Source organism: Cavia porcellus, unplaced genomic scaffold (assembly GCF_034190915.1).
Source record: "Cavia porcellus strain 051 isolate PalLab524CR breed Dunkin Hartley unplaced genomic scaffold, mCavPor4.1 scaffold_26, whole genome shotgun sequence".
Taxonomy (NCBI): domain Eukaryota; kingdom Metazoa; phylum Chordata; class Mammalia; order Rodentia; family Caviidae; genus Cavia; species Cavia porcellus.
The window spans coordinates 3,240,225-3,528,582 of NW_026947509.1; the positions used below are offsets into that span (position 1 = coordinate 3,240,225).

Sequence of the window (288,358 nt, forward strand, 5' to 3'; positions counted from 1 at the left end):
GGCCACCAAATCCCTAAGCATACCATGCCCTTGGACTTTTGGGTCCCATTCTTTCTCACTCCTCTTCCTCTTCTGACCTTTCCTCTTCTTCCTCCCCTGACCTTTCATCCTTAGAGTCCTAAGACACCAGGATTTGCTTTAGTTATTACCCATTCAACTTTTCCCTAGGTTACTCCTATGTGTTTTAGCTACTACACCGTGCAGTAGGACTCCTGGATTAGTACTGAAATCCAGACCTCTTCCCTGAACTTCCGATTCCGATATTCAAATGCCTACCAAGTCCTAAGCTACCCCTAGTATTGAATTGAATTTTGAGAGATGAAAACAATTCTTCAGCAAATTTAAATAATATCTTAGCAATAACTGTGATTTTTCTTTCTTTAAATTTATGTATTACTACTGGCAAATTATTAGCCATTTATATACTATATTTAACCTTAGGAATTCAATATCTATTGATTTCAGACATTTTGCAGTAATTGTGTTGGATTAAGTATTTTAAGAGCTAGTGAGGGGCTGGGGATTTAGCTCAGTGGCATAAGCCCCTGCCTGATAAGCACGAAGTCCTGAGTTTGATCCCCAGTACAAAAAAAGAAAAAGCTACTAAGGTCAGGAGCAGACATTAGGGCAAGTTCATAAATACCTATAAGTGAAGCAGAAAGCATGTTCCAGCAGGGAGACAGCAATGGAAGCTCTAAGATTGGCAATACCTGTATTTGATTTCTCTTCCCATTTATCTCATCTCTTATCCTTTACCAAAGGGCTGTTGAGTCAGGCAGGATGGGAAGGAATAGTTCTTTTTAAGATGGATGGGTGTGCCTCAGGGGTAGAGCACTTGCCTAGCATGCACAAGACTCTGGGTTCCATTTTAAGTGTTCCAAATAAAACTAGAAATTGAGAGGAATGACTGACTGGTCTTGAACTCTTCTGGTTGATCCTTTGTCTCTTTTGTTTCTGCTGCAAGCACTGTTGCTGTTCTTCAGTAAGAACAGGTATAGGTCCTTCGATGCAGTCGTCCATTAATGACAATAATAGTCCAAAGTAAAAGTCCTGCTATGCCAGGAATGTGTGTCCCAGTGTTTATTTTCTCAAGTTAAATGCCTTCCACTGGGAGTCAAAGGAGATCTTGTTCTTCTTATACTTCCCAGGTTTCATGGATTCCATACAAGGCAGTCAGAGTAAAACAAACCTGAAGAGAAGCCAGCTGAAGAGAAACTGGTTTGCCCAGAATTTGTGTCTTACGTTGGGGGAAGGAAACCTTAGCAAGCCCTGAAGTCTGTGCAGCCCTGGGGTAGCTTTGGATGTTGTCAGCAGAGGGCAGTGGTGCGCAGACAGTCACGGGAAGACCGATGTCCCTAGGCAGAGCAGCCATCCTCAAGGGATGGCCATGAACTGTGGGCATTCTTTCATGGGAATTACACTCTAATTAGTTTAATCCATTAATTATTTTTTGAACATCTACTGGAGGTCTGTCATATGCCCACACTCTGCCCCTGGCACCAGAAGCTCACACAACAAAGGAGGATATGGGGTTCTGGAGGTTCCCTAGTGCCAAAAATGAAAGTCAAGGATGGCAGGAGGGAGCACAGAGGACAGCCTGCCACAGCAGGGCAGGGTATGCCAGAGTCTGATCACTTCCTGCCTCAGGTGAAAGAGAGCTTAGAGGTATTTCATTCATAAAACAGCACGATATAAAGTCTATGAATCACTAGAAAAGTCTACTTTTGTAGGAGCAACCTACTCCTGACCCCCATTCAAAACTCCCCCTGAAATTTTTTTCGGTGCTGGAATTGAACCTAGGGTCTCTTGCATGCTGAGTAAGTGCTGCACCACAGATTGAGGCCTCTGGATTCTGACCAGCACTCTAACCTGCCTTGGGAATCTAGGGGTTGCCTTGAAGCCTGGATGGCAAAGGCAGAAGCAGAAAAAGAAGCTTCCTAAGGCTCAGACACCAACACCTTCTACCACCTCACTTCAGAGACGTGCACTGTGCCCAGAGTTCCTGTGGAGTAACTTCACAGTCCAGCAGCAAGAACATTGACATCTGGTCTCCTTAGTGAAGCAGATTTCTGGAGAACCAGCATACCCCAAAAGAACAATAGAGAAGAGAGCCTTGGCTTCTGAAGGACAGAGAGGGAGAATGGTTCCTAGTGAACTGGGGGTTGGGGCTAGGGACAGTCCTCAGCCACGTGACCTCTGTGACTGGCTGTACTAGACGCTGGTGGCCAAAGGTAGGGCAGACATTCCTGAGGCTCCTGGCTTGTTACCTTCATCTGAAACTGATGAAAACAAAATGCCAAAGCCCAGTAACTGGAAGGAAAGGTCAGGATTCTGCTCCTGCCATCCCATTCCTCAGCATAGGGCTCCCTGGCCCAGGTCCACCAGGTCAGATTTCCCCTTTCCCAGGAGCCCTGCACTGCTTAGAAACTCCACAGAATGGCCCCATTGTAGATCAGACAAACCAAAATAGTAGCATTTTCTGTTCTCTGCCTTAGGGGATTCACCTAAAACCCCAAAGTCTCAGAAGCAAGTGACAATGGAAGTTGTTGTCACAAATGAGAGGCAGGTAGTGGAGAGGACCAGTGTAGTGGATGGGAATGTGGAGAGGGAGAACAATTACACAGTCAGTCCATTAACCTAATTAGCAAACTCTGGCAGCAGGCCAAAGGGCAAGTGGAAAAAGAAGAGGGGGGGGGGTTTCTGGGATGAAAGGACTAGGAGGAAAACCTCAGCTATTTTTGTGCTGCGCAAGTTATTTTTATCCTTTTTTAAATGTTCTGGGTTTTTTAAAAAACCATGCCCTGGAGCATTTGGAGGAACCATGTTTGCATTAATTAATAAGTCAGATGACATTGCTACATGCAGCAGGCTCAGCAGTGGAAACGCTTTGGGTGGCCTGGAAACAGTGGCTGGAATCTTGATGGATGGCAGCTGTCACATTGTCGGTCCTTGTGTCCAACAAGTCAGTCACTACTTCCCCAGCTTCTGCCTGGTGCAGGCACTTGCCTGGGTTTTGTCAGGGAGGTAGGAGGACAGTATGAATAAGGGACCATCTGTATGCAGAACCTGCTGTGACAGTGGTGGTTAGGATGAAGCAGCAGAGTTCTGCTGAGCCTCTGCTCCAGTTGACAGCCAGTTAAGTGCGGTGGGAGCCAGGATTCTGGAGGTGAATGCTGGACTATGATGAACAATGGATGAGATGGCCAGGCTTTCACTTATGGGCAGGGTGCTGGCAAAGGCCAAGGAGATGCTGCCTTTCTCAGGCACCGGGTGCTCCTGAGGACAAGGTGACTTTTGTGGTAATAATGCCCAGAATGAGCACCTCTAGTGGGCAGCAAGGCACGGACATGTGAGGAGAGTCCTGCTCTTCCCTGTCAGAGTGAACAGTTTTGGAGACTACCAGGTTGGGGACTGCCCGGGCTAACGGCAGCACTGGGGCCCAGGAAACAGCACACTGATGGCTACAGTTTCTGTGGCAGGGAGCAGAGAAGTTTGAAACCTGGTCAGTTCTGCACCCTGCGAGACTGAAAGGGTGGAAAGCCCAGGAGGCAGGGGCAATAACATATCCGGATGCTGCTTGGGTTCTGCCCGACTCACCTTGCTGCCGTCTCCCCTCCCCACCCAACTGCTCTCTTTTACGCCTGTTTCTCACTGTACCTAGCTTCCAACCATGGTGAAAGAAAATCATAGCATAGGTAAAGTTTTGTCACCAGTACAGATACAAAGTGCTCTGCCCCTCACATTCAGTCACCAACAGAGGATCTATGGCCCACTTGCTGTGCCCACTACCCCTCACCATCAGTGTCCAGGGCGCTGGGCAGCAGAGAGCCCTGCCTCAGACAGCTCTGCTTAGCCAGCATTCCCGGTGTCAGGAGAACCACGGGAAACTGCTCTGACCCTGCCACAGCTTAAGGAAAGTCTTCTTCCCATCCTTACTGAGGGGATTTTTGTAGCCATAAATTGCTGGCCAAGGATATGTGGAATGAGGCTCAAACCTTCTTTCCTATGGATATGGTCACCAGTGCCCTCCTGGGCATAACCTTCCTCTCCTGAGTCTCAGGGGGGCTCTCCCTGGGCACAAGGCCTGGTTTAGTTTGTGCATGCATTGTGTGTTCACACAGCTCGCCTTTCTCAAGGACAGCATCATCAGACCTCTGGGGCTCCCTGACTCCTTCAGAGATAACTCAGACTCCTGTGATGCCTGGGAAGCCCTCAGAGATGAGATGCCTCTTGTCATAGGAAACAGAGACTTGGGGCCCCCAGTGGCATGCACAGAGCAGCTCTGGATGTGCAGTTCTGTGTCACCCTAATCCTCTGCCTGACCCCCAGCAGTGCTCCACAGTAAGGCTTCCTGACCTCATAGCTCCTGCCCAAGCCCCAACAGGCCTCAGAACACCTCCCGCCTGAGGGGTGAGGTAGATGTCATATACTGCACAGCTACCGTGGGCTGCGTGGCCTCCTTTGCTGAGCTGGAGCTTTGAAATCAGGTATTGGTGATGTAGACTTCTGGCAAGAGTTGTGGCAGCTGCTGCCAGGAAAGAGCTGCAGGAAGATAATTAGACCTGGTAATTGGTTGCTTTTTCTTTACGGTCAAAGTGAATGTGGCTGGGAGGAGACACCAGGAAGCTGTCTTACTGCACACCTATCTGGCTCTGGATGATTCTTGACCCCTAGGGTGTACGCCTGCATGATGTAGGGTGACTTTTCTGGGCATTGCTTAGAGAAGCCAGAGGAAACTTCAGGTGGAATTACTCTCTTGTCTGTTCAGGAAGGACTGTGGAGTTTGCTGCACAGAACTTCACTGGGGCCTTTGTTTGTGGTAGAGCTAACTCATCTTCTGATGTCAGTTTGCTTCTGGGTCGTTTCCACGCCTGTCCCTCAGTTGGCCACCTCACCAGGGCAGACAGGTCATGTTAGATCTCAGTTCTCCACCCTTTACAGGAAAAGACTCTGCATTGGTGCCAGTCAAGCCACTGATGCACACTGTTGATCTGGGCAGTCGTGGCCATTTGATTCTACCATAGCATAGAAGCTAGGGGTTGGAATTCCAGCGCCCGGATGTCTACTGACCAAAACCCCAACTGGAAGTGTGGGCTTGAAGCTTGAAATGGAGTTTAAGCCGAGACTCCAGGGCTTCTGTATTGAATCCTGGAGAACAGATGTGGCCTTTAGGAGAGCCTGTCACTCAGCATTCATTAAGTTGAAGCCAAGAATCTGTTGTGGATTTTCCATATGTTGGATAAAAGCATATGGGACTTGATGAACAGTTTGAGTTCTGGGATCTTCCCCAAACCCCATCCCAAAGTGGTGCAGCTAGAACTAGGGTCCTGGGTATGCCACATGAGAGCTCTGCTTCAGAGCTACACTCCAGCCCCGCTCTGGGGGTAGATTTAAGCAGAGGCTCTCCTCTGCCACCCTCCTGCCTAGGCATCCACACACTCAGTCTATCTCTGTAGAGCATATAATGTGATACACTCATGTGCTTAGGGCTCAGAAATAAGGATAATAAGAATAAAAAGACAGTTCTTGCCCTCAAGGGACTTCCTGATGATGTCTGGGATAGGCAGGCATTGACAGCACAAGATGTAGATGTGTGTAGACCTGGTTCACATTCTTCTTTTGCTCTGCAGAGGCACACACAGCTCTTGACTGGAACACACTCATTTCCATGTCTGCAGGATGGGAACCATAGTGCTGCCATCTCACCTTAACTCAGGTCAAATTTTTCTTGGATCTGAAGTGCTTAGAACTGTGCCAGGAGGAGCCAGGCTGACATACATGGCATTTAAAGAGCTGTGGTGCTTCTGCTCTAGCAGGACATGGGGCTAAGGGAAAGAAAGCATCAGACATGAGCCCAGCACTTGAGGATGCCAGATATCCTTAGCTGGGGAGGTTGGATGGGTTGGATGGGTGTCTGGGGGATTACAGCAGTGTTCATTGGATCTGAAATCATTGTGCCCTTGATATGTTGCCACTGTAAAGTTGAGCTAGTAGTATTTTTCCTTCCAAATTGGCAGGGAAGAAGCCAAAAAAAGCAGCATTTTTATCTACTGTGTGCCGGACACAGTTTTATTCTGATAAGTGAAAGATATATTTTAAATGTATTTAAAAATATAAAAATAGTGGCTAGGAGTTGGCTCTGTGATAGGGAGATTGTCTAGCAGATGCAAGTCCCTAAGTTTGATTCCCAACACTACAAAAATAAATAAAAATAAATTGCAAAAAGCATTAATTGCAAAGTGTAAGATACAACACATAGGGTGATCATGATTTTCTTTCTCCTCTCCCCCACTCTACTGAGAGATGGTAGAAAGGATAGGCACCATGCTCTGACTCACATAGTAGGTGACACTTTGCCTAGAGTGACTGTCCTACTTCCTGAGTCCCTTAGTTCTGGCTGCTGATGCCTGGCCCCAGAGCTTAGCAACTTCCTGTGGAAGGAGGATCTGAACCAATTTGAAGCTCAGAGAGCCACACTGGGCTCCTCAAGGTAAAGTTCATGGGTGCCACCATCCAATGAGATAAGTACAATTCCATGCAGGCTCACGTCCTTCTGGGCCTGGAGGGGCTAAGCCCAGCTGAATGTTGGAGCTTGGATAAGGCTAGAAAAAGGAGACTGGTGAGGAAGGCAGGGAGGAGGTTACAGTCTGATGTTTGCACTCAGTCGGGGCCACCTTCGTATGTCCAGAGATTTCTTAGCAAGGCTATAGAGCTCACTACTGAGACTGAGACTGGCTAGCCAGCAGTATAAATAAGGAGGACATCTGTGAAGTTCTAGCAGGTCACATCAGGGCCTGTTCAGGAAAGCAGCCATTTCTCGAAGCTCACCATCTGCCACCTGATCTCTGCCAGGAAGCTGTGCAGTGAAATCTTGAGGACCCTGCCCAGAGCCAGAATGTGGGATCTGTGGCTGAAGCAACAGTCCTGGGACAATGGGCTTGTGTCCTTTTGCTCCATGGGTCTTTGCAGTACAGAAGATCCTGTGTGTCCCCTGGTTCTCTTCCCAGCTCTTCCTGGCCTCCCAAGGTCCAAGGACTTAAGGGAAGAGCACTTTTTTTTTTTTTTTTTTTTGGTCTTTTTCTTTTTTATCGGTACCAGGGATCGAACTCACGATTGCCTACTTGCAAGGCAGGTGCTTATGCCACTGAGCTAAATCCCCAGCCCCAGGAAGAGCACTTTTGATAGCCCTCTCCACAGATGGGGAAAACAGCCCCAAGTTTGTTGTCTGCATGCTGCTTGGGGCCCTGTCCAGTGTAGCTGACCTGTCCTCAAAACTCTCCTTACTTTACAAGGGTCTTGTAAGGATCACTGACACAGTGTACAAGGAAACTCTTTGCTAACCAAAAAGTACCTGAGAGGGGAGAAATCACTCCCACAACAGAACTGAGCCCCCAGCCCACTCTCTGATGTCTTCCTGAAGGGAAGGGAAGGGAAGGGCCTCCAAGCCTTTTTCCTGGCCTTGTCTGAGGCAACATCCCAGGCTCTTGTTAGTATTCTGGTTTCCTAATGAAAAAGGAATTGTAAGGGTGCACAGAATAAACTGGATCTCTTCTTTGGCCACCTGTGACTCCACTGCCATGATCTCAGCACCCCCAACTCCCCAGTCCAGGGATCCAAAGGGTGCTATTTTCTGCAGGATTTTGACTATAATGTGGTGTCCTCTTTACCTCTTGTCTAGGGAGAGTGAGTAATCCATTTGGGATATTTAACAAAAACCAGACATTACCTCACTGATATCTTATCCACAGGGCTCCAGTCTTCCCCTTAATTCCAGAGAGTTGGGGTCTTTTTTTGCCTTAACATTTAAACAGCTCAGAGAAAAATCCAGGAACTTTTTCTCTAGGTAAAGGGAGTTACAGAACACAAAAATCTGGGAGGACCTTTTCCACTATTTGTCTTCAACCCAGTTCTTCCCTGCCAGGAAATGTCTGTTTCTTCTTGCTGAGAATAGGACAGGAGGATTGACCTCAGCCCACCCCCAAGCCATCCTGGCTCCTGTCAGGGTCCTCTGAAAGCTCAGAAGCTGCAGTGTGCCACTATAGGGACACTGGCTGCAGGAGACTGCCTTTCTGGCCAAAATCTGTTCTCGGTAGGGCACTTGCCTGGCGCGAGCAAGGCCTAGCAAAGAAAAAATATATATCACATCCATGTATATATCAAGTCAAAAGAATGGCATTTGAGTATCTTGGTGGTATATTTTATAATTTCCTCCCTCTTTCTCTCTCCCCTTTCTCTCTCCCTTCCCCCTTTTTTCCCTTTCTTCCCTCCCACTCTTCTGTCTTTCTTTCTCTCTTTCTTTCTGTTTTTCTTTCTTCCTTCTTTCCTTCTTCCATTCCAGTGTTAGGGATGAAATCCAGGGCCCTTGCAAGTGCTAGTCAAGTACCCTGCCACTGAGCTATATCCTCAGTTTTAAAAACTTTTCATTGTAGTCCTAAAGTTCTTCCTTTCTAGTTCTCATCTTTTCCCATGACTCCAAAACCTCCCTGACTCAGCTTTTACCCCTCTGAGAATGAGTCCTGGATCTGATTGTCCACCCTTTCTCTCCCAGCATCATCTCTGCATCTCCACCGATTTAATGCCTAGTCTGCAGTTAGGTTAGATTCATGTAAGTCAAGTTATCTACTCCAAAGTCTCAAATCAGCAGCTTCTTTGACTTCCTGTTTCTATCCCAGCACGTTCAGTGAATGCGCATTGTTATTTTCAGTCATCCTTTCAACTTTTACTTATCCCTATTGAGTTCATCACATACAGAATTGACAATATAGCTTCCAAACATTCTGGGCTTTGATTTTTTTCTGAAGTACTAGATTTTTCCCCTGAAATGTTGTTTTGCATCAATTATTTCCAAGTTCAAAAATGTTATGGTAGCTCATAGCTAGCATCAGCCAGTCTGAAGCCCTCAAATGCCATGTCATCCCTCAAGGCTGGCACCTCCCTCCAACAGGCTACAGTCTTCCTGTCCTGCACTCCTGCAGCTCTTGATGATTTTCCTGTCTACTTTTGGAGACTAAGTTAATGCTATTGCCCAAATATGCTGGGATCACGAGTCCAGCCTAGGTGCTTCTTAGGAGGTAAAGCTCATTCTGTAAAAAGTAGCTCTTACCTCTCTCCCCAGATCTCTCCACATTAATAGTAAACAGGAAACTAGGGGCATCTCTTCCAACTCCAGCATCAAACAAAAGGAAAAGGGGGAAAAAAAGAGAGCTTGGTTAGTTGGCAGACACCGGAAATGGAGGTGGGATGAACAGACATGGTAACACAAATGCATCTCACACATATGCACACTAGCTCTTCCCAGCCCTTTTCCTGATTCCTCTATTGTGATGCCCACTACATGAGAGGCTCATGTCAAATCCCCAGAGCTTGTTCTCTGACCCGTAGAAAGAGTCTGATGGAAATGAGATTCCTTTAAATGTAATAGTTTATCAGTTCTAGGATCCACATTTTTCACACTCAATATCTCTGAAATCAGGATGCATCTTACCACCAATGGAAATGTTTTTCTTTCTTGGTGATATACAAGAATAAAAAGTATATCTAGTGCTGACACTTTCTTAAATATGATGAAGTACAGTATATGAGAAGATACTTATTCAAATAAAATACGAGTAAGTAGTAGCTTTATTTGTTTGATGTGAATATTAAATATGAGATTGGAAATTAGATTTTTGGAACACTGCACTGAGAACGTGACTCTAGGACTTGGCTCCAGCCCAGGCCCTCCTGAAGTAGTGCTTCCCCCTTGCCCTGCATCCTAGTGTTTTGACACTATTTGTGAACTGTTAGAGGTGCAGAGATCTAGAGCAAACACATCTTGATGTTCTCTATATAAAGGGCAATAAAGTGCAAACATAACACCCACAAGCAGAAATACTGAATAAAAAACTGGTATGAGGAAGCCACTGGCCAGGGTGCATGCTGAGTAATAGTGGTTGGCCACGGTGCTGCCTCTGCCAGAGGCTCGGCCCTGGACCAGGCTGCAGCTCTGTTTGGCACCTGCCCAAATCTCATCAGGACCCTGAAACCAAAGGCTGGAATTTCACAGCAGTCATCCGAGGCCTGCGCTGTGACCACAGACACTGCGGACAGTGTGCTCTGGGGCTCATTGCTCATTTTGCATATCCTTCCATTCTTCCCACCTGTGTCCATATCAGCAACACCAGGAATGTAGGCAAACAAGCCTCTCCAATGTCTTCTGTGCCCTCTTCACTCAGTCATGGTAAAGCAGGGAGCTCCAACTTAGGTCACTGTGTACTTTGTGCCTTGTCTGCTGTGTTCCACACATTTAGTAAGTAAACTCCAGGGATGGTAACAATCCTGGGGGTGGAGGTCAGAGGAGAAGCTGACTGCACACAGCATAATTTCTTTAATACATAATTCACATCAGGACTGCAGAATAAAGGGGCACTGAGTAACTTAAAAGCAGAATGGGTGGGAAGAACACAGATGTGCACACAACAGGATGGGCATTCTTAGGAGCTTTGTGACTGGATTTCTGCTCTGTTTTTATCCATACTTGAGTGCTTCTGCAATTGTAAGGAGGGCCAATGCCAACTTAGTCCCTGGGTGATCAGGCAGGGAGCTGGTTGCTGAAAAGTTTTCCTGCTATGGAAGTAGCAAGTGAATTGTGGATTTTGTCCAAGGATACACTAAGGAGTGGGTGTGACTCCAGTGTGATAGGGACAAGTGAGAGTAGGCACGCCTGGTCAGGGGTCACTTTCTGTAAAACCTGTTCTGGAACCCCAAACACATTAGCTTTCCTTCTCCTTAGCATATGCTGGTGGGGGGCAAGGTGTCACAGAAAACTACTTTGAGATACTTAAAAGGGCCGGGAGGTCAGGAAACTGTAGAGTGTGCAAGCCTGCTTGTGGGAGGATGAATTTCTTTTTTTGTCCTGGGAATCAAACAACCTTGTACTTGCCAGGCAGGTGCTGTGCTGCTAAGCTATATCCCCAGCTCTTTATTTTTGAAATAGGGTCTCACTGTGTAGTTTAGGCCTGGGAAGGTGAATTTAAAATGTGTTCTTTGACCTTCATTTCAGTTCTTGCATCACTCCTGTGTGTTTCATCTTTGCTAGAACCATGGGGAGAAAATGGCTTAGACAAAGAGTGATGTGTTGGTTACATTTCTCTTGCTGAAACAAAATACTCAAAACCCAAAGTTAATATTTCTTTAGCTCACAGTTTATGGAGGTTTCAGTCCACACTTAGCTGGCTCCAAGGCTGGGTGGTGTGGCAGAGGGGCAGCAGTTCATGGTGGCAATAGATATCACAAGCAACAAGAGCAAAAATGGAAGCGCTCAAGAGAGAAGACTCTTGCTATCCCTTGTAGGCCACACCCACTTGGGTGCAGCACTCACACCCTTAATTTCAACATTAGATGATGAATCAATCACAATTTCTAGAAGCCCACCATGATTGTATCAGGTTTTGTGGAGACATTCAGACACAAACCATGATAGGTTACTTTAGAGCCAATTTCTATTCCTAGCCTGTGGGTGACCCTGGCAAGTGACCTTGATCAGGTCATTATCTCCTTCACAGGGTGATTATATTGGATTTCAACCTAGGTCAAGCAACTCCTGTAAAAACTGATGTTGGGGTTTTAAACGTTCTGACGGGGGGGGGGGCTTGAATCTTGGGCATGCTGTTGATAAATACTGCTAACATTTAGTCCATGTCTATGATGTGCTACATTACAAGATATAGTTGAGGAAATAAAGATCCACAAACCTTAAATACCTTCTTCCAAAGTTCCACAGTGAATAAACCAGAGCTCTCTGGCACTTTGAGTACTAGATGTGCTATTATCTACAATGTTGGAGTATACTTACGCAACTAGGTAGTCAGTCACTATTGAGGCCTGGTAGGGAGGTATGGAAGATACTGAATTGAATAAGGAAAGAAGAGAGATGATCTGGATACTAACTTGGTGATGACAAAATGTTTTTGAAAATCTGAGCAGAGATCAGTATTGCCTGGACTTTTGGGGAAGAAGACTTCATGAGGAGAACGAGGCTTGAGCACTCTTGGTGTTTTGCCTTCTAACCTGTTAGAACAGAGACTCTCTGGGACCCCAGTGTCCAGACAGATGCTGGTGTGTGTTGTAGGGAAGCTTGTGTGTGATGAAACCTGGACCTGCTGCACACAGTCTTATGCTGCTTCACAATGCCCTTGGCTCTGGAGGCTTTGTGATGTACTGCAGGTAAAAAATTAATATCAGAACTCTGCATGTTCCCAAATTCTTGGCCGTGGAGTAGATTTTGCATTAGACTGGACTGGTATTTTATAGATTTCCAAATTAGAACCACTGCTATAGAAGAAAGTGCCATACTGGAAATAGAAAGATGGCATACAACTTAAAAACCAGCTCTCCTGCATGACAGTGTAACTTTTACCTTCACGGAACGAATGGTTATTATAAATCACTTTTTGTTTTATGGTGTTGATGATGGAACTCAGGGCTTCCTGCATGCTAAGCATGCGCCCCACCATGGAGCTGCACCCTAACCCCCATATCACTTTTTTAACATTTGGTTATTCCTTTTCCTGTGGGCATCACCTACAGCTGCCCTAGCCAGACTATGAATAATATCTCAAATGCAAACAGTTGGCTGGCAGTATCTCTTTGCCCGTCCTATACCTCTTAGCCCACCACTACCTGAAAAAGGCCAATATATATTTGTTGGTTGAAAAACAGAGATAGGGGGAAAAAGGCACTTGAAATGACAGCAGTTATTGGCAGTTTGCAACTGATTGCTTAGTTTTTAATTGCTACTTATCAATCAGCACTCTTTGAAAGACTGGTATACCACTTAAAATGCACAATCATGTTAATCTGAGTCTAGGAATTGGCCAGAGGTGGATGTATAGTTAGAATTAGCTGGCACTGGAACATGACCTTAAAACTGAATCTTCTTTTAACAACTGGCAGGATACATGGCCAGCCCAGCTGCCAGAGTATGATGTGTAGACTAAGGGTCCAAAGAGATTGGCCACCTGTGATGCGATGGCCTGGGAGCACCTGATCTTAGTAGTGGGGAGCTGGGAAGCTGAAATAAAAGTGACACTGTGGATTAGTGGGTGTGCGTTTCCTCTCCAGACCTCTTAGGTGCCATTCATTCTGGAGAGGTTTGCAGATTGGGGTCCACCTAGCTCTCTAACCCAGCTTCAATTTTTGGATTTTGAGAGCTTTGTTTTTGTTTGGCTTTCACAGTGCCAGTGAACCACAGACTTGAGAAGGAATGGATGAGCTACTTGGAGCTGGCACTCAGCAGCCTCATTAGGCTGGGATGGATATGGTTCCAGCTCCTGGGAAGAGGAAGGACCAGTCTTTTGAAGGGGTCGAATCCCTGTGCGGGGTGTGGAGACCTTGGAGGCATTCTCAGCTTTGTCCTAGGAAAGCTCTGCCTCACCAGAGGAAAGAAGTTGTCATGTTTGTTCTTTCTTCCTTTCAGCTGAGTCCCAGCATTGTTCTTATAGTCATGTATCCTCAGTCCTCAGTGACCTGGAATCTCCTGTGGATTCCTCATGTCCCCACCCTCACAGGAACAGCAAGACCAGGTGTGGGCTCAGGGCACACCCTGAGCCTGCAGGTTTTGTCCTACTGCTCCTGTGGGAGGTTCCAGTTCATGCAGCTGCTGAGCAAAGACTGGAAGTCAGGGACAGTGAGACTCTAAGCCCTGAAATCAGATCTGTGGTTGTTTTTCTCAGTCCAAATGGATCCCCACCCATGACCGGCTGCTAGTGCCCTTGAAGCCAGGGCAGCTGCTGCTCTAGAGTCTGATACCCGGGTTCCATCCTCGATAGACCCACTGACAGGACATAGGAGGAAGTGGGACCAGGAGGTTCCTTTTAGTTCCAGTGTTGAGAGGCGATCCTCAGAAAACTCATCTCACCTTTAATTTCTCTAGCACTTGTCAAGGAGCTAGCGGAGCACTGCTTGGAACCTCTGTTCCTGGCTGTGTCACCACTTGTCACCTCTTTTGGGCCAAAGAACAAGTGCCTACAGTGGAGTGCATATGGCAGGGCTCCAGGCTTTGGAGTGTCCTGCCTATGTAGCCACAGGTCTTCCTAGACACAACTCTTGGCCTCCATTGGAAAGGGGAGAGATTTCATTTAACTCAGTTCGTCAGAGTTTCAGTCCATGGTCAGCTGCTCCAATGCAGGATTGTCATGGCAGAAGGGTTTGGTACAGCAGAACTGCTTAGTTCACAGTGGCCCAGGAAGCAGAGCAGAAAAAACACCACAGCCAGTGGTCAGGGACCAGATGTAGTCCCCAAAGTCACACATCCCATGACCTATTCAGACACATCCAGGTGTGTGCTTTACTAATCCTCCAGGGTGGCTCCCAAGCCAATCAGGGTAGTCGCTATGACTGTGTGCCTCTCCGGCCATCTTGTGTTTGTGGAAACTTTTTTTTTTCTAAACAATCAGTTCCAATGCTATCCCATTTTGGAATTTTAGCAGCCTTACCCTTGACACTTGTGTCCTGAATTAGGAAAGCCTGATATTCACTGTGAACTTCCTTGTCCCTGGTTTGCTACAGAGAGCTCCAGAGGCTTCCTGAAGGCAGAACACCTGCAGACTATGGAGCAACCTCATCTTACTGACTCTAGCATGTGAAGTAATCTGCTCAAGAAGCATCTTTTCCCTTCTCATTGGCTGTTGGAACAGCAACCAGCAAACACAGCCTGTCATCAACTGTCCCCGAGGCCTGGGCAACATGCTTTCCAGCTCACAACCTGCACTTGCACATCTTCTACACCCTGGAGTATTTCTGGGCAGGCAAAGCTCCAGGAAGAGGGTATCCTACTTTATCCCAAACAACTTCCTGCCCAGAAAGTAAGTGGAGCTGTCAAGGAGGCAATAGCTGACCCTCGGGCCAGGGCCCCCAGGAGTGCCCTCACCAGGCCCCAGTGCCAGTGCTCTGCCCCTTTCTGTCCTTCCCTTCGATGCTCTGCAACCTGAAAGATGCACTTGAGGTAATTACTGCCAGGCTGTGTATCCTCCACCAGAGAATCTTCCTAGTACCTGGCAAAGACAACCCAGCTATTCCTCGAGGGGAAGCAGGGCCCGGTGGGGAGACTCCAAGCATTAGGCTGGGGTGAGGGATGGCTTTAGGATGGAGTTCTTGGGAGGCACCTCTATGAGAAAGAAAGGCCCCAAGAACTCTTACCAGGCTGTCTGCCAGCCATCTGTGTATGGTCAGTGCTCCCTTCCATTTAGATGATTGGAGATTGTGTCCCTGAATGGAGCTTAATGTCCTTTGGAAATTATCTATTCTTTTTCTATTTTCTTTTAAAATGTCTCATGTTTTCTTGGTCTGATTTAAGTTGTCAGAGTGTTCCTCACTGTTGAAGATGGGCAGTAGCACATCCAGAGGAGGTGGCTGGCCCTCCCGGACAATGTTCCCTATGAGTTTAAGCTTGGTAAGTGGGAAACAGACTGAGTGCAGGAGGCCTGGGGGATATTCTGTCTCCATCAGGGCACGGATAGAGTGTGACCTGGGAGGAGGCCAGAAATGGCCACCGGACCCTGCTTTATGGGACATGATAATCAAGGTGCCTTCCTGAGCTTCCTGGCTGCTGGGTCCTCACCCCAGCCCCAAAGTACTCAGCTGCCAAGTTATGCACATGGCCAGAGGTGCTGTCTTCCTACAGGAGGAAGAACACTTTCTATGGAAGGCAAGGCTACATGAGAAATGGTAATTTTACTCCTCAATCCTACCTCTTTGGAGGACCTGAGACCTGTGATAAATTACATGGTTGTGCTCTACTCTAGTCCTCCGTGGCCCTTAAACAATAGAACATCAACCACCATGGCATGTAAGAATCAGCAAATGTCAACAGAACAGGTACTGCTTCCAGTGGAGGGCTGTGAACTGCACACATATTAGCTCACTGCAGCAATGTTTTCTGAGGAACATATCCTGAGGTGATTCCCTCGCTATGCAAACATCATGGAGTCCTCATCCAACCTGAGGCATCCCTGGCCCATAGAATCTTAGGGAGCAGCACTGTGTGTGTCATTTGTTGTTGGCCTGTGCTTTACTAGGCATACATGTCTTATATCACTTTATCTTCCCAATAATTCTGGACCATTGAATCAACAGAGACCAGGGGGCTAAGAGCTGGCCCAGTACCCAGGACCAACAGCACAGCAAACTGGAGGCCTCTCTGCACTGAGAATGTGGCCCCCAGGACATGTCCTGGAAGCTTCTGTGGAGTGAGTCACTATCATCATTGCTGACTGCTCTGTAAGCTGTAAGTCCAGACCCAGGCCCAGGCCTCTAAGCTGTTTTCTATTTTCATCTTCTCTCAGGACTCTCACCCCTTCCCAGGAAGGTATCAAGTGGGAGAGTTCATTGATCATTTGCTATTCCAGAATTTGATGTCTGCTGTGGTGCCAAGCATTGTCCTGGACACTGCATTGCAGGAGGGAACAACATGGTTGAAATACCTGCCTCAGGTAGTCACCTGGCCAGGGCACAGACATTTGTCTGGCAGAGCAGCCATAGCTGGCCCATGTGCCAGCAAGGGAGAATGGGAAGGGAAGAAAGGAGACTTCTAGGTCTCCTGGCTGCAGCCTCTGTGTGCAGCAACCATCCCTCTCTAGCAAAGACAGTTCTGACATCTAGCTGAAGGTATGGCTATGTCTCTGCTGTGGAGTCTTCCCTGGTTGAACTTCTATTCTGGGAAGGACAGGCCTCTGAGTGCCTTTAAGAGGGGACCTGGGATTAAAACCAACATATCCCACACAAGTGAAAAGCCAGGAGCTTAGGCATAACCTTTTCATTTTTTAAAAATTTTAATTGAATAGATTAGTTAATTAATTTGTTAATTACCTTTGGACTGGGAGCTTCTAACACCTCCCAGTCTCTGGTTTGGCATCTTTCTCAGGTGCGGCTGCACTCCTGCAGTTGGCACAGAAAGAAAGCTCCTCTGCATCCACCCTGACTTAAGGTGACTTCTGTCATTCTCAGCTCAAGTGTAGATAAAAACCTGGGATTTCAGTGAAGAACAGGAGCCACAGACCTAGAGCCGCTTTAGTGTCAGGCCTGAGGGTGACAAAGTCCAGCAGTCCCCTCGAGACCAAGCATCACCAAGACACTCTCATCCTCATGCTAGTGTGCTGCTGTATCCAGGCACAGCCATAGCATAACCATCCCACTTCTACTCGCTGCGTAAGGTCAGACTTTCTGACTCACATACGTTTCTTCCCTTGCTCTAGACCCTCATAGAGAATAAGGTTGTGGTGAAAGAAAAGAAGGAAAACAACAAATACCTCCTAAACTGTGGGTGCAGTCTGCTGGTGTTGATTCTGGTGGGAGTCAGCTGTGGGCAACATCCTGCTTGGCAAGAGAAATGGAAAGAGTTGGTCAAAAGAGCTTGTGGGTCCACTGCAGAAAACTCCTCCACCACTCACCTCTGCCCTGTACTAGACAGGTCAGGACATCCTCAGTCAGGTGCTTCCCAATGGCATGCAGCTCAGGCCACTGGTCCTGAGTGGAGGTTGTGTATGTAGCACTGCCTTGTGCCAGCAGATGTCTAGAATATACTCGTTTAACAGATGTAGCCAGGTATGTGTGTCATGCTGCCCGTGATATCCTCAGGCCCCATGGGACCTGAGCTTCCTCCCACTGCATGTAGACAATGTACATTCAGGAGGCAGGTGGAACAGACAGGGCCCAGGTGACCTTGGCAAGAGCAAGGATGGACTCAGGACCTTGTGCATACTGGGTAAACACTCACTGCTACACGACAGCCTCAGCCATTCCGGGGACCTTGGTGATCTGGGAATAGGCTCAGTCAGCTGGGATTCAGGTAGACTTTGCACTACAAAAAGTCAGGCTTGCTCTCTCCTTTAACCTAATTCAGCAGGAATCCAGCCCTGGGCTGGTGGTGACTGCATAAAGATAGCAGGAACCCATGCTGTCCTAACTTTTTCCTATCCTGTTCTCAATTCCAACCTCCATCCACAAGGCTGATGTGTGGACCAGGAGGGCTATGACACACTGGCCATCATGTCTGCATTTCTGGCAGCAAGAGGAAGGAGTCAAGCAAGTGGGTGACAAAGGGGCAACTTAGCATCTGTGATAGCTCCCTCTAAAAATAACTTCTTGAAGATTCTACTTATCACAGCCAAGAAAGGTTGGATATATCTATTTGGCTAGACACAGCACTCCAAATAAACTTGGAGTATGATAGTTAAGGAGACAAGGAAATGAAGTCTCACTGTGGAGTCTTCAGTTCTACTCAGGTTCTATGAAAAAGGGACCCCTACCCTGGATTCTGTCAATTTCAAATTAATAAATCTATAGGCAGCTCAATTTGCTTGATGCTGCAGCTCCCTTGGTGCAGAGGCTTTTACTATTCTCATGAAGTTCAATACCTTCAACTCCATGAGAACAACAGGACCAGGAAGAGCTTCTCTTTGCTTGCTTATCCTTTGCACTCAGAACAAGAAGGGACCACTAAGAGTCTGATGTAGGTCAGCTGTAGAAGTCAGTGCTGAGCATCTCTCCAAGGCCAGGCAATGTCACTGTCATGGGTCTTGACATGTAATGAGTTCACGCAGTGCACCGAGCCCTGCCATGGACCTGATAACAACTGATCTGCAGACCAGGAGGAAAAGAGATGCCTCTCCTTCACTTTCCTCCCCTGGGGAAGCCACTCACAACAAATTCCCACACAGACAGGGCAGAAGTCCATACCACCTTGGATCCCTAGAAAGTTCTTCCAAACTGCAGATTGATTTTCTGCTTATCTGCAAAATATCTGATGTTGAGCAACCATAACAAAGGAAATATGGGAGAGCAGTGAGGAGCTGTGGCATGGAACTGGAGCCCTGCCCCGGTTTCTAGTTAAGGCCCCTATAGTTTCCTTGGGTGAAGTAGGGGCTATGACAACAGATATGCACAAGAGGGGGAGGTGCATGCACTCTGCATGGTGCCTGGCACAATAAGTCCTCAACTGAGACAGTGATATTTACAACTGGAAATAGAATGGAGATGGTGGCATAGGCCGCCCTGGAGCCTGGACCCCTAAACAAAGGTCCTCTTAAATTAGAAAAATCTGCAATGCTGGCATTTTGGCCAAAGTCCCAGGAAGGGATGGGCCCTTACCACTGCAGAGCCAATCCAGCACAATGCCAGGCCCCAGGGATGGTCATTCTGCATCAGGGATGGGCTAACTTTTTGTCCTGGGAACACTGCACTTGGAAAAGCAGTATTGATTCTGTCATTTGGGTTGCAAAGGTAGGAAGCAAGACTGGATTTTGTTGCAGAAAGTGTTTATGCCTATTGCGCATTTGGCAATCATTGTCATCTGTGACTCTCCTTAAATCAGTCTCCAAAATTGCTTGTAAAGGAAGAATAGAGAAAAAATAACTGCCTAGAGACTGTGTGGACACTAGCAAAGTTAGAAGTAGTAACCCTCAAGTTTCTAGTATATCACTTAACTTTGAGCTACTGATGCCTGGTGGAGCTTACCTGGTTCAGCTCATACTTACCATTAAGCCAGCTGCTTGTGATCACCAGACCATAAGTCTAAGCTACCTGACTGTTCCTAGCAGCTCAGAAAGAGGTGAAATGGCACATCCCCAACCAGACCACAAGGCCTGGAGCTGAATTCGGGACCTATCCAAGAACCAGGGCATGTCATGGACCCCTACATAGGGCAGTGGCCCAGCCAGGTGCTTTCTTTGTTTCCAACCCTAGAAAGAAACTAGGTCAGTATGTGGGGGCTTTGGGGCTGAGGAAAGTTTGAGGCAGAGCCTGGAAGTGACTCTGTACTGCACTGGCTACCCAGGAATCTGCCTATATTGCTCTGTCACCCTGTCTGAGAGCCAGGCATCTTCCCCATCACAGGGGCTAGAGAACCTACTCAGAGTTTTGCACTCTTCTGTGCCCCTCAGGTTCCATCCAGATAGCACAGAGTATGCTGAGTCTTTTGGAACCTCCAGGCTTGTAGGAGACTTGGCCTGCAAATAAACTGGCTGCAGCCCTCATCCATTTCTGCCCAAAGGAGCACTGGGCACATGCCTTCCTGGATGTCAGTTTTCAGAGGACAGGATGTTCAGTGACTGCCCCAAAGGAGCTCTTCAAGGGAGCCTCAAGTCCCAACTGCAGAGGGCAATTCCAAGGCAGAGCTGGTCCACTCGTGAGCCCTAACGTCAGCCTGACATCACACCTTCCTTGCTCCAGGTTTGAGAGAACACGTACGGTCTTCCCTGTTCCTTTCCAAGAACCCAAAGGGCTCCTTGGGTGTATGGAGAGGTGCTGGGACAGAAGGATGCTCCAAGAGATGGCAGTGCCTCTGCTGCATGTTCCCCCACTACCAGAAAGCACGGGGCACGAGTCAGTCCCCCAGCCCATACCCAGCAGCTGGCAGGGGTACCAGGTGACAAAAAAATGCAGCTGGTGAACCTCGGGAGCTCTTCTGCCCTCCTGCTATTAGCAGACTCTGTCCCCTAAGCCTTTCCTTAACCTCCACTTTCTGGGACACAGACAGCAGCATGGAATGGAGGAGTGGCTGGGAGCCCCAAAGTAGAGCTGACCCCTTTGACGTCCCACCATCCTGCCTACCAGCTTCCATTCCTAGTTGTGGGGCCTGCTCCTCCCCTGAATTCCACTAACAATTGTATAGAATTTTAAAACTATTATTGAAGCAGCAGTTTACAAAAGCTCCCAATAGATTTACAAACAATGAATGGCATAATGGCCAGTTCTGGAATCTAGGTCCAGAGACCCTCATCCTGGCCTGGGTACTGAGCCTGGGCACAAAATTTACCTGAGGAGAGTTCCATTGCTTTCAGGGCATTTGGCACTGTTGCTTGGATTATCCTTCAGCCCTTCATGCAGAGATATGCAGAGCTCAAAAGAGGAAAAATATTGCTTTGGGCACTGGGGATGGAGTCTGGGGTGTCACTCATGCTGGTACCACAGGCAGCTGCTCTTGAGAGTGAAAGAATGCTTCCTTTATGAAGGTGTCTTCTTTGGCCTGTTCTGCTGTCCCCAAAGAAGAATTCTAGCCACATTCAAGCCTTTTCGGTGGAGCACAGGAAGAACAAAACTTAAAATACTAATCCACGGTGATAACACACATAGGGGTCCTACATATTCTAGAGCTAAAAATGAATGTGACATTAAGTCTCAAGGTACCTCTGATGTAGGAAGGCTCTCCCTGTCTCCCAGTTCTCTGAGTCATTCCAGGATGAGATAGTGCCCATTAGACCTGTTTCCCTTTCCCTGTTCTCCTGGGCACCGTTATGCCGGAGTGAGGCAAAATGTAACTTCTCAAGCTGTTTCAGAGTGTCTAGGTCCCACTCACAGTGTTTTGGGAGCTCCTCTGGAGGCCCTGTGCTTCAAACTGGGAACTGTCCTCAGTTGTCAGACCACTCTTTTTTTTTTTTTTTTTTTTTTTTTGGTGTTGGGGATTGAACTCATGACCTCATGCTTGCCAGGCAAACACTTAAATCTCTGAGCTAAATTCGTGGCCCAAAATTTAGTCTTTTTTTTTTTTTTTTTTTTTTTTTTTTTTTTTTTTTTGGTACTGAGAATCAAACTCATGACCATGCACTTGCAAAGCAGAAACTTATGCCACCAAGCTAAATCCCCAGCCTGTCAGGCCACTTTGGTACCAAAAGTCCCCTGTCACCAGGTTCTAGCCTGTGTGGGATGCTCACATCTGTCACCACACAACAGGGCAAAGCAATACAAAGTCATTCAGCCTCTCCCTTCATTCATCACCCTCCTACTCCCCCAGCAGCAATCTGGAGTTGTGACATCCTACTATCACTCATGTCACTTCCTCAAACATCGCCCTCTCAGAAGTGCTGTAGGGCATGTGTTTATGTTTAAGATTAAGGTGAATTAAAATTGGAAAATTGCTTGAGTGTTTTCTGTCACTCTAACAAAGAGATTTCCAGGAGAGGTTTGGAAATTAGAAGGAGGGATGTGACTCCACCCAGGGGAGTTTTTGAAAATCACAAAGGTTTAACAGCTGGGAACAGAGGCCACCCAGTCCCTGGCCCTCAGGATCATCTCTCTTGTCCTCAGTGTTCTCACCAGTGCTGGGCTCTGCCCTGAAACTGTCCCCTCAACCCTCCCACCAATGCTTCTGGGCTGGGTGGGTCTTTGGAAAGGCACAATTTTAGTAGGGCTAAGGACGATGGTAATATCTTGAAGACTTAATGCCTAAGGATATTCTTAATTTAAATAGAAATAAAAGCATACTCAGAAGAGTTAATTTCCCGTGAAACTTCAACAGTAATAAAATGACTGGCACAAGGGGTTGGTGTGACTCTATCTACAGCATGGATCCCTGGTTATGCAAGTCTTTGCTTGGAATGAAATAAAAGACATTGGATGAGAGGCGGGTAACCCAAATCTATTTCTGTCTTAATCCATTATTTAGTAAGCACCTTCTATATGCCTGGCATTTGGCCAGGCGGAAGGCATCCAGCGAAGACTGGGACAGACTCTGTGTTCTGTGTGAACATCCAATATATCAATCTACAGTACTTGATAAACACTTCCTTAGCAAGATAGGCAAAATGCTATGGGAAATGCTATGGGGAGGATGGCTAATTCTGCCTGAGGAAAAGGCAGAGGATTAATGGGACTTGAAGAATGCAGCAGGATGAAAAGAGAGGAGAAACAGAGGGAAGTTGAAGGGGATGAGGACACATGAAAATTGCACAGGTCATTTCTAGGGTAGCCCAAGAGTCTGAGTCAGGAGAAGGGATGCAGCAAGGCAGAGCTGAAAATCAAGGCCAGTCCAGAGTTTCCGAAGGATCCTACTGTGGCTAAGTCTTGAATGTTCCTGGTGCACAGCCTGGCAGGTGGCTGCACCTTTAAGAGGTAGGAACTGTCGGAGGTCTTTAGGTTGCTAGGCTCTGTCTTTGCAAGGCACTGTGGGACCCTGACTCCTTCCTCTCTCATCTTGTTCTTTCAGACATGAGTTGAGCAGTCTGGCTCACCACACTGCTGTTGTGAGCACTGTCCTGCTCCTGTGATCCAGCCATCCACCAAAGGCCCAGAGCCATAGGCTGGAACCTCCAAAATAACCTTTCTTCTTTGTAAGGACCTTTAAAACCAATGATCTAGAACTCTGTTGTGGACACAAAGCAGTTTAGGAAATGATTATAAATTAGGAATTCATCTTAGAAACCCTGAAAAAGTTCATATTGCTAGATACTTTTAGTATCCAGAGAAACAGTGGACAGTCATACAAATAAGTATGTATAAAGTTGTCAGTCTTGCTTGTTGTAATAAAAAAAAAACAATGAAATAACTTTTAAAAATCACAAAGGATTAACAGAACAAAGTAAAGTGATTCATATGATAGAATTCAATAAAAGTTAATTCATTAAAATGGTGGTATAGATCAATGTTTTCAGAAAACTAGAAATTTCAATATTTATTAATTGAAAAGAATGTACTATGTAAATTTATGGTATACAATTTTTAATGAAAAGATTTGAAGCTACAATGAGAAAAATGTAAATAATTATCAGAGAGGAGAGTAGAAGGAATTTCTATTGATTTATTTCTTGCTGTGGTTCGTTTTCCTAATCTTTCTACAGCAGAAAGTACTCATGGCCTAAAGGGTTGTCAGGGCCATTTCCTCTCAAAGTGGGATAGACTGAAGAATGAAGGAAGATGAGGAACCCTCCCCCTGGGTAGGTTGGAAATTACAGCCCGTGTGCCACATGCAGGACCCTCCCTATCCCAGGGCCCCTGGTGCCCTGGGGACAGAAGGACCACATGGAAACACATGGAAGGTCCTCGGCTGAGGCCTCATTCCACAGTATTCTACCTTGTCTTCCAAGCTCAGCACTTTCAGACTTTCTCAAACAGAAAAGCACCCAAGGTCTCATTCCTTATTCTAAATTACTGTTGTTTTGAAATTCTTTCTAGCTCTGTGCTGTTTGCCTTCCAAACCAGACATGCTGCAGCAAGACACAAGTGGCACTTGCAATGATAGGGCTTGAGTGAGTGTGGCACGGTCTGCGTGGCAGAGACAGGAAGGTTGCTGGAGCCTCACTCAATGGAGAGAAGGAGAGAAGGAGAGAGTGAGAGAGACCCCACCTGAGAGTCTCCCTCTGGTTCCTGAGCCTCATTATCTGCCTCCTTGTGATGTTCCTTACCCTACCCCATACCCATTTTCTTTCTTTTAGCACTTTTCTTGGTGCTAGGGATTTTGAAAGACAACAGTGAGGATTGTTTCACATTCTAAGTGACATTATGTCAGTTTTTGTAACAATACCTTGAAGGAGCACTCACTCCTAGAAAAAGGCAAATCCCAAAGTGGACCTGTGAGTCTCAGGCAGTGCTGTGTGGGATCCTCTGCTGGAGGGCCAGACACTTGGATTCTCAGGATACTGGCCCTAGCTGTGGCCCCACGGGAAGAAAGCCAAAAAATCATCCTTGCTATGACTATCTTCTACTAAATTTAACTGCAGCTTCCTCAAGGTGGCTGCTTGGTCTCCTGGGGATAATACTGAAGACAGTGCTCAGAGCCAGTCTCCTTTCTGGCAGCCTGGCTGTGCCCAACTGGGAGCCAGATTAGCCTTGGTCTATGGGACAGGGCTGCTGGGCTACATAGAGCCAGGACCACCCTCTCCATACACAGTGCTCACCACCCCTCACACGAGTCCCCAGCCCTGGAGCAGCCAATGACAGAGGTGGGCTGATCTCACCAGGAAGTTGTCCAGCACTTCTGTGACTGTGCAGTTCTTAAGCACTGATACGCTGAGCAATGATTTGTGTCATATGCCACTGCTGTGCGTCCATCTAAGAGCTTCTGGCTGACTTGAGAACTCAGAGAGGACTGCCCTGTGTTGTGTTTCCTCTTTTGTGAAGGCTAATGCACAAACCAGTAATATATCGTTAATTGTTGGTGACATCACAGCAGGCCCTAACCCTTTGAGTGCTTCTGGGATTTATCTCCCACTCTCTAAATTTGTGTGTTACAGAGGCCTATAGTGCACCAGTCTCTCCTCGCTCAGCCTTCCAGTTGGCATGGTGTCATAAAAATCCAGCCAGTCCAGATTTCCAGGGACTGTGTAACACCAAAAGTGGAAGCTTTCACATGGCCACAGAATCCAGCTAAAAATAAATGTGAATCTATTCTTCTGATGGAAGAGATTCACTGTTCTCTGTTAATCTCTCTTCCTGTGGAAAGAATAGTCTCCTTGGCTCAGTGGCCACAGATTATGTACCTGAGAACATTTCAGTCTGTTCTAGTGAAGATACCATATCTGGCACAGAAGCGTCTGATGAGACTACTTGGTTAACTATGGAAAGTACTGTCATTTTAAGGTCTAAGTTTTGCAAGGTTGAGATTTATGGTTCAGTGCCCATGTTGGCTTCACTCACCCTGCCTTCCTAGTCCTTTGCAGTTGCTCCTGTAATTGTTATTTGTGAATTTTTGGCTTGCTCCCTTTGCTCTGCTGTCTTGGCTCCTGTGTAGAAGAGAAGTGCTGGAGAGATAGCCTCAGGTTCTGCTGGCCTTTCCATTGTCACTGCTCTTATCCACAGGTGAAACCACCAGGCTCATACATCTGAATTATGAATCCAAGACCTGGGGCACAAGCCCTAGGGATTCCTTGGGCTGGGTGGGTGCAGTCTCCACTTACCAACTAACCCCCATGTCGCCTACGCTAACAGGGTGTCATGATACAAGTTCAGGACCTTATGCAAACCATCCTAAGAATGTTCTTTTTTCCTATGTATGGCAACTCACGCAAAGAACCCCAGTCCCTTTTAAGGAAGGACGCAGAAAGTACCTCTCAGGCACAGGAAGCACAGATACTTCCTATTGGTCTGTTCTATCCACCCATTCTTCCCAGTTCTCATCTGGAAACACAGGGCGGGGATTTTGGCTTTTACAGTAATGGATGTCCTTAGTTTCCTAATTAGCCATGTAGACTGTTTCTTTGTGTAGACTGAGTAGTCATTTTGGCTGTGTCCTTGTAGTAACATTTGCTCCCAGGTGTGGGTCCGCAGCAGCTATGTCTCAGCTTGCAGCTCATTATGATCTTGCATCCTCCTGGTTTTTGCAGGTTTAATGTTACATCTGTGCCTGACTGTGCTAGGGTCCTATCATACCATCATCATTAGTTAGCTTCATCCAACTCTAACCCTCAGTGTCACTCAGCCAGGGCTATAATATATAGGGGCTTCTCTATCTCTCATGTATCAGCACAGCTCTGTGGTCTCCTGTGTTTACTCTGTGAGCCTTCCTGCTGCATGTCCTTGGCTATTTTCTCCCTCTATCACCTTGGGAACCTTTTGAGGCCTGAAATCCTGAGAGGCTGCTCTCAAATTACAATCTCTCCATTTCCTTTACACTTGTCCCCTGCACCTCCAAGCAGCTCTTGGCCTACAGTGTGGTCCTGAAGCTCCTATTCAGTAGAAACCCTTCCCTTTTTCCAGGCCCACTTCGTCTCTGCCCATGTGCTGTAACTTTACCCTGAGGGTAGTTGGTGGCAGTAGTTCTGGGAAAGAGTCCTCAGAGTCACCGGGAAGTCAGGTGTGAGTGCTCATCCTTACTTAGAGTGGGCTGTGAAATCAAGATCTTCAGGTTTACCCACATAGATATCATACCGCATGCAGCAGAACCCCATTCTTCCCACTCTGCCTCATTTGTAGCTGTCACTTTATTCAGAATATAGCTACCTGAGAGCAAAGCCTATGCTGGTCCTCTGCTTCCTCATTCCTCCAGGTGCAGGAAATGCGAGCCTTCTTTTTTTTTTTTGTCTTTTTCCTTTTTACCGGTACCGGAATCGAACTCATGACTGCCTGCTTGCAAGGCAGGCGCTTATGCTGCTGAGCTAAATCCCCAGCCCCAAGAGTAATTGTTATTTTTTTTTTTGAATGAGAGCCTTCTTATATGTTCCCAAAGAGGTCTTTTGATTGATATGTTAAGTTTTTAAATTGCTGATTATTCTTCTCAATATTTCATTATTTCTTCAAAGTGAGAGTTATCCTTAGTAAAAGCTACCTGATTGCACACTCCTATGGAGTTTCACCATAATCCTTAAACACCTGATCTATTATATTCTCTGGTGCATTCCTTTCTGCTGGAGCACTAACTGGGCTCTCCAGAAATTAGAGATTCAACAGTGTCACTGCCACCTTGTGCAAGGGACTCTCTATCCTCTACTTGCTATCCATCGATGAAGTCTCTTGACTCCATCTAGTAGGTAATCTAATTCCAAAGTCCTCTCTTACTCTTGCATGCTTGGGCCACTACTATACCAACAGCTTTGGGTTGAATTTCTAAGAAGACAGACACTGCAACAGGTGTGATTGCAGGAGAAGCTTGTTAGGAAACTTCCAACGTCAACACCAAGGGAGGAAGACAAGGAGGAGGTTGGGTTGCACAGAAGCCATGGGCTGGGCCTAGTGCAGACCTATGGGACCTTAACAAACTTCCCAGGAAACTCCTGTTCAGAGTTGTCTCAAGTTGGGACAACTCTTCTTGGATGTGGGCTCCTCCAGGAGCTGGGGTGGTCTTGGACAAGGTAACTTTCTTTGTTTCACAGAGGACCAACAGCTGTCCATACTCTGCATCTGGGAACAGTCCTCAGTCCTAGAAGGCCGCCTACACAGGATCAGGCACCTGTTACCACTAAGCAGCTGGGTTGGCTGCCCTACATCCCACTTGGTGGGGAGGTGGCTCAGGTCCCTTCTACTTCAGCGTGTCATCTGTAGCACTTAACATCTTTGAACACAGAGTCACACAGTATAACTTAGTGTAATTAACCTGTTCATAATATTTATTATTCACTGTCAATTTCCCCTGATAGATTGTTAGTAAAAGGGAATAGTGATTTCTGTTAATTCCTTTACTAGTGACTCTTAAGCATCTACTTAAGGACATGATATGTAACAGGAGCTGAAAAGTACGTGTTGAATCAATGAACACATAAATAAATACCTCACTCACTGGGTCAGGGTGAAGATTAAAGCATACAGCTAAATGTGATGTATTTAAACTGAATAACTACCATGGAACTTATTGTTATTATAGAGTTTAGGGTCTTAGACCAGTATGTTAATAGTGATTGTCTTGTGCTGAGGGTATTATAGCTAGTTTTTATTTTGTTCTTTGGAATTTTTACATGTTATAATTTTTTATAATTAGTATATTTATTTTTTTGGTGAAAAAAAGATAGTAAATCATTAAGTTAAAAGAAAAGATGATTGAGAAGTACTAAGAGTAGAGAAGATGATAGTTCCCACTGGTGTCACTCTGTCAGAGTGCCCTGGATTTGACATCGAGTTTCCAGCGCTCCTTGTAGAGCTTTGATTGCTAAGCTGCTGAGTACTGGAATTATGCAGCAGAGTAAGCACTCAATGTCTGCAGTTAAAACCTGGAGAAGGTGGGCAGTACAAGACTGGGAGGTGTCTGTTCTCCTGGGAAAGCAGTACAATCAGACCAAGAGAGCTTGCAAATCCAGTTTGAGAGTCAGTTTTCTGGCAAGCCAACAGGTAATAGACAGCTGTCCTATTTTGGCCCAGTAGTGACTGTTACAGCCTGGCTCTTAAATGTCACCCCCAGGCTGTGCACTAAGGAGTTGGACCCTTAACCTGCTTGCAGCTTGTACTGCTACTGGGAGGCAGTAGCCAGAGCCCAGTGGGAGGAATAAGGTCTCCCACTGGAGACCTGTTCTTGAAGGGGACATTGGAATCCAGCCCTTCCTCTCCCTCTATTTCCTGACCTTCATACGGAGAGAAGCTTCGTTCCACCATGGGCTTTCCACCATGAGTCTGCCTCGCCATGAATCTGGAAATAATGTAGGGAACTGAAAATGAACAGAAACCTCTGAAACCCTGAGCCAAACAAACCTCTTTTAAGGTGTTTATGTCAGATATTTTGTCACAGCAATACAAAGCTGGCCAACACAGAGAACTAGTACCAAAAAGTGAGGCCATTGCTATGAGTGGACTTGACCTTGTCGTTCAGAAGCCTTGAAACTGGTTTGTCTCAAGAGTTAGGAAAAGTTTAGATCTGGGATCTCATGAAGCCCTAGGGCGCTGTAAAAGAGATCAGTGAGAAAAATCTAGTGGGGGCTCAGAAGGCCAGAATGCTGGTAGTAATGACCATCGTAAGATTTGGTTTTGGAAAATAGTTTGACATTTCCTCAAAAATTTAAAGAGTTACCTGTGACCCAGAAATTTCACTTTTGTGAATATGCCTGTGAGAATTGAAAACCTATGTTTATGAGAAAATACGCACAACTATTGGTAGTACCACTATTTCTACTAGCCAAAAGTTGGAAACAATTCAAATATACATCAACTGATGAGATTTAAAAAAAAAAAAATCCGTGCAGTGGCTAGGAGCAAGTTCAGCAGGAAAGATTCTGCTTAGCACAGGCAAAGCCCTGGGTTCAATCCTTAGCGCCATACAACACAATACTATTAAACCATCAAAAGGAATGAAGTTACTGATACATATTCCAACGTGCAGAAGCCTTGAAAACATGCTAAATGAGAGAAACCAGACACAAAGTTCCATATAGTACTATTTCATTTACAAGGAATGTCCTGATAGACAGATGTGTGAGTGGGATATAGATGGGCTGGCTGGAGGTGCAGCTCATGCTGGAGGTGGAGCAGGTGTTCAGAGGCCCTAGGCTCGATCTCCAGCACAGAAAACAAAAAAGAGAAAGAGGCCCACGGTTGTGGGCCAAGGAGGAGAATGGCCATGAAAATATCCTAAAAGGCAGAAATACTAAAAATTATTCTTTGAATATATTAAGAACCACTGAACTATACACATCAAAGTTTGGGTTCTGTGGTACAGGAAGTGTATCTAATCAAAGCTGTTATTTAAAAAAGAAAAGGTTGACAAGTTAAGGCAATGTCCTGGACAGAGCAGTAGAGTGATGGACACAGGGCCACAGGGCCTCTCCTCGCTCCCTCCTGGGGCTCTGCCCTCATAGGACTGCATCATGGCTTTTGGAGCCTAAGCCCCAATTCCCTGGCACCTAAGTCCATGCTCTTCACCACAAGTCTCACACTCACCTGGGCCTCATCTTCACCAGTTTCAGTCACATACAGCGTCCACCTCACTGAGTCTGCTGGACCCGAACTACCCCAAGGTGCTTTTGTAGAAGAACAGAGGCTCCAGTTTTACCTGCCAATGCTGAGGCTGAGGGAGTGTGGGGTGCTGCACTGGTTCATTTCCTAGGTAAGGCGGTTGGGACTCCTAATCTCAGCCACCCAGACACATGGCGCTCAGCTTTCTCACAGCAGCCCTGACCTATCTGACCTGAAGTGCCTGGCCTGAGATCCCAAGAGCTCCCTTCTCTGAGTAACTTTGTATTGCCACCTGCTCAAATACTTCCCTCCCTGCCCCTGGAGAAGACTGTGTCCTAAGGGACACTCTACCAGTCTCTGAACACACAGATGTAGAATGCTACTATAGTTCGGCTAGTATAATGCTCTTTTTAAAAATTTAGGATGCAAATATTGTACCTGCACAGCACTTGGTATAAAGAGTCTGCAATATTTATTTCAAATTTTAAAATTATTATTATCAGTGATGAGGTATCTGACATTAGGTTCAAGCAGTCCTCCTGCCTGGGCCTTCCAAGTAGCTGGACATACAGGCACAAGCCACTGCATCCAGCTTTTCTGGATATCTTTTTTCTTTAATTTATTTAAGGAGAAAAGAAAAAAAAAAGTGAAAGGGTACAAGTTATACAGATTTACAGAAGAAAAAAATGAACAGTAGGAAATCACTAGTTAATGGATTACATATTGCCATCTTAAAAATAATTGTTCAAGTCACAAAATTAAAGCTTGTAGAGTGGACATCCCAACAATGATACTGCAAACAGTTCTGTTCAATGATCCAATAAAACTCTGTGATATCATTTTCTATCTTATACACTTAAATATACATGCAGTTATATAGTTTAGAGCACTTTCTTTTCCTCTCTTTTGTACAATGACTATTACACATTTTGGGTTTCATTGCTCCCACGGTTCTTATTGCATTTTTGGAAGAGAGTAAAACCAAATGAGACATAACAGGACAGAATCGGTCAAGTCAAAAGGGTGGACATAATAGATAATATAAAAACATAATACAAGGTGATCATCAATGGTTACCATAATGCCTCCCGCTATCTCTAATAGAATTGCCTATATCATTAGTTATAATACAATTGAACAAAACAGTAAAGAACAAAACCGACAAAACCAACACATTGGAGACATTGTAGGTCTTCAAAAGTAGATAAAAGTCAACGAGAATGGGCGTTATAATGAATCTCATTATCTTCTCAGCTGATGCCTAAACTTTCGAACCTGATACTATCCATCAAAACAGAATAGGGGAACATCAGTCAAAAACAAGATGGTGAGAGTAATACAGGGCTTCAAATCGAGATAATAGAAAGTCAAAGTGGGTTATTATATTATATCCTGCTATTTTTTTCCCTTTAATTAAATGGATAAAAATAAAAAAGTAAATAATGGAGTGGAGATTGAGAAAAAAGAGGGCATAACAGCGAAACAGGGCAGATCAAAACATAACCATTTAAGCAGAATAGTGTTTCACCACCAGATAATTCCAACCTAAAAGTAGTTACCATATAGACTCTTTCCTTGAAGTCCTTGAGTACAACTTCGTATACTGTAGCATTAAGTATATCAAAACAATGTAAAACCATTTAAGAGAATGACAGCATTATAGAGTATTTAGAATCGACTAATAGAAAATGAACAATGGTTTCTGTATATTCTCCTTGTCTTAAAAGGTTTTTGCTTATACTATCATACATAATAAAATCCAATAAGATACAACCTGTTTAGACCATTGGAGACAGAAGAACAAAAGCTAGATGAGACTTCAAAACAAGATGATAGTAAATCAGTGTTACCTATTAAGATGTCATTTTCTCCAAAATAGCTGTTCCTATCATCCAATCTTCTCTGTCTCTTTTCTGTTGAGCTCTTTTTCTGTCAGTAGCTGTCAGTTTGTCTTCTTCATTTTGTTCTCTGCTCCATTCATTGTGGCCTCCCCGCCACTATTTCTGGGTTCTTTGTATTTTTCTTTTTTTAGAATATCCTGCAATACTTTCTGTAGGGTTGAATTGGTGGTTGCAAATTCCCCAGTTCCTCTTTATCCTGGAAGCACCTTGTTTTTCCATCAATTTCCAGGGACAGTTGTGCAGGATATCTCAATCTTGGCTGGAGATTATTATCTTTCAAAGCTTGAATTATTTCCCCCCACGCTCTTCGTGATTTGATGGTTTGTGCAGAGAAATCTGCTGTAATTCTGATGGGTGTTCCCTTGTAAGTGGTCTGTTTCTTGTCTCTTACAGCTTTTAATATTCTGTTCTTGTATTGAATTTCTGGAATTTTTATTATTATATGCCTGGGTGTTTCTCTGTTAGGGTTGTAGGTAGCTGGGGTCCTGTATGCCTCGTACATCTGAGTATCTTTACCTTTTGCTAAATTAGGAAAATTCTCCTGGATTATTTCTGTGATTAGCTTTTGTAGTTCACTTGTTTGTGTCCCTACTTCTTCTTTTATGTTCTTAATCCTTATGTTATGGCTCCTCTTATCATCTTCTTGTCTTTGTATTATTGCTGTTTGTTTCTTTGTTATTTTTAAGACTTTTTCATTTCATTCTCCCATATTACAAGTCTGCCCTCCAGCTCAGTCTGTCCTTAGTTTCTTTCAAGCTGTTATGCCAGTCTTGGATAGACTTCTTAATTTCTTGATAGTCCCTTTGAACCTGCTTCACGTACTCTATGCTTTCTCTGTTTTCTCCATCAAACAATTCTCCCCTCTTTTTCTGTTCTTCCATTCCACCATCTGTTTTTTCCTGGGTGGTGCTTAGCATTTCTCTAACTATTCTGCATACTTCTAGCTTCAGGTCGTTGATAACTTCATTCCTGAATTGGTCTATGAGGCTCTCTATATGACGCTTAATGTCTATTGGTGCGGTGTCCGCTATTGCCTGTTTCTCAGAATTGGGGGCCGAGGAGCCTTTCTTGTTGCTTCCCTTCCCCATTTTCTCCGTTCCTTATAAAATGCAAGCTTACATAGGAGGCCCGGCTTCCCTGCCTGTCAGCCACAGCCTGATCAAATTGCGCTGGCTAGTTGTTCCCGCCCACGGCTGTGCACCAGGGAGTTGCGGAGGAGGCAGCCTACGCGGGAGTCAGTCGCTCCTCCAGGCCACCGTCAGGCTCTGGGATCTGGGTTAGGCCAGCCTACCAAGTCCGCCCGCAGCATCACGCAGACCAGGCACTTTTCACCAATCCCGTCCGAGAGGGGAATGTGTGGCTGGAGTCGCCACCGCGCCCTGCTCTTACAGGACTGCCCGAGCCCAGAAAGTCCTCCGCTGGAGTCAAACTGTGGTGGAGTGTCAGTTTCTCTCACTCACCTCACCACCAGTCAGTTTTCGTGTACGCCTCCTTGTCTGTCCTGTTTTCGACTCCGTTCGCAGACTCCCGTTCCCAGAGCTTCTGCGCGTCTCTCCTTGCCGAGCCGCTGTGGAGGCAGTCAGCCGCCGGGCAGCGGGAAATCCAAACCGCGGTTTCCAATGGCGCGGGGTCCAGCCTCCACACCGAGACTTTTCTGTTCCTATTTTAGCGCCAGGACTGCATTCCAAGTTGGTTTCTCTCAGCCCAGTTCGTTCCTGAGTCAGCAGAGCATATCTCTACCGGTTCATGTCTCCTTAGTCCGCATCATTCCTGGCCTCTGAGCCGAGCCTTTCAGAGAGCCTCCGGTAGTTGCTGTTAACTATCCGCCATGTTCTCCCGGAAGTCCTTCTGGATATCTTGTACAGGGTATTACAGTTTGAAACATATCACCTTAGATGTAACAGGAAGAGAAGAGGCTCTGTCTAGCTGTTCTCATGGGAGCACAATCCAGGAAGATGAACTGCTTGTGGAACCAGGAATAAGTCTTGCTCTGGTCGCTGTTGTGCTTAAGAGTGAGCAGACAGGAAAGTACCAACTGCTTGTTCCTCAACCCTGGGCCCCTCAACCATCCAGCCAAGGGCAGGTTCTTATCTTCTGGGCCCTGAAGCTCCTTGTGAACAGTCTTGCAAATCCTCAAGAAAGCAGACAGATAGATGCACACAACCTGCACCTTTGCATCCTTCTGGTGGGTGGCAGGAATGTCCCCAGAGGCTGTCTCTATGTGGGGACAGCCAGTAACACCCTGAATGTATCCCAGAGTGATCACATGCCATGTACCTGGTCTCCACAGTCCCTCCAGGAGACTTCCCTTTTCTGGGTCCCAAAAGGCCTATGGTCACCCTGCTCTTACTTGACACAAAGAGAAAATGATAGAGGGAAGTTAGATGGAAACAGACTTTCTGCTAGTCAAAATACTTTTGTTTTGAAAATGTAAAAACACATAACCATGAAGGCACATAGTGCTCCCCCTGCAAAGAGCCATATGAAGACCCAAACTCCATATTAAGTGCCCTTGGCAGCCTCCCCCTGACATTCTGGGCTCACATTTTGGACAGCTGGGACCGTGGATGTTTGACCATCACTGCCAACTCTCAGTTAATATCTGTGGGATGGATGAGTGAAGGAAACATTTCAGACTAAAAGCTATTTGCCAGGGAGACTTGGTTCATCCAAAATGGAATTCAGTACAAGCCACAACATTGCAGCAAAGCCCATGAGGAATTACAGGACGATGACGCCATGGGCGTTGCCCCAGTTTTCCAGGGCTGTTTCAACATGCAGCGCCCCCCAGGCAAGTGAAATCCTCCTCCCTCCCAGAGCCAGTATGCCAGGTGAGAGGCAAGGACAGGTGAGATAGTCCCTAGTCCCACAGTGCATGCCTCCATGCTCTGCCCCCAGTAGCCTGAGACACCCACCTGCTCCTGTGCACCTGTCTAGTAGCACCACAGTGGCCCCTGCTTTGGTGTTCACACAGGGACAGAGCCTTTGGGTCACAGAGTCCCTGGACACTAACCATATTCCTATTCTACTCCACCCTTTCTTCTTCCATTTCTGCCTTTGAGAAAACAAGTTCCAGCATAGAGACAAGGAGCAGATGACCCCACTTAAGATGAAAGTACTTGTTTTATGGGGTGGTTGTCAGCATTAAACAAGAGATGAGGTAGGGTGTGACTGTGGTAGGGCACCTGTCTGGCATACGTGAGATCCTGGGTTCCATCTCCATGAAGCAGGTGGGGGGGGGGAGAGAAGAAGGAGGAGGAGGAGGAGGAAGAAGAAGAAAAAGAAGAAGGGAGGAAGAGAAGGAGGAACAATAAGAGGAAGAGGAGCAGGAGAAAGAAGAAAAGAGGAGAAGGGAGGGGGAGAGAAGGAAAGGGAGAGAAGGGGACTGGCGGGAACCAGAGAAGGGGAGAAACATGAAGGGGGAGGGGAGAGGGGGAATAGAAGGGAAGGGTGGGGAGCGGAGCCAGGGACAGTGAGGCAAGGAGGCCCTCCTGGAAGCTGGTGCCTAGAGTTAGATCTCCCTATCACCGGCCTGTGAGGAATAAATCTCTTTTCTTTCTAAATGACCCAGTCTTGGACATCTTGCTAAATCAACACCATGGACAAGGAAATCAGCTGTCCACTGGGGCCATGACCCCACCTCATAGGGCCACCACCCAGCTATTTCCCTGCCTTCCTTGCATATATAGCATGGGCCTCGCCTCTCTCTCTTCCTGCAGTTGGATCTGGAACCAGGCCCTGTGCTCTCTACAAAGCTACACTTTGCATTCATGACTATCTCTGAAGCCTCTGTCCTCACCATCCATCCTTACAGACAGCTCTTGTCGATGTCCGCTCCCGGCCGGCAGGAAGGACACACGACAAAGTCTGGCAGTGGACAACCTTTTCTTTTATTTTCTCTCCGTACAGCCTGCCCTGGGATCGCTCCCAGCCGAAGCCTCCTCTGGTCCGCTCCCCGCGGCTCCTTCTGGGCTTCTACTTCCGGGCTTCTCCTTCCCCCCCAGGGGTGGCACCAGTATATATACGGATACAGTGTCCAATCATGTTAAAGTAAGCAAGGCAAGCTGATTGGCTAACATCATCAGTTGCCAGGCAGACTATATTGTTGAGCGGGTTGCTTACGCGGTAAGCAGGAAACTAACGTGCTCGATGGGAGGGGTAATCTACCTCAGGCTTTACTCTTTACTACAGGCCTCACGTCCGCCAAGTGAGGCGACCGGGCTCGGGGCTGCGGCTCCCAACAAGCTCTTCTCTGTCCCTTTGTCTCCCAGTGTACGTCTCCTGCTCCTTCTTCATGCCCTGCTCTCCAAAGTCAATAATGGGCTTGCCCCTGTGGCTTATGCCTTGCCCTCTGTCTGAGGGGCATGGACACTCAGCTTTCTAGCCTGACCAGGGATCACGTAGACCTGTCCCATACCAGCCACACTGGAAGGAGGAGTGACTGACCCCACAAGAGTGACTCCTACCATATGCTTGCTGAGGAAGAGGGAGGAGCCAGGGTTTGAAGCTAGGGCTATCACTCTGAAGTTTCTGCTTCTCTTATTATATGTTTGCAGGGCTAAGAATCAAACCCCAGACTTCACACAGAACAGGCAAAAGCCCTTCTGATGAGCTGCATGCCAAGTCCAGGAAATCTCTTCTTAGCTGAAGCCAGATTTTGCTTGATGGGGAGGGTGTGTGCTTCGTGGTAGGACTTAGGATGAGAGCCATGCCAGGGTCAAGAAGGAAAAGGGCTCCACCATCCAGGCTCCTTCTAGATGATTTCTTCACACCAGAGTGTGAATGAGTGAGAAGGATTGAGACTATGACCTATTTCATCAGTTGTGTTTGCATTTTATGCCCACCTCACAGAGTCCAGTCCTAATGACAAGATTTTAAGCATTTGCCCCACGTTAAGAGAATATAGTTGGTGTTGCTGTTTTTAAAGGCTCATGCCTCCATATCTACTCTGTTTATGAGTCTCCCATAGCTCCCTCACTTGGTGAGGTCAGGCAGCCTCAGCTCACACAACCTCCTGCCATCCACTCTCAGGAGGCTGCTCCCACCTCTGTTCCCAAGCTTCTGTGCCTCAAATGCCATTTTAATCAAAACTATCTTTAGTTTGTTTTCTTTTTTCTTGTATTTATTTTTTACTGTTGGAGATTGAACTCTAAACATGCATGCTAACCCCTGGGTTATACCCTGACCACATGTTTCATTTTACTCAATTATTCAAAATGGCTTTTCCATGGCTTGCAAGCAGCACTCATAGTAGATACTTGGCCCTGTTTGCTGGAGCACCCTTCCTTGCAAAAAGGAACAAAATGTTTATATTTTATTAGGGTAATCACAGCCTACAGTATGTCACTTGTGCAGTGGTGTCAGACTGTGAGGAAGGATTAATTTTACATTTTTTTAGAGATTTCCAAACCATGGTGTACCAACACTTTAAAAACTGCTATTGAAGTTTCCAGATGTGGTCTCCCAATTTCCATCCTTACCTGGCTGCAGCTTAGTGGGGAGCAGTTTGGAGTCAGTGCCATTTGAGGACCACATTCTGAATGGAACCAATGCATGTTATCCACAAAACAACTCTGTCTTTACAACTCCATCCCATTTGCTCAGTCAGCAGTGCAGGTTGACAATATCCTACAGAGCAGATGCCTAGTTGGGCGCTGTCACACAGAAACGTGGCTTCCACAGATGCTTCCCTCTGTAAGGGAGCAGACTTGGAGGTGTTCTCTGCGAATTAGTTAACTTTAAGTAAATGCTAAAGAGATTGGAATACTTGGAGGGAACTCCAGGATGCCCACAATAGCTTGATAGGTTGGGTAACACTTCTCCAAGGAGCCTCCAACCTCAGAGCTGAGGAACAAGGCAGTAGGAGTACTTTCCAGAAAGGAGAGAGGAGCAGGAAAGGCAGTGCAAGGCCTTGGGGCACAGGCAGGCAGAGATGGGTGGTAGGGACAGGGTTCTGCAGGTGGGAGGACTGTGGCCGGCTCCACAGAGCATCTAAGAAGCTGCTACAACAGGCCCTAGAAATTCACACTGATATGTAATTGCAGTTTTAACAGTCTGAAGAAGTAGGGTCTTGAGAAGTTTATTGGCTGTGACCTGAACAGATCCTTTTCTTTTATCTGGGGATGCACCTTAGGAGTTTGTCCCTACATTTCCTTTCTCCCACCTCAGTCTAACAATCACCTTGCCAAATGTGGGCTCCATACTCTGGTCTTCTCAGATTCTAGAACTGGGAACCAGATACCTTTTTACTGTTGATAATGTATCCAGTCTGTGGGATTCTGTTATGACAGCAGAAAATGGGCCAGGCAGGTGCCATAAAGAACTCCTGAAAGGTTTTTTTTTTTTTTTTTTGAGACATGGTCTCACTACGCAGTTCAGGTTGGCTTTAGGATCACTTTGTAGCTTAGGCTGGTGTTGAACTTGCAAACGATGCCCTTGCTTCAGCCTCCCAGGTGCTGGGATTACAGGAGTGCGCCATCAGGTTTGGCTTTTAATTTTTAATTATTTTGTGGAACTGGGGATTGAAACCAGGAACACTCTCCCACTAAGTTACATCTCCAAGCCTTTTAATTTATCTTTTTAGAGACAGTCTCACTAAGTTGCCCAGGTTGGCCTAGAACTTTCAATCCTCCTGCCTCAGCCTCCTGAGTGCTGGGATTAGAGGTGCATGCCACCAAGTCCTGCTCCTGAATGATCTTAAACAAGGGAGTGGCACCGCCATTTTCTTTTAAAAGTGCTATTCTTACCTTTCCATTAATAACAACAATTTTTAAAATAAGTGTAATGAATTAGCAATCTGTTGCAGAAATTTTCAAATAGAAACAAAGATTTTGGCCTGCTCTTGTGCCTTGAGGGTTATGTGGGACCCCAAGTCTCCAAGACTCATGAAGACAGCCATTCACATCTCCCAGCAGCAGGATGTTTCTCCCTCCATTTATTCTAGAACTAGCCTCCAGAATCAGAAAACCAGGGAAATGGGGACAGATCTGCCACCTGGTGACCTAGTTTACTTTTTCTCGGAAAGCAAAGGGTTTTCCTGGAGCTGGATGCAGTGATCCATAGTTTCAGCCACTTGGGAGGCCACAGTAAGATTACTTGAGCCTTTTCTTCCCACCTTAAAATCATTCATACGTCCCAGAGATGCACTGTGGAGCTACCCACAAGGACAACTGACATGGCAAAGTGGGAGAGCCCAAAAGAGGTCTGAGTCCCTGGGGACCCAGCCTGGACTGCCGCCCTGATCTCCTTGTTACATGAGAAAAAGAAAGCCTTGGTGTAGGCCCCATGGGTCAAGTTTTCTGGTTCTTCAGCCAGAAAGCAATTGTGTTACCCAGTGAGAAATGATCAGTTCACAAAACCAGCCCAACCCAGTGGCACAGTGTTCTCCCCCCTCAGCTGTTCCTGGCTTTGGACATCTAGATATTTCACAGAAAAAGGCTTTTGTTCTATTCTGATACCCCTGCCCTTCTCACTGGGCCCTGTAACAGGATAAGGAGGCTCTGCCCATGTCCTTTGTTTCCCGAAAGGGGAAGGGCAAGCCACGCAGCTTCTGGTGGAAACTTCTGGTGGAAACTCTACACCACATCAGAATGTGCTGTGCTCATTTATTTTTTAATACAAACCCATTTTTGCATGTGGGCACTGGCAGAGAGTTTGTGGCTATGAAATATGGGGCAACAGTGGTAATATAGGCAGTGACACACAGTGGAAGAATCTTGTCTTCAGATTACACAGAATGCAGACTACTGTGGTTCATGAAACAGCATCACAGTTTTTCCATATTTATCCAACAGACTCCAGTGAAATGGATTACATGTCTCATTTGCTAAGTGAATGCATAAAAGCACCAGACAGCGTTGTGCAAAGTAAAGTTTAAAGACCACCAGCACGGTTTCAGGAATAGCTCAGTGGCAGAATGAGTGCTAAGCATGAATGAGGCCCACTCACGCTCATTTTATTTTGTTTCAGAAACAAAATTTTTAAAAAGTCATAGGAGGATATTCACAGCAGGCCTTTGCCTAGGCAACAGGGGGTCCATAGCACACTGTCCCTCAGAAGTGTCCTCAGAACCATGCAAGCTGCCATTGCTATATTCAGCACCAAAGCAATGAGCAGAGATGGTGAATTCAAAGGTAGAGGAAATAACCCCATCCCAGACACACACTGTACCGAGGCCCATGTGTCCAAATGTCAAGGGCTTCTTAAGACCATGAGCTAACTGTCTTTCAAGCAAAGCAGCTTCTACTAAAAATAATTCCATTTGATCAGACAAAGCAGAAAGAATAACACCAAAGATAGAATCAAAACATCATAATCTCTCCTGCCTGCAAACGGGCCCCATGAAGGAAACGGGCTCCATCAAAGGAAAAGTGCTTCAGAGGAACATGTGCACCGTTAGGCAGCCAAAGGGAGATATAAATGGATGAGAGGTTTGAGTAATGAGGCTCCTTGGTCTATACCAAGGTTGTGATCCCATAGGCTGGCTGAAAACTGAATTAGACAATGAAGCTGAGATCCCTGTGACCTTGAGAAGAACAACTGAAGGCTTCAATACACATACATTTTCAGCCACTAAATGTCTGTAATACCTGGAGCATGATTAATGGCCAAAGAGATTTAAGAACTTCTAATGACAGTAATAGCACAGGCTGCCACCAAAAGTGTTCCACTTTTAGAGAAACAAGTAGGCAGACACGCACAGCCTCACTGAGGTGGAGAACGGCATTCCAATAAACTTAGTATCTTTTGAGGTCAATTTTCCTAACTATAGCTTCAGAAGCCCATACTTGCTTCATTGGATGAAACAGGTTTGTTTGTTTGTTTGTTTGTTTTGAGACAGGGTCTCACTATGTGGTACAGGCTGGCCTCCAACTCACAGTGATTCCCTGTCTCAGCCTCCTGGGGGATTACAGGCGTGAGCTACCATGCCTGGCTAAAACAGACTTTCTGACACTTCAAGAAAATTTAAAAATTTTTGTAAAGTTCAAAAAGTCTCCAGATCTCAATCTGGGCCTAAAAGCAATATTATAAATATATGTGCAGAAAAATACATTAGGAAAAAATTTAAACATTAATAGCAGTTATATGTAGAGTTATAGAATTACTCCTTTATACATTTCACAGTTTCCAAATTTTCAATTATGAATTTTTTAATTCAGAAAACTATAGCAGTACTGATTTTTGTCTTTTTATAGTGCCGAGGATTGAATCCCAGACATCATTATGTTAGGCAAGTGTTCCATCCTGTGCTGTACCTCAACCTCGAGAATGCTTTCAAGAACCAAAGAAATGTTTCAAGAGACCCCGTGGAAAACCAAGCCACTTTCTGTAGATGAAAAGGTGAATAGGGTTCCATCTTTGCAATTTGTTAGCTGTGTATCTCAGTTCTAGAGATGAGCTGTCATGAGACTAAAGGAAATCATGGGCATAAACCACCTACAAGAGAGCAAGGCATATTGCAGATGCAAATACATGTCAGAATCAATATTCCAGCTCAAAAGATGCTCAGTGTTCAAAATGTATCATTCATATTGAGAAGAAATTCATCTGAAATTTTGTTCTGTTTTGTTTTGTTTTTTAAAACAGAATCTTGATATATAACTCAGACTGGCACAAAACATTATGCACACCTGCCTCAGTCTCCCAAGTAGCTAAAAGTACATGCTGGCAGCATCCTTCTTAGCTTATCAGAATTTTAAAATGAAGGAAACTGTTCTAAAACAGGATGAGAGAACTGATGCTCCCCCCAGGTCAAAGCATGGGAACACTCCCTCCTCTAACTTTAAAGCATGGGAACTCCAGCTCTAAAGTTTGGGAGCTCTCCCACTGCAGCTTCAGAGCGTGAGAACCCTCCTCCCAGCTCCAAATGAGGAGCCCTCCCCCTCGACCTGCATTGAGTCCTTGTGAGCTACATGGCTCACTTGTGAACAATGTACCTGGATTCCCTAGATGCCATTGTTAGGGATCTGGTTTCCCAACCTCTGCTGACTTCAAGACAGATCAAGACTGTGAACTCTTGTGATCCCTTATTAGGTTCCCCCTACCTGGGACCAGGTGCAGGAAGTGGGGATCACAGCTGCTGGCTGTCAGCTTTTGGGGCTCTTTTAAGGTTGCCAAGTGTTTCTTGTTTACTTGCAAAGCTCCAAGGAATGCTCTGAACTATGCAAGAAGAAATAGACCTTCCTGTCTCCCCCCAGGGTAGCTTTTTTTCCTGTCTGTTTCCTTAGTCCAGAGCTCTCAGGGAACAATCTTAAACATCATTTCTCTAAGCCAAAGCCCTTGGGGAGGTTTTCTGTCCAATTTTTCTAGCAATTCTAGCTGTGTTTAGCATTCTCTCTTTTTCTGCACTGGGAGTGAGCAGAGTATATTGAGTTGTGAGGAAGGCTAGCCCAGCCAGAGCTTTTGAAATATCCTGGGGTATTTACATATAAACACTGAAACAGACACCTTGTAAATGGGTCCAAAATACAAGCACCACCATACTTGTGTATTGCATGTTCACCTCATGTACATAGCTGGAATGTAATTTATACAATATGTTAAATAAGGTTGCACGTGAAACAGGTGCCAGGTGGACACTTACAAAGTTTGGGAGCTAGTTGTGGTGGTGCATGCCTACAATCCCAGCAACTGGGGGCTGAGGCAGTCAGATTACTTACTGCTAGCTCAAGGCCAGTCTGACTACATAGCAAGATCTTGTCTCAAAAACAAAACAAAACAAAACAAAGTGTGGGATTTTGGAACAGTTCAGGTTTCAAATTTTCAGATGAAGGGTGCTTGTTTTGGCAGCCCATGTACTGAAATCAGGTGTAGGATGGTCAGCTTATAACAGCTAACACTTCGGTGTAAGTAGCATAATAAGCCACTTCTGCATTGCTGTATCTTTGTCCCCCATCACATTCAGGCGGCAGACATAGCTACTGTCATTGTAATACCAAGTCCTGTCCCCAGTTCCTTTAATCCCACAGCTCCTGGTCATGCACACAGGCCTAGGAACACCCTTATCCACTCTCAAAATTCCACAATTCCTCTTTAAAAGGTTCCAGTGTGGGTCTCTGTGTACTCAGAGGAACAGGTCTCTTGTTGAGTTCTCTTTCTGTATTTCCACCCACTGAGCCCAGGCCCTGGTCTAGATGACCCTGCATCCAGGTTTCAAGTATGGTTTCTTACATCCTGTCCCTAGAGACTGACACTCTGCACTGTTGGCCTTAGTCTCTCATAAAAGTTATAATAATCTCTTCTTTTTTAATGCCCTGAGGAACAAATGTACTTCCAGAATGGCCAAAAGACAAGGTGAGACGAGCACTGGCCAGACCATATGCCCTGAATTTTTTAGTGTAAGAAGAGCTGCTAGCGTCCATTACTCATTTATCACGCAGGCATCCAGAGCAACAGCTGACAAGTGCAAACTGATGCCTGCGAGTCACCAGGCCATGAATTCTGGTGCAGATGCCTCCCTGCAGCCCCCTCCTCCATTCTCCCTATCCCCAGAGCAGGCTCTCTGCAAACACAGGGGACTCTTTCCTCACTCCTCCTGTCCTTGCAGCTCCAAGTCATGTTGATAACAGCGATTTACAGTGATTCAAAATGGTGTGTTTTGGGGTTTTTTTTTTTTTTTTTTTTGCATTATTCCAAGTTTGGGACCTATTAATAGTTTTATAATTACATAAATATTTATCCAGAGGTTTTAGTTACTATATAACCATAATAAACATGACACTGAATCCAAGTATAGTAAGTTGCATAAAAGTAGGGAGAATGAAAAAGAGATTTCAGAATCTATTATTTTTATCATGAAATAATTTTACTCTTCTTTTCATGTAGGCTTTTAAAAGGCTCAATTATGCAAATCTTTGACTCTAACTATGTAGACTAACTATGTCCTTGACCAACCTGCTGTATGTGCCCTGGGTCACAAAGCTGTGGGGAGAACAGAGGGCAGTGGGAACTCATGGGAAAAAGGGCGGCCCTCACTCATTGCCTGCCTGCAGAGGGCCCTGGGTTCAATCCTCTGCACCACAAGGGAACAATAGCTATTGTGAGTTTTGTCACCTTGGAAGTCAGTGATACTGCTTTGTGTCCGAATGTCATTTTCTTGTGTTTGCTAGTGGGCTTGAGGGACACCTGTAGGTGCTCTGTAAGAAGCATATGAATCACGAAGGACAGTCAGTAAAGTACCAGATATATTATTTTTTATTTAAAGAAAAAAAGAAAAACAAAACAGAAAAAAGGGGAGAAGTAACTACAGAATTTCAAAGAAAAATATTAAATATTATGAAATTACTAGTTGATAAGTTACATGCTGTCCTCTTAGAAATAGTTGTTCAAGTTATGAAGTCAAAGCATAAAAAGTGGACACTCAAATATTGACAGTGCAAACTATTCTGATCTAATGGAACCTCAGTAATACGGTCATCTATCTTAACACTTAAATGTCCATATAGTTATATCCTTTAGAGCACTTCAGGTATGTTAGAAATTAATGGAAAGTACAGAGAAAAATATTATTGTGCCTTTCTTTTCTTTTCTTTTCTTTCTTTCTTTCTTTCTTTTTTTTTTTTTTTTTTTTTTTTTTTTTTTTTTTGTGGTGCTGGAAATGAATCTAGGAGCATATGCATACTAGGTGAGCTCACCACTGAGCTGCACCCCTAACCCATGCACTTTTTTATGGATCTCTATTTTCAGGAAGCTCACACTCCACTTTCAAGAGATGAAGTTTGTGTGTATGTATGCATGAAGCTTGTGTTCTTCAGAGCTATTGAAACTGGCATTTTCTACTTTGAAAGAGATACATATAACCTTGATCTTGGGAGGAGATCCTAGTGGAGCTCCCCCCTCCTTTTCCAAGAGCAGATGATTCAGAAAGAAAGTGCCTTGGGTTAGACCAGGCTCCCCTGGCACATTCCTGTCTTCCTTTCGTACCTGTCACTACTTCTGATGGATGCAGTAACGTCAGGTCCCTTATTGCTTTGCAAGAGATTAGACTGGACCGGGAAGAGAACTGCTCTTCGGCTGATGGTTCATGGAAGAGAAAGAAACCCTGAAACTTCAGCCTGGGGTAAGTGGAGCAAGTGCTGGCATTGTGTGCTCTGTCATCACCTAAAGAGATGACAGAGGCCACAGGGGAGGATGGCTCTGGAGAGGCTCCCCACAGTGCTGCAGGCTGAGGCAAAAGCCCCTGCTTCAAAGAATCTCACTAGCAGCAGTTACTATTGCTGGAGTGTCATCCTCCCTATTCTGTGTACTGTAAATGTGGAACAGCAAATTGCTTGATGACTCGCTTCCAAGTTCATAGCATACTAGGTTATGGAGAGAAAATAGTTGGACTTTCTGATTTTGAGCCCATGCTTTAGCCAGGAGACTCAGCTCTCTCTAGACATGCTTTAAGTGCACAGGGGGAAAATTCAGAAATGATACTGGGGGATCCAGTGTTTTTTAGAACTTTTGGTGATGGATGCTAGCAAAATTCCCTATTAACATTTTAACTCTCTTGCCTCTATATGAAGCTTCTAAGAGGCAATTAGTCATGCTCCTTACCCCTCTGAGAACTTGAGATGCAGAAAGTTTGACAATATAGCTGAGGGCACATTGCTAGAGGCTGAAGCAAGGCCAGATATCCAGAGCTTCTTGAGTCTACACTACAGCCTTTTCAAGATGCTAGTGACTGACGAGGCAAGTTCTGAGCACTTGCATGTACTTGGTTTTGTGCTGTGGCATGAAAACCTGCTCTAGCTGGAGTAGCCCCCAGATTATGTTCTCTTCATACTGCTGGAGTAGTCAGCCCAAAAGGGACCTGCCCGGACTCGGAAGGTGGGAGTAGGCAAGCGCCACTGTGCTTTGGAGGCTGCCTGTGGCTCTAGCTCAGCCTTGTGCTTTCTTATGCCACATCCACAATTCTTCCAGTTGCTGGTAGTGGCCTGGCCCAGCCCTGGGCAACCCGGATGAAGACACTGGGCCACTGTGGTGTCTCCGTGAGTGCTGCAGGATGGCCCCATATACCCCTCTCCACCCTCTCCCACACTTGCTTGGTCTGTCCTTTCTTCATTAGGGTAATGGACACACAGCACCACAGGGGCTATAGGACAAATGGGTCCTCTCTCTCAGGTGCATTTACTACAGCCACCTAGGGTCTCAGGGTCACTGGCTACAAAGTGACAAATTCCCAGTGTGACCACTATGGTCTGAGCTGTCCAGTCTGCCTTAGAGGAAGGTGGAAGAACTGTAGTAGTGGACACAGAATTGGCCGTGACTAGAGCCCTCTGGGCCACAGTGCAGGCAAACTTTTCCTTCTCTGTTCCAGGCTTTAAGCTTCTTATCAGCACAGGATTGGAGAGAAAGTTACTTACATATTGGGTTGATGTGTTGAGTAGAGATAAAAACTCATGCTGACATTGAAGATTTCCCATCCAGGCATGCTTGGGTAACTTGAGTTTTGGAATCCTGGGCTGGGTTAACCTAAATCCACAAATTTACTAGAGTTACGAAGCTTAGGGAGAACTCTGTTTTTTTTAAATTACGCTTTCCCTATTTGTTCTGTTCTGAGATGATACCACAACATTTATTTCCCCTGTGCTTTTTAACCCTCTATATGTTGACCTGATCACTTTTTGACAGCTACCAGAAAACATGAAAGTGTGAGTTCATGGGCTCTTCACACACAAATGCTATTTCTAAAACTTGACTGGAAATGTCCCTGCTGACTCTATCTGGCTCCTCAGTTTGTTGGGTCTCAGTTTCCTTCTATTAAAAATAGTGTTACCACTATGGTTTCGATCAGTGTTCTCCTAAGCCTCCCCTGCAGAAGGCTTGCCCTCCAGATTGGCCCTGCTGTGGGGTAGTTGACCTTGAAGAAGCTGGATCTAGTTGGAGGAACTGAGGTCACTGGAGTATGATTTGAGTGTATTAGGACACCGCCTCTTCTTCTTTATCACTTCCCAACCACTGAAAGATGAGGGTTTCCCTGTGCATAGTTGTTGCCTTATCACAGGCCTAGAACCAATGAGTCAACCAATCATTAACTGAAACTTCTAAAACTGTGGGCCAAAACAAACCTTACCTTTTTAAAAGTTGATTTATCTAAGCATTTTGAGATACTGTCAAAATAGTAACACAATTACACAAACAAAAACAAAGGTAATGTGTTAAAGGACCAGATATGTAGCTCAGTGGCAGAGCACATGCAAGGCTGTGGATTTGATCCAAAAGACCACACACACTAATACATACACAGTTGCTAATACCTCTTTAGAGAGGTGTGAGCACCAGTGGTTGGTTCCATATCCAAGGACAACCCCAGAATGAAGCACAGCAACCATCTGATGCAGACCTTGGCATATCAATGCCAGCTTCCAAAAGCAGCCTGAGAACTCAGGTTTGATGTGCACCTGGTGTCCCCTGCCCCAGAGTATTGACTCTGGAGACCTAAGTGTATAGTCCGTGACCTCTCTGGTAACTCAGAGAAATGAGGGTTTATTTTTAGCTTTGATCCTTGTCTGCTAAGTGATCTGAATTTACAAAGGAAGAGGAAAGGGAGAAGGAAAGGAAATGTGGAAAGCAGTGAAGGTTGTGAGTTCCACCTTGATCTTAAAAGCATCAGAGAGAAACTCAAGTGCAGATTTCTTTTTTCAACTGGAAAGGTCCTGATAGGAGAAATGTGCGCATTGTGAAATTCAAGCCACTCAGGAGGACAACTGGTTTCTCCTCCTATACTTGCATTTGGAGAACGTGGCTCCAAGTGTCTACACTGAGCTTAAGCTTTCACAAGTCGTTTGCCCCTGGTTTCTCACCATCATGCTTCTGAAACAATGTCTCAGGGTTTCTGCAAGCCTGGACAGGAGTCTGGGAGGGATAAAGTCTTTTGAAGCAAGTGATATGACCGTGACACATGTAGTTTGTGATCCTCCTTCCCGAGTGAGAGCACAGACACACAGAGGCATACACAGGGTACAGTTTGAGCTCATTCTTGTGGAGCAAGGGGGCACAGACTTGGGAGACCCACAAGGATCTGGAGACCAGGCCAGCATGAGTAGGGTCTCAGGAAGGAAGAGAAGAGGTGCCATCATTAAAGCTGGCTCTGCCAGAAGGAAACTAAGCTGTCCTCTCCCCTAGCTCACCTCCCCTGCCACAGCCCCACTGTGAGCTGCTCAGGGCTGGCCATACCTTTAAAAAAGAAATTGCATTGGGCTGGGGATTTAGCTCAGCAGGAATAAGTGCCTGCCAGGCAAGTGTGAGGTCATGAGTTCGATACCCGGTACCAAAAAAAAGAAAAAAAAGAAAAAAAAAAAAAGAAAGAAAGAAAGGAATTACATTTATAAAAATGCATTTTCATATGGGATTGTATTTATAAAACAAGAACAAATGGGCTAAAGCAGGAGGTCCAGAGCTCCAGCCCTGTGTTTACTTCTTGCTCTCATCACAGGGAATCTGACGGGCAAGGACCTATGGTCAGCTTGAAAGTGTCCCCAAATAGTGGAGCTACAGGAATCCAGTGCACAAAGGAAGAGCAAAAGTTCTTATCCTGATGTTCTCAGACCATAGAATCCCTGCAAGCCTCCAAAAAGTGAATTTATATTCAGTGTGACACAGAAGGTAAACGAGGCCACACTCAGGGTATGGCTGTAATTCAGTCATTCAAGGCTTGCAGATTACTTGATCGTTGCTTTTCAGATATGGAGGGGATGATGAATTACATCTGATTTAATAGCACAAGCCTCCACTATAACAAGTCACCATGGAAAAGGACCACCACTCTGTGATGTGCTTCCTGGAAGACTGGGCCATGCTAGCCAGAGACAACTATGCAACATCTCTACAGGTCAAGGTAGGAGGTATGCCTGGCTCTTGAGGCAGAGCCTCTATCACCATCTGTACCAGGGACCAGTGACTTTCTCTCTTCTCTGTGAACACCAAGGAAAAAGGATACATGAGAAGAGACCCAGATGTGCAGCTCAGGATGGTTCTGGGTACACAGAAGCCTGTGTCCTTGTGCTTGGTGGGCAGGAAAGTGAGGCATTTGGTTGGGGTGGGGTGGGGTGGTGTTCCCAAACAGCCTCCAGGAAGAGTAGGTGAGCCTGTACCACTGACTCCCACAGCTGCTGCACTTTCAAGAAAGGAAAAAAAAAACCCCTCTGGGGTGCAGCTGTATGATAAAGCTTGTGCTTAGCAAGCAGAGGCCCTGGGTCCTGTCCCAGTACCGTGCAAAGCAATGGTGCTGCTGGGGATGGGGCTGGGGTCTGACATACTCCTCCCATAGCAAGGAAAGCAGAGGGCTTCAGTGTCAAATATGAAAAATCAAGACTGTAGTTTTTTTCCTCTTATACCCCCTCAGGTTCCAAATCCATTCTCAAAAAACAAAAAAATAAAGAACGAAAATCCTTCCTTATTTAAGCTCTAGCTTTAGCCTATAAAAATCCCAGAATTCTTCAACAGATGTCTTGGGGAAACAGACAACAGAAAAATGGGCAAAAGATGTATGTAGGCTGAACTGACCTCTTCTCAGGGCAGGCAGTATAGACCACTGAGTCTTGCTGTTCTGCACCCGCATGATTAGCGAAATTTAAGACTCTCACCTGCTGCTATGGAACAGGATGCAAAGCTGTGTTCTCTGAATTCCTAGTGGGAGTGCACTTTGGAAACAATAAGAAATTATAACAATAAGAAATTTGTTATAAGATCTAATGTGTGTATTGTGGGGACTTAGTAGTTTCACTCCTGAGTATTTTTTTTTTTTTCTTTTTCATTTTTATCGGTACTGGGAATCGAACTCACGACTGCCTGCTTGCATGACAGGTACTTATGCCGCTGAGCTAAATCCTCAGCCCCCACTCCTGAGTATTCTAATTCATGTTTTTTTCATGAAAAAACTACTACTACATGTTAGTAGGTTGTGAAATTAATTTAGTGGTACACGACCAATTTGTTTTTTAAATGGGGGCCTCACTATGTGCCCAGGTTGGCCTTGAACTCTTGGGTTCCAACAATTCCTCCTGCTTCAGCCTCCTGGGAACGACTAGGGCACATTACTATATGTGGCTCACAACAGAAACCTGTAACAAATAAAATAGGAATCAACAAGCTAGAAGAATTTAGAGGGCATTGCACTAGGCTAAAGCCCTAATCCTGTCCCTCCAATCCCTTGTTGTGCATAAAATGGTGGCAGATGTGATCACGTTAGGCATGATGAAGTTATGCTGAAGTAGGGAGGTCCTGAGTCTGTGTGACTGGTACCCATCTAAGATGGGGGAAGTCTGCACGTGGACAGAAAGCCACACAAGATGTACCATGCCCAGGGCATGGTGGTGAACACCCGTAATCCCAACACTCTGGTGGCTGAGGCAGGGGTATTGTCATGAGCTATATAGTGGGCTATATAGTGAGATAAGCCAGCCTGAACTACACAGCAAAATGCTGTCTCAACAAAACAAAACACAACAAAAACCTCAAAACAAAACAAAACCCACAAGGAAGACAGTGGAATGTGGAAGGCAAAGGTCATGGGGATTCAGAGAGGCCAAAAGCCATCAGCCATAGGAAGGCACCAACTTGGCTGATACCTTGATCTTAGATTTCTAGTCTGTGAGGTCACAAATGATTGCTCTATGTCCAACAAGTATGTGAAACTTTGTTACAGTGGGCCTTGAAAGCTAAAACCCTGTGATTCTTTAAGATTGAAGAAAATACTTAATCTCTTATTTAAATTTTAAATATTATAATTATATCCTTTGTAGGTTGAAATCAGGAGGCCTTCAGTAAAGTTTCTATTCTGCTTTTTATTTTTTATGTGTTAAGAGACAGAGTCTCGGGATATTATTTAGTTGGCCTTGAACTCCTAGTTCCCGTGGGTATTCCTGGCTCAGCCTCCCAGGAAGCTGATACTACAGGTGCGTCCTATGCCTGGCACAGCCTCAAAAGGAATTTTTTGTCTTAAATCTGCCTCTGTATTTAATAATATCAGTGTGTTTCTCTGATGCTGGGAATTGAACTCAGGACCTGATATACACTAAGCATGTGCTCACGCACTGAAGCACACCCAAGCTCTCCTTTGCCTTTTAATTAGCTGCTCAACTTCAAGTGAATTTTCTTCAGGGACCTTTTAAAAAAACTAACATAAAATAATAAATGTTAATGTTGAAAATTTAGAAAATACAGAAAAATAAAAGAGAAATGAGTCAAAAAATAACTGGTTAACACTTGGGGCATATCCCTCCATCCATGTAGGCATCTATACACACATGTACATATGCACACATGCACACACACACACACCCTCTCTGTGTATGTGTACACTCACATTTTTAAAGACTGACACTATCCCCTTCTTACAGTTTGTTAGCCATGCTGAGTTAAGAGCATTTTTTCATGACATTGTATTTCTAAGTGATCTTCATCCCTGTGTCATGGGAATTGGCTCTAGGACTCCTTGAGGCTCCCAGCATCTACAGACACAAGTCCCTCGTGTAACATGTATCATCCTTGCAGAAAACCTATGTGCATCTTCCCACTGACTTTAGATCGTCCCTAGACATCTACAGCAGCCGACATGATGCAAATGCCATGTAAAGAGTTGTTCTACTGTATTATATAGGGAGTAGAGATGAGAAAAACTCTATACATGTTCAGTACACAAGCAGTTTTTAAAGAACATTATCAATCCATGGTTGGTTGAATCCATAGGAGGGGAATTGTGACATGGTTAGCCAGAAGTGCTTTTTATCTTTTTTTGTTACTGAGGATCAAACTCACGACCCTGTGCTTGCAAAGCAGGTGCTTGTGCCACTGAGCTAAATCCCCAGCCCAAGATGTGCTTTTTAGTAGCTATACAGTAAGACTCCTTAAAAAAAATCACTATCATCTGAGGGGTTTTGTGAGCCTGAATTCCTCAGGGATATTGTAGAGTGTTTTTTTTTTTTTAATATTAAACCTGTTTTCACAGAAGGCTTATTGAGTAGATTCTTCGCCAAGACTCTTATTTTTTTTTAAACTTTGTCTTTTTGAGACAAGGTCTCACCAAGCAGTTCAGGCTGGCCTTGAGCTCACTTTGTAATCCAGGCTGGTCTCAAACTTGCAATGATCCTCCTGCCTCAGCCTTCCGAGTGCTGGGATTACAGGCATACATACACCATGCCTAGCTGTTTTTTGAGACAGGGTCTCACTATACAGTGCAAACTGGCTTATGAATTCACTTATGTAGCCCAGGCTGATCATGAATTCATGCTGATCTTCCTGCCTCAGCCTCCTGAGTGCTAGGAATACATGTGTGGGCCACCACGCCCAGCCTGTTTCCCAATTTTGTAGCAGGTGAGAGACACCTAGAGAATCACCAAATTCCTGGTCTAGTGTTTTCTCAAAGTGGCAAGAAAAACTCTTATGAGCCAGAGAAATGCAGAGGCAACCAATTCAGTCCAACACTTGAAATGCCTGAGGAAGAAAATCCATGAGTTAGACAAAAACTCCTGACATATGTGCAGGTGTCTTGGAATATTACTAATGTCCATATTAATGTTATTCCATGAGAAGCTTTTGCTTCAGAATTGACAATTAGTAGCAATTCTTGTGGTGTTTTGGCACATCAGACCAGTGGGCAATGATTCATGTGTTTTCTATAGAGCACTTATTAAGTACTGCTCGCAGGCATGTGATCCCTTGATGTGTGCAGAGGATACTTTTGCTGATTTGGGGTTTTACATATGAGGACACTTTGCATATTTTGGATTTTACATATGATTTACCACTTACTAAATATGAAATCCAAATTGTGGAATTGGCTCTCATTATTTCCAGATAACAAGTGCTATGATGTTTGAAAAAAGCATAAGAGCCTGCCTGGAAAGTGTGAGATCATTAGTTTGATTCCCAGTACACCCTCCCCCCCAAATTGAAAGACAAGGACTTCCAGGAGAACATGGCAGACAGATAACAGCAGCCACGGAGGCTCTCTGAGATTGCCAGCTTAGAATCCAGGAATGGTGTGGTGTGAGGAGTCTTAAGCAAGGGGAGATATACCCTGTCGACCCAAGAACAAACTAAGCCGAGAGAAACCAACTGGAAATGCAATCTCAGTGCTATAACAGGAACAGATAAAATTTCAGCACAGAAGCTGGAACCCATGCCACTGGAAGCCACAATTTGAATTTCCTGCTGCCGCTGTTGCATCTGAATCAACACAGCAGGGAGAGAGACGCACAAAAGCTCTGAGAGCGGAAATCGGCAAACGGAGTTGAGAACAGAAATTGGCGAACAGAGTTGAGAGTGGGACTGGCGGGGAGCCCTGCATTGACCTGCAGTGAGTGAGAGGAACGGGGACCCTTCCATAGACCAGGAAGCTCCAACAGAGGACATTCTGGGAACGGGCAGGCTAGCCGGAACAGGACGCTGTAGTGACTTTAGTCGCATATTCCCTTCTCAAGTGGGATTGGTGGGGAGCACTTGGCCTGGGTGATGCTGTGGACTAAGATCCAGGTCCCAGTGCCTGGCAGTGCACCCTACCAGTGAAGCCTTCAGTAGATTGACCTGGAGGGACAGGCCCAGCAGAGGCTGCCTAGGTCTGTATCTCCCTAGTACACTGCAGTGGGCGGGAACACCTAGCCAGTGCGAAACAAACAAACTGTAACTGACAAAGAAAAAAAAATGGGCCTCCTATATACGCTTGTATGGAAGGAACAAAAAGTATGGGAAGAGGGAGCAACAAAAAAGGGTCCTCGGCCCCCAATCCTGAGAACACTGATCCAGGAAAGGTAAATGCAAAGGAGAATGAAGACAGAAAACATGCAATATCAGACACGGCACCAATAGACATAAAGCAATATCTCCAGAGCCTCATAGATGAGTTCAAAAGTGAAGTAGTTGGTCTGGAGGAGGAGGGGTCCCGGGTTCCTGGGGCACCTCGGCCCGTACCCAGCCGTGCCTGGCCGTCGGTGTGCGGAGGAGGAGCTGCGCGGATCCGGAGAGCCTGCAGAGGCCCCTTTGTCTGGAGGAGGAGGGGTCCTGGGTTCCTGGGGCACCTCGGCCCGTACCCAGCCGCGCCTGGCCGTCGGTGTGCGGAGGAGGAGCTGCGCGGATCCGGAGCCGCCTGCAGAGGCCCCTTCCTTTGTCTGGAGGAGGAGGGGTCCCGGGTTCCTGAGGCACCTCGGCCTGTGCCCAGCTGCGCCTGGCCATCGGTGTGTGGAGGAGGAGCTGCGCGGATCCGGAGCCACCTGCAGAGGCCCCTTCCTTTGTCTGGAGGAGGAGGGGTCCCGGGTTCCTGAGGCACCTCGGCCTGAGCCCAGCCATGCATAGCCATCTGCGTGCAGAGGAGGAGCGGGGTAGATCCAGAGTGCCCGCAGGAGGCCCTTCCTTTGTCTGGAGGTTTGTGGATATCTCTGCAAGCAGGGAGGGATCACAGGCTCCTGAGGCACTGCGGTCTGTGGTGAGTACCCTAACCCGGCTGCGATCCAAGAGCTGTGGATCTACCAAGGGGCAGGTGGGCGCACAGTGTCCCTGAGGCCCAGCTTGTCTGGAACCGCGGAGTTCTGAACAAGCAGAGAAGGGCCATTGGTTCTGCAGGCCCAATGGCCTGGGGTAGAGTGGTGCCAGAGTCTCAGTAGCTGCAAACATAGAAGGGGATTTTCAACAGATCCTGAGGAGGCTTTCAAATAACACTTGAAACACAGAAATATAGGAAAATGACAAAACGAAAGACCAAATTACAACCTCAAACCTCCAGCCCATCTCAGGAAACCCTAGGAGAAGTGTATTTAGAAGAAAATATATCCCATCCTCCTCATATATTAGACACAATAGCTACTGAAGTTGACAAGCAACTCCAGGAAGCTTTAAAGAAATTCAAACTCGAAATAATATCCCAGATAAAAGAAGAAATGATAAAAGAAATGAAAGAGATTCTAAATATATCTAAAGAAAACACAGATAAAAAATTGGAGGAATTAAACAAAAAGATAGAATCCCTAGACGAGCAATATAAGAAACAAACAGAATACATAATGCAGATGCACAGAGATATACAGGAAATAAAAAACTCCACTGAAAGTTGTAAAAACCGCCTTAATGAAAGTGAAGATAGAATTTCAGACCTTGAAGACAGGATTGCAGCAAGTGAACAGGAAAGGAAAGATCTTTTAAAAATAACAAGGAATCAGGAAACAACAATTCAACAACTGCAAGATGATGCAAAGAAGAATAACATAAGAATGATAGGGATTAATGAAAAAGAAGGAGACAACATAAAGGATATCAAGAGGATATTTAGAGAAGCAATAGCTGAAAACTTCCCAAGCATGAGATCAGAAACTGACATCAGGATCAGTGAAGCATATAGAACTCCAAATAGTCATAACCAAAATAAAACTACACCCAGACATATAATAATCACCATCCCAGAAATCCAACACAAGAATAGATTATTAAAAGCTGTCAGAGAGAAAAGACAGATCACTTATAAAGGAAAACCTATCAGAATCACAGCAGACTTCTCATCACAAACAATAAAGTCAAGAAGAGCATGGAGTGAAGTATTCCAGATCCTAAAGCAAAATGATTTCCAACCTAGACTGATATATCCTGCAAAACTATCATTTAAAATAGATGGTGAAATACGATACTTCCATGACAAAGAACAGCTGAAGAACTTCATGAACACCAAACCAACCCTGCAAAAAATATTGAAAGACAGTTTAGATACACAAAGGAAAAAACCACTAAGCAAAGCAAATAATAAAACAGAACAGAAAGATAAAGATGCAACAGCAGAGAGATAAGAATCCTACAATTAAACAACATTTAACAGTAATAACCATTAATGTAAATGGTCTCAATGCACCAATCAAAAGAAACAGACTAGCAGAATGGATCAAGAAACAAAATCCAACCATATGCTGTTTACAGGAAACCCATCTAACCCAGAAGGATACTCACAGACTGAAAGTCAAAGGATGGAAAACAATTCTTCATGCAGCAGGAATCCAAAAAAAGGCAGGAGTAGCCATTCTGTTTGCAGACAACGTGAACTTTAAACCAACAATGACCATAAAGGACAAAGAAGGTCACTACATACTCGTAAGGGGAAAACTCCAAGAGGAAGAGATAACTATCTTAAATATATACGCACCAAACTCCAGAGCGCCCAGTTATATAAAACAATTATTAACAGAAATGAAAACTCAAATTATCAGTAACACAATTGTAACGGGAGACCTTAATACGCCATTGACACCAAGGGACAGATCGACCAGACAGAAAATGAGTAAAGAAATAACAGAACTGAATCATACCTGTGAACAAATGGGTTTGATAGACATATACAGAATGTTCCACCCAACAACATCAGAATACACATTCTTCTCAGCAGTCCATGGATCATTTTCTAAAATAGACCATATATTAGCTCATAGAACATATTTAAACAAGTGCAAAAGAGCTGAAATCATCCCTTGCATGTTATCGGATCACAGCGCTCTGAAATTAGAAATTAATGATAAAAGATACTGCAAAAATCCCACAAACACATGGAAACTGAATAACACACTCTTGAGTAATCAGTGGGTCACAGAAGAAATTAAAGAAGAAATCAAACAATACCTAAAAGAAAATGAAAATGCAGATACAACTTACCGGAATCTGTGGGATACAATGAAAGCCGTTCTGAGAGGAAAATTTATTGCACTGAGTTCCCACAGCAGGAAAACAGAACGAATACAAATAAATAACTTGATGCTACACCTCAAACAGCTAGAAAAGGAAGAGCAAGTCAAGCCCAAAGCCAAAAGAAGAGAGGAAATTATAAAAATCAGAGCAGAAATAAATGCAATAGAGACTAAGAAAACAATCCAAAGGATCAACAAATCAAAGAGTTGGTTCTTTGAAAGAATAAATAAAATCGATAAGCCCCTAGCCAACCTTATTAAAAAAAGGGAAGAAAAAGCTCAAATTCATGCAATAAGAAATGAAAAAGGAGAAGTCACTACAGACCCAATAGAAATACAGAAGATCATCAACACCTATTTTGAAAACCTCTACTCTCAAAAGTTTGATAACACAGAAGAAATAGACAGTTTCTTAGAAGCATATGAAGTGCCAAAGCTAGATCAAGAGGATGTAAAACTGTTGAATAACCCAATCTCGGTTACTGAAATTGAAAATGTAATTAAGTCCTTACCCACCAAGAAGAGCCCAGGCCCAGATGGATTCACTGCAGAATTCTACAAGAAATACAAAGAAGACCTAATGCCGACACTCCTCAAACTATTCAATGAAATTGAAAGGGAAGCAATCCTGCCTAAGTCATTCCTGGAAGCAAATATCACTCTAGTACCAAAACCTGAGAAAGACCCAACTAAAAAAGAGAACTATAGACCGATCTCCCTAATGAACACAGATGCAAAAATCCTCAATAAAATATTGGCAAATAGGATCCAGCAAATCATCAAGAAGATTATACACCATGACCAAGTGGGATTCATCCCAGGAATGCAAGGATGGTTCAATATACGCAAATCAATAAATGTAATTCACCATATCAATAAAGCCAAAAATAAGAATCACATGATCATTTCTATAGATGCAGAAAAAGCCTTCGATAAGGTCCAACATTTATTCATGATAAAAACTCTACAGAAAATTGGAATAGATGGTCTTTACCTCAATATAATAAAGGCCATTTATGACAAACCAACAGCCAGCATCATACTAAATGGCCAAAAATTGAAAGCCTTTACTTTAAAATCAGGCACAAGACAAGGATGTCCTTTATCACCACTCCTATTTAATATAGTACTGGAAGTACCAGCCAGAGCAATTAGGCAAGAAAGAGAAATAAAAGGGGTAAAGATAGGAAAAGAAGAAGTTAAGTTGTCATTGTTTGCAGATGACATGATACTCTACATAGAAGACCCCCTAAGCTCCATTGAAAGACTCTTAGATACAATAAATAAATTCAGGAATGTGGCTGGATACAAAATCAATACTCAGAAATCAATAGCATTCCTATACACAAACAACAAAACCACAGAGAGGGAAATAAGGGAAACTGGACTATTCACATTAGCAAGCAAAAAAATGAAATATTTAGGAATTACTCTTACGAAAGAAGTGAAAGACTTATACAGTGAAAACTATATTACACTGAAAAAGGAAATTGAAGATGATCTCAGAAAATGGAAAGACATCCCTTGCTCATGGATAGGAAGAACAAACATTGTGAAGATGGCCATTCTCCCAAAACTCTTATACAGATTCAATGCAATCCCAATAGAAATACCATCAACATACCTTATAGATCTAGAGAAATCACTCCTAAATTTCATCTGGAACCAGAAGAGACCTAGAATCGCAAAAGCAATTCTAAGCAGCAAAGACAAAGCAGGAGGCATCACAATCCCTGACTTGAAATTATACTACAAAGCAACAGTAGTAAAATCAACATGGTATTGGAATCAAAACAGAGCTGAAGATCAATGGAATAGATTAGAAGATACAACCACAACTACAAACACACTCAATCACCTTATCTTCGATAAAGGAGCCAAGCAGGTTCACTGGAAGAACGACAGTCTCTTTAATAAATGGTGCTGGAAAAACTGGCTCTCCATTTGCCAAAAACTAAAGCTAGACCCATGTCACCATGTACTAAATTAAAATCTAAATGGGTCAAAGATCTGAATATTAAAACAGAAACGCTAAATCTATTAGAAGACAAATTGGGTAGAAACCTTGGAGACATAGGAGTAGGTAGAGAATTCATGAATAGGACTCAAACTGCACGGGAAATACTTCCCAGAATCAATAACTGGGACCACTTCTTATTAAAAAGTTTTTGCATATCAAAAGAAATCTCCAGCATAGTGAAAAGAAAACCCACAAACTGGGAAAAGATTTTAGTGAACTCTCTCTCAGACAAGGGACTCTTGTCTAAAACATATAAAGAATTAAAAAAACTCAGACCCCCAAAATTCAAAGATCCAATCCAAAAATGGGCATCTGAGATGAATACGCAATTCTCAGATGAAGAAATGCAAATGGCAAATAAATACATGAAAAAATGCTCATCATCATTGGTCATTAGAGAAATGCAAATTAAAACCACACTGAGATACCATCTCACTCCTGAAAGAATGGCCAGGATTAAGAAAACCAACAACAACAAATGCTGGAGAGGCTGTGGGGAAAAAGGAACTCTCCTGCACTGTTGGTGGGAGTGTAGACTGGTACAGCCTTTGTGGAGATCTGTCTGGAGGTTTCTCAAAAAGTTGGGATTGGAAATCCCATTTATCCCAGCTATTCCACTTCTAGGCATATTCCCAGAAGAACTGAAAGCATCATACCACAGGGATATATGTGCACCTATGTTTATAGCAGCACAATTTGTAATCGCCAGATCTTGGAAACAACCCAAGTGTCCATCAACTGAGGAATGGATAAAAAAGTTGTGGTATTTCTATACAATGGAGTATTATTCAGCTATAAAGAAGGATCGCATTGAGATATTTATCAATAAATGGGCGCAGCTTGAGACCATACTCATAAGTGAAATAAATCAATCTCGCATGTATGAATACCGAATAGTTTCCCTAATGTAAGTAATGATTCAAATATATAAAAATATGTGATAATCATGATTCCCCATTATGTGGCCTTGAAGCCTTATAAAATTTTCACTTATTAATTAGAAAGGCTTTACTCTGGGCTTTTTGATATGGAAATATTTGAAGCTATAGTATATGAAGTTTTATCCAAATATTTTAAGGAAAAAGACAGACACTATGGTAACTACTATTCTTTAAAAAAAATTATTTAGCTATTTCTTATGTTTATTTTAATTAAGGGAAAAACTTAAAAAATTAGGATATATAGTAGTAACTCTTTTTGATCTCCTATTAACTTGTTTTGAAGTCCTGTAATACTCCCAAGATCTTGTTTTGACTGATTAGACTCTGTTCCATTCTGTGCGATAGTAGCAAGTTTGAAGGTATAGGCAACTAATTTGAAGGCAATAAGATTCACAAAGATGCCCATTCTGGTTTGACTATTGTCTCCTTTGGAAGTCCTGTAATGTTCACAATGCCTAAGTTTTATTGGTCTTGTTCTCCACTGTTTTGTCCGGCTTTATAATATCTAATGAGATGGACAATTCCTTTTAAGGAAACAAGAGACAATGTTGATAACCATTGTTGATGACCTTGTACTCTGTTCTACATCATGTGCTATGTCTATCCTTGGTTTGGACTTACAGCTTTGTTTTGCCATATTTGACTTTATTCTCTCCCCCCCAAGAGAGTAATGAGAACTGAGGAGTAATAAAATCCAAAATGTATAAATTTTGTTATAAAAAAGAGAGGGAGGGGAAACAAAAAAAAAGAGCTCTAACGGATATAACAACAAGTGTGTTTAGGGATGTTAAATAGCTGACTATATTAATGTTTTTGGATCATTGAACACAGCTGTTTGCAGTCTCTCCGTTTGAATGTCTACTTTGTATTCTTTGATACTGTGATTTGAGCAACTATTTCCAAGATGATATTATGTAATCTATTAACAGGTGATTTCTTACTGTTATGTTTTTTTTTTTGTAGTTATGTATTATGTGTAACCTTACACTGCTTTGTTTTGTTTTGTGTTTTTCTCTTTTTCCTCTTAAATAAAAAAAAAATAAAAAAAAAAAGTGAAGTAGTTAATGAAATAAAGCAGGGTATAAGTAGCATAGTTAGAGAAATGCTAAGCACCACCCAAGAAAAAACAGATGGTGGAATGGAAGAACAGAAAAAAAGGGGAGAATTGTTTGATAGAGAAAATAGAGAAAACATAGAATACGTGAAGCAGGTTCAAAGAGATTACCAGGAAACTAAAAACTCTACTAAAAGCTGGCATAACAGCTTGAAAGAAACTAAGGATAGATTATCTGAACTGGAGGATGGATTTGTAAAGTGAGAGCATGAAATGAAAAACTTTTTAAAAATAACAAGGAAACAAACAGCAATAATACAAAGGCTAGAAGATGATAAGAGGATCTATAACTTAAGAATTAAGAACATAAAAGAAGAAGTAGGGACACAAACAAATGAACTACAAAATCTATTCACAGAAATAATCTAAGAGAATTTCCCTAATTTAGCAAAAGGTAAAGATACTCAGATGTGTGAGGCATACAGGACCCCAGCCACCTACAACCCAAACAGAGCTACACCCAGGCATATAATAATCAAAATTCCAGAAATCCAATATAAGAACAGAATATTAAAAGCCATCAGAGACAAGAAACAGATCACTTACAAGGGAACACCCATCAGAATTACAGCAGACTTCTCAGTACAAACCATCAAATCATGAAGAGCGTGGGGGGAAATAATTCAAGCTTTGAAAGATAATAACCTCCAGCCAAGATTGATATATCCTGCACAACTGTCCCTGGAAATTGATGGAAAAACAAGGTGCTTCCAGGATAAAGAGGAACTAGGGGAATATGCAACCACCAATTCAACTCTACAGAGAATACTGCAGGACATTCTAAAAAAAGAAAAATACCAAGATTCCAGAAACAGTGGCAGAGAGGCCACAATGAATGGGCAGAAAGCGAAATGAAGAGGACAAACTGACAACTAATGACAGAAAAAGAGCTCAACAGAAATGTGGCAGAGAAGGTTGGATGGTAGGAACAGCTATTTTGGAGAAAACAAGACATCATAATATGTAGTGTTGATTTAATATCATCTTGTTTTGAAGTCCCATCAAGCTTTTGTTCTTCTGTCTCCATTGGTCTTAACATGTTGTATCTTATTGGATTTTATTATATGTGATAATATAAACAAAAACTTTTATAGACAAATTATACAGAAACCATTGTTCATTTTCTGTTAGTTGATTCTAAATACTCTGTATACTGTCATTCCCTTGAATGGTTTTACATTGTCTTGATATGTTTGATGCTACAGTATACGAAGTTATACTCAAAGATTTCAAGGAAACAGACACTGGTAACTACAGACAATGGTAACTACTTTTATGTCGGGATTATCTTGTGAGGAAACACTATTTTGCTTAAATGGTTATGTTTTGACCTGCGCTGTTTTGTTGTTATGCCCTCTTTTATCTCAATCTCCTTTTTTATTATTTACTTTTTTATTTCTATCCTTTTAATTAAGGGAAAAATAAATAAAAAATAGCAGGATGTATTATAGTAACCCACTTTGATTTCCTATTAACTTGATTTGAAACCCTGTATTGCTCTCACCATCTTGTTTTGACTGATTTTCCTCTATTCTGTTTTGCTTGATAGTACCAAGTTCGAAAGTATAGGCAACAACTGTGAAGACAATAAGATTCATTATGACACCCATTCTGGTTGACTATTATCTTCTTTTGAAGTCCTGTAATGTCTCCAATGTTTTGGTTTTATTGGTTTTGTTCTTTACTGTTTTGTTCAATTTTATTATAACTGATGATATAGGCAATTCTTTTTAAGATAGCAAGAGGCATTATGGTAACCATTGTTCATCACCTTGTATTTTGTTTTTACATTATGTATTATGTCCATCCTTTTGATTTGACTGACTCTGTTCTGTTATGTCACATTTGGTTTTACTCTCTTCAAAAAAAAGTAATAAGAACCATGGGAGTAATAAAACCCAAAATGTGTAATTGTCATTGTACAAAAGAGAGGAAAAGGAAGTGCTCTAAAGGATATAACTGCATGTATATTTAAGAGTATAAGATAGATAACCATATTACTGAGTTTTGTTGGATCATTAAACAGAACTGTTTGCAGTCTCACTGTTTGAATGTCCACTTTATATGCTTTAATTTTGCAACTTGAATAACTATTTCCAAGATGACAATATATAATCTATTAACTAGTGATTTCCTACTGTTTATTTTTTCTGAAATTCTGTATAACTTGTATCCTTTTTGTTTTTTTCTTTTTCTTCTTAAATAAAATTTTAAAAAAAGAACAAAAAAATTTGAAAGACAGTTATCACAGGCTGCTTCAGTTTCATATGGTAAAGAAATATTTGAATTTATAGGTTAAAATATGATAGTCAATTTACATTATTTAAAATGATGCTTTCATATCCTGTATAGAAGAAAGTTTTAATATAGTTTTTCTGACTCTGTAATTTTTTTTATTTTTGACTTGATACACTTTCAGTAAGTTTTTATTTTTATAAGAAGTAACTAAAGTAATAACTTTGAGTTATTTTAAGTGTGACTGATTATACAGCTAAATGGGACTCTATTGTCCTAAGTATCACCATTTTTCTTCTTTTTGTCTACTCCTAAAGCAATGATAAGACAACATATGATGTATAGAAATACAAAGGCTTAAACTTATAGGAGATTGTGAGAATGTGCCATTGTTACTGCATTACAGATTTTGGGTAAAGAGTGTAATTCTTTATTAGCACATCTAGCAAAGCTAACTGAATAAAGTCCGAGTATTTCCATCTTACCACTTTCTGCCCTTCAGTGTCAATGACAACCCAGCATCATCCAATCAGCAACTTGGGGTCATCATTCAGCTTTGGACTATGTTCAAATATGCTATTTTACTGTATTTAAAAGTATAAATGTAGAATTTTTTAAGTCATTAGAATTGGAAGGATATAGATCAACTATTCAACTCTCAGTCTACAGAGAAAGGAATATAGGACTGAGTGTAAACAGTTTGTTGAAGGCAGATTATTGTGCATTTATTCTTAGTCACCTGTCCCCATATTCAGTTGACCTATGTCACCAAACAGGAGTTAACAGACACGAGACCTTCAGAAAGTCAGAGAGTTAGTGAGATTGCACAGCTCTCCCTGAGGAGCTGCCCCTGTAGAGGTCCTCTCTGGCAAAGAGCGGCACTATCTTTATAGCCACTGCTGTGGCCTCAGAGGACCTTGCCAACCCTCTCCCTCAGCTGCCAAAGAGTCACAGAGGGGCCACTGATGAGGAAGGAGGGTGTCACAAAAGAAACTACAGGCTAGACCTAAAGAATAAGCATCTGTTATACAGAGAACAAACATCATGGGCTAAGCCACCAGCCATGAGCAGGTGTGACAGGATTGGAACTGTCATCAGTCTAAGGTATAAGTGTGTGGGATGGAGGAGTCAGAGAACAGGCAGGGAACATAAATGTCAGGAAATTGGTCTTCAAAAGTCTAGTGTGACTAAATGGGTACAAGCCTTGAATGTCATGCTGAGAAGTACAAACAAATGAAAATAAATAAAATAAAATATTAAAAACAAGTAAGTAAATAAATAAATAATAAAAGGAAGGAAAGCAAGCCCTTGTATTGAAGATATTAGGCATCTCTGCTCTTCTAGGATCTTACAACATAAGAAATAATACCCTTGATTTGAGGTGACTTTTTGTCCATAAAAGCCATTCTGCCTCTGTACTTCCTGCTTGAATACCTCATATAAGCTCTAGACCACCAGGGATCAGGGCCTGATGTTTTGGGAATGATCGCAAACAGTGCTCATTGATGTAACTGAACTTGCCTCCAAATCCTGGGTGTCGTTTTGGTGTTTCTGCTTGCTGTAGCATAAGGGATAGGAGAAGGGGTGGGGAGGGTTGCCCACAGCTCAAGGGCAGTGACCTGCTCTGCCCTGGACATCACCCTGTAGAGGAGAGCGGCTATTGGAGCTCACCACTGCACAGTCAGGGCCTATGTGTCTGTAGCTGTGTTTGGGCCCACAGAAAAACTTCTCTCAGAACGTTCTGCTTGCTCTTTGTATACTGGCTACTATTCCCTTCCCCACTCTTATCTCACAAGGATTTTGGTTATTTAGTTGAATCCATTTTCCCTAGCTAGAGGCTCTATGAGTCATTCAATTTTGTGGCAGAACAGTGCCCCAAGGGTCTGTGAGTTGGTCTTAGCCAACCTGAGAGCCTCTTCATCGTGGCCTCAGTCATGGTCCCTGGGCCTCATGCTGGGCCAATCAGATTGCTCATTAGTTGAATGGTGTACCCAGCTTGGCCATCACATAGCTGGTAGGAGGTGGTACTAGGATATGCACAGTAGAGGGGAAAGGATGAAAACACAAAGAAAGCAAAGTTAAGGAGAGCTGATGATCATGTTGCTTTAGCCACTGGCTCTGGTTGACCGGAGGAGCATACTTGAAATATATATATATATATACTAACCCCAAGCTACTTAAACTGGGATTCTGTCATTTGCAACCAGAATTCCAACTAAAAGGACTTCATGATAGAAATACAATGCAGAAAATCTCCTTTTCCTTGATATGGAAATAGGTTACAGTTGGCATCTGGGGCCTGTTTTGGATGGCTGTCCTGTCAGGGTAGCTCTGTCATTAGGAAATGGTCAACTGATTTATATTCATGAATTGGTACCAAATGAGTATGTCTTAACCTAAAGGTCAAGTGGCCCTGCCAATTACTTTTGTGCATTTAGAATGCCACACCACTCTCTGTCATCCTTTCTCCCTACTCTGTCTCCACATCTGGTCTTGAAGCACGGTTGCTCTGGAAGGGTCAATTGGGGTATCCCCGACAAAATATGAGCTCAGCCTCTTGCATCAACTTTCAAATTAAATAGACTTTCCAGTACTCAGGATACCAGAAGAGCATGAAAGATCACAGGCCAGACTTCTTGGGAATTGCTTCTTAACTTAATTTGGGCATCATGCAGTAGGAAGAGAATGCCAAGTCAGACATGATATTAAACAGAGGCCTGAAGATATAAATAACTCGAATAAAGTGAATCAAGAATTATCATCTCATTAGTAGTAAGAGAGAAAATAAAGTGAAAAACAAGAACAACAAGACCAGACTGTGAACTTTTGGAGGTAAACACTGTTTGAAAGCTAAAGACACGGAATAAAATCAAGTACTGTCTTAGCTATTTTTTTTTGTTGTTGTTGTTGTTGTTGCTGAAACAAGAAGAAAAGGTTAAAGAAGAAAAGGTTTATTTAGCACAGTCTGTAGGGGTTTCAGTCCACAATCAGGTGGCTCTAAGACAAGGTGTCATATTACAGAGGGGCAACAATTCATAGTCATGGATAGCAGCAAAAGAAACAAGGGAGGAGAAGAGATAAGCCTCTTACCATCCCTTGTATTGTATGCAGTCTACCAGGATTATAGCAGTAGCAATCCAATCAGTGGACTGATGCAGCAATCACCCACCCTTAATTCTATCACCTTTAATCCTAGCATTGAACCATGAATCAATCACAAACTCTAGATTCAGCTACCTCAGAAAAATTCCCATCTAAAAGAGCTTGAGGTTTTCAGGGTCAAGCAAAGATGGAGGATAGATAACAAAAGGCTACAGAGGCACCCTGAGATAGTCAATTTACAATTCAACATAATACAGCATGGGGAGTCCAGAACAGAGGGAGATGAATTCTCTCATCCCAAGAAGAAACTCAGGTGAGAAGAACCAATCAAATATACAGTCACAGTGCTACTACTGGAACAGCTAAAGGTTCAGTGCTTCTGCTGCAGAGCCTAACTCATGCGGCAGCAACTTACCAAACCATCTGACGTCCTGCCACTTTGAATCACTAGAAATGCAGTCACACTGAGATTGGGGGTCAGCGAGCCCAACAGAGAGCTGAGCTAGCAGGGAATCTGCATTGACCTGTGGTGAGTGACGGGAATAAAACCATTCCACAGAAGAAGGGGCTCCAATGGATGACATTCTGGGATCAGGCAGGACTGGCAAGAACAAGAGGTAGCAGTGACTTCAGTCATTTGTTCCCTTCCTGAACAGAATTGTTGGAGTGAGCTTGGCCTGGGTCACATGACCTGGCTGAGACCCAATAGGTTATCCGAAATCAATTCCCTACAGCAGTGGTGCACACTAACAGTGAAGACCTCAGCAGGTTGACTGACCCAGAGGGGAGGGGCCAGCATACACTGTCCCTGTTTGCAACTCACTAGCACACTGCAGTGGAAAGGGTCACCTAGCCAGTGTGCTTCAGAAGAATTATAACCAACAAAGAAAGAACCTGGGGCCTCCTAGAAGAAAAAAAAAAAAAGATGGGAAGAGGAAGCAACAACAAAAAGTCCCAATGTCCCAACCCTGAGAACATTGATGCAGGAAAACAAAGGTAAAAACAAAGCAGAATGAGAACAGCAAACATGCAATATCAGACACGGCACCAGTCAACATAAAGAGATACCTGTGGGACTTCATAGATGAGTTCAAAAGGGAAATATTTAGCCAGGTAAAGCAAGATATAAGAAGATTAATAAGAGAGATGCTAACCACCCCTCAAGCAGACACAGATGGAAGAAGGGAGGAACTCAAACAAAGGAGAGAACCATTTGATGAAGAATATAAAAAAATATATAATACATGAAGCAGATTCAAAGGATTACCAGGAAATTAAAAACTCTATGGAAAGATGGCAAAACTGCTTGAAAGAAACTAAGGATAGATTATCCAAACTGGAAGACAGGTTTGCAATGTGGGAGCATGAAAGGAAAAACTTTTAAAAATAACAAGGAAAGGGGCTGGGGATTTAGCTCAGCAGCATAAGCACCTGCCTTGCAAGCAGGCAGTTATGAGTTCGATCCCTGGTACCGATAAAAAGGAAAAAGACAAAAAAACAAAAAAAAAAACAAGGAAACAAGCAGTAACAATACAAAGGCTAGAAGATGACAAGAGGATCTATAACTTGAGAATAAAGAATGTGAAGCAGGGGTACAAACAAAGGAACTACACAGGCTATTCACAGAAATAATTAGGGAAAACTTCCCAAACATAGGAAAATGAAATGATATGCAGATGTATGAGGCATGCAGAACTCCAGCCACCTGCAACCAAAACAGAGCTACACCCAGGCATATAATAATCAAGATCCCAGAAATTCAATATAAGAACAGAATATTAAAAGCTGTTAGAGATAAGAAATAAATCATCTATAAAGGAAGACCCATCAGAATCATGGCAGACTTCTCGACACAAACAATCAAGTCAAAAAGAACCTGGAACAAAATATTCCAAGCCCTGAAAAAAAATAACCTCCAGCTTAGATTGATATACCCTAAAAATCTCTCTCTAGAAATTAATGGAGAAACAAGATACTTCCAAGACAAAGAAGAACTTGGGAAATTCACGACCATCAATTCAACTCTACAGAGACTACTGCAGGGCATTCTAGACAGAGAGAAAAGTACTAGGATTCCAGGAACAGAGGCAGAGAGGCCTCAATGAATGGAGCAGAAAACAGAATGAAGAAGACAAGCAGACAACTGATGGTAAAAAAAGAGCGTAACAGAAATGAGGCAGAGAAGGTTGGTTATAATCTCTAATATAGATGGCCTTGATACACTAAATTTTAAAAAAAAAGAACCACTCAGAGAGTAGATCAGGAGGTAGGGTCCACTGAGATGCTATTTATAGGGAATATAATTAACATGAAAAAGAGTATATGGACTGAAAATCAAATATGAGAAAACAATGCTCTATGTGACAGAGAACCAGAGAGTAAAAGGGGCAACTAGACCAGTATTTGTGGATAGGTTGCAATGTGGGAGCATGAAAGGAAAAACTTTTAAAAATAACAAGGAAAGGGGCTGGGGATTTAGCTTTAGGATTAAAGGACAGCCTTTAATAGGTAAAGGAATACAATTAGAGATCAAGTCCAGGAGGGAGAAGGTTCGAAACCATTTAGGTAAATAGCAGGTTGACCCCAACTCAATTTAAAACCAAGGGTCTTGGTGAGACCCCAAAATTCACAGTGTACCCTGGGGAAGTGAAAGGGAAGGGAGAGTCTTACAAAAGATGGCAGAAGATATTGTTAATAGTGTATCAGGATTTAAAACCCATATTAATCACATCACTCTGCTTAGATAGATTTATTCTGTCCCAGTTTGCCTACTTGCATTAGATTTGAGGGCACAGATAGCTATCCCAAAAAACATCAGGATATAGTACAGTAATCATCTTTAATTTCCTATTAACTTCATCTGGAGCCCTGTATGACTTATACTGTTTTATCAGAACTGATCTTAATTAAATCTGGTTTGTTTGATTGCTGTTTGGTATTGACAGGTTTTATTCAAAACTGATATGATTGATAGTATCAAGTCTAAGAATACAGGCAACTACACTGAAGATGACAAGACTCACTACGATACACATTCTGGTTTGATTACTGCCTGCTTTTCAAGTTTTATATTATATACAAAGTTGTGTTTTATTAATACTATTATGTACTGATATATTCAATTATACTATGCTGATGATATAGCCAATTCTATTGAAGATAACAGGAAAGAACACAAGAACTATAGTAGAATTCCTTGTACATGGCCTTATATGTCTTTTTTGTTTCATGTGTTTATGGAATATATTTTTTTGTCTTGCTTTGTTTTGTTTCTCCCTCTAATACAGAAAGAATAGAAATGCATGTTAAGACTCATGCATGTGTAGAATCTATAAACAGTTTATGAGAACTGATCTTATGACAATTGATGAAATGAACAGATACTTTGAAGAAAAGGAGACACTAAAATAGCCAGTGCTGATCCTGGAGTGTCATAATGTGAAACCCAGCAATAGTGTTATTCTTTGTTCAGAGTGATATTAATCTGCTTGGGTTTATTCAAAGTCAACATAATTGAAGATATGGGTAACTGCATATATGTTTAAGTGTATAGGACTTATAACTATATTTCTAAGTTTTTGCTGGATAGTTGAACAGAACTGGTTGCAGTCTCACTGTTTGAATCCCCACTTTATATGCTCCACTTTAGTATCTTGAATAACTATTTGTAAGAGTAACAATCTGTAATCATCAACTAGTGATTTCTTATTGTTTATTTTTTTCTTTGAAACTATGTACTATTTCTACCTATTTTCTATTTTGTTTAGTCTTTCTTTAAATAGAAATTTAATAAAAGAGCTTGAGGTTTTGTGGAGACATCTGGATAAAAACTATAACAAGTATGACCAAAATCAAGGCTTGGCACATGCTAGGCAAGTCTTTTTCTACTACACTATATATCCAGGCCTCAGTGGCCATCCTTTTCACTTGTCATTCAATGCATTTACCACCAAAATTAGTTTTCAGTCACTGGCTATTCTGATTAAAGGACTCCCCCTTCTCATATATAAAATGAGCGCTACAGCAGCATTGTACTTTATCATACAGTGGAACTAACAATAAATGAATTAAAGGTCATAGAATATCTGGAGGCCAAATATAAATACTGGGTCTAATGACAGAAAATGAAATTAATTTTAGTTATTTTCTGCTTTCTTCCAACTTTAGTGAGACATGACTGATAGCTGAATTTTGTTATTAAACTCAATCAAATGAAGATTGGAAAATAATTTTCAACTTGCACACCTGCCACCGTCAGGAGGTTTGCCTCCTGTGGGCAGCCAGCATAGGCAAGGAAAAACAGACCCACCCCTGGATATCCACCACTATCTGGATGCCTGTTTCCCTCACGTAAGCAGTGTGGGCAGGGAGAAACACCCAGACACATCTTGTGCACTTGCAGGCTGCCATTGGAGCTGTTTGCTTCCCACCGGCAGCCAGCATGGGGTGGGAGAATCAGACAAACATGCCTCTATGTACCTGCTGCTACTAGGGGAGTCCTGGTATAGACACACAGGCTGAGAGGAAATGCAACCACACCACCATGCACACATAGCCATTGAGAAAGCCTTGCTGTAGCCACATGAGGTCTGGAGAAGCCCACCCCATGCCTTATTGCCTCCCCAGGAACCTGGGTTCAGAGAAATGCAGATGTCTGGCCCATTCCCCTATACTACAGACTGGCAGCCAATGCAGGAAGTACCTGTGACTCCACAACCAGCTTGTCTGGAGGAACCCAGGAAAATGTCAAGATGAAGGAGCAAAAGGCAATTTGAGACCCCTAGTCCACACAGAACAAGTCTTGGAGATACAGATATTGAAGAAAATGTAAGTCACACACCTGAAATCTCTGAAAGAATAGCAACTGAAGTAAAGAAACAACTTCATGAGGCTGTAAAAATAATCAAATCAGAAATAATATTTCAGGTAAGGAAAAAATCACAAACAATGAAAGAATTGCTGAGCATATCTAAAGGACATAGATTTAAAAAGAACATAGGAAAATGAACAATCATTCCTTGAATGAACAATATAGGAAGGAATTACAATGCATGAAACAGATTTAAAGAGTTAGGAAATTAAAAACTCCATTGAAATCTGACCAAAGCCCTTGAAAGAGATTGAAGATAGACTTTCAGACCTTGAAGACAGGATGGCAGCTATCTTTAGGTGTTTGTGCAGGAAGCTCAGGGTCAAAACAAAAGTGTCATCTGGTTTTCCAGAAGCAGGCTTGAATGGAGGCTGAACTTCTCTTTTATATAATTTATTCCAGTCAATGTTTGCAAAAAAAAGATGTCTGAAATCTCTGAAAGAATAGCAACTGAAGTAAAGAAACAACTTCAAGAGGCTATAAAAATAATCAAATCATAAATAATATCTCAGGTAAAAGAAAAAAATCATAAACATAATGAAAGAATTGCTGAGCATAATGAACGAATTGCTGAGCATTAAAAAAGAGCATAGGAAAATGATGGAAACCTTGAATGAACAATATAGGAAGGAATTACAATGCATGAAACAGATTCAGAGAGACAGGAAATTAAAAACTCCATTGAAGCCTTTGAAAGAGATTGAAGATAGACTTTCAGACCTTGAAGACAGGATGGCAGCTAGCAATCATAAAAGGAAAGATGTCTTAAAAATAACAAGGAACTAAGAAATAACAATTTACGGCTGCAAGGCAATGCAAAGAAAAATAATTTGAGTAATAGGTATTGGTGAAAAAGTGGCGGCCAACACAAATGACAAAAAAGACTATTTATAGAAGTAATAGCAGAGGTGGGGGGTTTAGCTGAGTGGCATAAGTGCCTGCTTGGCAAATGTGAGGCTGTAAGTTTGATCCCTGGCAAAAAAAAGTAATAGCAGAAAACTTCCCAAGCATGGGAAAAGGACCTGACACCAATAAGCAAAGCATACAGAACTCCAATTAGCCATAACCAAAATAAATCTACACCCAGACATATAATAATCAAGATCTCAGAAATTCAGCACAAGATTAGAACATTAAAGGCTGTTCAAGAAATGAAAAAGATCTACAAAGGAAAAACCCATCAGAATCATGACAGATTTTTCAACACAAATCATCAAGTCAAAAAGTTTGAAGTGTTTCATATCCTGAGAGAAAACAACTTCCAACTCATATTAATGTACCTTGCAAAACTATCTTTCAAAATTGATGAAAAAATAAGGTAGTTCCATGATAAAGAATAACTGAAGGAATTTATGACCACCGAACCAATACTACAAAGAGTGCTGAAGGATATTCTAGAAAAAGATAAAAATGACCATGGCTCTAGGAAAAGCAGCAGAGGGGGATTGCTACACAGGGGAGGTAACTGCACTAAGGAGAAAGTGGGGGGCCAATGGCTGGAGGATAACATGGCAGAGATGAATCAGTGCATGCCAGTTGTAACCATTAATGTAGATGGTCTCAATTCACCAATAAAAAGAAACACAGGCAGAGTAGATCAAGAAACAAGATTCATCAATATGTTGTTAGGAAATTCATAGACTGAAAATCAAAGGAGAGAAAACAATTGTTCCCTGTGACAGGAAACCAGAAAAAATCAGGGTTAACTTGCCCATCAACTGAAGAATGGTTAAGAAAGATATGGTATTTTCATACAGTGGAAAGCTACTTGACTACAAAGAAGGGTAATCTCAAGGTTCTTGTAGGTAAATGGATGCAACTTGAGATCATGCTCGGGGTGAAATGGTTTGAAATCATAAGCATGAATATCATGTTATCTTCTAGCATAAAAACTGAAGGAATTAGTGGGATCCAAGACATACAATAGACATTATGAAAATGATAGGGAAGGAACCCTTTAAAAAGGGAAGGTGATAACCATTGTTAATTTCCTATAATCTTGTTTTGAATTCCTGCATTGTTTTCATAGTTTTGTTAGGTTTGGTTTTATTCTGTCTTATTCTGTTTTATTTTACTGTGTCTGATAGTATAGACATAGTAAATAGTTGTTTTGAAGATAGCAGGATGTATTATGGTAGCTATTGTTAGTTTTGAAGTCCTGTAACAATTTCACTCTTTTTTTTTTTTTTGGTACTGTGGATGGAACTCACAACCTTGTGCTTGCCACGCAGACACTTGTGCTGCTGAGTCAAACCTCGATCCACAATTTCACTCTTTTATTTTGATTGATTTTATCTTGTTCTGTTTTGTTTGACTTTATTATATCTGATGGCATGGACAGCTATTTTGAAGAAAACAAGATACATTATGGTAGCCACTGCTGATTTCCTATTATCTTGTTTTGAAGTCTTGTATCACTTTCATTGTTCTGTTCTGATTAGCTTTACTCTGTTTTGTTTGGTTTTATTCTCTTCAAAAGGAAAGATAATTGGGATTTTTAATGAGTTTTTAAACTTACCTGAAAGGTAAGATAAACACTAAAAAAGAAGTGTTGTTAAGCAGTGTGAGTCAATTTTAGGCAACTTGTTTAGGACATAACCTTGTGGTAATACCTGTCTTTTCTATTGTGATTAGCCAGAAAAGAATCTTTTCTTTGTTACCTTTCCTTCTGATCTCCTTTGAGGAAATATTCCAAGGACAGTTGTCCCCTGGTTAGGAAAATTAACTGGTGTTCTCTTAGGACAAGTCAGTTAAATCAAGGCCAGAAAGAGCAACTACTCATTCTTTTCAAGCTCCTTGACGATTTTACAGACTAAGAGGTAGAGTTCAGAAGTAGAGGATAATACTTTCAGTTTCAAAAGCACCTTGGCTTTTTATTATCTAGAAAAGGGTCATCTTGCTACATTCTTTTATGGTAGCCTTGGGTGAATTTTTTGGAAATAATTTATCACATTTTAGAGAATGCCACCTCCACCAATTAATACAACTCAAATATCACTGTGGCTATGGGACTCTCGTGCAAGTTTAAACACTGTCAAGTTAAGGAAAGGAAAGAAATTCAGGGAAGAAAAAGGAAATTAATTGAGTATATCCTAATTTGGAAGAGAGATCAATGACAAATAGAAGAAAAAGGCAAATAGCAGAGAGACAAACAGTTTCCCTCAAGCTTCCTTATTTTAGAGCTGAGATTATATATAGGCAGCTAAAGTGGAAAGAGGAATAATAAAATACCTTCAGTCCTTTTGGAATGTCATCGTCTACTTTTCTCCTCCTTTCTTAGGTAGACAAACAAAAATTACACTGTAAACTGCCACAAAAGAAAATACAGTTAGACTCAAGTACAAAGTGCACTTTGAACTATCTTTCCTTCTTTCTCCGTCCCAAGGAACTTGAGGGAAGGTCTTGTTTTTGGGGACTGCCTGTGTCCTTGGCATTGGCTTTCCAACTGCTGGCAGCATTAGGTACATAACTTCCCCATTCCCACATGTAAAGGACAAGTCTACACCGATGTTACCAGATGGGCTTCAACAGGTCTGTTCTAGTGGCACCCTTTCAAGCCAGACTACAGCGTTCCTGTGGCAAACCCATTTTCAACGCTGTAAGTGTTTTTCATTTTCTGAGGATGTACTGATAAATAGATGTACAGCTAACTGGTGATGGCTGGCTCTATACCCCAGGGCTGTGATATTGAGCTGTGGTGGAAAGTTCCTGTGAGAGAAATTGGAGGTCCATATACTTTGTGTTAAGAACAAACTTGGAGCTGTGGGTTTAGTATGGTCTTAGCATGAGCTAAGTCCATCCCAGCACCACAGAGGAAAAGCAAAGTATACTTTAGTACAGTTCTTCTGATGAATGGTTATAGCAGTCATTCAATGGCTCATTCACTTACTTTTTGAGCATCTGGACACCCACTATGGGTCAGGCTTTGGGCTCAGCAAGCCTCATGAGGAAAGTTCAAGTGATTTTTACTATTCAATAATCCAAACTTAATTTTTAAGCAAGATTAATGAGAAGCAAATCAGCCTTAATTTTTAGTCTTTTTTTTTTTATCGGTACCAGGGATTGAACTCACCACTGAGCACTTGCAAGGCAGGTGCTTATGCTGCAGAGCTAAATCCCAGCCCCTTAATTTTTAGTCTTAATGCACTCTTGTTATACTACAGGAAGGCAGCATGATGTGGCCAAAGGAGCAATGGGCCATGAGGTGGAAATCCTGGCTTAGGTTTAGCTCTGCCATAGAGAAACTGTATGCCTCTGGGCAAGTTACCTAACCTCTCTGGGCCTCACATTCCTCTTCCTTAAAATGAGCTGGTTGGGCTGAGGTTCCTTCCATTTCTAAAATTCTTTTATTCTATGTAGTAGAATATTTCACAAAAGTTTTCTTTGTGGCCAGAATTAGTCTGGGATGCCCTAGCTCAAGTTCCCCTTTTGCTCCCTTTTGATGTTAAACCAAATATGAACAGATAGCAGTAACATTTTGTCACAACTGCCTTTTGCAGAGTGACCTTTGGAGGTCAGGCCACTGTTGCAAGAGCTAAACCCAAAGGCAATCGTCTGACCGCCTGGGGCTGGCAAGCAGCCATTCAAAGGATGGAAACGGCTGTAGGCCGCCAAGATTCTTGGCTGGTACATTTTTAATAAACATAGAACATAAGAACAGCATTTTCCACTTGGCTTGCTTAATTTGGTGCCATACCATTGGAACATTTACTGTTAGGACAAAGATGATGTGATATATAACTTATTTAGCTCAGGATGGAGTAACTTTCACCAATGAGAAATAGGTTATAGTGTCATCCATAAGGCATGTTCACCCTTGTTTCTTGTCTGGCAGGAGACAGCTTGAGTCATGGCAGCAGTATCCTCCCTCTCTCGGACCTCTAAGTTTTCCCTGAAACAACATCTCTGCTGAGTTCACTGTTGCGCACAAACTGAGGCAAACTGGTGTTTGAAGATGTGTTAAAGACACATCTTTATGAAAGACTTTTCCGGAGAGTTCAATGTGTCTGCATACTTTTTCCAAGAAAGCCTCCACAGCAACTGTTCTCTAATGTGAACAATACTTTTAGTACAATCATTTTTTCACGACAGTGAGTAGTGACTCAAAACAAGGCCCCTAGAGAAGTGGCGACTTCCAGTAGGTTTGCCCATGGGAGGCTACAGTTAAGGGCCTTGCCCTGGCCAGGCTGCAGAGATCCTAGGAAGCTGCAATTAGTCGCGTGGGTGGAAATTAGCATTCTCCCCGCACAGAGGTTAGGACTGAGGGCTCCTGCTTTCCGCTACCTGAGGCCACCCTGGGCTTAGCTACAGCTTCAGCTTGGCATTTCAGAGGCTGCAAGTTCCAAGAAGAAAATAGATGAGACTCTGGAAGCTCTTTAGTTAACTAAGCTCCTCTACTCTTTTATGGGTATCTCAGGCCCTAATCGACCCAGGGAGATCACAACCTCTTCACTGTCACCTTCCCTTCACAGTCACTGCACCTCAAGGCACTTCTTGGATGAAAGGCTCGGTGACAGGAAAGGCGGTAGCCAATTTCCCTAGTCCTCTTTCTTCCCTAGACCCTCTCCAGTTCAAGGTCCTACCAGAGTACTGAATGTGAGTGCAGACACCCGAATCCCACGACTGTGGGTCTCTGCTCCCCCGCCCCTGTTGGCTCTGACGTATACCCCGCGGTGTTCTGCACCCGCCCTGGGTAGAGGCAGCTCCCGGCTGCTGAGGCAGGAGGATGCGGACAGACACATGGGCCTCCCTCGGGTTACGGTAAGAGGCTGCCGCTGAGGGATCGGTACTGGGGCGGGACGCAGCGTGCGCCTGTGTGCGCCCCGCAGTCACGCATCCAACCCCGCATTCCCCCCCGCCGGTCACGCCCCGCCGGTCACGCACCGCCGCCCCCGCCCACGCCTGCGGCAGGCACTGGGCGGAGGAGGCGCGTCGCCCACGGGAGCCCTGGCGGGGGCTGCGGGCGTGCCAAGGACCCCGCAGGCCCCGCCCCGGAGGCGAGCACGGTCCCTGCGCGCCCCGCCCCCGCTCCGGCCCCGCCCCCGCCGGCCCCGCCCCCACTGCACACGGCCTGGCTGCCCGCGGCGCCAGCTCTGAGGAGGACGCGGGCGAGCGGAGGACGCGGCGGAGGCCGGAGGACGTGAACGGGTGCGGAGTGGCGGCGGGTCCCGGGGTTCCCGGGGTCCCCAGGCGCCCGGGCCCCCGCCCCCGGCCCCACCCGGGCTCGCAGCCCCACGCGGACATGGTGTAGCCGTCGCCGCCGCCGCCGCGTCGGACGCCGCCCCCCCGAGTCGCGGCCGAGAAGCCGGGCCCGCCGCCGGCGCCATGAGGTGAGTGGGGCCGGGGCGCGGGGACCGCTTTGTCCGCGGGGCCCCCTTTGTCCGCGGGGCTCGCCACCCGGCACCCCGCCTCGCCCGGCCGGGCCCGACTCAGCTGTCTGGGCTGGGTCCGCGAGCTGCGGCGGGGTCGCGATCCCGCGGGACGTGAAGCGGCGGGCAGGCTGGCAGGGCCTGGGGGTCGTGGGGAAGGGGGGCTTCGGGGGACGAAGGGGCTTGGACCGGCGCGTCGCTCGGCCGCTTGCCCGCCTGCCGATCGAGGTGCAGCAGCCCCCGCTCACCCCGCGGTCCCTGGTTCCTGCGGCAGAGACGTCTCGGCCCAAGCCAAGTGCATGAAGCCGCGGGCCGGGCGGCAGTGGGCTCCTTTGTGTCGGCCGGCCCGGCGGGCGGCCGCGGTGCGTGGCGTGCGGGGCTCGGCCCGGCCCGCTGCGGCTGTGCAGGGCTCCTGAGCGGCACCGACCATTCTGCGCTATCATCCTCCGGCCTGCCCGCGAGGCGACCAACGCGGATAAAGTGCGGTGCCCCACCTCTTTCCCGGAAAGATAGTCTTACTGTGCTTTTGGATTTGAATCTCCTTTGTGTTAAAAGATTAATGGTTAACTGCTGCCGAGACGTTTATAATGTAATACAGTGAGATTTGAGGACTAGAATCCACGGATTGCTTGATTTGACAAGAAAATGTCATGTCATTAGACTTCTTTCTCAACTTAAGTCGTTTCCATTTAAAACTATTTTCATTTCTATCAGAATTAAATCTACTCTTTCTCCTTTTTTAGGTCTTTTTTATGATATAGTTGTGTTTTAATTTAATCTTACTAAGAATTTGAATGATTTTATCCCGAGTCCGAGTTGCTGGGTTTTTTTCGTGATGTCTATAAAATTTTTCGAAGTGCATAGTGACCGCTTTTCTATGGTAATTTCTCACAAGTTACTTTCAAATGTAGTGATCAGGTTAGAAAGTAATTGTGGCATACAAACCAGGAACCATAAATAATCTTTGTAAAATATGACTTGAAAAACTTCAGTTATATATTTGTGTCTATTTTTTAAAGATACCACTGTCCTGAAAACTAAGGAACGGTAAATATACATGTTGCTTCATGTAATGCATATCTTTGATTTCTGCTTCACAGGTTTAATGATGTAGGGTTTTTGCAGACAAGACTGTTACCAAACTTTGACTAAATTTATCTTAACATTGAGAAATGTACAACAGTTGAAAGGAGGTTATTCTAAAGCAGAAACAATCACGAAGCTGTCTAAGTTTGTGAGCCAATAAAAAGACATCCCAAGTTTTGGGCATTCAGTAAAGTCACTATCATATATGGATGTCAGCCTGTCTCAGGAAAATTGTGTCTTCACCTTAAACGTTTCTTTTCTGGTAAAATGTAGTATTAAAAAGTAGTATTTTTAAAGCTTTTTTTGGTGCTGTTTTCCTTATGAGGAATCACATTGTTTTTTAGCACCATAAACATAGAACATGATACCCAGGTCTGAAAAGTTTAAGCTGTCTACAGTAATTCTTTGTGCGCTAATTTTGAGTAATTTAAGAACCGCAAAGAGGATCATCTTTTTCAGTTTAAAAGACAGATTATTTGATAGTGGTTTGTACAATTCTGATGTGTACGTTTATGTAGATCCATTTAAAAGTATGAGGTGAGGTAAAATTTGGGCTGTTTTTTTAAGAAAGGACTTTTCATTAATATTCGTTTAGTCTTCACGATGCTTTCAAATGCTATAGGACATATGTCACTCCTGAAATTCTTTTTTAGTTGTATGAAGGATAATCCTGATATTTCAAAGGCTATCAAGAAATAGGAATGCCAAGGGAGAGATTCCCTATTAAGTTGGTCAGAATTCTGAAAAGGAGAACTATGATGAATATATTGCAGTGTATTTATGATAAGATCTCTCAGATGAGTTAAATTTTAGGAATAGCCTGCTCTTTGAGATTTAATGCAATTGTATACAGAATGTAACTGAATAATACTTTACATTCCTGATACAGTCATACAGCATATCCAGTGCTCCTAAAGAAGAGTATTTAAAAAGTAAAAAAGTATATTATTTATAAAGGATACTATAAGTATTGAGACCAAAAAGCATGGTACTTCTAGTATCCCATCAGAGTTCTTGGTTCTGTTCAGTTTTTCATTTAGGTAGTATTTCATAAGTATACAATGGCAATACAGTGTATGCCTTCTAAGCGCTCATATTTTAAGAAATTGGCTAATTAAGATTTAGTGTAGAATGATAAGCTTGTCTGTAGTCTAGCTAAGAAGAGCTAAGATTGAGGACTGTCATTCTTGTGTCTGTGATAAATAGTCCAGGCTTTCACTAGTTATTCTTGTGTAAAAAAGGCATGATGAAGTTGTGAGGATTTGTCCAAGCCAGATATGAGCTGTGTGACCTTGAGCAAAGCAAGTCATTGCATTGACATATTTTTTAAAAGTAGAGTAAAAATAGAGGCTGATGTGATAATGGAAGATGCTTTGTATGCTTCTAAGCATCATGTAATTATGGCACGCCTCTTGTTCGAGACTTCTTTAAAATTTTTTTAAACGTTTTTTTGGTTTTTTGAAACAAGGTCTTGCTAATGTAGTTCAGGCTAGCCTTAAAGTCAATATATAGTCCAAGATAAGCTTAAAAGCACAGAGATCCTCTTGCCTCAAGCCTCCTCAGTGCTGGGATATGACACCATGTTCTGCATGAGGCTTCTGTTTTAGAATAGTTGGGTAAAATGTTTGGGTAGTTTATTTACTTCTGGACCTTTACTTTATGGATTAAAAGTTACATTGTGCTTCCCTATTCCAAATATACTGGGTTCCTTTTTTTTTTATTGGTACCGGGGATCGAACTTATGACTGCATGCTTGCAAGGCAGGTGCTTATGTTGCTGAGCTAAATTCCCAGCCCAGGTTCCATGTTAATAAGAACTTGATGGCAAAGAGTAATCTTGCTTGGATTTTAAGAGTGTTTGATTGGGATTTGGGTCCCAGAGAGACACTGGGAAGCAGTTCTTGGAATGCTCTCACTTCTGTGATCTAGTCCGGCAGTATGTTGTAAGTGAGGAATTTGCTCTTTAAGTTTCCTTAAGTGTATATGTTCATAGTTTTGGAATTAGTTGTTATTTTGTTGCTTTTATTGATGGTAATAAATGCAATATACATTTTAGATTGTGAAACAGTCAAGGACAGAAGATCCAGGTTATATCCACTGACTTGTTAATTGAGCAAATTGGTAAAATGGCAATAATCCTATTATTTCAGGATTATTCTGTCAGGTGTCAAGTGAAATATCCATGAAAGGATGCAAATAGTATTCTCTCTGTTCCCATGGGTCTTCATTTATACTTGTAGCTGTTGGATGTGTGACTCTCCCACAGAGATTTATTTTAGGAACAGGAACCAAATCTTCAATTTTTTTGAATGTCAGTATTGTATTACAGTTATTTATTGAGTGAATAAATCTTGAAAAGAAGTGTGGATAAGTAGGGGAATTTTACTGATCTTTATATAGTATTCAAGGTTTTGGATATTTTGTTAGCTCAGTTGGAGCAGACAAAATAGGCAGGCATCATTTGGCTAGTCTTGAAGGAGTTACATATGACTTGACTTGTACTATACCTGTGCTTTTCACTGAGCCACATCTGTTTTTGTTTGTTTGTTTTTTGAGGGAGGGCGTTGGCATATAGTTTAGGCTGCCCTTGGACTCACTATGTAGCCCACCCAGGCTGACCTTGAATTTGCAGCTATCCTCTTGTCTCAGCCTCTGGAGCACTGGGATTACAGATCTGTGCAATCACACCCAGCTAGGGCTGCATTTTTATATTCATGGTACCAATAAAATCCTTAATAAACGGTGGTAGTGGTATCTTTATAAATATTTGATGTAGTGATATTTACTTGTAGAATTCCATTTACTAACAAAAACAGTCACTACATTTGGAGTACCTATAATGTTCGAGAACTGCACTAGGTTCTGTAGGATGTAATAGAGTATTTGGCAGATAATAAATGTAATAGAAATATTTAGTAAAACAATACCCAGTATTCTGACTACAGAAATAGATGTAGAGTATGTTTCTTATTCATTGACAAAGCTCAGAAGTGGCCAGAGACTCAGACTTCAGTTTGTCTGATACAAGTCTATTTCTTTGATTTCATCATTAAATTCTGAAGTGAGTGAATGACCATCATACTTTTTAAAAGTTTTTTTGGTCAGTAGCGCATATGTATGTGTGTGTGTGTGTGTGTGTGTGTGTTGTGTGTGTGTTAGATAAGAGTCTTTCTATGCAGTGCAGGCTGTGGCCTTGAACTTACTATGTAGCCCAGGCTAGCTTCTGAGTGCTGGAATTACAGGCATGCGTCATCACACCTGGCAAGAACTCAAATATATTTGAGTAACAGGCATATATATCTCCCTTAGTTTCATGTATTTCTACTCATTCATTGTTGGTCTTGCTTTGATTCTTTTTAGTGCTTGAAATACCAATAAATGTCTCTAGTTTGTGATATTCATAAAGGAAGATACCTATTGGCTCAGGCTGGTGCTGTGACGAAGTCCCATAGACCAAGTGGCTTAAACAATATTTCCTCCTGGCCGCAAAGTGGAAGTCTGAGATCTACTGGCTAGAATGGCTTGGATTGGTGAAGGCTCTGCCTGGTTGCAGAAGACTACCTTCTCTGTGTATTCACTTGGTGGCATGGGAGAAAGGGTCTGGGAAGATTTGCTGGAGGGTTTCTCTGCTTTTCTAAAGCCATCTGTCCTATTAGATTAGGGTCCAGCCTGTATAACTTCATTTAACTTAATTACCTCCTAAAAACCTTTGTCCAGATACGGTCACGTTGTGGCTTAGAACATCAGCATGTAAATGTTAAGAGGACACAATTCCGTATAACAGAAAATTACCTGCATTTCTTGGGTCAGTGTGTATTGATTGCTTTGATGGAAGGTAAACTGTATAATGCTTAAGCAAATCATAAGTTTTGATTTATGTAATTCTGTATGTAGAAATTACTAAAGAAGGTGGGGCAGAGATATGTGATTTATGTTTTCTAGAAGTATCTTTACATCTGAAGCTCCTGTTTTATACTGATTCTAACCAACTTGATATACAGTGTTCCCAGAAAGTGGTGGTGTGAAGCAGTGTGCCTGCTTCCAGGAGCAGCAGGGCAGCTGATATTGAGTCAGATACAGACTTTGAGGCCAATTCTGAGTCTAGGTTCTAGTTTTAATATTTACAAACTGACTGATATTTAAGTAGGTTACAAACTTTTGTGATTTGAGTATCTTCGTAAAATGGAGATAAATTCTCCCTTATAAAGTTGTTGGGAAAATTAAATACTGTAAAGCCATGCCATAACACTTAGCACAAAAAAGGGGCTTGATAAGAATAAATACCTACTTCTCTGAAAGTCTAACACTTCAGGTTTATGTTAACAATGTGAAAAACCACATAAGGTGGTGCAGCTGCTTTAGAAGAGTTTGGCAGTTCCTCAAAACTTTGAACACAGAGTAAGTTTCACTAACAAGAAAAGTGAAAACATGTCCATCCAAAACCTTGTTCGGATATTCATAGGAATGTTATTCATAGTAGGAATGTTATTCATAGTAGACAAAAGTGGAAGCACCCTAAATGTGCCTCAGTGGATAATGAAAATATGGTATATCCATACAATGAACTAATAAAATTTGGCCATAAAAAGGCATGAATTCTCCAGCATGCATGGAAACCATGAAGAGAAGGAATCCAGATCTAACAGGCCACATATGATGTGATTTTCTTTAGATGAGATGTTTAGACAGCACTCTACAGACAGAAGGCAGATGAATAGTGGCTAGGGTGAGGGAAGAATGGGATGTGACGACTGTTACAAGTAACTTGTTAGCCTGAGTGACAGAAGTGTTCTGGAATTAGACAGTGATGATGGTTGACCAACCTTATGTGTATATTAAAAGCTGCTATACTTTATACTTTAAAATGATGAATGTTTTTCTTTGTAAAACGATGAATTTTATGGTGTATGAATTATATCAAGTCTCCTTGCCCCATTCCCATCCATGTTCTTGGATTATTATTTTTCTCTGTTCACTAGACTAAATAATAGCAGAATAATTCTCATTTGGTATTATATTGTTTATGATATTGCTGTCTTTATGCTCTGGGTTAATATTGGCATCTTTATATGTTCTGAAAAACACAGATTGGAGACACACAACCATTGAACCTTTTCTTTGTAGGGAACCAGTAGGTGGGAATGCTTTAGTGGAAACCTAGACAGTGTTGCCTTTTTTGAGGCAGAAGCAAATTTTAGAGCTCTGTGTTTATGCTCAGTCAGTCAGCAGCCACATCTCTAGTAGTCTTGTTGTATATAAAGATGAATAAGGTTACCGATAAATGTGATGAAGCAGATTTATCAGACGATTCATGTGGGTGATGATTTTCTTGAGTCTGTTTACAGTAGTCTCAGATATACCATCTTAATTTTAAGTGAATTGAGTACTTTCCTAATGGTAAAGCCCTTCTAGAAGCTCTGGTCTTGGTAACATCTGATGATGTGAATTCAAAATGTGCTTTAATGTGCTTTGAAAGTACTCTGTCTTCTTTGCTATTGTATTGTATTTGTTGACTTGGTAGGGGAGAAACTTTATAAAGAACCCTAGAACATAAGTAAAATAAAATAAATAGCTCTAGGTCAAATCACAGAGGAATCCATATTGCCTGTTCTACAGGTCAATGAAGGGAGATTTCTGTGCAGATCTTATAATTATTTGACTGTTTAGTTTTATAATCCCGTGCTGTCTTTCTCTCTTTTCCCTCAAATTCTCATCTGATGTTTGACTGGTATTATAAGCAAAGGTATGACTATTCAGCTTTTAATAGTTTAAGATTTATGAATATTGGGGCTGGAGATTTAGCTCAGTGGCATAAACGCCTGCCTTGTAAGCAGGCAGTCATGGGTTCGATCCCCAGTACCAATAAAAAGGAAAAAGACAAAAAAAAAAAAAAGATTTATGAATATTGGTGTTCTTTTAAGACTTGTTTGTTTATAGTTTTGTTAGTCTTTGCATTTGCAGTGTTTTAAGTGTACCTATTTCTATTGTCAATTAAGTATCTGATCATTGGTTTTTTTAAATTATTTTTTCTTTCATTATAAAGTCTGATTTTTGAAGCAGTGTCTGAGTGACCCACACTGGCCTCAGACTTGATTCTCTTGCCCCAGCCTCCTTAGTAGCTACAGTTGAAGGTATAAGCAATCATTATGGCTGATTTATTGTTTTTGTCATTATAAAATCATTGCTGTGGAGCGTGGTGCACAACTGTAACTCCCAATCCTTGGAGGCGGAGGCAGGTGGATCACAAGTTTGAGGCCTGCTTGGGCAACTTAATGACTTAGTAAGGCCCTGGGGTCGGGGGTAGGGAGAAAGGTAGGAATGCGGGTACAGATGCCCTGGGTTAAATCCCTGGCTCCCCAGCAAAAGTGAAAAACTAAAAAATATTGCTTTAAACCTCTTTGCGTTTGCGTATCTGATTGTATTTTAGGATAAAGTTCTTGAAATAAAATCAAGAAGTAATAGTTCTTTCTTTTCTTTCTCTCACTTTTTTTTGTCTTTTTCATTTTTATCGGTACCGGGGATCGAACTCATGACCACCTGCTTGCAAGGCAGGTGCTTATGCCGCTGAGCTAATCCCCAGCCCGTTCTCTCGCTTTTCTGTATTTAGTTGGTATCCTTTCCAGTCATCTTGTCTGAGTACTTTTTAAGTCTAGACCACCTTTAACTTTTATCTGAAAGGGCAGTCTTTCCTCTTTTCCATTCTTATCCCCATTCTCCCATGATCAGGCAGAATAATCTCAAAATGAGACCCAGACTTTGTTATTCCCCTCCTAAAATGTTCAGCATCTTATTCTTGAAATAAAAGCCAAGTTACTTTTTGCCAGTCTGATGGGAAAAAGTGTTAACTGTTTAAATTTGTATTTTTGGTTTTGGATATTTCTATTTTTATGTGAATATTTATGTGCTAGTTCCCAATGGGATATTTCATTTTTAGTATATGTACTGCTGAAGTAAGCCCGGATGTTTCATTTTTTAATACAGTGATTTATAATACTTTATCTTAAGGATATCAGTCCCCCCCACCCCCCACTTTGTTTTGGGACAAGATTTCCCTATGCAGTTCAGGCTGGCCTCATACTCACTGTAGCCGGGACTGGCCTCGAACTCATAATGATCCTCCTCCCTCAGCCTCCTGAGTGCTGAGGTTACAGGTACATGCCACCTCACCTGGCCAGGATATTAGCCTTTTATAGTATATCTATATATTGTATCAGTTCTGTAGTACTACTTAATAAACCAACTCCAAACTGGTAAAATATGTACAGGTTGGCTGGACAGTGCTTCTGTTTCTACCTGAACTTGTGTGTTTTCATTTACTTGGCTGGTCCTGTGTCATCCTCACCCAGCTGCCTTGGGGAGAGCGCGTCCACCAGGATGCACGCTACCCCACCCCTCAAGCAAGTCATGAAGTCTTGCAAGGGTCGGTGTGAGAGCAGACAACACAAGACATATCAAGAGAAATGATCTACTATGGGGAGTGATTTAAAATTTACATATATCTTCTGAGTTTATGTATCTTTGAATATGTATATCACTCGAGTTCGAGGCCAGCCTGAGCTACATAGAGAAACCCTTTCTCAAAGCAAAGAAAATGGAAGAGGGGGGAGGTTAATATACTTAAGATGAAGCATTATAAAAACACTATATTAATAGCTTTTGCTTTTGTTTTGGTACAGAAATTTTAAAATTTCTTATCAAATTTGTAAGTCTACCACTGGCACTATGCCTTTCTTACCCTAAAGTTATATAGTTTCACCTATATTTTTTTTTAAAGAGAATAAAACCAAGCAAAACAAAACAGAATAAAGCCAATCAAAACAAACCAGTGCAAGTGACACAGGACTTGAAAACAATAGGAAATCAACAGTGGTTACCATAATGCCTCTTGTTGTATTCAAAATAGCTGTAGATACCTTCAGACATAGTAAAAAACCAAACAAAACAGAACAGAATAGAACCAGTAAAAAAACAATGAGTGCAATAAAAGACTTCAAAACAAGATAATAGTAAATGCAAAATGGCTACCATAATATAGCTTGTTATCTTTCAGATAGCTACCCACGCCAACAGACATACTAAAAGTCAAACAAAACAAAACAGAATAAAACCCAATCCAACAAAACAATGAAAATGATACAGGATTTAAAAACAAGATAACAGGGTATTAACAGTGACTAATACCTTCAGAAGGAGAGTCCCCCATAGATACTATGTTGCGTATTTATTATCTTCCAAATAGATAATCAGACTACTGGCTTTAGACCTGCAAAGTCAGTGAAATTCTGAATACTACAAGCATTAAATTGTATTTTACCTCAATAGCAATCATCACAGCCTGTGTTTCTCCAGATCAGCCGGTCACTTATGGTGGAGTAAGAGGTTGGCTCTTCTTGTTTTTAAGGCTGCATATCAGAAGAGGCTAGCATCTGGCAGTCCCTACAGTGGCCCACATGTGGCACTGATTTGCAGGGAGGGCTTGCTTCTTGGTGACTTCTCTCCCCAGCCCCCCAGTCTGCAAATGGCACTGACTCATGAGAAAAGGCTGGCATCTTACTCTCCCCAACAGCGGCCCACACATGGTGCTGGTTTGCAGGAGGGCCTTGCTTCTTGGTGACTTCTTCGCCTACATTTTTTACCATTACTTTATGGTTTCATGTATAATTTAAGTCATCTGAAATTAATCTTCCTGCAAAATGAAACGTTAATATCTAAATAAATATTAATCATTGCTAGCATAATTTATTGAACAATCCCTTCTTTGTCACTAATTTTGAAATACGTGTTATATAGTAAATTTTTACTTAGTTCCCTTTGGGACTTATTACTACTTAATTGTGTACCAGTGCATTTTAAAATTAAAAGCAATACGCGGGCCAGGAGGAGAACAGAGCTCCAGAGATCCGCCCATGGAGGGACTCAGGCAGCTTATTCACCCGCCCTCTTGGTAAGCACCTGCAGCTTGGGCCTGGAGAAGAACCATTACCTGTGAGCCTACTGCCAGGCGAGTTGAAAATCAAGCACCCTTCTCCCACCTGCCTCCTTCCCCCTTAGTTACTGGGGATAGATGTTTCAACATCTCTTGGGAGGATGACCATATGCAGTATAGCAAATATGGGGGATTTCCTTCTATCTTCTAATTGAAGGCATAGGTTGTTTTCACTGTTTTGTTATGTTTCTTTTGCTGTATTAAGTATTCTCAATTGGTTTTACAATGCTCTTATTTTTGGTTTGATTTTACAATACGTAATTGACTGGACAGCTATTGTTAAGTTAAAGAGATATACCATAGTACTAATTACTACTATCCCAGTATTCTACTGTGAAATCCTGTACCAATTTCACTGCATTGTCTCGGTTGGCTTTGTTCTGTTTTGAGCTGTTGCATTTTTACTTCTTTCAAAATTTAAAAAAAAATACATGTTAAGACGCATGCATGTAGAATCTATTAACAGTTTATGAGAACTGATCTTATGACAATTGATGAAATGAACAGATACTTTGAAGAAAAGGGGACACTAAAATAGCCAGTGCTGATCCTGGAGTGTCATAATGTGAAACCCAGCAATAATGTTATTCTTTGTTCAGAGTGATATTAACCTGCTTGGGTTTATTCAAAGTCAACATAATTGAAGATATGGGTAACTGCATATATGTTTAAGTGTATAGGATTGATAACCATATTTCTAAGGTTTTGTTGGATAGTTGAACACAATTGGTTGCAATCTCACTGTTTGAATCCCCATTTTATATGCTCCACTTTAGTATCTTGAATAACTATTTGTAAGAAGACAATCTGTAATCATCAACTAATGATTTCTTACCGTTTATTTTTTCTTTGAAATTATGTATTATTATTTCTACCCGTTTTCTGGTTTTTTTAGTCTTTCTTTAAATTCAGTTTTAAAAAGAAAACATTACAGTACCCAGTGCTGATCACGGAGTGTCATGATGTGAAATCCAGCAATACTATTATTCTTTGTTCAGAATAATTTTAACCTGCTTTAGTTTGTTTAATCTAAACATAAATGAAGATATGAATAACAGCATGTATGTTTAATTGTATAGGATTGACAACCATGTTACCAAGTTTTTGTTGGACAGTTGATTAGAACTTTTGCAGTCTCTCTGAATTCCCACTTTACATGTTCCATTTTTGTACCTTGAACAACTATTTGTAAAACGACAACATCAACTAGTGATTTCTTACTTTTTTTTCTCTGAACGTATGTACTATCTACCTATTTTCTGTTTTGTTTAATCTTTCTTTAAATAAAAATAAAGATTAAAAGCAATAAAAATGAAATAAAACTTATCCTCTAACCTGTTTGAAGTTAAATTAGAATTATGTTAAATTAGTGAATTAATATGATTAGGGAAGAGAATTGATCTTTTAATAGTACTGAGTTTTTCAGGTGAGGTTCCACTTCACCCCAGAAGGAATGGCTAGTATCATGGAATCAACCAATAATAAATGCTGGAGGGGCTGTGGGGAAAAAGGAACCCTTCTCTACTATTGGTGGGAATGCAGACTGTGGAACCACAACGTGGAAATTAGTGTGGAGATGCCTCAAAAATCTAGGATTGGAGGTCTCATTCAACCCAGCTATTCCCCTTCTGAGTATCTTCCCAAAAGAATTAAAAACATCATACCACAGTGATATATGTGTACTCATGTTTATAGCAGCACAGTTTATAATAGCCAGATTGAGGGAGAGAAAATGATGGCTTGATAAGGGGCTGAATTGAGAGCCTCTGCGGGGAAGGCAGCTCAGATGCTAGAATTTGACACCATGGAGAGGGCCAGAAAATTGGAGGATGATTTTTATTAAACCAGGAGGAAACCGAAGGGAAAAATGTAAGTAGGAATAGGAGGGAAAAGCGTGGGTGGAGGGCTGTACCCCGACGCACCCATTCCGCGCTGTGCTGGGCGTGCCTTGGAGTAAGACGATCCAAAGTCACAGCAAAGCTGCAGCTGCTGAGAACGGGAGTCTTATGAGGGAGAGCAGCAAAAACTCAACTCAGCACACTTCAGAAAGGCCCTAAGCAATACAGAGAGGGCCAGAGACCCCCAGGACACACACATCTGAAAGAAACCAGAGACATGGCAGATAGAAAAAAAAAAAAAAACCCCTCCAGCCACTGACCCTGGGAAAATAAGCCCAGGAGAGGTAAATACAGAAGAGAACCAGTGCAGTAATCATGCAGTATTAGACACAGCATCAGTGGAGATAAAGAAATAACTTCGTGACCTCATAGACGAATTTAAAGCTGTACTTCTGATCCAAGTGAGGCAAGATATAAAAAGATAATTGGGGCTGGGGATTTAGCTCAGCGGCATAAGCGCCTGCCTTGTAAGTAGGCAGTCGTGAGTTCGATCCCTGGTACCGATAAAAAGGAAAAAGGCAAAAAAAATTAAAGATATGATAAGCCCCTCCCAAGAGAACACAAATGGAAGAACTAAAGAACTCAGAAAAGGAAGAGAAACCTTTCATGAAGAGTGTAAACAAAATCTAGAATACATGAAACAGATCCAAAGAGATTACCAGGAAGCTGAAAACTCCATTGAAAGCTGGCAAAACGCCTTGACAGAAACTAAAGTTAGCCTTTCGAAACTTGGAGATGTATGATTTGTGATCGTGAAAGAAAAGATCTCTTAAAACAAGGAACCAGGAAGAAACAATTCAAAGGCTAGAAGATGACAAGAGGATTTATAACTTAAGAATAAAAAACATAAACGAAGAAGCACGAGTAACCACAAATGAACTACAAAGAATATTCACAGATATAATTAAGGAAAACTTACCAAACATAGGAAAAAGAAATGAAATCCAGATAAATGAGGCATAGAGAACTCCAGCCACCTACAACCAAAACAGATCTACATCCAGACATATAATAATCAAGACACCAGAAATCCACAAGAACAGAATATTAAAAGCGGCCAGAGAAAAGAAGTAGATCACCTACAAAGGACAAATCATCAAAATAATGACAGACTTATCAACACAAACTCTCAAATTGAGAAGAGCCTGGGGGGAAATAATCCAAGCCCTAAAAAAAAATAACTTCCAACCAAGGCTGATGTACCCAGAAAAACTCTTTCAGAATTAATGGAGAAACAAGCTATTTCCAAGACAAGGAGGAACTGTGGGAGTTCATGGCCACCAACCCAACCCTACAAAAAATACTAAAGGACATTCCAGAGAGAGAGGAAAAAATACCAAGATTCCAGCAACAGTGGCAGAGAGGCCTCAATGAATGGGGCAGACAGTGGAATGAAGGAGTAAAGTGGACAAATAATAGAAGAATAGAATAGAGATGAGGCAGAGATGGTAAGCTATAATTTTTAATATAGATAGCCTTGATACACTAACAAAAAAGAAACACAGGCAGAGCAGATTAGGAGACAGGATCCTTCGAGATGCTCTGAATAGGAAATACACTCAACCTGAAAGAGGGTTAGTAAACTGAAAGTCAAAGATGAGAAAACAATGCTATATGTGACAAGAAACCAGAGAGAAATAGGGACAACCTTGTCCAGCAGCCGCAGATAGGTTGGAAAGTTATGACACTTATGTGCAGTGTAGAACTACACAGCTCGAAGGAAGGAAAACCTTTGTAGCTTTAGTAAGTAAAAGAGTACAGCTCAAGATTAAGCTCAGGGATAAAAAGGTTCAGCAACACTCAGATAACAGGTTGACACTCTAGTCTAAAAACTATAGGAGCTAGTGGGACCCAAAATATACAAAGCATCCTGAGAAGGGGAAAGATGAGGGACTGCCTAAAAAAGGAAGGCAGAAGACATTGTTATAAGTGTATCAGAATTTAAAAGCCACAGTAGTCTTATCTCTCTGTTTAGTTTGATTATATTTTGTTCTGGTTTGTCTACTGATACGAGATTTGAGGGCACAGATAGCTAACCCAAAAATAACAGGTTATACCACGGTAACTATCCTTAATTTCTTACTAACTTAAAACTGAAACCCTGTATTACTTACGTTGTGTTACTATGACTGATCTTATTTGAAGCTGGTTTGTTAGACCACTGTTTTTCCTTGACTGATTTTATTCAAATTTGATATGCTTGATAGTATCAAGTCTAAGAGTAGAGATGACTACTCTGAAGATGACAAGATGTAAAAGATATCCATTCCAGTTTTGATTATTAACTGCTTTCAAGTCCTACAATGTCTCCAAAGATGTGTTTTTATAAAAATAGCTATATTAGGGGCTGGGGATTTAGCTCAGTGGCATAAGCACCTGCCTTGCAAGCAGGCGATTGTGAGTTCGATCCCCGGTACCGATAAAAAGGAAAAAGACAAAAAAAAAATAGCTATATTATAAAAATAGCCTGATGATTCGGACAGTTCTATTGAAAATAACAAAAGAAAGCATAGTAACTACTGTAGATCACCTAGTATTGTGGTCTTATATGTCTTTGTCATTTCATGTTTTTCTAGGAATTTGTTTTGTTGTCTTGTTTTGATCTGTTTTTCCCTAAAATACAGATTCACACACAGAATTCCTAAACTAATTATGGGAACAGATTATATAATGCACGATGTAATGAACAGATACTGTGAAGAAGAAGAGACACTACGAAATCCAATGCAAATTCTGTAGCATTATGATATAAAATCTAGCAATACTATTATTCACTGTTCAGAGTGATATTAGTCTAGTCTTTATGTTCAATTTCAGCATACATAAAAATAAAGACAGCTACTTCGAAGACAATGAGAGACATTATGGTAGTCATTATTGACTTCCCCAAAATCAGATCTTGAAGACCTAAAAAGCCTTCATCATCCTGTAATGACTTGATTAGTTCTATAATGTTCAGTATGTATTCAGTGTGTGTGAAGATGGGGACAACTATTTGGAAGAAAACTAGAGACAATAAGATAGACAGTGAAGCTCTCCAGTGGACTTGCTTAGAAATTTGTGCTTTTTAAAAATTGTTTCCTTATGACCTGTTTTGTTCTGTTTTAACATGTTTAATCTTACCCTCTTTAAGATAAAAAACAAGTGTGTAGGACTGATAACCATATTACTGAGTTTTTGTTGGATCATTGAGGAGAACTGTTTGCAGTGTCAGTATTTGAATATCACTTTGTGTGCTTTAATTTTGTAACTTGAACAACTATTTCTAAGATGACAATATGTAACTTATCAACTAGTGATTTCTTACTGTTTATTTTTCTGAAATTCTGTATTATTTCTACCCTTTTTTCTTTTTTTTTTTTCTCTTCAAATATAATAGATCTTGGAAACAACCTACATGTCCATCAACTGAGAGATGGATAAAAAAGACGTGGCATTTTTATACAATGGAGTACTACTTAGCCATAAAGAATGATAAATTGGAGACTTTTATAGGTAAATGGATGCACCTTGAGAACATACTCATTAGTGAAATAAATAAGACATGTGTAAACATTGTATTGTTTCATTAGTGTGACAGGCTGAAAGAAAAAGCTTGTATATGTGTTTGTATGTGTATAGAAAAATAGTTAAGATATTTGTACTATTGATTTCTCTTGAGTTCGCTGAAGAGGAACTGGTATTGTTTGGACAGTTGAAGACAGATGTCTTGTGCCCAGGGTGAATGATTTGGGGGTGACAGTGCACAATGTATGTACCATTGTTACCCCTAATTGATGTGCTTTGAAATTTTATTGTAGTTTTTCCTTTTTGTTCTCTTTATGTTTGAATAAAATGGTTTTTAAAAAATAGTACTGGGTTTTTTGTCTTTAGTAAAGTGCAACAGAAAATTAGTTTGTAGTTTAATAGGTTTGGCATTTTATTTTTAAAAATTGGTAAATGTTTAAAGTTAGATGTATAATTTTTTTGTCTTTTTCATTTTTATCTGTACCTGGGATAGATGTATAATTTTTATATGTAAAAGTTTATTTTATATTTTGTGTTCTAATTTTTTGTTTGTATTTTTATTTAAGTCATAAATCTTGTGTTGCAATTAACTTTGCTAATGGACTTAATTCCAGTATTGGTATTCACATTCTCGTTTTCTTAGAGTTTTAAAAAATATAATAGCTAACAGTTATTTTATACTCACTGCCTTAAAGTTTTACATGTGTGAACACATTTGATAAGCCTCCAACAGCTTATAGGTAGGAACTATTATTGCCTGAGTTTTATAGATGAAGAAATGGTAGCAGGGATTGTTAAGCCACTTGCTCAGGGTACCCAGCTGGTAAACAGTGGACCTGGTTTCCTTCTCAGATTCATTCTGGACCTGATGGTTTTAATCATAAGCTCTTGAGTCTGTAATAACTAAGCTACAAGTTGATGTTTGAGTGAATAATTCATTTTTTCCATGTGATTTTATAGATAAGGGATTTTTATTTTCTGAAGATAATTGATGTAAGAACATGAATTAATCTAGAATATGGTATTTAAAAGATGATGCAGACATTTCTTTTTTTTTTTTTAATCTTCTTGAGATAGGGTCTCGCTATGCAGTTGAGGATGGCCTTGTGCTCACTTTGTAGCCTAGGCTGGTCTTGAACTTCCAATGATTCTCTTGCCTTAGCCTCCCAAGTGCTAGAATTATAGGCGTGTGCCACCACTCCTGGCCAGACACTTTTTATTTAGTGACTGAGTTCCATTCTCTGACTAGATCATTCAATGTATTGGTCAATAAATAAGAACTTGTATTACAGCACGTACATTACAATATACAGAAAGAGGAATGATCAAAGGAAACTCTAATGTGGTGCCCTTGCTTCTGTTTGCATAACTTTCTTTTTTTAATTTTGAAGGTAGTAAAATACAACTGAATAAGACAGAACAAAGCCAAGTGAGACAGTGTAGTGAAATTGGTACAGGACCTCACAGCAGGTTACCGGGATAACAGTAATAGGTATCACAGTATATCTCGTTATCTTCACAATAGTTGTTCTTTCAATCATGTAGAGCAAAATAAAATGAAATACAGAGCATTATAGAACTTATCAAAACAGAATATTGAATAGAGCAGTACCATTAATCAGAATAAAGCAAAACAGTAGTAAAAATACTTGCCTTCAAAGAGATGGTAGAAGGAAATCCCCCTTATTTGCTATATTGCATGTGGTCAACCTCCCAAGAGATGCTCAGATCTTTGGTTCCCATCTGCTAACGGGGGACAGGGAAAGTGGGATGTTTGACTCTCAGCCCATGCACCGGTAGGCTCACTATTGCTTAGTAGGAAGGCAGGCTGGTTTCTTGGTTTCCCAGTGCCCTAAGTTCCAGCATGGTACAGATCTCAGGATACACTGGTGGTTCTCCTCCTGGAGGGGCCCCAGCCTGCCACACCACAGCTGCTTACCAGGAAGGCGAGCAGGTTGCTTGGTTTCCCAGCGTCCTAAGTTCTAACATGTGTTTGCATAACTCGTACATCACAAAGTACTGTAATGTATGAGTGCAATCAGCAACAATTACAGTATTGTATAAACAAGGTGTATTGTAAAAATAAGACATTGAGGCTCTATAAATGAGATGGACAGAACCATACCCTTCCCCCCAAAAGTAAACAGCTTGCCTTGATTATAAGTCCAAACAGTTGTTAAACAGGTAGGTCATTAAATAAATGAGGAATATTTATTACATATTAATATACATAGTAAGGGTGGGAGAAAATATTTTATTTGGATTTAATTTTGAAAAAGTTATGAAGACATTCATGTATGTTTTGAGTCAGGTATTTAAAAAGATACTTTGTGTAACTTTTCTAACAAAATTTCAAGATAGAATAAAATTATAAATTTTTCATGTTATGGTAGACTTTTTCAGTACAATAAAGTTATTTTTACCAAAATATTCAAAACTTCATTAGTTTTCTTCATTTTTTATTTTTATTATTTAGGCACACAGGGAAGCTGCACAGCTTCCTTGCTTCTTCTGAGCCATCAGGCCTCTGCTGGCATACACGGAGGCTGCACGGCTTTCTTGCTGCTTCTGCCCATCTGACAGGGCCTCCATTGGCACACAGGGAGGCTGTGTGGCTTCCTTGCTGCTTCTCCCAGGCTGGTATGGCTTCGGCTGGGTACACAGGGGAAGGGGGCTGCATTGCTTTCTTGCTGTTTCTCCCTGGCAGGATCTTCACTCCTCATTTTCTCATTTCTGCTCAATTCCTGAATATTCTCTCTGTGGGCTTCAAGTCTCAGTTCAGATCTTTACTGTGTCCATGGCACCCAACTCTTTTTCTCCCTCTTCCTCATGTTGCTATATTTCAGGGTCTGGACACCAAAACCTAAAGTTTTTTCTCTACTGCTCACCACTCCACCATTTTCCAGCAAGTCAGCTTGATTAGTTTTCTAGGGACTTATTTTGATTTTTCAGATTTTGATCTAGTAATTTCATCTATTATTTTCTGGTTATTAACCAGTTATATCAGTTAAAAATACTTTCAGCTGCACATAATAGACTCATATACTTTAAACCTTCTTTAGACAGTTATTATGTAATTGGAACTCTGGAAGTGGAGTAAGATTCACACACGACACTCAACAGCTTGCTGATGTCTTTGAGGGCCCAGGTCTATCTATCATCTTTGGTGTCTGCTTCATCTTTTTTTTGGAAGCATGTTGGCCATGGGATTTCCAGGCTACACACTCAAACTGAGTAATTTTTGGAGAGGTTGAGCTGTTTCTTAAGGTACAATTTACATAAAACCACATACCCGAATCATAAGTGAACATACAGAGTTGGTGAAAAAAAATACATATATGGCTGTCAATCAAGTTGGATACAGAACATACCACACCAATAGCTTCTTTTAGGCCTTTGCTCAGTCAGTAACCTTAAAGCTTCATTTTCTTCAGTGACTTTGCCATTGTTGGAAACAATTTTTTTTAAAAAATTTGAGTGACTTTATAAAGAACTACTTCTACCGAAGATATGTGTTTTCACTCTTTATTATCTGCATTGTGTTGTTTGTGGTTGAAATATACCTACCAATCACTGGGGGACTGAGCAAGAGAGGAGATGGACTCTACTTAGATTAGAGTTTGTGAATGCTGCCTTGGAAGGGATGTTTGATGGAGCTCGTTTTATAAATGGTTAGTGAAGAAGAGAACAAAAGTGAATGTTTTTAAATGTTATGGTTAGGGTTACTTTTGCCTTCTGGCAACTTCTGGGAATCTGATAGTGAACTTCCATGTAAAAATTCTAGAATCTATTTTGTACCGTATGGCATTTTTATAAGTGTATTGTTCTGTATTGGATTCTCTATTGTATTGGTTTGTTACTCCTTTTTTTAAAAATTTAGTACCAGGGATCAAACTCACAACTGCCTGCTTGCAAGACAGGCGCTTATGCTGCTGAGCTAAATCCCCAGCCCCTGGTTTGTTACTCCTATGCAGTCTTCTATCTGTGTAGTAAATTGTTCTAAAGTTCAGGTTTGATTAGCCCAACTCCACTGCTGTAACACTTTCACTTTCATGTCTTTAAGACCACACATTATTGTGGTATAAGTCTTCAGTAATTCTCCTTGCTTTTTGATTCCAAGGTTAGTAACATAACTTAATAAGACAAATCATCAAAAGTCACTTAGAAATAAGTGAAGATATGCTTGGACATAGCCCATTCCCTTATGTATAATTTAGTGGAGGAAAAGGCATCCACCAGTTTTCAAGAGCTGTGAAGAGCAGTGTAGTTACATGGTACCATTGACCACTGACTGGAAGCCTTTTAGATAACAAACAACTGACTGCAGAACATGGGCCATAGATTTGCACCAATTGGAAGTCACATTTTTCTCTAGTATTTATGCATCTTAGAGTAGATTGTCAGTGAGTTTTTAATTAAAACAATTAATGAAATTTTTTTTTGGTGCTAGGGATTGAACTTGGTATCTTGCATATGGCAAACATGTGTCCTTTCATTGAACTCTACCTCTGGTCCCTAATAGTTTTAATTGACAGATAATTATATTGTATTTTTGAAGTACAACATGTATAGTATATACTGTGGAATGATTAAATCAATCTAATTAACATCTGTCTAAGTTACTTTTCTTCTTGCTGAGACAAAATATCCAACACCCAAATTTAAAGGGAGTCAGGTTTATTTAGCTCACAGTTTGTGGAGGTTTCAGTCATAATCAGCTGGCTCCAAACCTGGGTGACTTGTCAGAGGGGAAACAGTTCGTGGCTATGGAAGACAACAGAAGCAACAAGAAAAGGGATGTAGTAAGCCTCTTTCCTCCCTTAAATTATATGCATGCTACCTGCCTCAGGATGGGTATGGCACTCACACCCCCAATTCCAGCGCTACACAGTAAACCAATCACAAACTCTAGATCCTCCACCTGCAAAAGCCTGCTTTCCTATGATTGTGTGAGGGAGGAACTTTGAGACACAAACCATAACACTCCGCCCCTTGCCCCCCAAACACTCGTGTACATACCTTATATAAAAGGCATTTAGTCCATCTCTTAAGAATTTCCAAAGTCCCAGAAGTTTCAGCATTGCTAAAAAGTCGAAAGTCTGTGAGATTTAAGGCAAACTCTTAGCTGTGAGTCCATGTACAAATGAAAAGAAAGTTAAATACTTCCAGTATTCAATGGCACAACATAAACATTTCCATTCTAAAAGTTATAAATGGTGATACAAAGGATTGGGATCAAAGCAAATCCAAAATGCAGCAGGAAAAACATTAAATCCAGTAGCGCTTCATGCAGCATCCAAGGAAATCTGTCAAATTATGAATTCCAAAGGGCTTGAGTGGCTCCGCCAATAAGGCATTTTGGGTGGTAGTAACTGCAGTGGCTTCTCTCCTAGGCCTGCTTTGCTCCCTCCTTGCAGCTTTCCTTAGATAATCCATATTCCTAGCTTTTCCAAACTTCTAGGGTCTCCACTGCACCTTAGGCTTCACACACAACTTTGCACCTTGCCCTCGCAGGGACATACTGCCTGGCTTCCCAGACCTTCTGACACCTGGGTGGAAGCCTTCTTAACCATAAACTCTTACATTCTGCATGTGCCTAAAATCAGCACCATGTGGATGATGCCAGGGTCTGCTGCCAGCTGAACTAATAGCCAGTCTTTACTCTTTCTTGGTTGTGTAGGGATCTAGTGCCTGGGTTGCTGGGCACTCTAAATCCAATTCTGAGAGACAAATTCTGGAGGCTGCTGCCATTATGGAACATGGTGCTTTGTGGCTTTCTTTCAAAGCAAAGTCTTTCACTTTTGTAATTTTGAGGCTGCAAAGGGTGAAGAAGTCCTTCTTGTGATGCCTTCAGGCCATCTTTTTTATTCTCCTGTTCATTCTCAGCATTCAGGTTTATCTCTGCTTTATCTTTGTTGTCCACAGCTTTACTGGAGCTTCCTTTCTGGCCAGATGCACAATGTTTTTAATCATTTTGCTGGGTTCTTTGTTCTTGATTCTTAGCATAAATCTGGATAAAAGCTCCCAACACCCAATGTTATGCCTCAACAATATTCGACTGCCTTGAAATTTTGTCTGCAAGATTGATTAGTCCATTGTCCATAATCTCAGTCTCAGACAGCCTCTGGACATGAGCAAGATGTAGACAAAACCTTCTCCCAAGCCGTAATACAAAATCATCTGTAGTCCAACAGCCAATGTTCTGTTTCCCAACAGAAACCTTCTGAGCCTAGTCGTTACTGGCAGAATTTCTGTTTCAGTCTTCTGGTCTTGTGAGCGCTGACAATCTCCTGTACAGAACAGCCTAAAACGTTCCAGCTCTTCTTTTTAAGCTGGCATCTTCGAATGTTTCCAATTTTCACAGGCCATTTCCAAAGGCTCTTGAACCACATGGTCAGGTATAGATACAGAAATGACTCCACTTCCCTGTTACCAAATTGTGTCTTAATTATTTTTCTCTTCTTCCTGGGACAAGATATCCAGTGCCCAAAATTAAGAAAGGAAAAGTTTATTTAGCTCATAGTCAGTGGAGGATTCAGTTCCTAATCAGTTGGCTCCAAGGCAGGATGGCATGGTTGAGGGGCAATCATTCATGGCAGCAGAAGGCAGCAAAAGCAACAAGAATTAAGGGGAAAGGCAAGCCTCTTTTCCTCCCCAGTCATGAACTGTAGATTCAGTTGCCTCCAAAAAGCCTGCCCTCTTAGCAACATACGAGTTTTGGGAGGAACATCAGACACAAACCATAACAACATCAATTGTTTCACTTAATGTTTCTTTGTGGTGATATATTTGAAATTAACTTAGTAGAAATATGTAATACATTATTATTGGCTTTTGTCTTTCAGCTGTTTCCATGCTAGTGTTATTATTGCTCCAGTATAGTGTTCTTCTTTAAGGGATATCATTTTGTCATCTTTTTATACTTTTCTGATTATAGCAAGTTTTCAAGGCTTTTATTTTGGGAGTAGGTAGTTAAGTTCAGTATGAGCAATGTTTGATCTTAAAAGTATTCTACTTTTTACTGGCTGTAAGGCCTTGGCTGTCCCAAATCTCAGTTTCTTTCTCTGCAAAATGGGGATAGTAATTGCCTTGTTCTGATATTTACCATAATTCTGTATGTTTAGAGGACTTACAACTTTGGAATTGGTTCAGCACAGTTGTGGGGGATGTAAATCTGAGGTCAACTTGAGTTGATGTTGAATCTTCAGTCTGAAGTTTTTAGTACAGACCAATAATCTGGCAATTCAGAAAGGATTCCTTTGTTACTTGCTTGCATTTTCTAGCTTCTGGTGTATGCTGACCAACTCGTGTCATTCCTCTTATGTATGGATGTAGCACTCCAGTGCTTCTGTGGTCACATGATTATATTTTTCATGTGCTTCGGTATTAACATGGTGTTTTCCTTGTAAGCACGCCAGCCATATTGGATTACAGACCCACCACCCTATTCCTACTTCAATAACCTTGTTTCTAAAGAAGATCACATTCCTAGAGTTAAGACTTAACAGCAATTCTTTTCTTGGTTTTCCCTTTTGAATTATCACAACTTTGATCTCATCTGTCTCTTATTTTAGATAATCCAGCAGCTGTCTCAGGTGACAGAGAAGGAAACTGGAATATATTTGTTAGCAACAAATCAATTTTAAAAATTCACAGTAAAAGTATTAGTTAATGAATTTAGCAAAGTTGTAGGATATGAGATCAGCATAAAAAATAGGTTTTGTTTGTATTAGCAGTGAAACACAGAACAAAAATTAAGGAAAACACTTCCATTTATAAAAGTATCTAAAGCAATACAATACTTAGAAATAAGTTTAATCATGTAAGTAAAAGGTTTGTATGCTGAAAACTGTAAAATTTTCTGTAAAAAATAAAGCAGACCTAAATAAACCCAAAGAGCTGTGCTCATAAATTACCTAAAGTGACATACAGATGCAGTCCCTCAAAATCCTAATGATTTTTTGCGAAAATTGAAAAACAATTTTAGGAAGACTCACACATCTCAGAACTTATTAGAAGACTGTAGTAATAAGAACAGTAAAAGAGCACTTGTATAAGGGTGGGTATCTGTAGACCAATGAATAGAACAGAGGGTGCAGATGTAAACCTGCACATGTAGGTCAGTTGATTTTCCATAGGAATGACAAGACTTTTCAGTAGAAGAAGGACTTAATCTTTTCAACAAGTAATACTAGGAAAACTGTTCTCAGTTCAGTGGTTTTTCTCCTACAATATCTGTTTCCCCTAACTCCCAATTTTTCAGTTCCAACATTTCACACATTACTGGCTAAACCATTTTGTATTACAGGGCAGTCCTGTAAATGTCTGATATTTAGCAGTATCTTTGGTCTCTACTCACTAGATGCCAGTAGTATACCTTCCAACCTTTTGTTGTTGTAGTGGCAGCCAGAATGTCTCCATAAATTGCCAAATGTCCACACATACCAAAATCATCCTAGTTGATGAGACCAGGTCTGAATCCTCTACTGCCAGGAATTAATGTGTAACTTAATAATTTTAAATGTCTGTCCTATTCAGAACATTTAATCATTTTATGTTTGAGTGGAAATAGGTGATTGCCATTTCCTCCTCTTGGTGCAAAAGACACCTAATCTATTTGGTTGCTTGGAGTTTAATGGGCTAGCCTGATAACTGAGTCACAATTGCTAGACAGTATCATAAGAAAGAAAAACAGTTTTTATCCTAAAAATCTGTTGATACTTATTTATAAATTAGGAGTTACTTTAGAGGAAGTAGAATTTTATTTAAGAGAACTTTGTGATATGTTATTAGTGCCCCTTTTGTATAGGCAATCTACTAAAATAATTCAGTCCAATCCTAGGGTAAAATTTAAACGGTTAGGAAATTATAGGGTTTTTTTTTTTGTTGTTGTTGTTAATTATGATTTTTAGAAAATAAACTAAAAGGGGCTGGAGATTTAGCTCAGTGGCATAAGCGCCTGCCTTGCAAGTAGGCAGTCGTGAGTACGATCCCCGGTACCGATAAAAAGGAAAAGGACAAAAAAAAAAAAAAAAAAAAAGAAAAGAAAAGAAACTAAAAGATCAGATTACGTATTTTCAATTATGAAACAAAAGATATGTGGGGTATGCTATACCCAGAATTAAAGGGGGAAAAACCTACCTTCAGATAATGGTTTCAAACTGAAGTCTGAGCCAAAAATGAGCTTTAGCTGTTATTTTGCTAGGACATAGAGAAACATCAATAATGAAGGGATAGCAATACTTTGAAGTTAAAAACTGGTTGGAATTTGAGCTTGTGATTGGTAGTTTTAAAATTTGTGTCATTAGGCTTCCTGTGTTGGGAGGAGCTTATGCAAATTAGCTTTTGCACAATTTCTCAACCTTGATGGGGGTAATTGTGGCTTGGCAAATCAAGAAAAGGAGGTCTGTGCTTTTTCTGACTGCAGAATCTTGTTGCTATGCAACAGAAACTGTCAGTCAGTATAGGGTATAGTAAATTGGTATTCTCTGTCCCTTTTTTCATACGCTTATTTTGTAATGAGAAGTGATTTAACGCTGTTTTGCACGGTTTTATTTTAAATTAGGCATTTAAAGATTTTGTTGCTATTTTATAATTGGTTATATTTAAGGTCTGTGAAATCTTTCTGTACTTACATAGAGAGTATGCTGAAGTACTTGTGCTTGAAAAAGGATCTTTTTCTAAGTTGATAGGTTAGAGCACTTTATTTTTGTTGTGGTAGGGAAGGTAAGACTGCCAACTTCCAAAGAATAGATTTTTGCTAAAGAATTAAAGTTATATAATATGAACATAATAACTGTACCATAGGGTACAATGTATTATTTTGAAATTTATTTCTGAGAACTATCAACCCAAAGTTTATTTTCTATTAAAATGTTTTTCCTATTTGCTATTAAAAATTAAAATGTTTTAATAGCAAATGGGTCGCGGATCAGAATGCCTTTTATTGTGAAAAGTATATAATATGATCTTCACCATTTTAATCATTTTTAAGTGAGCAGTTAAGTGGCATGAAGTAGGGGTATCTCATGGTTGTGCTGTTGGGCTGTCGATCTCCAGAACTGGCTAGTAGTAGTCTTTTATATCCCATGTAGTAGAACTTAGTCCCTGCTGTCTTCCAAACCTTCCAGATAACTCAGCTCATTTAGCCTTCATGATAGCCCTGTGTTCTAAGTTCTTTTCTTCCACATAAGAAGGCTGAGATGCTGAGAAGGGCACAAAGCCAGAACCAGTACAGCGGACTTCACCGCATACAGTCTGAGGGGTGTCCCCCCCCACCTCGTGCTGGGTTGCCCACCCACTTTGGAATTGTTTTATTTTCTGTTTAGTGGTAAGAACATTATTTTTTTAAAATTACCTTCTATAGCTTTTTCAAGTAAAGTTAGTGTACTTCTACAATGTTTTGAGTGGTTAATGAATTTATTTAGATTGGCTATAAATCACTATAACCTAAGTATTTTTTAAGGGATGCAGTTTATTTCACATTGTGGTTAATTGTATATAAAATTATACACATTATGGTTAATTACATAAAAAATTTAATTCCCTTTGTCAGTTTATTTCTGAAGCGTTTCCCTTGTTGTTCCTCCCAGTAGCTTATTTAGAGAATGCAGTTTATTTACTAGTAGCTTAATTTCAAATACAGGTAAGAAAAGTTGTTAGAGAATTCTAGAGTGATGCCATCCATGGTCTATAATTACTTGGCATTGGATTGTCTACAGTTTTTTTTTTTTTTTTTGTGCTGGGGATCAAACTCGTGACCTTGCACTTGTCAGGCAGGCACTTACACCACTGAGCTAAATCCCCAGCCCAGTCTACCGAATTTATAGAAAATACTGTGTAGTATTTTTTCCTTTTCCTTTTCTTTTTCTTCTCTCTGGTTTTTTGAGATGGAGTCTCACTGTGTGTTTCAGGCTGGCTCTTGAAGTCACTCATGGTGATCCTCCTGCAATAGCCTCCCAAGTGCTGGGATTACGGGTGTGTGCCATTTTGCTTGGCCTATATAATCTTTTCTGAATTTATGCTTGTTTAAAAAAATTCACAGGTAATCTGGAGTTAATTGTACTGTTGATGATCTAGAATCAAGAACAGTAGGCAGAGATAAGAAAGGAAAAAAGCATTACAAGGCCATTTGAACTCAAAGTTGATGCTGAGAATGGGATTTTGCTAAATGCTTTCTTCCGACTGGGAACCATCTCTGTTCCCACTCTAACTAGAGAGTTTACTTTTCCTTCTTTGGCTGCCCCTCTCCCCTTGACTATTCTCTCAGCTGTGTCTTGAAAGCCCAGGCCTTCTCTAGATTTAGCTGTTCTTGCCTTGCTTAGCCAGATTCACTTTGCTTTTCTTGTCTCTGCACAGTTGTACCATCGTACAAGTAAAAAATTCCTTCTTTTATTTTTGTGCATGTATATGCATATGCAAAGACAGTCAGTCTTTCTTTCTTTCTTTCTTTGTACCAGAAATCGAACTTAGGACCTTGTGCTTGCCAGAAAGGTGCTGTGCTGCTAAACTGTATCTCCAGCCCACTTGGTATAGTTTTGCCTTGTTCACTTGATATGTTTTCCTTTTTTTCTCCCTGCCTTTTTGAGACAGGTTTCACTTTGCAGTTCAGGCTGGCCTTGATTTCACTTTGTAGGCTAGGCTGGCCTCAAACTCACAGCATCAACTTCCTGAGTGCTGGGATTACAGGTGTGCACCACCACATGTGGCATTCTGCACTTTCCATGCTTTAAAGAAAAAGAATTTTACTAGCTGCATATTTCACTGTAATTTACCTGTTTCCTTCTAAATGGATATTTACATGGTTTAGTGATTTTATATAATGAATAATTTTTCCTGAATCCAGAGGATTTTTCCCTCTCCTAATTGCAAAATAATTCCTTAAGATAGACTTCCAGAAATGGTATTAGCTCTCTGAAGAAACAAAAAGTTTTAAAAGCTCTTGAATCATGTTGCCAAAATGCTTGCTAAATGTGTGATACCCAGTGTTCAAACCAGCCAGGAAGTCTATGGAGTATTCATTTCTCCCCAGCCAGTAACAGCGAGAATGAAATCTAAGAACAATTGATTTATGGCTCTGCTGAGTTTTTATCCTGAATTATGCTTAGAACTGTAGTTGTGGTTATGATCAGATTCCATAGGAGACCTTGGCTTATCAGTTTCTGCTCCTTAAAAAGGTTCAAATTCTGTTTCTATGTACTCACTGCCCAGTGAAGGTGCATCTTTTTGGATAAATGAAGTGACTGACTTTTTCTGTCTTTGAACCTCCTAAACTATTCTGACTAGTTAGATGGTAGGGCAAAGCAGTGTGGCTTTAACTGGCTTTCCCTGAAAGCAGGGAAGGTTTAATACTCCCCTCCATCTTCAGGCCTGAGTGTAGAGGATCTGGAGCTAGGTTTAGAACTGCCTGGCCATGGACTGCTGTTTAGCTGTAATCCAAATCACTGCTACTTCTCTGGCTGGAAAATCACAAACAACTTGAGGTAAAGTGGCTCTTGACAAAAGCTTGTTAAGAGTACTAGAAGAATTATGTATGGACATTCAGTATCTTTTTAACTGAATGTTGACAATGATGGTCAGATTGGATTCCACTGGCCACATACAATGTTCAACATAGTTGGCTATCCTGTCTCCAGTCATTTTGACTCCATAATTTTAAGCTTGATTCTCCCTTTACCTTCAGTCTCATTGGTCCTTTCCTGCTCACTCATCCCCATTCACACTTTGTCCCTTTGTGCTTCTAGCCTGTGTACTGTTGATTTTAAGGTTTATGTTTCTGGGAGCCACCTTAAATGTATATCAGAGTGTGTGATATTTTCATACATATTTATTCTTACTGATAAATAGGCATTTCATCAGAATTTTTACTTAGTATTTCAACTATAGTTAATAATAGGGCTAAATTATAAGTAATAATTTAAGATTTGTGATATTGAACCTAGTATGTTTGTCATGTTATATGTTTTAGATACTATAATTTTTCTTCTTATAAGCCAGGAGAAAGTTACCTATTTTTTTTTTTTTTTTTCTTAATGATTAAATGGAGCCAGGGAGTGGCATAAGTGCCTGCCTGGCAAGCGTGAGATCATGAGTTTGATTCCCGGTATAAAAAAAAAAACAAAAAACAAAACAACAACCAAAAGAATGAGTGGAAAAATTCTCGTTAAAGGAGCTAGGAGTGCAGTGTACTGGTACAGAACTTGCTTAGCATGCTTGAAACCTTGAGTTCAATTCCCCCAGCACCCCTCATCCCCGCCAAGATAAAATAAAGAATTTCACTTGAGGCCAGGGATATATTATAGCTCAGCGCCGCAGTGCCTGCCTGGCAAGTGCGGTGTTCTGAGTTTGATTCCTGGTACTAAAAAAAAAATTTGTTTTTACTTGTGTGAGCTTTCATATGCTGTGTATGCAGTTTGGCTAAAACGCACAGTGAATGTTTAAAAAATTTAGCACAGTAGAATATGTATTACCATTAATCTTCTTCAACATACTCCTTTCTGCTTATTCCATCATTCTTGCTACTTTCTAAAGCAGTTTTGAAAGTTTTCTTTCATGTCATTAGTTGCACTGCCTCCATGTCCTGAATAGTTCAAAACATTTACCTTTCATGGTTATTTTGACTTTGGGGGAGGGAAAGCAGGAGGTCAGTCACGTAGTGCCAGATCTGGTAAATAAGGTGGGTGGATATACACCATCATGTTTTGTTTGCTAGAAATTGCCATAAACAGTGATTCATGCAGGATGATCAGACAATAATGCGAATATTTAAATGTATTATTTTTTAATGTATTATACTAAAAGACACATTGCTGTTTATTCTCCTCAAAATACTCCCCTTTGCTTCCAACATACTCATCCCATCATTTTTGGCCATTTCTTTTACTGTAAGAAATTTTACAAATTTAAACAGTCACTATATGTTTTGATTACTGCTTATATACCTGTGCCATTAAATACCTTTACCTTTTCTCAGTTTTCCTCTGCCAAACAATAATTTAGACCCTGTAGGGTGGTACAACTTGCCTACTTAGCAGCTCAGTTTTGCCAATAGAGTTTTAGATGCATTTATATTTTTCCCTTTACAAAAAAAAAAAAAAAAAAGAGAGGAAAATAGGAAAAATGAAATTGAGATAGAGAAAGTCACCAGGCATTCTAAAAGTGGTAATTCAGTGTCTTAGCTTGCTCTTGCTGTTATAACAAAGCACCTTATATTAGGTAATTAACAACAGCAGTTTTTCAAGTACCAGAGGCTAGAAATCCAAGATCAAGGCACCAGTGGATTCAGCGTCCCGTGAAGCCTGCTCTCAGCTTCACAGGTGTCACTTCGTTGCTGTGTCCTTACGAGACAGAAGGCGGAAGGGTAGCTTGTTCCTGCCAGTCCTTTTTGGGATCATTCACAAGGGTGGGGCCTCATGATGTAGTCACTTCGATGATTGGGTTTCAGCACAGGAATACTGGAGGATACATTCAGTCCACTGCATTCCCTTTAGGCCTCAGTGGGGCTGGGTACTGAGCTGAGCATCTTCCCTATCTGACAAGATAGATTTTGATCGACACTGACCAACTCAAGTTAGCTTGAGTTGTATTATGAAGGATCATAATACAATACAGCTTGAAGAGTCCATGTACTGGGAAGCTCTAAGACCTCAGAGATAAGAACAGAGCTGATGTTTGTTTGAATGGGATTTGTTCTGCCCCTTATTTTTGCTTGGCTTTATTGTTTTTCCCTGAAGCCTTTCTTTGCATGGTTTCCCTAAATTTCCACTTTTCCAGGTTTTGTGTATTGAGAACGAAAGAATGTTTCCTGTAATCTTCAGGGAGAAAATTCCTGAAATAGACTGGTAAGAGGCCTGCTTGGATCTTTGGGGTTGAAGTACTGTTTGGGCCCCTGGAGTGGGGTGGAGCAATTGTTTCAAATGTGAGGAGACTGGGGGATGTCCGGCTCAGTGATAGAGCATTTGCCCAGCATGTGGGAGGCCCTAGGTGCCATTCCCATAACAAATAAATAAAATGGGAGAAGGAATGCTAACAACAGATACCCATTATGATATTCAAGTAAGGAGGAAAATAGCAAAATTATATATAAAATTACAGGAAACATGCCTAGCAGGTGAAGTTTTGTGGTGGAAGAAATTCAGATTATTGATTTAGTGATTTGTTAGATTGACAAGACCATAGTACTTGTTGATAAATATTGCTTGCCACTCTCCTTTCCTTTGAAAGAAGGAATAGATAGCTGGAGTTTAATGTTATCCTAAAAAAAAAAAACTGTAAAAAAACCCTCGGGAAACAGAACATCTTGTTTCTTGCAGTCTGTGATTAGTTTTTCAAAAAGTTTCTTTGTACTAGATACTGCTTTAGTTATGCCAAGAAAACTGGAATTTAAGAATTACTTAAGAAACTTAATTTTGTCACTATCTTGTATTTAGGTTAAATGATTGCTTGTAGCTTAGTTTTTAAAACTAAACATTCCCTTAGATAACTTAAAGATACCTTTTTAGTATTTCATCAAAGGACAAACAGAAGTTGGGAAAAGTAGTTCAAAAATTCTTGGAATGAAATTCCAGTTTTAAAATAGCCCTGTTGCTCAGCACTACATGTCTGCTTTCAAGCTTTTCAGGAATGGATTGTGTGTGAGGGTAGGGATGCTGGAATTCAAGGATTCCACATTCAGGGTGTGGGGCATAGCACTACCATCAGCTGTCAGTCAGACAGAGAGCAGCTGGTTCATTGCCTCACTGGTGCTTCCTAGCTCCCCATGCATTTGATGATGCAGTGTATGCAGAGACCCTGGGAGAATCAACCTGGCAACATCGCCAAAAGCATCAGGATTCTGGAATATTTCTTGGAACCTTAATCTTGGCTTCTTCTCTGGAATTCAGATGTTAGGGAAATGAGAGCCTCCTTTCATTCCCAGAACAAGTTGTTGGACCTCCACTAAATTCTAAATATTTTTAACATTTAGTTTCTATATTTTTCAAGAAAGTGATTAATGGAAATAAATGTCACTGTACTTTGCATTTACTAGTGAAATTATAAATCTTTGATGAATCAGAAAAGACTTCTTAGTTACTTCCTTTCTTCAATTTTCAGTCATCAGGTTAATTATTACAGATGAACTAACCAACATAAATGGATTAACTTATATGTAATCCAAGAATCTTTGTGGAAGTATTTCATCAAAGGGCAAACAGAAGTTGGGAAAAGTAGTTCAAAAAACAAATCAAAGAGAATAATTTACTTTGCTAATTATAGGCAAAGTACAAAAAAATATGTGTAAAGGTAAGCATAAGAGACATACAAACAAGAAAACATAACAAAATTTATTTTTTCTCTAAAGTTATTTTTCAGAGCTCTTAAATCTTTGTTAAGAACTCTATGGTATCTTGAAAAGTTTTGGACTGCTTCTGTTTTGGATTTTGGGATAATCCAGAATCTTTTCTGTAATAAAAATATGTTCTCCTAAAACCTTAACTTGCAAGGCTTTTTTTTTTCTCCTCTTCAAGTAGGGAAACTTCTGTAAACTGGGTGAGTGTATGGGGGAGAATTTCTCTTTAAGAAACACTCGCTACCATTTCTTTCTTTTTAAAAACTTTGCATCAGTGTCTCTAGAGCGAAATTACCCAGGCTAGGCTCAAACGTACTATTCTCCAGCTTCAGCCTGCCAACTCAGGTTACAGGTTGTAACACTGTGCTTGGCGTAATTTCTTCCTTTTGAAATTTATCCTTTGAGCTACTCCATGGAGCAAATTACTCTCTACAGTCCTCTGCTTTCCTACAGAGCTCTCTTAGTCTACTTTAAGTTTATGGTTAATGTCATTCTTGTCAGGTGCTGTAGACTCCGCTATGTGTCCTCCTAAATTTCATCTATTGAAACCTAACCCCAAGACATCGATATTAAGAGGTCAAACCTTTGGGAGTTGATTAGGGTCTGGGAATGGAGTGTACTTAAAAAGAGGGCCAAGGGGTCCTATTGGCCTCAGCTGCTGAGGAGGACTTGGAGAATGTGTCATCTGTGGTGAAGAAGCCTCAGTAGACACCATGTCCTCTGGCATTTTGATCGTGGACTTCCCTAACTGAGAGCAGTGCTTTCATGTTGTTTGTAAATTACCTAGCCTAAAGTATTTTGTTATAACAGCATCAACGGACGAAAGTACATGATTTATCAAAAATTTAATACAATTTGTGTATTTATCAGCTCTAGTGAGCTATAAAGATACAATAAATACCACATGTTTAAGTTACACTATTTGATAAGGACAGTATATATACTAGTGAACTAGTGACTGTATTGCCACAGTCAAGATAGTATATCATTGCCTCAGTTTAAAAGATAGCTTAAACCAAGTGTGGTAATGAACTCTTGTAATACCTGAACTCTGAGAGGCTGAGGCAGAAGGATAATAAGTTCAAACCCAGCCTGGGCAACCTGATAAGACCTTGTCTCTCAAAAAAAAGGGGGGTGGGGGTGGGGATTGGCTCAGTGTGAAGGGCCTGAAGTCAATTCCTATTGCTGCAAAAAAAAGGAAAGTATAAGCACATGAAGAAAACTTGGGAATACAGAAGAAAAAGAAGTTACTCAAACTCTAACATGTAATTTGTAGAATCTCTAGTACTCTTTTACATTTAACACAGCATTATGAGCAGTTTTCCATGTTATTATGTGATCTTAACAGCAGTAAGATTTCTTGAGAAGTTAAGTTCATATTGAAACATAGGATGTTCTTTACACATTTAGCATGGTAGTACATAGAACATTTTATGTTAGATTTTCACCTACCTCGATAAAAGAGATTGGAGAAAAGAAGAAAGGAGAGAGAGTACAGGGCAGAGTAGATCTGAATTTTCTGTCTCCCAATGTAAGTAAATATTTCTGTCTCCAGGGACTGCTAGAATAGAGCTTTGAGAGGGAAGGCAGGATGTTGTAGAGTATATGTATGTCTTAAGGGAAGCTGTTCTGAAGGTGGAGGCTGAGCTAGATGGTAAGCGACAGTGCCTAAGTAGGATATGTTGAGTCTTTAAAGCCCCATGTTGCATGTGGAGAAAGTTGGAGTGTGTGTGTATGTGTGTGTGCATGCACGTGTATGTATATACTTAAAAACCCAGTGAATGCTTTGAGAGACAGTGGCAGAATTCTTGCGGTATATAATAGAACAACAATCTTAATGGTTGAATTGGTGGCAGGTTTAAGAAGTAATTGTTATGGCCATACTGACTCAGAATGGCGATAAGTACAACGAATGGTAGGAGAGAGGAGAATTGGAGTTTGAACCCAGTCTATGCAAGTTAGTATCTCTCTGAAAATAATAAAAAATAAACATCTGGGGACATAGCTCAGTGTGAAGGCCCTGGCTTCAGCCACCAGTGTCACAGGAGGCCTGAGGTTGAAGGTTTCTGCTTTACTTTGATGTTGCTTCTCTTAATGTCCTTGTCCGCTGTGGAACAGGGGTTCTCTGTTCCCACAGGTTGCGATAGGTCTAGTCTCTGATAGTCACCCTTTGTTTCCCATGCGTAAAGTAAGTGAGGAACCAGGCAAGAGGAAATACTTCAAAGCAGTAGTTTTCAAATTGTGGGCCTTTAAACTTTATCAAGTTGAAAGACAAGTTGAAAGAAAATATCAAAATATGTTATAAATGGTGATAGGAAGCTGTATTTCATGAGACTCATTTCTCTGTAATTGTGTTTATTTTTGTGTGCACTGTGTTAAATATACTGTGTGTTAATCACTGGCCTCAGACATTTGAGAAATACCATGTGGAGAAATGAAATGGTGTGGTCAAGTATGTTGGGGACCAATAGTAAGCCATTTATGGTTCTGGGGCTTACTTTATCTGTTCTTCCCCTATGGGCCAGAACAGTAGGCCTTCGCTTTTTTACTAGTGTTATGAAGCTCCTCTTAACTGTGGCTCTTGTTCTTCTTTTCCTGCTGGGTAATGAACTGTAGTCTAGCATAATAGCAGAATCTTTTGGAGTTGAGTTGAGTTGGTTTGGTTTGATTTTGTGAGAGAGTCATGCTGTGAAGCTCTCAGGTTGTCCCCAAACTCACAGCACTCTGTCTTAGCTCTTGACTGCTGGAATTTAGGTATGTACCTGTTTGTGTTTTTGTTTGTGTTTGTGGGTTTTAGGTGGGGTGGCTTGAGACTGGGTCTCACCCGTTGTTTAGGTTGCCCTTGAATTTACTGTATACCCCAGGCTGACTTTGAACTTGCAGTGATCCTCCTGCCTCAACTTCCTTGTGTTGGAATTACAGGTATGCATTGTTACACTCCGACTGTTTTTGTTTTTATTTTAAAATAGATTATCAGTAATTGACTGGCATACAGGTAGATAAAAACTGAAAACTTAAGGCACAGAGGTGACTGTCTCCTTTTTCATTTCGGTGTTGTAAATAGAACAGAAATCTTCCAACTTGAAATTTTGTAGTGATTACTGAGGATTCATCCGTGTTTTAGAGGAAGAGAACATTGCCTGACATTTTGTGATACTCAATAAATCATTGTGGATGGAAAGAATCCTGTGCATTTGTCTAAATTCAGTGACAGCAAATGATGAAGCAGAAGTGATGGTAGAGAGCCATACCCTTGCACGCCTGCTGGCCACCATCTGGGACTCTTCCTGCTGATAACCAGCTCAGGCTGGGGGAAGCAGCTTGCCTGCCACCATCTGGGGGAGTCTTGTGTAGCTACAGGCCAGGAGAAAAAGCAGCCCTGGCCTCACCTGCTCTTGGCCTTCAGGGAAGCCTTGGTGTAGCTGTGAAGGTCTGAAGATTCCTACCCCATCCTCCACCAGCTCCCTGGGAACCTAGGTTTGGAGAAACCCAGATGCCTGGCCCATTCCCCTATCCCACAGACCAATGACCAACATGGGAAGTGCATGTGAAGTGTACAACTGGCTTATCCAGAGGAACCCAGGAAAATGTCAAGATGAAGGAGCAAAATGCAATCTCAGACCTCCAGCCCATACAGAACATGACCAGGAGACATAGTCATAGACATAGAAGAAATTGGAAGTCACACACCTGAAATTTCTGAAATGGTAGCAACTAAAGTCAAGAAACAACTTCATGAGGCTGTAAAAGAAATCAGATCAGAAATAATGTCTCAGGTAAAAGAAAAAAATGACACCCATAATGAAAGAATTACTGAGTGCATCTAAAGAAGACATAGATTTAAAAAAAAGAGGAGCACAGGAAAGAGATGGAAACCTTAAATGAACAATGTAGGAAGGAATTAGAATATATAAAACAGATTCAGACAGATATCCAGAAAATTAAAAACTCCACTGAAAGCTGACAAAACTGCTTGAACAAAACTGGAGATAAGACTTTCAGACCATGAAGACAGGATTACAAGCTAGTGATCACAAAAGGAAAGATCTCTTACAAATAACAAGGAACTAGGAAACAATAATTCAGTAGCTGCAAGATGATGCCAAAAAAATTATGTAAGATTGATAGTTGTCAGGAAAAAGCAGGAGTCAACACAAATGACATAAAAAGGACATTCATTAAAGTAATAGCAGAAAACTTCCCAGCCCTGAGAAAAGGCCCTGACATACAGATAAGTGAGGCATAGAGAACTCCAACTACCCATCATCAAAATAAATCTACACCCAGACGTATAATAATCAAGATTCCAGAAATTCACCACAAGAACAGAATATTAAAAACTGTTAGAGAAAAGAAACATTCCCTATAAAGGAAAACCCATCAGAATCATGGCAGATTTCTTAACACAAACCATCAAATCAAAAAGAGCTTGGAGTGAAGTGTTACATATAGTAAAAGAAAACAGCTTCCAACCCAGATTAATGTAGCCTGCAAAATTATCTTTCAAAATTAATGGAAAAATAAGATACTTCCTTGACAAAGAACAACTGAAGGAATTCATGACCACCAAATCAACACTACAAAGATACTCTAGAGAGAGATAAAGACAACCATAGTTCCAGGAATAGCAGCAGAGGGGGATTGCTGAGCAGTGCAGGCAGTTGAATGGAGGGGAAAAGTAGGGAGCCAGTAGTAGGAAAATAACATGGCAGAGACAAGCCAGTGCATGTTGGTCATAACCATTAATGTAGGTGGCCTCAATTCACCAATAAAAAGAAACTCAGGCAGAGTGAATCAGGAAACAAGATCCACCAATATACTGTGTACAAGAAACACATTTAACTCACAAGGAAATTCATAAATTAAAAGCCAAAGGAGAGAAGACAATGTTCTACACAACAGAGGCCCAGAAAAAAGCAAGGATAGCTTGCCCATCAACTGCAGAATGGATAAGAAAGATACAGTATTTTTATACAATGGAATGCTACTCAGTTATAAAGAAGGATGACCTCGCTCGTGGATGAAATGGTTTGTATTGTCTCCCTAGTGTGAAAGACTGAAGGAGTTAGTGGGATCCAAAATGTGCAGTAGATAAAGTGAAAATGAAAAGGGAAGGAATGGCAAAAAAGGGAAGGAACAACTGGAGTAGGAAAAAGAAAAGAAAGAAAAGAAAAGATCATGTGTGTGTGTGATTTTATTTTATTTTTGGTTCTGGGAATTCACCTCACAAGCTCACACTTGTCAGCCTGGTGCTTGTGCTACTGAGCTGTGTTCCTGGCTCACAAGATAGAGAATGATAATAATAATCTCTGTTAGCCAACAAAAAGAACTGTTTGTGCTTTCATTTTTTGATCATTTTTTTCAAACATATGTCTGGTAATCTGAATAATACTTTGAAAACAACACTATGCAGTGAATTAACTATTATCTCTTGCTCTGTTTTGAAATTCTTTATCTTTGCAATGTATTAACCATTATTAATCCCTTATTCTGTTTTGAAATTCCTTATCATTGTTTTTCTTTTTGTAAATAAAAAAAATGAAAAAGTGATGGTATAAATAGCTGATAACCTCGTTTCTGTTCCATACTCTTTGGGAAGGAGAAGTAAGGATAAAGAAATCTCAAACTGACAGGAATGGTAAATAAATCTCTATGTTCTCTTTTTCGTTTTTCTTTATTTGAGAGATTCTTGCTACGTAGTCCAGGCTGGCATTGAACTTACTGTGGACCTCAGTATGGCCTTGAACTGATGGCACTCCTCCTGCCTCAGCCTCTGGAGTTATGGGACTGCAGGCATGTACCACCACACTTGGTATATATCTGGATGGCCATTCTTAGGAGAGATGGGGAAGCTATACATATAGAGTTGCTGGTGGGACATTTTACTAGTTTTTTGGGACATTGGCCCATGGTTCACTTCTTTCTCCCCAGTTACTGGAGAAATTAATTGCTTGTAAGGCTGATTGTCTTTAGGGAGTTGTCATTTTCCTCCAGGATGATGTTTGAATGACAATGGAGACTACTTTGGGAAGGGCCATAGCTGTCTTAATGATCTGTTTGGGGATTAGATGCAAGTTGGTCTATAGAAATCTGCCTTCTGGTTTCTGAAATTATGTTCTTTTTGTCTCAGGAATAATGTTTTCCAGTTTGCTGCAGTTACATTGACTTAGTTCTTACTGCTAGTAAAGTTTCTGACTGATAATCTTTTCCTTTCTGGGAATGGCTTTCAGAGTATTTGAAAACTACTGTGCGCAAATTTAAAATGTTACTTTGCCTTTCCTTAGTTTTTGCTCCTGGTTTAATCATAAGTTGGTGGTAGCAGACTGTTTGAGGTCAGAATTAACTGAATATTTAACCAATTTGGTAATGGTAATTTCTGCATGTGTGAATAATCCAACCTTCTGATTGTTTAGCTGGGAGTATTGAATAAGATACATCTATATTGTGCTGGAATATAAATTCCAACAAACCTTGATTTAGTGCAGGGACTCAATTTTCCAATCACTAATAGACACTTGCCATAATTTGGAATGCTTGTATTTTATTGGAGTTTGGAATTATCCTCTCCAGAGATGTTCATGTTGATTTTGGAATTATGATTGATAGCACCACTTTGTGTTTTATTTTTATTTTTGGAAATCAAACCTAGGGATATGACTGCTGAGCTATACTCCAGCTCCCACCCCCTTTATTTTTGGAGACAGAGTCTCATTCATTTGTTCAGGCTGGGCTGTATTTGTGATCCTGTTGCTTAAGCCCCCCAGGCTGCTGGAGTTACAGCTGTATTGCCACCTCGCTGTCGTGGTATCACTTTTGAATCTTTTAGAAAGAGGATATTTTCCTGATCGATTTGTGTGTGCATGTGTATGTGCTTGTGTGTGTGTTTGTATGCATGTGTGTGTGATGGGGTTTGAACTCAGAGGTTTAGTAAACTACATTCCCAGTTCCTCAACACTTTTTTTTTTTTTTTTTTTTGAGACTATGTCTCCTTTTGTAGGTGCAGGCTGGCTTTGAACTCATAGCAATCCTCCTGTCTCAGCCTCCCAAGTGCTGGAGTTACAAGTGTGTGCTACTATATCCAGCTCTTTTCAACTTTTGGATGCAGTACTGAGTTATAAATACAGATTTTGAGTATCTCTTATCTAATGTTTGGGATCAGAATAGTTAGCTAGCAAGGATTTTTCTCCCATTCTGTAGGCTGTGTGTTTAGTCTGTTGGTTGTTTCCTTCACTGTGCAAAAGCTTTTAATACAATTCTAATTGTAGATTCTTCCTATTAAGTTTTGAGCTATTATAGACCTAATCAGGAAATCATTGCTCCTGCCTGTGTCTTGAAGTGTTTCCTCTATGTTTTATTTAAAAGTTTCAGTTTCAGGTCTTATTTTATATTTAAGTTTCAGGTCTTATGTTTAGGACTTGGATTTATTTTGAGGGCAAGAGGCAGGGATGTTGTTTCAATCTTCTGCATATAAATCCAGCACTCCTTGCTGAAGGTTCTGTCTTTTCTCTATATATTTTTGCCCCCTTTGTCGAGAATGACTTGGCTCTCTGCAACTGTGTTTCTTTCTTATATTCTATTCCATTTGTTAACATGTCCTTTTAAAATTTTTTTAAAAATATTTATTTTTTAAATTTTATTTAAGGAAAAAAGAAAAAAAAACAGAAAAAAGGTACAAGTAATACAGAATTTCAAAAAAAATAAACAGAAGGGAATCACTAGTTAATAGATTACATATTGTCATCTTAGAAATAGTTGTGGTCATTCAAACAGTGAGACTGCAAACGGTTCTGTTCAATGATCCAACAAAACTCAGTAATATGGTTATCTATCTTATACACTTAAATATACATGCAGTTATATCCTTTAGAGCACTTTCTTTTCCTCTCTTTTTTACAATAACAATTATACATTTTGAGTTTTATTACTCCAACAGTTTCTATTACTTTTTTTTGAAGAGAATAAAACGAAATGTGACATAACAAAACAGAGTCAGTCAAACCAAAAGGGTGGACATAGTACATGATGTAAACACAAAATACAAGGTGATCAACAGTGGTTACCATAATGCTTCTTGCTATGTTAAAAAGAATTGCCTATATCATCAGTTATAATAAAATTGAACAAAACAATACAGAACAAAACCAATAAAACCAAAACATTGGGGACATTACAGGACTTCAAAAGAAGATAATAGTCAAACCAGAATGGGCATCATAGTGAATCTTACTGTCTTCAAAGTAGTTGCGTATACCCTCAAACTTGACACTATCAAGCAAAACAAAATAGAGTAAAATCAGTCAAAACAAGATGGTGAGAGCAACACAGGGCTTCAAATCAAGTTAATAGGAAATCAAAGTGGGTTGCTCTAATATGTCCTATTTTTTTATTTTTTCCCTTAATTAAAAAAAATTTTAAAAATGATTTAAAAGGGGGATTGAGATAAAAGAGGACATAACAACACAACAGCACAGGTCAGAACATAACAATTTAAGCAACATAGTGTTTCACCACAAGATATCCTGACATAACAGTAGTTACCATAGTGTCTTTCCTTGAAATATTTGAGTATAACTTCCTATACTATAGCATCAAACATATCAAGACAATGTAAAACCATTCAAGAGAATGACAGTATTACAGGGTACTTAGAACCAACTAACAGAAAATGAACAATGGTTTCTATATTATCTCCTTGTCTATAAAAAAGTTTTTGTTTATACTATCACATATAATAAAATCCAATAAGATACAACATGTTAAGACTGATGGAGACAAAAGAACAAAAGCTTGATGGGACTTCAAAACAAGATGATATTGAATCAGCACTAGCTATTATGATGTCTTGTTTTCTCCAAAATAGCTGTTCATACCCTCACAGACAATAAAATCAAACAGCCCAGAATAAAACTATTACAATTAATGAATGAAAACATTATAAGACTTCAAAGCAATATAATAGGGAATCATGATTACCACATACTTTTGTGTATTGTTATCATTTCTTACACTAGGGAAACTATTTTATACATGTGGGTTTGATTTATTTCACTTATGAGTATGGTCTCAAGCTGTGCCCATTTATTTATAAATATCTCAGTGTGATCATTCTTTATACCTGAGTAGTATTCCATTATATAAAAGTCTCACAATTTTTTTTTTTTTAACGGTACCAGGGATCGAACTCATGACCACGCACTTGCAAGGCAGGAGCTTATGTCGCTAAGCTAAATCCCCATCCCCCACAATTTTTTTATCCATTCCTCAGTTAATGGACAGTTAGGTTGTTTCCAAGATCTGGCTTATTACAAATTGTGCTGCTATAAACATGGGTGTACATATATGACTGTGGTATGATGCTTTGAGTTTTTCTGGGAATATGCCTAGAATTGGAATAGCTGGAACAAATGGGACTTCCAATCCCAGCTTTTTGAGAAATCTTCAGACTGACCTCCACAATGGTTGCACCAGTCTACACTCCCACCAACAGTGCAGGAGAGTTCCTTTTTCCCCACAGCTTCTCCAGCATTTATTGTTGGTGGTTATCTTGATCCTGGCCATTCTTTCAGGAGTGAGATGAAATCTCAGTGTGGTTTTAATTTGCATTTCTCTAATACTGATGGTGAACATTTTTTCATGTATTTATTTGCCATTTGTATTTCTTCATCTGAGAATTTTGTTTTCATCTAAGATGCCCATTTTTGGATTGGATCTTTGAATTCTGGGGGTCTGATTGTTTTGAAAATATTTATTTTTGAGACAAGATCTTTCTGTGTAGTTGAGGCTGTCTTTGAACTCACTAAGTAGCCCAGGCTGAATTTAAACTCATAATGATCCTCCAGCTTCCAGAGGGCTGACAGTGCTGGGCTTATAGGGATGGGTTATCACACCTGATTAGGTTACCCATCCCTTGTTATGCCAGTACCTTGCTGTCCTTAAAGGTCTGTAGATTTCTAACTTGGGTGTTGTGATACCTTTCAGGTTGAATAGTGGATAATCCTTGGCTTTCTATTCATATTTAAATGAGGTTTTTTGGGGGTGGGTGCTCAGCTCACTCTGGAGGTATACCTCTAGCCCCTCATTTTTTCTTTTAAAATGAGTTCCAAGTTAGTTTACATAGGCAGGGCTTATGGAGTGGTGGTTTGCATTTAGTGGTAAACTTGTTAGTCCAGCTTTCTTTGGGATGCCCTCAGCTGTCAGTAACTGAAGACCTCTTATCTTTGGGGCTCTTTTATTTTTCATTAGAGGCGTTTTCTTGTCTAAGAAGATAAATTTGACCAGCATTCTGTGGCTAAGTTTGGGAAGAGGCGGGCAGTAAGTGGGTAGTACGGGGTCTTTAGGGTTCATTCTCCTTGTTCCCTGTCAGAAGACCTTTGTTTCACCATTCCTCTGTGCATACTGCAAAGGACCTGCTTCTGGTTAGGTCTCCTGGATCATGGTATGTATAGTTTTGATGAGTGGCTTTTTATATAATGATTCAGCAGATCTTTTTAGCCTGCTGTGAGTCTGCTCCTAATTCCTGAGCTTCTTGGCCTTTCTTCCTTGGTCCTCTCTGTCCATAACTGCCTACCATGTCAGTTACCACAAAATCACCTGATGTTTAGCTCACAGTTGTGCTGATATCTGTAGTCCAATGTGTGGTATTTTCTCTGTGTTTTTGTTTGTTCGGGGTCTCTACCACTCTGCTAAGGAGCAAGCGGCCAGCTATGGAGAGGAATGCTCAGGTCTGTGCTCAGCACACACAGTTGCATTACCCTGGCCTATGGTATGTGCTTGGTGAATTGGTTGGATTAGTGTGAGGAGGAGGTAATTAGATCTACTGTTTCTTACCAGGTTTTTAAAAATGGCCTAATAGCACATTAAAAGAACTTTTGAAAATATTCTGCTTTGGTGTTTTATGGATAATCTATCCAAAAGAGGCATTTTTTTTTTTTTTAAGAGGATGTGAGCGTTAGCTTTTTAGGATGTTCCAGTGTCTTTAGGGAAATGGGAAGAGTATGGGTAAGTTTGCCAGAACTGTTGTAACAAAATAAGAGACTGAGTGACTTAACACAGAATTTCACAATTCTGAAGGATAGAAGTTTTTTTTTTTTTTTTTTTTTTTAATTTTATTTAAGGAGAAAAGAAAAAAAAAGCAGGGAAAGGGTACAAGTTATACAGATTTACAGAAAAAAAATGAACAGTAGGAAATCACTAGTTAATGGATTACATATTGTCATCTTAGAAATAATTGTTCAAGTCACAAAATTAAAGCTTGTAAAGTGGACATTCCATTAATGATACTGCAAACAGTTCTGTTCATTGATCCAATAAAACTCTGTGATATCATTTTCTATCTTATACACTTAAATATACATGCAGTTATATAGTTTGGAGCACTTTCTTTTCCTCTCTTTTGTACCATGACTATTACACATTTTGGGTTTCATTGCTCCCACGGTTCTTATTACTTTTTTGGAAGAGAGTAAAACCAAATGTGACATAACAGAACAGAATCAGTCAAGTCAAAAGGGTGGACATAATAGATAATATAAAAACATAATACAAGGTGATCAACAATGGTTACCATAATGCCTCCCGCTATCTCTAATAGAATTGCCTATATCGTTAGTTATAATACAATTGAACAAAACAGTAAAGAATAAAACCGACAAAACCAAAACATTGGAGACATTGTAGGTCTTCAAAAATAGATAAAAGTCAACAAGAATGGGCGTCATAATGAATCTCATTATCTTCACAGCTGATGCCTAAACTTTCGAACCTGATACTATCCAGCAAAACAGAATAGGGGAACATCAGTTAAAAACCAGATGGTGAGAGTAATACAGGGCTTTAAATCAAGGTAATGAAAAGTCAAAGTGGGTTACTATAATATATCCTGCTATTTTTTTCCTTTAATTAAAAGGATAAAGATAAAAAAGTAAATAATGGAGTGGAGATTGAGATAAAAGAGGGCATAACAATGAAACAGCGCAGATCAAAACATAACCATTTAAGCAGAATAGTGTTTCACCACCAGATAATCCTAACCTAAAAGTAGTTACCATATTGTCTCTTTCTTTGAAATCCTTGAGTACAACTTCGTATACTGTAGCATTAAGTATATCAAAACAATGTAAAACCATTCAAGAGGATGACAGCATTACAGAGTATTTAGAATCGACTAACAGAAAATGAACAATGGTTTCTGTATAATCTCCTTGTCTTTAAAAGGTTTTTGCTTATACTATCGTACATAATAAAATCCAATAAGATACAGCCTATTTAGACCATTGGAGACAGAAGGACAAAAGCTAGATGAGACTTCAAAACAAGATGATACTAAATCAGTATTACCTATTAAGATGTCATTTTCTCCAAAATAGGTGTTCCTATCATCCAATCTTCTCTGCCTCATTTCTGTTGAGCTCTTTTTCTGTCAGTAGCTGTCAGTTTGTCTTCCTTATTTTGTTCTCTGCTCCATTCGTTGTGGCCTCTCTGCCATTATTTCTGGATTCTTTGTATTTTTCTTTTTTTAGAATATCCTGCAATACTCTCTGTAGAGTTGAATTGGTGGTTGCAAATTCCCCCAGTTCCTCTTTATCCTGGAAGCACCTTGTTTTTCCATCAATTTCCAGGGACAGTTGTGCAGGATATCTCAATCTTGGCTGGAGATTATTATCTTTCAAAGCTTGAATTATTTCCCCCCACGCTCTTCGTGATTTGATGGTTTGTGCAGAGAAATCTGCTGTAATTCTGATGGGTGTTCCCTTGTAAGTGGTCTGTTTCTTGTCTCTTACAGCTTTTAATATTCTGTTCTTGTATTGAATTTCTGGAATTTTTATTATTATATGCCTGAGTGTTTCTCTGTTTGGGTTGTAGGTAGCTGGGGTCCTGTATGCCTCATACATCTGAGTATCTTTACCTTTTGCTAAATTAGGAAAATTCTCCTGGATTATTTCTGTGATTAGCTTTTGTAGTTCACTTGTTTGTGTCCCTACTTCTTCTTTTATGTTCTTAATCCTTAAGTTATGGCTCCTCTTATCATCTTCTTGTCTTTGTATTATTGCTGTTTGTTTCTTTGTTATTTTTAAGAAGTTTTTCATTCCATTCTCCCATATTACAAGTCTGCCCTCCAGCTCAGATAGTCTGTCCTTAGTTTCTTTCAAGCTGTTATGCCAGTCTTGGATAGACTTCTTAATTTCTTGATAGTCCCTTTGAACCTGCTTCACGTACTCTATGCTTTCTCTGTTTTCTCCATCAAACAATTCTCCCCTCTTTTTCTGTTCTTCCATTCCACCATCTGTTTTTTCCTGGGTGGTGCTTAGCATTTCTGTAACTATTCTGCATACTTCTAGTTTCAGGTCCTTGATAACTTCATTCCTGAATTGGTCTATGAGGCTCTCTATATGACGCTTAATGTCTATTGGTGCGGTGTCCGCTATTGCCTGTTTCTCAGAATTGGGGGCCGAGGAGCCTTTCTTGTTGCTTCCCTTCCCCATTTTCTCCGTTCCTTATAAAATGCAAGCTTACAAAGGAGGCCCAGCTTCCCTGCCTGTCAGCCACAACCTTATCAAATTGCGCCAGTTAGGTGTTCCGGCTCACCGCTGCGCACCAGGGAGTTACGGACCAGGCAGCCTACGCGTCTCCCCTCCCGGCCACCGTCAGGCTCTGGGATCTGGGTTGGGACAGCCTACCAGGTCCGCCGGCAGCGTCATGCAGGCCAGGCACTTTTCACCAATCCCGCCCGAGAGGGGGATGTGTGGCTGGAGTCGCCACCGTGCCCTGCTCCCACAGGACTGCTCGGGCCCAGAAAGTCCTCCGCTGGAGTCAAACTGTGGTAGAGTGTCAGTTTCTCTCACTCACCTCACCACAAGTCAGTGCACGCCTCCCTGCCGTTTGTAGATTGCTGTTCTCAGAGCTTCTGCGCGTCTCTCTCCTTGCCGAGCCACTGTAGAGGCAGCCAGCCGCCATGCGGCGGGAAACCCAAATCGCGGCTTACAATGGCGCGGGGTCCAGCCTCCACACCGAGGCTTTTCTGTTCCTGTTTTAGCACCAGGACTGCATTCCAAGTTGGTTTCTCTCAGCCCAGTTCGTTCCTGAGTCAGCAGAGCATATCTCCACCTGCTTATGTCTCCTTAGTCTGCACCATTCCTGGCTTCTGAGCTGAGTCTTTCAGAGAGTCTCTGGTAGTTGCTGTTATCTGTCCGCCATGTTCTCCCAGAGTGAAGGATAGAAGTTTAAGATCCAGGTATTGCCAGTTTTGGTTCCTTCTGAGGCCTTCTGGCTTGCAAATGACTACCTTCTTTCTGTCCAAAAGGTGGGTCTTACTTCTGTGTGTCTACATCCTAATCTCATTTTCTAAGGATACCATGAGTGTTGGATTAGGACCCACCTACATGACTTCATTTTACCTGTTACCGCTTCAAGGATTCTGTCTCCAAATACAGTCACATTCCAAGGTAATAGGGATTAGGACTTTGATACAGGAATTTCAGAGAGGGAATACACAATGTAGCCCAATCAAATGTTTTGATTACTTCTTATACTTTAAAAAAGTATTATTTGTAGTATGTTTTAGTTGGTATGACTAGTAGAACTAGGTAGGTTCTGCTGTTTGAATCTTTGCCTTGCCTCTTAGTAGTTTCCTAAATTATTTAATCTTGCTTTCAGATCTGTATACTAGAAGTCAGAGTACATCATAGGGTGCTGATAAGAAATCAAAAATAGTGTATGTTAAAGTTCCTAGTCAGATTTGATTTTTTTCAAGGAGTCCATTGTTATTATTGGTCTCTTATTATTTTTCTCTAAAGTACTGTTTTGTTCCCCCCACCCTAGTTGAAGGTGTTAATTGAAAATTAATATGAAAGGTATAGATATGTGTATAATTTTTAAAAAATTACAGTATCTTTTTCTGTTCATGAGTGGTTGAATGTATGGCAGTCACTCAGTCTTCTGTTGGGATTTCTGTTATCAGCGATTCAGTTTCACCTCTTTCACGTTTTATAGAAGACACTTTAATTGAAACCCATACCATTATAATCTGTTGAGTCAGTAAGGTATTACATGTTTAGAGGCCCTTGATGCATGAGGACAAACTTCAAAAACCTTGTACAGATATACTTTAATCAACAAGCTACATTCCCATCCCATTACTTGTTTCTCCCGTTTGTTAGTCAGGAGGATATCTTATTTTAAATTAAATTCTAGCTTAATACTTTCCTTTTTCATCTGTCTTAGGAGTCTCCCATCAGTTGCCCGTTTTTATAGTCCGTTTGATCTGTCTCATTAAAAAGTTGAAAACTTGATGGTGGTTTTCCCATTTGTTAATTAAACCAGTGAGAATGGAACTATTTGTTTCATGGATGTTGAAGTTGAAACCAAAAAGACCAGATATTCATACAAGGATTCTTGGCTCCCACTGGCTAGCAGGAGTTTTTGCTTTAGTGATGGTAGAAGTTAAAACTGAGGCATTCAGCATGAATGCATAGGGGAAAATTTTAATTGGATTGGAAGAGATAACAAAGGGAGGCACAGGTCTAACAAAGATCAAGCTGGCTCCTAGTGAAGAAAAAAGAAAAAATAGGGAAAAGGTTTCAGTTTGAAACACTGTAAGTGACAGAGGTCTAAAGACAAGGATCAAGCACTGGCCCACTCACAAGACAACAGAGAGCAGTTTTAATGGGGGTACTGTGATGGATTAGGGAAGCTGGTTGATTATTACTCTGTGTCCTTTCTGGATTTGTGTCTCTGCACAAATCTTGTAGCTGAAGTGGTGGTAGGTTCCCATGAGATGATTATTCTTGCTTGGGGCAGTCTCAGTCATGTGAGACTCTTCTGAAATCTGAGGTGACCCTAGTATAGGGTTAGAGACTTGAGAAGTGTAGAGTGTAGCTGAATGTCCCTGTAATTCATTCTCTTACCTGTGGTGTCCTCTGTCTTGAAGGAAAAAGAGATAGGCTAGTCAGTGGTGGCAAATGTATGGCACATGTGCTGCAGTGGGCTGTTTGTTATCATTGAAAGCTCTGAAAGGCTCACCATCTGTGGACTAAGTAAATTTAGGGCCACTAAACCTTATTTTGCCAACTTTTAGACAGATGTTTCCTAAATGTCTTACCTGTCTGTATGCAGAGTGAAGATTAAGCTTTGTTCTACTTTTAGTTACCGTTGGGCGTCTGCAGGCTCAGGTGAAGAGTCATGATTTTTAGTAAAAACCTCTTTAAGTTCTTGACTGCCTCTGAAGAACTCACAAATCATGCTTCTAGTGAGTAATAGATTAAGGGTCCTGGAGTTCATTTGTCCTTTATCCCTATGGTGGACACTAGATCACGATTATTCAAATTTGAATCCTAGTTTTGTGCTTAGTAACTAACTTCCTTTCTTCCTTCCTTCCTTTTCTCCCTTCATCCTTCCTTTCTTCCTTCCTTAATGCAGGATATTGCTATACAATTTAGGCAGGCCTCAAACTCACAGCAATCCTCCTGCCTCAGCCTCCCAAATGTTGGAATTACAGGCCTTACTTTTCACTGGATACATGTTTCCTTCCGTTGGTTTAAGTTTTTTTTTTTTTTTATTCTTAACCATTTGTTCTTCATTTAAAACATTTATTTATTCTTTTTTTAAAAAAATTACCAGTATCTGTATCTTCTCTTTTAGTAAGACAGGTGCTTTATTGCATTCTCATTTTTCCCTCACACGCTCAAATTGATATTATCTAGGATTTTTAGCCCTTTTCTTTGTGATATACTTTTTGTCTTTCACTTTATTGTTATCTGTCTCACTCTCATTCCCTCCTTTGTTTCCTTTTTTTCTTGTTAACTTTTTGTGTTCTTTCAGAAGAGTTTAAAAATAAACATTTATAATTTTGCAAGTGGTTAATAACTAAACATAAAGGTTTGATACTGAGGTATGAAAGTGTAGGAATACACAGTTCGCTTCTTTTCACTACCTTGGACATGGTGGGCATTGGTGCACTGAACACTACGTGAAGCAGCTTTAGGTTCAGTTGGGTGTACTTGCGTAGATTTTTTCCAACTGATTGTTTCCTTATTTTATAAAAGGAATGAAGAACACTGACATTGTAGAGATTGCGCAAAGATTGTGGTAACAGAACCTTAGACGTAGATAAGAATATTAATAAAAAAGATTGGGGCTGGGGATTTAGCTCAGCGGCCATAAGCGCCTGCCTTGCAAGCAGGCAGTTGTGAGTTCGCTCCCTGGCACCGATAAAAAGGAAAAAGACAAAAAAAAAAAAAAAAGATTAAGCAGAGAAAAATTTAAATGCCATTGATTAAAAGATTTGAAATGAAAAGTAAAAATAAACTGATTTGAGATTAGATCTCAGTAGAATATAACTTGAGAGTGTGCCTTCCCTAGGTCTGTGCATTATCTGGTAATCTTTTGTTTACTTGTGTCCTTTCCTTTTTATGTGATACAGGGGATCGAATTCAAAGGCAGTTCACCCACTACCGCCTCAAACTCTTCCTCACACCCTTTTTTCTCTCTTTTTTCCTTCTTTCTCACTCGTCTCTTCTTCTTTCATTTGTTCTTTCTCCTTCCTTCCTTCTTCCTCCCCTTCTTTCTCCCCACCCCCACTCCCCTTTCCCCTGTCTTCTTTTTGGTACTGTGGATTGAACTTTGGTAGCACTGAGCCACAATTCATAGGCCTTACAGTTTCTTTGTTTTGTGACAGGGTCTCAGGCTGATCTGGAATTTGAGATTCTCCTGCTTCAGTCTCCTGAGTAGTTAGGATTACCAACATGTACCACTATACCCAACTTCAGTGTCTTTTAATATGGAACAGTTCCTTATCCCTTCTAACCTTGACAGTTTTTGTTCTTTTTTCTTTTTTTTGGTACCAGGGATCGAACTCATTACCTTGCACTTGCCAGGTAGGCGCTTATGCCGCTGAGCTAAATCCCCAGCAACCTTGACAGTTTTTATAAGTAATGTCTGAATTACTTTTTTTTGTTGCTGAGATAAAGTACCCAACACCCAAAAGGAGAAAAGGTTTATTTCAACTTAAAGTTTGTAGAGATTTCAGTTCATAGTCAGTTGGCCAAAGGCAGGGTGGCACAGGAGAGGGGCATTGCAGAGAAGAAACAGTTCATGACAGGCAGAAAACAGCAAAACCAGCAAGTAGCGATAGACAAGTCATGACAAGCATGAAGCAGCTACTCTCTTTCTGTCCCTTATATCTTACCCAGGCTACCTACCCTTAGGATGGGTAGCATATCCAGCATCACATGCTCTAGATGCAGCCACCTCTGAAAGAGCCCCAGCTGTGACCACGTGAGGTTTTTTGAGGAACATCTAGATACAAGCCATAACAATTTATTTTGTATAACATCTCTAGTTTGAGATCCTGTTGGTTTTATTATTAGCCTGGCTCCAGAGTACTACTCTTACAAGACACAGACTGTTCATGTGAAATGATCTAGCACCATGTGAGTATTTATATTCTTACACGTGGCCCACGTTAGTATGCTTTCTTATGGCTGAGTGGAAGCATAAAAAATTGGTCATTTAGGGTGTGTGCCTCATGTGTAGGATTTTGAGTACTGGACTAGATATCTTTTGTTTGCTTTGTGAAGAGTGTCATGGCTGCATCCAGATTCCTCCCGCCCCAAGCTTCATGGTCATAGATGGGGCTTTTTTAGAGGTGGCGGCATCAAGGGTGTGTGATGCTAATATTGATTCATGGTAGAATACTTAGGATCAAGGACATTAAAGTATTAGTGTTACCTGCCCTAAGTAGCCTGGATAAGATACAAGGGATAGAACAAACTGTAGTCACTCTTCGTTGCTTGCTTTGCTACTTTCTGCCCAATAAACTTTCTCTGTGAAGCCACCCTGCTTCTGTGCCAGCCAGTTGTGGACTAAAACTGCTACAAATTGTGAGCTAAATAAACGTTTTCTCCTGTAACTTTGGGTATTTTGTCTCAGCAATGAGAAAAGTAACTTAAGACAAAGAGTATGGGTGAAATAAGGGAGAGATAGGAAGGAAATTTAGAAATTTTCTGTCCTGGATCTGGTTAGAATGACCAAATAGATGTGTCCACTTACTGAGTTTATTTACTATTTTTATCTCACTGGTCAGATGTCACAATATTCACATAATTTATATCAAAAGGTTAAAGTCTAGAGATGGCAGCCATGTGGAATAGCTTACCAAGTTGCAGGATAAATACACCCATTGCAAATTTTAGCCTTTTCCTGCCCATGTTGTGTCTGTGTCAGCTAATATTTTTATTTTGTGGTTTTTGAAATGAGAATACTGTCTCCTAAGATCAGTTATTCATACTCTGTTCATAGAATTGTCAAGTAAAATTTCTCAGAAACTTTTACAATAGTTTTAAAGCAATGTGTGTAAACTAAACCACTCTTTTTAAGCTTAGTAATTGGAAACAAATACTCATATTCTCTTTTGTTGTCGAATAGTTATTTGGTATGCGTATAAGGAAGCTTTTTGAAAAATACTTTTTGAAGCCACTACCCTCCCCCCATCTGCAGTTTTGTATCTTCCCTCCAGCTCTATGTGGTCCTTCAAGTTTTGTAACAAGGCTATATCGTCCAAACTGGCCTTGAACTCACTGTGAAACCTAGGCTGGTCTTGAATTCACAGTAATCTACCTGCTTCTGCTTTCCAAATGCTGGAATTACAGGTGTGCCCACCATGCCTGACCCCCTTCAGTAACAGATGTTGTAGGAGGGCAAAAGTTATGTGTTTTCTAAGTTTTAGCCTAAAAGGTTATCTTCTTTCACAAGAGGGCAATAATAAGAATACTTAACACTGAGGATATAGCCCAGTGGTAGAACACATATTTAACATGTACCAGCACCACAAACAATGGAAAAGAAGCAAAAAAGATGATTGCATATCTTGAGGAAAATGGAATATTCTAGAATTAAAATGTAATCCATAATGTTTTGTTTTTATGAATTAGATTGCTCATCATTTTGAGTTTTGTCTTCTGCTAAATTACTCTTAACATGAATTAAATTGACTTTTTTGTTCAGGATCCTAAATGTTAGATGAAATTCATACAGTGTTTTGAACTTTATATTTTACTTTTTTATATATGTATGTATGTATGTATGTAAGTGTGTATGTATTTTTTGAGACAGGGTCTCATTGTGTAGTTCAGGCTGACCTTGAACTCAAGGTGATTCTCTTGCCTCAGCCTCCAGAGTGCCAGGATTACAGACATGTACCACCACGCCCATTTTGAATTTTACATTTTATCTGTACATTTTACATTTATCTGTACATACTATACAGATCACGCAGCTGTTCCTTAGAGATGCATGTGTATTAGTTTGAGCTAGTGGACCATAAATCAGCTGCTGCAAATGAAAAGAAGCTAACACATGAGAATAAAAGTTCTTGAAGGGTAGAATTGTCTGAGTAGTGCCTGCTTACTTGAAGCACCAAACTGTCAAGATCAAACACATTTTGTGATGGGGAAAAAAACTGTAGTATCTGTTGGTAAGCTGGGAGTATTTGCTTCTTCATTTCGTTAGGGATTTGAATATGTTACCAGCTAGTCATGTATTTAATGAAATACATCTCATTAAACTAACTCAGATTTTACAGTTCAATTAAATTTTATTGTATTAATAGAAATACTAAATTTGGCTGGGTATAATGGTACATGCCTGTAATCCCAGCACTTAGGAGACTGAGGCAGGAGGATTGCATGAGTTCAAGGACAGCTTGGCCTACATAATGAGTTCAACGCCAGCCTAAGCTATATAACAAGACCCTGTTTCAAAAACAAACCAAGGAATGTTAAATTTGATTTTTTTGGTGCCATTGCTAATTCAGAAGATTGTGTTGCTCTTAAGTGTCAGTTAAATATCTTGAGTTTTATGTGTTGAATTTCTATATACCTGTTTTTTCTCAGTCATATCAATTCTTTGTTTTTTGAAAATAAATGTAGTTTCTGAATTCCAATGATTATCCTTTGAACAAACCTACCTGTAAGGTGTTTTGTGTTTATAGCCAGACATCTCTATAAAATAAAATTTCCCATGACTTCAAATATAAATTGCTCTCTCTCTCTCATTCTCTCTCTCTCTTTTAGTGTATTTTTTGCTGCTATAACAATTCCTGGAATTGGGTTATTTATAAAGAACAGAAGTCTATTAGAGTTCTGGGTGCTGGGAAATCTAAGATTGAGGGACTCACTTCTGGGGAGGTCCTTGCTGTGTTATCCCCTGGCAGAAGGGCTCCAGAGTATTGATTGGGTTGAGGATGGGGCAAGGGTTCAGCCACAACCTAACCTAGTCTTGCAGTATGGCACAAATCCATTCATGGGTGCAGAGCCCATATGACCTAATCACGGCTTAAAGATCTTACTTGTTTACATGATTCCATTTGGAACTAAAGTTTCCAAACATGAACTTTGAAGGGAGACACATCAAAGCTGTAGCAATTTACATGGAAGGCTGTCTTTAATGCAGTTTAAAGAATTTAAAGTAGTTGTTGCCTATGGTTCATGCTGGGGATCATGATCCATTTGCCAATTTGACATTCAGCAAATCCCTGAATATCCTTTAAATGTTAACGGTGCAGATGGAGGTGATACAGTCCTCTACATAAGAATTGTACATTCTAGGTGCTGTTAAAGTACAGTAAGGGCTATGCTGTAACTATAGAGTATACCTGAAATCTGATGCTACTCAGAGCTGTGTGAGCCATGGAATGGGAAGAGATCTGGATACAAACTGGGGATAGGAAACAAGAAAGCAGTGATGGAAACAAAGCCTTATCTTATTTATAAAATGAAATAATCATTCAGGAATAGTGTGATATAAGGATTGAAGAGAAGGGCTGTTGCCCCAGGTGGATCAGGGTTTAGTAGATTGTTTTAATGATAGCAGTTTCATTGAAATCCCAAAAACTGAGTCTTTATGTAAGCTTGAAGATGTCCACATTCAAATTAGAAACAATAAATATTGCATATGCACAACACCTTATTAGTCACTTAAGAATAGTTTACCCTCCGTCTTGGAATCTACTAGTGTGCCAGAAGAGCAGTGTAATTGGTTCTCAGGATAATAAGATCATCTGAGTTTCTAACCGTACACATAGCATTTATTGCATGTGTGTATACTCATTTTAGCATCTTCGTAAAGTAGATTGAAAAAGAGTCTTAATGGTTGGTAGCATGTAAGCATAGCAGATTCCTCTTGAGGCACATTGTTTTGGTTACTTTTTTTTTTTTTGTCTTTTTTTCCTTTTTATCGGTACCGGGGATTGAACTCACGACTGCCTGCTTGCAAGGCAGGCGCTTATGCCGCTGAGCTAAATCCCCAGCCCATTTTGGTTACTTCTTAGTAATTTTCAGCAAGCAGTCTTTTCTACATGCAGACATTGACTGTTGACTCTACTTTGTTGATATCACCAGAAAGCATAGCATCAAGGCCTAATCAAGCCCTTTACAAAAATTACATCCCTCCCTGTTACACTGTTTAGAACCACTGGGCTAGAAGTTCCAAAGTCTCTTGAATGTCATGTTGTTTTTATTTAGCTGAAGAAGATTGATTAAGCCACTGTCTTTTAGACTACAGCCAGTAATTCTCTTTGACTATTATATTGTGCTGTAATTACTTTCAAATGCTTTGGCAAAGTGGGTGAACAAAATGTCACATACTAGTGATTCCTAAATTGCTCTTAGCATCCTGTTTATCTTCTTGTCAGTGACAATCAAGGGATTGTTGACTTTGAATTCTGTACTTACTGTCCCACCTCCCAAAGCCTGCCTAAAATTTTGGTATTCCCTTTGAGATTCATAGGCTTTTGGTACTTCTGTGTTCTTGTACTGGGGCATTTGTTTCCACTCAGGAGCAGATGGTAAGACAAATGTAGCAGGTCTACCTGGAATGTCAATTTTACTGAAAGATTTTGGGGGGATACATAGTGAAACATTGTATATTGAAGTGAATTATAAAATACTCATTAGATTTTATTATGAAACAAAAACGTTTCCAAGGATTTTTTTTTTTAATCAATTCTTCAGGACTCCTAGACTTCTTTTGTGTGTGTATGGGTAGAAGGTCTGTGATGTGCCATTTTGTGATCTTCAAATAGTCTTTTCTGAAATTCTCATTGTGTGGTAGTCATCACATCTGGTCTGGTTTCTGGAAGTGAATTATTGGACTTTATTTGATTTAGCAAGTTTATTCAAAGGGTAAGCAAGTATGTCATGTTTAAGCCCTAAATTCTGGTCTTTATTGAGGAACTACCGTGAATGTGGAGAAAAAACAGGAAGTCTCCTTTCCCAGGTGCAGTGGACAAGAGTGCTTTTCAGGACAGAATTTTACAACTTTTTTTTTTATCGGTACCAGGGATCAAACTCACGACTGCCTGCTTACAAGGCAGGTGCTTATGCCGTTGAGCTAAATCCCCAGCCCCTGAGTTTTACAACTTCTAAAGTAGTTTTGGGCAGGAGGTGGTGGCTGGTAAATGGTAAAGGTATTTGCCAACTTCATAAATATCTGGTCAAGAACTATGAATGTCCAAGAGATACTCTTGGAAAATTGAGGGATTTTGGGGGGAAATAGAAAAAGCAGAATTGAGCATGGGAAGCATCACTTTGTAATTGACTTAGTGTCACAGCATATATCCAGAATTCCTGAATATAGTATTCACTTATACCTTATTCTGTTTAAAAAATAATGAAAAGCAGTTTTTTAGGACTTGAGAATATCCTGAATATACTATAATCATTTACACAGCAGTTTAATAGAAACAGAATTAAAGAGTTGTGTTCCAGTGGCATAGACATGGGCCAAACCACAGACATTCATAGTATGCTTGTGTCAGCTCTGGGCTGTAGACTTGTGAGTTCCCAGATTGACAGATAATCACTGTAGCTTGACAGCCAGCATATACATTGGACACTTAAGGGTAGTAGAAATGGAGGAAACTCCACAGAGAGAATGCATGCAGCCGGTGGGGAGCTGGTGGGGAGTTGGTGGCCCACTTCCCACACACAGAGTGGCAGGTTCAGATCTGCTGCTGTAGGTCAAAGGGTGGGTCGAGGCAGGCCAGGGACTGTTCAGTTTGTTTGTCACCACATCAAATGTTAATGTGTGAACTGTAACTGTGTGTTGCTCACTTGTGGTGGTTGAACTCTATCTATCAAAGTGCTAGTGCTGCTGATAATAGTATTGGTTAACAGTCCTGCATGCCCAGCATGTGCAGGCACTTGAATTGCTTTCTCTTCAGGGCTTTATTCTCACCACAGCTTCATAAGGCAGTGCTCTAGATTCTGCTCTAGAAATCAGGAAAATAAAGTTTATAGAGATTGTAAAACAACTAGGAATTAATTGAGTTGTGACTAGAATTCATTTAGATTTGACTCCAGATTCCGTATGGATGGAGATGAGCTCTTGAATTGACTGTTACCAGTATGCTTGATCATATTGGAAACTTTGATTAAAACCTTTAATGAAGGCCAGGGATTTAAGTCAGTGGCATAAGTTCCTGCCTGGCAAGCATGAGGTTGTGAGTTTGATCCCTGGTATCAAAAAAAAAATCTTTAATGGAAAAAAAGAAACAGTATTTGCTTTTTAAATGGTTCTCTCCTAATAAAACCAATGTTAATTGTAGAAAATTTGGGGGATATAGATCCTATATCCCCTCCCCTAATAGAAAATTAAAGTTGTTCATTTTTAAGTTTCTAGAGATTACTACTAAAAACTATTTGAGTTTCTAGTATTTTTACATAATTATGCATTTCATATGTATATAAATGTGTACATACATGTACAAGTAGGTCATAATGCACATTATTTTATAACCTGTTTTCTCACTAATCAGTTTGCTATTGTTTTACATATATTTCTGAATTTTTGTCATTATGAACACTTCTTATTCTACACTAAGATTATAGCTAAATTTCTGAATCTATTAATAATTATTACAAAAACAATATTGTGACTATATTTACATATTCTGCACTAATGATTGCTTCCTTCAGATAAATTCTGAAGCAACTAATTTGTGAGTCAAATTCGTGAGTCAGACTACCATTTACTGAGTGCTTACGAAGAGCCAGAAATACTATTATCACAGGTAATCCTCAGAGCAAACTTATTGTCCCCATGTTGTAAGTGTGGAAGTAGAAGCCTGGACATGACATTTGATTTGTTCAAACACAGCCAACTCTGCCCATAGCCCTCAGTCTCAGGCCCACCCTAGGTTTTCTGTCTGACAGCCAAGCTCAGGGTAAACTGGAATTCCAGAGAAATGGTCTCCTCAATCAATGAAAGGTGGAAATTGATAAATACGTAAATGGGCCTTTTCGTCTCTCCACTGGGGTACTTGGTTTGTCTCTAAAGTTGCTCTAGGTGTTTGTATATAACCGTCCTCCATTTGCCCACAGTGGCACCTGTGGTTTTTGCTCTCAAATAAGCCACTTTTACTCAAATTCATGTCTTAATATGGGCTTCTAGGGATATCCAAACCAAGACATTTAGACTGTTCAAATGAATAAAAATATTTACCTGTTCCAGCCTGTATCTTTACAGAACCCCAGTGCCTTACAAGTTCTCATAAAACATCTAAAAATGTATATTTGAGCAAGAGCTATGGGACACATATAATTTGTAATCAAAGCTCTGTGTGTGTCTGTGTGTGTGTGTGTTTCAATCCTGGGGATTGAACCCAGGGCCTTCACATTGAGCTGTATCTGTAGCTCTTCTTAGTTTTTATTTTGACAAAGGGTGTTACTAAGTTGCCAGGCCGGGCTCCAATTTGCAGTCCTCTTGCCTCAGCCTCTTAGAATGTTAGGATTACAGGTGTGTACTACCCTCCTGGCTAGAACAGGACATATTTTATTGTGTGCCCCTTCAGGTGTCATAAACATTTCCCTCTATCTCCATTCCCCCACCATTTCCCTTTCCCCCTGACCTTCACACGTAGCCCCTTGCAGAGTCTGGGGCTGATGCACTACAGAGGATCGTAGGTGCATCTTCTAGCTTACTCCTTACTGCAGTTCCTGCTGGCTCCCATCTTCCCCACCCTCAGTAAATACTGTTTGATTTCCTAATTTATGCTTTATTTAAAAAGAAATTTATAATCTTTTATAAATTTGCCTTGTAGAATTTGGTACTAATGTTCACAATCTCTTGGCCTTGTAGAATTTAGAACTAATGTTCACAATCTCAAAAAGAAATTTGAAGGATTTTTTAAATTATAGGCTGCATGGGGAAACACTGTGTAGTCTCATCTGGTTTTAACTGCAACAGTGATGTGGTAATGTAAAGAAACTTTATTTTTAACAGTTTAGCTTTAAAGGAGATAAGTAGAACAAAAATGTAAGTCCATTTTTTTTAAAGGGTCTTGTATTGTTTTTTCTTACTTTTTAAAAATAGCATATGGAACCCAGGACACAGGGCAGTGTGGTGAACCTATGGCTTGTGTGCCGCACATATGCTGCACCCAGGTGTTATCATTGAAAGCGCTAAAAGGTTTGCCATCACTGGCAGAGGGCATGCCAGGCAAGTGCTCCACCACTGAGCTACCTCCCTGGTCTCTAATAAAAATATTCTTGACTATATTCTCTTATACTGAAATAGGAAGACATTGTATTTATGATGTAATTCAAGGTATTTGTTCTTCAGAAAGGGCTGACTTTGTGCTTCTCCAAGGAGAGGCTGGAGGTAAGGATGCTGTTTGTGGAGCTGCTGTAATCCAAGTAGGGGTGGAGGAGGCATTGAGAGAGGCTTTTGGGTGGTGGAGCTGAGTGCTGTTGACTGATGTAGAAAAGACTGCCAGGAGCAACTTGGGGGTGCTTCCCCAGGTTCTAGTTGCAGCCAGACCAGTATGTTTCTCCTGGAGAGGGAAGTAGGAAGGAGTAGGTAGGGCAAGGGAAAATAGATTGCATTTTAGGGTGTGGAATCTGTAGGTACAGATACATAGCAGACTGTTTCCCATGTGTCATCAGCATTCAGGAGAGAAGTATGGCCTGTAAATACTGCTATGGGACTTTTTACAGGTATTGTTGAAATAGGGATTCTTCGTTTGAAGCCTTGGTTCTATGTATGTTTGGGGACAAAAGGGGAAAGCGTTAGTCACCACACTACCTACCAAGTTTGATCATTTTCAGTAAACATTGTTTTTCCACCCAAGTTAAAGTTCTTATTTGAATGAATCTGAGAAATAAAACATACCTGTCATTTGTCTTTCCATTTTATTAATGAAGATACAAAAATATTCTATGGCATAACTTGTGTTACACCTATGAAGTCTGTGCGTAATTATACAGTAGTTCTTTTATAGAGAAAGCTATACTGGAGTGAACACATGTTAATTCTCAATCCTCTTTATGAGAAATTTCAAATATACCTTACACGGGAAAGCTTTGCTGTGTGAAAATATGTAGGTCCATATTTTCATTTATGTATGTTGCATATCTTCATTTTAAAATACCACGTTGTAGCTATCAGCACAGTTTCAGAAGTATATCAATTGTATATCATTACCTAGGTTTCAATAATGCCTATATTATTTCTTCTTGTGTTATATATGGATATACTCATAAATGTATATTTTATGTATATAGTGCAGGGCACAGACCATTGGATGATTTTGATGGATACACACATGTGATTCCTTTCAAGATAATAGAACATTTGGGAAGTGATTGCAAAATTCATTGAGACTTTCCAGTGTCATTCTTTGCTTTAATTTCCCTCATCCACAACTGCTGTGTGGAGTAATTTCTAAAGCAGATTAGTTTTTCCTGTTCCAGAATTTAATCCCTGAGGGCTAGAATATATACTCTTGTATAAGCCTTCTTTGACAGCATAATGTTTTCACTGTTGATGTTTCATGTATATCAGTGCTTACTAGTATGCCATTGCATGAATAGGCCACAATTTAGTGATCTGTTTTGTTGATGAGCACCTGGACCATTTTCAGCTTTGGCAATACTTAGTATTGGGATTGAAGGGTCAGAAGATTGGTATATGTGTAGTTCTGTGAGAAATGGCCAATCCCGCTAACAGTATATGAAAGTTACAATTGCACCACAGTTTAGTCATTTTCATGAGGATGCAGTGATATATCATTGTGACTTTAATTTATATTTCTTTGATAGTTATGATGTTTAGCACTTTGATATGAATTTACTGAACATTTATATATTGTATTTCCTAACAGTTCAAATTATCTGCCCATTGTTTTACTAATGTCTGTACTTAAATTATTTAATTACAAGACTTAAAAATATGTCCTGAATACATGTTAGATTTCTAGTTTGGAAATATTTTTTCCTCATTTGTGCTTTGTCTATGTAAGCATTCAGCACTCTCCACCCCCACCCCACCCCATGCTTTAAATATGTAAGTTAATTAGAAGTGGTTAGAATGGGCATCCTGGCCATGTACCTAACATTAAGGGGAAGGGATTAGATGTTTCACAGCAATGTACGATGTTAAAGATACTTTTATAGATGTTCTTTATCACATTAAGGAAATTTTCTTCTGTTAATTGTTTGCTGGGTGTTTTGTCATGACAGATGGTTGAATTTTACTAAATTCTTTTTTGTCTTTTTCTTTTCTTTCTTTCTTTTTTTTTTTTTTTTTTTTTTTTTTGTACCTAGGATCAAACTCACAACCTTGCGCTTGCACAGCAGGTGCTTTTGCCACTGAGCTAAATCCCCAGCCCTTTAAAATGCTTTTTCTACATCTCTTGTATTATCCAATTTTCCCTTTATTCTGTTGATATGGTGCATTAGTTTGATTTTCAAATACTAAAACTAAATTGGCATTTTATCCCATTCGATCACAGCATATTATCTTTTAATGTATTGCTATGCATCTATACCAAATGTTGTGCATCTATACCAAATGTTATAATTTTCTTTACTGGTAGTTTTTGGTATTCAGATCATGCCACTCTCATAAAACAAGCTAAGAGTATTTCTTCCACTGTTTCTGAGAATTTGTATAACATTGGTACTGGTTTTGTTGTTGTTTTGTTTTTCTTCTTTCAGCGGTTTAAGCAATTCACTAGTGAATTCATCCATCTAGAATTTATGTTTATGGTTGGGGAAGAGATGTAGCAATTTCCTTAAATACAGGATGTTACTCAGATTTTGTTTTATCTTGTATAAGTTTATTTTTCAAGGACTTATTTTTCCTTCCTCCCTTTGTCCCTTCATTCCTTCATCCCTTCTTCTGTTTATTTTGAGACAATGCCTTGTTGTGTTGCCTAGGCTATCCACAACTTGTGATCCTCCTGTTTCAGCCTTCCAGGTAGCTGAGATTACAGGCTCGTACTGCCATGGCAGCCACATTTGTCTCGATGTAATTTATTGAGAAGGTTGAGATTCTTTTGGAAGCAAACATTCACTGGTGTATTACTTTTGTTAACAAAGTTTTTATTGCTGTCTTCAAGACTTTCTTTTTGTTACATAGTAACATATTTTCAGTAGTAAAATATTTTCTAAAAGAAAATGAACAAATTCTTGTTGTAAGTAGAATCCCATTCTTACTTCTTCTTTTAGGATATTCTTGGTCGTTCTGTGTCTCAGATCCCTAAACAAAAATGGGGATATTATTAGTACCTACTAAATAAGATTGTTTGAGGAGGTTCATGAATTAATAAAGACAAAGCACATAGAATAAGATATCTCACTTGAGAAGTAGTGTGCATAAATTAGTGTTTATTATTGGTAGCATTGTTACCACAACCTAGTCAGTAGTTAATAACTTGGTCACTTGATTGTCGCAGGGCTAAGGTCCTTGGTAATGTGACCCTGAAGTGGCTCGTTTTGTCTGCGGACGATGGAATCCCGGGCTTGCACACTTCAGGCAGTCTTCTGCCACTGAGCTAGGGCCTACAATGAGAAATGGACTCTGAATGACTGTGAGTAACTGGGATATATTGATCTGTATTAGATACTGTAGACAGTGATCCATCATATTTTTTTCCCTCTCATTAGTTCCATTAGGATATTTTGTACCTGTTGTTAAATGATATTCTGAAATATAGATTACTGCTATAACCTAGGGAAATATCTATAGATAGTTATGGAGTATGTTCTCAAACAGTTGGCTTTATATTTTTCAAGTCACAATGCTTTTATTTTTGTTAATGAGTCTTGTATGTCACAGAAATGGTTTTGACCCCGTGATACATGTTCACAGAGTCATACACTGAAGGCAGGTGCCCGTCACTGGCCTTTCTGACTTCTTAATGGGTTCTTTTCACATTCTTGTTTCTTTTACTTCTTTCCAGTATGACTTCATTTTATGTCTTCTCCACAAACTTAAAAAATTTCATCTCAGTTTATCCTTCTTTCTTGTGGTTCTAAGATTATAGAAATTTTCTGTTCATTGTCGGTTAGTTTTTAATAATTTCTTTTCCAGATACGTTGTTGACAGTGGCAAGTTTTTATTGGCTGAGTCACATTCATTAAATTTTGCAGATTCTGTACTTCAAGTAACAGATACTTAAAGTCAAAATAGTACCCTAAGTACTATTACTTGGATGATTCCTAAATGTGCCTGAGCATAAGTACCTCCTTCAAGGTCATATTCCTACTTAGTTTTTAACCTTAGCAATTTCTAAGAGTTTTTTTCATCCTGGAGGAAAGCCTAGGAGATCTGTTGACATGTTTTCTAAAACATGCTCTTACTTTAGATATACTAATCACTTCTTGTGTTTTTTTGGCAACTGAATCAATTGTTAGACTAGGATGAACAAGGCTGCATTTGTACTTTGCAAATGAATATGGATATTGTAGGATAGAGAGTTTAGTACCAACATTGATACTTTACCTTTTAAAAATTGTCAGTAGTTCTCAGAAAGGTGAACAGTAAACAGCTGGGTGTTCCTTAAAATTTTGCCTTTCTAAATATTTGGAGCTGCTGCATCCAGGTGGTTTTCTTGCCTTGCAAAAAATAACTTCTTTGCTGCTAATTTGTATCTGCCATTTGTTAATGGTATTTACAGTATTTTTGCTGTTTTCCTCAATCATACGGAAAAACTAAATGTTATTAACAAGCAAATTTTTACCTGATTTTTGAAAAACAGAGTAGCAAAAAAGGACAATTATTTAATATTTCATAAGTGTAGGCCATAGTGAATTCCTTATTATAATAGGATCTACTGGTGACAATGGCTAATTGAAATAACTCATTTTCCTTAAATTGGTACGTACTTTAAAATTTTTCATTTCATTTTGCTATTGTCATTATTATTTGGCTTAAAAAGAAATTTCCTTTCTCATAGTTTTGGAGACAAATGGCCCAAGACCAAGGAAATAGCAGGGTTGTTTGTTGTTCTCTGAGACCCCTCATTGCTCTGCATATACTATTCTCTTGTTCCCTCCTAACAGAGTGGGAGCTTTCACCTTTTAAAACTATTTTGGCATACTTTAACCTGTAAAAAAGGCAGATGTTGGTAGGCAGAATATGGAATACTCAGATTTTTAGAAATTAAGTATTATGTCTCACATGACTATGATCTAGCTACTTAGGAGCCCGAGGCAGGAGAATTGTGAGTTTGAAGTCAGACTGGGCAATTTGGTGATTATCTCAGGGGGAAACTAGGGATCATATTTGCGTGTTAATCTTGAATCTCTTAGGTATCTCACAGATAAAAGGATCTGAATAGACTCAGATCCTAACTTGGGATTTTATTACTCTGTGGTTTGGAGCATTTTCATGGGTCTGAAGTGCCTGACCACCCCACCCCCACCACTAGTGATGTTGCGGCTTTGACTCTGATATCCCTTAATCAATTTAGCCAATGATTTCCCCCTACTTCAGCAAGCATGTAAAACTGCATATTTGAAAGGTCAGAATTCGTACATCCTGTGGTGATAAACCCTGACTGCAATTGCCTGCAGTTATCTGTAAAGTTTATAACTCTTGTCAGTGACTTCTCAGCACTGCTGCAAAGCCCAGAGGGTTCTGTGCTGTCGCAACATTGCCAACCATGCCATGGCTTGAAAGCCACAGGGAGCTCTATGTAGGAAAAGCAGAGTATACTGGGAATTCTGAGGGAACCAAGAGCCCTTGTTAAACAGCTGTGTTTCCTTGCATTTCTTGAGGGTCCTGGGACAGTCAATAGTAGTCCAGCGTCCCTTTATTGATCATTAGTACTGTCAAAAGACAGAGTCACAATAAAATTTTATTCTAATTAGCTTTTATTCTAACTAGCTTCTAATTTGTGCATCAAGGCAGCCTTTGTTCTATAACATGGAAGAATTCTCCTGAGTGATAGCAGGATGCTCGATTTTAAAGGCGAGAAAAAGGAGATGGATCAGAAAAACTGGATTAACACCAAGTTACTTTTTTATAAAAATAAAGCAGAAGAACTTCCTTATTGTGCTGACTGAAATGAACCATTTCCAGGAAAAACTGTTCTCCTTGCAGGAATCTATTTGCTTCTCTACAATTTCAGTTTGATTAGGTAGCATTTAGCATGAATGACTCCATTTTGGTTGCTCTGGTCTTTTGGGGCCTAATGCGGGAGCTCAGCCGAAAGCTACAGCGTTTCCTATTTTTATTAACAGGACTGTGGGTAAATGCAAGATGCAGCCATAGTATTTTTTTAATCTATAATTTTTCCCCCAGATCCTTTGCTGTACATTCAGAATATATCCCATGTTTCCCTGTCCTGTTTTCTAGTATGTCATTTATGCATGCATTCTTAACTTCCACATCACTTTCCAGAATCCCCTCTTGGCACGGTAGCTAACATCTTTTAAAACCGTGAGTCCTTTTCTTCAGGCCCTCCAGTGGCTTCCCAGTATGCTTAGAGTAAAATGCAGCTCATTCTTGAGGCTTAGACAGTATTTCCCTAGAGAATCTTGCTTGTTGAGAAATTAATGATTACTAGGAGAGCTTGGAAAAGGGAGCAATTAATTCTGGCTTTTAGGAGCCCAGGCAGACTTAATAGAAGAAATAGTATTTGATCCAAATCTTGAGGATTTTATTAGATGAAGTTATGTGCTGTACAACATATGGAGTACATGCCATGTGCTAGGTACTGTCACACACATGCTTTCTTTGTCCAGTAATGGTTAGGAAAGTTGTCATTGAAGGTTGTTATTTGTTACTTAGCTTTACTATACTATTAATAGTAACATGTATGGGCTGGGGATTTAGTTCAACGGCATAAGCACCTGCCTTGCAAGCAGGCGGTCGTGAGTTCGATCCCTGGTACCGATTAAAAAAAAAAATAGTAACATGTATAAGAATAGTGGAGCAATCCTTAGTCTGCTTAAAAATCAAGAAACATTTCATTCACTGGTACCTGTAAAAATAGAATTTGGCAAACATTTTCTGCTATTACATATACACCTCAAGAAATTTGACTATATTAGAAATGCATTCTCTGAAAAAACTATAAAATTACAATGTAATGTTATAGTTTCTAAATTTCTTTTTAAAAATCAGCCTGTCTCTAGTCTTCTTGTGTCTTTTATTTTATTGAAAAATACCACAGTTAACATAAAGAAGATAAAGTGCAATCAACTATTGCACTGGGTCATAAAAATGCAGTTTTTGTTTATAAGAGATTTAGTGTCTGATCTTTACAAAAGTGCAGCTTGGTGATTTAATCTTTTTCATAGTGCCTTACTGACTCAGAACCCTGAAGATTTTGACAAGTTTTTGCTATGAGCCTTACTGTGATGCAGATGTGATGGTGTATAAAGATATGGAACTCTGTTGTTGATAGTTCAGCAGCAATACTTTGAGTTACTAAGGACAGTCGTAAAGCAGGTCTTAGCTGAGTATGATGGCATATGCCTGTGATCTCAGTGCAAGAGGATTGCAAGTTCAAGGCCAGCCCGAACAATTTAGTGATACCCTGTCTCAAAATTCAAAAGGAGAGTGGAGTAGAGATATAGCTCAGTACAAAGGCCCTGTGTTGAATCCCTGGAATGGGCAGGGGGAGTAGCAAGAGTGGAAGAATCAGGTTTAGCTCAGTGGCCCAAGTGCCTGCCTGTCATGTGCAAGGTTGTGAGTTCGATCCCTGGTAACAAAACAAAAAAAGAGTGGAAGAGTCTATGATCGATGTAGAGAATTGTCTAGAAATCATATGATTTGCCTTTACTTTGAGGTTTTTAAAATTTCTATTTGTAAGTTCAAAAAAAAAAAAAAAACCCTCACTTTATTAAATTATTCCCCTAATCCACAATTGCCTACCTGGCCAGTAGGCTAAACTGTTGGCAGCCAACTTTGTGTTGACTCACCCAATCTGTTTTAGGTCTATAAACTCCAAAACTTGGATATGCTGGTTTATTTTATGGATCACTTCTATAGTTAACGTTAGTATGTGAGTGTTTCTGCCCCTTGACAACAGTCTACTCTCCCTAGCCAATAGGATGCTGAAAGTTCAGTTCTGACAGTATTGATCCAGAGTTAGCACAGATCCCATTGGCCTGGACTCAGTCCCCAAGGCCATCCTACCTTTAGACACCAGCTGCAAATGTGTACCCATGCTGTCGACGTGTCTGCCCAGTCACCTACAAATTTTGAATGTAACCCTCATCCTGTTTGAGAGCATGTGAGAATAATTCTCAGAACTCAGGAATGCATATTGCTATGACTGGTTTTTATAAAGGATTCAGGTCAGGAACAGCCAACTGGAAGAAATGCAGAGGTCATAGTATGAAGCAAAGGGAATTTCCATGCCTTCTACATACCACTCTTCCAACACTGCTGGGTGGTCTGGAGCCAGAGTCCACTCCTCCTTCTTGGCATGGACCCTCCCTTGCCGACCGTGTCCTCGTATGACCTCTGGGTTTTTTATGGAGGTTTCATTACACAGATACAACTAGTGAGACCACTAGTAATTGAATGTGTTCTTTCCTCACAGGAGAAATGTGTGTGTTATTGAAGGATAGGGCTGAGTTCCAATGCTGTAATCTTCCCTTGGTGTTCCTGGTTACCAAGCCTTGTTCTTTTATTTCTATTTTTCTTCTTTTGTTTAAAAAGAAAAAACAGAGTTTCAGGTCAGGCTAATAGGATAGTAACAATAATTAATACATTGCACATTGTCATCTTCATAGTAGTTACTAAAAGTACAAGATACTAGCATGACATAGTGGCCAGACTATATGAGCACAAACCTTTGTTTTTAATGAATGAAGAGAAACTAGTTGTATTACTATCTTAACTATCATGTGATATATATATTTCCCCCTCTTTTCTCTTCTTTCCTTTCCCCTTTCCTCCAACAGTTGCTCTTTTGTTTTGAACAGTTTCTTCCCAATTCAAAATATCTGTTGTACTTTTTGGATCTTACTTACTTGTTCAGCTTCTCTCAATAGTGAGATCATGGTGATGTTTATACATACAGGTCTGATTTATTTCACTTTAGGAGTATGGTCTCAAGTTGTATCCATTTGCCTGTAAAAACCTCAAGTTTGTCTTTTTTATACCTGAGTAATACTCCATTGTAAAAAAACCCATATTTTTTATTTGTTCTGCAATTGATAGACATTTGGGTTGTTTCCCAAATTTAGCAATTACAAATTTTGTTGCTGTAAACATAGGTGCACATATACCAATGTGGTATGTTTTTAATTCTTCTGGGAAGACACCTAGAAGGAGAATAGCTAGGTTGAGTGGGACCTCTAATCCTACTGTTTCTTACTGTTTTTTGTTGTTTTGGTACCAGGAATCAAACTCAGGACTTTGTGCTTACCAGGCAGGTGCTGTGTCACCTTGACTCTAGTTTTTTTTGTTAATGGAATCAAGTGATTTTCACAGTGATTGTACCAGTCTGCCCTCCCACCAACAGTGGAGAACAGTTCCTTTTCCCCCACAAGCCCACCAGATTTGCTACTGATTGATTTCTTAGTGGCAGTCATTCCTTCCAAAGTGAGATGGGATCTCAGCGTTAATTTCTATCTCTTGAATGACCAATGATTTTGAACATTTTTTCATATATTTATTTGCTGTTTATATTTCTTTACCTCAGAAGTGTGTATTCATCTCAGATGCCTATTTTTGGATTGGATCTTTGGGGGCCTGATTTTTTTTAAATTCTTTATATGTTTTAGGTATAAGTCCTTTGTTTGAGGGACAGTTGGCTATAATTTTTTCTCACTCTGTGGGTTGTCCTTTCACTCTGTTGATTTCTTTTGTTGTTCGAGAAGTCTCTGCCTATGTCTGCAAGATTACTACCTATTTTCTCTCCCAGAAGATTTAGTGTTTCTGTTTTATTATTTAGGTCTTTGATCCATTTTGATTTTAGTGAATGGTGATAGGCATGGGTCTACTTTTAGTCTTTGGCATGTCCTAGAAAACCAATTTTTCTTGTGCCATTTCTTAAAGAGACTTATCTTTCTTCCAGTGAATGTGTTTGGCTCCTTTGTCAATGATAAGGTGTCTGAGTGTGATCAAATCCCATCCTGAAGCTACCTAGAAGCCCCTTAGCCAAGGCTTATCTCAGCAGCACACCAGAGACCTCATCATTCTGGAGAGGCCAAGGGTTTTTAGGAACTTGATTTTTGGAACCCAGGACAAAGACCACGTTGCTGCCCATCCCCAATTTGGAGACAGGGTTTCCCATGTTGGCCAGGCTTGGCTTGAACATGTAACCATCCTGTCTTCGTCTCCCACACTACTGTACTGGGATTATGACATTGTCCAGCCCTCATCTTTGTGTTTTATTGTACCATAGCATGTCTTCCCTTGAAGAAATGTCCTCAGATGCTGTAAAGAGATGGGAGGGCCGAGTGCATTTGTCACTGAACCTCAGGAGTTGCGACCTCTTCCTGACTGGACCTCCTGTGGCTTCTCTTTCTGCCTGTCTTTTAGGGATGCAGACTGACTTAGTCTTAACCGTGTCCCTTCACAACTTGACACAGATTCGTATGGCTGTTACTACTTCTCTAGTAATACCTAAGCTCCTATCCATATCTGAGTTTATATTTGACTTCTCCTAATGTTTCTTGGCTTTATTTAGAATTAACGGATCTTGAAATTTTAGTTTCATCTTTTTTTGAAGGGGTAGGGTTACCAGAAGTTGAACTCAAGACCTCACACTTGCCAGGCAGTTTCATATTGGTCAGAAAAATATCTTTCTTTCTTTCTTTCTTTCTTTCTTTCTTTCTTTCTAACTTTGTTGGCTTCTTGAATGTGTTTATTTGGAGATGCTCTTGTTGCTATCGTTATTGCTTTCCCAGGGACATTGATACCACCATACACTTGGCTAGTGACTAAGTGATTTAGATATATAACTGTCTCTGGTACCCACAGAAAACTGGCTCAAGGACCCCATTAGAAACCAAAATCTACATGTGTTTACGTCATTTTTGTAAAATGGTATAGTGTTTGCATACAACCTACATATGTATTTCCATGTACATAAATCATAGGTGTCCAAACTGTTGGCTAGCCCTGGCTACATTAAATGAAGAGGAATTGTCTAGTGATTCATATAGCAGTCTTTTCACAGCATTCAGCTTGATTTGTCATCTTACTTTTTAAAGTAGACAACATTACTGAAGTCAGCATTCATGCTTGTGGTAAACTCTTGGATTTGGCAATGATTTAAGCCTTTGGCCTTAGGAAATTCACAGCTTTCTTGACAAGATTTGTTTTCTGTTGGTGCTGTTACTGGAGTTTAAACCCAAGGCCTTGGTACTGAGCTGTATCCTCAACCTTCTTTTTTATTTTGAGGCAGTGTATTAGTCTGCTTCTCTGTTATTTTACTATACACCATAACTGACACTTGCAACTTAAGAGAGGTTATTTTGCTCATAATTTTCAGTGAATTCAGTCCATGGTCATTGGCTCCCAGGCAGAAGGACTCAGCAGGGAAAAATTGCTCACCTCACAACAAAAAGGAGCAAAGGGAGGAGGACCTTCATGTCATGTTCCCAGTGACCCATACCTTCAGACCAAGTCCTAGTTCTTAGCAGTACATTCAGTACAGTGCCCCCACATTCTAGTTATTCTCTAAAAGCATCACCTCTGAATATACGAGACTGTGAGGAGACATTTGAGGTCTAAGCCATAACACATGGGAGTCTCAATGAGTCGTCCAGGCTGAGCTGAAATCTGCAGTCCTATCTCAGCCTCCAAGAGTGCTTCTAAGTGCATGCCACCATGCCCAGTCTGAATCCTTAACCAGCCATTACTGAGGCATCAGCATCAGTAGCCATAGTAGGCATGTTGATAAAGATTAAAGAAAATTGCTTTAATGTATTTTTTGTTGCTTAATACAAATCAAGAGGTTTAGTTGTGTCTGTTTTATTAAAAATATGGAACACTTCACGAATTTGTATGTCATCCTTGTGCAGAGGCCATGCTAATCTTCTCTGTATTGTTCCAATTTTAGCATATGTGCTGCCAAAGTGAGCACTTAGTTGTGTCTTTTAATGACACCAAAAGAAGCTGTTTCTTCAGTTAGCAGTTGTTGGTACTACTAATGAAAAAGACAAGTTGAGCCTTATTAGTAATGCCATCACTTTAATCAGTAGCCAAGCATAAAAATTGAAATCAACAATTTTACTTTCCAAATCTCTTTCAATAGATTTGGCTATAACCTAGAGAAAAATCTGATCTTTTATCAGAACAAATCAGATCTGCCATGCTTTCTATTCATTGTGTAATTAACTCACTCTCAGTAAATGGGTCTTACCAGGAGTTGATCAGGCTTCTGATTTCCTGAAATATGTGTATAGGCTTAAATAAAAGAGACAATGTCATGTGGTTTGGGGGTCCAGGAAGGCCAGACCTTTCTTGGAGCTAAGACCAAGACTTTTCTGGACTGCCCACATTTATTGAGTCCTTAACGTTAAATGAGGTGGAGGGAGAAGAGGACACATCAGAGACAAAAAGCCCTGAAAATAAAACAGACCTGGAGAAATTAGAACAAAGCCACTCCAAGCAGTAAATCTTGCTAATGAAAGAGAATTATCTTATCTCTAAAGTTGGTAGTTATTGCCCTGGAATAGGAGGGAGAGCCAGATGCTCGCAGCTGTAGTCTTCTCTTGCCTTCCAAATGCTGTGAATATGAGCTTTCCCAACAAGGGCAGAGAGTACTGTGGGCAGTGCCTTAACCCTTACAGCCCTAGTCCCCAACACTTCTAGTAATTTTAATTTTTTTTTTTTTGCAGTCAAACATGCTGCTATTTAGCTGCTTTTTCTAACAGTCTATTAGAATTATAACTTTTTTTGTTGAGATGATAGGCTTTTTTAGTTCTGCTGTTTTGTCTATGAAAATTTCATTGATGTATATCAAATTTGGCAACATACTTTGTCATATAATGTCTTTTTACATTGTAGTCTTGGAAAATACAGGATTTCCCTGCTAGTTAAGTAAGCATAGTATCTTATTCTCTCAACAAAAAATTACTCATTGGTCTATTTTTCATTGAGCACACTTTATACCTTTTCTTTTTTGGGTTTCTATTTTCTCTTGAGATGACATTAAAGCCAGGCTAGAAAAAAAATGCAATAATTGTATTTTTCTAGAATTAGCAGTTGTATGTATTATGAGCTAATTTTTTATTTTTTTGTACCTGAGATCAAACTCATGACCTAGCGCTTGTCAGGCAGGCACTTGCGCCGCTGAGCTAAATTCCCAGCCTGCAAAAGTGTTTTTGAAACAACTTTTTCTAGTCTAGCACAGCTCCAAACAAGTATTTTTACTAAATTATTTTATGAAATAACACAGTTATTATACAGTTTAATAAGTTATTATACAGTTATTATACAGTTTAATAAGAAAACCTTGCACATCTGCTTGGTAACAGTAAATTCCTGGTTTTACATATGTAGTGTGCTGAAATACTACTAGCAACTACTATTGTGATTTTTTTTTTTAAGTTCACAGACATGTGGAACCCCTCATGCACAGGGTTCCCATCCCCTGACTGTGGTGTAAACTGCACCTTGCCCTCCCCGCTCAAGTCTGTTTCTTGTACAGCCCATGCTCAACACTGCGCAACTAAAGTCAAACAATAATAAGCATCATCAGCTCTTCAGAGCCACATTCTGCCAACTTTTTAGACACTTCTGCTATAAATCATCTCTAGGTTACTTAGAGTACCTAATAAAGTGTAAATGCTGTGCAGTTGTGTATTATTTAGGTAATATTGACACGGAGAAAAAGAGTACACCTCCATACAAATATAATATTTTGAGCTTACTTTGATACAGAGTAGGTTGAATTTGTAGATTGGGAAGCTTTGGGTATGAATAGTGACAGTTTCTTGATGATTAACTGCAGTCAGAGGTGTTGAATTAACATTGTATTTCAGTATTTGGAGTTTCTCTAGCAACCCACTGAGCAGCAGTAGATAGGAAAAGGTGTGAGAAAAACTTTGGGGGCTCTTTAGTTTTATATTTCCTATACTTTTATTTTTTTAAATTTAATCATAGAGTGACTTACTTTACAAAAAGGACCATTGCTTGTATTGGGACATCTTGAAGAAACACTACTCCTTGAACCCTGGGAACAGAATGTAGGCCCAGAATACTAATTTTTAAAAACTGGAAAGTACTGTTCTAATTAATTTACAGATTTATTGAATTGTTACTAATAACTTGTAGTAGATTTGTTAAATTATAAACTATCAGAGGCATGTTGCCTTTCATGTAATCTTTGTATAGGTATATAAAAGTCAGTATTTCTGTTACAAATGATGAAAACATTTCAACTGCTATATTGACAAATACCCATTAATTAATGTTTTAAAAATAATTTGTGCTTTAGTTATTGGCTTTTTTTCTACTTCAAAAAATATTTACCAAGAAATTTTAGGACAGCATAAAAGTTTAGATAGTACTACTGAATTTGCTACACAAATACTGTCACAAATTAGTTTTTGTAAAATTTCCATAACAGAAAATTATAAACATTTGTAACCTCTGTTATGAAGCACATATGCTGTACAGAGCTGTAACACCTTTGGGTGACTGTTGGTGGGGTCCTCAGTGCCAGGACAAGGGAGAGTTGTAGCATTCAGTGACCACCCCCTACCCCACCCCCACCCCCCGCATAGCAGAAGCTTGAGGAAGGGTCAGTGTGAGGTGACTGGTTCCTGAGGCTGTTTGAGAAGAACCTACTTGATTGTTTGAATCTTTGAGGTTGAACTGGTAGAGTGAGCAGTGTTCTTTCTGAGGATGGAGTTGTGTGTGCTTCTTAGGAGTATCCGCCTTGATTACTGCTTAAGTCTCAGAAGCATCACAAGGGTTTTCTGTGTGGAGTTTGAGTTATTGTAATTGGAAAATCACTAGCATAAAGTTTATATTGCCTGTTTCTGATGTTCACTTTTGGTATTTGATTCTTTTAAAAAAATAAAATGTGGTTGGATATGGTAGTGCATGCCTGTAATCTAGGCATTTCTGGAGGCTAAGGGAGAAGGATTGAAAGTTGGAGCTTAGCTTGAACAACTTTGCACACTTAGCAAGACCTTCTCTCTAAATAAAAAGAATAAAAAAGGGTATGTGTAGCTTAGTGCAAAGACCCTGGATTCAGTATCTAGTACCACCAAAATAAATAAGTAAAATAAATAAGGTAAAATTTGAATCACTTTTTTCACTTCAGGAGTATTATAGTCTATTTGAAAAATGAGCTTACTCCAAAATATGAAATCGACTTCATCTTTACATTTTATTTATTTGTATATATTAGTCTGATTTAGAAACAGACAACTAAAATTAACAAAACAAAGACTTAAAAAACTTATAAACTTGATCTTTTCCTTTTTAATATTTGTGGAGTTATAATTTTCAATTTAGTAGGATCCTTAGAAATCATCTCAGTTTTGCTTTTACACTTTCAGGAGTGTTTTTGCATAGGTTATAAAGCTGCTTGGGAATCAGAAGTTTACTCACACTGCCATCCATTGATTGTGACAGTTCCTTGTCTCAGGCCAAGAGTCTTATTTGAATTTGTTAGGCTATGAAGTGAGCCCAAAGATAAAAGACATGATCATTATAGACAGATGTAATATGCATGTGCACAGTTAAACAACTGACAATTGACTTGTATTTGTAATTGTATTTGATTAATGAAGGAATTAGATGCTCGCATTTAGAAAAAAATAGCTCTTGTGTGGCTTGTTTGGGTACTCTTGTGTTCCTTGTTCCCCATTTGTTCCTTACCACTTTTTGTGTCTCGACTTTTCCCTGCAAGGTAAGCTTTCATCCTGCTCACTGTTTACAGCACCCAGTACAACACTATATATTGCGTGACTGTTGGTTTGACTAATGCTGGCTTGTATGCCTATGTGGGACTTTCAGCTTGTTTTAAATATCTTAAGTCTGAACATTTTTTTTTTTTTTCAGTGAACAGAGTATCTGTCAGGCGAGAGCTGCTGTGATGGTTTACGACGATGCCAACAAGAAGTGGGTGCCAGCTGGTGGCTCCACAGGGTTCAGTAGAGTCCACATTTATCATCACACGGGCAACAACACGTTCAGAGTGGTGGGCAGGAAGATCCAGGACCACCAGGTAAGGACTAGCTAAACTGCTACTGAAAGGTGATCCTCTTGGTATAGTCAGGGAAATAAAGCAGTGCTTCAAAATTGCTGATAAAAATAATCTCTCTGGGCAAAACTAACTATAGCTTTGCTTCTCTACCCTTTCAACTTTTTATGAATCTTAAATGTAAACAGAGATTTAGAACTAATTGTACAAAAACATAAATGTAGTTTTCTGTATGAGTCTTCGTTAGATCTTCTGATTTTTTTTTTTAAGTAATTTGTGTCTTAATAAGAGAAGAAAATGGTACAGAGGGGAAAGGAAGAGAGTGAGATTGAAATATAAGTTTAAATATCACATATATCTTGTGAAAAACTCAAAATATAATTAATAATTATAATTATGTAAAATTTAATTAATGTAAGTATAATTATAAAGTAAAAGATAGGTAATAGGAAGTAGGGAGATCTTTTTCAAATGGGAAAAGGATGAAAGAAGAAGTGATCTGTTGTATACATGTACCAACTCCATATAAGGAATATAATCATTTTGTACTATAAACCTGTACTGAATAAAAAAATAAAAACTGAAAAGAGAAAAATTGATCAATGTGTGATAATTTATTCCACAAGATGAATGTAATGATTATGTATCACAAACATAAGCTAATAATAAAAATAAAAAGATAAAAGTAAATTTCAAACAAATGCTAATTGTGTATTTGTCTGCTAGCTGATTTCTTATTCTCTAAAAGATCAGGAGTAGTAGACAAAGGAAAAGATAAGATAGTTTTGCAAACATTAACTACACACTGACAGCACCAAGAACTTTCATGAGTTATAGACTTAAAAATACTTTTGAGGTGTATTTTTCAGTGATATTGGAAATCAAATGATATTAAAATTGTCCTGTTCCTCACACAAGAAAAATACAACAAATTTTCTTTAATGCCCAGTTAAGCTTATTGTTAAATAGAAGTAGATCCCTAGTATTCCATTAGGATACATATTTGTAAAAGAATTAAACTGTCCTTAGTTTTTCCCATAAAATCTTTGGAAATTCAAAATTGATCTTATAAATAAATAATAAGATGAAATTACTATGAAAATGAGAAAATACTTACACTGGAGTGGTAAGATAACTACATATCTAAACTGACCTAAGATGGACAAGTCTTGACAATATATACTGTATTGTGTTGATGGGGAGCTTAACCCAAAGAAAGAAAACCATACCAAAAAGGAGTGAATTAGCTACATAAAAATAAATAGAACTAATTAGCTTAAAAGCTACATCATTGAAAAGAGAAACAAGACAGACAAGAAGAATCAAAAAAAGAAAGAAAAGCTATAGATAGATCATATTAAGAATGAAAAAAACACTCAAGTTGCAGGAAGGAAACAAGTTGTAACTGAAACTTTATACCAATAAATGGGCCATTCTGTAGAAAAATATAATTTTTAAAAACTAACAGAAAGTGGGGCTGGGGATTTAGCTCAGCAGCATAAGCGCCTGCCTTACTAGTGTGCAGTCATGAGTTTGATCCGTGGTACCAAAAAAAAAAAAAAAAAAAAAAGATATAAGGTGTCCTGAGCTTTTTTAAAACTCCCAAGATACTTCCTGTCAAATCATCACTGAGTATGCTATTTTATAAGGCCAATATAGTTCTTTTTTTTGTCTTTTTCGTTTTTATCGGTACCGGGAATCGAACTCACGACCGCCTGCTTGCAAGGCAGGTGCTTATGCCGTTGAGCTAAATCCCCAGCAAGGCCAATATAGTTCTGATATATAAAAAAGAACAGTTTGACACAGGAAGATTATAAGCCAGTCTTACTTAATGAACATGCACTTACAAACATCGAAGCATTCCTCAATACAATCCACAGACCAGTGTGGCTACATGATGAAAAAAGCAAAACATCACCTCTGGGTGAAGAGGGGGTTCTTATTCTTCATTGCAGTGGATTGAAAGGTAGTTTAATATTAGCTAACCTAGTGATATAATTTACTAGGACAAAAATCTATAAGAAGTGTGAGGTTCTAGGAAAAAAATTGATAAAATTCAAATCAGTATGTAATAATTCCCAGCATGTTGGGTATGAAAACAGGTTTTCTTCCAGTGAGAAAAGAGGAAATAAATTTATGTACACTTTACTGGATGGTATAGTGTTGAGAGCATTTCTGTTAAACCTGTGAATTGGTTTTAACCACTTCCATTCATTGTGGCAGAGAACATTGTAGCTAACGTGAGGTACAAAGAAGGAGCAGAAGCTTTAAAGATGGAAAAGGAGGCAACAGTTGACATCATTGACCAGTAATAGAAATGTTTACATCAAAAAAATCCCCAAAAGTATCTACAGACAGACTGTTACTAACAAGATTATTCAGCAGGGTTGTTAGGAACAAGGTTAGTATTTTAAAATCAGTAATTTTTAAAGATAACTAGCAAGAATAGTATATGAAGTTATACCCAAATACTTAAAGGAAAGGGACACTATGGTAACTACTATTAAGTCGGGTTATCTTGTGGTGAAATACTATGTTGCTTAAATTGTTCTGTTCTGACCTGTATTGTTATGTTCTGTTCTGACCTGTATCTCAATCTCCCCCCTTTTTAAAAATTTATTTATTTATTATTATTTTTTTAATTAAGGGAAAAAATTTTTTAAAATTAGTAGGATATATTATAGTAACTATTTTGATTTCCTGTTAACTTGATTTGAAGCCCTGTATTGCTCTCACCATCTTGTTTTGACTGATTTTACTCTATTCTGTTTTGCTTGATAGTATCAAGTTTGAGGGTATAGGCAACTACTTTGAAGGCAATAAGATTCACTATGATGTCCATTCTGGTTTGACTATTATCTTCTTTTGAAGTCCTGTAATGTCTCCAATATTTAGGTTTTATTGGTTTTGTTCTGCACTGTTTTGTTCAATTTTATTATACCTGATAATACAGGCAATTCTTTTTAAGATAGCAAGAGGCATTATGGTAACCATATCCTCACTATGCAGTTCATGCTGGCCTACAACCCACTTTGTAGCCCACGCTGGCTTGACACTCTCAGTGATCCTTCTGCCTCAGCCTCAGCTGGGATTAAAGTTTTGTACCACCATACCTGGCATGCTAATTGTTTATGATGTTCTTAACTATCCTTAAATTCATGAAGTTTGTGACCTTGGAGGGAAGATGCAATTAAGAATGTTGATGTAAAGCTTATAAGCAAGTAAGAACTGTTAATACAGTTGTGATAAGTATAAATTACATCACAACATGGCATAAAAGAATCATGTTTGTTGAGTAGATAGGGAAAATGGGAATGGGTGGCTTCATAGACATGATTGATACTGAGTCAAGTCACAAGAAAGAGAACACGTTTCCTGTGCTACATGATCTCTTGTGGCACCAATCTGGACTTAGGGCCATGGATCTGCAACTTGAGCTTTGGTGGCGATCAGGTCCAAGCCCAGCAGTATGTTTTATGGCTCTCCTGTAAATATAGCTCTGTTCCAAGAAAAAGTTTGCAAGTCGAATTTGTTCATAGGTCTGACAAAGTGAGTCTTAGCCATCTTTAACACAAATATACAGTGTAAAGCATAGAAAAACCAGACACACAAAAATACAGTAATTTCCCAATTGTACTGTACTACTGTAAAAGTTCACAGCACAAGTGTCTATAGGTTGTGGACTTACTGTAGTTATCATTAAGTGAAAATAGGCATTTTTCTCATAGTTTTAAGGATTATTTATAGTGTTGTCTCTTCTCAAAGGTTAAGTAAATGAAAGAATTGATTCAAGAAATTAAAGAATTGGCCACTAAAGCCAAATAAAATAGAATTAAGATAATAGTACAGGTTAAGAGCTGAAATAAGTTCATTGGAAATCAGATATACCAAGGAGAGGATCTGCTCTAACATACTTGAAGAGTCTAGTTGAGAGATAGAAAATCAAGTGACACCATAAGAAGGGGAAACCAGTGCAGACCCTGCAGGCAACAAAATGAGCCGGGGCATCTTGAGATGGTGTAGGGTAGCAGCTTTGAAACTTGGGTAAAATGTAAAAGTTCCTGGGAAAATAAAATTTTGTAAAACTCTTGAGAAGAAATAGAGTATCTGGGCAGTCTTATTATTTATAAAGAAATTAAGGCCATAGTTAAAATTTCAGAAGAAGAGAAGTTTGGGTTCAAGTGACTATGTTTTGTTTGTATGTATGTTTAACTAATTAATATGTTTAACTTTTAATGAAATAATACCAACATTATAAAACTTTTTACAGAAGTCACCAAGAAAAGGATCAGTTATTACTTTACTTTGAGCTCAGCATAACTTTAAAAAAAATTTTTTTTTATTATTTTGAAGGTAATAAAATACAACAGAACAAGACGGAACAAAGCCAATTTAGACAGTGTAGTGAAATTAGTACAGAACTTCACAGCAGGTTACTGGGATAACAGTAGTAGGTACCATAGTAAATCTCGTTATCTTCAAAATAGTTGCTCTTTCAATCAGGTATAGCCAAGTAAAACAAAATGCAGAAGATTGTAGAACTTGTTAAAACAGAATATTGAATAGAGCAATACCATGAATCAGAATAAAGCAAAACAGTAGAAAAAATATTTGCCTTCAAAGAGATGGTAGAAAGAAATCCCCCTTATTTGCTATATTGCATATGGTCAACCTCCCAAGAGATGCTCAGATCTCTGGCTCCCATTTGCTAACGGGGTGGGGAGGGGTGGGGTGGGATGTTTGATTCTCAGCCCATGCACTGGTAGGCTCACTACCACTTAGCTGGGAGGTGAGCTAGTTGCTTGGTTCCCAGTGCCCTAAGTTCTAGCATGGCGCGTATCTCAGGAGTTGCTGGTGGTTCTCCCTCTGGGACCATCACAGCCTGCCACACTACAGCCTGCTTACCAGGGAGTCGAGCTGGTTGCTTAGTTTCCCAGCATCCTAAGTTCCAGCATGGCGCGGATCTCAGGAGACGCTGGAGGTTCTCCCTCTCGGGCAGCCGCAGCTTGCCAAGCTACAGCTACTTACCAGGTGGGCGAGCTGGGTGCTTGGTTTTCCAGAGCCCTAAGTTCCAACATGGCATGGATCTCAGGAGATAGCTCAGCATAACTTTGATAATGAAACTTTCTTGAATACAACAGAATGAAATTGCAGGTTAATTTTACTTGAAAATACAAAGATCTTAGCATTAGGCATGCTTCCACATACTGATGGAAAGTATGAAACAGCTCATGGGAGACTCTGTCTAGGATCACTTTAAGAAAACTTTCTTTCATAGTGTCAGGGAAGAGAGAACTGTACTTGGTATTACCACATCTTTTCAGCATCGGATTGTGACTCCTAGGCAGTGTAATCGAGCTAAGAAAAAGAAACACTATTATGTACAAAGACTGGAAAGGAAAAAATAAAGCCATCACATGCTGATGTTATGAATATATGTGGGGGGGGGTGAACATATTAGGATTTATAGATTAGAATGGTTAGAATTAACTAACAGATTAATAGAATTAAAAAATTCAACAAGGCCTCTGAAGACATTGTCGTTATACAAAAATCAGGTTTCATAAGACAGAAGATGAAAACTTTAAATATTACAAATTTTTAATTTGCAGTAGTAACAAAAATTTATCAAATACCTAACAAATCTAATGAAAACATTAAAGACCCCTATGGAGAAAGATATCAAGTATTAAAAATCAATCTAAATAAAAAGCGGTATATGATACTCATGTTACCAGTTAATTTTATGATACCAGTTCTTCCAAAGTTGATCTGTTACAGTTAGTGAAACCTTAATCAAAATTCTGAAAATAATTCGGTGGAAATTATAACCAGAATATAAAATGGTAGCTTGACTGAGAATACCCAAAGCAACATTGAGAAACTAAGTCAGATGAATACCCAGAGGCTCTTGTGACTTAATTAAGCTATGATCATTAAAGACACTATGGTATTGGCAAAAGGTTAGACATATTGACAAGTGGGACAAAACAAGTCATTTAAAGTACGAAAAAAGGTGAGCTACAAAGGAAGAAGGCACTGGATCAGGTGGACAGCCTTTTGAAACATTGTCTCAGTTGTTCCTTGATTTTGTAAGATTTTAGCTTGACTTTATAAAGAATTATTGTCTTTTAGGTCGTGATAAATTGTGCCATTCCTAAAGGGTTGAAGTATAATCAAGCTACACAGACTTTCCACCAGTGGCGAGATGCTAGACAGGTGTATGGCCTCAACTTTGGCAGCAAGGAAGATGCCAATGTCTTCGCAAGTGCCATGATGCATGCCTTAGAAGTGCTGAATTCACAGGAAGCAGGTAAGCATCTTACCTCTTGGGTTGAGCTGAAGTGCTGTGGATATACTAAGGCCTGTCTTGAGCATTTACATCATATATTTATTTGAAATAAAATATTATCTTGAATTTTTTTTCAAAAGTGTGAAATTCAGTCTGTTGATGCTTGTGTAGTCTAAGAGGATAATTCTATGAGCTTAGTCTGATTATCTACCAGCCTTCTCATTTGAAGTTGCTCAGTGTGGTGGTTCTTGCTCTAGAAACTTAAGTATGTTGTAGGAGGAGGCCCAGAGGGGATGCAGTGTGCCAGAGTAATAACACATCTTTAACAGTGTTTTACTTGAGAGTCACATATTCTAAGCTACTATTGACCCCTTGAACTTCAAGTAGGACAAGGACTCTTTCCTCATAGGTAAAAAGTTGGTTCTAAAAACTATTTGAAAATTTAGGGAGAATGCCCTTAGGGATGTAAATCATGAATGATGTCTCCTCTTACATGTGTTGCTTAGAAAGATTTGTGGAAAGGATTTGCTTAACTACAGGATTTACAAACTGTGTGTGTATCAAGAATTAGGTCAGTTTTGTCTTGGTTTAAGAAATAGTAAAAGAAATATACCAAAGGTATGCTTATTTCTTTGAAGAGATAGTTTTGTAAATAAAAATTATTACATATTAAAATAAATATGATTTGTCTGTCATATTTAGTAATAATTGTAATTATATAAATTATATGAACAAAATTTATATGTTTTTATAGAAAAGAGTTATCAGAGGAAAATTTGATATTTTCTTGAATGTATAGAAGTTTGAAACTTTGCTGGAGATTTAGTTTAATGACATAAGCACCTGCCTAGCAATCGTGAGTTGAATCCCAGGTACCAAAAAACTCTATTATAAATATGTGTTTCTTTTTCTTTCTTTTTTTTTTTTTTTGGTACTGGGGATCAAACTCACGACTGTGCACTTGCCAGGCACTTACGCTGCTGAGCTAAATCCCCGGCTTAAATATGTGAATTTATGTTTATATCTTTCCTAAAAAGGATTGAGGGACTGGGAGTAGCTCAGTGCAGAGCACTTGCCTCATATGCACAAGGCTCTATATTCAATCCCCAGCATTGCAAACAAACAAATAAATGGGTTGAAGCATCTAGCCCATGTTTTAGTCTGTTTTAAATATGAGTTTTGGAGCTAGAAGACATTTTGAAATCTTGCAGAAAGTTAGCTTGTTCTACCTGTGCATGTTTCATATTAGATCTTCTGAGGAAATCAATATCTGTAGTAACTTGGACCTTATTTTCATATTTTATCTATTTTGAGGAAATAAATGATTTGAATTTATTTTGGTTTGTCTCTCAAGTCCAGAGAGCAGCATCAGACAAGACAGTCTCATTGTCTTATGTACAGGTCACCTCTGTGATAAGACTCTGTGCCTTTATTATGGACATTAGTACCTGACCAGCATTCTGTCCTGGATGTAGGATTGCTTTCATTAATTTCATTTCATGCAGAGAAGAAACAGTACTTGTCATGGCTTTACTATACTATTAATTAGATCAATGTTGTAGTTTGGAGAGTATGTACAGCAACATTTTATCTTCCCTATGTTTGGAACATCTGCTGTTTTTATTTCTGAACCTTCTGAAGAGTGTCCGATGGTATTAAGAAGTAAATATTATTTAATGTAGTCCAGATTATTGTTTCTTATTTTTTAATCAGATGAAATGATTGTTTTTAATTTGAGTATTCATGTAATTTGCTTTCAAGCTAGTGCTTTTTTTCCCTTTGTGATCCTTTGCAACTAAGTCTTAATATACAGAGAGACTCAACTCTATTCTCCTGTAAAGTAATAAGCGTTAAAAAATAATATTCCACATTATAGAAGGTTTGGTGAATAGGAAAATTGTGCATACTTAACAACACTAAACAACATTTTCCTGTGACAAAAAATTTATAGGATTCTTCTTAGGTAGCTTTATCCTTCTCTGTCAAAAGTGCAATAGTAATACCATGGGCTAAAGGAGGAAGAAAGGTAGGAGAGGCTAGTCAGTGGTAGTCATCTCTGCCTTGTGGACCAAGGCACTGGCAAATAAGCTTGGATCTATAGTTTCTTCATTGGAAAAAGCAAAACATTGAAATAATTAAATTTCTTTCTTTCTTTCTTTTTTTTTTTTTTGTCTTTTTCGTTTTTTATCGGTACCAGGGATCGAAATCACGACCGCCTGTTTGCAAGGCAGGTGCTTATGCTGCTGAGCTAAATTCCTAGCCCCGAAATAATTAAATTTCTAAATAGTCTAATTTATTTAGGAAGTAAAAATTTTCATATATTACTTTATTAAACTCCAGTTTCTGATTTTTAATAGTATTATTGACCTAGCTATAGAAGAATAGGAGGAGGTGGTAGTTGTTAAAAATTAGCAATATCCTTGGGAAAGGATATAATTTCTAGTAAAGATTCTCAAACTAAGACATATATGTCCCCCACCTCAGTATTATTAAGCATACCCAGTAATGTCAGATAATCATATGTTTGCCGGCAGAGCTCTTTTGCTTTGAGTTCACAGCCAATGCTCTGGTGAGTTAGCTATTGTCTTTTTGCCAAAGCCAAATTGAGGAAGCTTAACTGTGTGTTCCTTCCCTGAACAATCAATGGTCTGATAAAACTGGTTAGCATTGAAAGAACATCCTTAGTCATAAAGGAAAAGCAACTAAGGCTGTGAGTCTTAACCTATTTCTTAATGCTGTTACTGTTTAAAACTATTTTTCTATATTCAGTATTGTTTCTGTTTTTAGCTTATGAAGTGTTAATATCAATATTAGTCATTGTTATTATTGGTTAATCCTTTTTAGTGATTTTCAGATTTTTCAGTTATGGTCACCTCTGTTTGAACAGTCTCTGGTGAAGCTCAGCATATAAATGGACCAAAAATCATGCATTTATCTTTGATTAACATGGAGTTGAGGCCGCTGCCACTAAGGCACCTACATGGATCTCCAGAACTGGATGTAAAAATCACTAAGCCATCTTTTTTTTTTTTTTTTAAATGATAACCAGTGATCCCACATACCCTTCCAAATCCTCTAAATTCTCTTTCTTTTTTTTTAATTAAGAAGTCATTGTCACCTTTACAGCATATTGTGTGTGTATCATATTTCTATTTTTTTTTTATGGAAAAGGGTAGATGATAGGAATGTTTTCCTTATTTTGTTTTTAGTGTGGCATACAATTACCTAATATACTGGACAGGAGAGAAATATAGTAGGTTATTGAGATTTCAAAAAACAAACTTCACATGTTTTAATATTTTTGAGAAAGGGACAAATTAATGGTCTTCGTACAGTGCGCCTTTCCGTTTCTCCAAAAGAAGTTGGCTTAATTTTAAACAAGTACATTACCCAGACAGGTATTTTTGATTTTAGTGTTTACCAAGTACATTTTTAGGTTTTTGTAAATGATAAGTTATAACTGTAATGTCTACCCTATGGTAATTAGTGGAGATAAATTTTCACAATATGTAAAAGGTTTAAATTGTTTGAAAATAGGAAATAATTTTTAAACGCAGTATTTAAAAAAAGAAAATGATATGCATAACCAGTAAGAGCATTATTCTGTGGTATTCTATTCAGCCAAGATTAACTGTATCTTTCCAGAAGGAAAACCTCAAAGTATTATACTATGGACTAAAAAACAGCTTTTATTAGATTTTATTTTTTTGTCTAGGAGGAATGAGAATGTAGCAAAATATATTGTCCTTGTGATTGAAATTTTTATTAGATTTTTATAATGAATATTGGAATTTCATTTTTGTTTCTTGAGGATAATTTGGCCCACCATAACTTCCACCGTGAACTTTTATGTGAGTTTTATCATTAGTATTAATTTCTTTATGATAAATTGGAATTAATTAGATTTTAAAAGTTCCTAGAAATAATATATGTTGTTCATGGTGACAGTCATATTTTCTGATCTTCTAGATTGCCTTGCCTTACAGTGTGGCACATGCTTTATTGATCTTTGTAACAATTTGCTGATGATATTATCTTTGTTCTAGAAACACCTTGAGGACTTCCAGAACGTCATATCCTGGATCAAAGATTGCAGCCAGATAGTGGTGTTGGTAGCATTTGTACTCAGATCTGAGAATCTAGTCATTCCCCACTGTCTCTTGATATAGTGCCAGGAAGAAGGAAAAAATGTTTTAGAATGGAGACCAAGTGTGCTGGTTTGGAGCACTGGTAAAGTTTATTCTGTTAATGAAAGATACAGGAGAGGAGGTGAGAAGCAGCTTTAGAGGTAGTTTTTGTGGTGAAGAACAAATTTGGTTCTGGAAGTGCTTTATTTATTTATTTTGTAAAGGCCTGGGGATGTAGCTTACTGCAAAGGCCCTGGGTTCAACACTAGTATTACAAAAGCAAAGAAACAAAAAAAATCATATAAATTTGGACCTGAAAGGGTCTCATAGATAATCTTTGGTGTTGCTTTTGCTTTCACTCTTAGCTCTCCTAAACCAGCTAATCTTACTCAGAAGAAAGAGTTTGAGACACATTCAGTCTCACTGTTCCCCAGGGTTAGTGAAGAGCAGCTCTTTGTGGTGCTGCCCATCCTCAATATCTCACACCTGCTTCTTCCTGTCTCCTGTTTATGCAGTCAATTCTCCAGTGACATGAAAGGAGCATGTCCACCATCACTTCGAGTTGGAGGACCCTGACATTAAGGGAGCATGTCCACCGTCACTTGGACTTCAGGGGTGGAATTTTTCTGAGGTTGGACAAACCTAGGGAAAAGCGTAAAGCAGATCAGGCCTTAGAAAGACGATTTCTTTTTTACTACGTTTCTCTAGCTTTCTAATCAAGATCTCTAAGAAAGTGTTAAAAGGCTCTGGAGTGAGGTCAGTTTAGGATGAGAAAAAAAAAAAAGAGGAAAACTTCATTTGCTTTTCCCTGTGTATTTTTAGTAAAGTCCTAGTGGCTTGGTAGGGAGTACTGTGGATCTAGACCAGCTTTGCTGCCCTCTGGTGGCAGGCTGCCTTCTCTGAAGCCCTTCTTATGGCTCTAAAATGTGGATGGAGGTGGTACGTTTGTCAGGAGATTTAATGAGGCAAGGGCATTAACCTTAAACCAGGAAACATTAGATTTGAATACTATTGTTTTTAAAAAACCATAAAATTACATGTGTGTTATTTGGAGAAATAAAAACTGGTGGAAAACTTCAAATTTTCTTCAACCTATTTGTATTCTCTGGTAAAGATCTAAAAGTTTTTTCATGGAAAATTAATGAATTCATTCATTATTTGAGTATCTGTACAAGTCGGAATTAGACATAAGTCTTGTCCTTAAGGATCTTGTATTTTGTTGTTGTTTGAGACAGGGTCTCGCTATGTAGTTCAGGCTGGTTTTGAACTTGCTGTGGAGCACAAGTTGATCTTGAATTTGCAGTGACCCTCCTGTCTCAGCCTCCTGAGTAGTGGGATTACAGGCATGCATTACCACACCTAGCTCAGGGTTTTATATTCTTAAAGGGGAAATAAGACACAACCATAACATAAAACAAACAAAACATTTTATCTGACTACCCAGAATTTCCATTTCTGTGGGAGAAGGCATGAACATAGTCAGGGAATATGGTGGAATGACAAGGCTTTTTGGGCCAGAGCTTGAAAGATGATACATGGGTAAAAAGTAGGCATAGGAAGTGAGGAGGAAAGGATGCCAGCCTGGGAACTAGCACACAAGTGCAAAAGTGTTTGTGGATCAAGAATTGTTTGGCCTGGTGGGATAAGCACAGAAAGATATATCTGAACAAGAATAATATTTGAGATTTGTTGCAAGCTTTCAAGCAGATTGGCTGGTATGAGCCAACCTGAACTTCAAAAAGCTGGCTGTAGATTGAAAAGGCTGAAAGACTACAAAGATTGGTATTCTAACAGTGATACAATGAAGTAAGTTTAAACAAGAAACCAACGTTTGTACTGATTTTACTTTATCCCCTTTGTCATTGAAAAATAATTTTGTCTATCCATTCTTACATGCAAGTAATAGGGGTTTCTGGGAACACATTTGTTAGCGGGGGTATGACACCTAAAATTATTTTGGCTTTGTAATGGAAATCAGTAGTTTGAGAGAAGTAGGTGAAAAATGAAATGTAGTTCAGTAGAAGTTTGAATTTAAGAGTCCAGATTTTATTTAACGAAAAAAAGTTTACATACCTCACAATATGGTAAGGAAATTCCACTAATTTTCTTAGGCTGACACTAAAGTGAAATTAGGGAACCAGTATGTCTAATCTATATTTTAGTATAATCTTTCTACAGTGTTGACTTGCAGAGTGACGGCAACAGAGTGAATACGTTTCCTTTCGAGATATTTTAAGTCTGCTCTGATTATGGCAGTGATTATTTTGGTACCCACAATACCATTGAAGTAGATCTGAAATAATTTTCAGTGTTTTGGGAAGCTAAGTAAATCATGCACATCATGTATTTTAGTGATGCCCACTAGTTCAAAAACAAAATTGCTTCATAACAGTCACAGTACCTGAATTGAACATGACTTTTATATATCATAAAGATAAAAGCAGCTTCTTTAGACAGATTCATTCTAAACATCAGGCTCAGGGTGCTCAGTTAGAATAATGAAATAGCTTCTCACTTTAGGAAGATTGGGAGCCCCCAAATCAAACTTTATACTTCAGAGCTTTAGTTTTCAGGTCAGTATGGCTAGCTTATCTCAGAATTAAGCTTTAGGGAATATGATCTGGGTGACTGTCTCATTTCTCCCAAGAATACTTTTTTTTTTTTTTTAAACCCACTGTGGACACATTAAGACCATATTCTCTTGCAGGTTTGCTTCTCTTCTGTTTTCCCTGGGCTCCCTTTCGGTCTCTTATTTTATGATCCCCTATTCACCTACAAGAACTACCTTAAATTCTAGGCTAGAATTGCCACCAAAAAAAGTGGGCATGAGAGTTACTTATATATCTTTCTCAATTGTTCATTTTTAGCATTATTTTCTAATATTTGTAGTAGTTAATGCTTGAAGTTATTATAGGCTTAGTCACTAAAAGGAAAGTTTGACCATTTAATAGTAGCTAACCCTCTTAAAACCTGTAGATCTCTTCATTATGAGAAGGATTAATGTTAGGGTTACTCTGTACTTGGTGGTTCCCCATATTCTGATTTTTCTTTTTGGACTAAACCAGATGCAGAATCGAAATCTTGAATTCAGAGTCCTCACTTAGAGATTCAAAAAGTGTGGCTTAACAGTCCCTCTCTATACCTTTTTGAGAGGGTCTGAAAGATCTTCCCTTTCTTCATTAGGCTTTGTTTTAGTCACTTTCTTGTTGCTGAAATGCCCAACACTCACAATTTAAAAGGAGGAGAGGTTTGTTTTGGCTCAACATTTGTAGAGGTTTTAGTCCATAGTCTAGTGGCTAGAAGACAGAACAGCATGGCAAAGGGGCATACCATGTCATGGCATGTAGGAAGTAGAGAGCTCAAAGGAAGAGCCAAACTCTTGAGGCTATGTCCCTGCTGACTGTGTCTTCTTTTTTTCTTCTTCTTCTTCTTCTCCTCCTTTTCCTCCTCCTCCTCCTCCTTTTCCTTCTTCTTTTTTTGTACCGGGGATTGAACTCACGATCTTGCGCTCCATACAGGCACTTATACCACTGAGCTAAGTCTCCAGTCCCTGACTGTGTCTTCTGATTAGACCCCAACTCCTAACAGCAAGCCAGCTGTAAGTTTCTATAATGCAGTCATCATTCAAAAGCCACACTTGCACTGAGGCTCTTGGGGGACATCTAGACGTAAACCATAACATGCACTAGCTAAAATGATATACTGTTGGATGATATAAAATAGCCATATAAAATGATGCAAAAGCAGATAAAATAACCCAGCTGTCTTCTGTTAAAATCAGACACTAAAGTTCTTCATATTAGTCCCTTTTCTGTTACTGAAATGGAATACCTGAGGCAAGCCCCTCAAGAAAAGAGGTTTTAACTCACATTTGTGATTCAGGTCATGACCCAAACCTCTGCTTAGCTGACACCACAGTGGTATTCAGACACTTAGATGTGAGGAAATATATTGCCAGACAGGAAGCCAAAGAGCAAACAGGATGGGTACAGCTTCCCCCTCCTATGAAAGACAATTAAGGAATCCGTTTGGGAGCAATGACGAACCCTGTGACCAGCTGGATTCCACATTTTGTTTTGTGTTGTTTTGAGACAGGGTCTCGCTACATATACATAGTGCAGTCTGCCTCAGCCTTCCAAGTGCTGGGATTACTAGCCACCATGCTTGGCCAAGGTTCCAGAATCTAGCTTTAGTAGACTGGGGACCAAGCTTCTGCTACATGAGCCCTTTGGGAACAAATGCTCCCCAAGTAACTGGGATGGCAGCTTACCATGCCCAGCTTAACAGCTTTTAAATACTTTCTAAAATGAATTATTAGAAATTAAAACTGAAATAATTTAGCAAAGTTATTTAGCAAAGTAAGTATAATCCATGTAAACAAAAGCTTTTAGGAGTATAAGCGGATCCTGAGACCAAAACTTTAGAAAACTACTGCCATAACTTACGAGCTTCCTGATGACTGAGCAGAATTTTGTATGTAATCTTTTTGTCTTTTCCAGACAGCCTAGCCAAAAAAAAAAAAAAACATTGAAAATGGGAATTGAATGTTTCTTATTTTCTACCCCTTTGATGTAGGTGGACATGCGTTGCTTGGCCTACAGCCAAAAAACCTTTATTCCTTGTCCTTTTCTCGTTCTGTATTTCTTTCCTCCCCATGAAAAAACATGATAAAGGGGCTGGCATTTACAAGTGGGATTTTGCAGGTGGGCAGCACTAGTATAGATCTGGGGCCTCTTATGATGCTTACATGCACAAGTGCCCATTGGGTTTGTAGCTACCACTACTCACTGTGTTGCAGTTTTAGCACTTCATTTTAGGAGCCTGGCTCTCTACTTTAGTAATGATTTTCCTGTCTTGATTTTTTCTTTTTCTTTTGAGGTAGTACAGATTGAACGCAGGGCCTTGGCACTGAGTCTCAGCCCTTTTATTTTGAGACAGGGTCTTGCTAAGTCATGAAATCGCACAAACGGGGCTTGAGCTTGCCATCTGCCTGCCTCTCTCTCCCAGACTGCTCGAATTTAGATGTATACCACCACAACCAGCTTTTTCCCCCCACAATTATCTACTTATAATTACATATTCATATTATTATTATTTATACCATTATAATAAACATTTTAAAATAGTTTCTTCCATGACTTTGAAGTCCCCGACTACCAGCTGTTTGGCAGAGCTGCTTTAACTTGATCATTACGCAAGTCACAGTTTTAGTGACACAGTTTTGGTCTTTAATCATGAATTAAAGGGGTCTTATCCTGCTCTAAAGTGAAATGGCTAAGTGGTCGAAAGAAGCAGGTCCTATTTTTGTGATTAAACCTAATCCTAAGAAAGCTGTTTTAGACTGAAGGGACAATCTTGCAATCTTGTTTTTGTGCTTGCCTAGCGTGGGCTCCTTGTCAGTGCTATGTGGTGCGGGTCCACCTGGTGACCCTCATTGTTCAGACTGCTTTTACAGCAAGCTCTATACTCAAGCAACAGCTGTAGGGCCTGCTGATGTCTCCCCTTTACTTACATGCTTTCCTGCACAAGTATAATAATTTACATACAGTTGCTTTACCTGTATTGGTAAATTTTAGCAGTCACTGATCATGAATTAGATTGGAATTTTGCTGGATGTTAGTCAAAAAGTCTGATGTTTTTGTATGAGATACTTTTATCTTTGTATACAAAGATAAAGGGAGCATTTAACTGAATAGTATCTATCTTCTTGCTCACTGAATAGAAACAAATTGTAGGCACCACTTCTAATCATAACACACCATAGTAGCCAGACTGACTCCACAGTTTTTACAGCTTGATTTTGAATATTTTTATGTCAGTGTGTTGGTGTATGTCAATATATTGGTTTTTGTTAGTGTGTTAGTTTATATTGGGGTGTGTCAGGTGTGTTGATTTATGGCAGTGAGTGTCAGTGTGTTGGTATGCCACCAGGTTACCCACATCCTATGAAGAATGTGCCCTCATGTGCATTGCCTCTGAATTAATATTGAGCATGACTTTTTATAACCTAGACAAGATAAAAAATTTTAGCCAATTGTTGGAAGATAGTATTAAGTAATGAATCTTATGAAGTCAGTATTTTATGTAAAAATATTACATTATTTCTTAATTCATAAAATATTCCTAAAAAGTAAATGGCCTCATAATCTGAAAGAAGAGCTACAGTGAACTGAATTATTTATATTCCTACTGAGATAATGTTACATAATACAAGAGAAACATAAGTGAACAGTTTGAAACTTTTTCTGTCAGTCTTTGGAGCTGTTCCTGACCTAGAGAAGATGTGACATAGTCAGGAATGACCTAAAGACTGCGTAAGAGTCATAAATGGTAGGTAGTGGTCATGAGGAACTGCAATAAGGAAATAGAGCATACTACCCATGGAAAGATTCCAAAAATAAATCTCATAAGCTTTATCTGCTATTTCTGTGAGTATTCTTGTTTTTATTGAAACAGGGTCTCCCTGTGTGGTTCAGGCTGGCTTCAAACTCACTATGTAGCCCAGGCTGGCCTCCAGCTTACAGCGATCGTGTTGCCTCAGCCTCCCTAGTGCTGAGATTATAGGCGTGCACCTCCATGCCTGGCTTATTTTTTGAGATAAGATTTTGTTATGTGGTTCAGGCTGTCCTTGTATTTACTATGTAGTGCAGGGTGGCCTCAAACTTTCAGTGAACTCCTGCACTAGCCTCCCCAGTGCTGAGACTACAGGGGTGTATCACCATACCTGGCTCCATAAGTACTTTTAATTTCTGAGATAGTTCATACGGGAAAACAGATGGAAATTTCAGGGATATTTTGCTGTGATGGTGCCATTCATGTAGAAAGAAAGAAATTTATATTAGGGAGTCCTATTTGCAAATACCATCCTGATCTTTTCTGTGGCAATATATTAAACAGAGAGCACTTTTTTTAATAACTGGTCTCTCAACTCGAAACTTTCTCAAACCTTAGAGTCATAGCCCCCCATTTGAAGATATTGCCTGGAGGAGTGTCTCCAACACCAAGGAAGTGAAGTTCCCAGTCTCTTTTCTGCAGATTTTCCTGGAGCCAGCTGTACACTGCGAGAAAGAAGACAGAGTGGGTTTCTGGGCACTCAGGTGTACTGCCTCATGGCAACACTGCGTTGCCCCTTCACTTCTTTCTGCTTGCAGTACTGTGGGACTTAGGGAATATGTCATTAACTTTATGCTTTTTTTGAAACAGTTTCTGGGCTATACAAATAAACTTGACCAATCCAAAGTTAGTGGTAATGTTAATATAATGGCACTCATTTGTATGTAAAAATCAAATTATTTGACAAGTCTTGTGTATCAGGCTATAAAATACATTTTTTCAAATGAGCCTGTAGGCCTTTTAATGTAGACTAAGATGTGATACATAATAGCTTTGAAGTATATTTAATGCTGTGTTAGTCTTTTTGCATAAGTAGATGTGTGAAACTACAGTTTTGTTCTTAAGCTAGAATTATTTCCCTGCTTCAGAGAAGTATTCTTTTGGGACAGAATTCTATTTGAATTACAACTTTTCCCTCTGAAGTACGTGCTTTTGCCTCAGTTTGCATAGTACAGTTTTAGTTTCAAGTTTCACATCCCTGATAAGAGAAAGATTTTCAAGACTTTGGTATTTCTACATTGTTAATTACAATTAGCCCAGCAGTGATTTCTCTGACAGAATTTACCTTTTAATTCATTGAGTTTGAGTTCATATCAGTATTATTTAAAACACTCCCAGCATTTCTTGTGCATTTCATCTTCCCATGCAGCTGCCTCATTCAAACTGGACTTGCTTTGACAATTTCATTTGAAGGCTGCTTCCCAGGCTGTGTTTGAACCTTGTTAGGGTTGGATTGAGGCCTGGAGTGCAACCAGCTGCCCTGCCTTCTTAATTTGGAAAGTATCTTCCTTTTTATCAAACATTCAACACTTAAAGGTTCCTAACCTTCCATCCATTAAAAACTTCAAATTTAGAGTTTCTGTGTTATTTATGTTATCACTGTTAGGTTTTATAAGAACCTGCACATTTTTATCTACATAATGACTATTTTAAGAAAAGTTTATTTCCCACATTTTTGTTTAAGCATTTCTAATCATGCATATTTCTCTAGATCCTGTGTTTTAGTCACATACAAGGCCAGGCATGGTGGCACACACCTATAATGCCAGCACTTGGGAGGCTGAGGCATGAGTTGAGGTCAGCCTGGGCTACATAGTGAAACTCTCTCTCAAAGAGTCATCCATATTGACAGACATATTTAAATAAGTAATGTATAGATTGTGTCTTTCTCATATTTATCCTCTTGCCCCCACTATCTGTGTTACATAGGTGAACTGATAAGTAGGTGCCTGGAATGTAGCCGGCTCATAGCACATCTTCAGCAAGTTCTCATTTCAGTTGCACCAGTTGTGTAGCACAGCTTCAACAGATGTATTGATTACTTCTTATGTGTCAAATGCTCTGATGGTTGCTCATAGGAGGAGGCACATGTGTTAACCTCCCTCAGGTCTGGAGAGCAGACTTGATGATAATGATGAAATCATTCAGCAATCACTTGATACATGGGGAAGACCTTAGGCTCTGCCAGTTGCTATGGAGCTTTATGCAGCGTCTCCTTCTGAGGTCTTGCTGACACCTCACTACACCATGTTTCCATGTTTTATTTTGTTTTTAAATAAAACAAAGTTGCTGCTGCTTTTGTATCTTTTTCCATACCCTGTAGTCCTGATGCATGAATTAAGACCTTGCTCATGCTAAACAAGCACTGTACCACTGGGCTGCATTCCCCAGCCCTATATCTTAATTAAGGCAGATAATCAGAGGCTAAGACTTCCTACAGAAAATGTCTTACAAAAAAAGAAAAGCAATGAAAGCTTATATACTAAACTAAACTACTAAAAGTATTGCTTAAGTGTTGTATTGAGTAACATTTATTGATTCTTAACAGGAATCACCGCACTCCTACTTTAAATTTCTCTGAAGTTTCACACTTTGGCAACATAGATAGCAGCTTTTTTATATTCATTTCTTTGAAATACTCATGATTTATCTAAACAACATAATATTAGTTTTAAGGGAGCACGCCAATTTATAATGTACTATTACAAGAAAAATTTTAATAGTGAAATAGAAATGCATATTTTTATAGATTGTGTTACATTTCAGAGGTTGAGTTAACAGTGTTGAGTTTGGGGCTGGGAATGTGCCTCCCTAAGAATCCTTACCCTAAAATGTGCCAGGCCCTTAGTTCCATCCCTAGCACCAGAAAAAAAGTATAAAGAAAGGATGATCAGTTAGTAGTTTTAAAAACTGTGACTTGTTCTAATAGCTCACATCAAACTAACTTTATATTTAACTTCTAAAAAAATTTCATGCACACTAAGCCCAATTTATTTTTAAAGATGTATTTGACAAAGCTACTTTTTCAATAAAACTTAAACATATTTTTAAATCTCAAAAGTAAATGCGGGTCTCTTTGTCATTTATATATTAGCTACCCTGTGTTACTTTAGGAAGAGTGCTTCTTGGTAAGCGAGTTCTTGCAATGTTTTGAATTATCATGCAGAGAGAAGTCAGTCTTGATTTGCTCACACAGGCCTGCTTTTGACAAGCCCACCTGAATGGCTGCATATTCAGTCGTGATCTGAGATGCCTTTGGTTTCATTGCTACTGGGAAGCAGCGTGTTGCAGAGGACCTGCCCCGTATCTTGCCCACACCAGCTCCCGTTCTGGGAAAGTGTTCTCTGGTCTGGGACCGAATTGCTGGCAGGCAGGTGGGGTCACTTTGGTGTTATTGGTTAACTTTTTTTTTTTTTTTTTGTCTTTTTCATTTTTACCAGTACCGGGGATTGAACTCACGACCGCCTGCTTGCAAGGCAGGTGCTTATGCCGCTGAGCTAAATCCCCAGCCCCTTTATTGGTTAACTTGATTAACTTGTTTGCGAGTAACTTCACTGTGTCTTATGTGAAATTGTCTTGTCAGAGTTCTGACAACCCCTCTGGCATGACTTGTGTTATTCCAGTTACGTAAGTGTTTTTTTTTCTAATTACAATGTTGTATGCTTCTTACAAAAAATTTAAGCAGTACAGAAAGTCATAAAGAACATTAAAAACAGGGCTGGAATGTGTAGCTCTGGGGTGGAACACTTACTTAACATACGTGAAGGTTATCCGAATAAAACCAAAAACATAAAATACCTATAATTCTATTATTGAGAATAATCAAATTGATTTTAATGTTTTGTGTAATAGAAAAGAGATTGACGTTGAGGTGTATTTCAACTTTGTGTTCTGAGATGATGAACACATGTGCAGCTTTATCAAGCTTCCCTTCATTTAAGTGTACCCTATTTAAAGTATACTCTTCAATGGTTTTGGCACATTAACCAACTTGTATAACAATCACCAGAATTTTAGAATATTTTCACCACACCAAAAAGAACCCTTACACTGGGCAGTCATCACCCCATCTTTCCCTGCCTCCAACTCCTCTATCCCTCCTAGCATCAGGCAGTTTTTGTCTTCTTTCTGTCCCTAAAGATTCACCTCTTCTGGACATTTCATTAAAACTGGAATCATGCAGTATGTGTCCTTTGGTGAGTGGCTTCTTCCATTGCCATGCATGAATGTTTTCAAGATTTATACATCTTACAGCATTTATCACACATGACTTTTTTGACGGCGGGGGAGAGGGGGTACTGGGAATTGAACTCATGACCTAACGCTTGCCAGGCAGGCACTTGTGCTGCTGAGCTATATCCCCAACCACCCCTCCTTTTTTCCACATATTTTGAAAAGTAAATCTTATCAGAAGAGGTACTCATACATTTAGGCGTGATGGTAATTAGTTCTTGTTTTAAAGCTGAATGAATTTGTACACAGTGAAGGTAATCACTAAATCTTGTTTTTGTTTTTTAATAAAGTCAAAGCAAAAAAGACTTCCGAGAGTCTTTGTTTTAAAAACTCAACATTTAAAGACTTGACCAACTTTATAAGACAGGGCAACATAGCAATTTTCTATGCCAAAGTGAATGTGTGCTTGACCAAATCTGGACTTTCTGAGGTCTGTTCTCTTTAGTCCCCAAGCTCAGTTTTTGTGCCCCAAATTGCCCATGGCCTTAATTTCTCCCAACGTAGAAAAATGTTAGAGTGTTAGAAACTATATTTTCTTGATTCTCTTAATTCTTTTTTTCTCATACAAAATTAGTTATGGTCTTTGAGAGCCTTTGGTATATACTTTTAGAATGAAACCCTTTTCTTTGTTAAATAAGCTTTGACTTTTTACATGTGGGTGAAGGAGTGAAATGGTCTTTCCTTGTAGTGGTATGAGGCATATTCTGTTGCCTGCTACCACTGATGATAAAAGAAATCAAAATGAATTCTTTTCTTGCCCAAATATAAGATTAGGCCTTTTTGCTTAATTTTAATGTAATGCTAAAACTTTTCTCCTCTTTTTATACAAATTTATTAGAAAAGTTGATACTGTCTGATTTTATGTTTATGCTTAACTCCTTTCAAATCCTTTGAAATGGCTCCTAGGAAAAAAGTGCACACTAAAACTTGAAGTGGGAAGTAACTGTTAGTAGAGGAAGAAGATCAGTGGCTCAAGACTTGATAGTAACTCTCATTTGAGTATTGACTGCCAGAAAATTCTCATTGGTGCAAAAAGAAGCATACCATTGTCCAAGAGAAAAATAGCAGAAAGCCCAGGAGGTACTCAGACAGTCCTCTGGTGGGATTGTGCAGATGTCCGTGATGTGGGGGACAACAGGATGCTGCAACATAGAGTGACTCTGTGACCAGAACAGGACAGGCAGTGGTCATATCTTAGAGAAGGGGTGCATCGTGTGGTATTAATCAGTAGAAGCAATTGAGAAGCCCTTCTACAGGGGACAACATGATCTAGTTAAGTTACTAAAGCACCACTAGCTGTTTCGGGGAAGCAGACAGATAGGAAGATTAGAATGGGGAGTCACAAATAGAACTTACAAATAGAAGTGCTACTGTTTTCTTCTGCCCCAGTTTAACTTAACATTGAGCACGTCTAAACAGTAGAACATGGAACAAGAATGATGGCAGTGGAGATAGTTAGGAGACGGGAAATAGGAGGCTGCACTGACAGGATTTGGAAATTTCAATAGGGGAATGAAAGAGAAGGGACAGAAAAGGGGACCCTGTATTTATGGTCGGTGTAACTATGTAGATTTAGAGTGTGGTTAGTTAACAGATGCACAGTAGTAAACTAATGTTGCTTGTTAGAGCACTGTACCAGAATGAACATACACTGGCTAGTACCTTGAGTCACAAGGCAGGAGGCCCCAGCAACACGTTGTGATGAAAGCAGAGTCTGAGCAGTGCTTAGAGAAGAGCAAGCAGAGAAATGAATGTGAAGACAGGGGATCTTGTCTTAGAACTGTGAGACAGTGGCCAGGTTGAGGAATTATAGGCCCCTCACCTTCTGGTTGTCTTGAAGTTTCTTAGGCTAGAAGCAGAGTCATTGATTGTACAACTAAAAATAAATGATTGACAAAATACTCAGTGGACTGAGGAGTATGAAAACTGTTGCCAGCACAACCTAATGAAGGACCAGAAGTTTATCAGTTAGTAGCTGTCATCATCAGATTTGCTTACAGGAGAATAAAATGCATTTGAGGCTATAAGTTTGGGAAGGATTCCCAGAAACACAGGAGAGGGAAACCTGACATAAACAGTTTTGCCTAAGATTGTGGTGAAAAAATGAGAGAAATTCTAAATGATATTTTTCATGTATGAGTATAGTTGCATGCTCCATTTCCAAACCCTGAGCTATTATGTATATTCAGGAAATATATACATAATATTTTTCATGTATGAGTATAGTTGCATGCTCCATTTTCTGAGCTATATGTAAAGATTTCTTATATTAAAATTTGAAATAGTACTTGTGAAAAATAGTACTTTAAAATGCTCACTGCTTTGGTTGAAATTTACTACTCATAATTGTCATGTCTTTTGGCACAGTGGGTGCCATTTACTTTCTTTGTACCTTTTACCATGCAGGTCGATGTACCACTGTAGTACTTGTCTCTCTTAGGTAGCATACAACAAACACAGGCCCTTTCCATTTTCTCCCTGTCAGTCCTGGGGAAACAACATGGGCCTCATGGGTAGTTTACCAGCATGGATACTGATATTGGGCCCACTTATGCATGCAATAGACCAGCTTTCTAGGGAGTGCAAATCAGTTCCAAAGCAGTATTAAAGCAAGTGTTAACTCATTTAATCCTCAGTGAAGATGCTACAGTGGGGATATCTGCATTACAGGTTGCCTTAAAACTAACTGCTAAAAATAGAAACCTCTATTTTTAAAAGTGTAAATGCTACTGAGGATGGTGCTGCAAACCTGTAATCTTAGGACTCTGGGAGGCTGAAGTAGGATAGAAAGGTTGTTTTCAGGGTAGGCTGTTTAGGTAATGAGTCCCTATGTGAAATGTGCAAAATGTGAAAAGATCTAGTCAGGGCAAAGACCTTGGGTTCAATTCCAGTACTACCAAAACAAAAAGAATGAATGCTAATAGTCTACAGTAGTAATTTTATTTTATAGTAGTAATTTTATATAGTAATGCAAACCAAGTTTAATAGTGTGCCATTTTCTGCTGCTCATATCTTACCCAAGACTTCTGTTTTCTGCTCAGACAAAATATCTGATGGTCCAAATACTGAGGGCTGGGGCAAAACCAGAAGGCCATTTCACACACTGCTGTGGACAGGAAGGAATATGCTCGATTCTAAGGCCAGAGTAGTTGATGAGTAGCAGTCTTTTTTCTCTAAAAGTTTGATTTAGGTTTTTATATTTCCATTTTTGATACATTTTTAGCATCCCAGTTTATGTTTTTATTTGCAGCTCATCCCAATTTCTGTCCTAATCAGTGATATGGCTTTTTTTAAAAGTGGGATATCTTTTCGTAGGTAGAATGTAAAAGTAGTTGAAATATCAGTGCAAGCCTTACAATTATGCTGAAATCATATTGTTGGACTTAACCTGAATAGTGAATCCTCTTTCCTATCTTCTTCTTTCCGTCTCTCTTAACTGAATGAAGAAAAAGTTAATAGTGGCAGTATTAAGCAACAAATGGTATCAGCCTTATGCGTATGACAGAAGGTAAATTTAGTCTTCAGGAAATTTGGACTTGCAGTAAAATTTTAGCAGTCTTGTCAGAATATAGGTCAGTGTTTTACTTGATAGTATAAAGTAAAAGTGGAAAGACACCTAATCCAATATTGTTTCTTAATAGTTTAAATTGTGAGAAAAAGTGGGAGTTCTTGGTTGGAACTGTTTTGTCCTAGTGCAGTGATAATGAATGGTACATCTGCATTCTGACAATTACCAGATGACAGTTTGCTAAAACCATTGGTAATGTGATGTGGCAGTTTCTTTGCTGTCAGAAACAAGATACTTTATAGGTGTTTCCTGTGAGTTTTTTTTTTTTCTAATTGCTGTGATGTGTGTTTCCTTTAAAATATGGACTAAAGGAATTAGAGGGTAAAACCTGAAAATTAGGTATGTTTCTTTAATAAAGATTTTATTATGAAAGTAACTATAGACATCAGCAAGACAAAAAACAGCTTAAACTTAAAATGTAATCATTGAATTTTACTAACTTGTTTATCTTCTTTGAGATACTCTCATTAGCTTCTTAGACATTTAATATATGCCTGTGGTCTTTGTATATCTTAGGTTATTAGTATAAATATTGTGCATGCAACTTTAGTAATAATAGGTTGGGTATCTGGATATACTTAGCAAAGGTGTTATGTTGGCAAATATCTCCAGTATGTAATATTTTAAAAATAAGACTTAAATTAATTTGATTATTTTGTCTGTTTCAAAAATGAGTAAAAAATTCTTTTGATCATTTGACTTACTGCCGTTTTCATATGTGTATTCCCTAAATACCAATTGGTTTGGTTCTGTTTCTACTGAAACGTTTTTAGTTAGCTAACAGGAGTTCTATTATTTAAAGAATTTAGGTTTAGGGAAATGTAAAATGCTGTCTTGTTTGCCTTTATGTGATCTTTTTTGAACAATACATTTTTAAGCTATTAACTGCTCTCTTTGTTAATATCAATGGAGAAAGAAAGTCTTTGCGTGCAAAAAATAATTTCTTTAGGAGTTTATAGAAAATATATTGTTTAATGATGGAAAGTTTTAGATGTCACAATATAAGAACACATTTTATGTTTTTAAGTACCACCTTGATGTTGGAGAAGCCCTTTCTCTTTATAAATTATTATTTTCTCTCTGATTCTTTCTTTGTAAAAAGAATTTACTTCATTGACACTTCAGCTAAATTTTAATGTAAATAGCCAAAATGCAGTCACATATTTTTAGTATTTCTTCAGATATGTGTACATGTTGAGAAAAAAACCTGTAAAGTGTGGTTTGTTAAAATAATGATGAATAGTTATTTTCAAAGTGCAAAGCAAATGAAGATATTTTATATCAGTGCATGTACAACTGTTTCATTGCAGCAGATGGTTTATAATCCTCAACTGTCAGAAATGAGTTAATGTCATGTTGAGCCAGTCTTAAGTTATTTCCCCTAAGTTTTATTCAGATGCAATTCTCCTAAAGTGGGAGGGTAGGTCTAATGAAATTTACTCTAATAGCTATAGATCTTACTTCCTATACTTCATTTTTATTAACTTTAAAGAAATGTAATCCTAGAATCAGATTGCATTCTTTGTGCCACTCAGGAAAATAATTAGGCTTATAAACTCATCATTTGATCTATGGCTTATCCTAGATCCACAAATAAGATTACGTATAAATTATTTCTACAAGCTATGTTAAAGAGGATGCATTCTTATTAAATTACAGCTTCCAGGATGAGGATCTAGATAGGATGTATGTATAGACACATTTTGAGCCTTTCAAAGCACCTGTTAGTTAATGTGAAGTTCTTCAGATGGCCCACTGTCCTTGAAGCTTCTAACACCAAGGTGTCTTTGCAGCCCAGAGCCAGGTTACTGCTACCCAGGACAGCACTAATTTGCGATGTATTTTCTGTGGTAAGCAACATTATGTTTACATTACTTTTTCAAGCTGTGGTACATACTACTTGCACATTTCCATACCTTTTGTTTCCTTAGCCATAGTCTAGTCTGTGGTATCTGGGATGTAGAGCAAGCTGCTGTTTTTATGTTGTGATATTTGTTGTGGTTCATGTAGGTGATTTGATCAGCTTTTGAGTTGGCTTATTAATTGGATTTAGTTAGAATCTTATAAGTATTTTTGTTTATCTCTTCCAATAGAAATGAGAGATAATTTTGTTCGATTTTGCTTTTAACTATTTTGTTGGGGGCAAACTTTACATTTAGAATTTAAGGAAAAGATTTATGTCCATTGTTAAATATGATGTGAGGAATATACATAAGTCTTATTTGAAAGAAGCTTTTGCTTTACTTGAATTAGTTTTAGCTATGCAACTGTAAGAAGAAGATGTAAATTTACTACTTGCTTTAATAGGTTGATGTGTGATTGACAGATTTATTTAGTAGGTTTGGGGGTCTGTCTCTTAGAAGTAAGCTAAGACTTTTAGAGTGCTTTTCTTCACTTGCTTTCATATGCATATGTGCCCATGTATATACTGTCTGCAGGGTTACACTAAGCTTGTCACTTAGCCACTGAGATTAGAACTAATAGATACAGATTCTTATCTTTATATAAGGAAATACATATATCCTTTTATCCCCACTTGATTCTGAAACTTACTGGTTTAAAAACCCAAGTTTTAAAAAATCAATTATTTGAGCATTTTTTAAATTCATATGTACTTTTGACTTATAGATGCCTTGACTGGCCACTTCATCTTCAGAAAGAGATAAAAATATAAAATGATGTACTGCAAAAGTGATTCGGCTGTGTATGATGCCACATAACTCAGAATTTTTAATGTGGTTTAATACCAGTAATATAGTATTATTGTTATTGTTTCCTCAATTTTTAAATTTATTTACTGGTTTGGCAAAAAAAAAAAAAAAAAAAAAAAAAAAAAAAAAGGAGAAGAGATTCTATTTGATTTGCCCCAGGTAATACTGTTATAGCAGTGACCCAATTATGTGATTTTTTTTTTTATTAAATTCCCCTTCCTTCTGGATTCTGCAATTAAATATTCCAGATTAAGTGTTTAATCAATAGAATTATTTCTCAAGTTTCTACTTACTGGCCCATCTTTTGAAGTAGCCACAAATGATTATTGATACTTGTATTATTAGGATTATCTTTAGCTGGTTTTGAAAAGATGCTGTAACTTGCTCCTTACAAAATTGAGGTCCACATGCAGAATAGTAAGTTCAGGGAAAAGATTGATTTGACCCCAAAAAGCTGATACTTTTGAAGTTTATGAAATAAAAGGCTTAATATGCAGGTTTTTTTTCTTCCCCTATTGGTACCTTTAACTGTACACAAATAATATAATTACCACTTTGATAAATTAAAATTTGATTGTATTATGTATAATAACACCTATTTGTCTTCTAGTCCTGTTTTAAAATAGTCTCATTAAGTGGGAAACTAGATTTGTGAAAATTTAAATTAAATTTAAATGAGGATATTAAGTGAAATGTGCTTTTCCCAAAATTCAGTATTGAAGGCAAGACTGAAATGGCTACTCCTGATTTAGAGAGAGGTTTTAATCAGGTTTCCATTACTTATGCCATACTGTATCAATGACATTGCCACATTTTTTTTTATTAGAAGCAAAACTTCAAACACTTTCTATGTATCCTTCTCTAGCCAAAACAAACTAAAATCAGCCATTGTCTTTGGCTCTGGTAATAAAACATGGAGAGAGTGACTCTCACATATCAGCAGCTGTGTAATGGAACAAGGCAGCCTGTGAATCTAACCACCACACGATGCTCATAAAATATTGTCATTTGCCTGCTGAAATGGTTATGAAATTAGCCATTTGTATGTTACGAACACAGATACCCACATAGGAACACGAGCTATGTGGAGTAATAGTTATGGAGCAGAAAGTGTAGTGGCAGCTGATAACCTTGCCTAATCTTAGATGCTGCTTCACGTTACTGGGGGTAGCCTTTGGTATTTCTTACCAGTTGTATAACCTGTTAGAATGTTCAACAGGAGGAAAGAAGATAATTGTATACCAGTAGTTCATAATTCACTTGGGACTTCTATTTAATCTATCACATTCATGTTTATTTTTAAGTGCATATAAATTTTACTGTGCTAATTTTCTCAGCTTGACAAAATTGATGAACAAACAAAAAGTCAAATTATAGATGTGAGAAAATGCCAAGGGGAGAGATTACTTTCTTCTTCTCCAGTTATAGAATGAAAAGACAGATGGTCCGTTATCACAAAGAACCATGTAGCAAAGAATTTTAAGAGTTGTTCCTGGACTTGAATTCTCCCCATTTTAAAAGGATCTCCCTTAAAGTTTATTTTTTCTGTTTGTTTTATTTATATATTTTTGCCTTATATGCAGGAAATAAACTACAGTAAATGATTTTTATAATTAATGATATTAGCCACAAAATATTAACCACATTTTAAAAGCCTTTCTAAACAGGTCTGCTGAGTAAACCTGTTAAGCTTAAGAACATTCAGAACAAGCTCTGTAAATTACTAAAAGATCTTTTTCATTCATTATATCAGATTTGTGTTTAAAAAATCTGTTTTCATAAAGTAAGATTGAGTTGAAATTTTGACATTTTTCTTAGATTTATATATCTTAAGTTAAAACTTAGATTTTAGTTAATGAATTTAACACACTAAGAACACTATTGAGACAATGCATATTCTAGATGTGAGCAAAACAGTTAAAAGCACTAACAAAGTCTATAACCAGCTGACATTCAGCTATATTAAAATTTAGAAAGCATAAGGTTTTTACTTAAATTCTCAAGTAAACTTTGTTTTTATAAAATAGTTAAATCGTAATGATTTTGTAGATTAGCTGTGCCAGATGCTTGCATTGTAACAACTTTAAATGAACTTTGGTTATACTTTGTAAAGTACATTGTCCCAAAATTTTACACTTTCTTAAATTTACCTACCTCAATTGTATGTCCCTTACTTTCTGCCAGAAGGTGGTAACTTTTTCTATAAAATACTAAATACTAAGTTACGGCCCAGTATAAGTCTTTCTTTGTGTATATTATTTTGATAATTTTTCCCAGGAAAGTATTTTAGTATGTTTATTGAACAATAAAGTCACATGTTTTTATTTATACAAACATTAATTTGGCTGTTTGTTTATTTATTTTTGTGCTGGGGATTGAACTTATAACCTTGTGCTTGCCAGCCAGGCACTTATGCCACTGACCTAAATCCCTGGCCCTTGTTTATTTAATTTTGATTGAAAGAATTTTGGTTTTTGTTTTGTTAGTGATTACATAGGACTAAATATTTTTATATTTTATTTGGTTCCGTGAATCTTAGGAAATCTAATGAAATATGTCACTATAATTGTGTAATTTGTCATTTGAGGGCAAAGTAAATGGTTAACCTAAAAATACTATAAAGAGTGAGGAAAAAGTAGGTAAGTTTAGATAAACCTACTCCTGGGATACACTAGAAGTGTATTACATCTGATGAATGTTTGCTTCTTATAGTGAAGCCCACTTCCAGATTATTTATGCTTTTAGCCCACAGAGTACGATAATTTGCTTTAAACACAGAAGCTTGTGTTTACTTACTTTTTAATACTAGTTTTCTGCAAAAAATATTTCAGAATTTCTGCTTAACACATTTAGTGGCACACTAAGAGTTCAGAAAAATATACAGTATGTCATTTCTCATGTATTCCTCTCCAAGAATAAGAAGTAACTATTTCTTTACTCTCTCATTTACTGGATTAGATTTCAGGATTGTTCTAGTTTACTCTTAAGCATTATATTAGACTCAGCATTTTTATCTCATTAAATTTTTATATCCAGTGACATTAAAGTGTCCTGTCATTTAGTAGCATTTAAGATGCTAAAAGTGGGTCTGCATTGTGCACGGTGTGTAGGAATGGATGATCTTTAATTCTCACAACAGAACCATGTCAGTGTGAATGTTGGTGGTTTTTTTGATTTCTTTCCCTTTTACATCATATGAAAAGTTAAGATTGTCTTTGTTACATTTAAAAAAATCAGATAAGTAGCCAGGCGTGGTGGCGCACTCCTGTAATCCCAGCACTTGGGAGGCTGAGGCAGGAGAATCGTTTGCAAGTTCAAGACCAGCCTAGGCTCCAAATTGATCCCTACACCAGCCTGAACTGCATAGCAAAACCCTGTCTCAAAAAGATCCCCTCCAAAAAAATCAGATAAGGAGGTTAATTTATTATACAGAAATTTAGCAAATGTTTGTTTGTACTACTTAAAATTCCAGATCATTAAGCAAAAACGGCAGCTAATTTGGGCAAATTTGATAAATGCATTAGCATACTTCAGTCTGGTAATAAGGTTCTCATGCTCTCTCTCTCTCCTGTTTTTCATTTCCAGTGTTCTATTTAGGTGAGTTTTTGAATTTTGATTTTTCATTTAAGTTCTCCTTCTTCACTTCATGAACAGTTGCCCCAAAGAGAATGTTTCATTGTCTTAGAAAATGTCAAGCCTAGGTGCCTATTCAGATGCTCATTGAATACTTATTTTACTCAAGCTTTTCATATATCAATGTTTATTTTTTCCTTATTGTTGATGTTTTCCATTTGTTTCAAGTAAGCCTTCTTGGAGATGGTGACAGCATTATGTTGCAGTCTTTCATTTGCTCTGTGTTATATAAAGCTTTTATTTTATTTTGCTAGACAAAGAGAAGATACATTTGTAAATATGTGATGGTTTTTATGTTACTGTCATGATTTTTAGCTCCTCTATCAGGCTATATATAAAGATAATGTTCAACTGTAATGTTTTCCCTTTGTAGGGCCAACATTGCCTAGACAGAATTCACAGCTACCTGCTCAAGTTCAAAATGGCCCATCCCAAGAAGACTTGGAAATTCAGAGGAGGTAAGTTTTCAAGTTGCTCTTTGTACTCTTTCTTTGTATTGCAAGAGGCCAAACTCTGACCACGCTAATACTGAGAGTAGATTACTAGCCTTTGACAGTTGCAACTTTTGCATTAGTAAGCTTTGGAACCATCATTACAGAGTAGATACATGTCTGGACACAGACATTATAAAATTTCTTAGCTGCTTTTTTGTGAAAAGCATACTCACAGTACATTTAAAATATTTTAAATGCACCTAACGGCATACAGAATGTCCTTACCCTTTCAGTAAGTCTTGTTTGAATAACAGTTACAGTGTGTGAACAGTATAGATTTCACATGACCAACCAGAAAGTTGAAAACTTGTTGACTGGTTCTATAATATATTATCTTGACATACTGTGATAGATTTCAGTAGAATGCAAAATTATCCTGCTTATAACTAAATACTGGTGGAACAATGTCAGCAATATCATCATTTCAGTATAATCTGGAAATACACTTGAAATTATAATGCAACCTCACTTAGTGTCTTAGTTACTTTTTACTCGTCGCTGAGACAAAATACCTGAAGCCCAAAGTTGGGAAAGGAAAGGTTTATTTCTTACAGTTTTTTGGAGGTTTCAGTCCACACTCAGTTGGCTCCAAGACAGGCAGGCATGGCTGGGCTGCAGTTCATGGCGGCCGCCAACAGCAAACTCGAACCAGCAAAGAGAAAGACATACCTTCTTCCTGCCATTACATCACATCCTGGCTCCACCCCTATGTGGGTGGAGCACTGACACCATCAATCCAAGCACTATACAATGAACCATCACATATGAACAATGCAAACTCATGAGGCCTGGGGGACACAAACATAAACCATGACACTTAGCGATAGATCTTTCGAAGTTAACTAAGAGCCTCAATTGTACAGCTATGTGTAACAAGATTATATTATAAGATTCAGGTATATTCAGTGACTAAAATTGAGCTAGTCAAGCCACATGTCCCATTTTCAAACACTTTTAGTGATGTTGATATTGCTTTTTATTACTGTCAGCTCACTTCTGTTTGTTTGGAGGGTTGATCACTATTGCTTAATGGACCATTCTTATATGGGATTTTCCATGCAGAGCATTTGGTACAGTACACTGGCATTTCTTATTGTGGCCTTTGGTTGATAGTTCACATTTCAAAAGATTCCTCATTTTCTGTGTTGTTTTAATCTTTGTGTTCTGTTCCCATGGTTGGCTGAGAATCCTGGAGTATGTTATTAGCTCTTGAAGTTCCCCTGAGATCTCCCAGAATGAATTTTGCTTGTGCCAGAGAGCATACGTATGTTGGTATAGTCAATCATGTCATTGCAGAAATAGCTTCCAAATTTGGTGAAAATCAGATCTTGAGTGATGCTATAATAGATATAAGTAAAATTCTTTCTGTAGAAATAAGCTTAAAAGATATAGTAATTTCAGTTCTGAGAGTTTTAAAATCAGAATAATTAATTCCAAGGGTGAGGAATATGACAAAATAGAGAAATATTGAATAACAAATGACCGACCATACTATTTTTGAGAATAACATGTGTAGATAATAAGGAAGAACCAGAAGAGAGTGCAGACATAATAGAAGAATCTCTAGTTTTCATGTGGCCCAGCAAGTAGCACCTGAAATCTTGCCCACAGATCAAGCCCTTAAGGGTAGAGGCAGGAGCCACCCCAAGGTGTTGACTTGGTAAGGTCAGAGGGTGGGCCACTGCACAGGGATCAGACTCTAGTTAGAAATGAGTGTCAAGTGCAGTGCTTGTAGTCATTATAGAAACCACATGCCTCATACTGATTGCCTCTCCTGTCAAAGTGCTTACCTAGAAAGGCTCCTTTGGATTTGGTTTTTCAGTTTATATGGACATAGATAATTCTACAGTATTTGAAAATAGTTTGCTTAAAATCAAGGTTGTTGGTTGCATTACTCATTTATTTAGTTGAAGGCTATTCCATCATTATGAAGAATAAAATTCAAATTTCTGAAAGATTGGTTTGATTTTTCAATTACTTTCTGTCCATAGTTGTGCACTAGATTTTTTTTTTTTTTGTAGATAATTCTTCCATAGGATAACAATCAATTTCTTTCCTGTCCTTTTCTAGTCCTTTTCTTTGTTCTCTACCCATTCCTGTTTAGTCTGGTGAGACCTGCCTTGTCTTCACAAGTCTGCAAGCCATGCTACTTCTATCACTGACTGACTCCTGGTTTACATTTATCAACTTCCATTTGTTCTCCTGTGTCTTCTCTGGTACTTCAGTCTCTTCTCAGTGCTGATTATTCTTCCTATATGCCCTTTCTTGGACTGATTCGTTTTCACACATAAATCGTTAGGTATTTAGTTTTTCTTTATGCATGCTGAGCTCTGAATGAGTGCTTTTGTCTGAGATCTACCATCCATTCCCAGGGGATACATTTGGTGGGCCAAAGTAGGCCCATCTCTCAAAGGGCCACACTGTCTCCCAGCATTGCCACCTGGGAGCCTGTGCCTCCAAATTATAGGGTCACAGACTCTTTCTTCAACCATAGTAATTGAATGTTGTAGTTCTCTGTTAGCACTAATGTCTCTGCTAATGCCTTCCAAACCTATAGCCCAGCTTTGAGCCTTCACTTGCTATCCAGAATCACAGATCCAAATATCCTCAGTGGTCCATGTCATGGCTGTGCTGTGCAGTGATTGTTGTTGTCTGTAGGTCCATGGGTGTGGATGGGTGAGCTTTCCTGGGGGACCCCACAGATGCCCCTGAAGCTCCACACCTCCCTTTCTGTAGTCAGTTGTCTTCTGTGGGTATGATGTTCCATTCACTGGACCAGGCTTTGAGGAGAGCCTGATAACCAACTGTCCTGTAGACCTTGAGAAATTTGTGGCTCATCTCAATTCCTGCCCTGTCTCCCTGTTCTCCCCCACCCCCTCAGGTGGGGTCTTCCAGGCTCCTCCTCCCTTGTGCGCTTGCAACTGCATTCCATTTCACAGTGCCTCCACTGCTCAGTCCAATTACATCCAGGCACTGCCAAATGCTTAGTACACGTGAGACAGACAGTGAAGGTTGTCTGGCATCTTCACCATCACTGAACTTGGTGGTGTAGTACGTGACAAGTGCTATGGGGAAAAAAATAATGAGATTCTTTGCTATAGAAGGGCAAGGGGAAGTGCTGGATGTAGATCTTACTGAGGTGAAAGAAAAATAAGGAGCTAGTCAAGCAAGTACCTATAGAAGCATAGGAAATGGTCACTGCAGTGGCACGAGGTACCATGTGAGCAAGAAGTCCATTAAGGATGGAGCCAAGCAAGACTAGAAGGGAGGAAGTGCAGGAGATGAGGTCCAAGGTGGGGCCAGATCAGACAGGGCTGTGATGTTACTGAGAGACCATTCTGAGCTGAGCTGAGGAGTGATGCGACTTGCATATTAATGGAATCAGACCACAAATGACAGAGGTAGGGGTACACTGTGACAGCAGCTGGACAGGAAGGTAGCTAAGAGGATAGTAACAGGAAGGCAAAGTCAGGCCCCCCAACCTCCATGTCCTGCTAGATCCCTGGGAGGCAGGTATGCTAGAAAGGGCAGATTGAGGTTTCAGGCTGAACTGGGAAGGTATCAGAGATGAACTGGGGATGTGGGGTTGAGGCATTCACTGGGCATCTAAGCAGAGCTGTGGCGTAGAAGCACTCTGCCTAGAGGAGGCCAGGAAAGGAAGACTGGGCATGTACTTCCTTTTGGCCCTTTCTAACCTCCAGAAATGTGATACATTCACAGTACTAGTAACCACCGTCCCTCAACTCTGCTCTGTCACAGGTGCATTTGTACATATTTTATGGTTCTGGAATTGCAGCAGAATTTTGGAGTGGAAGATATTTTAGCTGCTCTTTCTGCCAATCTGAGGAAGAGCTTCACCGTTGCAGCTTTGCCTTCTGGTCCCTCCTCACACCCAGAGCAACTCTTTACCTGGCACTTAGGAGCATGTGCTGTTGTCATCTGGCATCCCTTGCCACTGCCTTCCTCTAGACCCTACCCTTGTTTCTCTGTGCTGGTGTGTGTGCCATTGGTCTCTGCTGTGCCTGCCTCATATTTCCTGCGTTGTCCTTTTCTGTACTCTTCTCCACCCACAATAATACCTCTTTTTTCTGAATTCTTGTAACTTAGACAGTTTTATATTTTCTTCTAAAAACAAAAAACCAACTACAAGTGGTGACGAATTTAATAGGTCAGCAAAAGCTTAAATCTAAGCAAAACTGAAGGCAAAAGGTATAAGCTGTAGTGTTGCCCACCATCAGTGAGCCACCTCATAATGCTTCATGGCTGGATAGGTCCCTGTAGCTCTTTACCCCACCACTCAAAGAAGTGACCAGACACTTATTTTCACGGGGGCTGGGCAGAGATCCTCTTAACCAATGCTGTTCAGTGGAAATGTGGTGCAAATACCCGCAGTTTTGAAATCTTAACCAGGTCACATTCTGGTAAAATTAATTCTAACTGTATATTTAACTATATAAAATATTTTAATAGATCATCAATTTAAAAATTGTAGAGATATTTTACATTGTGTGTGTTAGACATGGATTTTGATGCATAGAGCACATCTCAATTTGTCCTGGGTATGTTAGGAATGTTCACTTGCAGCTCTCAGGCTGTTGGTTGCTTATTTGAAAGCACAGCACAGAAGACCAGGGAATGGCATCCTACAGCTCACTGGCATGTTGATTCTACAGCCTTCTTTTGTATAGTCAAGAGGTAAGATGGGCTTTTACATTTTTTAGTGTTGTTTAAAAAAGAAGGAAGAGCTAGGGATATAGGTCAGAGGGAAAAAGAGAAGTGGATGAGCAGATACTCATCAGGCCCTTTTCATAAAAACTTGGCCAACCCCTACTGTAGCTCAAGGTACACCAGGCAGAGTTATGGGGTAGATGAAGTGCCAGCTGGAAGGAGGTTAAATGTAAGCTATCCAAATGGGAAGAGGGTCTTTCTTTTTCTCAGCAGATAGACTCCAGAGCCAGACCTGCAGTGCCCAGGCAGGAGATCAAGATTCCCCTTAGGAATCACTGTGGCCAGAGAAACGGCAGAGGTGTGTGCCTTGGGGTCCAGCCAAGGAATCATTTGCCTAGGTGTTCTGGCCAATCTCTGTTCTGTGAACAGCCTCCCATAGATCTCCATGCCCCATAAGACAGCTGTGTCACCCAAGGACAGACCCACCCCTCCAATACCAGAGACACTCAGGCATCCCAGAAAAGATCCATCATGTGAGGAACAGACCCCCCCAGAACTCATAGGACCAACAGCACAGGTCTACTACCTGAGGACAGACCTCAGACACCAGGGACCTAAGGACAGACTAGCCAACAGGAAGCATGGATTTTGAGAAAAACTGATATAAAACAGTGCAGATGAATGCCTGTAAATAAATGTACTGTCATGAAACAGCTGGGTGAATGTGTTTCATTTGTGAAACAAAATTGGTAGATAGCTTTGCACAGTGGCAGTATCATGGCCAGTGAGGTTTATCTGAGACACGATTATTGCTAATTGAAAAATTGGTAGCTAATTTTAAAGAACCTGTAAATTCTCTGAAAGAGTAAGAAAATATATTAAAACTTTAAAAAAGATATTAGGGACTGGGAGAGAAACGGGAAAGAGGAAGGGGAAGAAGAAAAGAGAAAGAGAAAGGAAGAAATGTTTGAGGAAATTTCCCTGATATAATCATCATAAAACTTGAATGTATGGTATATGAGAGAAAATAAAAATAAGAAAAAGTGGTACAACATCCATTAAGAGTTATTGGATAGAAAAAAACAAAACTGTAAGGTATATGACTCTACGAATATCTAACTTAGAAAATTTAATGAATTCAGTGATTTGTCCTTATCTAACTTTGCAGAACTTTTCTGTAAGGACCAGAGAGTACATCCTTCGAGGTTTGTAGACCTAAAGGTACCCGTGGCATTTGCTCACATCCCATTCACTCACATCCTCATGTAAGCGATGTGGCCAGTGGTTTGGGCAATAGTTTGACCTCTGGTCTACACTAAAAAGGCTCATTAATGCCTGACCCCACAAGTGGGAAAAACAAAAAAAGAAGGACTGCCACCAAGGATGACCATGAAGTTATAGCCACTAGCCAAATGCTGTGAGTTTGTTAGGTGTTTTGGTTTTGGTTTTTTGGTGGTGATGGAGTTGGAATCAGGCCTCAAGCATGCAAGACAGACCCTCTAACGTTGAGCTATAACCCTGGCCCTTAGCACACATTCTAGGAGGGAGAGATCTCAGAAGCTTGGGCAGGAAGATTAGAGAACTTCAGAATCCTGAGGGACGCCTTCCCCAGTCTCAGATCATCTGCATAACCTCCAGGAAGCCCCTGGAAGGTATGTTCTGTTAAAATGAAAGAGCAAACAAACCAAGGTGATGATTGTGAGGACCAAAAACTGAGAAAGTGACTCCATATCTAGTGGACGAAACTGGAGCCATCCCAGGCCTGGAGAGGAGGCTCAGAGTTCTGAGGTCACATTGGCAATGAGTGAAGATAGGGACATAGGAAAGATCAGAGTAAGAAATTGTTCTGGAAAATAAATGTGATAAGCAGTGAATAATAGGGTACCTGAGTATTGGTGGGTTCAAAGTGGCATTGCAGTATTACTGGAAGAATGGAGGAGAAAGGGGGAGAGTTAGAGTTGCAGAAATTAAAGCATCTGTGTAAGAGGAAGTCAGTAAATAGCATCTAAATCTGAAAAGTCAAGAGGTGGTAGTTCTAAACAAATTGCTGTGTTTGAAAACATGAGATAAATACCAGAGCTGAAAGTAGTAGCTTTTCAGTAAAGAAATCAGAAGTGGTGAAATAGGTAAGCAATGTGAACTGAACCCAAGGCCTTAGCACTGACCTACATCCCCGACCCTTGTTAATTTTCTACTTTTTGAGACACACTTGGCTTGAATTTTAGTCCCCCTGCTTCAGTCTCCCAGAGTGCTGTGATTATAGGTACACAGCACCATGCAGGATGCTGTTTTATTTTGAGTCTTGTAATACCCTTTTTTAAACTAGGTATTACATTTATAAGTTTAATGTTTTACTTTTCATCAGCAAAGGTGAGTTAATAAAGCATTTACTTTGTACGTTAAATTTATTGATCTAGTACCTTTACTATAATAACAGGATAGTACAGTTTGGTGTTCATATGTATGTCATTTATTGCATCAGTTTCAGTTCTTACTCATTAATGATTTAGCATCCTTGGTTGTGATGGAAAAGTATATTCTAAGAAACATGAGTCAGTCTTATGTTAGTCTCAACACAGGACATAATTTAGTTAATATCTATAAATAGTTTGCAAATCACTGTACTGTCTGAAAATTATAAGAGGGACTAATGACCCAAGCACAGAACTGTGGGCTACAGCAATGCGAGTCCACGGCCCCCCCGTTAACCGTCAGAGGCAGGATGGACCCAAAGTTGATCGACTTCTGTTGTAAGTACTGGCTTTTGTCTTGTTTATCATGTTAAAACTCTCTTTTTTTTTCCCTTCCCTTTTTGGTGGTACCAGGGATGAAACTCTTGACCTCACTCTTGCCAGGCAGGTGCTTAGGCAACTGAGCAACTGAGCTAAATTCTGGGCCCCCAAAACGCTACTGTCTGAAGCGTATACATTTTTTAATTCATTCACTCATAGAGAAGTAAAATACTGCATTATACAATTAAAACATATATTGTATGTATGATTTTTGTTTCTGACAAATGTTAATAATGTGTTACTGAAAGTTATCAACTCGGGATATTTTTCATAGTGTCTATTATACTTCATTGTCAATTGAATTCCTTTTGTATTTACCTGATAACTGTTTGTTTGTTCTAGCAAGGCTGGATGAAAAGCTTTCTGAAATTTTCTTATTTATGTTGTACATGTTTGAGTCAGTCATAAGCTAAGTACTTGTTTTATTCTGTGTATGCTATCAGTAGGTGTACTGTTAATCAGCATACTGTAGGCTGATATTTTTGTACTTGCTTACATTTAGGAGTAGCTCTGTTGGAGAGAAATATTTTAGTGATAGGAGGGAATTAAAGTTTTACTGGTCATTTGTACTGGAGGTGTTTCTGAAAAACATACTGTTTTTTCAGAAATTTACAAATTACTGTACAGTGTATCCTATCATAAAATAAATTAGCATGTCAGAATTAGTTTACAATTAGGAAATCAGTATTTTGACAAACTGTTAAGCTGTTTCTAGTTATGACTGAAGAAAGCAGCCAGTGTAGACAGATGTCTAGAATGGATTTGGGGCACCTGTCCTGCATTCCCAGTATATGAGCTGGTGTGATAATTGTGAGAAAAGCAAATTTATCCTCTGGCTTTAGAGGATACAGCATTGTCTGATTCATAACCAGTACTGTTTTGGTGGGAATTACTATAGCATGCTACCAAAGATACATACGTCAAATTTTCTGTTAGGCATACTTTCTTAGAAATTGTTAGTAGGTAGACTCTTTTTGTGCACAGACTTAAAAATTAGCCAAAGATGTTCAACTCTTTCTTCCTTCAAGTACAGATCTGCAGACTCATGAACTGCCTGTTTGAATCGTCTGTCAGTAAACTTGGGAGATGCATTCTGGCTGGTGCACTCCTCTTGTATCAGTAGATCTGTCTTCTGTGGCCTGTAAGTCTAGGGATAATGTTGTGGAACAATCCTATAAGTCAGATCCCCCAACACGTCTTGTCCCCTTGCCCTCTGCCTGCTGAGTCAGCATTGGCTTTGCCTGTGCTAAAAGCATTGCATTGCTTTGAAAACAGCATGAACTAAGGGGTAACAAAAATGAAGAATTTGACACAAAATGCAGTCATAATACCATGTGGCTCAGCTGTGAACAGAATTTAGTTCTTATGTGTTTATGGGACTCTCAGTATCCTGGGAGCAAGCTGCTATTAGAGTAGTGATAACACCAAAGTTTGGGAACTGCTGAACCAAGAGCAGGAAGCCAGTGAGAGCACTGGAGAACTGAACTGTTAAGTTTGGCCTGAGCTTTAAAAAAAAAACTGTTATTTTGATACAAATGAAAGTGGAGGTACAGAAATCTAAAAAATCCTAAAAAACTTATATGTGTATTACAAACCCAAGTTGAATTTGTTCATTAGATGTGGTTAATATTTAAGTGACTTTTCTCTATCTAGTTAATTTCAAACATTTTTCTAGTTTTGGGTCTAATTGTTTGCCGTCCTTACCACAGTGAAACAATTACCTGTCAAAAACTTGGGCAGCTAGAAATTTACCCAATAGCATAAGTCAGTACTATATCCTTAAAATCGATTTTATTATTTTATTCTTAGCCACTTATAATGAGCCACTCCCACAGGATGCTTTTGCCTTCTTGAGAGTTACTGTTAGACATGAGATGTGTTTAGAGAGAGAGGCTGTGTGTTTTTGTGCAAGGAACAGATGGATTTACTTGTCAGAAGGAAGATTTGGAAAGATCTTGGTTACTGAGGCTGCTGGGAGGAACAAAGGGCAGCCTGTCTTGATCTCTCGTGTAATATTGCCTCTTTGTAGAGCCCGCCTGGTTCTTTAGTCCAGAGAAAGTTCCAGTGTGATATTTTCAAATATTAATAACAGATCACATTTATCGAGTATTATACCCTAGTATTTTTAAAAGAGGTTTTATTACTTTTTTCTTTCTTACAATGCTATGAAATGCATTTGTAGAGCCTAACTTTTTTAGGGAAGATTGACACAACTTTTCTTAGAGGTAATTTGGAGCCATATACAAGGAATGACCTAAAAATACGTGATTATTTTAATTTTTAAAAATTTATTACAATATAAAGACACATTGCCATTAATCCTTCTCAAGTCCTTTCTCCCCCTTTCTTTGAGCACACTTTCCCATCTTTCTAACCACTTTCTGAAGCAGCTCTGGAAGTCCTCTAGGTATAATCAGAATACCACAGCTGAGTCCCGGCCTAGCAAAGATAGGCTTCTAAAAAGCATTGCAGAGTACCTTCTTCCACCTTACTTACTGGATCTGACACTGGAGCAACTTCTGGCTCTTCCCTAAAGTCAAAATGACCTTGAAAGGTAAACATTTTTCAGTCCATTTAGGACATCAGGACAAACAGGATAGTGCAACTTAAGATACTGAATGAAAAAGGACTTCCGGAGCTACTTCAGAGTGTGACAAGAATAATAAGATATGTGTATTCAAACGGGACTATGTTAATGGCTACGTGTCTTTCATTATAATGATTTTTAAACATTTAAACACAGTATTTTTTTTTATCATACCTCACATTTAAAATCTTAAATATATGCCTTTCTACCCAGCAGATATGTGTGTCAGTATTGATCCTATAGAAGCAGTTGGAAGAAGATTCGAAGGTGAAGATGAGTGCTTATTGCACTATCAGTAGTAGAACTGGGGTGACTTCCATCCTACAGTAGGAGACTGCTTGAACTCTGGAGAGCTAAACAAGGGGATGTGTGCACTTACAGAAAGTGCTGCATACTCTGCCTTTGGATAACCCCACAGTGTATTAGAGAACAGAGTAGTAGGGAAATGGAGTTCCAGTTTATTTGGTCTTTCAAATTCATGTGTACATTATTAGGTGAGGGAAAATTTAGAACATATTTGTATATATCACAGTGTTAGTGATAGTTGCCTCTGGATATGAGATTTCAATGCCTTAAAGTTTATTTCTTCCCTTTTATGTAATTATGTATATTTAATCCAGCATCTGTTTATGTAGCTGTTGCTGTGAGTGGTCACTGTATCTGCTGAAATGATAATTTATTTCTTACACAGCTAAAATTTGATGTTAACATTTTAGGAAGAAAATCACACACAGTGGTTAAGTGATGACTTGATTATTGGGGTGGTATGTCTGGTTATGTGGAAAAATACCCGCAAGACTTAGAAAATAAAGTGGGACTTAAATGTGCTGTGCTGAAGCATCTAGCCAATCCCATGCTAGTAAGAGACTATGCGCATTTGTATGAAACCTGTTATCACCAACTAGCCTTCCTTCATATAGAAGAGTAATGTTAACGTTATACCCTGTGTTCCTTTTGATTCAGAAATAAAGTAAACAATAGTTCATTTATAATGATGATTGGCCATAGATACATTTTAAAAATTTTTTATAATTTTAGGCAACTGCAAGAACAGCAACGACAAAAGGAGGTGGAGAGGGAAAGGTTGGAGAGAGAGAGGCTGGAAAGGGAAAGGTTGGAGAGAGAGAGGCTGGAAAGGGAGCGCTTGGAACAAGAGCAGCTGGAGAGAGAGAGACAGGAGCGGGAACGTCTGGAGCGCCTGGAGAGGGAGCGGCTGGAGCAGGAGCGGCTGGAGCAGGAGAGGCTGGAGCGGGAGCAGTTTGAATGGGAGCGAGAGCGCAGAGTCTCTGGTGCTGGTAAGGACCCCACACTACTGTGTGCCTATAGTGCCCTAGGATGAGGGTTTTGTTCAGGTGTTAGGTACCTGAGCTAAGCCCGATCCGTGACCTCTTGAATGTTTCCTTTTCATTTCTGTTTTACTTTTGTTGTTTAGAGTTAAAGAACTCTCAGCAGTTTTATTTGGCATTCTAATTCTAACCTCCCTATAAATTGGCTTATAGAGTATATTTTTATGGAAATTTTTTATATTAGATGAACTGGGAAGCTACTCTCCTCACAAAAAATGTCCAAATTGTCTCATATCCTGTATGAAGTAGTATAGTACCAGTCAGCAAGAAATTAGCTTGATTATAATCTAAGGTTTTTGAAGGAGAAATTAAAGCAATAGGTGAAAAGTATTTTAAAACTGACTAGATATTTAAATGTATTATGTATTATTATACAAAATCTGATGGAATTGATTAAAAGACATTAAGATATGTCTAAAAATCTGAAGCATTCTTTAAAATTAATATCCATTATAGAATCTAAGAATTTTTATTCCTTATGGCGTATATCAAAAGTCCCAGTATGGGCTGATTAGATAGTGATTGTTAAAGTTAATCCATTTGTTTTGACTGCCTAGTTGTTTTCTGGAGTTGTAACTAACAAAACAACTCTTCCTCAAGTAAGCATTGAAACAGGAAGTTCTTCACCCTTTACAATAAATACTTTGCTAGTTTTTCTATTTGTTTTTTAAAAACTAAATTTATTCTTCATATGATTTTAATTTTTAATGGATTAAATAATAAAAGTTAAGACAGCTACTATCCCTTTCTTATAGATAAATTAATCTTTTTAATTTATTAATGTGCTTACTAGTAAAAGAAAGTGTCATTTTGTGGACCTCAAACTGTATGTTTACAAAGTGAAAATTCTTGGGTGAAAATGGTTATGTGCACGTGTGCCCGACTCTGTACTAACTGTAGTCTGCATTTATACAGTTGTCTGATTGCTGGTTTTGTGGCTTCACTTGCTCCTTTTTCTCTCTCCTTTTGTATCCTGTCTCTGCTGCTGCTCCCACCTCTGTCCAGCTCCGTCTCCAGACAGCCCCCTGTATAGCGCTCCACCTCCTGACTACCCCAGTTGCCAGCCTTCTCCAGCACCTCCTCCACCACACGCCAAAGTCATCTCAGCTCCAGTGTCAGACGCTACTCCTGACCACGCTGTTGTGGCTGCTTTGCCACCTGCTTCCACACCCCCTACACCACCACTGCGACACTCAGCGACACGTTTTGCAACATCTCTAGGCTCAGCCTTCCACCCTGTTCTCCCCCATTATGCTACAGTTCCCCGTCCTCTGAACAAAAACTCTCAGCCTTCTTCCCCTGTGAACACACCCTCTTCTCAGTCTCCAGCAGCAAAGCCCTGTGCCTGGTCCCCTTCTAGTTTCTCTCCTCTCCCTCCATCTCCTCCTATCATGATCAGCAGCCCCCCTGGCAAAGCTGCCGGTCCGAGGCCCGTCCTTCCTATCTGTGTATCTTCTCCTGTGCCCCAGATGCCCCCCTCACCGACAGCACCTGCTGGGCTGCTGGACTCTGTGCCATGCCCAGTGTCTCCACCACCTACCTCAGGGCCGCCGCCCCAACCACCACTGTCCCATGGCAGAACTTCACCTGCCCCTCCTAGCACCCTCCTTGCCTCAACCCCCTCATCCAAGCCCAGTGTTCTCCCTTCTCCCTCTGCAGCTGCCCCTGCCTCTGCGGAGACTCCTCTAAACTCTGTGCTGGGAGACTCCTCTGCTTCTGAGCCAGGTTTGCAGGCAGCCTCTCAGCCGGCCGAGACTCCAACCCTGCAGGGTAAGGCTTTTGGCGGCACTTCTGGCAGCTCACCTCCAGAAGAATTGGTGGCCATAGCTGCCACCTGGAAGGAGGGGAAGAGGGCTTAATAGTGGGACATTAAGATGCCAGAGGGCCATGTGGGGTTTTTTTCCATTTGGAAAATTAAGGTGAAAATGAATACTTTTTATTCTGTTATATCATTTGCATTTTGGAGTGTCAGGAAGGGGAACTTCCATTTTGCACTAAATTTGATACCTTGTTACTACACTTTCATAAAAGGTGTTTTCTAGTAAATAGAGGTAGTATACAATGGTGAGGTAGTAATGCAATGGTGCCACAGTTCATGAACTTAATTTGTTCCACAATTCTGGAAAAGATAACCATGTTCTTGTTCACACAGGAAAGATGGCATGATCCTGTTTGTCATCTAAAGTAGTTTGCAAACAAAAACAAAATTTTGCCAAACACTTCTCTTTGCAAACCAAACTGTTCACAAACAAAAGTATTGGTGAATTAAGGTACCACTGTACATTTCTTATAAATTTTACTGGGAAATCTTCATTTGACTTGTTTGATTTTTACTTTAAGCAGTTTTACTTCTGGGAGACTCAAAAATAAACTTAGTGCTGGCTAGGGTCCTGATGTGCTCTACTGAGTCTCTCCTATTGTAGTTATGATCTGGGGACCCCATTACCAGACTTTCAGGGTAACCTGAGCCCTGAAGCACCCTGGCTATTGCAGGAGGGTACAGAGGGCAATAGGCTCACGGTGTGCCCCAAGGGTGACATGGCCCCCACACCTGTGGTATGAGATGATGATGCCTAAGTAGGGAGGACGTGGTTCTGAACATGAATGAGGTATCTATGACCTTGTTTGTGGTTTTTGTTTTGTTCTTGTTTAGAATTTAGTGAGGATTGCAAGAGAATGCTGAAAACAAATTGGTAGTTAACAGCAGTAATCTTAATTTAAACATACTTCTTTAAAAAATCTTATTTTCTAAAATAAATGTAATAAGACTTGTTATCACTATGAATATTTTTGTTTTCAACTTACAAAATTTTCTTTAAAATGGAGTCAAATTCTAGAGTATGCAATTTAGGGCACAGGATTTAGAGCTATAGTGGTCCCCTGTGCCCCTCAAAAGGGGGCAGATGCTCCTCTGCCTCTTCCTGAAGCTGGAAGAATTACAGTTGTACTCATGCGTGCTTTGTCCCAAAGACCCCTTTCAAGCCTTTAAGAAGGGAGTTGCCTACTAGCTTGATATTCTGATATTGAGTAAATTCCTATTCAATCCCTTGGTAATTTTATGAGATTCAAACATTTCTTATGCACCAACTTGAAGGCTAAACACATACTCAAATTCCTTGTTACTTTCTTAGAGTTGTATCAAGATTTTAGTTGCATTAGTAAATTCCCTTTCTTCAGTGATTCTTAACTTTGGCTGCATCTGGAATTTCAGTGTAGAATATTTTTAAGATACTGGCCTGGGACCCAATTTTCCTTCACATTCTGAGTCATCACTTTGTGTGTAAACAGGAAACACCTGTCTTCATATAGTAGAATATCAAGATACACTGTCTCAGTATTCACATAGATTATTTGGAGTATGGCTTGTCAAATAGCAGTAACTGCTACATTTACCTGTTTGTTGGTTTGTTTGTTTTTTAAGGAATGTCTACCTCACAAATTTTGTAAGCATCTATTTTGCTTATTTTTCAAATCCCCATGGAAAAAGTCAAGTTAGATAATCTGTTGCATAGTTCATACTAAATGTCTAAATATTAAATACTTACATATACACATTGACTTTATTTTAAATCTGATCTAGACTGTAAACATTGTAGTAAATTAAATTCTATGTCATATGCATGTCAGTCACCTTACCTGCATTCTGCGTACTTGTCTTCCTTCATAAAGTGTGGTTGCTTAGCTCTTGGGTTGATGATCTAACATTTCCTCCTCTCAGGCATTGTCTTGGGACCACCCGCACCTCCACCCCCTCCTCCTCTCCCACCAGGACCTGTCCAAACCCCAGCTCCTCCTCCTCCCCCAGGACCCCCACCCCCACCCCCACTACCATCATCTGGGCCTCCCCCACCCCCTCCTCCCCCTCCTCTGCCCAATCAGGTACCCCCTCCTCCACCACCACCTCCTGCCCCGCCCCTCCCTGCAACTGGATTTTTCTCTGGACCTGTATCAGAAGATAATCGCCCTTTAACTGGACTTGCAGCTGCAATTGCTGGAGCAAAACTTAGGAAAGTGTCACGGGTAAATGCATTCCCAACTACTGTCTTTTTAATATAGGTCTTATTCTTTCTAAATATTTAAAAGACTAGATTCATTTGTTCTAATTTTATGAACTATGCTATTAACCATATTGATTAAAGTTCAAAACAATTAAAATTTACAGAAAAGTTTCAAAAATCGTATAAAAAAACTTCTGTGAATCTATTATCTGTATTCACCAGTTAACATTTTATCAGTACTTGCCTCTTTATTTTCTTTGTGTGTTTCCTTCTATACATACACAGTTTTGTCGGAATGATTTGAGAGTAAGTTGGAAACATCATGCCAATCTCCCTAAATGATGTTGGTATGTACAGTTTTGTAAGAACAAGGTCATTCACATACATGACCACAGGATAGTTATCAAAATCAGGAAATATAACAATGTTTTCAAATTTATTTTGAAATGTATTTAAATCTGTTTTACAGTGTCTTTTATGGCATTTTTCTTTCAAAGTCTTCTGTTGCATTTAGTCGTAATATAGCTTTAGAGTAGACTGTGACAGTTCTTCAGTCTTTCAAGTTACTGACATTTTTGACGGCTGTGAGTTATTGTTTAGGTTTTCTTTCAGTTTGTCATATTTGAATTGTTCCCACAAGATTTGATTCAGCTTGGGCATTTTGGGAGCAGAAAGACTATCACAGTTGAAAGCTTCTTAATATATCATGCAAGGAGACACCCAGTACTATTTTACCCCATTATTGATGGTAGCTTTGATAAAACTTTGCTATACAAAGTCAATGCTGTTGATTCTTAAGGCTTAAAATATTTTCAGATTTTTAAAAATTTACATTGATACTAACTAATAAAGGAAATTATTATGTGTATCTTCTTGTTAAGATGGAGGATGCCTCTTTCCCTAGTGGAGGGAACACTGGTGTGAACTCAGCCTCCTCCAAAGCCGACTCTGGTCGTGGGAATGGGCCTCTTCCTCTAGGGGGCAGCGGCTTAATGGAAGAAATGAGTGCCCTGCTGGCCAGGAGGTGAGACATCTCACTGTAGCAGACATGTCCAGAATCTGGAAGAGTTTGTTGATTTTATTCTGCATATAACTTAACTACATGTACTTCTTCCCTCTTACAGAAGGCATTTTTATACTAAGAGTTACATGGTTTTTTAAAGAGTTCAATTTACCTTTCTAGGAGAAGAATTGCTGAAAAGGGAACAACAATAGAAGCAGAACAAAAAGAGGACAAAACTGTACGTGAGTAAAGCCTGCACCCACCTTAAAATGTGGGATACTAGCATAGCCCGTTCAGAAAACCAGTGATTAGTCAACTTGACCTAAATTAATTCAGAATCAATTGATTCTATTTTCAGATACTTAAAATGCCTTACTACGTTATTGTGTTTCCCCCCAAAATAATCCTGAACAGAAAAATAACCAGCCTTGAAAACTAGAGATAAAAAATGCCAGTTTCCATCACTTTGCCTTACTTGCCGTTACATAGTGACCACCAAATGAGAGAATACTGAGGTATAATCTTCTGCATGACCCTAGTGATCATTAGCACAGTAATGACCAGTGGTTATTTTCGAGTTAGGTCTTATTTTTATAAAATTATAATGGCTTTCTTAAAAAAAATATGATGTAGAGTCTTGGGAAAAGTACTGAGATTCAAGCCTGTGGATTTAATTCTGTTCTTATATATCCTTAAAATGAGTAGGTGTCCTCTCCTAGGAAGGTTTGTGTGTCCCTTAGTATGAAACCTTTATGCCATTCTTCCCAGTCCAGGCAGAGAAACTCTGTTTCATCTGTTCTGTGCGTAACTGTTTTCTCCACACCACTGGATCACTTCTGTTTCCTGTGGCTTCCCAGCAGTATGTAGCTCAGGTCCTCAGTGAGAAGGTGTCAGACTGGGCACTCTGGGGAGCAGAGAGGAATGTCAGGAAGAAGAGGAGGAAGAATTCCAAGCCAAGGGAAAAGCGGGAGACATGGGGCAGGAGTGTGTTGCTCATACTGAGCGAGCATGCAGCGATGTGCCTGTGATGAGGTACTAATGCATGTATTTTTATACATTTAGGAAGATTCTGAGCTTATAACTTCAAAGGCCTCTTCAACAAATGTACCTGGTAAGTTCAGGAGAAATACTTTAATCTTTGTCAGCTTTCCCTAAATACTAATACTCTCTAATTGAAACTTTCCCTTTTAACAAAGAATTCCCCTTTCCCATATTTGGACTGACTAACTGCTTTGTCCCTAAAATGTTAAAATTTCTTTTCACACATGAATACATTGGCCTTTTTTCTGTGTTTTTTGTGCTCTTAAAAGCTGCTATTGCTTTATTCCTGATACTGTGACATCTGTTAAAACTCAACATTTTTCTGTCAACTTTTTGAAAGCCCTAATTTTTATACTTATAAAATCTAGTATATTATTGTCAATGCGTTAATCATTCTTAAAGGTAAAAATTAAGTGAGTATATTAGCAAGCATTGTATTGTATTTGAAACCATTCTTGGATTGAGAAGGTTGTCATTTTAACCGTTCAGTTGAATAATGTTGATAATCTTGGAAATGAAGCTTCTGGTTTATAAGCTAAAAAGAATCTCTTAAAAGCTTTTGGAAAACATTCTTAAATTTAGTAAAATTTTAACACTAAGAACTCTTAGACACAAAATACCTAAATATTAACAAAACACACGTTCCTGCAAGCTGCCAGAGAGCAGTGTATTCATTGTGAGGCATAAGGCTACTTGGCCATGTATCTGACCAGATACTGCAACTGGACCCTTTACTTCCATGCCTATTTTGGAATGAAGTGACATAAAGAAATCAAATGAGTTAATAGAACGGTCCACAGAAAACTAATATAGAGAAATGTCTGTATTAATTTCTACATATTTTAATTTAGAGGATATCAATCACCTATAGAAATCCTTTCTTTTTTTTCTGATAACTTTATTTTCAAAAAACATACTTCTGTTTTTGTAATTGTAGAGTTCTATCTGACTCTGTCTCTCTCTGTCTCTCTCTCTCTGTCTGTCTCTCTCTCTCTCTGTCTCTCTCTCTGTCTCTCTCTCTCTCTCTCTCTCTCTCTCATACACACACACATACACAGTCCCTCAGTCTCACAGATAGGTTAAATAGCAAACATTCAGTAGTCTGATTGCTATAATTATATTGTGATTTTGTGAACTATTTTGTCAGCTTACTTTACTATATAAGTTCGTGTTATCTTTATGAGAAATTCACAAGTTTGTGACCCACTTTCAGTTATTGTTCTTATGAAGTTAATTATATATACTATCATTAAGACTGTAGACACATTAGAACTGAAGCAGACTACAGGGTCACCGAATCTCTAAATATGGCAAGAGTAGAGAATTCTCTCCCTGGAGAGGGAATTCACTGGGTACAGATCTGCTCAAGATTCTCTGGATGTTCGCCATGGACCCCAAATCTATATCCCTTTAAATCAAATATGAAAAACTAAAGCCTGTGTTTTGCATGGGTACATCATGTATAAAATCAAGAATTCATCTGGAAGGCCGTGTGGCAGTTTTATTCTGTTTTTTTGTTTGTTTTGTTTTGTTTAACTGACATCATATCAGGCATTTGATAGGCCAAAAAGAACTGAGGTCCTGAGTGCAGCACACTCATAGCACAGTTGTGCATGGTGAGGGAAAGGTAATCTTCTGTGACCAGACCTTGGGTGCTGATGACACAGCAAGGGAAGAGGTCGTGCAGTCCCATGGACCAGCTTTGTAGGAAACAGTAACGTGTCACTGCATATTGGAACTAGAGCATTGGATATGACTTCCGTAGGGGACAGAGAGATACTTGAGGAAGGCAGTATCACAAGCAGGAAGAGGTTGGGAAGCAGTAAATAGATACAATCTAAAGGGGAGAGTTCTTTTTGTTGAGCATTGGAAAAATAGGTTGAAAAAGAGAGTTAGAAAGAAAAACAGTTTAGGTTTTACACTGCAAATACCAAGTTAATGTCATCAGCCAGTATTGCTGGAGGCACATAAAGTGGCTCTTGTGAGCACAGTGAGGTAGAATCAAGGAGGTCTGACTTAGGGAAATCAGTGAGGAAGTTCCTAGTGCAGGGAACTAGAGTGTTGCAAGCACTCTGAGAAGAGACCAACTTCAGTTCTTCCTCCTGAGGCCCCTACCTTGGTCTAAGATGGCCTCATTTCTTAGCCCCACAGAGTGGGCAGCTCTGCCCTTTCTCCTGAAGCACAGCGGTGTCAGCTATCTGCCCTTTTAAGATTGAACAGTAGTCCCATTTCTCTAATTGACAAAGGACCTCAGCTGCCACTAGTTAGCACCACACGTGGTTCACTTTGGAATTGCTCCCTATCTTTCCACTTGCCTCTTCCTTGGTGGCAGCGTTCTAATGACTTATCTTTTCTGCCCAGTTATCCCTAGTTTTTTTCAGGACTTCCCTGTCCACCTGCCTGGATGATGTGTTGGATGAGTCTCTAACATCACCCATTTAGGACACTGTAATTATTGGTAGTCTCCAACAAACTCTGGAACCTGACACCCCTGTGGCATCAGTCAGAGAATGCATGGTTGTTAAGAGTACAGAAGAATAAATAAAAACATTTAATGAGGAAAAAGAAAGAGAATTCCTTGAGTGATGAGTAAAAACAAGATCAGTGGGAAATGTAAGGTTCATACCCAGATGTCAACTTGAAGCAAAAATACAAAGTGATCCTTCAAGGGAGGAGTCTGAATTTAGTTTTGTGTGGTTATATTTTGAGGAAACTATAAAGCTGCCTTAGAAAATGTAGAGGCCCATTGAGGGTTTCTGTCAATCTCAGAGCAGTTTCTTAGTTAAAACTATATGGTGACCCAGCACTGGGGAGGCTGAGGCGAGTTGGAGTCCACCCTGGGCTACATAGTGAATTCAAGGCCAGCCTGAACTACACAAGACCCTGTCTTTAAAAAAAAAAGAAAGAAAGAAAGAAAAGAAAAAACTACATGAAGAGATCACAAGTCATACTCAGTCTTCATGTGGCCCAAAAGATTTTCCTCCCAGACAAGATTCCACTTTTGATGTCTTCCAGTCATCTAATTAGGCCAGTGACACATCAACCAAGTCACCCAAAATACAAAAACAATTCAAATGATCACGTTTGATGGCTGACCAGTGAGTTATCACATGTCCGTCATAGGACGAGCTTGGAGGGAACTGACTTATATTTAACTGGAGTTGTCTGCAAGTTCCAAAAATTAAGGTTTTTTTTTTTTTTTAATAAAAGAAACATTAATGTGCTTATTTCTTATTTAAAGGTCTGAAAATGTGCAAATTAGAATCTTTAATAAGAATTTAAATCTCAATTTTGAATTTATCTGTGTTACTATAATATAAACCAGTACTTTATTGATGAGTCCTGTAGTACTTTGTTGTTTGTTTAATGGAACCCCTGAAATCATAGGCAGTATTTAATACATTTGTTCTTTGCATTTGAAGAACCAACCAGAAAGCCTTGGGAAAGAGCAAATGCAGTGAATGGCAGCAAGTCCCCTGTCATCTCCAGGTACCAGTGTTTTTCTTAAATTTCATATGACATGTATCTAAAAAGGAAAATATCCAGTTGTAGATTATGAATTGTATAAAGGAGCTCACAAAATACCTGTACTTCATCTTCAGTTGGACAGTCACTGCTGAGCCCATTATGTTTTACTAGTGCTATATGATAAATTCATCCTACATTTGTTAGTCAGATTGTCTGAAATTTTAAGACAGCTTTATACCTCCCAATGTTTTGAAATACTCCACACTAGAGAAAAGTTGAAAGAATAGTGCAGGAAATACTCATCCTCGGCTTAGCAGCCATTAACATTTGCCACATTTGTCTTGATCATCTGTATATCAAAGTATTTTTTCCTTCTTGTGTTGGTTATTTTTTTCTATTTGCTGAAACAAAATACCAGATGCCCAAAATGAAAGAAGAAAAGGTTTGTTTAGCTTACAGTTTTTGGTGGTTTCAGTCCATACTCACCTGGTTGCAAGGTAGGGTAGCATGGCACTTAGAGGCAGCTGTTCATGGTGGGCACATGCAACAAGAGTAAAAAGGGCAATTTCCTCCCTTATATTGTATGCCGGCTACCTGCCCCTTGGCAGGTGCAGCACTCATACCACTAATCCCAGCACTAGACAGTGAACCAATCACAAATGCTAGACTCAGCTACCTTCAAAAGGCCCACCCCTCATGACCACATGAGGCTTTGGGAGGATATCCAAACACAACCATAACATTTGTGAATAATTTGAAAGTAATTTTCAAACAAATGCTGCTTTACCCTAAATATTAACAGCATTTTTCCAAAGAATGAGGACATCTCCTGCATACCAGAATGGCATTGTAACTCCCAAAGAATTTAGCATTGAACAGTGATATTATTTAAACAGTATATGTTCACATTTCCCTGTTTGTCTAAATAACAGAAATTTTATATTTTAAACTAAAAATCAGCTGTAGAAAAAGGTTGTAATGTTTAAGAGAAAGCAAAATAAAACCTTGAATTTTAAGTTGGGAGTTTGTTCTGAGTTGAAAGTTCTGATCATAATCAAGGCTAGGACATGGACAGACAGGTTTTGTGTCCTCTACAAGGTGTATTTTATCATCATAACTGAGTTTATGCCACAGGTTTTAGAACTAAGTGGAACTTTGTCTTGGTTTATGAGACAGTTTAAAAGGCTTATATTTTCCGGGGGGGGGGGGGACTTGTATGCATTTAAAGGCTAAAAGGGATTTCTGCCTTTTCTTTCTGAAATATCTGCCTTACATTTGCCTCATAAAAAGAAAACTTGACTTTTTCTATAGAAATCTAATTTTTTAAGGAGTAAGAATAGACTTTATCACACACCTGTTCTGTGGTAAGCCTATGTTTTCATTTGAATTTGGCTTCTGTGTGGTTTTTTATGTAAAGAGTAAAGAGGATTTGATAACATAGTTAAGTTCCAAAGAAACCAGGCCTTTTTGTTTGTTTGTTTTTTGTTTTTGCTTTTGTTTTGAGACAGGGTCTCGCTATGTAACTCAGGGTGGCCTTAAACTCACTTTGTAGTCCAGGCGGGCCTCAAACTTGTGATCCTCCTGCCTCAGCCTCCCAAGCGTTGAGTTTACAGGTGTGTGCCACCATGCCTGGCTTTTTAAAATGTATTAAAGCTTTCAGTTTTTAAGTAATTATAAGATGACCATATATGACTTCAGAAAAAAATGAAGGGATTTGTTCTTGGACGGGATCTTTCAATAGAGCACAAAAATTGCTCCTTATTGTTCTCAGACTCATCAGTAAGGGGACCTCTAACACTTGTCTGCAGTTCCAGATTTTCTTCAGTAGCACATTAGGAGCCCTCATTTGTTGAGTACTGTGTACCATAACAGAACTGTGATGTGCCATTTTCCTCTGAGGATGTAAGTTCCAACAAGGAGGTTCTTTCTGCCCTGCATCCTAACTTCATCAGGAGGAACTCCACAGAGCCTTGCCTGAAGCTAGGGCTGCACTGATGGTTTAGGAAGAGATACGGAATAACAGAAAAAAAAAAAAAAAAAAAGAAACGGAGATATGGGAGAGTCCTCCAAATGGAGTTTATCATGTGATTTGTTGGTCTCATTTAGTAAAGGAATAGTGTTCTTTGAAAGATTTTTAGACTTCTGAAGCAAGTTGAGTGTTTTAATGGTTACCACTTTGAAAATATTTTCATATAGATTTGTTGAAAATTGAAACCATGTTTCAATTCTGTTAGATGGTTTCCCTCATCTCTCCCAAAATAGAACTTCTGAAACACCTATTTCTGACCACTCGTGTCATAAAGTTTTAATACATATATATTGGAGGGGAGCAGTTGTAAGCAATAAAAGATTTTAAAAATGTGTTTAAACAACTCTTCCTAAGTATCTCCCCTGTTTCTTGGGGGAAGCAGGTACATTGGTTGACATATGTACTTTTGAAGCACACGCCATCCCACCCTTTAGTTTTGGCACCATTTCTTCCATACTGTGTGTGCTAGAATTACATTGGTGTTGAGATGAGCTGATGCCCTTTGGTGTCCACAAGATTCTTCATTATGCTGTACTAAGGGAGGATGTCAGAAACGAAAAAATAAGAACGTAAAAATGCTCTGAATGGTGACTCTAAATAGTGACTAGAATGTAACGCTGGAAAGTTTATGAATTCTTCCTATAATTTTTATTAAAAGCTTACAGCTACTGTATTCATAGTAGGAGAAAAACATTGTTTCCATGCCCAAGGATAATTTTATATGCTTCAGGCTACCATGATTTTGAGTCTGTTGCCTTACAGTCATTGTCATAGAAAGGTATATTTGTTAGTGGGTTTTACTGTACCTATAGCCTACCAAAGGAAAGTCATTGTATAATGACTTTGTAACTTTCAAGTAAACAATATATTTACATAATTAAAATTAGCTTTAAAATATCTTCTCTTTATTGGAGAAATGCTTATTCTAAGGATAATGGAGTCCTTTAATTCTTGTTTTGTTCTCTATAACTAGAAACTTGTGAAACAATAAGTAGTATCTTGAGAATTATTTTTAAAGTTACGTATTGTATACCCCTTTAAATGGTCTTTCCCCTTCATAGACGGGATTCTTCAAGGAAAAATCAGATTGTTTTTGACAACAGGTCCTATGATTCATTACACAGGTATCACCCGGCTGTGGCTTTGTGATTTAAGACTCAAATAACATGTTCAGGACAGGGCTGAGCTTTTCTGTCTGGACTGGTAATCACCACAAGGGAGTTGGCTATATAGGTTCAATCTTTCACTTTTAGCTTTATCTTGAACATTTAAATAAAAACAGAAACCTACCATCACCTTGTAGTTGGATTAGGATCTATACAAGTAGTAAGTCTCAGAATACTAAGATGGAATCCAGGGCTTTGTGTGTTGTCTAAGGCTTTGGCATTTTCTTTTTTTTTTTTTTTCATTTTCATTTAAAAGTTGTTCTCTTCATGGTTCTAAGACAGCCTTAGCCTTTAAAAAGTGTGATAGAAGATCCTGTGCTGGTTGTTAATGGAACACAGGACAGTATAGCCAAGTTTGGATACTGTTTGAGGAAAATCTGTTTCCTAGATACATTGAAGTATTGAGTAGGTTTAACAACTTCAGGCTGTTTTATAGGATAAGTCTCATTGTACCATTGTTAATTAAGAAAACAGGATGCAAATCATCCAGAATTGGGGTGCAGCTCTGTGACAGTGTGTGTGCACAGCATGCTTAAGGCCCTAGATTCGGTCCAGCATACCACCCCACCCCCAAGAAGCATAAAGTGTCTATTCTTCTCTCAATTAAAAAAAGACTCCCCCACCCAAAAAAATCTTCAAGTACTGCTCTGCTATTTATAGAATTAATTTAGCCAACTAGGAAGTTGAGCAGTGTAGCACAGTTGTTTCATAGACAGGTACCTGGAGGCAACCTTCTCTTCATGAAGGAGTAAAAACTTCTGAGAAACACACATATTTTGTTATCAATTATGTTGAAAACCCACAGTTTAAAAATAACCGAAATATAGTGATGTTCTCATATATGCATCTGTTTTGTAAAATACACATCAAGACTACTAATCATTTGAATTAAACTGTGTGGAGGAGTATGTGTGCCACCAAGAAGAAGTTCTGTTGCCAGACTGGTCAAATTTGTTAGTTATTTTTATGCCATTGATTAGCCATTCTTTTGCTAGCCAGTTAAAAAGCAGTAGTGAAATAATTTTCTGCTTTCTTTGGGGTAGATTAATTGTTGTGAACAAAAGATTTATTAAGAAAACTTGCTAGTACATAGAAAAAAATAGTATTTAACACTGAGTTCTTCATAATTATCTTCCTGCTCTCACACTTAAGTGTCCCCAATGTTGAAAAGCTTCTTTTGAAAAGTGGTGATTACTTCTTTCCTTCAGTATGAAAAGTTCCCCCCTCGAATTGATTCTCGTGGTGGTGGTGGTGGTGGTGGTGGTGATGGATTGCATGTTAGCATGAATTAAATTTTTAAAATTTTGCATGTCTCTATGGTTAATTATATAAAACACCATTTTTAATTGCTTAGTGAATATGGATATACTCGGAGAATACTACACAGTTAAATCACAGATTATAGTTGATTGTAGCATGAATTTCAGAGGTATTCATTATATAGCGTAGAAAAAAATAACTACACCATTTAATTGTGAAAAGTAAATGAAAGCAGAGTAATTAAAATTTAATTTTAGAGAGCAAGAGTAGAGATGTGAGTGTGTGAGATGTACAGTGTGACCTATAGAACTGCTGTAGACCTCACACCACACGACACTGGGCCACAGCTGCTTTCGAGCACCCTCACTGAGGAAGAGGCTCCTGTAGAAACCACCCCAGCCTCCAGCACCCCACTCAGCACTACCGCTGATTTCTGAAAGTTTGTATCTTCAGTTTTTATACCAGCAAACAGATAGCAAAATGACACTGGTTGGCTTGCTTAATAATCTTAAATATGTCTCATTGTTAAAGCTGATCAGCTCAGTGTTTTATCTTAATGAATAATGTCTGTGGGTTTAAAGTATTACTTGTATTAGGAATTATGAGATTAAAACTTTGAAAAAGTTGTTTATATTGGGACTTGACTGGATTTCTGACATTGCTACTCTGCAAAATTGAAAGTATGCCATTTGAGTAATAGTTTAAAATTATGTTGATTTGTAGCTCTTAAAGATGGCCACTTAGTATATTAAACCAGAAAATAGCTAAATTAAAACTAGGTTTTTCACTAAGGATTTTCTTTTATTGCCAGAATTGAAGGGGAAGGTATTACTAGTCTGAAGCATTGGTTTAAAATGTGCCTAACCCAACCAGGAGTAGTAGCACATGCTTGTAATTCCAGCACATGGGAGACTGAGGCAGGAGGATTGCTTCGAGTTCAAGACCAACCTGGGCTACATAATGAGTTCAAGGCCAACCTGGACTACCTACGGAGACCATATGTCAAAATGAAAGAAACAAAAAATCATAAAATACACCTAATCCTGACTCAAGTATGGTAGTCCACACCTGTTACCCCAGCACTTGGGAGGCTGAAACAGGAGGATCTGGAGTTCAAAGCCAGTCTAGGCTATAGAGCAAGACCTGTCTCTAAACAAAATTTATTCCCCAAGATATTTTGTTGTGCGAAATTTTTAATAGAAGCCCAACTGTTGGAAGTGTAATAATAATTGACAGTTTACTTCTGTCTGCATGTCTTTTTTTTTTTTTTTTTTTTTTTTTCTCAGCAAAGCAAATTTCTGGAGCAGTTAGCCCAGAACAAACCATTCATATGATGTTTCCATGAAACTTTTATAGGGAAGTAGCTAGTTAGAAATAGTTCTACCTAATAATTATTTTTTCAGCATTCTTATTTATATTAATATTTGGCATAGAATAAATACATACAGAGAAATCTTGGTTACTAAAATGTTTTCTTCTAATACATAGAAATTTGTAAACTAAGAGAAAAATATCCAGGTCTTTATACCTTCCTTCCTCGGGTTCCTGGATACTTGGTAGGCAGTAAAATTTCAGAAGAGGGAGAAGACAAGGCTGTGTTGTTGGGGTGTCAGAAGTGTCTGCTGAGTTCAGTGAACTATGTTCCCTGGTCCCCTGCCTCAGGCCCAAAGAATACCATCTCAGACTCTTAACAAAGAAGTCTCAACATCTTGTCACACCTTTCTAATTTCTTTATAAATAATTTAAGATAACAAAATTAGTGGAAACTACTTTGTTTTTTGTTCTAGTGACTCTAACAACTGTGGAAGTTAGCTTTTTAACAAAATGTGCTTCATTTAAGAAATTATTTAAGTCTAGTGTTGGGTTGGAAAGTTTTTAATATGAACTCATTACATAAGTATTGTTTACGTGTCCTGCAAATTTAATTTGTACAGACCAAAATCCACACCCTCATCACAGCCCAGTGCCAATGGCGTCCAGACAGAAGGGCTCGACTACGACAGGCTGAAGCAGGTGAGCATACAGTGCATCTTGTCTGCATCTTACATGTTGCTCTTTTCAAAATGCATCATGCGTGTGTTGATCATGGATTTTGAATGTATTTTAAAAGGTCATAGAGTCAGCCATGTGTGCTATTACACACTTGTGATCTCAGTACTCTGGGAGACTGAGGCAGGAAGATTTGCAAGTTTGAGCCTTGCCTGCAAGACATAGCAACTTAGCAAGATCCTGTCCCAAAATAAGAGTGGGCAAGGGATGTATTCTGTGACGAGATCTTGAGTTAAATCCCAGAACTTTAAAAAAAAAAAACAAAAAACAAAACCTGTTAAAACATTTTTATACAAATTAAACAGTGGCATTACATCTTCATTTCTGCCCAGTGAGTTCACACCCAGGTCCAGCAGGGGGAAGGTGAATGTGCCATCTGTGCAAGTGCAAGATGTGCCCTTTCAGGAAAGCAGCAGCTTCCACTTTCCCCTTACTGTAGGGGCACAGTGGACCCAGCAAATCTGATTTTGGCCCAAATGAGAGGGAGTGGGCACCTCATACACTTTGGCATTCCAAAAAGCAGATCAAAGCCTTTGGTTCCAGAAATTTCACTTCAAGGAACTTACATGAATAAATTTATGCAAAATGTTATAAATGCATACACGTACACAGCAAGGAACAGAGGTTCTGCAGCCACTGAGAAATTCTAATACTGTGTTTTACCAGTGACCTGTGTATACTTGCCCATGTTAAGGGAAGCAGATAATGAAACAAGTATATGTAGTTGTCTCAGTTGCATAAAATAAAAAGATAAGTAATCATATTTTGGTTGCATGGGCATTGTATTCAATACATAAATACTCAGAAACAGTTGATAAGTTTGTGGGTTTCTAAAAAATCTTATTCCTTAAAACAAAACAAAGACTTATTCCTACAAACATTGACATATATTTTTTTAGATTAAACCTAATTTTTGTACTATAAAGCTATTTGAAAAATTTAAGTTATGTAATTTATATAGGGAACAGGTGATCATTGATAATTAACTCTGGTTTTGCATATACTGATAATGGCTTTTCTTGAGAATAGTTTTCTTTTTGATGTTTATTTTTTGACACAGGGTCTCGCTATACAGCTGAAGTTGGGCCTGAACTGGCTATGTAGCCAGCCCAGAGTGGCCTCAAACTCAAAGCTCTCCCACTTCAGCCTCCTAAGTACTGGGATTAAAAGCTGTGCACCACCACGCCCATCCTGAGAACACTCTAAGACAAAAACTCAAACATATTTAAACATATGGTTACCTGAAATCGGGGAGTGGAAGGAGCAATAGATTTAACTTTTGGAATGATTGAAAGATTAATGCACATAATAACTTAAGTGCTTCAGTTTCTTCATTGACAAAAGGAGGAATTTGGCAAGTTGGTAGATTATTCTTTTCATCTTCACACAGCAGTTTAATTAAGCTATGCAATGTTACAGAAAGGAACACAATTTAGACCTAATCTTTCCAAAAGTGGCTGTGGTTTTTTAACTCTTAAAATTGTGTGCCTTGGGCTGAGCACTTGCCTGGCAAGCACAAGACACCTGAGTTCATCCTTAGTACACAAAAAAGGAAACTGATCACTTTGTAAAGGCCCTGTCACCTCGGAACCCACCCTTCTTGAAGGAGGTTCAGAGCATCACTGTTAAGTAGAAATATGGGGCACAAATGTATTTTAAATTTTTGTGGTAGTCAACATTTTTTAAAAAAAACAAATAAGTGAAATTAATTTTGTTAAAAATCCCGTCAATATAAAGCCAATATTTTGGAATTATAATGGCTTATTTTGTGTTATTTTCCTCATGCTGTCTTGCAGTCTGTATGGCACACCCTGTTTTGGAGCAGCCACTGTCAGATTCTTCCACCCCTCCCCCGGGAACCCTGAGGCCCTGCTGGGAAACCTGTGCTCCTTAAGATGTGATTTGGCAGCAGCTGCTAAGAAACTCCACACCTCAAGCCAGGGGCACATTTGCCAGGCCAGCTGTCCAGCAGCATTTGCCTCCTGGAACTATCTCCCCCTGTCACCTCTTAGCTGCTACCAGAGGACAGGGTTCAGAGCAGAGCTGTTACCTTTCCTGGAAACTGAATCACAGCCCTCACTGGATGGCAAACTAGTTACTTGAGTTTTAGAAAGCATTCTGTTTCATATCTCGCTACGGTAGAATAAGCAAAGTTTGAGAAGAGAGGACTATTAAAACAAGTCAATTTTATGAGAAACACAATTAGGGTCCTGGAAACCAATAATGTTCATCATACTTTATAATCACCTTAAAACTTTTTTTATTTTTTAAGAAAGGATTTTGTTGTATAGTTTAGGCTGACCTTGAACTCACTGTGTAGCGCATGCAGGGCTTGAACTTGTTGCAGTCCTCCTGCCTTAGCCTCCTGAGCGCTAAGCATGTGCCACCTTTCCCAGCTTAAAATTTTATTTGAGTGAGAAACTGTTTGTTTCCTGATATTTTTCTCTGATATTTTAGGACATTTTAGATGAAATGAGAAAAGAATTGGCAAAACTAAAGGAAGAGCTCATTGATGGTAAGTGAGCAAATTTGCTGCTCTTTTAAAATACTGCTTTTGAATTGCCATTAAGAAAATACAAATAAGAAATACTCATTTTATTACTTGAGCGCAATTACTTTTCTGCTCTTGGTTTGGCTTAGGAAGTCAGAGAAGAGTTCTTCCTTGTTAGTGGAAATACTTTATAAAACTGTGGGTTGAAGGTTCCTAGGTCACCTGTTACTAGATGGAAAAATGGTGATATTTTCCTCTTAGTCACCTCTAGTCATCCCCCTCTTAGGAGGCCCCTTGTTCTCAAGCCCACAAGAATCAGTGTGCTTTTTCTGTGTGCAAAGGGAGAAAACACCCACTATAACTACATGTAGAGATTGGTATCCTTATAATATTAAAACCTTTCTATACAAGGAAAGTTGTAAAATCTGTGTCTCTTTATTACTGTGCATTTGAACATAGTTCTTAAGATTGCTTAAAAATGAATCATGTATCTATATCACTTTATTTACTTTCAGTATTTTTTTTCTTTCCAGCAATTAGGCAGGAACTGAGCAAGTCAAATACTGCATAGAAAAGCAAAAGGAGAGAGAGAACTTTAATCTGGTGAGGAAAAAATCCTACAAACAGTAACCTTCTATAACAACCCATACAGTTTTGTGCCTGTGAGAAGAAAATGGAGACAAGAAGTCAGAAGGAAGGAACTAACACCCTCTGAAAGCGTTCAGGCATTGTGAGTCAGTGGTCGCCGTCCCTCCCCACTGGCTGCTTTTCTCTGACCTGTCCCATAGAATGGAAGAGCAGTGGACGAGTTCCTCCAACAGTTGAACAGAAAATACGAAGCCCATCTATCAGACAAGAGCAACTTACATTGAAATGTTTTCATGTTGAGATAAAGCCACACATTTTACACAGCCTATTGCTAAAATAAAGAGAAAGGCTTATGGAGTTCTTTTTCAAAGAATGGTGATGAAGAATTTAGCAAGTTCTGCTGTTGTATTGTAAATGTTTCTCTCAGGTCTGTCTTCCTATCATATTTGATATTCCATGAATAATTGAGATCAGGCTGTGTGTAGGTTAAGATCATAAAATGTGGAACAAATGGGATTGTATATGCTTTCAAAGGGTGGCGTTTGTAAGAAAGTATCCTAAAGATGATTGGTCCAGCTTAAGGAATTTTAGAATGATAGGAAGTCTCTCGAGTTAGCCTTCATGCAATTTTGTAGTTTAAAACATAAATTCATCCAGAATTTAAAAATTTAGATGCCTTCCTAAATTGTTAAAATGCTTTACCAAATCTATGACTTCTACATAACACAAACCAGTGGTCAAATGTAAAACAGTATATTGTAGATTTACTGTAGGTTTACAACCTTTTTTAGATTTATGCATGTGGGCATTTTTATAACAGTCACCACAAAGTTAGCTTTTTTTATTGCAGACAGTAATGCATGTCACACTAATATGTAGTGGCTTTTTCAAGGCCTAGTCCCAGGGAAAACATTTTGTAGAGTATAGGGGAGTGGGAGGAAGGAAAGGAATTACTTTTTATTTAAAGTTAATTTCTGCACTTTTTTCTCAATTACCTGCATGAATAGTAACGAGAACTATTTTGTGACTTTAATTGGTAAATATGTTAACAAAACCAAGTGCATATCTTCTACATCATGTCTTTAGCTATATTGTATTTTAACCAGTAATTCCAAGGGTCTGACACATGAATCTGAGCTTCACCTGAATTGTATCTTACTGTGGCACTCAGTCAGGTGTCACCATCACCGGCAGTGACACAGGTATTCAGACGCACAGTCTGGTATGAAGGTGCTTTTGAATTTTGTGTTGAAATACAAGAAATGACAATGACGACAGCAATTAAGGTCACAGAAATCATTGGGTAAAGGGTAAACAAAGAAGAGTCTGCAGTTTCAATAAACAAAGCCAGGCATAGGTGGGAAGTAGGAGTCAAATACTGTTACCACCATGTCGTGTGGGTGAGTGAGCACTAGTGTGTGCGCTGTATGTGTGATACACTCCATTTTCTCCAAAACTGGTAAGATTAAAATAGGGAAGAAGTCCTTTATGTTGCAATAATAGCTTTTTTAGGAAATCAGAAATTCTTCCAAGTTCTCCATCCTGATTTATGCTTGAGTTGTTATGTGCCATATTTGCTTTAAAATCTTTGATTATTGGAACTTATACTAAAATTCTTGTGAAATAATACACTTTCATCTGCTTTCTAGGTTTTATAAATCCCCAGCTTAAGGCAAAGCTTGTTGATAGCATTATTTTCTAAATGATGCCCCTGGGCAGTCATTTCCACTACAGAGAAGTATGGATGACAGGATTTTCTTTCATGTTAAGATAATTGGTTTCTGTGGAAACTTCATGCTAGATGAATCTGTGATGGATGAGCTGTAGTAACTCAAGCATCCTGCTCTTCTTTCCATCAAGTATTCATTGTCAGGCAGTTGTAGTACAGGCTTTATGAATGCAACAAACTTAAAAATTTCTGTTCTCTAAAAGAAATGGGAGGCATTTTCATCTTTATTACTGTACTTGGGGTTATGTAAACTCTTTGACATACAAACATTTATGCCCTTTATAAATCTGGCAAGAAATCATTAGGTTTTCTTGGGTAAATTAAGTAGTGTGCAGCACGTAGAATACTGGGTACAAGTGGTCCAAAGTGAAATAAAAAAACTGAAGTAAAATTCTCAATCTTAAGCCAGTTTAGGCATTAAACGTTTGTGCCTTGGTCTGTTAACATGATATCTGTATAAAATGACAAAAGAGAACCAGTGTTGAGTCGTGCTACACACTGTCCGTCATTCTGCATTCTACCAGATGCTAACTGTGTTCCTTCCAGGAAGTTTGATTGAATTACTCTACCCAATCTCTGTGTTGCTAACATACATGACAGTCACATCATTGTTAAGAGATTTCAGTAATGAAAATGAGAAACAGATGCTTATTTTCCTATCAAACTGTTCCTCAGAACTACATCATTCTGATGGCTTTGTGCTATTGTACTTGGATGTCTTCAGCTGAGTATAGTTTCGGGGATCCCTTCTAGTACAGGAAGATACTGCTGTCCTCAACACTGTGATCTGACCTGTGACACGTCTGTACCATACACTCTGTAAACGGCTAACAAGTCAGCTACAAACTGAATGTACAAATCTTAGTGCTGGTGCTGAAATCTCTTCAGAATAGTCTTGATTTAAAAGTTTGTTTAAAAATCTGCAAGCATTGTCAATCAAAACTGAAGATGAAACACTAATGAATGTTGACTTCTCATGCTTTAGATATATTTTCCTTTGTAGATTTTTCAGTTCTCTGCTGTTTTTACTGTTACTGTTTCATTTAAATTTCCTATATGCTAACTTTGTTTGTGAGATTGAAATAAAATTACAATATATACATGTTGCTTGTTTGGGACACTGACATGACCTTCTGAAATAATTTGCTCTGAAATAAGTCATGTAGGCTGGGAATACAGTTCAGTAGCATAAATGCCTGCCTGGCAAGTGCAAGGTCCTGTGTTCAATTCCCGGTACCAAAAAATATGTATATGTACACATAAAGAAAAAAACCCACTTAAACCAAGACTTCTATACTTACACAGCATTCCTATTTAAAGATTTTGTGAAAGTTAGGAATAGTAACACACATAGGGAATAATATATTTGCTGCTTGTTTCTCTAACTGAAGTCCCTAACTGTAAGGTATCTTTAATTTCTGTCAACACAACAAAGTGTCTTTTAGGCTCAAGATAGATACGAATGTGTATTTTGCTCCATATTTGTTCTACAATGTTCCAGATACTTTGTTTACATAGTTCAGTTTTCTTCCTACAGTTTGCAAGGTAAAAAGCACATTACTGAGTAATTTTACATGTAAAATCTACAGTATTTGTACATTATGCTGAGTTCTTAAAACCAGTTCTACATGATGAACAGATGTACTTTTTTTTTTATAAAGCATTACTGTAGAGTTCCATGCTAAGATTCTATGTCCTCCTTAGAAATGCAGCCACTTCTTTGCTTGTTTTTACCACAACCAGGCTTTGCTCTCTTCCTCCCATGACCTTCTCCACTCTGGGGGCTGCTCCTATCCAGTTACTCATATTTGCAGATGTGGAAGTGTGATTTTAAAAATACCCACTTGTTGTCTCTCTCTTTTGCTAAGGTTTGTGCTTAATCAGGATGTTTGTTATAAATAAAAATGGTTTCCTATTCCAAAATGGATTATGCAGGACCAGAGTATAGCTCAGTGGCAAGATGCTTGCCAAACATACCTGAGACCCTTGGTTCAGACCTCAATACTAAAATGTAGAAAAAGCAACAGATGGTTAGATTTTCCAGTGGGCCACGCATGGTGGCACACACTTGTAATCGCAGCATTCAGGAGGCTGTGGCAGAAGGATTGCTGTGATTTTAAGGCCTGGTTGGGCTACAAAATGAGTTCAAGGCCAGCCCGAAATGCATAGGGAAACCCCATCTCAAAAAGATATTTGGGGCTGGGGATTTAGCTCAGCAGCATGAGTACCTGCCTTGCAAGCAGGCGGTTGTGAGTTCAATCACCGGTACCGATTTAAAAAAAATTTTTTTTGTAGCTACAAATTTTATGTCTCTTAAGTTGTATGGTAGACTCAGCGATGACTGACCGTTTAACAAAGGTGTGAGCTCTTTTCCTTTGTGTGGCCATCATACTTTGTAACCCCATAACTGCTTAAATTCTATTAATTGTAAGCATAAAAAATGACACTAGATAAAGCAAAGTATGAGAAATGCTGCAGGAGTTCTTATCCTTTTAGCTATAAAATCCTCTTGTAAATAGCATTCACTTCTACTTTAATCTTGTTCCTTGCAATAGTTTTTGTGTTCTCAGTAGAAATAAACCTAAGAAAATGAGAAAGGATCTTAAGGATAAGAAATTTCTGATAATTAATATCTTTGACTTTTTACTGAATGCCATTTATCAGATGCTTTTTAAGTCAAAATTTGAGACCTTGATAAGGAATCTCCATGACAGTGAAGTAAACTGTTGTGCGCACCTCTGACTGCATGAGGACATAGTAGAGAAAATGTAGGTGTAAGATTAAGTTTCCTTGAGTGTAAGCGTGTCTTGAGAAGTTGATGACCTCAAGCAAACTTAGCACCCGAGTCAGTATTGTTGAACTCTGACACAGGCCTGCATCCAAAGCGCTAGTCCTTGCAGGTTGCAGTCATTCTGTTAGTTCTTCACAGAAGGCAGTGGTGGGATGTGAAGGTCAAGTCAACAGAGAAGGAAAAAGTCTGGAAAGGAGGAACTATGAGGACTAAGTATAAATAACTCATAGGTTTTTAATAACGTACCTGTAGGCGTTCCATGACTTGGTCATGATGGTTTTAGAAGTTACAAGAAATTGCTAATTCACTGGTTTTTCTCTGGAAATCTGAAGGAATGTGTGAAGGTCACAGAAAGGAAAATGCTTTTCCTAGGGTATGAATGTTCTCCATTGAGCTCACAATACTCTTCACCGAGCCCTGCAGAGCTCCGAGTGCCAAGCATGCCTAGGTTCAGGGTCATAAACTTATAGATGTGCCTGGGAACCAGCCACTAAACACAGCCATTCCTACCAAACTTAAGGTCTGAGAGAAGCCGCTTTTCATTTTAACAAGTATTGGAAAAACCTACATATTTCACAAGCTATTTGTTGGCCCACATCTATCTCAAAATAAGTATATCTAAGTGGCGTCCTCATAGCTTATCCTGTTGTAAGTCTAATTTAACTGGTTCCCTTTCAATCTCAGATTTTATTAGCAGATTTTCTATATTCTAAAAGGTGCATATGTGTAAGAGACTTAAGGCAGTGAATAATGTTATAGGTGGGTTCTTCCAAGGAGGCTTAGAGTATCCTGGTGGAGATGCAGTTGGATTACATGGGACATAGCCACTGGAAGAAAATCTACATTGATAGGTGGTTGTTTTGAAGGGTGTTTAATTCTCCTTACAGTCCAAAAGTTTCCATTCAAGGAGATGGAAACAAAACACTTCCTTGCCTTGCACTTAAAGCATACTGTAGGGCTAGGAGTGTAGCACAAGGCCCTGGGTTTGAGCCCCACTCTCACAAATTTATAAAATTACACTAATGTAATCAGTGAAGTAAATACACCACAGAACCCTTTTAAAAACATATTCCCTTACTATGCCTGACATTCTGTATTTAGTTGCATTTGTGGAACCTGCAAGCCTTGCCACCTCTCCCCCATCCCACCACCACCTTTTTAATGTAAGGCACTTTTTAAAAACCAATTTTTGCCTTGTTTTAGATGAAAAATACCAACTTCAAGTTTCAATGCTGTCTGTCTGCCCTTGTGGCCCAGTGTATATCAGAATCTGACAGCAGACTCCACCCCCCACCTGCTTCTCAGCACTTGGTGTGAGTTTGAGCAGATGTAAGCCAGCTCCACACTTCAGCTACAGCCCAGGAGGGATGGTGGATGATGCTGAGCCAGAGTGTGTGCAGCCTTGGTGCAAGGATGTGACCTCTGAATCATGCATGTGCCTCCCAGGCATAGACCAGCGCTCTATGGTAGTAACTGGGGCACCAAGACCAGCCTCAGAACGAGGGGTCACATCAGACCTGCCACAGCTGGGATGTGTTAGGCAGGCTCAGAAGGTCTTTGGGTTCGCAGGTCGTGGAGTGGTCTCCAGATCAGCCCCACGGAGGCCCCTTTCCTGGGCCAGTGTGGCTTGGCAGAGTGGAGTCTCTGAACCTCTTGTGCTGTTTCCTTTCACTCATCCTCTAGGGAAGCAAAGGGACTGTGTTGCTGCTGCAGAAGCACTTCCTTTGTCCTTGGTGCCAGGCTAGCAATTTCTTGTTAGCCGAGTGCTCTGACAAGGCTGAGACTGGAATGGGAACCCTGGGGCTATCAGCTAGGTCCTGTCTGCTTCTCACCTTCGTTTGGTTCTTGGAAGTGTATGTGTTTGGGCTTTGTTAGCAGGAAAATGTTTTTTGAGATGTGTTTTTCTTTTGGGGTTAAATAAAATATTTCTAACAAGAAAGGTGGAAAGAAAATTCTTGAGACCCCTACAGCTGATACCATGTATTTCTGATATACTCAGTGTAGCACTAACTTTTTCATAGATCTCACCTGGCACTTGAGGGCACAGCCTGGAAGTTCCTGTACCAGGCTGAATGGCCACTGGGGAGAAGGCTTTCAGTGCCCTCTACTTGGCATAGACAGTGCCACTGTGTTTTCTTTTTGGTGAATCAGGATAAGCTTAGAAATGAATAGCAGGAAAGCTTCATTGGTGTTTTTTCTTTTATGAGGCTGAGGAAGTCAGTGATGACCCTTTCTGGCTGAAAAGAGCCACACATGTAGTTAGGAAGAGTTTGAATGTTACAGTTCTATTTTTAGACATACCAAATTAACAGACCAAAAATATGCACTAAAATAACAGTACATAAAATTTAAAAGGAAAATTTCTAATGGTCCAAATAATGGGCTTGTGACCTTTTGTCACATATGTTGGGTTAGAATTTCACATAATCTTGCTTTGTTGCATACTGTAGAGCTGGAAATCCACGTGCAAATCCTTTAAAGATTGAGCAAGGCTGTTTTCTCAGCTAAAGACAAACACTGCAGCCCTATATACTGGGGTGGCCCTCTGTCCAGAGGGTACACTGGAGTCACATTATGTAGCAGTTAAAGTAGAATGTGCATGAAACTGTTTATTGATAATTAGAAATAAGTACATGGAATCTCATATAGCTTATCTTGTGGAATTTGTGAATTATAGCCCTTGCTGAATTCTGGAGAAAGGAAATGGTCAAAAATCTTTGTTAAATTAGCTGGGCGTGGTGGCTCATGCCTGTAATCCCAGCCTGAACTGCACAGCAAGACCCTGTCTCAAAAAGACATTTAAAAAAAAATCTTTGTTAAGTCAACATACTGTAGATAAAGCAGGAGCTCACTGACAGGAAGCACCATTGAAGCTGACATCTGCTTATAAGGCAAGTGGAAGAGGGCTGAATGTGGAGCCAAGATAGTTAGCAGAGTAGGACCAGCTGGTCCTGAAGCTTCAAATCATATTTCAAGTACAGATGAATAGAAGGGCACCCTTGGGAACCAGCCAAGGAAGATTTGCCTAACCAGTTGCACCTGCTCCCAATGCAGCCCCTTCCATCAGCTCTGCATGAGCCACATGTGCCTGACTGGTCCAGGCCTCTGGTCAGATCTTATCAAGCTGAGTCCTGTCACTGATGGACTCAGTATGATCTAGGTATGCAGCCAACGAACCCTGCATTTGCATTAAACAACTTCCACTGAAATCCAATCCTTTTTTCTACTTTTCCACTTGGCAGCTTTCCTGGTTTTAACTGCTTCATTGTGCTTCTTGGTGTCCTTGCTTTTGAAATAAAAAGATGAAACACTTAATTCAAGGAGAGGTATATTCATTTTACTAATTGTTCTTCATTTACCAAATGAATATGGTATTGCCTCAGGTTCTTTTCCTCTATTTAGATGGAACTCATGAAGTAAAATGCAGCTCTACTGTGGTGTCACGCACCTGTAATCCCAGCACTCAGGAGGCTGAGGCAGGAGGATTACCATGAGTTCAAGGCCTGCCTGAGATACATAGTGAGTTCAAGGTCAGTCTGAATTACATAGCAAGACTCTGTCTCAAAAAAAAAAAAAATTCTGCTAGTAATCCTGTTGTCATCAGATAATAGCAGCTACACTGCTGCTGGCTGCCACCAGCCAGTGTTGGCTTGTGCTGCTGGTCTTTATAGGTTGCTGGTCCCTAGAGCTCTTCAGGGCTAACAGCCCCTTGTTTATTGCTTTCTTTTGAACAAGCACCCCTGGATGTGATCGGCTCTGCACATAGCTGCACCAGGGATCAAGTCCTCTGTGCATGAGTCTTGGGCATGCTTCAGATTTACACCATGACAGTCTCCTTGACTGATTTGGACCTTAGAATGGGCCTACTTCTAAAGCTTGCTGGGCCATCTTCTGCATTCCACTGTCACCCCAAGTGGGTCACACACTCTGTTTTGCTCCCCTGTGCCAGAACATATATGGGAGCACAGCACTGTCCTCACGAGAGACAGGGCCTGGTGATACAGGAAAGTCCCCCCCACTGCCAACTGTTCCTGACCCAGGCCTGCACCTGCAGAAGCACACCAGGCATGGGGCCAGGGCCAGGTTCCCAGCCTGTCAGAGAAGCCACCATGAGCTTGGGCTTTGAGGAGCTGGCTGGCACATGAGCATAAGATGTGGTCATTCTGAAGGCCTGACTCTTCAGGGCATCTTTGCTTTCCTGGGCTGAAGGCAGAAAGGCAGGAAAGAGGCTTGGCACTGCTTATAGGCTGACAGGAACTTGAGTCATTTCCTTTTTACCAAACATATTTCTAAACAACTAAATGTTAGCTTCCTGATACAGTGATGAAACACCCAAGGTAACCCATTTATAAGAAGAGAAGTTCACTCTGGTCATGGTTTCAGAGGTAGCCCATGGGAACTGGGCCTCCAGCCTTGAAGCTGTGACAGCATCATGGCAGAGCACTTGCTGGAGAAGCCCAGTTCCCTGCAAATGGAAGCAAAAGGAGAGGAAGGGTCCTAAATTCCCTTCCAGGACACCCCAGGGACATCCATTACTCCCACTGGGCTCCAGCAGGTTGGAAACCAGACCTTCAGACCTGATTTGGTGACAGTCAGACCATACCATATGGCACTGATGGGACCACAGCAAGAGCAGGATACACTGATCCACTGCATTTTGGGGTCTTGACGTTTTTCACTGCAGGCTGGATGCATTGGAGCTACAGCTACAAAAGGAACATGATAGAGATGCATGAGACCTCAGAGCAGCTGGAGATATGCAAAGGCAAGCCAGAGGGGTATGAGCTATGGAAGCCTCGCCTCACTAAGGTGACTGAGCGTAGAGTGCTGGTTACAGGGTTATAGGGCCAGGTTTCTGGAAGTATCATCTTCCTGATCCTTCTCACTCATCCTTGCCCTTGTCGAAGAGGGAGAAGCATTTATTACTTTGCCCTTCCCCAAGTTTCTGACATGTGGGCTGGGGAGAGGAGCAGGAAATTGATGGACCATGTTGGATGTTATGAGTTTACCAACAGAACTTCCATTGCAAGTTCAACACATGGCATGCAAGATACAGAAACTGGTGAAGAAACAGTGTCGGTGATCAGCGCAATGGAGACCTAGTCCCTCAGGATCCTGCAGGGTTGACTCTAGAAAGAGCAGGATCAGGGGGAACTTCTGCAGAGACAGCCACCCGTGGGCCTGGGGAACAATGGGCTGGGAAGCTGTGAGAATGGAGCAAGGAGTCTCAGAGCGGTGTGGAGAAGAGGATCCAAGAGAACCAGAAGGAATCGTGGCCTTTTGCTCTTCCCTCCGAAATCTAGTGCAAGCCAGTCTGGACTTGTGGTTTCCAGCATAATCAGAAGTCCTAAGGAGAGACCCAGATTGGTTCTGGTTTACACAGACTGCAGGACTCAAGGACAGAAGACAATTGAGGGACAGTCCTTGTCTGCCAGAAGCCTCAGTGGCATCTAGGTTCACATTCTTTCACTGTGCAGATCCCTTGTGGAAAACTAACCTGACCGTTTAAAATCTTACATCCAAAATGTGTTTCAGGGGAGAGGAGAGCCCACACATGGCCCTCAAGGAAGGAAAGTGGTCTCTGTCCCAAAGCAACATTCAGAGCAGTAATTTGGTGTAGTGAGCAGACCAGGCTGGGGCCTTTCTCACCGTAGATGCCAGGATCATCAACTCCTCAGTCTGCCTGCTGCTGTCCCAAATCCATGTGGAATGAGAGCCCTGGAAGACAGTCAAACCAAGGGTCACTGGCATCAGGGGACACTGGGCTAAACACTGGTCAGAAGTCCTGATGGGTTTCCTCATCCATCCTGGCAGTGAGGCAGGGACTCCACTCTGAGCTGGTGACCAGGGCCCAATCCTGGACAGAGCAATGGATGGTGGTTTGCTGGCCCCCTGTACTCACAGCACCAGGGGCAGCATGGACTATCTTTATGAACAGGACAAATCAGCAGCACATGGGAGGGTGAACCCTATTCCATGGAAAGGTACACTGGCTGGGTAAACCATTCCATGGGCTAAAGGTGGAGTGAAGCAAAACCTGTTCCTCTGTGTAAAGGTCCCTATCCATGGGGCTGAGTGAGCAGGGTCCCTGTAGTCCAACGTGAAGGCAATATAAGGTAACAGCCTTAGTTTTAGGTCTCACACTATGGGTTTATGAGTCCCCATAATAACAAACTGAGATGCAGGAGGGTCCAGGGATCCCATGACTATGAATATGATGCACAGGAGTCCAGAGTCACCTTATTGTGCAATTTTGGATCCCCCTTAAGGACCCGGCCATGGCTCCCTGAACCTTACTTCCTTTTTTCCCCAAGGAAAGATTTTTCCCTGGCCCCCAGGATGCCCCTCAGACCTCCCACCATGCATCAGCACACAGTGGATCCTCTCTTCAAGGTCCATCCTGCTGTCCTGCTGCTAAGTAAGGTCCCAAGGTCACAGCGGCAGAGAAGTGGTTCTCAGAGCCTCAGCAGCACATAAGACCGGTCAGGCCCAGCAGAGCTGCAAAGGTTACGTTTATTGGGACACAGGCTTGCATGCTGACAGTTGTCTCCTGGTGACAGTGGCACAGTGTGGGTGACACCAGGTCAGGATGCTCATGGGGTCAAAGCTATTATCAAACAGCCCCAGTGAAGCTCATCAGGGACCTGGGACAGCATGTGCACTATGGAAAGAGGTGGACACTGAGTACCATCTCTTTCAAAAGCTGACTGATGGTGGTGAGACAGCCCCAGCAGGACCAGGGTCATTCTGAGGTGCAGCATGTGGTGAGGCCCCATCACCATTCCCAGCACTGGAAAGAAAACAATAGAACAACTCCAGGTCAAGCGTGCTGTGTCCTGGCTGCAGGGAGAGCTGCAGCAGCCGTGTCCTCCTGGAGCACTGTGTCCTCTCACTGAGCAGGGCCTCTCGTGTGACCTCTATCCAGGTGCATCCACCCAGCCAAGTCGTTCAGACACCAAGTTTCCCACTCTCCCCATCTGTCTTGTGTCTGGGAGGCAGATGGAGACCCCGCTCTGCATGGGATGCCAGGGGACATGTCCCTGACTGGGAAACCCATCTACCCTAGCCTACTCTCAGGCCATCTCACAGAGATGGGTAGAATGACATGCACTCATATGTACAGACACTCTGAGCCAGTTCAGGGGACACTGTGCATTACCATGCTGTGGCCTTTCCTGGGGCCAGAGCCTGGTAAACTTGACCAGAGCACTAGACCCACAGACCCACAGGTGGAAGGGACCCTAAGCCACCTTTCCCACAGGAAGAGGTCTTTCCCCAAGGGGTAGGGGACCCCCTGAGGCTTGGTGGAGACACTGAGGCAGGCTGGCTGAGACAGATCATCTGATCATGAAGCCTGTGTTCATGGGTTAGGAACTACAGTCCTCAGGGAAGTGGCACAGAGCTCCCTTACAGGGACTTCATCTTCTGTTCCAGTGTCAGCAACATGCACCTGTGATCTAGGCAGGTGACCTAGGGCTCTGTGGAGCAGCTGCCAGGTGCCAGGTGTTCTGTGCCGTATCCCATAGGGGTGTCCTGGAGTAGTGTCTGGTGCCCAGATATCTGGAAAAGGGAGCTAGCCAGGGGTAAAAGAGACCACAGGTTTCCCCTTGCTGTCCTCTGTAACACTTGGGGCTGCCAGTAGCCTTGGATTTTCATGGGAGTAAAGGAAGCCACACTGGATCATGGCTGCAGATTTAGCAAACAGAATCTGAAGCAGTTGGGCACCTGTGATCCTTTGTGCTTGGAAGAGGAGACAGGACATGAGCCCAGGAGCTTGAGGCCAACCTGGACAATTTGGTCTCCTAAATACATAAATAAAACTATAAATTTCCATTTGGGTTGGCCAGTTCCAGGTCATGTGCTTGCCATACACAAGGCCCAGAGATCAATCCTCAGCACCAAAATCAAACAAAAGTCTCACAAACACAAAACCCAGGATGCTCAATTACATCTGAATTTTTAGAACAATAAATCATTTGCTTAGTATTAGGCATTTCTCAGATATTGCACAGGACGCAGGGACACTGACTCCTTTCTCAGGACAGACCTTTCTGTTGGCATATGTGAGGAGGTAGCTCTGAGCAGAGGTATCCAGGAAGGCCCTAGAAGATCATAGCTGGAGGCCTGCTGAGGCCATCATGTACTGGGCTGGCTCTGCTCTACCTTACTCTGTATTCTCTGAGTTTCAACTACAACCCTGGATCAGAGCCAGGAGCCTCAGGGCTGTAGATGCAATGCCCCTGCTGATGGGAAGCTGATGTTCAGGTCTCTCTGACCTAGGCTTTGGTTCAGGACTGAGTGGCCCTCTAGTTCCATGGCTGTGGTAGCTTCAGTTCCAGGTAGGCAGAGGTACAGGCCTTGAGAAGCCGCCACTGTCTGGGGATGCCCTTCTGTGTCCTGGTCTTTCAGCCTCCAGGTCCAAAAGCTCTAGCCCAAAGTCCTCTCCATCTTCCCTCTGGGTCCTGTGGCTCTGGTCACAAAGTGTACCATAGCACGTTTGTTTCTTCTAGTCACAAAGAGTGGGAAAGGGCAGCAGGATGGTGCTGTCTCTGAAGTAGAGGCCCAAGATCCCGCTTACTCCTCCAGGAGAGTTGGTCCCCCGCATCATCTGTGCCCTCTGATTCTGCCCATACCATGTGACAGTGCAGACCCAGTCCACACACCCAGGCAAGAAGGGCAGCACTGGGTCAGCCAAGGAGCACTGTGCATTGTACTTGGTGGGACAACCCTGGTGACAGCTGTGTCCCAGACACCCAGACATGCAGAGAGGAGTGACAGGAAGCAATCCAAGTGTTCCTCTTTGGCCTGTCATGCTAGGGCAGCCACCAGCACTATCTATGGTGGCCACAATAGGGAACCCCCCCAAGACCCTGAGCATCTCTATCTGTAACTGTGCCCTACGGTTTGTGCAGTTGGGACAGGAAATAGGGCAGCTCAGGTGTACCCAAGCCCTCCCCTCTTCCTGCCTGGACAGGCACAGATCAGTTGGGAATCATGGGTAGAGGATGCATGTGGGTGACATCTGGCAATGCCAGGCCCAGGTTCCTCTGCTTCTGTGTCTTCCTGTCATCTGCAGCCTCCTTGTTGTCATGGCCATCACCATGTCTTGACCCCAAGCTAACTTAAGTGTCCCAGGCTTCCTGGGGAGAGCTGACTTGGGCCTGTTACAGGGGGCCACTGGGGTTTCTTTGTCCCCTGGATCCTGAGGCTGCACACAGGACCTTGCCCCACCACCACAGCCAAGACTGGGTCCGGAGCTCATGGCTCTCCTGCCTGCCTGGCACCATGGGACTGTTGGCCCTTGTCCATTACCCCTGTCATCCTGGAGCTAGGCACAGAGGTCTGTGTGTCCCTCTGGGCTAGGGAAGGGTCCGGCCTCTCCAGTCAGTCAGTCTTGAAGACACCCAGCCCACTCACAGCTAAAGATTCTCTGAGAGGTGCCGTGCCTGATGGGGCCACAATCCCAGGTATAGTGTCCTCATCCTCATGGCCCTGGACTGTCCCCACATGCCCTGCCCCTTTTCTCCCATTTCACAAGATTTAGTCCCTGGTTGATGGCTCTAGTGTTTAGGGACCAAGATGCAACAGAACATCATGGTATAGATATCAATTCAGTCATCTTTCCCTGGGGGAACTTTGCCCTATATCTGACATATGTAGTCACTGCTAGCTGGAAGATCAATCCAGGGAATACCAGAAAAGTAAAATGAAGGGGGGAAAGTGGAAAATTAAAAAGAAAGGAAGATTTATGCTTACAGAAATTGCATTTTTGAGGTGATACAATAATGCTACTTATGCCAATTAACATTCAGTTGTTGACCAGCTACCAAGCTAACTCTGTACAAGTTTCAAATAAGTTGTCTTAGTTACTTTGTCACTGAGGTAGAATACTGAGACCCACAACTTAAAAGAGGAGAGGTTTATTTTGACTCAGGTTTTAGTCCATAGTTGGCTGGCTCCTAGGCAAGACAGCACGGCACAGGGATCTGGCAGAGAGCAACTTACAGCAATGGCAGAGGGAAGCAGAGAGCAGAAGGATGTGACGGATTAACTAACCGGCAACTTATAACACTCAGCTGAACTTAGCATGCAGCTAGGGTGGAAGGCCCCCTGAGGACTGCTGCCAGCAGCATAAAAGGAGATCTGGAGGGGAGGGCGGTGCTGCTGTGCTCCTGGAGGAGCTGGTCACGCTGGCTTTCCTGACGGAACTCAGCTGTTCTCACTGTGGGAGGAGCTCTGCTCCTCACAGTGGCTGAGGATGGTTGGGGTTCTCTCCTGGGGAACTCTGGTCCTTACCTTGAGTGTCACTTCCTGGCTCCACCTGCTGGCACAGATTCTTCATTCCGCTGCTGCAGACTTTCTAGGTTTCACTGACCTTGGGCCTTCCCAGTGCAGATCCTTGATACACACTTGCATGAGTCATTGTTGTGGGCTCTAGGTCTCCAGCTGGACTTATGGAAGACACTGTCATGAGATCCAGGCCCTCAACTTAATTCTTTAGGTCTCTAGTGTGTGGAAGGATCTCTTTTGCATTTGATTCTTTGGATGAATACTATAAAATAACCCTGCATGAAATCTTTTCCCGTGTGAATCCTGATTACAATAAGGAAAGAGCAAGGGAGAAAGAGCAAAACCTGCCCAGTCACTCCCACAGTGGCCCACTCAGCTCTAAACCCATATGGTCCAGTTACCCCTCAAAGCCCACCTACAAGTACATGAGGCTTTGGGGGGACACCTAGCTATAAACTACAACAACACAAATCTATGCTGCAACTCTTTTTATCTATTTTGAAAAGACAACATTCATATACATTTGTAGTCATTTATGGAGACAAACAAGATGAATCAGTTTCTTACAACCAGGAACAGTTTCTTCTGGACAGCCAGTCACAGTCGTCTGCCGTGTTAAGTTTCCTGCCTAGGCTGCGGCCACACACAATGGTGTATAGTGTGACCCAAGAAAATCTTTCACCTCAGGGCCAGGTGTGAAAAAGATGAGGAGGAGTCTAGGTCCCAGAGCTCCCTTTAAGGACATGTTCTCCAAGATCGGACATCTCACTGAGCCTCATCCAGCTCCCCACAGCACTTCCAGAGCCATGCTGTGAATAGCTCAACTTGGTGCCCCTGCGCTCCACATGGGTCTCATGCTGCCTCAGTCAAGAGGCTCTTGTGCAAGCAAAATGAGGAAACATAAATGAAGAGTAGTTATGCAAACCTGACTCTAAATATTTATCTCAAACATTTCCTGTCACCACCTTCCACGCATTTTAAACAGATTGGCTCTCACTGGGCACTCTACAACAGCTCAAAGATGGCAACAGCCCTTTCCCTTGCTTGCTGAAGCAAATGCTCTTAATTCCTGGAAAGGCAAGACATGCTGCATCCCACAGACCCAGGGTCAACACGGGGTCCAAGTCACAGGGATGGCAAAGCACCCAGGGCCCCATTCAGTTGATAGGAGGGGGCAACCAAGCCTCAGGGGAAACCTTACCACAGCCTGGCTTTTAAGAGCACACAAGACAGTTTTATGATCAAGGAATCATAATGGGGACAGAACACAAAGGCATAAAAATGTCCTTCCTGTCCTGCATGTTCTTGGTAAATGGTTGGGAAGCAGTGCTCTGTGAGCTTCCACTGGAGACGGGGCCTGTGGGAAGGATAGTCTTCCAAGCAAGGGAAAGAGACGGCTGGCTGTAGGTCAGGAATTGTACAGGGCTGGAGGGTAGAGCAAGTGGGAAGAATCAGAGAAAGGGTAGATGGAGCTGAGCCCCTAAGCATCACAAGACAGGAACTGCTCAAGACCGCCTGGTCCTGCCACTCAGATGGAACTTTCTCCTGTAGGCTCCCAAAAAACACTCATTTTAGGCCAATTTTAAAGCAGTAATTAATAAAAAGTTAAAAGTAAAATAACTACCTCTTGAGCAGTGAAAGGACCATGTTTTCAGCTTAATGCATGAGCGCTGGTAGGGCAGCTCAGTGGCCAACGCTAGGAGAGCAGCCCCAGGTCCCGGGTTCCAGCCGCAGCCCTGCAAAGCAAAGATGAACTTATGGACAAAAATCCAGAGGATATTTAAGTGTGCTACAGAAGGAGTCAAAGGAGTTAGATAAAAAAGCAAATGCATAAAACCTTTGTTAATATGTGCTACTGGTCTATTTATACTGATTCAAAAGGGTGACTTAATGAATTTGAGATAAATGAATTTTATACTGCATTCCAACATGAACAATTGCATTCATTCTTACAGTCACTTCTAGGACAGGCACACATTCCATCCTTCCTCCACAGATGAGAAGGGGATTATGCATGCCATTAAAAGGCTGTGATGCAGGATGTTACATCTCTGATCGCTGGGCATCTCTGCCAAGCTACAGAATCTTTTGCTAGAGCAGAACAGTCTTAATATTATTCTCATGGTATTTCTGATTATGGGTCATTACTCTGGCTAAAGGGTCTTCATGTGTTTCACTTTGTGTTGAGTCCTTGAACAATCTTAGAATCACTCTTCTCACTCTCTCTACCTAATCAGTCAACAAATCAATGAATTCAACAAAGTTACCTACAGCTGGGGATTTAGCTCAGCGGCATAAATGCCTGCCTGGCAAGTGCGAGGTTATGAGTTCGAACTCCGGTACCAAAAAAAAAAGTCACCTACTATATGTCAAGTACCACAAATAAGAGAGGCAGACCTGTGGTCATCAGGGTCAGAACCTGGTGATTCTGATGCTCATCCTGTCCTCCCTCAGCCTGGTGGGAAGACATGTAATCAGGCCCAAGATCCTGAGTGTTGACTCTGCCAAGGCGGAGTCCTCCTGAGGACCCCATGGTGTCAGAAAGACCTCCTCCCAAACATGGCTTTGTTCAGGCTGCACTCCCTGAGGGCGTGGCCTCATTCAGTATAAAGTTCCTTAACCTTTGTTTAAAATTCTTTATTATAATTTGGGAATAAAAAGCAATTGCATTTCTTTTGATGTTTTAAGAATATGTATGTTCTACAGCCAATAAAAGATAAACGAAGAAAACACACTGAGGGAGCCAGCGAGGTTGACCTGAGGTACAGCTGGGTGCCCATGGAGACACAGCAGCACCTGTCCTCCCTGAGGCCCCAGCCACTTCTCAACTGTCTCTTCAGCTCGGCCATATCTGGAGTCTTCACCTTTGGGAACTTTTGGGAACTCACGCACATTTGTTGTAGAATGCAAAGCCATGAAGAGATAACTAATGTTGCCACTGCCAGGGATTTTCAAACTCCAGTCTGGGTGGGTGGCTTAGTAAAACTCAGGCTGGGCTGGCTCAGAGTTTCAGGTTCTGCAGGTCTGGGGTGCACTGAGCAGGACCTCACCTGCCCAAGCCCTGCCCTTGGCAGTCCTATGCCAGGCAGTAGAGATGAGTGTGGGGCTCCTGGGCCTCCTGTTTCCTCACTGTGCAACAGGCACCTCTTGCTGCTGTCACCAGGCTAGATCAGTCAACACAGGAAGCGCTGTACGCTGCAGCTGGCAGAGGCAAGCAGTCAGTCAATGAAAGCCACCAACATCGCTATTATACCAGGTCCTGACTCCTTAATCTCTCTCTACCACCAAGACAATGAGGTGAATATACTTTATTTCCTTTGAATTCCTTTACCAAAGCTGCACACAGCAGTGTACCTGACTCCTCTCATAATTTATTAACATTTAAAATTGAAAGTTAAAACTTAAGAAAAAAGGGAGTGAACCTATATGGACAGAAACTGTTCTTGACAACATGCCTGCAAGTGTTTGTCAGATGGCTTTTAGGTACCTCTACATTGTAAATGAAGCTTTCTCCAGTTTCCAGCATACTGAAGGTGTTCTTTATAAAATAGCATTAAGGCATCCAACTACAGTTGCCGCAGGAAATTTTACCTCCGTGTTTCCTGAGATGTTTCAGTCTTGAGTTAGGATCCTCTGGAGAGCAGAGACAAGGCCTGCGAGGGGTGGCAACACATCCCTTGGGCCTTATTTCATCTAGAAGGGTTCTGGCCCCACTTAGTCCTAGGATAGCTTTGGGGCAGCATAGCCGGGCCTCATTCATCGTCTGACTGGGGGAGGAATTGTACTACCAGGTGCACAGCCACAAGACTCGCACTTTATCTCTGTGGCCGGCGCCTTTTACTTCTATTCAGAAAAGCCACAGCTTCTTGACTGCGGCCGACAAGCATCCTTGTGAAAACTAAACCTGAGTATATTCCACTTCCAAATCTCATGGTTTTTAGCAGTCTTTCAAAAACAGAAAACCACCGACAGATCCTTTAAGAAAGTGGCGTGTTTATCTGATTTTTTTCAGTTTCCTCTAGTCCTCTAACTAGAAACGGACATTTACTGTTGTTTCCCTGACGTCAAAATCAACTCTATTTTTAAAATGTCATTAAATTTAAAATTTGTTAATAAGTTAACTAAATTGACTTTAGTAACATCTTCCAACTTCATTTTATGATTTAAAAACCTAACGTTTAACATGAAATTAAAAAATAAATTTTTACTTCATAAATGGACATGATCCAGCAGACGTGCGCCTGGTTCTTGCAGAACACAAGCAGCCCAACCCGAGGAAGCCCCTGCTCCACAGGGGCAGAGCAGAGCGGCTTCGGGTTCTCTATCGTCTGCTGCAAATCTGCGCAAACGGTGGACGTCTCGCCGCCGAAAGACTCTGGCAACAGGCTCAGGGTTTGGGGACTCAACGTGATTTCCCCCAAGGCAAATGCGCCCGCGGGAAATTTACCGATGAGAGCGCGCGTGGACGCAGGCGGAGGGGCAGCTCGTGAGAGCCTCTGGGAAGCCCGCTGGCCGGCGCTCCCACGGAGGAGCTGGAAAGTGGGATCCGCTCGCGGGTGTTTAGGGTTAGGGTTAGCGAGGGAGAAGCTCATTAACCCGCAGTGCAAACACGGCGCTTGAACCGCCGCCCTGACCTTGCGACCTCCGGGGAAGGAAAGCACACCGCAGACGAGACCCGGGTCCCTCCTACGTCCCGCCCTCGCGCGCTCACCCTGGGCCGTCCCCCCGGCACAGCGCCGTCCCAGCCGTCAAGGCGCAGGCCAGGACCCAGACCCCAGGCCGTCGCGGCAGCGGGCGTCGCTGTGAGGTGCAGGCGTCTGCGCAGTTTAGATAAGGCGGGCGCGGCCGCCGCTGCGCAGGCCGATTCGCAGCCTCGCGGGGCGGAAGGGAGGGGCGCGCGCGCGCCACGGCACGCGGCCAACAGGCGACGCCGACCACGATTCAAATGGCCAAGGGGCCAATGGGAGCGCGGGAGCCTCCTGGGGGCGTGCCCGGGCCTGGTCTCGCAGATCGCAGGTCAGCTAGCTGGCAGCGCCGTGTCTTTCCCAGAGGCTCACTTTTCCTCGGAGCTGGCGTAGGTGAGCACCGCCGTCCCGTGCGGTCCTGTATGATCCTGTGCCTGTTTCTGCCCTGGTCCCCCTCCCCGCCGGGCTTTAAGCTGCACGGGTCCTGGGCATTGCGGGGGTGGGGCGGACGACTGCGGAAGCGGGCGGCACCGCGCACTTCCCGGCGGCGGGGCCGGGCCTTTGTCCCGCTAGCGCGCGGGGACGCGCGGATGCCGCGGCTGGGCTCGGTCTGGTGACTAGCGTGGCGGGGACGCGGCGCGCCGCTTGCTGGGCTCTGCGTCGGGCTTGCGGCTGCGCGGTGACAGCCGCGTCGCGCCCGGGTCGGCCTGGCCCGCGCGGGCCTCGGTCACCGAGCCGGGGTCGCGGGGCCACAGCCGGACGCAGGCCGCCGTCCTGCGTGTCATCCACCTTGCTGCGTCACTGTTAGTCCGAGAAGCGAGGACAGGTGCAGCGGTCTCTTGACACTGTGACCGGGGGCTGGGGGAACAAGCGTCCCGAGAGCGGTGTCGGGACCAGGGATCAGCACTGCGCCGGGAGGCCGCGGGCCCTGTGTCAAAGAGCCCCGTGACACGCGCAGGTATCCGGAGCCGACCGCCCCACAACCCCGTCCCAACCCGCGGCGAAGACGGGCGCGCTCCGCATCAGTGTGCGGTAGCGGTCGCTCGAGAGTGATGGTTTGTCTTTTCCAAGCACCTGTGAGAGATCACTGGTAAGTCTCAACCCAGGGCAAATGCAAGCTCTGCCGCTATGCCTCATTCCTGTCCCTAGTAAGTCTTTTTTAAAAACTTGAGTTTAGAGACGCAACAGATGTCTTCATTTGTTTATCTCAGAATTTAATTGGTATAGAGGAATGTTTTTGGTCTTGCTCAGACTGCACAGACAGTGATGTGATGTGTAGTAGATGTGTGAGAAAATGGTAATCAGTGAAGTTTTGAGAAAATCTTGTGAGGATCTGTCCAAGATTCTCGAAGTAGAGCCCCGAAGTCCCGCGGCTCGTATTTCAAAAGCTTACGAAGTGTTTGAAACTTCACTAGCACTAGCGTCTTTATGGAGAAAGAAATGTTTTCCTCCTCCAGCTCACCTGTGCAGAGTACTGGTGTGCATCTGGTCTGAGGGGTGCAGGGAGGAGGAGGGACACCGGAGGAGGAAAGAAGCACGTTTCATTTCCTTCCTCTTTGCACTAGGCGGGGAGTTAGTTATGTGTTGAAATGGGCACTGCTTGCAGCTGTCACCTTCCGGCCTTGTGTCCCCTCCTTGTCCAAAAGTATCCAGTGCCCCTCTCAGGCTCCTTAGATGACTGCAGCCAGGCCCCGCGTCATTCCTAGGGCTCATACCTGTTCATTAGCCTGTGATGCTATCTCAGGAGTGGGGGAGAAAGCATCTTTTTGTTGTGCACATACACTGACATCCTCTAATCACTAGATAAGTTCTTGTATTTTCTTCCATCTACCAGTTTAGGGACTCTGTAAACAGCAACCCTGTGTTATCTTAGGTGATTAACAGTAACGATGTGTAAGTAGGAAAGGCTTTTTTCTCCAGAGAGGTATGTAACCCATCTTTTTCCGAGTAAATCAGTCATCAGTCATCCTTAAATGACGTAGTGTTAAATGGGTATCAGTGTGCTTGTAAGATCCATTGAGAGTTGCTTAGTTGTACACACAGATGGCTTGGGAGAATACACATTTTTCATAGTGTTTGCTTCTTGCTACTTCATGTGGTGTTGGAGGGGTTGGCTTGAGTCACAGACTTTGGTGTGGAAGTGTGATTCCTTTGGTTAGTGGAGGAGAGGTTACTTCCTGGGATCCTGCAGCACCTGGCAGCTAGCTGATACTTCAGAAGGGTGGTAGACAGGTGTCTTGTGTGTGGCAGTTTTTGAAGGTTGTTTGTGGCTTAAGATGTATGCAAAGTATGATCAAAATATACAGTAAGTATTTACATTTTAAAAAATTATTCCAGTAAAAGACATTGTATTGAATTTCCCTCAAAGTACTTCCTACACACTGTCAATCTTGCTACTTTCGAAAGCAATTTTGGAAATCCTCTTTCCAGACTGTCTTTATGACTGATCAAAACTATAGTGAGTGCTGCTACTGAATGTCATGAAACAAAGGCAGGCTTGTGAAAACATGACAGTGTTCACTAGATCTTATTCACTAGATCTGGCACTGTACAACTTCTGGCGCTTCCTCAAAATCAAAATGACCATGAAAAGTAAATGTTCTGAATCAATTCAGGACATTGAGGCAACCAGGACAGCGCAACCAAAGACAGTAAAGAGGATTTCTGGAACTGCTTCAGGAAGAGGCAGGGACGATGAGATGCATGTGTTTGAAGCAAAGGGAGAGTATACTGAGAGAGATTAGTGGCAGAAGCTTTTACTGTTAATAGATCAAAAAAAATTCAGGCATTCACTGTATTTTATGATCATGCCATCTGCAGGATTGTGGACCATGGTTTGATACAGGGAGAAGAATGTGATGGAGCTGATGTCTGTGGTCGTTTTAAGGGGTTGACTTTTGATGAAGGCCAGATGTATGCTGGCCTGGCTGGATGGTTGGGAGTTCCTTTGATGTGCATTAGGGCTGAAACTAAGAGTTGTGAAACTTTGTGAAATAAACCCTAGAATTGCTGTTCACTGTAGCTATGAAATTATTTTCCTTCCTTTTGGTAGGTTACAGTAATGTTAGTTGAACATCCATGATTTTCCCAATCTGTTTCGTAGTTTCCATTTTCAGTACAGTGTTGTTATGGTTGCGTCTTGATGTCCTTCAAAGCCTCATGCAATTATAGGTGAGGCTTTTTCAGAGGTGGATAAATCTTGAGTGTGTGATGCTAGGATAAAAGGTATGTGATAACTGAATCAGTCTGCTGATTGATTTGGAAGCACCCTAATCCCAGTATCCTCAACAGAGTATAAAAGGTGCAGAAAAAAGCTCGTAAGGTTCCCTTCCCTTTTGCCCACCGTGAATATTTCCCCTTTGTGACAGCCTTCTGCCACACCACCCTGCGGTGGAACCAGCCAATTATGGACTGAAACTTCTACAAACTGTGAGCCAAATAAACCTTTTCTCCTCTAACTTTGGGTGTCAGGTATTTTGTCTCAACAACAAGGAAAGTAACTAAGATAGGTGACTTGTTATAATATGGTTAATAGCATTTGAAAGCCCTTCAAAGACAGAAAATGTACCTGTTGTAGTCAGGGGTTGTGCAGAGAACAATTAGAATCAGGACATGGAGTTTATAATACTATTTTTATGGTGGTTACCCAGAGTTAACACGAGAAAGTGCAGGCAATCTGTCCACAACACTAAAGACATAGAATATTAGGCAAGGGCCTGAATCCCACAGTAAAGTCCCACATGAGTCTAGAAGAAGAGCCAGAGCTCATGACAGTGCCTCCCACGAGTTCAGCTGGAGTTCTAGAGCCCACAAGAAGGACTCACGCCGGTCTCTTTTATGGATCCATGCTGGGAAGGCCCAAAGGTCAGCTGTGGGAGCTAAAAAGGCCATGCCAGCAGGGTGAAGGAGCTGTGCCGGGAGGTTGAGGGTTCTACACTGGAGCTGAGAAGTCACACTCAAAACAAAGACCAGGGCTGTCCTGAAAAGCACCACAGCCATCCTCAGCGACAGGGAGGCCCCAAGCTCCTCCGACAGTAAGCACAGTTGAGTACATGCCAGGAAGCCAGTGTGATGAGTTTATCCTGGAGATCAAGCAGCACACGCCCCCACTTCCCCCCCAGCCAGGAAGCACTGGTGGATGTGAGGACCAGAGTTTCTCCAGGAAATCTAACTAGGCTCAAACAGCAACACGTAGGAGAACCCTCAATGCCTCAACACCTTCCTTCTCCACATCTTTTTATGCTGGCAACTTCCCTCAGGTGGAACACCTATGCTCAGCACCCTGCTGATTTAATTCAGCTGGCATTAAATTGACCACCAGTTTTTAATCCATAATAGTAGCCTTCATGAGTTTTACCCTGAGTTTTGATCCCAGTAGGTGGCATTTTGCAGGTACAAACTACTTGATGTCTGTTATGTGTGGTCATATGTCATCCTTCTTGTCACTTCCATGCACTTTTGAAGCTCTGTCATTCCTTATAAAGTGATTCTAAATGAGATACCATTAAATTTGGGTAAATGTCCTGCTATTTCATACATTTGTGTTTTGTGCCATTGGGCAAAACAGTGAACTTAAAAGCTTCAGCTTTTTTATCTTGAAATGAGCAATTGTATACCCATCCTCTGGAAGCCTTCCTAGTCCTAATATCTTGGCCACCTAATAATTCTGCAAAGTTGTATTTAGTGATCAGTTTATGTAAAAGACAAACATAACTGTAAAGACTGACTGAATTTTTTTCTTTAATATTGTTCAGATTGATTTTGGAAAATGCCAAGTAGGAAATTTGCTGATGGTGAAGTGGTGAGAGGTCGATGGCCGGGAAGTACCCTGTATTATGAAGTGGAAATTTTGAGCTATGATGGCAAATCCCAGCAATACACTGTAAAATACAAAGACGGAACTGAACTGGAGCTGAAAGAGAATGATATCAAGGTAAGGCCCCTTTGGTGTCTCCACTGTGGCCTCATCTGCACACAGACCTGCGCACTGGCTGCCTCTAGGGTTTAGTCTGCTTTGTGGCTGGAGTTTACTCTGCTGATGTTGGGCACAGAGAGGAGGGAAGGACTCTAAGCTTCAGGGGGTGACAGGTGGTGACACGAGTGCTGAGGACAAAGGGGGAATGGTCAGGTGAGGGCAGCACACTGAAGACTTGGGATAAGGGACTGCGGCCTGGTGTCAGAAGGGGTGGGCTTGGGGCAGCAGAGTGCGATGCAGGAGCCAGGCTGGGGTTCGGTGCTCTGGTACTCCATGCTGGGGCCAAGCTTCCTCAGGATGCTGGAATCTATTACATCTGAGTCTGTCCTGCGACCCATCACCTGTGAGGGAGGCCTGGGTAGGATTGCTCATGTCAGATGCTGTAGCCTAATCCCAGCCACTCAGGAATGTGAGACAGTGGGCCTCGAAGTGAAGTGAAGCCCCAGATCAAAAATGAGTACGTAAATATGCCATAAAAATTAATTATGAAGAAAAAAGATACACAAAATAAAAGCTGCAAGTGTTCTTTAGGTTTTACAAACATGAAAGTCATCTATGAAAATGCTTGCAGGTGTCGGCACCAGTTGTCATTTCTGTGCCTGCTGTGGGTCAGTCACATTTGAGCCCGAGTCCTGGGGACTGCATTGCACGCACCCTTAAGGATATCACACCTGCCTGCCCTGCAAGTGCTGCAGCCTGCGAGCTGCTCCAGGCCTTGTGGAAGGAGATGGGTGGGACCTATTCTGATAAACCTTTCTTTGTGGATACTAGAATTGGAATTTTAGATGGTTCTCACTCTGGGATTTTTTTTCTGCATGCTTTTGTGAGAAGTAAAAACCATCCTTAGCTCCAGATGAGAGTGAGACCCAAAAACTTCATGTGCTGTATTTGACTGGAGGTGTCCCCCCACAGTCCTGGAAGCCTGGGGCAGGCAGGTGACAGTGCCACATCATCCACTGGGGTTCAGGCCTACTGTGAGGGTGACTCTTCTCAGTTACATGCTGATTTCTTTCACCTCCTGGTCTCAGTTTCCCACATGCCAGGGATGGCCATATTGGTGGGAACAGGAAGTATGAGGGGCCATAGCTGCCTCTGGCTGTCTCTGCAGAGCTCCTGGGCCCAGCCTCATCATGGGGCTCAGAGTTGGGGGGGTTGCCGCTGTCCCTTCAGTGTGAGTGGCTCTGAGCACCATGGTTTGTGATGAGCTCTTTGCCACATCCTCCCCTCTAGCCTTTAGCATCCTTCAAGCAGAGGAAGAGCAACTCAGCGTCCAGTTCTCCTTCCAGACGCCGAGGGAGCCGTGGGAGCCGCAGCAGCAGGTCTCGGTCTCGGTCACGGTCACGCTCCCAGTCCCCTGGTCGGGCTCTTAAAGGGTCCCGGAGATCTACTTCAGCTTCCCATCAGGCCGATGCAAAGGAAATGAGGAGGGAGATTCTGGAAGTTAAACTGACTCCACTCGTATTGGTAACTTGTCTTTATCCTTGTACCATGTGTGTTTTACCTGTCCATAACACTGTTGTGCCCTGCAGGTAAATGTTTATTCTAGTTGCTTGCAATTAATAATATTAAAATGTCCACGAAGCATCAATTCTGAGGTCAAAACTTTTTTGTGGAAAACATAATTCTTTTAAATTAAAAAAAAAACAAAAGACAAAAGAGGGTCAAGCCTAGACCTGGGCAACTTACCAACTAAGCAAGACCCTTGTCTGTAAAAAGGGCTGGGAATATAGCTCAGTGCCAAGACCCTGAGTTCAGTCCCTACTATTTTCCCATTACCCCACAGTGCTATTTAATATTGTCTTTAAAAATGATGTTTAAATTTGAAATAGATGTTGCTTGTAGGTCGAACTGAGTTTATACTGTCGAAAAGTTCCCTGTGAAATGAGCTGTGACTGTTGCTCTCGCAGCGTCACTCGCAATCTCTTCTCCTTAAGGAAGCTGTCAGTGGAAAGACTTCGAGTGCCTGCCCAAGAATCCTGGGCCTGAGGCATTGTAAACCTTACAAGAGCCCAACAAGAAAATACTTTAACAAAAATTAGAGTAGAAGTTATCTTGTGACCTTTTCATGTAGTTTTACTTCTTTTTTGGATGAAACAGACTTCTAATAACCTTTAAAAACTGGGCTATATGTATACTGTTTTATAGTTAAATTTTAATTTTTGTTCTTTTAGACAAGGTCTTGCAGTGTAGTTCAGGCTGGTTTTTAGTTCACTATGTAGCGCAAGCTGGCCTTGAATTCGTGGCAGTCTTTGTGCTTCAGCCTCCCAAGTGCTGAGATTATGGGCATGTGCCACCATGCTTGGCTGTAGTTAAATTTTTAAAAATTTAAAATATTGGGAATACCCGTTCATGGCATATTTTTTACACCATTTGGTATGTGACGTAGTATGGATATACCATTCTTCACACAGATGGAAGGTAATTTTAAAGTCAGCTCCTCCGTTGAAAGCCGTCTACTGTTTTCCTTTTTGAGTCTTTACCACTGTAAATGTGGAGACATTGGGTTATGTCCTTAGGATACTTTTTTTTTTTTTTGGTACTGAGGATGAACTCATGAACTCCCAGCTTGCCAGGCAGATGAGGCATTTATAATGTTGAGCTAAATCCTTGACCCCGTAGCATAAAGTCTCACAAGTGGAGCTGCTGGTGGTGTGCAGCGCCATCTTGTGGTTTAATGCACGTGCAACATCACTTCCAGAACGTGTGTCAGGGTTGATAGTATGTGAATGCCATTTCTCATCTGAGTATAGACTCTTTTTCCAGTGTGCCTGTCAGAGGTTTCAGCCTTTGGGTCTGATTTGTGATTTGCTTACTGCCAGTGAGTTGAATTTTTTGACTCTTGGACTTCAGGGCCAGCTGGGTGCACAGGGTAAGGGAAGTGCCGCATGCTGCCTCTGTGACTTTCACGGACTCACATTTCCAGTAGCATCTCTTTGGCTCCTTGGTGGCACAGAGCTGCAGCCTGACTTGGCCTCCCAAGTGTCTGCTGGCTCTCTTCGTTAGTCCGTAGGACCTTGATAGGGGTTGGGCCTACATCCTATGTGACACTGACCTTTGCCACCTGGTGACTTATAAAGGAGCAAAGTGACAGATGTTAGTTGTGGATTCTGAGAAGCCTTCTGTGAGGTAAATCTCTTTTCAATCAGATGAGAAAAGAAGCTGAGTTGGAAAAGAGATGTGGGAGAAGGGGAGACTGAGGGTGAAATAAATAGCAAGGGGCATGAAATTGGGAAGGTAAACTATCTCACCAGTAATATTCTATAACGAGCCACTATTTCTTAATTTTCCATTCTAGGTTGTTTTGGTGCAGTAAATATCTTTTACTCATTTTTAATAACCAAGTAATGAATTAATTTGCCAGTTTTTACTTTTATTTGCTTCTCATACTAAATATTAGAGTATCTGGTTGAAATTATGATATTCAACCTAATTATATTTGAAAGATGTGCAGATGTATACTATTAGAACCAATTTTGAAGACTGGGAAATTCTAGGCAATTTTGTCCCTTTTCCTTTTTTTTTTTTCATTTTGAGGGTGATGCTGCAGATTGAAGGATGCTAGGCTTCACACATGGTACGTAAGCACTCTGCACTAAGTCCCCTTTGCTTTCTGGGTTTTTTTTTTTTTGTTTTTGTCTTTTTGAGACAGAGTCTCATCTTACAGGTCAGGCTGGCCTTGGGCTCACTTTGTAGCCTATGCTGGTCTCAAACTTACGACAATCCTTCTGCCTTAGCCTCCTGAGTGCTGGGATTACAGGCGTGAGCCACCATGCCCAGCTCTTCCTTTTCATTTTTATAAGGACAAACATTCTTTAGAATTAAAACTATGGAAGTCTTTGGCTTATTTCGCTGTTGGATTTTTAGTATTAACTTGTTTTCACTATCTTATATTCTGCTTACAAGCCGTTTGGGAACAGCATCAGCACATACAATGGAGGGCCAGAGCCCGAGCCGAGGGCGGGGAAGGACACGCCGCAGAGGGCCGCGCAGGCACCAGGTGAAGGGAAGAGCGCACCTCACAGAGAACCTCAGGTACACGTGGGATGCCAGGGAGGGCGCACCTCGCAGAGATGCTTGGTGTGTAAGTTGCTGTCACCTGGGGCAACTTTGCTTTGTTAACATTATTTCCCCCTCCTGAAGCACTTTGGGAATCATAATACTTTGTCATCTGGTCTAAGACTGACTGTAAGTTGGCCACATTTATTCCTGTTAGTATCTGCTATGTTGAGATGCTAAATTCCCTAGTGGAGTTGCCTTTGTGGAACTGTTGATACTGATACTTTTAATACTCTCTATATTTTAATTAGGAAAGATTCACCATGTCCCAAGAAGGCAGTTATGTGTCAACTCAGTATAGCCTTCGTCCCAGAAGAGAAGAGATCAAGTACAACCAAGTCGATTCTAAGGAAGAAAAGCCTGTTGCCAAAGAGCCTGATTCTCTGAGAACGTTTCACATGGCCACCCCTCAGAAGAGGGAGCTGGAGTTTGGGGGTGTCCCTGGTAGGTGTCCTGCCCAGGCCTGGCAGGCAGAGTGTGCAGAGACTGAGCCAGCGCCCTCCAGGGCCAATTGTGGAGTGCACAGGATGTCAGTGTGGCTGTGTTGAGCATCTTTCCAGCAGGCTGTCATAGCTTTGAGTATAAAACAGAGAAGAGGTGAAGGGATCAGACTGGATAGACAGCAGTGTGTGGAGGGGGACACTCGATGGAGACTGGAGAGCTGTGAAGACCAGGCCTGGGGGGAGGGTGTGTCTAGGTGTCACAGCTCAGAATTTGTGAATAGCTGGGACTGATGAGTGGGGCAAAGAGAGTGCTTGGCCATATGGGTCCCAATCCTGCATGGCTTTGTTGCTGTGTGTTTCATAAGTGGTGATGCTTGACTGGCTAGCTGGTTGTTACAGGTGTGTCCAGTGTCACCCAAAGTCTGCACATCTGACAGGAGTATATTTTACTTTCTGGAAATTTGTGGATACAGAGTTAAGATGAAATGAATCATTTCCAGATGAGTGGCTGTGGATTTGCTGGCCTCTCCCACTCCTCTGGTTTTTGGGGGAAATGTCTGGAGCTGGGGTCTGAACTGGGGCATGGCTGCTGGAGGTGCTAGGTGTCTTGTGTTTCCCACTCTGATGCCACTATTGCTTCCTCTGAAGGCAGCGTGCAGACGTGCAGAGTTCTGATGGGCCCAGCGGGTTGGTTTCAGTCTGAACCTGAGCTCAGGCCTCAGAGACTCACGTGAGATCTAAACTAGCAAGCTGACTGAGCCAGCTGAGGCTGATCACACATCCGCCACCCCGCAGGTGCGCTGCTCATCACACTGGGCCTGCCTGTCATGGTCTTCCTGCTGCTGTCCCTGTGTCGGCAGGAGGACCCCAGCCTCCTGAGCTTCCCGCCGCCCTTGCCAGTGCTACGTGACCTCTGGGAGCCCCAGGCCGGTGGGCTCTACCTCCTCTGGTTTTTTGTTCAAGCTCTGCTCTCTGTGCTGCCAATTGGAAAGGTAAATTTTCGCTGGTAGGACATAGCATTGGGAGACTTTTTAGCTTCTCTTCCATGGTTACATAGATGAAATCACAGCAGTTTTAAGGTTAGAAGCTGCTGTTGGTCATGATTAGCAAAACTTAATTCCTATGCCTTATAACACTTGCCTACTAGTGGAAATGTAGAAATCTGATTTTTGTGTGTTACTTTCTAAACAGAAAAGAATAGGCTAGTTTGCAAGTTGGCCTGACTCAGAGAGGTGGGGGAGGGGCGCTTCTTTTTCATTGTATATCATGTCAGATGAAGCACTTTAAGTCATTAATTGACTTTGATGCTTAGTGGACTTTATCTTTTTGTTTTTTAAATACAAGTTTCTGATCTTTAGTACCTTTGAGAAATAAGTTGTCAATAATATTTTTACATACTTTTCAGAGTTACATGATATCTTTAAAGTTTGTTCACATTGCTAAGTGTAATTTTTTATTCTTTCAGTAGAGTACTTTACTTGGATATATTTAAAAGATTCCTAAGTAATAAATAATTAATGTAAAAATCATTCTTAGAGCTTTGCAAGTTTGCCTGCTGCAGACCAAGGACCAGTTAGTTCTTTTGTCATGTGAGTGCTAGTCATGGGTGGAACACAGGTTCCAGGGCCAGGTGTACCTGCTGCCAGCTCCACAGGGAGGGGCCTTTGGTCGTTGCCATGGTAGCCCTGCAGCTACATTGCAGTGATGTAGGGTAGGGCTAGTTTGATGTTTACTATGAAAAGCAGTTTGGGTGGTTACAAATGAGATGTATATTCAGACTAGAGGGACTAAAAACATATATATATAACCTGGTGTATGTTAATTATACATAGTCACAGTCTCAAACACAGTATGTACTAGAGACCTTTAAAAGATAAATATCGTTTGCAATCAGCACGTGAAGGTGACTAATCCTGTGACCTGACCAGAAAGGCTTTGCCTTTCCGTGGGTTCCCTTTTGTATCTGATGAAGAACTCTAGACATGTACCTGCTGCTGTTGGAAGTATGGCTGTGTTTCCAAGCACTGACTTGGGAGAGTGAAATGGGGCTGGCCTGGGTAGATGGACTCTGCCCTCGTCCACCTGGAGCCTGTGTCCCATAACTTCTCCTGCTTGGGCCTTGCTTTGGAGGTCAGCTCCTCCTAGAGCTGATGATGTCATGGGGTGATTGTGTGTCTTAGGCAGAGTAGGGAGATGCAGGGTACACAACACCCAGTGTACAGGGCACTGCGGCTGGGAGGGAGCAGAGCCAGTTGGAAAGGAGCTCACAGGCGAGGGAGGAGAGTGGGGTCGCGCTGTAGTTTGTGAGCAGATTGCTGAGTTAGAGCCCTACCAGCTGCAGAGTGATGTGCTGGGAGGGCCCAGGAGGAGGCTGGGACAGACGGCTCTCAGGGGTCTCAGCAGTTAGCTTAGTGATTGGACTGATGTTCAGGAAAATTCCTGAAGGGGGAGTTGCACCCTCAGAGGCAGGAGCTCTCTCTGTCAGCACTCTGTAAGGTAAAGTTCCAGTTCCTTACTCTGAGAGGTCTGCTTCGCCAGGCATGCTGAGACTTAAGAGACAGTAGAAAACTATACACACGTGTGACATATCTTTTTTTGTGGAAGGATGATGATAATGTGCTTTTTTAACTTCTAAATTTTTCTTCTCATAGGTAGTAGAAGGATTGCCTCTTGTTGATGGAAGAAGACTCAAGTATAGAATAAATGGTGATTTTTTTTTTTAAAGGCTCAAATTAATCATTTGATAAACTCTTGGGAAATTGTACTCTTTAATAGTGGTGGCAAACCTATGGCATGTGTGCTACAGCAGGCTGTTCCTGAAGGCTCTGAAAGGTTTGCCAAACCACTTTAATCCATCAAAGCGGATTCCACCAGAGCTGTGAACAGGAGTTCTTAATAGTTTGAGGGATATGCAGATAAACTTTACCTGCAGCCAGCGGTAAAACTCAGGCCTTGTGAAGATAGTAGCCCCCAGTCGCTTGACTGTGCGGCTTACTGCTCTTCAGCCACCTTACCGATGTTACCCTGTTTACCTTGCGTTCCCTGCCTTACCTATGTGACCTTACCTGCGTGACCTTACCTACGTGACCTTACCTGCGTGACCTTACCTACGTGACCTTAACCTATGTGACCTTACCTACGTGACCTTACCTACGTGACCTTAACCTACGTGACCTTACCTGCGTGACCTTACCTATGTGACCTTACCTACGTGACCTTACCTACGTGACCTTACCTACGTGACCTTACCTGCGTGACCTTACCTACGTGACCTTACCTACGTGACCTTACCTGCGTGACCTTACCTACGTGACCTTACCTTATCTGCCTGTGCAGTGCTGGGGTTGGAACCAGCCCTGGCTTCATTCTGAGAAGCCCCCATCCTACTCAAGGTGTTGTAATTGCCTGAGGTTCCCACCCTAGGAACCCTGCATGAATGAGATGTCCCGTCCACTCCTGTCCTACTTTCTCAGCCGCCCCCCCCCCCCCATTCTCAGGTCCCCAGCTGTCTCTTACGTCTGTGTCGCCGCTCTTCTCAGGGCCTTTGCTGGGGACACCCGCACAAGCCGGCTGCCTCTTGCTCTCGCATGCCTGCGTAGGCAGCCTTGGGGCCCCTCCTTGCTGCCTTCTGTACTCTTGACAGTATGTGTCTGTCTGCTGGATCTTTCTCCAGACTCCGTGGGCAGCCCTGGGCTCATCCTGTGGTGTCTGGTGCCTGGAGGGTTCCTGGGGGAGGTGGGATCTCAGTGTAGTCAGGACAGCTGGTATGTGCCATTCTTCTGAATATTCACAAATTTTGTGAGAGTTTAATGAATATTTTCAAAAGTTTGTGTTAAAAATTGTTTGGGCTAAGGACAGTGTGGGTGTAAGTAGTAGAGTGACCCTGTTTCTTCACAGCCACTCTGCATTTAGCGTTCTGACAGAAGTAATGCCACTTGGGTCCTGAGAGTGACAAGGACACAGGAGTCCATGGTGGGAATGGTGGGCTGAGTAGGAGTCCCCGCTCTGCTCTGGGGCTGGGGTGCCTAGTCAGTAGAATGGAATCTGAGTATGAATTTTCATAGCCTCACGGGAGGCCGGGGTGTAGACCCAGCCCCGTGCCTGTGACCCCTGACTTTGGGGCTGAGTGTTTGGGTGAAGTGCTTTTTGAGGTTCTTTCCCACTTTTATGTATAGTGCTTCCTTTCAACTTTTCCTTAGTTAAAAGCAGATAATGACTGTTCACGCTGGCAAAGAATAAACATATTAAAATAGTCTACAGATGCAAGAGTACGGAGACAGCATGAAGGCCACCCCTCAGGCTGGTGTTGAATTGCATGCTCCTGTGCAGAGTCTGAATAGACAGCAGGGAGAGCTACACACTGCAGCGCTGTATCTGACAGTGTTGTAATTTCAAGCCAGCCCTGGGCTAATGCTGGTTCTTTCTCTTTTCTGAAGGATTCTATGCTTTCATCCTGACTTCGGCAGCCCTCAGCATGGCTCACCTCTGGGGTCTAGAGCTTCATTACCTGCATGACCACTTCCTCCAGCTGGCCCTCGCAGCCACGGTGTTCACTGCTGTCCTGAGCGTCTACCTCTACGCACGCGCTTGGAAGGTGCACGGAGCTGAGCGGTCACCTGCCAGCTGTGGTGAGCGCTGTGTCTTCTGGCTGTAGCAATGGCTTTGATCCCTAGGTTTATTTTGCAGGGCAGGAAGAGAAGTGGGAGGGAATAAAAGATGAAATGTAGAGAAGTGAATTTAAAGGAAGAAGACATTTTTAAATTTTTCCTCATATTTTACTATTTTTCCCTTCCGTAGTTTTAGTTACTTGATAATTTTATTGAACTTTTAGGAATTGTAAATTATGATAGATACTATTTTGTCCAGAATAGTAGATACCTTTTTAAAAAAAACAGTTGCTGTTGCAAATTGGTTAATTCTGACCCAAGTATTTGACATTTTTTTGTAAAGAATTTTTCTTTTTTTGGTACAGAAACTTGAACTCAGGACCTTGCCCTTGCCAGGCAGGTGCTTGTGCCACTGAGCTGTATTGCTGATTCCTTGACATTTTTAAAAAGCTGCTCATTTTAAAACAATTGTACATTTAAAAAAACAAACTTTGTTTCTTCAAAATTGGGATCTAGCCACCTGGGCTGCTAAGGTGGGTGCCCTTGCCAGAGGTACATCCAATGCCTTCTGTCACTGGGGCCCCAGGTGCTCTGTAGGCCTCATAGCCAGTGGGGCTCGACCCCTGGGGCTGGGCCCCTGGGGATGGCAGTGGGCTGGCTGTAAAGACTGGCTGTGTTTGGAGCTCCATTTGGGAAAATCTGCATTCTCAGGAAACGCTATCTATGATTTCTTCATTGGCCGAGAGTTGAATCCGAGAATTGGTTCTTTTGATCTCAAATACTTCTGTGAACTGCGCCCTGGGTTGATTGGATGGGTAAGTCATCTTTAAGAATTCTGGTTCAGTAGTACACATTTATCTTGCATTTAGAAACAAATAAACATTTTGAGGGATAATGATAGCTTTCTATAGTTCTGTCTGCTTGACATGAAGATGCCACTTCTAAGTTATGTATTCAAATTTGTTTCTATATCAATTTATAGTTATGTAAAGAAGTGATAGTATAGGTAGATTAACATTAGAAAACATACCTCCCCTTTAAGAAGGGGACTCTGCATCCTGACCAAGTGCAGCCTCAGTGGAATAGCACACCCAGCAGGTCCTCATGCCTGTCACCCACATCTCCAGGGTCGGGGCTGACATTAGGTACAGCGGCTCACCACACCACGGTGTCTCTGAGTGTTTCTGCTGCATACACCCTTGGTCTCAGGACCCCTATGGGCCTTGAGCACCCCTGCTGTCTTTGGGGAGTCTACTGTAGTCTGTGTGGTCTTTGTCTATACTGGCCTCTCATAACCTTCACCCATTTTGATCCTGGTCAGGATTTTGTTTAAGAGTGTGCCAGCTTGGGTTGGCCCCATATTTTGTCATGATTGGGGTATCATTATGTGTTTTGGTCAAGAACACCATGGAAACCACCTTGCATCCTCTGGCTGTGCCTGGGGTTTATGATGAGGTTGTGTCCTCCTTAGCACTGGCGGGGCTGACAGAGTCTGCAGTCTCAGCGGGAAGTCACCATGGCCCTGTGTTGTGATCAAAACTTGAGCCTCTTTCTTCCCTTGAATCACAGGTGGTGATTAACCTGGCAATGCTTCTGGCTGAAATGAAGGTACAGAACCGGAATGCTCCATCCTTGGCAATGGTTTTGGTTAACAGCTTCCAGCTGCTGTATGTGGTGGATGCTTTGTGGAATGAGGTAAGGAATTGTAAGAATCCATGCCATGTGTCTTGGGGAGTAGGTGAATCGCCTGGCTCCCGGCAGCCTCGCTGCTTCCACACAGAGTGAGGGAGGCTGCTGTGCAGTGCTGTCCAGGGAGGGCAGGTGCTGGTGGCCATGCGTCCACAAAGACACGTGGCTCTGCTTAACAACGACATTCTAAATATTTAAGATTGGCACATCTGGCTTTTGTTTTAGTGAGTGGTGACCAATTCACACAAGTAAAATTTAACTTCTTAGTGTCACATGGAATGCATGGATAATCATTGAATTGGAATGATGCTTTTTTGATTAAGAGGCATCTAATTCTTGAGTAAAGGGGCAGATGTTCAATGTTGATGTTTGAAATTACAAATTGTAGCTCTAACCAGATGGACTTAAAGCAGAATCAAGATAGCAAGGAAGCAAGCTTTCTTCAGAGGCTGTCTTTCTGCTTGTGGCTCTTCTCCCTGTTGGTTGAGCTGCTGCTGCTAAGGATTGCTGCATGTTTTGCTAGTCCTTTGCAGTTCCACTAAACATTCTCCTTTAAAGCATCACTTCCTCAGTCTTTTGTTATGATTTTAAAGAATCATATATACTGTTAACATTCGTAATTACCTCATTTCAAGTCATGTTTTTTTTTTTCCCCCAATTTTAAAAACAAAGTTTGGCAGCAGTGCACTGTAATGTTCCAGAAGAGATTTCTGAGATGGTTTGCTGACACTTGGAGAGGAGATCCCTCTGCTTGGAGTCTGATGGTTTTAAGGATTATTTGGGTGTCCTTCATCCCTGGTCCCCACAGAACCTGGACTCCTGAGTAGGCTTCCTGTGTGAGACTATGACAGATACTCAGGGTGACTCTAAGCGTGTAGCCCTGGCAACACGGTGACCTACTGTTGGGCAGCAGGGTCACTGCTTCTCTGAGGAGCACAGACCTTAGTTGCAGACAGAGTCATTCTACTCCTGATCACAGGTTCTTTCTGCGCCTCCCTTAGCACAGACGCCAGTGCAGCTCTGGGCACCGTGTGGGGTGATTGCTTGTGGTGCTGGTCCTTTAGATGAAGTCCGGTTCCCCAAATTACAGTGCTTCTGGAGTTAAGCCAGCAACTCAGTAGGAAAGCATTGGGCATAGGCATGGGTCACCGCTGCACCTGCAGCTGAAGCCCTGAGGAGTGTGGAGCTCGAGTTCCGGATCAGAGCTCTCCCTCCCAACAGCCTCGTGACTTTTTAATGCATTAGGAATCTGTCTTTACTTAGAGACTTAGCCCAGGATTGCTTTCTGTAAATAGGAACATTTTGCATCTGAGACAGGCTCTGGGCCAGAGAGCAAATGGTTGTTGGTTTCTGTGCATCCTTGGGCCCAAGAGGCGGCAGCTTTTTGTGTGTGGCCTTGATGTGGGGTCCTCTGGTGCCTGGCTGCCTGTAGGTGGCTGGCAGAGCACACTGACATCTTGTAGGGTCAGGGATAGAATCGCTGTGTCAGGGAGCATGCCACACCAGATAGCCAAGAATGCCAGCTAGTCCTGAGATGTCCTGAGAGTGCCCAGGTGTGGCTGCCGGGCAGAGCCGAGGGTCCAGAGCTGCCTGCAGGAACCACCCTGTCTCTGCCACACTGGTCCCAAGAGATGAAGCTGTCGCTTGACCCAGTTTCTGGTCAGCGTGTTTCTGCTGTGAGCATGCATATAAGCTGGGCGTAGTGGCTTACTTCTGTAATCCCAGCTACCCAGAAGGCTGTTTCAGTAATCATAACAGCCTCACACATTTGACTGTGGGTGGGCCCTCTGTGTGAAGGCTCTGAACAGTGCAGTTCTTTCTTTCCTGTGGTCCCTGCAGGAGGCGCTGCTGACAACCATGGACATCACCCACGATGGGTTCGGGTTTATGCTGGCCTTTGGGGATCTGGTGTGGGTTCCCTTTACCTACAGCCTGCAGGCCTTTTACCTCGTCCACCATCCCCACGAGCTGTCCTGGCCACTGGCTGCGCTAATCATCGCTCTGAAGCGTGAGTGTCCACCTCAGGCTCTGGGCATGGGGCCGTGTGCTGTGTGTTCTGCTCCAATGTCTGCTTGTCTGTCACTTGCATTTTAAGTGGCCCAGGCTAGCTGTGATGGAGGAGAGAGAATGGTGCTTCCTACCCAGGTTCTTGAATGGTTGTTTGAATGGACGATTTTAAACAAAACATGTTTTTTAAATTTAACAAATTTAAGTAAGTTAAATGTAAGTTGTTTTAGTAAGAGTTTATCTCCTCTCCTGCCTATCTGCTTTTTCAGGTGGTTATCATGAGATCAACAGGATTGGTCCTGGCTTTGCAGGGCTCACATCCTAGCCGGAAGAGAGGCACTGAGGTCGTGGCTGAGAGGGGCTTAGGGGCAGGAGTGCATGCCCTTGTTAGAGGGCCCAGTCTTTGATCTGACTTGAGTCCATTAGAGGGTGCAGGCTGTCCTGTGTCCTGCAGATCACATGGGGCATTATACCCCCCATTCAGCCCAGGGACAGTGAGCACTGAACATTAAATACAGCTACTTAGCTAGACTGCCTTGTATCTGTGACGGAAGAAAACACCGAGCTGTTGGTTGATTTGGGCTGTTTCAGTGCTGGTTGGGTTTCTGAGCCAGCCTTGCTGATGTGGGGAGGGCGATGTTTCTCCTCCCTCACTGCAAATACGGGTGCAGCTAGGAGCTCGGGGCTTGTGATTTCAAGCAGGTGTTTGTGCCAAGGCAGCAGGGCTGTCCCTGAGTGAAGGGTGGCCTGTGGGCAAGGGGACAGAGGACTACATCATTGTGTCTCAGGTTTTACTTTCTTTGTGGATATGACTGTAGTTGCTAGTTTTACCTTCAGGGTGGATGATAATAGATTTCAGAAGAGTTATCTTTTGAACTTCTGAGGTGAAGGTTCTTGAATTGTTTTTAAAAAATCAAAGAGTATTCTTTGATTTGGACATTTACTCAAAGCAGCAATTTTACCAGCAGAAATTACAAATGACTTTCATTATTACATAATATCTAAATTATTAATATAGAAAAATACTTTAATATTACAGTTTGTGGATATATAATCTTCCGATGTGCAAATTCTCAGAAAAATGCATTCCGGAAAAATCCCACTGACCCAAAGCTTGCTCGTGAGTACTGTATGTTTTTATCATATGTGTTGTAGAGGGATTTTATATGTCTCCTTTTTAGAGATGATTGAGAATGTATTTTTCTGTATAGATTTGCAAACCATTCACACTTCCACGGGAAAGAATCTCCTGGTGTCTGGATGGTGGGGCTTTGTCCGCCACCCCAATTACCTGGGTGACCTCATCATGGCCCTGGCGTGGTCCTTGCCGTGTGGTGAGTGCTGGTGGGCAGGAGCCCCGGGAGTGGCCCGGCCCCGCTGGGGTGCTGCTGCTGTGCCCTGTGGGCAGCACCTAACTCGCTCAGCTCCTGAGGGGAGTCGGGACTCAGAGCCTGCACCTTTACTTTATGCTTCTACAAGTAATGTTTTTGAGTTTAAGCCATGTCCACTGGCTGTTTTTCTCAGTAGAAAATGGAACTTTTAATTTATGATTCAGTTGTACTTAGATTCTGGAAAACTTTGGTTCTAGGGGATTGAGTATAAGCAACAAAAAACAGTGCCGTGACCTAAAACGCAGCCTGTCGCATTCTCGCCCGCAGGTTTTAAGCACGCCCTGCCGTACTTCTACGCGGTCTACTTTGCAGCGCTGCTGGTGCACCGGGAAGCGCGCGATGAGCACCAGTGCCGCAGGAAGTACGGGCTGGCCTGGGAGCGCTATTGCCAGCGAGTGCCGTATCGCCTGCTGCCTGGTGTGTACTGACCACCCGCCTGTCCGCTGGCTGTGTGTCTGTCCTGCGTGTGCGGGAGCAGAGAGCCAAATAGTAGGTGTTTAATGGAGCCATGGTTATTTGTAACAGTGAGAGGAAAAACACAAGAATCTTAGACTTTGCATTTTAATAGGAGAATTTCAACCATTACAGACCTAAAGACAGTTTTTCTTATAAATACACTGAAAAGAATACTATTAATATTGATAGGTTTTGCTTCTTTTCAAATTTTGATTTTTCCTTTTGCTAGTCAGCTTTTATCAATGCATTTAAAATAGTGCACATTTCTGTCCCATTGCAGTAAGAGAATAGAACTTGCATTTGTTTTTCTTTAAAGCATCTCCTAGCTATGTGAATTGAGAGGTGAGATGGCCCCGTGTGAAGTACGGAGCAGAGCCACTGGCAGCAGACACTGCCCCGGGCGTCGGCACCGTCTGTGTCTTAGCTTCAGCTTCTAAACCTGTGTTGGAAAATGTAAATAGCTTACTTTTATGTAATATATAGTAAGTGCAGGTTTTTTTGTACAGTATTTTCAATGTGAGATAATTGTCAGAACTTAATAGCTTTTTAACAAAACATTTTTTGTATTTTAAATTAAGTTTTATAAAGTAATATGTGTGAATTAGAGATGTTGAAGCAATTAGAATTCATTTAATATACTGTTAAAACATAGGAAAGGTATTGTTCTTAACCCAAAGTTTGTGATTTTGGCTTTGCTACCTCAACTGCAGGTTGTGTTTGCCTTTATAAACTTACAAACAAAAAATATATCTATGTAATAAATATATATTTTTGGAGGAACATCACTATTTAAACATTTTTACATAATGATTGAAAATTTTGCCATTTTAGGCTAATATTTTTATATTTTTTTACTTTTTAAATTCGGTGTTTTTGCTACTGTTTATCTCATGCAGTCTATTGTATATTTTATGTGTCATTTATAAAATTTTACTTCTGGTAAAAGAGTGCTATCTAAAAACAAGGGGTTTAAAATTGTTTAATGTATGTGCATAGGGTAGCTTTAGCCGCTTAATTATGATAAGCTGCTATAGCCTTATGCATTACTGTAATGGAACAGTAGAGCAGGCACTCAGTTTCTGTATTCAAAACAAAATTGTTCTCAGTATTTGAAGCATAGGGGAATGCAGTGCATATGTCATGTGTTACACAGGGGGATGCAGTGCATATGTCATGTGTTACACAGGGGGATGCAGTGCATGTATCGCGTGTACACAGGCTGCACTACAGTTTAAATAGTGGCCCTTTGGTATATGCAGTATTCATTCCGCAACTGGATGTGTATGTAACTTAGTGTCTAAATGTGATCATGAAGTTAGTTTGTTAATCTAGCATTCTGCATCCTATAATCTTTAAACATTGTTTTGATGAAACTGTCAGTATTTTACTAGCGTTGAGGTATGCAAGCAGTTTTTTCTTTGCTGTTTTTAATGCTTTTCTCCTGGCACTGGAAAGTGGTATGCAGTGTTTTCTGTGCTGGACCCACCTTGAAGGCTGGGGTGGGGTGGAAGGGATTTCAGTTCTCTCCTTAGTAATAAAGAAAGCTTGGTATCAAGGGCTGCTTTTAATTTTGCTTTTGAAACATTTCATAAGCTTTGCAATGAAGTTTTAAGTTGCAAATAAAAATATTGTTTTGGTCTCTTTGGAGCCTCGTTTCTTTCCTGCCTACAACTCTGGAGTGATTGGCACCAACAGCAAATGCCCACACTGGTTTTTCCTAGGTTCATTTCTTTAGAGGCTTCCTAGATAGACCAGAGGGAGTCCTGAAGGCCTGGCCCACTGCTGTTGGCATGATACGCTCAGGATACTGGGCTCAGAGGGGTTGGTGTTGGCAGGGACCCAACTCCCAGAAAATGGTCAAGTATTTAATATTGCTATTTGAGAAAATTGAGAAATGCTAAAAACTACTGTAGATTCAGTAATCCTTTCTGATGACTCTGTGTCAGTCATAGGAGCAAACATGTTCCTTTGAAAGGCCATGTGAAGTGTGCTGTTGAGTTTGGCTAGGAATGGGGGAGCCACACCCTCTTGTCTTACACTGTTTGCAGAGGAGGCCTTGTGTGTTGGCAGTTCCGAAAGGACAGATGGTTTAGACGGTTTCTCCAGTTACGTGAGCCGAGCAGCAGCACCTGAAGGGCAGCCAAGCAGATGCTTCCTTATTAGAGCTCTTCCAATGGTGAGGTGTGAGGGATTGGTGCCTTTCCTCTTCACGGTTTGTCTTTTGTTAGGACCCTACACTTTGCCATTTCTTCTTGGTTCCTAAACAAGAATGGTCTTAAAATTCCTTTTTTGTAGCATTCTGTGTAAATAGGTTCTAACTATTTTGTTTCTTAATGTTACTGTGAAAAGTCATGTTCTTTCTAGCTCATCATAACCCAGAGTGGATGCTGTGGACTGAGGCCAAGGTCATATGAGAAGGATCTGGGGCCAAGAGGCTGCACCTGGACAAGATTCTGACATACGAGCACTGGTTTCCTCGTGGGGCAGTTTGCTGACAACCTGCATGTTACAGGGGTTAGGGGATTACTTGGGAATTCTTCCTAGTGCTTGTGGTGATACCTGCTATTGTGAATTGAGTTAATGATCACTGTAGCAACAAAGGGACACTGAAATCTACCGATGGAAATCTTGGGATTGGTTCTCAGTGGATACAGTGCTGGATGAAGTGATGGGCCTGTCCTGTAGGAAGACAGCCTAGAGCACACTGTCATGTATGTATAGTCCAGGAGCAGAGGCCCCTGCAGAGTTGCAGTTTATATAAGCATCCCTGATCCTTGCCAGGACCCATACGGCCAGAGGTGGCCCCGGTGCTGCAGTGGGTCCCTGCCTTGCTCCATGTAGAATGCAAGATCTTTTCCTATGTGTGGAGGCCTCAGGGATGGGGCCCTACCCAGCTGCGCACGCAAGGGTTTGTGTCTGTGTACACCCATGTAAGTGTGATTAAAATCAAAACTTATGTGGGATGGAATTTTATTTTTCATTGTTCTCACACAGCAATGCGACCTGCATGGTGATCCAATGACTGGGAGGTTTCCTTGTGGGTAAATGCACTGAGGTCAGGAAGTTTGCTGGTAAACAAGTAGTCATCAAAGTTCTTGACCTCTCAGGAGTCTGATAAACCGGACATTCAAAAGTATAGCGTTCTGAGCCTGGCTGGTTAGAAGTATCATGCATTACAGCAGAAATCTAAAAAAAAAAATAGAAAATCCAGTGGTCACATTGCAGAGTTCCAGGGAACCAGTAGCTCACATTTTTCATAAGAGGGTTGGGGATTTGTGATGAATGCCATATACTTTGGACATGATCATTGGTGTAGCTGCAAATAGCTGTGCCTGGGAAGTTTGGGAGTCATAGTGGCTTTAAGTTCATACTCCTGAGAAATAACTAGATATTGGTGCAGCATCTATCTTACAGTTAAGCAGTATTGGGCCATTTTGTACGTTATTGTCTGTCTGATGTCCCCACCTTGCCTCATAAGGTCACAGAATAGAGGTAGCAGGAGTATATGTGGCTGGAGCAGGCTGTTTTTACCTTGGTTGGCAGGAAGTGAATGTCAGGAAAGTCACAGCATATCTCCAGAGGCAGTGAGTCCTCCAGGGTGTTCAGCTCCTGGTCCCACCGCGCCCCCTCGATGAATAAACCAAACACGTGAACTCCCTTGTGAGAGGGTTCAAAGCCCTGCAGTGAAAGAAGGCATCACAGAGCATTGTTCACTCCTTGTCACCCACCCCTCTATGGCGGCCAGGTTCCTTAACCTCTTGAGAACTAAAATGGGCAGGAAGATTCTAAATCACATAAGTTAGGTTCGACTGAAAAAGGGCTGCGTGGTTTCTATTGAGCTCTGTGGAGCAGGAAATGCGGTCCCTACAACTGTGTTTTGGGCTGTCCTGGAGGTGGGTGTGTGGCTGACAGTGCTGCTTCTGTTTGCACTTGTGCAGCCCAGCCCAGGAACATGCTTTGTAATTGGAAACCACACATTTTGGAGAGATGTAATTCTCCAGAGAGGCACGCAAGTGAGTGGGAGCCCTTGTCCTTTCCCTCAGTCACAGCCAGCATCTGGCAGGAGGCAGAGGCACTTGTGCTTCGAGCTCAGATGGAAAACAGGCAGGGTAGAGACCATGGCGGCTCCTGGGAAGCCGCCGAGAGGCAGCAGCTGTCGAGGGAGCCTGGGCCGGGAGCTTGGTCTCCTGACCTGTGCCCCAGGACAAAGTAGCGCAGGCAAGGAACTCAGTGTGGTGCCAGCACGGAGCAGACGCTCAGGAGGTGTTAGCTGGGAGACAGTGCAGTCATGCTCACCAGCAAGTCTGATTTCCAGGCAGGATCCTTATTTTGTTCAACTTTCTATTCCCAACAGTTAGCAGAACTTTAGACACATTTTAAAATACACAAATTAATAAATAGTTGAATACGCCTCACACTTAAAACATATTCAAACTTTGATCTCATGTACTTTGTGTTTCCTTACCAAGTGGCTGCTTAATTCTCCCCAAGCCTCCATCATAGGCACTTGCTGTCTGTATCAGGACCCTTGCCATCTGCCCTCTGGGGAGTTCCACTCTCAGTAGATGAAGAGTCCTGTTCCTCATATGCCACCCTTTAAATAGCTCTTTCTCCCGGAGTCTTCTGTCCTCTGGGATGAATTTTTCTAGCCCCATCCTTCTGAGAAGATTTCCAGCTCACATTATTCTGGATGTGCAAGGAAACATCTCCAAGTGCAGTCTGAGAAGCCTGCAAGCTTCTCAGGCCTGACAAGCACAGCCGCCCTACCCTTGAGCCCCAGATACAAGTCCTGGGTGGACCAGAAATCATGAGACCCTGAGGACAGGAGGCAGGCAGACTAGATGAAGGAAACCCCAGTCAGTAATATGCACAATAAAAACTGAACAGAGCACTGCCAGCCCTCAAATCCAGGCCTGCCAGGCTAGCCTCTCGATATTGATGCCAAAATTGCAAATAAACTTAGTTAAGATGGTTCAACCAGAGCATACCTTTAAACTTAATGAATCATCAGCAAAGTAACATAATCATCTGCATAGATTCTGAAAAGGTCTTTTACCACATTTACTTTCTGCTGTTTATCAGAAAACATTAGTACAAGAAACCCTTAAGCAAAGTAAATGAACCCCTCTTCTGATTTAGTGCAGCTAGATTTAAGGGCAGCTCTGCCTCAACCCACTATGTTAGTAAGGCTGAGAACCACCTGGCTATTTCAATGAACAGGAAAAAGCATTTTAAAAAATTCAATGGTTGGGCCAGGAATTTAGGTCAATGGCATTAAGGGCTTGCCTGCAAGTGTGAGGTTGCGAGTTCAGCCCCTGCTACTACAAAAAAAAAGAAAAAAAAATTCAGTGGTTATTTATGAAGTAAAAAAAACTCAGCAACTAGGATGAGGAGGAGGTAACTTCCTAAATCTACAAAAAGCCTACGTCTTAAGTAATGGAGTATCTGAGGGCAAGCTCCCTGAGCTTAAGGAAAAAACGAGATGCCCACTGAAGAGTTTTGACACTAGTAGGAAAAAGTCAAAGTGAGAAAGGTTTAAATGTGGTAAGCAAGGGAAATAAAGTTCTAGATAAGTGTTTGTGATAGAAAGTCTCAGGAGACATAGATTTAAAGAGTGGAACGGGCAGGGGTGTCATGCAGCTTGGTATGAAGCTGCCGTGGTTAAAGAGTGGACAAATCCTGGAACAAAAAAGACTTCAGAAAGGGACAATGACATGTTCTGTACTCAGCTACTCTGGGGGGAGAATGGCCCAGCCTAGCTGGTGACCAGGGGACTGTAGAACCCTACATGAAAGGGAACGGTGAGCTCCCGGGACCAATAGGAAGAGCTGCTAGCATCAGGAGTAGCCACGATTCTTAAGCTGGACCTGAGCAGCACTAAATCAGAAGAGGGGGTTCACTCAGCTCAATTACAGCAAAGCATTTTCCCTCAGCAAGAAACCACTGAGAAAGTGAAAAGAAAATCCTGAGAGCCCATTACCTTGAAGGCTCTCCGGATGAGGCTGAGCTTCCTCTGGATGGCGATGGGGAGCTCCTCCTCACTGACATCGCTGGTGTTGGAAATCACGTGGTGGGAGAAAGTGAGGGAATCCGTGGGGACTCCCTGTGACCTCCCGTGGTCTTGGAGCACAGCAGCAAGAAAAGCTTGGAGAAACACACAGCCCTGGTGAGCCGGGGCTTGCAGTCTTTCCAGGAAGCGATGTGAACACATTTCTCCTGGGGCTTTTGTGATGAAGAAAGGCCACCCACCAGGGATAGCGCTGCTGTTCCTGTTCCCTTTCCCTAGGTGGCCTCAGCACCCTCCAGGTCCTGGAGTCAGTGTAGCCTTCCCTGCCCCTGCACCGCAGCTTCTTCTCACCACTTGTCTGCTGTAGTCCACCACTGTGTGCCCAGGCAACTTTCTGCCCCAGCATCCTCTCACTGGCTTCCTCCTACACTGCCCTCCCTGTGTCTTTGTGCTCTGGCCCTCATGGACTTTGTTCTCTGATGAGCTTTGTAGTCTGCTTCAAGCACATTTTGGACATCACTCATTGGTGAACCTTCTTGCCTTTCAGCAGGTCCCCTATTTGTGCTCCACCAGCACAGAGCCACTTGTGCTCATGCAGAAGGCCACATTCTCGCTTGTCCTTTAGCTATTTACTGTGGCTGTGTTGTGCTGCTGGGCCTGAATGAGGGGCCAGGGACACACAGAAAAAACATCGCGTGTATTGGCGTGGCACCTGCACAGGACCACACAAACACAGCCCAGCACTTCTGTCTTCTGGCTCTCCCATGGCTTTAAGAGGGTTCAATGATCTCAGCATCTGAGGGAGTAGTGCCCTGCTGAGGGACCAGGAGGTTCGACAGGGTCTGCTCAAGGGTGACAAGGACACAGATAGGGAGTTGAGCGAGGCGAGGGTGGATAAGAGTGGAAGGAGCCCCGTGCGCAGCCTCCCAGGCTTACCTTGTGGGAAGAAAAAGGCAGGAAGCCAGTATCTCTTGGGAAATGCTTCCCAGGGGTTGCTTCCTGGGTTGACAGGGGATCTAGACTTGGGAGCTGCCAGGAGAGCAGCCTGCTTCCAAGAGCTGGTGAATTTTAGGTACCTGGAGATGGGAACAGGATGGAGGGTAAGGGGCCCCACCTCTCTGCCACCCCCCTCCCCCCCTCACAATGTCTGTCCTGCTCTGTGGTGGACACAATTGTGTCCTGCAGCTCACCCAGGACTGCTGGGCTGGGCCTGGATCCTGTAGATGGCTTTTGGGTTACAGACTTCTCCAACATACCCAGCAAGGTGGCCACTTGTCTGCATCTGCCCTGACCTCCTCTGGGTCATCACTGGGTGACCAGGGCCGGAGTTACAGGTGCATGGCAAGTACTGTGGGGCACCCACGCTCAACCTCTTCCCTGAGCCTATTCCATCACCAGCCTCTCCCAAGCCATGTGCTTCTGACTCCCTTGTTCCAGATGCCCTGGCACAGCCCTCATCTGTGTCCCAGGATGGACTGGCCTGGGGAGGGCTTAGCTGAGCACTGTCCATTTTCTCACTCTGAAGGAAAACTTGGGCCCTTTGTCCCCATGTTGCCAGGGAACCCAGAGACCAAAACACAGCAGCCCTCTCCTACCGGTGGTGCAAGGCTGTACGGGCTGCCTGGGCCCAGGTGGTGAGGAAGTCCAGACGCTGGCTGAGGTTATCCACCCAGGCGCTCAAAGGCTTACTTGATCTGTATGCCTGCCTCTGTTGGATTTAGAGACAGCCACATTTATAAAGAAGGACAGATTCAAGTCACTGGCAGGAAATGGATATACCTTGAGACCATTAATGTTAAGTGAAATAAATTGGACGCACAAGTTTAAATATCACATGGTTTCACTTATATGAGAAACAACGTATAAAAAATAAAATAAAAGATCATAGAGAACAGGGAGACAGATGTTTTGCAAATGGAAAGGGGACAGGAAGAAATATGTATGCTGCATGTATACCAATTCCCCATGGGAATACATGTGTGGTGCTGCAAACATACCATAAAAACAAAAATTAAAAAAAACACACATTTTCTGTAAATGATCTCTTGGGTTATTTACAACATTTCTGTGAACTTTGGTACAGATTCAACTAGCAGGAGGAGTCACTGGCAGGCATGTGGCCCTTGTAGCATGAGTCTGCAGAGGAGGGAAGAAGACCCTAGAAAGAGTCACCTGGTCAGAATGTGCAGCATGTGGCTCAGGCTCTTGCAGCCTCTCCTCGGGGAGGTCTGTGCAGTAGGTCGGCCAGTGAAGTGCCCCGCATCCTGTCCTCTGCCTCCCTGGTGAGCCCTGTCACTGGGCTCCAGCCCTGTTCCTATTAGGGAGGAGGCCCTTGCTGCTCCTGGCAGTCCCATCATAGTAGCTTCCTGAGGAGGATGTCACACCCCATTTGTTCATTACTTTTTTCTCATTGCTGGAGCCATTACCTGACACCCAAAGTTAAATACTATATACTGTAATCTAAATATTGTAATCACATTTCCTATCCTCCTTGCGATCTGGGAAGTTTATAATTGTAATCCCATTAAAACGTTATTAGAATCTCAGTCAGTTCATTCTACTGTACACCTCCAGTACAACTAATGGCGAGAATAAAGACACTAAGACATATTCAAAGTTATGGGTAGCCAAGGGGACCGGAGCCTGGTCCAGGTGAGGTTTCACAGAACAAAGACATCACTCAGCATTTAGTTCGTGAAGAAGGAAGTGGCTTGAGGATGACAGAATGGTACGAATTATGTGAGTAATATGAGCTGAGCTGGCCAACTAGAGAGAAAGCACCTCTGTAATATGCAAGGAGAAGGGTGTGTAGAAAGATCAATCTGTATAATTTGATTGAGGTAGCATTTGAGTGACTTAGGAGGCTATTGTAGTCAGAGAACAATTAGAATCAGGACGCAAGATTTATAATATGTATGATGGTCACCCAGAGTTAATACCAGAAAGTGCAGGAAATCTGTCCACAATACTAAAGACAGAATATTTAGTCAAGGGCCTGAATCCCACAGCAATGTCCTACATGAGTCCAAATGAAGACCCAGAACTCATGACAATGCCTCCCACAAGTCTAACTGGAGGTCTAGAGCCTACAAGAAGGACTTATGCTAGTCTCTTTTATGGATGTGTTCTGGGAAAGCCCAAAGGTCAGCAGTGGAAACTAAAAAGTCTATGCTAGTGGGGTGAAGGAGCTGTGCTGGTAGGTTGAGGGTTCTGTGTTGGAGTGGAGAAGTCACACTCAAAACAAAGACCAGAGCTGTCCTGAAAAGCTCCACAACCATCCTGAGCTCCTCCAGTGATAAGCACAGTTGAGTACATGTCAGGAAGCCAGCATGACAAGTTTCTCCTGGAGATTAAGTGGCACACATCTTCCCCTTCAGAGCCAGGAAGCGATGCTTGATATAAGGACCGGAGCTTCCCCAAAGTGAACCACAACCACTCTCACCAACAAGGTCCTGAGCGCCTCTGATGACACTGGTACAACTCACACTAGGGAAGCTGGTCATGACAAGCTCTTCCAGGAGAACCAACAGCTCAAACAGCAACACTAGGAGAACCCACAACACCCTACTTCTCCTTCTCCATGTCCCTATTTATTCTGGCAATTTTCCGCAGATGGAACTTCTACGTTCAGCACCGTGCTGATTTAATTCAGTTGGCATTAAGTCGACTATAAGTTTTTAATCCATACAGAGGCTGTTTTAGTTTTTGAGATGTAGACTTTTGTGTCTTGGGAGGTCATAGCCTCTTATCTTGAGGCTCCAACCCAACTGACATTCATGGAGCTATGTGTGTCTGCCATCCCACTGTGCTCACAATGTGAGGAAACTGGAAAGTGTTGGCTGGCTTCAAGGATTACATATCAGTACCTCAGCTAGCCTAATTTGCATTACTTAGAGCCAATTTAAGGCAGAAGAATATTCCTTAACCAGTTCTGTACTTATCAGCACATGGAGATAGGGCTTGGTTTAACTAATACAGAGATGATTGTTCTGCACTAAAGGAGAACTGACCACATGGTCTTCTACAGAAAGGTTTTTTTTTTTAGCTCAGTTTGTGGAAGTTATAATCAGCTGGCTCCAAGGCAGGTTGGCTCATGGCAGAGGGCAATAGTTCATGGTGGTGAAAGACAGCAAAAGCAAAAGGAGCAAAAAGGGAGGTGGGCAAGATAAGACTCCCCTTATATTGTATGTGAACTACCTGCCCTGGGCTGGGTGTAGCACTCACACCCATAATCCTAGCATTGGACCATGAATCAATCACAAACTCTAGAAGCCTGATGCCATGACTGGATGAGGGTTTGGGTAGACATCCAGACACAGTAACACCCCATGTGTGTTTGTCTTCCACTGTCCATTTTGGGGACACTGCAGCTGCTGGCTGAGCAGCGCTGACCTCCATGCCTGCTTCCGCCTAGCTCTTGTAGCCACATGCTTTCTCTCCTCATCCTTCCTGGGCTCTTCCAGCCCACCATTCTCCCCATCTGGCTTCCCACCTGCTCAGGTAGCCCAGCTCAGTATCCCTAGCTTGGCTCCTCAGTAAGTGGCCAACTCTTCCCATCATCTCCAGTCTGCTCAGATGGGCACTAGAGCACAGGTTCCCCAAATCACTAGCTCTGCCATCTCGGGTTCAGTGTGTGAGGCCTGTAGGCTCTGCATGTCAACTTCAGCACAAATTCACTGATTCTCTTTTCAGCTATGTTCAATCTCCTACCAAACCTGTCCACACATTTAAAATGTATTTACTACACTTTTCATTTCAGGAAGCTCTGCCATCTGTGATGGATTCCTGTGCTCCAAAGCAGTACAGCTGGTTAAATCTCTACTTGTCTTCAAATGCAGTGGGTGTTATGCTATAATCCATATATATCTAAACGTCACAGTATTTGGTCAGTGTGCCTTGTTTGTGATTTGCTGTGGTGCTCACTTCTGGTACCTTGTTCTCACATCTGCTTGGCTAGTTCCAATGAACTTCTTGACCCACCTGCACAGCACCCTCAGGACCCCTAGGATGGGCTCAGTGACTATTCCCATGCAAATGGGTTGCAAGTCAACCCAGGACCACTGAGTGTAGAGGGTGCACAGGGGAGACCAGAAGAGGATCCAATCCTGAGTACCTCTGTGCTCAGAGCCAGGAAACTCACAGAGCCCTAAGGCTGGAGGAGGGCCCTGCATCTACCTCTACTCTCATATGTTACAGTTTCTTACCTCTTCACCTGGGGCAGATACCTAGGGTGTTGCCATAGCTTAGTTATTGTGAATTGGTCTATAGTAAGCATGGGTATGCAAGTATCTCATAGCATGCTGACTTTAATTCTTAGAAGTACAGGCCCAGGAATGGTATCACTGGATCAAATGACAGCTCTATTTTTAGGTTGTTTGTTTTTGAGGAACGATCATACTCATTTCCATAATGGCTGTACTAATTTACATTCTCAGCCGTGTAAAAGAGGACCACCACACACGCCCTGCATCATTACCAGAATTTGTTGTTTTTTGTGTTCTTGATGATAGCCATTCTGACTGAATTGGAAACTCAATATATTTTTGATTTGCATTTCCCTTGTCTAAACAAAGGTGAGTATTTTTCACATACTTGTCCATTTGCATTTCTTCTCTGAAGTATCTATTCAGTTTGTTGGCTCATTTGTAGATCAAGTTTTTTTTTTTTAATTTTTAGATTTGTAGATTTAAATTTGTAGATCAAGTTTTTTTTAATTTTTAAATTTTATTTAAGGAGGAAAAAAAAGCAGAGCAAGGGTCAAGTTATACAGATTTACAGAAAAAAAAATAAACAGTAGGAAATCACTAGTTAATGGATTACATATTGTCATCTTAGAAATAATTGTTCAAGTCACAAAATTAAAGCTTGTAAAGTGGACATTCCAACAATGATACTGCAAACAGTTCTGTTCAATGATCCAATAAAACTCAGTGATATCATTTTCTATCTTATACACTTAAATATACATGCAGTTATATAGTTTAGAGCACTTTCTTTTCCTCTCTTTTGTACAATGACTATTACATATTTTGGGTTTCATTGCTCCCACGGTTCTTATTACTTTTTTGGAAGAGAGTAAAACCAAATGTGACATAACAGAACAGAGTCGGTCAAATCAAAAGGGTTGACATAATAAATAATGTAAAAACATAATACAAGGTGATCAACAATGGTTACCATAATGCCTCCCGCTATTTCTAATAGAATTGCCTATATCATCAGTTATAATAAAATTGAACAAAACAGTAAAGAACAAAACCGACAAAACGAAAACATTGGAGACATTGTAGGTCTTCAAAAGTAGATAAAAGTCATTATGATGCCCATTCTCAATCAAGTTTTTTTTATTCAGATGCTTTTTGAGCTCTTTATATATACTGCATATTACTCTGTCAGAAGAGTAGCTGGCAAACATTTTCTCCCATTTGGTAAGCTATTTCTATTCTTTTATTTCTCTCACTGTGCAGAAGCTTTAATGGAATTCCCATTTGTTGGTTCTTGGTATTATTTTCTATTCTATTGCAAGTTCTATACTGAAAGTATTTGTGCCTATAGGTTAAAAAGAGTCCACTATGTTTTTCTTTAGCAGTTTCAAATTTTCAAAAGCTGTACTTAGATCTCTGATCTATTTTGAAGTGATTTTTCTAATGAGTGAGATATATGGCTCTAGTTTCAATCTTTTGCATGTGAGAATCCAGTTTTCTCAGCACTATTTGTTAGAGAGGATGTATTTTTTCCAAAGTATATTTTTGGCCCTTTTGTGAAAGAATTGGTTGTAGGTGCATAGGTTTGTTTCTGTGTTTTCCATTCTATTCCATTGGTTTATGTGCCCTTTTTGTGTTTTTGTTACTATTGCTCTGTAGTTTTGCTATTGTTCAGAGTACTATTGCTCTGTACAGGTTTGGAATTGGGTATTGTGATGGCTTCAGCATTGCTGTTTTTGAATAAGAGTGCTTAGGCTACTCTTAAGCTTTTGTGTTTCCACATGAATTTTAGGATTTTCTAGTTTGGTGAAGAATGTCTTTGATAACTCACTTTAAGTAGCATGGCTATTTTAATATTATTAATTCTACTGATCCATGAAGATGGAAGTCTTTCCATCTTCTAATGTCTTCTTCAATAGCTTCCATTATAGTTCTGTAATTTTTATTGTAGAGGTGTTATGGTTGATACATTGCATCAACTGGAGCAGTTTAGAAGTTTAACTGAGAGACTTAGCAGGGAGTCAGGATCTTTACTTTGTAAACATCCTCATCCTGTGCAAGAGGAGGTCACAGACATTTTATGAGTTCTACACCTTCCCTGGAGAGTGGGGATGGCCTGTGTACAATATAAGAGAGGAAAAGAGGCTTGTTCCCCCTCTTTTGATCTGGTTGCTGCCTTGAAGTGTTGCCCCAGTGCTATGCCACCCTGCTTTGGAGCCAGATGATTATGGACTAAAACCTCCACAAACAGTGAACTAAATAAATCTTTCCTTCCCTCCTTTTGGATGTGGGGTGTTTTGTCCTAGCAACTAGAGAAAAGTAACCAAGACAAGAGATCTTTCACCTTTTTGCTTGGGTTGATTCCTTGGTAGTTTTTGAAGCTATTGTGAGTGGACTTGTTTTCTTGATTTCTTTTTTAGTGAGCTGGTTATTGTGTTTAGAAAAGTTATTATTTTTCTTTTTATGTTGGTTTTGTATCCTGCTACTTTTCTGAATTTGTCTTTCAGTTCTAAATTCAGTTCTTTAATCTCACTGCTTGTTGTTGATATGTCCAAGTTTTTAGAGACTCCTGTTTCAATTTTGGTACGTCACATATGTCCAGAAATTTATCCATTTTTCTAGGTTTTTCCAGTTTATAGGATTATAAATTTTCAAAATAGTCCTTAATACTTCTCTGGATTTCAGTATCCATTATAATATTCCCTCTTTCACCTCTAATTTTATTAATTTGTGTTTGCATTCTTTCTTTTGCTTATCTTGAGTTTATCAATCTTGTTCATATTTTCAAAGAACGAACTCTGCTTCAGTAATCTTTCCTTTTGTTCTTGTAGCCTCTATTTCATTAATTTCATTCTGATTTTATTATTTCCTGAGTTCTGAGTTTGGCTTGGTCTTATTTTTCTAAATTATTTCAGATCTTTCTAATTTTTTCATGTACATGCTCATAGATTTCTCTCTGACGACTGCCTTTTCTGTATGCCAGATTTTGGCACGTTGTTTCCATTTCCATTTGATTCTAGGAATTTTTAAAATCTCCCCTTGATTTCTTTATTGTTCAAGAGTGTACCCTTCCTGGATATAACACATTTATTTATATGTACAAACTCTGCATGATGAATGTAATCATCATATACTGTAAGCATGTACTAATAAAAATAAAAAAGTCTGAAAGAGAAGAATTGTAGTATCCAACATTGATGTGTTTGTAGTTTCTCTTGCTTCTCATTTCATTACATTGTAATCTGATAAAAAAGCATGAAATTATTTCTTTTTTTGTGTTTGGTAAAACTTGCTTTGTCAGCTGTAAAGAGTATGTATTCTTCAGTTGCTGGATGGAATATTCTATAGATAACTGCTAAGTTCATGTGATCTATAGTGTGGTTTAAATGTGTTTAGTGGTCCAGCTAGTTTGGGACCCTCACTCAGCCCGGAGAGGGAACTTTGTGGCTTCCTGCTGTGCTGGACCAGCATGGCAGGTCCTGAGCAGGCATAGGGCAGCCTTTAGGCTGTGCTTGGAGGACTCTGGAGTTCTGGGTGAGCGGGTGCCATCGGTTCTGGGTGCTGGGCTTGGGCCAGCCTGCCCCAATCCGGAGACCCTCTCTCAATCCGGGGAGCTGGGTGGCCAGAGTTCCAGGAGCTGAGGGCATAGAAGAGGATCTCCAATAGACCCTGGGGAAGCCTTGGAATAACACTTGAAACACTGGAAACACAGAAATGTAAGAAAATGACAAAACGAAATACCAAATTACAATCTCAAACCTCCAGCCCACCCAAAGAAACCTTAGGAGCGATGTACATAGAAGAAAATATATGCCATACACCTGAAATATCGGACGTAATAGCAACTGAAGTAAAGAAGCAACTCCAGGAAGCTTTAAAGGAATTCAAACTAGAAATGATCTCCCAGGTAAAAGAAGAAAAGCTAAAAGAAATGAAGATATGCTTCATTTAGATATGCTGAACGTATCTAAAGAAGACACAGTTAAAAAATTGGAGGAACTAAACAAAAGGATAGAATCCCTAGATGAGCAATATAAGAAATCAACAGAATACGTAAAGCAGATGCACAGAGATATACAGGAAATCAAAAATTCCAGTGAAAGCTGTAAAAACCACCTCAATGAAAATGAAGATAGAATTTCAGACCTTGAAGACAAGATTGCAGCTAGTGAACAGGAAAGGAAAGATCTTTTTAAAATAACAAGGAATCAGGAAATAACAATTCAACAACTGCAAGATGATGCAAAGAAAAACAACATAAGATCGAAAGGGATTAATGAAAAAGAAGGGGACAACATAAAGGATGTCAAGAGGATTTTTTTTTCTTTTTCTCTTTTTATCAGTACCAGGGATCGAACTCACAACTGCCTGCTTGCAAGGGAGGTGCTTATGCCACTGAGCTAAATCCCCATCCCCATGTCAAGAGGATATTTAGAGAAGTAATAGCTGAAAATTTTGCAAACATGAGATCAGAAACCAACATCAGGATCAGTGAGGCATATAGAATTCAAAATAGTCATAACCAAAATAAAACTACACCCAGACACATAATAATCACCATCCCAGAAATCCAACGTAAGTATAGAATATTAAAAGCTGACAGAGAGAAAAGACAGATCACTTATAAAGGAAAACCTATCAGAATTACTGCAGACTTCTCAGCACAAACAATAAAATCAAGAAGAGCATGGAGTGAAGTATTCCAGATCCTAAAGGAAAATGATTTCCAACCTAGACTAATGTACCCTGAAAAGCTGTCCTTCAAAATGGATGGAGAAATAAAATATTTCCATGACAAAGAACAGCTGAAGAACTTCATGATCACCAAGCCAACCCTGCAGAGAATACTGAAAGACATTTTAGATATACTTAGGAAAAAACTGCTAAGCAAAGCAGATAATTAAACAGAATAGAAAGATAAAGATGCAACAGCATAAAGATAACATGTTAACAATAAACCAACATATAACAGTTATAACCATTAATGTAAATGGTCGCAATGCACCAATTAAAAGAAACAGATTGGCAGAATGGATCAAGAAACAAAATCCAACCATATGCTATCTACAAGAAACCCATCTAACCCAAAAGGATACTCACAGATTGAAAGTCAAAGGACGGAAAATAATATTTCATGCAACAGGAACCCCCCCAAAAAAGCGGGGGTACCTATTCTGTTTGCAGACAATGTGAACTTCAAAACAATAATGATCAGAAGGGATAAAGAAGGTCACTACATACTGGTTAGGGGAAAACTTCAAGAGAAAGAGATAATTATTTTAAATATATGTGTACCAAATTCCAAAGCACCCAGTTATATAAAAAAGTATTAACAGAAATGAAAAACCAAATTATCAGTAATACAATTAGAACAGGAGACCTTAACACACCATTGACACCAATGAACAGATCAACCAGACAGAAAATCAGCAAAGAAATAAAAGAACTGAATCACACCTGTGAACAAATGCACTTGATAGACATATACAGAGTATTCTATCCAACAACAACAGAATACACATTCTTCTCAACAGTACATGGGTCATATATTAACTCACAAAACATATTTAAATAAATTCAAAAGAGTTGAAATTATCCCTTGCATCTTATTGGATTATAGCACCTTGAAATGAGAAATTAATGATAAAAGATACTGCAAAAATCCCACAAACACATGGAAACTGAATAACACACTCTTGAGTAATCAGTGGGTCACAGGGGAAATTAAAGAAGAAATTAAGCAATACCTACAAACAAATGAAAACACAAATACAACTTACCGGAATCTGTGGGAAGCAATGAAAGCTGTCCTCAGAGGAAAATTTATTGCACTGAGTTCCCACATCAGGAAAACAGAACGAATACAAATAAATAACCCGATGCTACACCTCAAACAGCTAGAAAAAGAAGAGCAAGTCACGCCCAAAGCCAAAAAAGAGAGGAAACTATAAAAATCAGAGCAGAAATCAATGCAATAGAGACTAAGACAACAATCCAAAAAATCAATGAATCAAAGAGTTGGTTCTTTGAAAGAATAAGCCAACCTTATTTTAAAAAGGGAAGAAAAAGCTGAAATTCATGCAATAAGGAATGAAAAAGGTGAAATCACTACAGGCTCTATAGAAATACAGAAGATCATCAACACCTATTTTGAAAACCTTTACTGTCAAAGGTTTGATAACACAGAAGCAATAGACATATTCCTAGAAGCATATGAAGTACCAAAGCTAGGTCAAGAAGATGTAAAACTGCTGAATAACCCAATTTCTATTAATGACATTGAAAATATAATTAAGTCCTTACCTACAAAGAAGAGCCCAGGCCCAGATGGATTCACTGCAGAATTCTACAAGAAATACAAAGAAGACTTAATGCCAATACTCCTCAAACTTTTCAATGAAATTGAAAGGGAAGCAATCCTTCCTAAGTCATTCCTGGAAGCAAATATTACTCTAGTAACAAAACCTGAGAAGGACCAAACTGAAAAATAGAACTACAGGCTATTCTCTCTCATGAACACATATGCAAAAAACGTCAATAAAATATTGGCAAATAGGATACAGCAAATCATCAAGAAGATTATACACCATGACCAAGTGGGATTCATCCCAGGCATGCAGGGATGGTTCAACATATGTGAATCAATAAATGTAATCCACCACATCAATAAAACCAAAAGTAAGAATCACATGATCATTTCTATAGATGCAGAAAAAGCTTTTGATAAGGTCCAACATTCATTTATGATAAGAACCTCGCAGAAAATTTGACTAGACAGTCTTTACCTCAATATAATAAAGACTGTCTATGACAAACCAACAGCCAGTATCATACTAAACGTCCAGAATTTGAAGGCCTTTACTTTAAATTCAGGCACAAGACATCGATGTTCCTTATCACCACTCCTATTTAATACGGTACTGGGAATACTAGCCAAAGCAATTAGACAAGAGAGAGAAATAAAAGGGGTAAAGATAGGAAAAAAAGAAGTTAAATTATCATTATTTGCAGATGACATGGTACTCTACATAGAAGACCCCTAAAACTCCATTGAAAGACCCCTAGATATAATAAATAAATTCAGCAATGTAGCTGGATACAAAATCAATACTCAAAAATCAACAGCATTTCTCTAAAAGTAACAAAAAAAAATCACAGAGAAAGAAATGAGAAGCCACACCCTTCATACTAGCAACCAAAAAAATAAAATATTTAGGAATTACTCTCACGAAAGAAGTGAAAGACCTATACAGGGAAAATTATAATACACTGAAAAAAGAAACTGAAGACAATCTCAGAAAATGGAAAGACATCCCTTCCTCATGCATAGGAAAAATAAATATTGTGAAAACGGATATTCTCCCAAAACTTTTATACAGATTCAATGCAATCCCAATAAAAATACCATCAACATACCTCATAGATCTAGAGAAATCACTCCTAAAATTTATCTGGAGTGAGAAGAGACCTAGAATAGCAAAGACAGTTCTAAGCAGCAAAGGCAAGGCAGGAGGCATCACAATCCCTGACTTGAAGTTATACTACAAAGCAACTGTAGTAAAATCAACATGGTACTGGAACCAAAACAGAGCCAAAGATCAGTGGAATAGATTAGAAGATACAACCACAACTACAAACACACTCAACCACCTTATCTTTTTTTTTTTTTTTCTTTTTTGTTTTTATCAGTACCAGGGATCGAACTCAAGACTGCCTGCTTGCAAGGCAGGCGCTTATGCCACTGAGTTAAATCCCCAGCCCCACCTTATCTTTGATAAAGGGGCCAACCAGGTTCACTGAAGAATGACAGTCTCTTTAATAAATGGTGTTGGAAAAACTGGCTCTCCAAATGCCGAAAACTAAAACTAGACCGATGCCTATCACCATGTACTAAAATAAAATCTAAATGGATCAAAGATCTGAATATTAAAACAAAAACACTAAATCTATTGGAAGACAAATTGGGTAAAAACCTTGAAGACGTTAAGAGTAGGTAGGGAATTCATGAACAGGACTCAAACCGCATGGGGAAATACTTCCCAGAATCAATGGGGACCACCCCTTATTAAAAAGTTTCTGCACATCAAAAGAAATCTCCCACATAGTGAAAAGAAAACCCACAAACTCGGAAAAAATCTTAGTGAACTGCTCCTTAGACAAAGGACTTCTGTCTAAAACACATAAAGAATATAAAAAAGTCAGAACCTCAAATTCAAAGACCCAATCCAAAAATGGGCATCTGAGATGAATACACAATTCTCAGATGAAGAAATACAATGGCAAATAAATACATAAAAAAATATTCATCATCATTACTCATTAGACAAATGCAAATTAAAACCACACTGAGATTTCATCTCATTCCTGAAAGAATGGCCAAGATCAAGAAAACCAAGATAAGAAAACCACCAACAACAAATGCTGGAGAGACTGGGGAAAAAGGAACTCGCTTGTACTGTTGGTGGGAGTGTAGACTGGTGCAACCATTGTGGAGGTCAGTCTGGAGATTTCTCAGAAAGCTGGGATTGGAAGCCCCATTTGATCCAGCTATTCCACTTCTAGGCATATTCCCAGAACAACTGAAAGCATCATACCACAGTGATATATGTGCACCCATGTTTATGACAGCACAATTTGTAATAGCCAGATCTTGGAAACAACCTAAGTGTCCATCAACTGAGGAATGGATAAAAAAAATTGTACTATTTTTATACAATGAAGTACTACTCAGTTATAAAGAATGATCACATTGAGATCTTTATAAATAAATGGACGCAGCTTAAGACCATACTCATAAGTAAAATAAATCAAACTCACATGTATGAATACCAAATAGTTTCCCTAGTATAAGAAATGAGAAGAACACATAAAAATATGTGGTAATCATGATTCCCAATTATATTGGTTTGAAGCCATATAATGTTTTCACTCATTAATTGGAATGTTTTTAATCTGGGTTGTTTGATTTTATTGTCTGTGATAGTACAAATAGCTATTTTCAAGAAAACAAGACATCATAATAGCTAGTGCTGATTTAATGTCATCTTATTTTGAAGTCCCATCAAATTATTGTTCTTCTGTCTCCATTGCTTTGTCATGTTGTATATTATATTTTAATATATGTGATAGTATAAACAAAATTTTTTATAGGCAAAGAGATAATACAGACAGCATTTTTTGTTTTCTGTTAGCTGGTTCTAAATACCCTGTAATACTTTCATCCTCTTGAATGGTTTCACACTGTCTTGATATGTTTGATGCTATAGTATACGGAGTTATACTCAAATATTTTAAGGAAACAGACACTATGGTAACTACTATTAAGTCGGGTTATCATGTGGTGAAACATTATGTTGCTTAAATTGTTCTGTTCTGACCTGTATTGTTATGTTGTAATGTCCTCTTTTATCTCAATCTCCCCCCTTTTAAAAATTTATTTATTATTATTTTTCAATTAAGGGAACACCTTTTTAAAAATTAGCAGGATATATTATAGTAACTTTTTTGATTTCCTATTAACTCGATTTGAAGCCCCGTATTGCTCTCACCATCTTGTTTTGACTGATTTTACTCTATCCTGTTTTGCTTGATAGTATCAAGTTTGAGGGTATAGGCAACCACTTTGAAGGCAATAAGATTCACTATGATGCCCATTCTGGTTTGACTATTATCTTCTTTTGAAGTTCAGTAATGTCTCCAATGTTTACATTTTGTTGGTTTTGTTCTGTACTATTTTGTTCAATTTTATTATACCTGATGATATAGGCAATTCTTTTTAAGGTAGCAAAGGGGCATTATGGTAACCATTGTTGATTACCTTGTCATTCTATTTTTACATCATGTACTATGTCCATCCTTTGTTTTGACTGACTGCTTTGTTTTGTCACATTTGGTTTTATTCTCTTCCAAAAAAATTAATAAGAACTATAGAATTAATAAAACCCAAAATGTGTAATTGCTATTGTAAAAAAGAGAGGAAAAGAAAATGCTCTAAAGGACACAACTGCAAGTGTGTTTAGGTGTGTAAGATAAATGACCATATTACTAAGTTTATGTTGGATCATTGAACACAACTGTTTGTAGTCTCACTGTTTGAATGTCCACTTTGTATGCTTAATTTTGTAACTTGATCAACTCTTTCTAAGATGACAATATGTAACCTGTTAACTAGTGATTTCTTACTGTTTATTTTTGAAATTCTGTATTACTTGTACCCTTTTATTGTTTTGTTTTCTTTAAATAAAAAAAGAAAAAATTATGGTTATTAAATTATTTTTTATCTGGATGACATATATTGGTGAGAGTGGGGGTACTGAAGCCATTCACTATAATTGGATTGGAGTGTATCTATTTCTTTATGTCAAGTTGTGTTTCTTTTATGAAATTGTGTGCACTGGTGTTTGATGTAAATATATTTTGTTTTTTAAAAATTTTATTTAAAAGGAAAAAGAGAAAAACACAAAACAAAACAAAGCGGTGTAAGGGTACACGTAATACAGAACTAAAAAAAAAAAAACAGTAAGAAATCACCTGTCAATAGATTACATATTATCATCCTAGAAACAGTTGCTCAAATCACAGTATCAAAGAATACAAAGTGGACATTCAAACAGAGAGAACCCAAACAGCTGTGTTCAATGATCCAAAAACATTAATATAGTCAGCTATTTAACACCCCTAAACCCACTTGCTGTTATATACATTAGAGCTCTTTTTTTCCCCCCTCTCTTTTTTACAACAAAATTTACACATTTTGGATTTTATTACTCCTTAGTTCCTATTACTTTTTTGGGGGGGAGAGAATAAAGTCAAATATGGCAAAACAAAGCTGTCAGTCAAAACCAAGGATAGACATAGCACATGATGTAAAACAGAGTACAAGGTTATCAACAATGGTTATCAACGGTGTCTCTTGTTTCCTTAAAAAGAATTGTCTATCTCATTAGATATTATAAAGTTGAACAAAACAGTAGAGAACAAGACCAATAAAACTTAGGCATTGTAAACATTATAGGACTTCCAAAGAAGACAATAGTCAAACCAGAATGGGCATCTTAGTGAATCTTATTGCCCTCAAAGTAGTTGCCTATACCCTCAGACTCGATACCATCATACAGAATGGAACAGAGTCTAATCAGTCAAAACAAGATCGTGAGAGTATTACAGGACTTCAAAACAAGTTAATAGGAAATCAAAAAGAGTTACTATTATATATCCTGCTATTTTTTTAAATTTTTCCCCTTAATTAAAACAAACATAAGAAATAACTAAATAATTTTTTTTAAAGAATAAGGGAGAGATTGAGATAAAACAGGACATAACAATATAACAATACAGGTCAAAGCATGACTGTTTCAGCAACCTAGTGCTTCACCACCAAATAACCCGACCCAGTAGTAGTTACCATAGTGTCTGTCTTTTTCCTTGAAATATTTGAATAAAACTTCATACACTATAGCTTCAAATATTTCCATATCAAGAAGCCCAGAATAAAGCCTTTCCAATCAATAAGTGAAAACTTTATAAGGCTTCAAGGCCTCATAATGGGGAATCATGATTACCACATATTTTTATATATTTGAATCATTACTTACATTAGGGAAACTATTCGGTATTCACACATGCGAGATTGATTTATTTCACCCATGAGTATGGTCTCAAGCTGCGCCCATTTATTGATAAATATCTCAATGTGATCCTTCTTTATAGCTGAATAATACTCCATTGCATAGAAATACCACAACTTGTTTATGATGTAAATATATTTTGTACAATTGCTATACTGTTTTGGTGGATTGTTTCCTTTACCAAAATGTAGTGACTAGTTATCTCTTAAAATGTTCACTTTTGCAGTCTGCTTTGTTGGATATAAATACTCTTGCTTACTTTCAGGTTCTATTTGCATGGAACATTATTTTCCATTCTTTCACTTTTGGACTTGTGTGTCTTTGCCAGTAAGGTGTGTTTCTTGAAGGCAGAAAAGAACTGGGTCTTTTTTTAAACAAAATCCAATCCACCTTTGTGTCTTTTAATTGGAGAATTAAGATCAGTTACATTCAGGGCAATTATTGAAGCATATTCTAACTTCTGAATTGTTTTGCTAATGTTAGATGTTTTTCCAAGTTTTTGTTTTATCTACACTTTCTCTCCTATGTGTAGGCTTCCTTTCAGTGTCATCTGCAGTGTAGGTGTAGTGATTATTGATTCCTTTTCTTTCTGCTTGTATTGGAAGGTCTTTATTTGTACATTGATTCTGAAGAATAGCTTTGCTGGCTATTGTAATCAAAGTTGGTAGTTGTTTTCTTTCCTGGATTGAAATATATCAATCCATTCCCTTTGTGCTTTGGGGATTTCTATGGGAAAGCTGCCGTCATTCTGCTGGTTTTATCTTTATACGTGACTTAAGCTTTGAACATTTATTCTTTGTTCTGTACTTTTGATAATTTTACTATAAAATGACATAGGGAGGTTCTCCTATGTTGGCATGTCCATATATTTTTCAAGAATGGGGAATTTTTCTGCAACTGTTTCACTGAACAAATTTATATACCCTTAGTCTGTGTCTTGACATCTTTATCCCAAAAAAATTCATATGTTTGGTCTTTTAGTCATGTTTCAGAGGTCTTGCATATTCAAGTTGCAATTAAATGTTTCTTGTTTTTTCTTTGTTACTGTCTAATGTGATATGTGATACCAGCCTTGTTTTTAAAACCTGGAATTTTGTCTTCTGTTTGATCTAGTATATTCTGTTTGATTGAGTATATCTCCAAGTGGATTTCATAACATATTTTCCCTGTTACCTTTTTAGTGATGATTAGTGTATTTTGGTTCAGTGTACATAGTGTTGCAACCTGAGGGTTCAACTTTCTCTGTAGGTCTCACAGGAGTAGAGTCCTAGTGGATCAGGGAACCATGTTATCAACAGTGGAATGTGTGGGGTACAACCTCTGTGATTATTGCTGCCTTTATGTGAACAGGGTACATTTGAAAAAGGTGTGCCAGCAACCACTGCTGAGGCCCTTGAAGGAGGGTGTCTGTGGTCTTTGTATTATTGCCAGCTGATCTGCTATAGGGGCACATGTCCAGGAGCTGGTCGTTAGCCTATCCCTTAGCTGTGCCATTTTGGATCTGGCTGTTGGCTGGGTTTTTCCTCCTTTGATCTTGAGCTAACTGTTCTCCACAAGGGCACCATGCCAATGTGCTCCTCCCCTCCCTCTGATAAACTGAATCACTGGGTCTGCTCAAATTTTTAATATTGAACTTCAGTGCACCCCCCACCCACCGAGTAGTATCTGGGATGTTTCAATTCTAAGGCATGGTGAAGTTAGAAAGTGCTGCTGGTAATCTGCCTTCTTTATCATTATAAAACCAAGTATTTCAGTTGATTTATTAAGAGTCCAAAGAAGAAAAGGCATATACAATCTTTGAAAATGTTTAGAACTTTAAAAGTATGTGATAAAGAATGAAACTAGCATAATGAGACATAACCTGGAAAATTAAAGCCTCTTTCTCTACACAGAAGACTCTTCCATCTCTTCATACAAGGCAGCCCCATTGCCCGCTTCCCTTCCAAACATTCATTGGTGTTTCCTAAATCCAAAACATATGTGCCTCTGTAGGCAAACAAATGCTTCTATGGGCATTTATGTTTATATAACCCTTAAATATTTTTTTAAACTTTAAAAAATGTATGAAGACATTTTTGAGACTTTCAGGATTAGTACATGTATCAGTATTTGGATAAACTACCATTTATGTAACCAGATTCCTACCAAACTGTTTTCTGACTTACACTGTTTTTGTTCTGTTTTGTTTTGTTTTGTTTGAGATAGGGTCTTGCTATGTAGTTCAGGCTGGCCTTCAACTCACTACGTAGCCTAGGTTGGACTCTGATGATCTTCCTGTCTCAGCCTCCCAAGTGCTCGGATTATAGGCATGCCCAGCCTATACTGACTTAAACAGTTTTGTGATAAACAACTCTGAAATAAATTTAAGTGGTCCTGTTGATTATCCTCTAAGAAGGTGTATTAATATATATTCATGTCAAAAGTATGTCAGCGTTTTTAATAATTATATTATAGGTACGTACCTGCCACAATAAAGGCACCCTTGTATTGATAAAGGAGTCGTACACTTCCTCCAGTTCTTGCGTAAGGGTGCTCTGTCCTTTTATAGCAAGCTGAAGGTCTTTTAAAGATTTATGTATAACAAATAATAACCTATCAAATCGTCCAGTTTCTTGGTTCAGAAAGGTTATCAAGACACAGTGAAGAAGTGGATCATGGCCTGAATTTAAAAAAAGAGGGAGAGAGATAAAATAAAACTTTGTTGTCTTACAGAAGAAAGAGGCTATGCATGGAGGGACTTAAGGGAACTTCGTGTCTATACCAGTCATAGTCCCTGGCAACACAGCCTTCTGGGACCACCCTTATGTTGTGGTCCCTAATTGCTCAAAATGTCAGATAGGAGTATGACTATAACCCATATTTTTTTTTAAAGCCTATAGCGGTATTCCAGGTGGTCTCCCATCCAAGTACTAACCAGGCCCAACCCTGCTTAGCTTCCGAGATCAGACAAGATTGGGTGCGTTCAGGGTGGTATGGCCATAGACTATAACCCATATTTTTATGGGCTATTGCTTAGGGTTGGAGTACCCTTGGAAATCTGCCCCAGTCCCAGAATTCAGCTGTTCCCCTCACCTTGGAGAGAGATGAATGCAAAGATCTGGCCTTCTTGTCTCAGGCCTTTTCATAGCATGGTCTTTTTGAATTGTCACTGCCCTCCTCCAGACACCAATCCTGTATCCTCTGCCCCTGCTCCTACCCCATGCTCACCAGTCATGTTTCTACGGAGAGACTCCAAGGCAGGATTGGCCAGGAGGGCCCGCAGGGTGCCTAGGCTGGCATCCGCAGACCTGTTGTCCTCGACTGTGAGGGGCAGCCGTGCCTGAATGTCAAGCAGGATTTCCATCACTAGCATGTCAGGGCTCTTCTCAGGACTGCAAAGGAGGAGGGGACAGGTGAGAGCAGTTTTCTCAGAGCTGCAGGACATGGCGAGGAAATGTATGTTTGAAACACCTTCTCAGGCTTTCCAGCTGAAATGGCCACCTCTGGACACGTCTGCCTGTGGCAGGTCCTAGCTGGCTGAGCATAGGAAGTCTTTGGATATGTTTGCTGCCCTCAGGGTGGTAACAGGTGAGTGAGGCACTGGGTGGGTGATACACCTCTCCAGAGGACTCTCTGCAGGGACTCTGCTGTACCCACATGCCTTGTGCTATCCTCAATAGCCCAGTGGGCATCCCCTTCTGTAACTGAGGCTCTCACTGCTGTCACCATGTGGCCTCCCACCATTGTGGTGTTTATTCTGTGATCACACTTTTCTTCTGACTTTATTTTTTTTTTTTTTTTTGTCTTTTTTGTTTTTATCGGTACCAGGGATCGAACTCACGACTGCCTGCTTTCAAGGCAGGTGCTGATGCCGCTGAGCTAAATCCCCAGCCCCTTTCTTCTGACTTTAAAGTTGGGGTTCTCCGCAGAAGTTATCCAAGTTGGCTTCAAATAATTCAAAAAGCCACAAAGTATGTGCTATGATGAGAATGGTAGATCTTTCCAGTTAGGGCCACAGACAGCAGCATGCTGGGATCACCGCCCACTCTTCTGATGACCCAGGGCATGTGGACAGACATGCTCAAGGTACTTGTCACAACATTCTCTTATAACCAATTTATCTCTTGTTGCTTTAGCTGTGGGATGCTAACACTGTGGAGCCAGGCATTAGACAGGCAGGGTCTACAGAAAACTCAACCTGCTACCCTGGAGATCTGCTGGGAGTTTCCTACTGGAGATTCTTTCTGCATGAGCCAGATTTCCTTAGAGAAAGCAGATAATATGTATTTGCTCAATCAGTAAAATGGGAGTTCAACTATCTCTGTTTTGATTCCATAGGATGACCTTGGCTGATTTGACAAAAGGGTCAACCCAAGCTATAAGCCACAGAATTTAGCCATGTCATTTTATTTTATTTTATTTTTGTGGTGCTGGAGATCCAACCCGGATCTCAATTGAGAACCTCAAGATTATGAGGCAAGAGCTCTATCATTAATCCCACTCAGCCTAGATGTCATTTCAATATGAATTTTGGTCCAAAAAAATAAGAAAATCTATTAAAAAATGAAGAATTCTTATTGGTTCATATATGGAAAAATCATTGTATTTTAAAAGCAGAAAAATGTAAAACAATCTGTAAATGCTCAGAAGTATTAGATAATATGTAATTGGACTTCAGGGATGCATTGAGGTGATAACCACTCCATAGAATTACAGAATTATTATTTTACCAGTAATGATAAACACAGTTCTGGGCATCCTGTCAATGTTGCCAACAAGAATCCGTATTTTGGTTAAATTTCATGTTTATTTATTTTCTGACTGCAAATAAACTGAAAAGTCAAACTAAAAAATCATGCAAAGTGATAAAATTGATGTCTGCTAAATACCTTTCAAATCTTAGGAGATTCAGAATTACATATAAGTAGTTTTAACAGAATCAAAACTATGGTTAAGGAATAATGTTATTTAAAATATTTGAAATGTTTAAGAGAATTGGGCCTCTCAAACCTTACAGGTCAGTCTCGTGACTACACTTTAAAGGAGATAACTGAGAAGTTGATTTAAATTTAGGTTTGAAGTTGAAATTATATAGATAAGAGAATAAGGGAATTTAAGACTCATTGTATTTATTAGATTTCTAAAAAATTATTGAAAAATGTGAAAAGGTCTGGCATACAGGCAATAGATGTATATTAACTTATAATGGATATTAATATATTTGAAAATGCTTGATTAAGCCTATAAATGGGATCAAATATTATTCAGACATATAGGTGTAATTGTTAAAATGTGCAGACTTCCAGGCCCAGGACTTAGGTTTTCAGGCAGAACATCAGTGCCTGAGGAGCTTGGCAGATCTGAGGACCCTGCAGGAGCTGTTGCAGTTCACAGCTTCTTCACGATTGAGGAGCCAAGCACAGGGAGGGCAAGCTCAGCCCTGGGAGAATTGGGGCACATGCTCAACTTGTCCCTGAGCAACTGTGAACTCCTGGGAGATCCCAGAGATCGCCAGTCAGCAATCAAACTACTGTTCTGGCATCAACAAACTCCATGTTACTTTAGAGTCACAGGAAGGGGATGGGGTCTGGGTGTTCATGCACCATTTGAACCCCTCAGCATCCTTCTGGGTAGTCAGATGCTGCTGTCTCCAAGCATGTGACCGGGACACAGAGCCATGGGAGTGCAGCCCACAGGTCCTCTGGTATAGGTCCCTTTTGCTCCTGACCCATCACCAGTCCCACCCCATGGCAGCAAATATGTTCATGTCACATGGCAACAAATGCATCTGAAAATATCACCCGCCAGGCACAGTTCAGCCCCTCACTTAACAAAGTTTCATGCATACTTGCTAAGTGTGTGTGCTGTGCTTGCTTCTGCATCATTTGGAGAAAATTAATTTCTCTACCATGTAAACTATACTTTCTTGAAAGTTCAGGACTGTATCTCTAAATGAACACTGAATAATCTCGGTCCAGTTGTGCATGCTCACCTGATTGGGTGGGTGACCATGGCAGTGCTGGGCTGCATAGCAATGAGGTTATCCATGAACTGCAGGCCCTGGGTCTCCCTGTAGCTCCATGTGGCCTCAGGGTGTATTCCTAAGATCTCTGGTGCATCCTCATCAGGTAATGACTGGATAATGTGTATGTAGTCCTGGAAGCTTGCAGATCTGGGGGCCAGCTGACATATCTGAAAAGTTAGCCAGTTAGTTTTGCCTGTGTGAAAGAACACTTTCAGGAATGCTAAAGACAACATTTCTCCAGGAGACTACCCAAGACTAGTCTTATTTGTAGATAGTATGTTCTAAACATGCTACCCAAAGGAACAGCTGAGCCCATTGTAATGTAAAGCACACACAACATACATATAGACTCATGGGAAAAGAGAAAGAGAAAGGTGAAAATCATCTGAAGTCGAGTGATTCATTGCTCAATGACATACACCTGTAGGTGATGATATACTAAAGCTGACCATGTCATTTTTCAGCAGCAAAACCTGTAGAAGGAATGGGATAATATTGTAGCTTGTATCTGAAATGTTCATCAAAGGCCATGGTTGGAAGCTTGATCCCCACCCTGCAGCTCTATGGTGAGCATGTGAAACATTTTCGGAAAGGGGTAGCTGGCGGGACGAAGCGAGATCACTGGGAATGTGGCCTTGGAAAGGGTACTGGGCCCAGGGCCCTTTCTCTCTCTGTTTCTGAGTTCACGGGGTACCTCCTCTACTGTTTACTCCCAACATATTTCTGCCTAATGATCACAGAATCTGAAACCATGAACCAGAATAAACCAGTCCTCCTTACAAGCTGATCATTTCAGGCATTTGTCAGAGCAGCACAAGGCTGATAACACAAATGTTAAGAACTTTCAGCCACTGAAGGAGAGCAGGAGGGAAGGTACAGCCCAGCTCCAGAGGATGCCAGAAAGATGTGGAGCCCAATCTTGCAGGTTGCCACATCTGAGGCCTGGCTGCTGGGTCTGTGAGTCTCTCCACAGAGTGAAGGTCTATGGGGTGATGGAGGCCTGGGGGATGGACATGGCCCACAGGTTGCTGAGTCAGCCCTGCCGCTTGCCAGCTGTGTGCTTGCACCCCATGTACCGGCTTCTTCGCCTGTGACCCGGGATGCCACTGGTCTCTAGGCTGCCTCAGACACTGAGTGAGAAGCATGAGCACCTCGGTTAGAGTGCTGTGTACCTTGGGTTGTGTGCTTTATGTCTGAGGCTCTTGGGTTGTTGCCTTTCCTTACCATTCTTTCATTTATTGCCTTGCATGATGTTGGGTTTAGTGGAGCAGTAGGTAAACTGCCTTTGCAATATTGTACTGGAGGTTTACGAAAGCCATTAAATGTACATCAGAGTTTATTAAGCACCCATTTTACATAACGCAACAGTGCTTAGTTAAAAATAATCAGTCAGTGTGAGATGCACCCTTTTCTCACCTCCTCACTGGAGAAGGCGAAGTCATCTCTCAGCGTCTCTGGGTTGCACAACCTGCACAGCAGTGTATCCAGACACCGCCTGTCCCAGGGGTCGGTGATGCGGCCGCCATAGACCACTTCCCCGACCAGGCAGCGCAGCAGCCGCCACGGCACATCCACCTGCCTCCGTAGCACGCTGGCCAGCACCTTGATGGAAACCTGCGGGAGGGGCAGGAGGCCTTGCTGCTTCAGAATCTGCCCCCTTAACTGCATTTTGCATAAAGCAATACCTTCCGTCAGCCGTGCGCTTTCTCTAAGTCTATGTAGAAGCAGCAAGACGACGAAATATTAGCGATGCACTTTATCTGCTAGTTTTCTGTTACTGAACTATTCATTATTACTTATTGAGTAGACAAAACAATGGGCTGATTTCTGTGTTCTCTGCTATGCCCCAGTGATTTACTATCACCTCTGCCAAGCAGCGTTGATTTGGGTCTGGAGTGCTAGTGTGTCTTGATATCTGGTGAAGGAAGTCCCTTTCAGTATTTTTTTTTGGGGGGGGGGTATATTTCTAGCAACTCTTCTCTAAGTGAATTTTTGATAAAACTTCCAATCTTCGCTAATGAAATTCTTTTGGAATTGCATTATTTTGATATTATTCTTGGAAGCATTGATAGCTTATGGTATAACAGGTCTCCCTATCAGAACATAGATGCATTTATTTAGAGAAAGGCAGGATTTAAAAAATAGAGTTGTGGACTAAGGCTGCCATTTTTAGTCGTGTAGCAAGGGCATGTTTTTAAAGTACACTGTAACTATTTTTACTCTTCCCCCCAAAATGAGAATAATTAGTGTTATTACCACATAAAATTGTTTTGAGGATATATCCATATAAAGCAATGAAGACATTTTTAAATACCCATGAAATGTTGCTCCTCCTTTTACTTCTTAATTTATAATGCCTTTAACTCTACCTTTCCTCATTATTGTATGTATTAGTTATACACTTCCCTACTTTCACTTTTAGGTCTTTGTTGCTAGAGAAAAGTTACTGTTTTATATATGTACATTTTCATGTGGTTACTTTCCCAAGGTCCCTAACTACTTCTGGTAGGTACTTTTTTTTAACCAACTGCTCAGGTTTCCTAGATATATAATTATATAATTGAGAAAATGTTTTTTTTCTTTTTTATGCTCTCTTTTACATGACTATGAGTTGCATAATTTTCCCATCTCATTGTGTTCACGAGAATGTCTAGGACAACTCTGACTGGCAATGGTGATCACAGCACCCTTGTATGAAGTTTGAGTTCATGTGAAACAGTTTTAGTTTTTTTCTCTTAGACTGATACTCACTGATGCTTTCTTATAGTCTTTGCCAAGTGCAGCTAGTTCCTTATAATCCTATTACTTTAGTTTTTATTAGAAATGGCTCCCAATTTAACGATAAACATTTTTTCTACATCTGATGAAATGATCACATAAATTAGGATCACAGATTTCCAGATATAAAGCCATTTCTGCAACCTTAGAATATATCCAACTTGATCATGTACATTAATTTTTGATACATTATTGTTTAGATAGGATTATTCTTTTCTTGAAATATATTATTTTACATATAATTTTCATATCTCAAGTCTCAAACAAAATTAGCCTTTAGTTCTTATTTGTATTACATTCATTAAGTATTCATATTAAAATCATGTTGTTTCATAAGATGAACTAGGGAGGCTGCTGTTTTTTACTGAGGTCTGGAATACTTTAAATCTGGGTGAACTTTGAACAGGTCTGGGCATGGATATGCCACATCAGGCTCCTGGACCAGCCCAAGGCAGGCCCTGCACCTGGCACCCTGGTCAGTGGAGCTGAGTCTTGGTGGTAGGAGCCCGGGGAAAGTTTTCCTAGGAACATTTTAAAGTCTACTCTAACATGCAGACAAGTGTGACTGCACAGGAAGCACAACTTGCAAGATTAACTTGGGGCAAGTGTGAGCAGGTGTGACTGCCAGTCTGCAAAAAAGCACAATTAGAAGTCTCCACGTGTAGCGGAAGAAAGACAATGAAGCACCCCTCAGGAGACCAGTGTCCTCTCCCCACTTCAGTGGTAAGAACTGGACGACCATCACAGTGGTCCTGCGTGCCAGGTGCTGTTCTGAGTGCTGTCCTCAGCCAACACCCTGGTCTTGGGCAGTAGGCAATCACATTTGCTGACCTTTGACCACAGAAAACTCTTGTCTCCACAGCTTGCATATGTCCAGATGGGGAGCCGTAACACGACTCCAGAAAAGCTGGCTTCCAGGTCTCTATCTTTAAGGTCAGCCCTCACTGCTCAGTTCATTTTTGGGACCCATCACAGCATTTGGTATTTGTGTAAACACAGCAGGCTCCCAACTTGTATCTCACTGTCACACACATGCTATTGTTTGTTTTGGGGAGTTCAGACTTACCTCCAAGTCTGAAGAAATGAATTTATAAGCTATATTCCAGCCCAGTGTGCCATAATTTTTTCTCTCATTGACTACAGCATTGAAAAAGCATAAGGTGAATAAAAGTTTTTTCCACCACTGTCCATTGTCAGGGTTTTCAAATATCTCTTCTGTTACTTCCCCACTGCCACTGTATCCGAAAGTCCAAAGTAAGATGTTCTTCAGTCCCTGGGGGGGTTCCACGGCAACCTTGAAGACAGATGTGAAGAGATGAGGTGTGAGGACAGACGTATGCTCTGCTGTGGGAGGCAAAGGGAGGTTGTGAGGTGTAGGACTGTATTCATGTTCATGACAGAAAGCCTTGTGCTGTTCTTCTGCTATCTGCAAGCTTCCCTGATAGATTTCCCTGGCTTGTCCTGACTGTCTCTGCAGCACAGGAAGGAGAGCACTTAGGAGCCTGAGGGACAGTCACCTGTCAGCGGCTCAGGGCCTCAGGGGTTAGATGCTGGCCCAGCCATCAAGCCTGGCAGAGGCTCCTGTATTGGAATTCATGAGTGCCTGACTGGTGTTTCCACGGCGTTGTAAACTTATGTATTCCGACTTCTTACCCAGGATGCTGGAAATGCAGGGAGGCTGTTTCTGAACCTCTCTGTGGCAGTGTCAGGTCCTTACACAGCTTGCTTGTGCACATGCATGTTTGCACACCTGTGAGACAAAGTGAGGGTGCAGCCTTTTCTACACTGGTCAATCAGAAACCTTGTGTCACTGTCATTACATATGGCAAGAGTACAAATGGTATAGTTATGCATTTATGATATATATAGAAGTGCATGGATGCATCTGTGCATGGATGGGTGTGTGTATGTACATGTGCACAGATGAATATAAGACTTCTAGATTCAGGGTTGAGTGATTAAATAATCACTCATGGAGCAGCTCAATTCATCCCCACCTGGGTAACAGAGGGAGCCAGGCACGGGAACAGAATGCACCGCATCCTAGCAGGGAGGGGATCATGGTGACTGGTGGTGGGGAGACAGTCAGGCTTCCAGGCTTCTACAGTCTTGGATTTTATTCCCTGAAGCTTCTCTGCCCTATCACCCTTAAAATGCAAGCCACTGGCTCTGGGAAGTGGGACAAATGCAGGTATATGAGAGACTTTATCTCCAGGGAATGCCGCCTTTCAGGCATCTTTAACTAAACTGCCTGCTGTTTTTTTTTTTTTTTTTTTTTTTTTTTTTTTTGCTCAGAAAGCCCTGACAATGCAGGGATGAGAAGAAGGTCACAGAGCACTGTTTCACAACTATGACCAGCTCTTTTGGGAAGGTTCTGCCATTTCTAAAGGCAGGTGCAGTATGTGCCCACTGCTTACGGAGTATATCTGAAGGGGAAAGAGAGAAGAAAGTGGAGAGGAAAGGGAAGAGGGAGAAAGGGAGAGAAGTTACATCTTTGGTGACAGTATTCTTTTTTGTCAGCATAAATGCACCATCATTTGGCTATTTCTTAGAAGTGAGTACTTGTTTTAAACTGTATGAAATTTTAAGTGTTTTCCTCATTCTAGTTATATAAAAGCAGTCATTTCTGTTGATCTCTTCATGATATTTGCTTTGTCAAATTATGTGAGGATGTTGTTTCATGAACACTTAACAGCATTAATGATACTGCATTTGCTTCTAATCTTCAAGCAAGCAAAGATGTATCCTTGTTCTGATTTGTGTTTCTCTGATCTGTAAAAGCTAAACTTTCACTATTTCTATGTTTTTTGACCTCATGTTTTTTGCTCACTTTTATGGGATGTTAATGTTTTCTTACTTATTTGTTTGTGCTCTTATTTACATATTAAGAAAGCTGCCATCTGTCCATGTAGTTTGGTATAAGACAAAGCCCTGTAAAGATTTCTGCGTGTCATAATTCAAACCTCTCACTCCTGGCCAAAGGTAAAGACTGACTGAAGTCAGAACTTGCCAGATTCCTAAAGTCTCAGACTTCCCAGCCCAGGTCCCTGTGCCCAGGGCAGGGATGCTGGGAGGGAGCTGGGGTTCACAGGAGCTGGGAGCAGCAGGTGCAGTGTGACAGGGGGACTTCTATTCCATGGAAGTCATGCTTGTGCTCAGGCTGGTGAGGGCTTCCTATCACCATTTTCCTCTCTCCCACCCTGATTCTGTTGGAGATGGAAGGGTCTATGCCTATCTGGGCAGCACTCGGTTCACAGAACTGCTCAGGCTCTCTGCTGCGAGGACACTATCTATGGCCAGAAGGACGTGGTCAGCATGATGATCAGATCCTGCTATCCACACAGCCTCAAGATTGTGATCAGAAGAAGTCACAGATAGTCTTTAGCCAGCATCTTTTACTAAGTAGTTCGGTATGCTTTCTACAAGACCTTTCCAGAGAATGAGGAGGAGGAGTAGCAATAAGAAAAACTATGTAAACAAAGGACCAGAAAAGGACATAAATTATATATTTTGAGTTTTAACATTTGGAAGCTAGCAGCCTTATGTGAGTAAACAAACCTCTGAATTTTGAATTATTTAAAGTCTTCTTCCTGGTCCCTAGCATAGGGTATAAAGCAGGGTACCAGATCAGTACCCTTCTCAATTCAGATCAGGAGTACAAGACAGCTTACAGTTAAACAGGGCTCCTGGCCAACATCATAAATACTGTTATTTTTTCTTACCTTTATACCCTTTTGAAGAATAGGAATTGGGAAGGAGCTATCTGATTTGGAGCTTAACCATAGCCTAAATTCAGGGTCTATGGTTGCATCTGGTCTGCTAAATCTGCAAAATAAAAATTTTATAAATTTTTTAGGATATGTACTGCTAAAGTGAGCACAAACATTTTTATGTAAAAACTTAAATAAACATGCTTTTAGAGTGGTACGATTTCTATGTTTGAAGTGACCTTATGAATAATTTTACTCAAGAGCATCAGATACCTTATTGCAAGAGCTTTCATGTTGTACAAGAATTTGCACAAGATGAACTAATTCCCATTTTTAAAAAGTAGCTTTTCCTCACTTAAGTTATTATATATATATATATAATTATATATAATCAAAAATTATATATAATCATGGTAAAATATATAAAAAAAGTTAGAAATTAAAAATAAAATGAAGGGTTCCACTGGTCAAGCCTGGGAACCTGAACATCAAAACAGTAATGCTAGTGATCAATTATAAT

At 40.7% G+C, this 288,358-nt stretch overlaps 3 protein-coding genes, 1 long non-coding RNA gene, 2 other non-coding genes and 1 pseudogene across 32 annotated transcripts in view; 3 read left to right on the forward strand and 4 right to left on the reverse strand.

The window, feature by feature from the left end:
* Nucleotides 1-76,568: 76,568 nt before the first annotated feature.
* Enah (ENAH actin regulator) lies at nucleotides 76,569-216,220 on the forward strand. 12 transcript variants are annotated; one of them, XM_063237517.1, is made up of 16 exons: nucleotides 76,569-76,635; nucleotides 151,311-151,476; nucleotides 157,588-157,765; nucleotides 177,859-177,915; nucleotides 182,783-182,867; nucleotides 193,989-194,245; nucleotides 195,302-196,066; nucleotides 198,015-198,316; nucleotides 199,176-199,318; nucleotides 199,478-199,535; nucleotides 200,360-200,408; nucleotides 203,761-203,827; nucleotides 206,897-206,959; nucleotides 210,196-210,274; nucleotides 212,768-212,825; nucleotides 213,335-216,220. In XM_063237517.1, the coding sequence occupies exons 1-16, from the start codon at nucleotides 76,601-76,603 to the stop codon at nucleotides 213,370-213,372; spliced, it is 2,400 nt and encodes a 799-aa protein (XP_063093587.1). In that variant the 5' UTR covers nucleotides 76,569-76,600; the 3' UTR covers nucleotides 213,373-216,220. The 12 variants fall into 12 exon arrangements, with proteins under 12 accessions (XP_063093587.1, XP_063093588.1, XP_063093586.1 ...); XM_063237518.1 differs by lacking the exon at nucleotides 76,569-76,635 and adding an exon at nucleotides 76,927-77,204; XM_063237516.1 differs by lacking the exon at nucleotides 76,569-76,635 and adding an exon at nucleotides 107,501-107,559.
* Nucleotides 147,269-147,375, reverse strand: LOC111756477 (U6 spliceosomal RNA). The gene has a single exon (XR_002790959.1). It is a non-coding gene; the product is annotated as a U6 spliceosomal RNA (small nuclear RNA).
* LOC111756475 (U4 spliceosomal RNA) lies at nucleotides 188,327-188,466 on the forward strand. Its single transcript, XR_002790956.1, has one exon. It is a non-coding gene; the product is annotated as a U4 spliceosomal RNA (small nuclear RNA).
* A 4,278-nt stretch (nucleotides 216,221-220,498) lies between the features above and the next one.
* Nucleotides 220,499-233,065, reverse strand: LOC101787404 (uncharacterized). Of its 11 annotated transcripts, none has more exons than XR_010043613.1 (5): nucleotides 232,911-233,064; nucleotides 229,824-229,935; nucleotides 228,206-228,355; nucleotides 223,559-223,627; nucleotides 220,499-223,256 (listed from the first exon to the last, which is right to left on the reverse strand). It is a non-coding gene; the product is annotated as an uncharacterized LOC101787404 (long non-coding RNA). The 11 variants fall into 11 exon arrangements; XR_010043609.1 differs by having other exon boundaries at nucleotides 220,499-222,615; nucleotides 232,911-233,063; XR_010043612.1 differs by adding an exon at nucleotides 231,250-231,400 and having other exon boundaries at nucleotides 220,499-223,627; nucleotides 232,911-233,054.
* A 73-nt stretch (nucleotides 233,066-233,138) lies between these two features.
* Nucleotides 233,139-255,476, forward strand: Lbr (lamin B receptor). 6 transcript variants are annotated; one of them, XM_063237522.1, is made up of 16 exons: nucleotides 233,139-233,277; nucleotides 237,639-237,817; nucleotides 239,090-239,323; nucleotides 241,763-241,891; nucleotides 242,167-242,359; nucleotides 243,154-243,350; nucleotides 245,010-245,064; nucleotides 246,795-246,986; nucleotides 247,677-247,780; nucleotides 248,535-248,660; nucleotides 250,494-250,662; nucleotides 251,701-251,781; nucleotides 251,873-251,995; nucleotides 252,320-252,469; nucleotides 254,557-254,684; nucleotides 254,873-255,476. In XM_063237522.1, exons 2-16 carry the CDS (start codon nucleotides 237,653-237,655, stop codon nucleotides 254,963-254,965), a joined length of 2,139 nt encoding a protein of 712 aa, XP_063093592.1. In that variant the 5' UTR covers nucleotides 233,139-233,277; nucleotides 237,639-237,652; the 3' UTR covers nucleotides 254,966-255,476. The 6 variants fall into 6 exon arrangements, 5 of the variants coding, with proteins under 5 accessions (XP_063093592.1, XP_063093594.1, XP_013006859.1 ...); XM_063237523.1 differs by lacking the exon at nucleotides 233,139-233,277 and adding an exon at nucleotides 233,776-233,974; XR_001201054.3 differs by lacking the exons at nucleotides 254,557-254,684; nucleotides 254,873-255,476 and adding an exon at nucleotides 252,825-254,149 and having other exon boundaries at nucleotides 252,320-252,541.
* A 2-nt stretch (nucleotides 255,477-255,478) lies between these two features.
* The window catches only part of Dnah14 (dynein axonemal heavy chain 14), a 345,721-nt gene continuing 312,841 nt past the window's right edge, over nucleotides 255,479-288,358 (reverse strand). The window contains exons 75-85 of the mRNA XM_063237535.1: nucleotides 287,851-287,953; nucleotides 285,195-285,422; nucleotides 282,767-282,964; nucleotides 281,318-281,517; nucleotides 278,554-278,717; nucleotides 277,809-278,005; nucleotides 260,111-260,223; nucleotides 259,452-259,591; nucleotides 258,489-258,652; nucleotides 256,040-256,186; nucleotides 255,479-255,694 (exon numbers count right to left, since the gene is read on the reverse strand). Of these exons, the coding sequence (XP_063093605.1) occupies nucleotides 255,479-255,694; nucleotides 256,040-256,186; nucleotides 258,489-258,652; nucleotides 259,452-259,591; nucleotides 260,111-260,223; nucleotides 277,809-278,005; nucleotides 278,554-278,717; nucleotides 281,318-281,517; nucleotides 282,767-282,964; nucleotides 285,195-285,422; nucleotides 287,851-287,953 (1,870 nt within the window). The remainder of the gene's footprint in view (nucleotides 255,695-256,039; nucleotides 256,187-258,488; nucleotides 258,653-259,451; nucleotides 259,592-260,110; nucleotides 260,224-277,808; nucleotides 278,006-278,553; nucleotides 278,718-281,317; nucleotides 281,518-282,766; nucleotides 282,965-285,194; nucleotides 285,423-287,850; nucleotides 287,954-288,358) is intronic.
* On the reverse strand, nucleotides 278,217-278,330 carry LOC111756474 (5S ribosomal RNA; annotated as a pseudogene).

Excerpts from the sequence above, each read along its gene's own strand:
- Lbr (XM_063237522.1), top strand. The coding sequence starts at position 237,653 with ATGCCAAGTAGGAAATTTGCTGATGGTGAAGTGGTGAGAGGTCGATGG. Across the intron at positions 246,987-247,676 it reads GCGGTCACCTGCCAGCTGTG|GAAACGCTATCTATGATTTC; the intron begins GTGAGCGCTGTG and ends CTGCATTCTCAG. Across the intron at positions 248,661-250,493 it reads TGGATGCTTTGTGGAATGAG|GAGGCGCTGCTGACAACCAT; the intron begins GTAAGGAATTGT and ends TGGTCCCTGCAG.
- Enah (XM_063237516.1), top strand. The coding sequence starts at position 107,516 with ATGTTTCCTGTAATCTTCAGGGAGAAAATTCCTGAAATAGACTG. Across the intron at positions 182,868-193,988 it reads GACTTGGAAATTCAGAGGAG|GCAACTGCAAGAACAGCAAC; the intron begins GTAAGTTTTCAA and ends TTATAATTTTAG. Across the intron at positions 199,536-200,359 it reads AACAAAAAGAGGACAAAACT|GAAGATTCTGAGCTTATAAC; the intron begins GTACGTGAGTAA and ends TTATACATTTAG.